At 44.3% G+C, this 287,177-nt stretch overlaps 8 protein-coding genes across 15 annotated transcripts; 2 read left to right on the top strand and 6 right to left on the bottom strand.

Moving 5' to 3' along the window:
* The first annotated feature begins 122,939 nt into the window (after positions 1-122,939).
* On the top strand, positions 122,940-129,473 carry PITX1 (paired like homeodomain 1). Its single transcript, XM_071443736.1, has 3 exons — positions 122,940-123,102; positions 125,847-126,052; positions 128,746-129,473. Exons 1-3 carry the CDS (start codon positions 122,940-122,942, stop codon positions 129,283-129,285), a joined length of 909 nt encoding a protein of 302 aa, XP_071299837.1. The 3' UTR covers positions 129,286-129,473.
* A 34,566-nt stretch (positions 129,474-164,039) lies between these two features.
* PCBD2 (pterin-4 alpha-carbinolamine dehydratase 2) lies at positions 164,040-188,666 on the bottom strand. The gene is made up of 4 exons (XM_071443239.1): positions 188,522-188,666; positions 185,678-185,809; positions 167,497-167,577; positions 164,040-166,040 (listed from the first exon to the last, which is right to left on the bottom strand). The coding sequence occupies exons 1-4, from the start codon at positions 188,615-188,617 to the stop codon at positions 165,945-165,947; spliced, it is 405 nt and encodes a 134-aa protein (XP_071299340.1). The 5' UTR covers positions 188,618-188,666; the 3' UTR covers positions 164,040-165,944.
* A 595-nt stretch (positions 188,667-189,261) lies between these two features.
* Positions 189,262-192,900, bottom strand: TXNDC15 (thioredoxin domain containing 15). Its single transcript, XM_071443238.1, has 5 exons — positions 192,744-192,900; positions 192,307-192,656; positions 191,629-191,792; positions 191,306-191,436; positions 189,262-190,620 (listed from the first exon to the last, which is right to left on the bottom strand). Exons 1-5 carry the CDS (start codon positions 192,793-192,795, stop codon positions 190,424-190,426), a joined length of 894 nt encoding a protein of 297 aa, XP_071299339.1. The 5' UTR covers positions 192,796-192,900; the 3' UTR covers positions 189,262-190,423.
* Positions 192,901-194,990: 2,090 nt separating this feature from the next.
* CUNH5orf24 (chromosome unknown C5orf24 homolog) lies at positions 194,991-207,136 on the bottom strand. 3 transcript variants are annotated; one of them, XM_071443237.1, is made up of 3 exons: positions 207,004-207,136; positions 199,207-199,636; positions 194,991-197,350 (listed from the first exon to the last, which is right to left on the bottom strand). In XM_071443237.1, the coding sequence occupies exons 2-3, from the start codon at positions 199,631-199,633 to the stop codon at positions 197,310-197,312; spliced, it is 468 nt and encodes a 155-aa protein (XP_071299338.1). In that variant the 5' UTR covers positions 199,634-199,636; positions 207,004-207,136; the 3' UTR covers positions 194,991-197,309. The 3 variants fall into 3 exon arrangements, with proteins under 3 accessions (XP_071299338.1, XP_071299336.1, XP_071299337.1); XM_071443235.1 differs by having other exon boundaries at positions 194,991-199,636; XM_071443236.1 differs by lacking the exon at positions 207,004-207,136 and adding an exon at positions 206,391-206,527 and having other exon boundaries at positions 194,991-199,636.
* Positions 207,004-232,039, bottom strand: DDX46 (DEAD-box helicase 46). 3 transcript variants are annotated; one of them, XM_071443233.1, is made up of 24 exons: positions 231,907-232,039; positions 229,437-229,619; positions 228,409-228,549; positions 227,398-227,515; positions 227,063-227,228; positions 226,610-226,761; positions 226,174-226,287; positions 225,393-225,558; positions 224,902-225,022; positions 224,372-224,547; positions 223,823-223,944; positions 222,935-223,013; positions 221,061-221,143; positions 220,037-220,201; positions 219,535-219,697; positions 218,453-218,646; positions 217,763-217,900; positions 216,987-217,136; positions 216,174-216,371; positions 215,374-215,592; positions 214,702-214,846; positions 213,997-214,070; positions 213,472-213,550; positions 207,004-207,789 (listed from the first exon to the last, which is right to left on the bottom strand). In XM_071443233.1, exons 1-23 carry the CDS (start codon positions 231,921-231,923, stop codon positions 213,503-213,505), a joined length of 3,132 nt encoding a protein of 1,043 aa, XP_071299334.1. In that variant the 5' UTR covers positions 231,924-232,039; the 3' UTR covers positions 207,004-207,789; positions 213,472-213,502. The 3 variants fall into 3 exon arrangements, with proteins under 3 accessions (XP_071299334.1, XP_071299333.1, XP_071299332.1); XM_071443232.1 differs by lacking the exon at positions 207,004-207,789 and adding an exon at positions 211,646-212,427; XM_071443231.1 differs by lacking the exon at positions 207,004-207,789 and having other exon boundaries at positions 211,646-213,550.
* Positions 232,040-232,114: 75 nt separating this feature from the next.
* Positions 232,115-238,557, bottom strand: CAMLG (calcium modulating ligand). The gene is made up of 4 exons (XM_071443234.1): positions 238,344-238,557; positions 236,823-237,277; positions 235,855-235,920; positions 232,115-234,124 (listed from the first exon to the last, which is right to left on the bottom strand). Exons 1-4 carry the CDS (start codon positions 238,504-238,506, stop codon positions 233,933-233,935), a joined length of 876 nt encoding a protein of 291 aa, XP_071299335.1. The 5' UTR covers positions 238,507-238,557; the 3' UTR covers positions 232,115-233,932.
* Positions 238,558-239,647: 1,090 nt separating this feature from the next.
* SEC24A (SEC24 homolog A, COPII coat complex component) lies at positions 239,648-263,379 on the bottom strand. 3 transcript variants are annotated; one of them, XR_011681678.1, is made up of 25 exons: positions 263,228-263,361; positions 262,712-262,813; positions 258,045-258,566; positions 256,489-256,647; positions 254,719-254,796; positions 254,237-254,403; positions 253,461-253,633; positions 252,383-252,485; positions 251,486-251,612; positions 251,018-251,127; positions 250,463-250,575; positions 249,708-249,826; positions 249,014-249,069; positions 248,403-248,609; positions 247,983-248,103; positions 247,275-247,433; positions 246,599-246,772; positions 246,404-246,514; positions 245,883-246,058; positions 244,765-244,902; positions 243,988-244,092; positions 243,757-243,849; positions 243,156-243,259; positions 242,383-242,750; positions 239,648-242,222 (listed from the first exon to the last, which is right to left on the bottom strand). XR_011681678.1 is itself a non-coding variant. In XM_071443226.1 (24 exons), exons 1-24 carry the CDS (start codon positions 263,274-263,276, stop codon positions 242,636-242,638), a joined length of 3,381 nt encoding a protein of 1,126 aa, XP_071299327.1. In that variant the 5' UTR covers positions 263,277-263,361; the 3' UTR covers positions 239,648-242,635. The 3 variants fall into 3 exon arrangements, 2 of the variants coding, with proteins under 2 accessions (XP_071299327.1, XP_071299328.1); XM_071443226.1 differs by having other exon boundaries at positions 239,648-242,750; XM_071443227.1 differs by lacking the exon at positions 262,712-262,813 and having other exon boundaries at positions 239,648-242,750; positions 263,228-263,379.
* Positions 263,380-263,438: 59 nt separating this feature from the next.
* Positions 263,439-278,187, top strand: SAR1B (secretion associated Ras related GTPase 1B). 2 transcript variants are annotated; one of them, XM_071443229.1, is made up of 7 exons: positions 263,439-263,682; positions 268,074-268,144; positions 270,983-271,102; positions 271,920-271,985; positions 272,507-272,610; positions 272,761-272,892; positions 274,418-278,187. In XM_071443229.1, exons 2-7 carry the CDS (start codon positions 268,090-268,092, stop codon positions 274,532-274,534), a joined length of 594 nt encoding a protein of 197 aa, XP_071299330.1. In that variant the 5' UTR covers positions 263,439-263,682; positions 268,074-268,089; the 3' UTR covers positions 274,535-278,187. The 2 variants fall into 2 exon arrangements, with proteins under 2 accessions (XP_071299330.1, XP_071299331.1); XM_071443230.1 differs by having other exon boundaries at positions 263,439-263,741.
* The last annotated feature ends 8,990 nt before the right edge of the window (positions 278,188-287,177 follow it).

Here is a 287,177-nt window from a genome sequence, read left to right as displayed (position 1 = left end):
TGAGTTATGCTTATAGATTAAATGCAACTAAGCCCAGCTAGCTACACAACCACATATTGGTGTGGATGGAAGAACCACTTAATAAAAAATGGGAGTTTTGACGTTTATGTTAATAAATAAATGTTAATAAAAAATGGGAGTTTTGACTTCAAAGCCCTGAAACTAGCACTCTTCCCAGTCTCCCCTAGTTATTGGGATGAAGATTCTTTCATGAATCTGTTTTTTCTGCTATAAAGTTGGAGCATTTGTTGAAAGAAGACTCAGAGGCTGAATTAATCCACAGCCAGCTGCCACATTTCCATGGGATCTATAGTCCCAGCTCATGGAGAGTTTTTAGAGCAATGACTTTACAGCCCCAAGGCTGCCACACTTCTTTGGCTATGAACAGACACTCACCCACTTGGCAAGTTAGGAACCTAAAACAGACCAGACATTTTTTGTTTAAGTCCTTAAAAGTTGTTCCCTCTATTTGCTTTCTTTAGTAATCCATGAGTGTTGAGCATCTGGGACTCATCATCTGTTTTGTGATGACTATGAGGTATCTCATACTTTGAGCAAGCCCAGCAAACCTTGGTAGCTTTAGATCAGAAAAAGTCAGTGGACACTCCCCTGAGCCTCTGGTCATCCAGCTTCATATGGGCAAGGTCTACCTGCTTTGGATGGGAAGTCACAACTGTTCCAATCCCTGTATGGTTTTGGTATGCAACTGCTGACACTAACTTGATCTAGGACATGAGTGTACACCAACAGACTCACAAAAAGCCAAGAAACATTCCATTTCCACGATAAAAATAAATTTTCAAGATGCTTCTTGGAAATATGCATACATTTTAAAAATAAACCACACCAAAGAAAGCAAACAAAGCAAAAGGCTCCTCTACTTTATGATACCAATTTCAGTTCAAAGTGAATTCAGACCCATGACTTGGGCTATGTCTGCTCTAAAGCTCAAGGTCTGTCAGCAGGCCAGTGTTAGGCAGAATTTCCTGTGTGTCCAGAGAGAGAATTTGCAGGCACAGCCTGTGCAGGTTCTGGAGTAAACTCTGTGTGCTCCCCAGAGAATGCAGAGCTCTCAGTGCCCTGGTGCTGTTTGTGCAGGGTGCAGCTGTGTGCACAGGGGTGGCAGTGCAGTTCCCTCACCCAGCACCCTCACTGAGCAGAGCCTGTGAAGCAGAGTCTGATGTGAAGCCAGGCCTGCAGGACCTGAAAGGGAGATGTGGGCACTCACCACCTTCTTAAACGTGGTCCAAAACCATAAAAATTGACAAAAATATTTCCTATTCTCATTAGGGTCTGCAGGCTTGGCCTGTCTGAGAACTGAAATATCTTACTGCATTGTGGCTAGAATTGGGTTGCACACAGAGGGGAATACTTGGACCCATCCTTGTATTTCTCATCTTTTGCAGGCACTGAGGATTATGAGGATCAGCTTAGTTTGGCTGTAGTAGTAAACAGCAGATGCAATCTGACAGATACAAACACCCCTGGGTAATGCCACTGCAGCGTGCAGTTCAGCACAGAGAAGTCACCTGAGTCAAATATACTCACATGTGTTTTTAAAGAGCAGCTCTCAGCTGAAGGCTGGGGACTGAAGTGCTGACACCCTTAGTGGAAAGACAATTCAGCTGGCTACAAACAGCAGTGACTGTATTTGCATCTGTCATCACGAATATATTTCAGTTTTAGGTTGGGGGAGAAGCAAAAACAAACACAACATTTTCTGGTTAAACAGAAACAGAATATGGAATCACTGAGACCTTCTGAAGGAGAGTTTATTTAATTTATTCTCCTGTACACACAGCTAGTTTGCTAGGATATTATAGCTCAACTCATTTCTCTTGTGACCCATGGCAACCTCTGGATCAAAAGGATTACTTGTGACTCATAACTTACCTTGGCTAAATATAAATATAGGGCTTTAGGTTAAGTAATCTAGGCCTTAATCAATAAAACATTTAAAGTGACAGTACAAGGAGGGATTTCAAAAGTCGTGCTATTGTAATGTTAACTCCTAATACCTGAGTTTTCTCCTTTTCTGGTTTAACACAGATGCCCCACTTCAAGGATTTTCCATGCACTTTGTGCATACAAGTACAGCTGCATACCATTTGAGTGTTCTCCTGTTCCACAGCAAACTCATGCTCATTTTTCCCCACAGGAAATCCAAGCAATTGCCCCTGTGTGCAATACCACAATTAGGTGACCATAATTGCACACTTAATAATCTTGTATATGTTATAGTGCCAGTTTCTCAGATGTGGCCCCCTAAATGGATATCTGAATCTCACTTTTGGTGGTGAGGTTGAGAAAAAAATGTATGAAAGTCTTATTTCATATACCTAAATTGGACCCAATTTAAATCCCCAATTCTTGTTTAAGTGCCTAAATTTCAATATCAGACCTTAAGTGCAAATCAGCCACCCTGTGGGCTAGTGTTGGCAACCATGAGATGGGAAAATACAATTTGAGTAAAATATGACTCCTTTAAAAGAAGTCTGGAAGCTTTCCAAAGAACTGCAGGAATGTAAAGATTTCAAAATTATTTTTCCCCAGCCTGAGGAATCTGCAGGGTCATTCCTGGTTATAGCCATGGTGGCCACTTGAGGGAAGTGGTTGCTAATCCACGGTACCAATCCAAAGCCTGTGCATGCAGTGAGCAGAGAGTGCATGTGGGGCAGGACTCCCCACTCCCAAGGTAAGACAGCTTCTACACCCCAGAGATGGATGGACAAGGGGCAGCTCCTATCAAACCATCCAATTGTGATTTTCAAGTGTACAGGCACCCATAGATTAGACCTGATATGAAATTTAGCAGGTAAGAAGTTAAGAAATAGGAAAGAATTTGTGTTTATCTGTAATTATTTTAGTATTATTTACAAGCTGGGATATCAAAAACAATATAAATTATGCTGTCTGCTGTCCATAGTTCCCCTGATGTCAGTGGAGGGAGTTTGGACTAACACACCTTCCTCAGAGCTTGTACAGTCCAATTTGTGAACAAAGAGAAACTACTAGTTTCAGGTATTAAATAACTACAATTTTTTCCTTTCTGAAGAAAAGAGCCAAATTTGTATCTGGCTTTTATTCTTGCCCAGGGTAATGGAAAAGAAGAGATGAATTGCAGCCTTAAAAACCTTTCCATTTCCATGAATTCTTCAGTATGAATTATTTTATATAATTCACAGAGAAGGTGACATGATTTACATCAATATATACAGTTAAATTATTCTATATTGTAAACCATTAGCAAAGGGGGATGAAGGGCTTATGAAGAAGAGTGGAGAGACTACACTGTTATGACAGAATGAAAAATTTCTGGACATGCAAGAAAGACATCACACTGTTTCCATTGGAAGATGCTTGTGTATGTTTCCTACAGCAAATATAAGATCTTTGGCCTGTGCACTGGAGACTGTTCCTTGTTTATTTTTGTTATATACCAGAAAGGTTGGGACAGAAGAGAAAGGAGATTGCACCTCAATTCCCAAAGTACAAGGTGGGGTCTGTTGTGGAGGTAGGTGTCAGAGGGATGTAACTCACAGCTGATTGGTCTTATCCAGCCTAATTGTTCATGAAGTGGTGTCAGGGGAGGTTTAGGTTGGATTCTTCCCCCAGAGAGGGGCTGGGCACTGAGCAGGCTCCCCCTGGCAGTGGTCACAGCCCCACACTGCTAGAGCTCAAGGAGTGTTTGGATGACACTCTTAAGACACAGGGTGGGATTTTGGGGGCTGTCCTGTGCAGGGCCAGGAGCTGGACTCGATGACCCCTCTGGGTCTCTCCCAGTTCAGGGGATTCTGTGACCCAAGTCCTCAACAATGCAAGAAGGGTTTGTTTGACAGCACAGGCTGGTGCTTGCCAGGTTTTGAGGCACAGTTGTCCTGTGTGTCTCCATTCTCAAATGAAGGAGATACATCAACAAGTTGGTCCTCAAGGCCAGCACTGCTGGAATAGGAATCCCCTGAGTTCAGGGATTAAGAGAGAGCAAATCCCTCTTCCTCCTTTTGCACAAGATCTTACGACAGGATGCTGCATGCTGCAGGCTAAACAAACCAGACACTGACCTGGAATCCCAGGGCGAGTTTTGCTGTAGGAGGTTCCCACAGGAGGTTGTGGTGGGGGGAAAGGTGCAACAAACCCACCAAATGGTTTCTTTTGAGAAGCAGAACTCACCCTGGAGAAACAGGATGGGAATACTATGGCACTAGGAAAGGAACTGCAGAGGGACTCTCTTGCTGCCACAACTTTGTCCTTTCCGTCATGTAGATTTGTCATCTGCTATAACTCTAGGGAAAGGAGTACTTGCCAGTGCAATGCAGGGTCTGATACTCTTCATCTTGGTAGTAGCTTCAGCCTTGCTTATTTGTTGTTTTCTGTCTGCTGCTAAAGAGTCCAAGGAAAAATAGTCAGTTTATCTCTTAACCATTCTTGCATCTGTTTTGAGAAAAATTCTTGTTTTCTAAAAAGTGTTTTATTTCCCCAACTATGGACCCATTTAACTTTCCTTTGTAATCTCCTAACTATTTGGAATGAGGTCTTTAGTAGTTCTGCTTGTTGTGAAACAGCTTTGGGAGATAAGTCCTAGTCCATGTTAACTACACTTCAAATAATCTTTGTGTAACTGTGATGCAAACCCATAATCCCCCAAGGCCCATTTATAACCATTTTAATGACTGAGACTTAAGGATGTTATTGCAGGATGGGCAGGGAGAGAGGGGTGAGGAACTGACCAAGGAAGCACAGTTCAGTTTGTCTTCCAAACAGCTCAGTGTCATTCACAGCTTTACAAGGATGAAGTGACTGGTGAACAAACAAGGAGGCCTAATCTCAGATAAAGAAAGGGGGTCCCATTCTGACCAGTAGCCTTCTTCTGGAAAGTCATATAAGCCTATTCTTGTTTCTTTGCAGTGAGACCAAGGCTTGAGTTTCATAGGACTGGACACCTTCAACATACATAAAACATACCCTGGGGATAAAGAATAGACCAAGCTCTGATGTCAGAATGCACACACAGAGAAGTTGTGTGCTGTCATTGGGGACATCAGTGGTGAGGGGAAAGAGTGCTGGGAACTGTATTGAACACTGGAAAATGTACTGCATTTAGTCCTTTAGACAAAGTCATTCTCTCACTACCCTCTTTCGGGCTGTCTCTTGGTAAAAGAAAATCTGCACATACCAAGGACAGAAAACAGATTGGGATTTAGAAATGGTTTCAACATCTCTTCAAATAAGTCTCCCAAAAATACAGCAAAACACACAGTAACCTACAGGGGCAGAACTCCTTCTAGAGAAAGATAAAAGCCTCCAAATATCATTTCTGACTACTTTTTGTTTGCTCAATTGCTTTTAATTTAGCCACACTTGGTTTGGGGAGCCAGCCAAAGATGGAGAACAAAAAGGAAAGCAAGAAATCCAACCCCTCTAACCTTTGCTCAGTGGCTGAATTTTCCTGGCTTTAAGGCACAGTCTTTCTCCATGGAGGCTCAATGCTTCTCTCTAAACCTGCTTGGGAGAATTTATTATCCCTGTGCACAAGTCTTTGAAACCATGATTTTAACGGTAATAATTTCTAAGCAGTGAAATTTGTGAGAGGCTGTAATGTAATGCCAAGTCTATCCTATTATGGTTTTAATTGGAATATACATTTTATGTGTTATTAGAGAAATGTTACTGTCCTTCTTATGCCTAATACTATATGAATAGCTAAAGCCCTTTAATGACCATGTAATTTATTGTCCCTATAGTTATGGCATTAAGCTACAAGGCACCTAATACTTGCAAACATTGTAAACTCCAATTGCAGCTACACCAGTGATCCTTCTGTCAACTGAGCTAAAAATGACTGGATGATAAGGTTAAGCACTGAGCAGTTATCTGGGGCTCAGCACCTGTACTACAGAGAAATGTCCAATAAACTGTGCTTAACCAGCTTCACGTTGTTATCAGATATAACTACAGCAAATACATCCAGCTTCCAGAATGCTGCTGATTGCTCTGATTCCACCAATCTTTTATGTATTTGTCAGTTTTAGCCTAATTTACTGTTAGCAGCAAATCAGTGATTCTCAAGAGCTTGAGAGATTTCAGAGGCACCAGAGTGGATTCTTCCCAACCCCTCAGAAATCTTGGAATTTCACAAAAAGTTGCCAGCAGTTTCTATGCAAGGTGGGGTCTTCTTTTCAAACATCCACAGCTGCTTGAGAAAGCACCAAACACATTGACAACAGAATTCAGAGAATTTGGAAACAGGTTAGACTGCTTTTGCCTTTGGAGTGACAGCAGCTAGGGACCATCTGAGGGGAACCTTTACCTCAGAAAAAGCTGGCTTCAACAATGGTGGTAAATTGCCAGTCAAAAGCAGACTCTCACATTAATGCCTTTGTCTGGCAAAGGAGTCGAGAGAAGTCAGTGCAAAAAGATTCTGTAAAGACCAACCAGAAAAAGCTCTCCAAAATGAATGACCTCAAATATGATAACTGGAGATGTGTCAGAAGACGTGTATAATATTGATTCTTCATTGGCTTTTTCTAAACAGGAAGGATATAAATCTAATCCACACACCAGAAGAACAGCAAGATCCATGCATGGTCTAAATTATCTCCATGCAAAAGTTCGTTATCAGCACAAATGGCTTATCAGATTTATTAATAATTCTAGTTTTCGTTGCTCATAAAAAAAGCTGGGTGGAAATAAAAGGAGCTACCTAGACTGATCCCCTCTCTGAGCCATTCTGTGCCCCATAATTTTTAAGAGGTTTCCAGAATCCTAACCCTAATTTTAGCTTTTCCCACTCCAAAAGGAGGGTTGACATTCAGCTTCAGAAGTGACCTAGGAGTCCAGCTGGCGTCCCAGAAAGAGAAAGCAACTTTAAAAATTCTCTGCATTCAGATACCCAGCACTGTATTCCCAGGTTCCACACCTGGGTCATTCACTGTCATTACAGGTGAGGCTGTAAATGAAACAGAAACACACACTCTACCCCGGGTACATTCTGTTTCTAGGTAGAAAAGCCTTTCCTAAACAGTCTATTTTAAATATTCCTGAGATGTTCCGCAAGGCTCAGGGGACTCTTCCCACACTATTGAGTTTTATTTCCTTTTTAAAGGTGCTGATGTGTGGGATTATCACCTATATCACTGACAATGTCATGCTTACCTGCACAGTCACTCCTGCTGCCCCATTTCCTACTTACCACATGCTTTACAATGCCATGGTGCACAAAAAGTACCATAAAACCCCATTTTATATCCTATAAAAATACATCTACTTTATGTGTGTACACATATTCCCACAAACTGTAATTTGTATTTGTTTTGGAGGGCTTTACACCACACAAGAGGTGATAGTTAAATAGAATCCTGGCACCAGCTCCATTAAGGATATTAAAACATTTGCAGAAATTCTCTCCTGGATGATCTGTGATGTCTGTGTAATTCCTCTGGCCAAGCATTCCTCTCAAAAGAGTTCATGCAGCAAATCAAGTGCACAAAAAGGATAAATCACCTTTCCTCACCTGTGATTTGTGATTGCTCACTTAAGCCACCTAACATTTCTGCAGCCCAAAGAGGAGGACTAAAACCTGCTAAAAGAGGAAAACTGCAAATCACGCATTTCAACAACTTTTCAAGCTACATTTTGGAAAGGAATGAGCACTCAAGCTGCATTTTGTGACACAATTGAGATTTGTGTCGCTTCGTACATTTCCCATGACCATCCAAATATTCATGAAGAATTAATAACATGGTCCTGCTTTTAGCAAGTTCCATCCATTCTTATTTGTATCTGGCTATAATCAGCACTGAGACCCCAAATAGTGGATGACTGCATTTGATTCTTGAGTCCTTTTCTTTTTGTTTATGTCAAAGCAAATTAGCTGGAAGGAGACTGATGAGGAAATCGAGCAAACTGTAGAAGGTCAAGAGGGCATTTCACTGAAATGTAATATAATAAGTACAATTTAAACAATGACAAATCCCATTCACCTCTTTTGTTTCCTTGAAATGTTTAGAATTATTTTTAACCATCTTTTTAATAAATAAATTTGTTCTATTAGTTTGTTGTACATTTGGATTTCATTAATTTTAGAATATTTTCCAAACATCTAAAATTAAACAGATGTCATTGGGCTCACTTAGACCTCAAATAACCCTTGCAACAAAACCAATTATTCAAGGGTCAGTTGGAAGTTGGAATTTTATAATAAAGGCAAGTTTAAAAGTTAAAAAATGAAATGAAGAAGAAGAGAAAGAAGAAGAAACAATACCAATTTCATGTCAATTCAATTGTTAGCACAATAACTGAAGATGTGTTTTACTGTTGGGGAGAAGGGTGGAGCCAAAGAGGGAAAGTTCAGGAAAGCTGGTTTATTCCCAAAATGCCCTGATATTTCCTGTGAAAATTAGTCACAAAATATCTCTTCCAGCTTTCTAGCTCTACCATGGAGATGGAAAAAGAAGAAAGATTTTGCTTTGTTCTGAAAGCTGGTCCTGTTGGTCGAAGACATTTCAAGAACATCACGTTCATGTCTGGCAAATTGCAACCCAAGGACACACAGCAGAATGGACAAAGGCAAAGCCTGGGATCCTGACCACAATGCCATTCTCTAAACAACAATTCCACCTACTTTAAGAGGGGTTTAATTTGTTCTTGTCAGCAGAAACTGTAATTTGTTGGGGGGTTTGAGGCTGTGGGGAAGGTTTTCAAGGGCAGTTGGAAACAGGCTGGATAATGCACTGCAGGAGAGATTTCCAGCAGGTATCTCAGGGGCAATGCTGAGCCAGCCCAAGGTGCTTGGGAGCAGCAAATGACTTCTGTGAGCCCTGTAGAAAAGGAAACATGGTACATAGGCAACTGCTTTCCCCTTCCCCACAGCTTGCCAAAGAGGGAACTGGGCTCCCAGCTCTGTAAACATCTTCAGATTTATAGGGGTGTGTCTGAGAACAGACACGAAAAATCCAACCATTGTGATTCCTTGGCTGAAAATAAGGAGTTGGGTTTACTTTACTGAGCAGGAGGGAAAATGAAAATTGCTTTCCCTGTAACCTGAGAGACTTAGCAGAGTTCCCCTGCCAGAGTGCAGAGATATGCAGTGGTCCCTGCCCTAAACTCTACCATCCTGCTTAGCTGCCAGGACTGCTAAATGGAGACAGAGAAAAATGAATAATGGATTGTATGAAAGCTATATTACCATAACTTTAAAATCCTGCTGCTGGAGGCTGAAGATCTCTCTGAAATACTATCAAGCACAGTGGAAAGGGAGTAGAGGGCTAACATCCAAAAAGAAATTTAATCACTGACCTCTGAAAATCATGGTTTAAGTTTTTCCTTTTCTCTTTTTTTAAGAGACAGTAGCTGTAACTCTCCTTCTGACCCAACATTAACCTTCTGCAAGTTTAACAGATGATTTGTAAAAACACCCCTTTATTGCCTTGACCTGTTTGAGGGCTGCTCTGTCCTCCAGCACAGCTGTGTCCTGTGGTCTCAGTTAGCTGACTAGACATGCTGGATTGTTGCTTTGGACTGAATTTGATAGCTCAAGTCATGCAGGTTGTTCCCAGAGAGGCACCACAGCCCAGCAGAGTGTTTGTTCCATGTTGTGGGGTGGAAAATGTGAAAAACGTGAAAAAAAAAATAAAAGATGATGGGAGATTCAGTGGAAAATTCACCTTGCTGAGCAATGGGTAGAAGTTGGTTGAAGGACCTGGGCTGTTCTGCTCACAGCTGGGGAAGAAGAGAGTGCTCCACTTTGAGCATCCTTCCAGAGCAGCGTCAGGGCTCTGGCATCCAGCCAGCCCAGCTATGCTGAGGAGCAGTGTCCTAAACAGCAAAGAGGAGCCTGCAGCACAGACAGATGCAGAGTGAGTAGAGAGCTCCCTAAATTCCTGCAGAAGCTCTTAGGAGTGAGGAACCTGAGCATCCTGCCTCCCAGAGCTCCTCCCCAGCAGCTGAGGGTCTGCCCTGCCTGCTGCCCTCTGCCTACCCTGGGGCTGGTGCCAGCACTTAGGGCTGGGCTCAGCTTTGCAAAGCCAAACTGCCCAAAGGGATGGCACCACCAGTGGGCTAATCCAACCTGCCTGCCAGAGGGTTTGCTTGGGACAGACAAGGCCAGGACATGCAGGGAGCAGAGTGAATATGACAGCAATGTGGCAAACGCTGTCCTGGTGCAAGGAGCACTCTGGCTCTTTGTGCCCAGCTGCTGCCATGCCCCAGGGCATCAGGGGCTCCTGGCCCTGAGGACAAGTGGGTTCAGGCAGTCCTCAGCTCCCTCCAGAGGAGCAGGCAGCCAGCACCATGCTGGGCTTCAGGTGTTTCAGATCTGCTCAGCTGCCCAGTTACAAAGGGCAGCCAAACAGCACTGGACACTTCCTTCTCCAGGATACCCTTAGTACTGAGAGCCCAAAGAGCAGGGGAGGTTTAAGGAACATTTCCTGGAGGGGTGTCTGGGGGTCTCTGTTGACCCTTCTGCCTGGAGCTGGGGCAAGCTCAGATCAGCAGCCCCAGCTGCTACACCCAACACCAGAGCCAGAGGAGACTGCTTGGCACAGCTCTGGTCGAGTTATCAACCCATTGCTTGTAAATTATCTCCAGTAACAGATGGCAACAAAACAACAACTATTGGGAACTTGTACTGAGTTCATCTAGCAGTAGGATCACCAGAACCACCAGCAGTTTGTTTCACTCAGTGCAGGAGTTGCACTGAGTTGCAGCAGAGAGAAATGCACTGCACTAACACCAACCTCCACAAAAAGCAAACATACCCTTTCAGTTTTCAGGTTTTCAGCAGGGTTATTTTTTGGTTTGTTTTTTACATTTTCCTCCTCCTTCTACTTAGTGCTTTCCAGGTTTAAAAAACAAAGGCTGCTCATAGTGGAGGAGCAATAGTGCCTTTCATATTTAATAACTCTTAAATCTTGCTCAACATGTGGCAATTGTTAGGTAGATTTGGGCTGCAATTAAAGAGGCACCCTTCTCTCTCTTCAGCAACAATATAGGCTCTTAATCCAACTAAAACCATCATATTTTAAGAGCTGAGATCATCCTGAGGCAAACGGTATCAAACTTAACATGAATCTGTTTTTCATAGGGAAGTTTAAAAGTTAAAGTTCACTTTCCTAAAAGTCTTCCATTAAAGAGACAGCAGCTCTGAGAGCTCTTTTCAAGTACCCACAGGTACCTGTGTCAGGCATCAACATCTGGGGGATGGAGGGGAGAGTATAATTACTGAAATTCCTTTGTTAAGTCCCTTTTTCTGTAAGAGCCTAAGTTGGGACTCTAAATAGAAGTGAGGTGAGGGGGTTTTGTTGCCTGATTATAGATTTGACTGCAGATAAAAGCCTTATTTGTGTGACTCAGCCTTCCAAGTGCTCACAGGGCTGATGGGGATAACTGATAAAGGCTGTGAAAGACAGGAATAAACACTGATAAAACAGCCCAGTGCACTTTGGCTTCAAACTAAAACACATACTTCATAAAACCTGCACAGCTGATGGGGAGACATTTTTGTTTCCTTCTGTGGCTGGGAGGTGGCTGTAAATATCCCCAAGGAGTCAGGGTTTGAAGCTGGTCTGTGCTGCCACTGTAGGCTGGTGGCTGGGCTGGCACTGAGCTGGGCTGGCTCTGGGCTGGGGTCAGGACACTGGGCTCAGAGCTCCAGCTGGTTCTGCACCTTTGGGGTTTATAATATTTTTTTATTTTTGTTTTTTTTCAATACATCATGAGGAAATACCTGCCAGGAGTCAGGCAGGTAGTGGAGCTAAAAGCAAGGGTGATGTACATACCAGGGTCACATAAACCCATCAATAGAGAGAAAACGTTTCCCTTTTTTGGCCACATTCAAGTTCCCTTTGCTTCTCAGAGCATTACTTCAGGTAGCCCAGATTCCTGTTTTCCCATAATAACTTCCACTCCCTATCCAGCTGCTGCTCCTGATGCTTCACTCCCTTCCCCTTTTCCTTTCTCCATTTTTCACAGCCCTTTCACTGCACAGCAATTTTAGCAGAGCCTGACTTGCAGCCTTCATCTGTGCAAAGGCAGGAAAGCCTCAGTGACAGCAGCAGTGCCTTTCAGAGGATCTGCAGCAAGAGGTATCTATTCACATCCACTAGTCCTGCTGCTAAACCTCTGCATCCTCCTTTGGAAAGGTAATCCTGCATTGTAAAGGCTCAACAAATGAGAACACCAAGGGACTTCCTCATTTGTAATACCTGCAAATGACTTGAATGAAAATGCCTCCACAACTCTCAAAGTTTGTGGAGGGCACCAAATTGGAGAGGGAACAAATAATGAGGAACAAGGGATTTCAATCCACTGGTTGCCAGGGCTGGTGAATGGAAAATGCAGTTTAATGTACAGAAACATAAAATAATAAGTCTGGGGCCAGCAAACCAGACAGAAGGATATTACACTGAATGGTGATGCATCATATTGACCAGTGAAGGGATTTAAAGGTCAGTGCAGAAAAATCCTTGAAGCCTTAAACTTGGCATACAGCTAAAATGAAAATAACTCCAGGAAAGCAGCACAGCAGTGGAGGCAAAGGGAAGGGACAGAGCCTTCCTCCACAGTCTGTGCAGCAAAATAGCAGCAGGGCTTTGCTCTGAGTGGCATGATATCATCTCCCAAGGGCTGTAACACACAGGCACTCAGGGCCCCCATTCCCCACACAGCCCAGCTCCTGTCTCAGCACAGGATGCCATCCCAACACCTGCCCTCCCACAGACACAGAGGAAAAGGCAGCCCAAGGTGTTCCCTTGTTACTGGTAAAGCACAGGGGATGCTGCTGAAGTTCACTGCAAGGCTTACTGATGCTTGGCAGCAGGAATGCAGGATCCCAAACCCCCCAGCTCATTTGCTCTTCTGCTTGATCTTTGCTTTTGACACTGACAAGCAAGAAAAGCCAAAGCAGCAGAGCCCAGGGCCCCTGTGGGCACAGCACATCTCTGTCTGAGCACAGAGCAGCTCCTGAATCCTGCAGCCACCCAGGACTGGAACACACGTGTCTGTGTCCATGTGAATGCACTGACACACCTGTGTGACCTGCCAGAGATGCACTGCAACAGTCACAGGTGGGAGAAGAGATGCAAAACTGAAAAGGCAACTCATTCCCTTCCCTAATGAGCTTCCCTAATGAGCAGTCTCATTTAGGCATTTTCCTTCCCTTTGCTCAGCCTGTTCATGCCTCTTTCCTCACAGCTTTCCTGCAAAACACCAACTGAAAGAAATTTAAAAACCTGCCTGAACCAACACCTTCCCTCATTCCTTCTTCTGTCACTGTAAACACGAAGAAACAACCCTGGGTGCTGCTGAGCTGCAGGTAAAGGACTCCATAAGATCATTGACAATATCCCTGGAGCATCCTGAACCCCATGAGTGATGACCTGGGGCATGCAAGGGAACATACAGTTACACATGGTGGAAAATGGTGAGCAGGGTTAGCAGCAGTCTGAATGAGCAGTTTACAAACAGGCACATAGACACAGACACACAGACACACACAGACACACACAGACACACACACAGACACACACACAGCCTCTAAAATGGGTTTTTCAGAAGGACCTGATGGGGAAATGTTCTCTCAGTTCATGGCTGCTGGGCAAGTGCCTTCCTTACCTCTGCCTGCTGCTCCTGAGTTAATTCTGGCTTTTCCCACCTGGGGGAGCAGCAGCAATTCAAAGCCAGGCTGCCAGGCTGCCAGAACAGGTCCTTCATCCATCAGAAGCTCAGATAGGAAAAGAGGAGGGGATAAATACCCCTGGGGTTACAATGAGCATCCACAGGATGCGAGTGCCAGGAGAAGTCCCCATTAGTCACCCTCCTCATCTGTCCCTCTTCAATTCATTCCCTTTTTCTTCTCCAACCCTCCCCACCACTTCTGCTGCCCAAAACCTGCAGAGGACAGGGCCATGGGGGAGTGGGGAGCAGGCAGGCCCTGCAGCTGTGTCTGGCAGAGGTGCCTGCTCCGAGCAGGACGGACAAGGCTCTCAGCCAAGTGAGGATCTCACCGGATCTGTGACATCTGGCAGTCACCAGCACTGCCTGTTCCTCAGCTACTCTGCCTCTGGCTGTTTTCTTGTATAAATGAACAGATAAACTGGATATATTCCAGCTGAATTAGTGTACATACGATGCTCAAAATGAACCTGGGGATAGAAATGCATTACTGTCCTATTATGATGCCTACAATACAAGACCTGGAATTGCTTCCACGTCCCAGTCCAGATGCCTCTCCTGGCTCTCACCCAGCGCCCATGGCAGGTGAGACAGATGTCAGACCTGCTTTCTTGCTCTCCTCCTATGCTTCCATGGGATAAAAAAATAGGGCCACAGGCCCAAAACCACAGAAAAGCCCTAAAGAATTAACATGACCACAGTCTCAGCGCAGAGACATGCCCACAGCCATGGCAGAGCCCTAGAATAATCCCTGAGCTCTAGATTATGCCATGCACATGGAAATTTTAATATATACCACTTGATAACCTGTCCATTTGATCTATAAGAATTTCTTATTGAATAGATTAGATTTTCATGCTGTCAGTACATTTTCTTTTCAGAGGAAAAATGACTTGTATCCTGCATGAGCATCAAGGAAAAGAAAATGTTGGGTGCCAAAATATCCCATCTCTGCCAGCTACCTTGCTTGATATCCTACTTCTGCTATCATCAAGTTTGAAACCTATGTATAGCAGCTAAATTAATTTTTTCTTGTTCCTCTTTCCTTTTTTTGTGGGAAAGGAAAGCAGTGCTCTGTAGTACAGGACTTGAGATCTAAGTTTTTGCTGAAGGGGCAGCAAAAACTTATATCTCAAGTCCTTTACTACAGAGCACTGCTTTCCAGAACAGTCTTTAAAACAGAAATCAAGCAACACAGAAAGATGAGATTAAATGCAATCTTCTGTACTCAACTTTCAGAGGTTTTCTAAAAAACAGTCAGAAAATACTTAAGAGCACGCAGCTAATTTCTGTGCCTATTACTGATCCCATCAGGAGCTTAAATCCAGCCCTTAAGGTGCTTTTCTGTCTTAACAAACTCATTGCAATGGTAGAGCAGAGATGAGCAGTTTCAGGTCCTGCTCTTCCATTAGTGTACAAACTGTTAAAAGACAAGAAAAACTACAATAATAAACATGAGCGAGCTTGCTGCAGCTGTGCTTGTCAGCTCCAGACATTAGTGTGGCTAATTCCAATTGGGAACAGTTCCTGGGCTTGGTGATAAATTAATCCCAACTCTGATAGTACGGAAAGATTTCTGTATGCATAAGCCAAAAGAAAACTTCCCCAACTGCTTACAAAATCCTCTTTACAGTTATTTTGGTGACTACACACCAAAATATTTAGTCTGTATATATTTTTTTGATACAGTGCAATCTATTTTTTATTTTGATTAAATTATATTAGAATAGGATATGCTTCATCCAAAAGACAAAAGAATTTATGCACATGCTTGCACTGAAATTGCAGGATGATGAAGTACAACCGATGTGGGGTTATGTCTGTTTTCCTGGAGATACACTGCAACTGCTTGGTAGGACAAGAGCAGTGCCATTGGACACTTCTGAGAGCAGCCTGAGTTTTATTTCAGATCACTGTTCTTGGAAAAAATCCACAGGCTGACTGCTAAAACAAGAAAACATAATACCATTCACTGATATTTTTTTTCTATCCGTTCATTGCCAGTGTTGGTGTCTTGGCAGAAGGATGTGACCACAGGACAAGGAAAAGATCCAGTGGCTATGTAAAAATCCCCAGTGCAATGATTTGGCATGACCAGTGTCTGGGAGAGACACAACAACAAGGATGCTGGAGCAGCTGAGTCTGGATGACTGGACATCTGCCAGCTGCATCCTGCCCTCCACCATCTCCAATTCCTGAGCCTTCTCCCAGATATTCAGGCTCACACACCACATTCATCATGCAGTTGATTTTGGTTGCACTCCTGCAGAAGCACTGGGTTTCAGGAAGTTGTTCACCTGGGCAGTTTCATCTCAGCCTCAATGAATAGCTTCATTCTGGAATAACAAATATATACAGAGGGAAAGCTGCTTGCCACAAGGATTCCTTTATGCTGCGCCATGAATTGTTGGCCAGTGGCCATTTAACATTGAAAGGCAAGAGCCACCTGTGTCAGGTGTGTTTAAAGTTCATATTGACTCCTGCCCACCAGTATTTGCATGATGGACAACATCAGAGAAAGGTGCATTTAGTCATTAATTTTTGCCTGACATGGGGAACGGAAATGAAAAGGAGCCCTTTTCTTCCAGGCACAGCTTTTGTTTCCCAGTGTGATCAGTCAACTACCAGCCTTATGACACCCAGCGTGGGGCAAACCCAGGTCTGGAGCGTTGGAGGCATTTCAGGGCTCCCTCCTGCCCTGGCAGCCCACACCCAGTGCACCACACATCGGTGTGGTCCCCCACACCCTCCTGCCTGCCCCTCGCTGCCTCTGCCCTTGCTGGATGTTAAGATCCGCTCAGCCTCTCACAATGCAGCTTCCTGGGAATGGATTAGAAAGCAAGCTGTGTGGGATATTTGTTATGGCCATGCCTTTCATGGAGAAAACTGTGACTTCTAGCAGTTTTTGTAGATTTTGTAACCCCAGCCAGCCTGCTACTGATTCCTTCATGAATTTTTACAGCTTTGGCTCCATTCAGTGAGCGGTAGAGTAGAGATCACAGTTTTTAATGGGTTTAAGTTATTAGTTACGTATTACCAAAGGGTGTAACATTCTTTATGTTGTAAAATAAAGTCCGTTTGTCTTCTCTCCATTTCCCACAGCACACAGTGCTAAATACAGTGCACCATTGTTGGGTCTCTCTCTGAAGCTGGCTCTGGGCAGTTTTGGGTCGTGCCAGTGCATCAGCCACGGTGGCAATGATTGCTGCGGGTGCTGGAGGACACTCATCCCATGTGGGAATCCCCTTCCCGTGGAAAAGGGAGAACCATAGGTGGGAAAGTGCATGGCATGAACTCAGTCAGGAAGGCTGGAAGGATTTGCAGAGGGTTTGGGAGCTGAGGGCTCAGCGATGGTATGCGCCGCTGGAGGGTTTATAAGGTTTCCTTTCTGTTCCCTAATGGGAAACTCTGGCAGGGGGAACACTAGGATCTCAACTCATACTGGTGTACATATCCACTGACCAAAACTTCCCTCGGCCACACAATTCCAGAGTGGGAAGATTTGCACTGTCGAGCTGCAGACTTGGCCGTGGCCTTTGTGCGGATGTTGCGGAGGGCAGAATTTGCTGGATTAGTACAAATACCATCTGTAGGCTTGGTTCAGATGAGTGCAGTGTTTGAAAAACAACCCATTTTGCTTATACAAGGACTAACGGCATAGCCAAAATCTGCAGAACATATCTGGTTTTCTCAAACAATTATTGGTGGGTAGCCAATATTTGTTACTTTTCTCCAGAACAATGCATAAACTACGGCACAGAGACAACTGGCCACACTCATGTCAGACCAGAAACCCGGTGCTGTAAATTACTTAAACCAATTTATCTTCCATTTAAAAATAAAGACAGGGAAGATAGAGACATTTAAATTATGTTTGATACCACCGAAAGTACTGCCTAGTGTTGATATCCATTGGAGCTGGGAGATAAATCCAGCCCCCTTTCATAAACCTAGCTCTTTTATAACTGATACAGATTTAGGATTTTTGTTTTGTTGCAGTTTTCCTGACTTAAAATGTCCTTTTCTGTCTCGTAATAGTTTATCAGCTAAGCTGCAATTCCAAAACCTTGGTTTTTTGCACCGTAATGTCAAAGGAAAGACTTCTTTAGCCCTCCTACAACTTCTCCCCAACCATCATAAACATGAAATCAGGCCTTGCAGAAAAAGCAAAGCTCTGTAGGGAAGGGACAATTTTACGCTTGTTGTCTGTCTGTAACACACAGGATTTTTAGGGACTGACTTTTACATGTCATCTGTCATTTGAAGACTGAAAAGAAACAAAAGACACCAGGGAAACTTTCTCCCAAATCATTCCAGGCTGATCCTGGAAACATTTATTACGGGGATTTGGTGGGATTATTCCCCTAAGCAGTCAGACATCAGTCCCACCGACACTTCGGTGTGCATTGAGCACTCCAGAGCTTGGCATTTGTATGGATTGTGTGAAATCTGGGGGGAGCTCACCTACCCGGGGCTTCCATGTGTGCTAAAGCATGTCCTGGCTCAAGGCACCGTGTGCTTCCAGAGCTGCCCCTTCCACTTGGAATGAATCCACCTAAATATTTACATGTATTTTGCTCCTATAGTAACAAGAATATTGCAATGGTATGTCTGACATAAACGTGCTGGTATATTCTATGTTGATTTAAATAGCACGGCAGGCACGGGTGCAGTTCCTGCTTCCCGAGGAAGGACGGGCTTGCAGGAAGCATCCCATCAGCTTCCGACAAATGGGGAAAAAAACACGGGGGGGGGGGGGGGGGGGGGGGAAACCACAGGGGAGGGAAAAAGTAACTTTAAAAGGGGATTTTGGAGGCTGCCCGGGTGGGAGAGCAGCCCCAGGGCCGCAGCTCCGCGGCCGGCAGGCGGCAGAGCGGCCGGGATGGAGCGGGGAAAGGAGAGGCGGGTCCCGCCGCCGGAGCAAGGGCCGGGGACGGGGAACATCTCAGAAAATTCACTTTGATCCCGTTAGTTCCTTCAAGTGGAATTTTCAGGAAAGCCGGGCTTTGCCTGAGGAGATCAGGAATTCCCTCATTCCCTCCGAATCCTGCCCAGATTTAAGTTAATTTGGAGGTTTACCCTGCATTATTAACCTCATTTTTTGTTATGGATTTGGAAAAAAAAAAAAAAAAAAAAAAAAAAAAAAAAAAAAAAGCCTGTTTTCCTCAATATTTCCAGGTTTACTCGGGTAAATCCTGTGTCTGTCCTAAGAGGAGTTTTGCCTGGATTCGGTAGTAAAATCTGAGATTTCTTAATCTATGGCACAAAGCAGAGTGAGAAGAGGGGAGAGGTATATGAAGAAATGCCTCATTTCCCTGTGCAGAGTCTGAGGGCTAAGCTGGATGTTCGTTATAAAGTCGAGCAAACTCCACAAAAACATTCGAGTTTACAACAAGGTAATTTGTAAACTTATTCCTCCTGTATTCAGTTGCCTTACTGACTGACACTGTCATGGAATTGGATGCAAACACTGGTGGAGGGAAAGGCAAAGAAAACTTCTGAAATCATATTTGCACAAAGAAACCAAACCAGCTTGAATTAACAACAGTAAATGCTAAAAATAAGTCCTGCAAAGGAAGATTGTCATAAAAAAAGTTAATATTAAAAATTGATTAAAGAAAATAATGTTTTATGCTTACCAAAGACAAAGTTTCAGAAGGAACTGCTATTGTATTACTCCCTGAGTTCTGATCCTACACCCCTAATACAATATCTGTCCTGCAGTAGCAGTACAAAATCGAGTCCATCATTCTCCAGTACTGAAACCTCTTATTTTGTATAGGTAGTTATAGATCTTGCTCCTACTTAAAATTTCACGCTTTTATAAAAGTAAATTCCAAATCAAACATAACTCTTCAGAGCTATCATTACCCAGGGGTTTATTGCCAGGCTTGTTAACTCTCTTGACAAACATCAGATCCAGACTCTGCACTCCGTGACTCCTCTTCAGAGGCTGGTAAGATTTATTTTACAAATAATGCTAAGAACACACTGCTCACTTAGTTGCTGTCTCAGTGAAACTCTAGAAAAATAAGTCCTCTATTTTGGTGGCCTTACCTGTCATTTTACAGGTGTAAGGGAGAGTACCAAGAGCCCCACCGTTGCTCAACAAGGGAGATTTTTGGCTTTGCCAGGAGATAATTGCTGCAGTAGTGAGCTGCCGTTAATCCCAGGCTGTGTTCTCGGTGCTGACCTGCAGCCCTGCTGTTTACATCAGTGGGATTTTTAGGGCCAAATTTTGCAGTTAATTGCAGCAGGATAAATCTGGATTCCTGAATCTGCCTTCCCAGCCGTGGAGCTCCTTTGGATTTGACAGCAAAACTCAGGGCTGCTCCTGCGGCCGCTGAAATTGGTGGCCTTGTCTTGCAGCAAAACACAGGAAAGACCTGGGCTGGGCTCTCTCCCAAATTTCCTAATGGCAATAAATGTGAGCAATTAGGGGCTCTGATTGCTCTGAGGAGCAAGGGCTGCCTTATCTCCGCCTGCCCCAAGCCCTGGGCCCGCCGAGCCTGGGTGGTACAAGGAGGTGTCACTATTAGAGCAGCTCTAGAGGGGATTAATGCTGCTGTGAGCTATATTATGGCCTGTCAGGAATCTCTGCAAAAAGAGCAGGAGCTGGAAATGCAAGCTTTCAGCTTTAAGCCCTCAACTTGGGGCTATACAGCAAGATTAAAGCATCGGTCTTTTAATGTTTTCCCATTGAGAAGTGAGAAATCTCCATGCACTTAAAGGCATTCCCTGTTTTTAAATAACCTGTTGAGTCAAGAGACTGATTCGATGTCAGCGCTCACTGCTCTCTCTCCCCTCTTCCATTCCCTGAAGTGCTGCACCATGCTGGCAGCTGCTGAGCAAGACACGAAAAAACCTCAGCAAAAAGGGGAATGGACTGACACTACAGACCCAGGAATCACTACAGACCCAGGGATCACAGCCCGAGAGAGATTCCTTCCCCAGCTCTTGCTGCAGATTATGGCTTCTGCAAAGGGAGCTGATTTATAAATAGACATTTCAGGAACACCGAACACCAAGGTCTCTGCTGGAGGAAAGAGTGGATTAAACCTCCCAGTCGCTGAGAAATGCAAAGAGAAACGGGCAGAGAGTGAAATGATTAAATAATTCATTAGAAGGAGGGGGTGAATAGCTCTGTGGAATTTCCTCATTTGTTGATAAATCTTCTTTAGTGTCCTCACCATTGCTGTCACCCACCACAAACAGAGTGGATATGGAACTGTTTTGGTCACAAGTGATTTATTCAGCAAAATGCAAAATGCTAATTCTGTTGTGAATCTTGTATTCACAATCACAAATTTGACCCCACTCAGAAAGCAGCACATAAAATAGAGGTTAAGTTTATCTTTAGCAAATTTTGCACCTAAATCAGACACATTTACCCTTACCTGTGTGTGATGAAATAGGAAAATATGGAGAGAGAGTTTCAGCCTTTATACCTTGAAGCACAGTGTGCTTCTCCCCAGCCTCACATTTGGGTGCACATGAACCTGGCACAAAACTGTTTCAGTGATGTTCTTAGGATCAGCTCTGTGTTTACTTAATGTCCAGAAAATTCAGCATTCAGGAAAAAATAGGTGTGATTTTAGAGGGCTCAGATCAGGTTCTTTTTTCCTATGGGCAGCTGCTATACTCCATAACATATTCAGTACTAAATCTGCCACTCTAGAATTAAAGAAAGTGCAATTCTGAGCCACACTGAAGGTACGTGGTAACTCTGGCAGAATGAGATTTAATTTCTGTCATTAAACACATGAAAGCAGTTTCAGTCAGAGTGAAGCATAGAGGTTAAAGTCAGAACATTGTATTGCAATCCTCAATGCAAGAAATTTGGGAACAAAGGACAGAAGTGAAGGCCGTGATTTCCCCTTCTAAATGCTTGTGAAAACAGCCTCATGTTCTTTCATTTCCAATATATACATGCAGAATATATGCACGTTTTTATTTTGTACTTAAAAGTTAAAACACCTCCAGGAGTCTGGTTTATAAGAAGGCAGAGAGGAATACTGAATAAAAAAATATGAAACAAAACTTTCTTTTACAAAAAAAAGAAATCATTCTAAATGGAAAATAGATTTGTTAGTGGACATTGCATTTTAAGTGTGTGTGTTGAGCAGTTAAAAGCAATGGAGACTGCAAATAATAAAACCATGTGCCCAAGATCAAAATAATGGTCTATTATTTTAACTCCCCCTGAGAAGCAGACATGATGACTTCAATGAAATTACCTGTGGAGGTAAAATACACAGATAGATGTAATTATCAAAGTACACAGAATTTTCCACAAGTACCTGATGTAATTTTATAAATTTTGGTATATTTAGCAGGTTTTTAGTTGAAGCTCCTGTGCTTCACACATTTACATTTACACACACACACACATATATGTACACACATATATAGATATATATACACACTGTGCATTATGTTTAATTATGGTGTAAAAATAGCTCAGAAATGCTGGAAAACTGATTGCCTTTAATTATTCCATCACATCTGTATCAGCAAGGGCGTTGTCTGTCTCCCATTGAGGTTTGTGCCCCATTGACTTCAGTGACAACAGCCCCAGCCAAAAACACACAAATATCTGTCCTGCATTACAGACTACAAAAGTCCCTGGGAAAGGTTTCCTGTGATATTCTGTTATTACTGAATGCAAGAGATGATGTTTGCTCTGTAGGAAAATACAGATCTCTAATTTAGACCCAACAAACATACAGAAACTTCAACCAGTACTTTTTTCACCAAAAAAAATTTAGAATTTCATAAATTAATATTTAGTTGAGAGGTTTAGTTAAACAAGCAATTAAAGATGTCCACACTCCTGAGCCCTTTTGTTTTACTACTATTTATTTTTCTCTAAGAGAAACCTTTATTTCCCAAAGGTTTATCTTGTGGAAAATCACTGCTTTAAATTAATTTTCTTTTCGTCAGGTGTAACTTATACTGCTGTACAATGATGTTCTGTGTGTTATTTCAGAAATAAATAGCTGCTTCCTTGGGTTTGGGGTTTTTTTTAAGTACCAGTTTCAAGAGAGGAGGGAGATTTATTTAAAGAGAAATTTTCCTCCTCGGAGAAAACTGTTTGAAAAGCCACACACACACATTGAGTCTTTGTCTATCGCAGCATCTCAGAGTTGCTGAGGGCGTTTAACAATCTGAAAGGAGGAGGGCTAAAACTAAAGATGCTTTAAATTTTCACCCTGGCCAGGTTTTTCAAAAGCTGGTATGCACCTAAATGAGAAATTTGGGGCAATTATTTATTTTTTAACATGCTGGACAAAAATACTGAGTTTTTCTCTCTGTTTATTTTTTAATTTTTTATTTTTTTTTAAATTATAGCAGTAGTGGATTTTTTAGCCTGTTTTTTTTTTTTTGCCATAAGGGATACCTGGTGAGTCCAAGAAACTCTGCAGTGGTTTGAGCTCCTGACTCTTTGCAGTATCAGGAGCTTTAATGAGCTCTCAGTGGCCTGATCCTGTCAGCACTCTCTCAAGTAAGTGAATTTGGTGATATTGTTTATATGACTGAAAAAAGTAGTCAAATTAAAAATTAACTTTTAGCCTTTTGCAATAGCTTGGGTATGAAGCTGAACTCCACACAATTTTATTTCAAAAAGCAGCAATAACAGGGAATTAGAGATTGTTGGGGGAGTGCAAACTTCTAAAATCAAATAGAGGCAAAATCATCACATCTGAGCACAAATTATACCAAGAACTGATAAAAATTTAATAGGGAGTGAGCGGTGTCCTTTCTGGAAGTATTTAAGCTGTTCCATAGCAGCATAACAGATTATATCCCTGCAATGCCATTTTTAAATCAGCTGCAGGATTTGATAGAAAACTGACTTCAACTCTGTTAAAATCTGTAGCAACACTTCCCTGGGCATTCTAAAAGATCTTCTGGAGGGGAGATTTTGGTTACAGACAGGGTTTATTTTTTAGAACTGACAAAACTAGAACCTGGTTACCCATTAATTCCTTTCTGGAGTAATCCTATAAAACTGTTCTGTGAAGCCCTGAATTGTGCCCAGGGTCAGCAGCTTGCACCCACAGTGCTCCTTATCCAGACCTGCCATTTATGAGATTGGGCTGCTCATTGGTGCTTGCTTTTAAAACTGCCTCAGAAGGGTCATACAGAAAACTGAACAAACCCATTTCAGGAACCAGCTTGCTTCCTTTGGAGCTTGTGGAGTCAGGAAACTTTAGCTGGCCATCAAAACTGGGTGCACAAAAGACGTGCCAGTGTGGCATTTCCTACCTCATGAAGCCACTTCTCCCCTCAGTGCAGCTCTGCAAATACAAAAGTGCATTGATTGAATCTCAAATTCACCAGACTTCAATAAATTCTGAGAGTGTATGAAATTCAAATTGAAGCAAGGGACACGCAGAGTGTTAGTCCTTCTCAAAATAATAATTTAATAACTCTCCAAAATGTATAGTGGTTTAGGAAAGGCAACCCAGATGGGAACATATAAAATAAAGCTATAAAATTTCCTTCAAATGTATTTTAATCATTGTTAAATATTTACATTTAATAAGCACAAGGTTTTATTGTAAGAGAGATGTAATTACACTTATCATTCATGGAAAAAATGGAGTTTTAATAGCCTGTGCATTGATTTCCTAAGATGAAATAGTGTCCTAAAAATATGTCACTTGCTCTCCCCTGGGAATATGTTCCATATGTGAATGTAAAACAGATGAGAATTTTTTTTTTCAGTGCACAAACGATGTCAACTTTAGTTCTCATTGTCTCTGTTACATTTAACATAAATCTTTGCCTCTGATGTTTTGCTTATTAGAAGCACCTTAACAATGTTTTACAGCCCTTACTAACAAGGTTATTTATTTAATAGGAAGAGCAGCAGCACCTTGGCATGGACTCCAGGGAAGCTGTTGGTGGAGGCTATGGCCTCACACAATTTTATCAATAATTTGTGGGCACTTTGATGCATCAAAGACAAAGGTTGAAGGGATTACACATGTCCAAAAATTATCCTTTATTTGTCCTTTTTTTTTTTCCCCACATCTTTGTTTTCTTCTTTTTCCCCTGGTTTCCCTGCTCACAGGGTTCCTGATTGTCAGGAGGTTTTCTGCCATCTCCCCTTACCCAAAACAGCCAGCGCAGCCATGGCTGCAGCTGCAGCAAGAACTAGACTGGAACCATCCATCACCTCGAATTCTGACCAGTTTTTTTATCTTGAAACCTGTAGTCATAAAAAACCCTAATATTGAGACTAATATAAGAACTATCTGGATTTTAGGAAATGATGACTCTGTGGGCATTATCAGTGCAGGAAACTCCCTGACCTGGCACCTTTTGAAAGTGACTGTGGCAGCACCTGGAAGCCTTCTGTCTTGAAAAGATGTTCAGTGTTGGTAGGCAGCCATGAAAGTCTCTATTAACATTGTTTATTGGGACTGAAAAATTGTGGGGTTTTTTTAATCGATTACAGCTTTTTAGGTGAACTGCAGAAATGAGGAGGAATAAGTTTAATACTTGATGTATATTTTGTTCTGTTATGGCACTTGTGAGCTCTACATTTTCCAGCAGAAGGATACCACTGTACCAATACACCAGAAAGAAAGGCAGATAATTGTGGAGGAAAAAAAATATGATTTAAAATATGATAAAAATTAACCAGATTAAATGGTCCCTTGGACTTCACTCAGCAGTACAATCCCACTCAGTCAGTGAATTGATGGGTGATGCATGGAGTGGACTCAGGTTAGCAATGGTTTTTTTCCCACCCTCTACATGGATGGCCATGGTTTTAGTCCTCATAAGTCAAATTTTTCAGGCAGGGAACAACTTTCTTGAGAATGAAATTAACTAAAACAAGCATACCCCAAAATGACCTATCCTTCTAGTGCAAATGTGTACCTCTCACCACTGCATGGTCCCAAAATCTTGTGTAAGCCAAAATCCTCATCCTTTGCCCTAAATCCACAAGAATCAAGTTGAGGCTCAGAAAGTCAATGCATTTGAGCATATTAATTTCATTAATATCAGGAATACACACAGTTTATTGCTAAGCTCAGACTCTGAAGAAACTATTTGCTGCTGCACAAGTTCATGCATTGGGGGATCCCATATCCAGCATTTTTGGAGAGCTACAGAGCATTTCTTTGCTTGGCCATAATTTCTGACATCAGGTAAGGATATACCTGAGCATAGCACTAGACAGGTAAATGCTGGAACCTGGCATGCAGTGTTACCTCTGCTGGCTGTAAGGTCCCATCATTTGGAAACACTAAACAAAAACAAACCAGCCTCGTGCTCAGTCCCAAATGAAGGTCAATTGTCCCTGCAGCCACATGTGCAAGCTATTACAGCCTTGTTCTCCCTGTATTCCAGGAGTGGCTTTGCAGTGAATTGAAGAACTGCTGCCAGGAAATGTCCTTCTCTAAATGACATAATTAGAGTCTGGGGGAGCCCAGTGAAAGCAGATTAGGGGCATCACTGCTGTTCTTGAGGCAAGAAACAATTCAAACCACATAAGCAAATACTTAGACTGGGAGGATGATTTAATATTGATTAAACTCTGACATCTGAGAATCCATGGAAGGTAGGTACAGCACTCTGGAAGGCAAACAAAGCACCCAGTTCACATTTTGTATTAGCTAAAAAATAAAGTGTTCTCATTGACCTCACTAACCAGAAATCAAAAAACCAAACTGTTACCCAAATTAAAGCTATTGGCTTGACCAATTAAAATTACTGGACTGTCTGATAAAATTTAAAGATGGATGGTTAAATAAACTCAAAACTTCACTTTCTGTTTTATTTAAGTGTTCTCAGTTTCTCTTGAAGTTGCCCAGCTATTTTGGGTACAACCACAGATAAGGTGAATCACAGATGTGCCTGCTGAGCCCTGCCTATGCCTCCAGCCTTGTTTCCACTCCTTTTCCTAGCCAGTCCTCAGTTCTGCAAGTGATTTTGGTGATGGAAACACGTGGCAGGTGGCCAAGAGGGGAGTTTAGTTGTGGCAACACACCCTTCTCTTCCTTGTTAGCATGGAGGCATGTTGATTTTACCAAATTGTAATTTTGGACATTTATCATTAAGGTGAGAAATATTCAACTTCTCCATTAAATAAATTATAGGCAGGCTTCAATTCACTGCTCCATTAGAACCAAGAGATCTGCAGCCATCAGGCACTTCATTAACTCTACTTCCAGATGCAGAATTATTGACTCCCATAGGAATGACTTGGGGTAACTTGTTTTAGGGTTTAGAGCCCTAGGACCAACAACAGTGGCACTTCTAAACTCTCCCTCTTCGCTTCTGTGCTGTTCTTCTTGCTCAGGATTTTACAGCTTATTATGCAGGCACTTTACTCAATGCCTTGTGCATTTCCCTTCTGTTTTTTGTTTGGTTTTTTGGTTTTTTTTTACTAAATGTGACAATATAGGAAATTGATATGAGCAGGTGTGGCAGGATTCTCTACCCTTTCTATCTAGCTATTGAGCATGAACACCAGTGAACACAAGTTCTGACTTGGTTCTTGGATGCTCTGCTGATACAGAAGCCTTTCAAAATATTATTTGTTCTTGTTTTAAATGCATTAGTGCACAGTGAAGGATCAATCTAAACAAGAGTGGGTCACAACAATGGTAAGAACATCTTTGGCAGGGTTTAAGACATGGGATACTTTTGCAGGCTTCCTTGTCTGGCTTTTCTGGTTAGACTGGGACAGCTGAGTTCAGACGTGCATTTGTCTCTGCACATCCCTATTGCTCTCCTTTGGTCTCAGATCCTGTGCCCATCCCCATCCCCAGCCTTTCACCAGCCTTCCCAGTGCTGCTGCAGATGGTCACCACCTTTGTCAGGAAGAGCCTGAAGTGCTCAGCACCAGGATTTGGCCTCTGAAGTTGGAGCTCTGTACTGCCCCATGCTGTTGTCTCACCATCCCTGACAGCCCCATGGCACAGCAGAACAGAGCTGAGGATGCCACTGCTCCAGGAGGAGGCAAACACCTCAGCTGGTTTGGAACAGAACAGCTGCCTGGCTGTGCCATGGAGTTTGATGTACAAAGACTCCAGCTTCTGGTTTCTTGTGTGTTCTGCTTTTGTAGCCACTCACCACCCAAATTGCAGCACTTGTTTGGTGCAGCTTTGCCAATTCTATTTCTTCCCATTGGCTGCAGAGAAAGCAATGCATGAATCCATGAGAACAGCAGAGCTGACTCCTCTCACACCTTTCAGATGCTTTCTTCTCTTTTCCCAAATCTGAGAGGGGTGTGCTGCCTCCACACTCTGCCCCAAAATGCTGTTTGATGTAAAGACAGAAATGGAGCAGCCTCTCAGGACAGCAGAGAATTTCTTCTCCTTCCTGCAAGCTCCACCACCAGCCCCCACTGCTCTGGGCTCCCAGCTGTAAAGACAAGTTCCTCCCCCTGAGGAAGATGGTCAAATATTGACCAAAATTCCCCAGTGACCTGCAGCATTTTTCCTTATCTACAAAGAGCTGTTCTGCTTTAACAGACTGTCCCTGATAAGCAATAACCACCTCCCCTAGATCCATGGGAAGAGCATCTTCTACACTCGTGCAATGCAGGTGCAGCAGCAGCTTTGATCCAGGCAGGCAGAGCTACAGCAAAGTGGCCAAAGAGGTTCATTCCCCTGTGAATCATTGCTTTTCTTTGCATCTTTATCACATTCCTGGATGCAAGCCATGTTCCTGCAGCTTCTTCACCCTTGATTTTACAAGAGGAGAGAAATGGAAAAACAGCTGCAATATCCTTGGCAGAAGCTGGTTTACAGTAGCTCTGAAATTAAAGTATCTCTGTGAGATGGCTGAACCCCTTTGCTGTTGCTCTGGCAGCAGCCAAATGAAATCCTCGCAGGTTTGGCTGATGTTTCCTCCTGAAATCATCAGCTGAGTGGATGTGGGACTGGAGGAGCACTGATGGGGCTTCCTAGGAGTCCTTTGGCCAGCACAGGGAAGCAAAGAGCAGGTGTCACATCAAGAGACTGAGTCAGTGTCTACACCACTCCAACTTGTGACCAACGTCGCCAAGTGCTGACAAGGTCTGAGTTGAAAAATCCCAGTAGTGTTCAGCAAAGGAGTCTCAGTGACCTCTTCTGCTCCCTGGCTTTTCCAGGTTCCTGCCAGGCTGCAGCAATGAGCTGCATGTGTGTTTTGTATGCACTAAAATTACTTAAGTGATTTCAGTGAAGCAGGATAGAATCAGCAGAGCTAAAAACAGAACAATAAGGCACAAACAATACCCAGTGCATCCTTGAAAATATTCCTAATTCCTTCTTTTTTTCACAGCTCCCATAGCACAACCCTTCCATTACATTTCTGTCTCTCACATCCCCAGACTGAAAGCACTGGTTCATTTCCATCTATACCATGTGTCATCTCTCTTAATTGAATACAGCAGAGTATCAATGGCTTGTCTGACACAGAGCTATGTGACACTGAAAGGCTCATTTGACACTGAAAAGCCTGGAACAGATTTGTTGTGCAGGAATATTTTCATTCCTTGCCTCCTCGCTCAGGTTTGGGGAGTTGGAAGGATGGTACACCAGAATGAAGATTTGTGGGGAAAATAAAATTACAGAGTTCTCTTGAGGAGAAAACACAACATATAGCAACCTTAAGGGATTATTCATAAAGAAGAATAATATTTACCACTGAAATCAACGTAATCCTGGTCACAAAAGGCTGATTTTCAAACCTGTCAGAGTTTGTGAGAAGAGTTTGTATGAGGCACAAGCTACTTTATTTCAGTTTCGTAGTAGTTACTCAGCTCACAGCCTTAGCAGGTGTTTTTTTATGCTTCACTTCAGATGATCCCCAATTCACTTTGCATGTCAGTGTGATTTCTTTGCCCTTAGACAAAGTTAGATGATTCTGAAGGATGCTCTGCGAGCAGAGTCCTTCAGACAATGGCACTGGGAGCTTAACCAGTGCCAGTTTGCTCAGGCAGCCAAAGATGGTGTTGGCTTGAGCCAACAGTCCAGGGCTTCACACACAATAAACTCTCAACATTAACTCAGCTTCTCTGTAGTGGTGATCTTGCATTTGAGTCAAACCTTCACTAAAGCAGGGAGCTGAGGTGCAGACACAAGGCAGACCCTGCAGAAAGAGCAGCTCTGTATCTGCTCTACTTTGCATCTGCAATTCTTACTGAGGGCTTTTTCTTTTCAATTTCTGTGATATTTATTGGTTTTATGAGACATTTTCAAAGCAGCGAATCAAAATATCCTTTTCTGGGGAAGTAAATCTCCCAGAGCTTAATTCATCATTTTGAAGTAATACAAAGCTTAAATTTGTCTTTGCTGGAGCTGCATACGAAGTATTCAAGCATAAATAAAGAAAATATAAATAAAGCAGTCCTGAATCTATTTCACTGTGTTATTAAAATTCCATTGTTTGTTCTGCGGGAAAAGACCTCCCAAAATGACAGTGGTAATCTGGGCAAAAAGCAGATTGTTGCCAAAGGGTTCAGCTCTTAAAGGGGGGAAGCATTTTAAAAACTGCCAAGGAAAATATTTTCATTCATGAGTTCACCCAGCCTAAACATGCACCTAATCCTCCCAAACTGACAGTTCAAAAAGGCAACCACAGCTGAGACAGGCAAAGTGTTCAGTTCAAAGGCAAAAAAAAGGACCTGGGGATTATTAGCATTATCACTTTATCACGAAATGACCATTGGCTCTGGAAGTGCAGAGCTCCACCCCCCCTTCCCAAACCCAGGGACTCAGACCCCATCACATTCCTGAAAGGGCAGCAAAGCCTTCCTTGGTCATTCACCACAGCAAGGAGAGAGCCTTCAGAGGGACTTGCTCCCATCTGCAAATTTAAGGATTGACACAAATGGAAGTGAAGTGCCCCCAACTTTCAGAACTGGAGGAAGTGAGGAATCTCAAATAGTGCCACTGCTTGAGGATCATCTTTTCCTGAAATACTCATTGCACAGGCTGAAAAAGAAAAAATTTCCACACTTACTAGATATGTAAATTTTAGCATATTTAGCAAAAAAAAAAAAAAAAAAAAAACTCTCATATTTCTCTATTCTATAACTACTACTTTGGGAATAAAATGTGTCTTGACCAAGGCTGCAGGAAACAGCAGTAGCAGAGCTGGGAGGTGAATAACCAGACCTCTAAAAAAACCTACAACAATTTTTAAGTGGTAGTCTCTTGGAAACACGAACCTTCCCAGGAAATTGAGAAGATTCATATCTTTTTTTTGTCTGGTGGTTCTTTGATGGTTGGATTTGGTTTTATCTTTTTTCCCCCAATATTCAAACTTGGCAGCCCAGTGTGAAACCATCAGCTCTCCCACCAACCAACCCATTTCTCATTCATTTTGCAATATTAAACCTGAGGTTCAAGTCAGCCCAAGTGACACAGACAAAGACGTCTCACAGATACTGAGCTCCCAAAAACTCCGCAAAAATGGGCATGCAAGATTTAGAACATGAGGAAAGACAGAAGTGTGAGCCTAGTTATATTCTAAGATACCAGAATATCTGCATGAAAAGTTATTGAATGACCCAACTGGTGGGGGGAAAAAGAATATTTTGAGTTAGGTACAGGTCAATCCAACCAAGAGAGGCAAAGCTGATTTCAAAAGCTGACTTCAAAAGTCTCATTGTCCCCTGAACTATTCGGCGTTGACATCCACAATCACTTGGCTTTGCAGCAGAGACTCAAGGGATGGGAGACCCAAGGGAAGTGAGAAGTGGTTTTCAGTCAGGGGGTACCACAGTCCCTCCTGCATCCCCTGGCAACAGCCACTTCTCATGGCACAGGGGACAAAAGCAGCCAAGGACCTGCACTGGAGCCGAGCTGCTCCAGCTCATTCTCCTGGGTGTGGTCCCACCAGGGCTCCCTGGTGCTCCAGCTGAGGACCCCACATGCTCAGAGCCAGCACAGGGGACAGAAGAGCTGGAGCCATGGGGTTACCAGTGAAATATTGCCATTTCTGACTTGTAAAACTGATCATAGGAGCAGAAACATTGCCCTGCCCAGCTGAGGGAGGAGCAACTTCCCCAAAATTGCTCCATGCCATAAAGGTGCCCTCAAGGTGCCACACCTGGGACATTACCATGAAAGCAAACAGCCACACAAGAGCAGCTGCAGCAATATATGAGTGGCCAGCTGTAGGCTGCTTTTCTTGGCATTTATCCTCAGCTGAAGATTTCCTTAAAAATCCTTCCCAAGTTTAAACCACAACAATGCATGCTTTAAACACTGGCAAGCATTTTGAATGGCTGGCAAAGCCACAAAGCTGCCAGTCGAGCCATTGCTGTGGCTCTGCTCTGTCATGGGCTGCTGGACTGCAGGAGCACCCTCAGGGCTCAGGGCTCTCATCTGTTTCTAGAAATAAAGAAGGAAAAAGTGAGTGAACATTTTCAGCAGGCCCTCTGCTGCGGTGTCTTCATCACTCTCTGCCTTCCCCTGCACAGATTGGACTCAGGTTTTCCTTCAGCCCCTCTGTGGGATCCCTGTGGGGACACCCTGATGGCACCAGGAGCCACCTGCAATGAGAATCACCAGGACAAATGAGGAGACCTTTGGATAACACATTGTTCTGTACCCTTAATTTGGCAAATATTGCGCATCAATCCGTTTGAACAACAGCAGTATCTCACCTGAAACCTGAGTCCTGTGAAAAAAAGCTTTTCTTCCAGGAGAGGATGATGATGCTCAGGGTTTGTTTGAATGCCTTTGTCTCCTGTGAACTCAAGCACGGAGCTAAGAGCTCTGCTCATGTATGGCTGAGCACAACACTCGTAGAACTCAAGGAGAAGATTCCCATTGACAGTGACAACCTTACAGATGCTAACACAAAAGTACATTAATGAACCTGATGCTGTCTTACCTGGTGCTGAACCCCAACAAATTTCTCTGGTTTACACCTTGAAAAAAAGAGTCCAGACCAAGCAGCAAACATTTAACAAAACTGATCTGCCCAGCTTCAAGCTTCTTCAACTGCTGTGTTACAATGTGAGTTTAGCAGAGACAATTACCTTCATCCCTTGTGAGCATTGGTGTTCTTTTACTTGTTTTATTTGCATATATTGAATGGTTGCATAAATTAAATGTTTATGGAAAAATACCTCCAAAAAACTGTAACCACAACACCGTGGGTGAGAGCCACATGGACACAGGCAGCTGGCTGTAAGACACCTGAGCAACCAGGAACCCAACTGCTCATCCCTCCTGCTGGAGAGAGCCACTGCAGCTTTTAAAGAGCCAGGTGAATTATTGCACGTGCTGAATGTTTATTTTGTTTGGAAACATACTTGAAATACCCTGCAAGCATGCCAAATGCTATCAGGCAGCTCCAGCCTGTAAAGGGTTCAGTGCAGGCAGACCTTTCTTGAGGCTTTCTTCTCTCAGAAGGAGAAGCATCAACCACTCTATTTCCAGGATCATTCCATGAGGTATCGATCCCTATTCTGGGATTCTTAATTGTCATTGTATGCTCTCAGCAAACACACACAAACTCAGATTTGGCTGGAGCAAGCTGAAGAGCATCAACCAGTTTAGCCAGGAAAACAATCCTGTTAACAAAAAAATCACATTCAAGGTACTACTGCTACACAGGCATGCACAAAACACACACATTGCTCCCCAGCTCAAGACCGTAAGCCTCTTATTATGCAACTGCTTGGGGGTTTACCCTATTTGAAAGTTAATTCAGATGGCAACAGGATTAGCCATTGTAGAGCTCCATAACTCCATGATGGGCAACTGCCTGGCAGGAGTCCTGTTCTCACCAGTCACACCTGATTAACAGTATATTATTATTGTATCAGATTATCTGTCACCCAAAATGAGTTGTAACAAGGGAGTATTTAGATGAGCAACCCACAGAACAGCACCAAAATGTTGTGTGATTTGGTAGACTCTAGGGCAGGCTTATGGTGAAGAGCTACCACAGGATAAACAGATGGGAATGCAGCATCCTCTGCTAGATCCTGGGGCTTGATTTGAGTCACATCACTGCAGAACTTCTAAACTGAGCTCAGTGTTAACTTTCCTGTATTAGTTTTATCTTCCTTCATGTAGGCTTACTTTGCTAAATGCTAAGAACCTTCATGTGGTTCTTAGCATTTAGCAAATCGAATATCAATAAACAATATTTTCAAACAATATGAACAACCAGACTTCCTGGGTTCTAGGAAAAAAATGAAGCCGTAAATGGGAAACTTAGCTTCTTTCATGTTCTTTGAACAGTTTTATAGCATTGTACAGAAGACCAGAGCTGTCTGGTCAGCTTTGAGGAGGTTCAGAAGAAGAGCAGCACAAGGATAAACAGGAGCTTCATAGGTCTGGCTTGGTTTCACAAGATTTCCTATTAATTTCCTATTAATTTGGGTCAATTGCTCTGAGCCTCAGATTTCCACTGTAACTGACTTCAGTTTAACTTACTAACTGTAAAGCAAACCCAACCTTTCCTGTTCTATTTAGGCAATGCACAAACAGCAGGATTTCACCTAGTCCCTCACTGTTGCTGTAATGCAACTCACAGTAATTGCAGTATGACCAAATCAAACAATATGTGAATGTATATTCTGTCAAACCTGATTTTATTGCCTATTAAATTCCACAAGACTTCAGAGCAGCCTCATTCTGCATGACTATCTCTCCTTTCCATGCATCACTGCTCCTGTCAGGAGGTAGGATATCATGGACATCCTTTCTGTGTCCAGAGCATTTGAGGATTGGCCATAGGGCAGCAGACCCTGGAGGGATCAAAGATTTGAGCACTGGTGCCAGGTCCTTCTCAGATCCTTGGCAAACATGGCATTCACACCCACTCACAAGAATACAATTATTTCAAAGAAATGGCAGTAATTTTTTCTTTCCCTTTCCAGGTCCCTGCTTTCCTGACCTGGCAAGACATTTTGGAAAGAACAGAGGTAACCAAGGAGAGCCCAGAAACATTGAGATGGGCATTGTTATGATCACAGGGCTCTCACCAATGCCACCAACACTCCAAAAAAAAGGATTCTGCTTCCCAAAATAAAAAAAGAACTTCCAGCATCTGAATATTCTTAGTGTGTCTGTAATTTCTCTGACTTCAAGTCCCTTCAAGGACTCTTTACTTGCACAGGCTCTGCAGTAGTCATTAATGTTTAGAGCTGAGATGGGAATTGAGTACTGGCAATAGAGCAGAAGATAATTGTGAGAGCTGCTGCTGAAAGCACGTCTAGCTCATGACTCTGACTGGCCATCATGTCTACCTCATTACAAAGGTATGCTGAAATCTAGGAACCTCTCAGAGCAACAGGTTTCATGGAGTCAGTAACATTTTTCCACATGTGACTGGTGAGGTCATTTATGACCTGCAGGTTAAAACCTGCAGCAGTGACTGCAGGGTGGCTCAGACTCACCCTGAGCCTGTCTCAAGCAGTCTCCTCTCAAAATCCAACTCAATAGCTCTGGATGTGCAGCAGGGCTTGGGCTCTTATTCCAGCCAGTGCCTGGCTCAGCCACCCTGCTGGATCAGCCACTGCTGTGACCAAAGGCAATGCCCATGGCAGATGTCATTGTCATAGGTCAGGTCACCAGGACCAGCCATCCCCACACAGAACACTGAGGGTGGAAACCCTTGGGATGCCTAATGCTCTCTGGTGCCTCCCAGGACTGATGGATGACAACGGGACAGCAATTTTTGGATATACTTACCAAAAATTCCTATTTCAAAAGCACCTACTTGGTCTCCTGTGATGGCATGCATGATGGTGAGGGATCTGAGGGTCATTTTCCAAGTGAAGAAAGCAGTACACTATGACTTTTACAGTGGTGATTTATTTCAATTCATAGACAGAAACTGCTCCCATAACTCAAAAGAAATTGAAAAGAGGAAAAAAAAAAAAAACAAGGTGCAGTTTTTTATGCTTACAAAATGGAAAGAAATAAAACCCACTGTTTTCTGAGATGTGATCCAAAAAATTGAGTTGATTATTTTCAAGTTTTTTATGGGGTTTAGGTTTTGGATTCTATTCACTAAAAGTACACAAATGCTTCTGAGAATGACATTATTTTTGCCATTAAAAAAATAAATTAAAAATTTAGATGAGTTGCAGATGCAAGAAGGAACTGGATGGGAAATGACGGGAGGCCAAAGTCAGAATGGCTCATTTCCCTCTCCAGCCTGGGCATGTCCTCTTGCTCCACCACAACTATAGACCTCAGACCAAGGTGAACAATTTCCCTCACAGAGCTGCCACCCACCCCACCCACCCTCACTTGCTCTACAGAGAAAACATGGATATCACTGCTGGGGCTTGTCAGGACACCAAGGCTGGACTGCAGATCTAGACATAAGCCAGACAGGTTCCCTCAGACCCCTTTTGAGGGTGCTTGTAGAAGATGGTTGGTCTTTCCCATGGATGGAGGTATCAAATAAATCTGGTTAGCTTTTCCCTGTTTTTTAAGGGATCATATATAGTAATGAACACAATGCTCAGCAGCCCACCAGACCTCCTGCCAAGCAGGAGTCTGGAGGCTGGGCTATTAAAATAAATGAGAAATCACCATTGGTCACAGCATGAGCAGGATTTGCCCAGGTCTGAATGACATGAAGAAAAATGGAGATAAAATACAGCCATGTATATTAAAGTGAGGCTGTTTAAATAGTGATTTTCCTGGTGATGCCTATTCAGTCCTTTACCTTCCAACAGACAGGTTTTCTTTTCTCTGAATGAGTACAGGTTAAGGCAATTTACATCAAACTCCTTCCCCAAACCTGACACTGGTAATTATTCCAAATAACAAGATTTGACAAGAGCCTGAAGAAGTGGCACTTAACTCCACTGTAGCACTATGTCATTTTTTTCCTTTCTTAATCCCCTTCCTAAAAGCAGAAAAACAATATGGCACTCAGGTAGAAAGGAGTGACTGAAAATATAATGCTAAATATAAAAACATAGCTGCCATTATCATTTCACTCTGCTTGCAAACAGGACTACAATCATGCACACTTGGACTTCACCAGTGCTCCCTCAGCCCTCTGGCCTCTGATTCCTCTGCTCATCCTCTGCCTGTGGACTGCACAGAGTATGGAGATGAGTCCTGCAGGCAGCCCAAGCTTCCTGGGAATCTGAGGGTGAGGCTGAGTCACTCATCCTCATTCCTACAGTGCCAGACTGGCACCTCACAAACAAGTTTTTCTCTTCATTATGGTCGTGTCCCATGCTGAAAGACAAGCCAGCAGGGAAGAACACCAGCCTGGCTGAACAGAGAGGCGGAACTCAGGGAAAGAAAAAGGGGAGTTTGTGACCTTTGGAAGAAGAGGAAAGGAAAGGCAGCTCAGGAGGACTACAGGGACATCATGGTGCTATGCAGGGAAAGAATCAGAAGGCCCAAAGCACAGCAAAAACTTAATCTGGCTACTGCAGTAAAAGCCAATAAAAAAATGTTTTCATAAATACATTGGCAACAAAAAGAGAATCCAGGTGGGGCAGTGCTAACACAGCTGCTGGAATTCCTCCCTTTCCTCTCAGGAATCTGCATGGACAGCAAAGCCAGCATGAAGGGGATGCCCTTCAGCCTGAGCGAAGCCTGGGAGCTGCTGGGACCCCCCAGCTGGCAGCGAGTTCCATCCATGCCATGGCAGGGAGTCCTGGGAAGGGCAGGGATTGCTCAGCCTTTTCCAGGGCCTCCAAGCAATGGCTCATTCCAGCACCTCTGGCTTTTCTGCCGGAGCACCACAATACTGGGGTACTATTACAGCAGCAAATTGGCCCATTAAGCCTCAGGAATAATGACTGCTGTTGGTAATTACACCTAATCCACTAATGAGCTATTGTTTGCTTCCAGCATTAAGGTAAGCTTAATGATGTGAAAAAAAAAGCAAAATAGACCTGCCTCAAAACTGCTAAACCAACTTAATTGAACAGATGCTTGCTTAGCACCTGCATTGTCATGCTGATTCATAGAGAATTGTTTTAATTGCAAGATGATCCTCAGTGGATCGTGTTTCCTCCACCTTAGGGTAGGTTCAGAAGTCAGAGAGTAGGAATTGATTCATTTGGTAGCATTAGTATGAAGGTTTAGCGCATGTAATGTGGCTTTTCATCTAAGCTGGCCAACACATGGATGATAAGGCCCAACAGCAGAGAAAAAGCTCTGCAGCAATAATAGGAGAACATTAAAATGCCCTAATAGGAACTGCAAAATTGAAACCAAGTGTTGTACAACTTAATTTCTGTCCTGTATGAATTATATACTTATTAAGTAAAAGAAATGCTAAATGAAATTTATAAATTATTACAACAGCACTTGTGTAAAACAAAGTTGTGCTTTGTAAATTTCTGAATGCCAAGATTGATGGTTTTCATGACTTTCCCAAGATCTTGCAAATTTGGCCAGGCTGCTATTTTTGCAAAACTTAGTGAATTTATTACTTACACAGCCAAATCAGTGCATTTCATTACCAACATAAGAACTGCAAACATGTTATGAATTAGGTGAAAACAGCTTTTCCTAGAAAGATGAGACATTTTTGCTCTTTAAACATAACCTTTTCTTGTGGAAAACCACAACAAATTCAAGGTCAAGCATCAATATTCGTTTTTCTCCCCCAAACTGCTAAAAATTATTCTATCAACACAGGCAAGAGGACACATTGCTTCTCTTTCCCTTAATTTATATATATTAAAACTGAATGCTGCAATTTTCCTTCAAATACAGTGTTATTGAGGATATTGCTCTTGAATAAAATGTTCATGTTTTTATCTGCAGCAATTCTTCAACTGCTGGCTTTGAAATGTCATGGCAAAATGTAAAGAGGAAAGAAAAACTGCATAAAATACCCAGGACTTACCTTTAGGGAGTGTAAAAAATGAATAATCTTGAATAATCTTTGTACCTTCTTTGTTGCAAGACTTCTTTTTTTTCTTATTGGTTGAAATATTTTTTTCCTCATAGCATTACAAAAGTAAGAAAATTTTATGTGCAAGATAGCTCAGAAGGCTGCTATGGTTAAGATTAAAATACTTTGGAGAAACATTGCATGCTCATTTCCCAACCTGATCTAGCACTAGGTTCCTTATAAAGCATAAATCATGAACTGGAAACTTCAAATAACCATTGCAATCTTCTTGAGCTTCCTAGAGAGAATACTCATGTTACACACCCAAATAATAACTCACATTCTTCAGAGCCAATGTGGCAAGCACATGGTTTGAATACTTGTCCCAGAAATGTCTCAGGTTTTTCCATCTCTCCCCTCAGTTTTTGGCCACTAAATACCTAAACACTTGTAATTCCCAGTTTTCTTTCTGACACTATTTTCTCTTTATGGGCACTGGGGGAGTGGGAAGGGTTCCTCTGGGAAGGACAGCCCTGAGAGCAGCAGGAGGATCAGCACTCTGCTGCTCATTCCATGGGCTCTGCCAGGAGCAGCATCCCATGGATTTGAGTCTGACTTCTCCTGGCATGATGCAATCAAGGATATTTTTCTTTAAATAAAACGCCACATCCTCATTGGGTGCTGAGGATGTCACACCAGCAAAGTCAGCCAATAACTGGGACAGAGAAAGGAGGGTAGGAGCTCTTCTGAGACCTTCAGGCCAACGTGGCCATACCTGTGGCAATCACCACAGTGCTTCTGCCATTCTTGTGGGAAAGGGGTGGGAAGAGAGGCTCACATCATGAAAATGTGGTTTCTGGTGTGAAAAACTCAGCCATCATTCCCAGCCAAAGGCTCTCCCCAGTGCCAGTGCTCAGTATCTCCCTCTGAAGTTGTGCTTGGTGTGAAAACCAGCACAAGACCATAAATCCATGGCTCATATGTCTACAAAACACCCATTGTCACAAGTGCTAAAATCTGCCTTGTTAAAATCCAAATTCAAATCCCCTGATCTTCTGTTATATTTATACTTTCTCAGTGAATGGCCAACCAGAACATAATGCAGTTATAATTCTTTCTATTTTCCCCCACCAATTCCTATATAGGTGCTTTTACCAGACCAGGAGGAAGAGTTTTGGGGGTTGCTGTTGTTATCCTTCAAGAACAAGGTAACAAGAAAAAAAGAAGTTGTTCCTGGCATAAGTGCAGGCTAGATATAAAATGTTCTCAGGTAAGTACTCAGCTCACAATTTGGCATTTTCTTACAGGTGATGTTAAGCTGACTGCTAATAGCCATAGGAAATAGGAAAAATCCTACTACTTGCCCTTTTTGATTCACTTGATGCCAACTCTTCCTGACCTCACCACCCAGTCTGATTATCAGCTTTAACTGGGACTGATCTATCAGCTTCACTTAGGGATCCTGCAGTACATTCCTATCCCAAGAATTGCTGGTAGCCCAAACAGTTTAGAAGTGTGTGAAATACAAGATTTTGGGGTAGCAGGAGATGAAAGAGAAACAATATTTCAGAAATTGTGCTCCTGTCATCTCTCTTATCCCCTGAAGCAGGCTTAGACAGGGCTTTGCATGGAGGAGGCAGAGAGGGAGAGCTGCTCTCCTCAGACATCCCTTCTGTGAGCTTTCCAAACCCAGCTCCAGCCCTCCCCTGCCCTGCAGCCACATCCCAGCTCAGCTCCCTGCGCAAACCTGACGTCAGACCTCAGAGCAGGCAGAATTTCACTGAAGAACCAATTTACACATCCCTCTGCCTTAAATTCCTTCCAAATCCCCCCTTAAGTGCTAAATGTCGCAGGGTTGAAAATCTCGCCCAAATGTTATTTGTATGTCAAACATTCTGGTGCAAAGTGTGTCCTATGGTAGTGGAACCTCCTCTTCTCATTAAAACTTTCCATACCACAATAAATCTGTCCTGTAGGAGCTAATTCATGTCTGAGCAAATCATTTCCCTTTTTTTTCAATAGTGTAAATGTTTAGATTGCAACATTTTCCCCTCGCTGGAGGTTCTGAGTCTACGTTTAGGGGCACAGCAATCTCACTAACACATTTTCAGGCATACTGCTTTCACTGTACCTTGCTGGCCATGCCAGTGGGCTCCTCAACCCCTGGTGAACACGTTTTTGGTCCTACATCTATCCCATGGCAGACAGACATGACTATCACTTACATTTATGGAGCTGCCTAGAAAGGCAATTGTGTTCTTTCATACAATCTGGGGGAAGGAAAGCGAAAAGGAGGGAGTGGCCAAGGTTTTTTCAAGGAAAAAGCAGCATTTTCTGCATCAAGCTCATTGGATTTGCATGTAAGGGCTGAAGGCTATGAACTCTGGTTGTAGCAGATTGCCCTGGTTGGATTTTAGATGTGGACTAGTATGGCAACACTCCTTGGGTCCCAAGGCAGAGCTAACATTGTGGAAGATGTTCTTTGTGGGATGATGTGAAGCCTTCTAATAAGGCTATTCCTGCACTTAAAGGAAGTTTTTCTCCTGCATGTTCACTTCCACCCTCTCTTTACTTGGGTCCCATGTGCCCCAAACTGTAGGTCTCCTCTGGACCCCATTTCATGCAGTTCTTGCTATGTTGGGCCTTCATTCCCTACAAGAAAGCAGCAGTTGGGCTTTTCCATGGCTCTGGCCAGTCATCCCTGCACATGACTGTTTATACTAACAAAGAGGTTATTTTCTCAGACAACAGATCACAACCTCATTTTCCCTTTCTGAGGAGATTTCCCAACTAATAATACTTAATTATGAACAGAAAATTGTATGGGATTGTCAAGGATTTTTAATTCATTAATTTGGATACATTTTATGTGCAGAATCACCGTGTGTTCAAGCCAAGGCTGAGCTAGAACCACACAAATATTACACATCGCCTTGTTAATGCCAGCAAAGCCCTTTTTATTGCATAATTCTGCAGCCTGTCTGTAGTTTTTATTTCATTAATTTTCATCCTGATAATTGGAAGCAGCTTCTCTCCTTGCTTTTTTAAGATTTAATGAGCTACATAACTTCGTGCCTCCCACTGAGGGCTATAGGTCACTTTGCACTCTGGAGAGCTGCTACACCTTTCCCTACTTCTCCTTTACTCTCCAGCCACAAAAGATAATGTTTATTGTCTTCCAGCAGAGATGTTTGTGCACTCATGATGTGCCAGGCATGTAGATGTGATCTTCTCTGCAGAGAAACACAAACTCCAAAGATGGGGAAGATTCTTGCATCAGTGATGGTGGGACATGATCCTGGAAGAGCTCTGGGAGACTTGGATTCCTCTGCTTGCTATTTCCCTCAGCCATGAACTCAGCTTGGGTCTCTCAAAAAGCCTCACAAAGTGGCACCAATCCCTGGCTTGTTCCCTGGACAGTGATTTTTGCAAAGCAGTGATTTCAGCATCTACGAGAGGAATACTAGAGAAAGAAGTCAACAGAGATGGAAGTATGTCTATCAGTTATGGAAAGTAAATTCTTCTGGCCTTGGGTACAAAACCTTATCCATGTATATGGAAAACCACAATACTGCATCTTTTTTAGCTTCTCAAAATAATGACCAGCAAACCAGGATTTTACTTGGATTCAAAGTGCCCTGGATATTTTGTCAGCTGAGGTAGGACACTGTCTTTCCACAATCCCTTGAGACTCAAAAGAGAGAGATGGCTTCATCCAACAGGAAAGTCTGCAGGAATTGGACTGGAATGTCTTTCCAAGCCACATTTAGGATTAAATGTTCATAAGCATGTTGTGTACCTTTAAGTATCCACAATGGCTATCTATTCACCTCACCTCATGTTTCCTTATTTTTCCTAACTTCTTCCTTACAATTTAAGAGCAGTTCAGAAATACTTGGGCACCACCACAGTGTGATGTTCATTTAAAAAATACTTATATTAAATTCAGAGAATTCTTAGTGTTTTAAGAGAAAAAACATTAAACACTTTTTTTCTCACATTGTTAACAATTGCTCTTGGAGTTTGTTTTGTTTTGTTTCTAAGGGTCTTTTAATTACACATTTTCAACTGAATTAAATATGCCAAAATGGCTTCCAAAACCCCAGAAAAATATTGTCCCAAACCAAAATTGGGCTCTGTCCCCTTCTGCCAGTTTGACAGACACAAACCAGAGCTATGAAAAAGCTACATGCACATGTAAGGTTCAGCAATTCCACCATCTGAAATGCAATTATCTTGAGACCCTTTTTCCAAGATTTTTTTTAACAGTCCCAAAACTCATTAGATAAATGGATACTAACAAAATAAACCACACAAGCCTCATAGTCAGGTATGTAAAAAGGCATCCTGAGCTGTCCTGGTTTGCTCAGCTCATCTTTAATGTGTTGACAATGCAAATTAAAAGCAATCATAGCTTTGCTAGTTTTTAAGGGTGAATTACTCTGCACAAGGGAAAGACCATGCACACCAGGAGTCTCAGTCCTAAAGAGCACGTTTTTGGGGCAAAGTGCTAAGTGACCTAGAAAAGCACACAACAAACAGGGGTCTTGTCTATACAGGAGCTTTGCATTGTACTGTGGCCCATAGCTGTATATGGATCACATTGAATAGGAAGCTATTTACTTATTTCAGTACATAATTCCACCTAAGATGAGTCAACAGCCAGTGTAAATAGGAGCTTTATTACCATTTGTCACCTGACAGAATGGCCTCAAAAGCTGCCATTTGAATTTGGAAGGCAAATGGTGCCCTGCACATGGAAATGAAAGCCCCTGTGTTTTCTGCCTACACGGCTCATATTTGGTTGTCATCTTTTTACATCAAGCTTCACTCTGCTCTGTCCTGGGGGCCCACTCTGCCCTGCATTGTGGGGGGTCCCAGTGCACAAACCTGTTGGTGCAGTGAGCACCCAGCCCCAAGTGATGGTGCCTGGTTAGGGACACCCACCCCAACGTGCCTGGCTTGGGAAGGCTTTCAAAGCATGTCCTCCTCCTTCTCCTCATCCTCTTCCACACAACTCCCTCCCACAAGCCATTTCTGGAGATGGGGGGGATGGTCCTTGCTTTGGTTGGAGCTACAAGCTCCTTTTCAACCAGTTAATGGGCTGCCCCCTGAAACAGGATTTGTCCGGGTAGCAAAGACTCTGGGGGTCTAGGTCAGTCTTCTGAGTATATCCCAAAAAGTCATGGAACTCTGTAAGGTGGAGCCTTGTCAAAAACACACCAAAAGAAGCCCGTGGGGTGATGTGTGAAATGCCAGCTGGGCCACATGGATGTTGTGTTTGGGGGTTCCCAGCAGCTGCCACCACCCTGCTGTCATTACCTGATCCCAGGGAGCCACACAAAGGAGCACGATGTGTACAAGGAAGGGCTGCTACAGATTTAACCCCTGTTTTAAAATTCCAGTTCATTAAGGGAAATTATCATCAGAAGAGGACACCCAGTTAAGCTTGTGTGATTTCTGCAGGAAGATAAATGTGTTAAAGTAGTAGAATGCCCTAAATAATTCCCTGAAATTGGAGGAGCTGCACATTTGCAACTGCATCACAGAAGGAACAGTAGCTACATTTGAGGAATATCCACACCCTTGTTTAATTTAGTTTTTATATTTCTTTTGAAAAAAAAAGTCACAACCCACAAGCTCAGTGCTTTTGGATTAATAACATATACTTGTCAGCAAACAGTACATTAGCTGGCTCTTGGCAGCTCATCAAAACACATCATGGAATGGAGCTGCTCATGTTTACAAAGCAAGGGAAGGGCAGGACATACTGTATAACGGGTAGCAACTCATTCTCTACTCCATACAAATGGGCTAAAAGGCTCAGAGGAGCTATGGCATGAATAAGACAGAGGAAATATTTTTTCAGTTAGTCAAAATGGTTTATGGGCTGTGATTAATGAAACATCCACCCGCTTGTTTGTGTTAACAATAGCTGCATCCATCAAGCAGAGTGCAGGTTTCTAATTCGGGCTGCTGGCGCAGGCGCTGCTTGGAAGGCGTCTCCTCCCCAAACCAGAACAGTGTTGCAAGAGAGGGACCCAGCCCATGTTGGCAAATGAGAAAACAGGCTGAAAACCCTTTCACAAGAGTATGAACAGGCTGTTGCTACAGGCAGTCAGTGGACGGATTTCCTACCCACTTCATCATTTGTCTGCAAATTTGCCCAAGCAGGATCTGCCCCATGACCATCATGCCACACATCCCCAGTCTGAGTGCTGAAGGTACATCACCAGTGTAAGGCTACCTCAAAAATAAGGAACCACAGAATCATCATGCTGAGGTGACCCCAAGCCTGGACAGAGAGAGTGGATGTGATTGATTGGATGGCAGCATTCAATTCCAGCATCTACATTTCTCATACAATGCCTGCAATGTAGAGCTCATGACTCGCCCATGTTGGTTATGCAGCTTTTAGAGCCAACAGCTGCCCAGCTGTTTGGGTCCAGTACAGCAAGCCAGACCCCAGCCCTGACACCAGTTCCTTGTCTGGCCTTGGGCAAGCTCTGCAGCCCCTCCTCATTCATTCTTCATCTTAACAGTATTTGCTTACCCACCTCATAAGTACAGAGAGAGTTTGTTTATATTATAGAGCCCTTTGAAGTTGTAAATCCCTGTGAAAATGTCAAGTGTCACTATTATTTTATACTTGGTTGGTATTTCAGATTGAATGAGAGCCTTAGTACATGTAAATTGAATGCATATTAGGAGGTTTCAATTTAAAACATCAGCCAGTTATTGTAGCCTGAAACATCTTGCTCAACTTAAGATAACTATATACTTAAAGCAGAAAAGACTGCCAAAAGCCAAAGAAGAAAGAGGTTAGAATAACACCATACATTGCAAAGGTGAGGAGGCAAAGGCGGGTGACCCTGAGGATCAGGCGTGTAGTGGGATGGGAAAGCTTCCTCACAGTGACTCAAATGTTTTATTAGCTTTATCCAGCAATAACATCCCAGCACACGGGGCTGTGCCATTCATCTGTGCACACAATAACCACGGAGCAGGGCAGCAGCAGAGGTGCTGGAGGTGTTGCCCTGAGGCAGAGAGGGCAATTCTGCAGGAAACCTGCATTCCTGGAAAGGCAGGTTGGGCTGGGACATTGTCTGTGCCGCTGCTCTCCCCACTCCATTGGACATTTGGACATTTTGGACAAAAGACATTTGTTAAACGTCTTTTCTTTGGTAAGTGCTGGGGGATTTTTGCTTTTAAAATGTTCAGTCACTACCATGCATGCATGGCGGTGGTGGGGAATGGAAATACTGCTGGAAAACTGCATGTGGCAAAAATTCTACTGCCAAAACAAGAGGAAGGTATGGAAGAGTTTGTAGCAGTTGTTTGGTTGTTTTTAATAAATATGTTGCAGATAATGATCCTCCCAACAGGTCACTGAACATTTTATTGTTACTTGTCCTTTTCTGAGGTAGTATCCCTTGTTGGTTTCTTAGTTTATGTTGTATTTAAGAATGAGTTAGATGTATTGTCCAGGAAGGTACAGTGGCATTTGGAGGAGCAGAACTGCATTTTTTGTTGCATCACATCAAGAGCAAACCTTCTGCCAGCAGGTGTGATGGCCACAATAAAAATAAGCAGGGGAAAAAAGAAAGAAAGAAAAAAATCTACAGTAATGATGATACAGAGTACTCTTAAACACCTCCCCCCCAAAAAAACCAAACCAAACCAAACCAAACCAAAAACAAAACAAAACAAAACAAAACAAAAAAACCAAAACCAAAAACAGAATAGGGCTCAAAAGGGCTCCAACAAACAAACTTGTTGAGACTAGCCAAGAGTTGGCAACTGGATATAAGAACCTCACTGAGAAGTTTGGGCACTGGGGACAAGTGTTTGCCAGACATCTATGGGCCCATCATATCCACAGTTTCCAAGTTATTTCTTTATTTCTATTTTTTATTTTCCTAACTGGACAGCTACCATGCATACAATAGCTTGCAAATTAATAAATCTTCATATTAATTATTTGTAGCACCCCTGAAACTGAGTTCAGAGCACCATGAAATGTCCATCTCATTTTATTCCAATAGTTTGGCAGGATCTTCCCCTTAGAAGAGAAAGTTTGCTCTTGCCCTGTTTCATCCTACAGCAACTCTAAAAAGTCTCCCTGCTCCTCAGAAGAGAAACACAGACTCAAATGGCAACAGCAAAGGACTCAGCAGAGGCTCTGGATGGGGAGTGATGGTCACACACAGTGTTACAATTTTATATAATAATTTGTCTCCCTTTAAGCTCCAAGGAGAAAAATCCCTCCTGAAAACTCTTTTCCTCAGGAGCAAGTAGGAGATCTGGACCATGGCTAAAGTCAATGAGCTCAGCAGCAACTTCTGCCCAAGCAGGACCAGCACGGCCTCCCCTTTTCCTGTTGTGACCTGCAAGAGGCAACAAATTACCTGGTGCTGCTTTTTCCTGTAAAGGGCAGGGAAACCAGGAGCCAGCCTGACCTGAGATGACGGCCATTGCTTCCCTCACTCCCTGTTGTTGCGTTGAAGTATGCAGCTTATTTCTGCTGCTCTCCAAAACTGCCTCTCCTGCCCATGGAGATTTCAAAACTCAGGTCCTGGGTGGTGTGAAGTGCTGATCAGCCTTTTGGGTATGGGACAGCTGCTCTGCAGGGCAGCCCAGTTTGTGTTTCAAAAAGACAAAGCTGTTTGAGGAGCAAGTCAACGCATGAGCTCTTTTGCAAAAAGTTCTCCTTCACCTTTGACTCTCATCTTCTGGGATAGATTTTCAAGTAGTAGCTTTTATTCCACTCCTTCCCAGCTTTTACTTGTGTCTAAAAGAGTTTTCTCCTTTGCCCTCCTTTCTGTTCACAAGCATGCAGGCTTTGGATGCACAGCAACTGTTTTGATCTAAAATTCCAATACAGGGTACTTTGCTGGGAGGCATTCTAGATGGGAAGAGCAAAGGGTAGAACTAAACCCTCCTTATTTTAAACCATATGATCTGGCATAAAAATTTAATCCCTGTTTTTTCATGCACCTCTCCAATCTGGAATGGCTGCAAAGGAATTGCCTTTCTTGATGGAAATCAAAGCTTTGCCTTTGGTTCCAGCCCAAAGTGATGCCAATTTTGGTTGTCTCTTTCCAAGGGAAAAATAAGGAGAGAATAAAATTCTGAAGCCTAAGTCCCCTTATCTCTGGGAAATGAGGCTAAGGGGTGGCTTGGATGGGCTGCAATAAAGAAGGAATGTCAGTCCTTGAAACTGCATCCTGCATTTGAAAAACCTCCCCAGCAAACTTGTTTAAGTGCTGCATGTTCATGCAAAAATAATCGTAATTTGATGAAACAGAATTTTCCAACCCATCCCCCCAAAACCCTATTTTATTGGATAGTTTCCACCTCTGCTTTGCATTGTGGATTAGAGGAGGATTTCTCCTCTCTGCCTCTGTCTTTGTAATCCTAGAAGTCCATCAACAGCCAAGGACAAATTTAAAAATAAATTCCCAGCTGATCTGCAAGCAGTTTTCATTTCAAATTCACCAAGTCCTTGACATGTTCCTCTGCCTAGCAAGAAAAACCAGGACATTTTGGACCAGCAGTTCAGCAGGTAAGCAGCAGCACGGCTACAAAGGAGCAACTCCCAGTTTTATTTAATAGGAGATTTGTGTTTGACTCTCCTGAAATTAGGTAGAAGGGAGCACACTTACAGCTGCTTAGGAACATTGGCATTTAGAGGATAAATTGATGTTGTCAGCAAAGAAACAATCACCATAAACAGATGTATTGGCTTTATCCAACAGCTGCAAAAATTAAGAGTTACAAACCATGCCCTTTATTGGATTTTTAGTCTATTGGGGCATTTAGCACTTGGCTTGACTAACGAGATTGTGACAAGTGTTTCCAAACTATCCACAAGGCAGGACTTTTCTAAAATATGCAGAAAAGGAGGGGTAGAGGGCAAAAAGAGAAAGTTTTTATCTTTATTCTGATCATCTGGAAAATTAAAAAATTCTTGTTGGACCAGAATTAGGAATTTTAATCCTTTGAAGTCAGTAATGCTCAAGAGGAAGTTAGATGCAAATGAAAATACCTGATTAAACTGGAAAATATACTGCCTGCTGTTTGCAGGAGGGGTATAATGGGTCTATAATAAGGTACATTTTTGCTGAGAACTAAAGATGGAGAGACAAAAGACTGAATTTTTAAATAATAATTAATAATCTATAGCTAAGCCATGCAAGGGGATATTCTTTAGTCAGACCACTTAAAATAATATTCACAAAATCCCTCTCTCCCACTGATGCAATTTAGTGTAGCCTCACTCAAGTGTTAATAAATGTTTTGACCTTGGCAGTTTCTCTGATGATAGAAATATTACTTCTATAGTCTTGAAATCAATTTCTGTATATTCTTTTCCCCCAGACAGTCCATCTTTTCTCTAAGTTATGTGGTAGTTTGCATTGCCTCTGAAGACAGGAATGAGGAGGGATGCTCACACTCCAAGCATTGATAATAGGAACAGAACAGTCACTTTTTCTTGTTTTCATAAAAATATGAATTGACCCTTTTGCTGTTCATTCAGTGTTCTATATTTAAGGAAGTATTCTCAATTACAGAATTTGGCTGTCAGCCCTTTTCTGTATAAATGACAAATACGTTTTTATCACTCTTGAAGTGTTAAGTTGTCAAGTTCCTTAATATTTCCTCTGAAAAGTAGACTTGCCCGATGAGATTCCATCTGAAATGTCACGGTATTTGCATTTCAAAGATAACTGCGTTCCAAAAGCACTTCTGGAGCAGGACTACCAGAGCTAAGAGGGGTCTGGCTCAATGTTTCAGGCCAACTAACAGTATTAACAGCTCCTCATGAGCAGTAGGTCTGGATCTGACCTCAGTTCCTTTAACAATAAATCACTTCAGATCTGCCTCTTTTTTGAGGGCTGTAAAACCCAGATTATATTTGCTTGCAGCAACATCACAACACAAGTGCTGGAAAGGAGAAATAAAGTAAGAAAGGAATAAGACTACCAAGATTTTGATAGAAAATGTGATACCAAAGAGGAGGACACCACAAAAGGTTGATGGAGGAGCCAGAGTGAAGTCACATATGAATTTATGATTTGGCTGTAGTTTTCATTGAAATCAGGACACAATCCATGACATGTTTCCACAGAAGCTGCTGCAGTGATTTTTGATCTCAAGAGGTTTTTCAGCTCACAGACACACAAATGCAGGCTCTGCTGTCTTTCTCTGAAAAACCTCATCACCAGATGGTGCAGAAAAGAATTCACTGTTCATAAATGAGGAAATTACTGTTTAGCAATGCATGATGGCAGTCACTTGGCCATGCTTATGACTTGCCCAAGGCTTACCAAGGAAGGATCAGGAACACCCATATAAGTGAGCAGATCAAAACTATCTCACCCTTCACAACCTCATGAAATTAGGTGCATTCATGGTTTAATTTTTCCCAGCACCTGTAAATTTGCTTTTGCCTTTTGCTTTTCTCAAGACCATTATCTCCACAAATTTTTTTTGTCCACTTCCCTGGAGCCATGCTCCTGAGACCCTTCCTTTAGCCTCTTACAGTTTTGCTCAGCCCTGTAATAAAATTGCATCTTTTATTTCACATAGCTGGGATATTTTGTGGGAGGGGAAGATTTGGAGCAAGCGCTTCGTTATCATTTTAGCAGAACATGGCAGCAACAACAAAGCAGGACAGCTGATACAAATCATCCATTTTATAAGTTCTAATACAGATAATGCTAGGAAAAGAAACATGTAACAGAAACCAGATATCTCAGTGGGGTTGCTACACGCCATCCATGGCCCAGCCATTTCAGCTCCTTCAAATGTTCTTCATATTCCTTGTTAGGTTTTTGGGGAGAGTTAGGACAGAGCAGGGCTTCATATCCGGTGGTTGAAAAGCAGTTGGCTTCAGACTGTGGAGGTTTTGCTAGCAGGTCAGTTTGGGGGAGAGAAATAGATATGTGCTGGTGAGTAGTGGAGAGGGGTTGGAGTTTTGTGGGGAATTCACTCCCAGGATTCAGGGTGGCGAAGATCAGCCACTGCCCCCTGTGCCATGGCCACATGTGATTGTGGCATCCCATGAGATGGCAAGCTGACCTCAAACTGTGGCACTGAACTTATTTGGGATTTCAACCTGTGGTACAGGCTCTCTGCAGCTGCTGCATCCATCTGGGGAGAGAATAAATAGGGGAGAGCCACAGCTGCCTCTTTGTTAGCACGTGCTGCTCCCGGGCTGTCGTGGCAAAGGCTGGAGCAGTTTTGTTGGTGCTGCTGCACTGGGCTGGAGGCACTGGGGAGCTCACAGGAGTCAAAAGTGCTCTGTGCAGGCAGGTGGGGCATCCACCCCGGCCAGGGCCACAAGCATGTCATGTCACTACAGGCTCCAAGCACACAAAGAGTTCCCACACACAAAGGAATAATGTCCTTACACACCCTCAGTTAAACGGAGCTGGTTTGAAACACCACTGTGAAATATTTGTTTTCTTTTAAACTTGTTTTTCTTCCTTCCAAAGGTCACCTTAAGTGGATCCCAGGTACATTTTTTCCCCAGGCTGTTTTTGAGCCTGTATTGACTGATTGCCAAATCTCAGCCCTGCTGATTGCCAGTTTATAACACGCTGATAAAGCCGGCTTAAGCCGCTTGTGCTCCCCCACACCAAAAGTGTCCCCTGTCACTCCTGACCCTCTCCCTCCACTGCTCCCACATCCCACCCCAGCTCACTGCCTGTGTTCTCTCCATCCCTGACTCCCCAGGCAGCACTGTCTCTGGGCAGGCTGAGTGCCCAAGGGTGGCTTTTGTCCCCATCACGGGCACTGTCACCACTGCAGCTGTGCACACCTGGCCAGGGGAGCTGGCCGGGCATCCCCTGCCTCCCCACAGAGCTGGGGAGAGAATAATTAATTCTGACAGCCCTTGGAGCAAACATTTTACCAAAAAAATTTCCAGTGGGGTTTAATTTAAAATTAATTTAATTTAAAAATTAAATTAATGGGGGTGAGGAAGGCTGACAGTCTTTGTTTCTTCTTCATTTTTTTAGCTGAAACATTTTCATGTTTCGTCTTTTAATTATTTTTGATTGGCCAGATTTCTTTTTTAATTGCTGCAGACAGTTTTTAAAATTCTGAGATAAGCTGAAATAGTTTTACTAATCTCAGTCAAGGCAAGCTTTTCCGAGTTGGTGAAAACTGAATCTTTGAGAAGAAAGGAGGTTGTTTCTTTAGAAAATGAACATTTTTCTGTTTCTGGATAATCTAAAAGTTGTATGGATTTTGCCACTGAAGAAAATAAAAACAAATTCTTTTCCAAGTAAAACATAAATTTTTTTCTCAATCCAAAGTAAAAATATTTTAAATTTTTGCTCATTTTTCCCTTTGTTTCAGAAAAACAAAGCCAGGGCTTTGGGTGGCTGAGCTGAATGTCCTGAGGAAGACAGATGTATTACTGCCCCAAAAGATTCCATGGGATGTTATGGACACCTCGTCTTTTAAGTGAGACATAAAATCACAGTCCAAGCTAATTGTAGGCACAGGGATTTTGTGGTAGTGGTTTTGCAGCAATCTGGGTATCAGTTAGAGGGCTATAGCCAAATTGTATCTTCACTCTGCCTGCAGAGGTTTCAGGGTATTTTCACAAAGAAATTCTCCATTTCTGTAGTGTGGCTTCACACTGACCCATGTTATCCCCGGCATTAGCTACCAACAGCTGCCAGACAGGATTTTTGTCCATGATGTATATTTTTGTATTGTCATTTTGTTGAGTTTATGAAAAGATTTAGGACAAAATCCTGGCCCAAGTCAAATCACTGCTAAAATTTCCATGGACCTCACTAAAGGCAGGGTTTTCCTCAGAGGATTAAAGCGGAGGGGTGTTGAACTGTTAATAGTGGGAGAAAACTCTGAGCAATTAATTTCTTTCCCGTCTATCAGCATCTTGTGCTATTCTGAAATGTGCTCTGGGCACGTTGCAGTTTTCTTCCTATTTAATCATGATTTGAAGCTATTTCACAGCTCAGTTTGGACACTTCTTGCAGGGATTTGAGAGCAAAAGCCATTTTGGTTCATTTCATTAAGCACCTCAATTCAGGGATTTACTTCTAATCCTTGGACAAAAATATCTCTCAGAACCAAGTTACTCCTGCAATGTTTGTCTTCATAAATTGAGAAAAAGAAACACTTGCCAGGAATATTCACTGTTATTTACTTTATTTTTCTATTTCCACGGGCTTTTTAGCAGTGCTTCCGTCTGTCGCAGCCTGCCTGGGATTGGCCACAGGAGGGATTCAAACTGCACATTTGTTAAAAAATCAGAAAGCATTTGCTCAAGCCTAAATAAAAGCATGAATTCATTGGCAGCACAGGAAGACGAAAAGTTATTTGCTTGTTAAGGTCATTGTAGGAATTGAGTTTTGCTGAACAGCTACAATTACAGCTAAAACAAATTATTATGCATAAACCTTAGCTCGGGTAAGAAATAGATGGTTACTGCTGGGGTGGTCTGGGGCTTACCCCAGGATGTCTCAGGATTGTGTTTCTCATCATACAAAATTTAAATCTGGTGATGCTCAACCAAATTCCTCAATTAAAAATTAATATTCCCAGATACTCTCTCTTTCTTCGGTGAAATAAAAAGTTGGAAAATGTCCCCTTTGTCCACCAGGTGGCACGAAGGGAAGCACCACTGGAAACCGGCTGGAATGTGAACTCCTCGAATGAATAATATCCTTGCTGGAGCAGATGCAGAGTGGCAGCAGATCCCAGCGTTCCCTACGGGAAGCCCCCTGTCCTGGGAGAGGTGGCACTGCCAGTGTGGGCTTGGGACATTTGTGCCTGTCCCCTCCAGTCAGCAGTGAGACATAAGGGCTTGCAGAAAGGGTTTGCTTTGGGTGGGTGGTGAGAGAGGCTCTGCAAATCCCCACTGCTCTTCGGGGCACAGAATGGGTGTTGGGGACAAGAAGGGGACACCCGGGCCAGGGCCCTCATGGCAGAGGGGATGCAGAGATGGGGCAGTGATGGGTGCAGAGATGGGGCAGTGATGGATGCAAAGATGGGGCAGTGGTGGATGCAGAGATGGGGCAGTGGTGGATGCAGAGATGGGGCAGTGATGGGGGCAGAGATGGGGCAGTGATGGGTGCAGAGATGGGGCAGTGATGGATGCAGAGATGGGGCAGTGATGGGGGCAGAGATGGGGCAGTGATGGGTGCAGAGATGGGGCAGTGGTGGATGCAGAGATGGGGCAGTGGTGGATGCAGAGATGGGGCAGTGATGGGGGCAGAGATGGGGCAGTGGTAGGGGCAGAGATGGGGCAGTGGTGGATGCAGAGATGGGGCAGTGGTGGATGCAGAGATGGGGCAGTGATGGGGGCAGAGATGGGGCAGTGGTGGGGGCAGAGATGGGGCAGTGGTGGATGCAGAGATGGGGCAGTGGTGGATGCAGAGATGGGGCAGTGATGGGGGCAGAGATGGGGCAGTGATGGGGGCAGAGATGGGGCAGTGGTGGATGCAGAGATGGGGCAGTGATGGATGCAGAGATGGGGCAGTGATGGGGGCAGAGATGGGGCAGTGGTGGGGGCAGAGATGGGGCAGTGGTGGATGCAGAGATGGGGCAGTGATGGGTGCAGAGATGGGGCAGTGATGGGGGCAGAGATGGGGCAGTGGTGGCTGATTCACTGCTCGGCCACACAGAAATGGAGAAATGTGAGAAATAGGGATGGATTTGATGCAGAGTATTTGTGCCCAAAGGAGAGGGAGTTGTGAAATCCTCCTGGGGTCACAGGGCAGTGCTGTTGTTAAACGTGTTTGGAGGGGGCAGCTGATAGGGGGAGAAGGTTTCTGGGAAGAGCAGGAGCCTGCTGCAGGTAGCAAAACATGAAAGAACCATCAAAGGCAGAGAGGGAGGGGAGGAGTGTGTGGACTTTGCTGACAGTGGGGTGAGGACAGGGCTGAGATCAAGCGTGTCCCAAGCTCGGCAGTGAAGGCTGCCCAGGGTGGATCCAGCTGCAGCCAGCTGCTGGGCTGCCCAGCCCCAGCCTGGCTCAGCTAAGCTCAGCTGGGCTCAGCTCCACAGTTCCTGGCCCTTGCCTCGGGCTGAGTGTGGGAGGTTTTAGCAGAGACACCAGAAGGTTTCTGCCCCTTTGGTTATCTCAGATAGAGAAGGTCAAGTATGACACAAGAGTGCAGGGGTAGCAGGAGCATGGCAGTGAGGTGTAAAAGAGGTTTTTAGCCTGGTCCCAGCCTCCAGTCTCAGCACAGGCATGAAGTGTGATACTGGGGACATCCAGAAGGAGCATGACCAGGCTGGTGGCCTTATACCCCTACAGCAATTGGCTTTTGACCAGACAAAGGAGAATCACATATTTGTACAAAATGGAACATTTACTCTTCTCTACCATAGAGGTGACCAGTACCATCAGAGCCCAAAATGAGCCTGGGGTTAGGAACACCTCAATGCTGAGCAGCTGACTGTGGCCCTTTGCTCTTCCATGACATGTCTTTGCTACCTGCCTGCTCTTCCCTTCAGCCTCAGAGCATTTTTGGGCTCTGGGACCAGGACTGCTCACAGCCATCCCTCCTCTCCCCACCCACCAGAGCCTGGCACTGCACAGGGTGACCACAACGATGCTTCAGCAAGTGCCCTGACAAGGAGAGCTCAAGGAGGGCATTTTGGCAACCTGTGGCATCCCTTGGAGGAGTCCCAGAACAAGCAGGAGATGCTGGAGCATGGAGAGGAGAGCTTAGGGGAGAGCAGGAGCAGAACAAGGGCAGCAGACAGCCCTGGGACAGGCAGCTGGAGCAGGGAAGGGAAAATGCATTTTGGGATAAAAATAAGCCCAGTGTGCACAGAAGAAGCTGACCTGACACATCTCTTGGGAAAATATCAATGCTGTATTTGCTGACCCCAGGGGTGCAGCTGAGCTTTGTGTCAGTGCCCCTCCATGGTGCACATGGGATGTAGGAGAGAAACATCAGGGAGGTGGATGGAGTAAAACAGTAGGAACTCGTCGATTTCAAAGCCCATTGTATTAAAATATGTTTATATCTTGGTTCTTTATTAAACATAAGCAGTTTTCTACTTGTATACATTTCTACATCTTCAGTGCAATCTGCTTTGCATCAGGCATTGATATATTGGTACAGTATCTGAAATGTTAGCTCTCAGAGAATATAAATAGCATACTGATACTAAATCTGCTTTCAAAAATAGTTACAGGACAATAAATCTGAAGGACTTGAAGGTTTTTAATCACCTCTACTTAGTTATTCAGGGATGGGCCAAAAAAGCAATCATTTAAATTAAAGAAACAAAAGAGACACAACAGAAAATTCTTATGCACAATAATTGCCTTCTCTACTAATATTTACTCTGAGGCTAAGAAAATATTATGGAATTTTACAAATATCTTTCTCTCTTAATTTTTCCAGCACACTAAATATTGATCCAAAAGAAATCTTATTCAGCATGGTGGCATTTTTTCCCTTTTTATTTTCATTTTTTGTCCATTTCAAGAAATCCTAAATAATGAGTCTGTGGGGGAGATCTCACTGGGGATTAAGCAAGGACAGCTCATGGTACTCTGCTGGACCCCAGGCACCAGGAGCAGCTCCCTCTATTGCTTTTGCCAGTATTGCAATGTTATTAAACCCAGGGATACTTTGGCTGCCGAGGGACAGTGGAAACTGCTCCTCTGATGTTATTTTTGTTTGTTCCCATTAAAGGTCTGAAGAATGAAATCCAAGGGAATGCAGCTGAGTTGGAGAGATGCAAAGGGCTGAGGAAGGGGGTCAGTGTTAGGGCAGGCAGGGAGTGACAAAGAGAGGCAGGATGCTCATGTGAAGTGCCATGTCTGCAAGAGAAATGGGGCAAAATAATGCACAAGCCACAAAATTAGGAATGGGAAAGGGGCAGGGTCTGACAAGGTTGGTTTTGTGGCTGCAGGAAAAGGCGAGGGCAGACTTTTTAAATAACCACCTACAAGTTGCCTTAGGCCCTGCAAAGATTTAATATATTGTTGAACTTAAGTCACTTAATAGCCATGTAGGACTCAATGGAGCTATTCATGTGAGTAAAGCATTGGTCTTAGCAGATCTGCTTCCTAATCTGCAAAGCACAGAGAGCACCACCCCGGGAGAGGGCTGCAGCAGCAATCAGTGCTGGGGCAAGGCTGGCTGCTGCCAGCAGTCCTGTACCTCTATCAGTGCCCACAACCATGGGGCATCCCAGGCACCCCAGCATCCTGACCAGAGCCAGCCCTCAGCTGTAACCCAAAATGTTCTTACCTTAGCCATTGAATTACCTTTGTTTTCTTTTTTAAATTAAAACTGTGCTTTAAGTATGCAGGATGGTTAAGGAACAGAAATGTAAAATACAGTTGCACGCTGCCATAAATGCTGTCAATGTCATTGTTCAACTATCAAAATTTAAAATAATGCAAAAGCAGGTGAAAAGGGTTGCAGAGAAGACCAAAAGCTCATTCTGAAATAAATTCTAAGTGTCTTTTTTCAAGAAGATATAACCCCTAATAAAATATAAATGAGGCAGACAAAAATAATCTGCAAACACAGATCCCAGGTTCCCATTTATGGTAATCGGTTTTACTGAAACTCAATTAATAAAAAGCTTTGGTTTAAATTAAATTAAGTGTGAGTCCATCTCTATTTCCCAACCAGATTAAGTCCTTGAAAATTACCAAACATAGCTGCACACAAATTGCCTTTTCCCAAAGAGAGCTTCAGCATCTCAAAATATGTCCTGGATGAGAGCAGTCGTATCCAGACTGGGCACAGCTAATTGGTACCCTGGAGGGTTTTTACTCTTGGCATTTGAGAAATAATGAGAATCAAAACCATTAGTAGGCAGGGAAAAGGGTGATAGAAATGCTAGCCTGCTTTTTTTCTGTCATGTTCATATTATGTTGTCTCTGGGCAAGAATTCCCACTAATTTTCCTTCCAAAGTTCAGTAACTCTCTTAAATCGTTGTGTGACAAATGCAGCTCTTCATTGAGCAAAGTTTGTAAGAATTGCTCAGGCAGATAACTAGTGGAGATGATAAAAAAAGGAGTGGGAGACATTCTGTGATAGATCACATCCTTTTTACTGGAAAAGGTCACACAGACATCACCATAAAATAAGGGGTGAGAAGTCTGATTGGGGTGAGAAATGTGGGGTTTTTTTCTTATTTTTTGGTCGTGGTAAGTATATTACACTCTTTCTATCTTCATAAAAAAAAAAATCAAATGCACATGTGAATTTCTTCAGCCTTGGAGATGGGTGGCTGCTTAGTGTCACACTGGAAAGCAATCTGGAAGTCAGAATTGTACTACTGTGGTTATCATCAAAACTAATCAAACGCCGGTATCCAAAAGTGTGAAACCCTTTCAGCAGGCAAGTCAAAAAATGCACCAACTCTCAGAACCAACACAGACCAAACAAGAAATTACAAACACATGTCTAGAATCAGCTCCAGCTCCATGTATCTCAGCAAGGAAATGTTCCTGAGGTGTGGGACCCCCATCCTTCCTTCCCTGTGTGCAGGGACATCCCTCAGACTTTCCCAGTCCTTCCTCTGAGAGCACTGAGGTGCTCTGGTAATCCCAATAGGAACAAAACAACGTCAAGGAAGGGACTTGGGGAGCAGCACCAGGAGAGTGATGCAGGGAGGGAAGCAGGCTGGCTTCCCTGCTGGCCAGAGGGCTCAAGCTGCCACCCCCTTTGCTATTTTACTTAGAGATTACTTCAGATTTGCAGAAGGATATTTGGTCTGGATTTTTCTGGGAATAAATCTTTTAACTGACACTGTAATAAAAATTTCTCCTGGACCTAGAAAGATGCAGGGCTGATAAATGGGTAGAAAAATATTGCCTGGTTGGGATTTTTTTCTGGGGGAGGAATACACTGCACTACCTCACTTAGGTAGTTTTCATTGATATGAAGCTTTACATCCCACTCTGAGAGCAGGAAAAATGTATACACAAACCAGGAGATGAAAAATTTCCAGGACTTAACCTCAATTTTCTTTAAAAATTCATTAATTCTCATGATGCTGCTAACCGTGTATTCCTCACCATCACCATACAAGAGAACAACTTCATGTATGTTTTCTGCCTAGATAGTGAATAACTTCAGCAAGACAACCAAAAACAACATCTCAAATTACTCCGGCTTCACTGCACACAGTGAGGTCCTGAACATAATCCAGAAATATTCCCCTCTTTACCAGTCTCATGCAGAATACCTTCATGAGCTTTTTCAAACCTATGAATAAAAAGCACTGGGTCCCCCAGATTCAGGAGGAGCTGAGCTAGGGGAACCCTCTCTGCCCAACACACCTTGCCCTCTGTAGGTGGGCTGTGCTTTTATTTTGCTACCTAAAGACCAACTCAGGAGCAGATCTTGGATGTTTGGCACTATCATTTGCAAACCATTGAGAGATGCAGAGAGCAAATGAATAGACCTGCAGAAAGTGGTGGGGCCAGAGGAAACTCAGTGGCAAAGCCTGATGTCTTTGAGGAAATCAGACTCTGAAGTGTTATGAAGGAAAACAGCATCACCACCCATCAGTCACCTGCCCACAGTCATTCCTAAGGCCAAGCAAACAGCAGCTGTGGGAATGTAGCTGCTGAGGTTTAAAGCAATTTCCCTGGGATGAGACACAGCCAGGAGGGCATCAACTTTGGAATCCAAGCAGGAGAACTGGCACTGCTGAGCTTTGGGGGAGAGGACATAGTCCAGGGTGCAGACACCACCACAGAGCCCAGTGCAGCAAGGCAGGCACAGTGTCACATGGAACAGCCACATCTGCTTGCATTTCATCACTGAAGTGGTGAAGTTTGACTTTAGCTTGACCTTGCAATTCACAAGCTCTGGGGAAAAAGGAAAAAAAAAAAAAAGGCAAAAAAGGAAAGAAGAAAAAAGTAACAGAAAGCAGCTAAAAAGCAAGCAGCAACTATAACAGGCTGTAACCTCATGGTACAGGATGAATTAAAACCAAATGAGCTGCTTTGCAATATAGCAGCATCTGGTGGGATTTTGCTGAGGATGCTGCAATATTTGAACTCCTTCTCTCCATAATACAAAATCCCCAAATCAATCTCTTTACACCAATGTTGCCTGAACATTTCAGGATTCATACCTGGATGCCCTTTGCAAAAAAAAAAAAAAAAAAAAAAAACATTAAAAATCCTTTCTGTTGGCAAAATATGTCTTTTCCAAAGCAAAGATTGAGACATACTTGTTTTTCAAACTTCCCCCCAGGAAACAGTTGTCAAATTCTAATTAAGTTACTCCCCAGGACCCATGACTCAGATCCTCACTGCTCACTGGAACCTGGCGTGGGTTTGTTCCAGGGAATCTGACCCACTGGGTGTCTCACATGACTCAGGCAATCAGCTCCTGGGACAGCATTTAATCAATGCCAATTGCTGCTGGTGATGCTGGTACCCAGGAGGCTGTGCTGCAGGCTGCTGTCCTCACTGGGGCTGCCCCAACTTGTCCTGCTGCCTCCCCAGCTTGGGATATGGTGTAACCCAGAGCTCTGCAGACTCCAGGCTGCACTGAGGGGTTTGGATTTACAAATACCCCATGGCCAGTAACACATGCACTTCCACACCATCCCCTGGGTAATAAAGTCTGTTTTTGAGTGCATTGCTATTTAGACAAGAGATCATTAAGTGTCACCAAGTGTGTCAGTGGGAGTGAAAGAGGAGAAGCTGTTGGCTCTGCTCTAGTCCCAGTAATAAATGGGATGATAAATTATACACTCTCTGGGTATGAGCTACAGTTTGGCCCCAGAAAATGCATTGGAGATTCAAAATTTGTACAAAAAAATGAGGCAATGTTTTCACTTCTTTCAGAAAAATGTCAGCTGGTGAGCAAACACTGGTGTATTTACAATGCCAGAACAAAAAAGTGGTGTCTGATGGTCCCTGTCCCTTGTTTTCCACAGTATTCTAAGGAAATGGTCAGGATAATCTCCTATGGAAAGTCTAATTATTAATGACTTCAAACTATCCAGTCCTTTTCTAAATGTAGAGTCTGTGCTACAGATATGCTTTCAGGGTCTTCTTCTCCTCATCCCTACATGTACCCTACAATCACACACTTCATCTCTTCATAAGCCACGTGCCAACAGAATGTTCCCTGAAGCCACTCTCAGCTCAGCCCAGGGCAGCAACACCAGACCACCAGAGCTTCCTCCTGCCACGGTGCCAATATTTAACATCTCTGTGAGCTCCTGGCCCTGAAAAGGGTCATGAGACAACTCCACAGGATTTCAGCAGGACCAGGATGCCACCTACTGCTCTTGATCTTCACCTGGGTGCTCTCACATTAAAAGATAGGATAAGGAATCACTTCTTCACACCACTGAGAAGCGGAGCCCAAGGCAGTTGTGAGGACACAGGGAGCAGGAGCAGGGCAGAAGTTCAGACCAAGGGGAAACACCAGATCACTGCTGCACAGCCTTTCACGCGGTGATCCCAGCACTCCTTTTCTTCTCTACACAAATATTTGTACGACCCTTTAGAGACATTTTCTTTGGGTGATCTGACTTTTATTAGAGATGCCAAAGGCCGTGGTGGCCTCTCATCACAGGTCAGTGGTTGGGGGCACACGGCAGGCGCGCTGCTCTGGCACAGCAGCCGGACCAGCCCGAGCTGTGACCTCGGCCCAGACATGGGTTATTCCCTCCCCTCTTGCCCTGACTTGCTCTGCCTGAACTTTTGTTCATTCAGCTGATGATCTGTGTCTTCCTTTATGCAAACAAGCATAAATTGACTAATTTACTCTGGGGTAACCCCCCTGATTTCAGTGGAACTGCAGTCAAAGTGGAACAGGTCTTTAATGTACTTTGTTCCTGTAGCACAGCCTGTGCCTTGTCCACTAGTCAATATAGACCTCTAATTATATGGATTTGACTCTTAATCTTTTCTGGTCTCAGGAGATTCAAGCTGCTGAAAATTATGGATTTCACTCGGAAACTACAACATCACCAAACCACCTTGCTGGAAAGCCAGGAATGTTTAGACCTGTGAACCAAAACCAGTGCTAGGGACCGAGTGGCTCTGGTTTAATCACCATGCCACTGGGAAGCCTGAATTCCTGCAGTTTGGCTCTCATTCCCAGTCCTCAGCCACAGCAAAGCTTGCTTGTGCAAAATGCCACATTTGAACCTTTCTGCATCATTTCATATTTGAAACCAAAACACTCATCCAGGGCAAGACAGAGTCCCTTCTGCAGCACAGGAGCAGACAGGTGAGAATGGGAAATGTCATCGTGTGTTTAAGTGGCTTCACATGCAAATCCATACCTTTCAAATTACAGTCAGAACCTTCTCTGTCTTTAAACAGCTTTGCTGTTTTTCCCATCCTCTATCCCATAACTTTCTTCTCAGCTGTACGCAGCTGAAGGTTTTGTGAGAGTTATTGTGAAAGACCAAACAATAGATCTGAGCCTTGGCCAGGAATCTGAAGGTTTCCTTTTTTTTTTAAAAAAATGAAAAAGACGAGTTGCAGTTGACAGCTGTCCATAAAAATGGTAACATACAAATCGTATAATATAAACTAAAGGGAGACCAAAAGTACCACAGAAAAAAAAAGAGAAATGAGCTTGTTAGAACATTCTGTATTACAGCTGTTTCCCTTGACAGTTTTCTGTACCCTAATACGCTCAACAAATTGGCAACCTGTCCTTATATATTTGCATCAGGATTCCCTTAAGGGAAATGTCTATATTATTCTGTTTTGGATAAAGGAAGCAGTTTGATGTGACAGGTAGGTCAAGTGTTTCTTTAATAAAGCATATGGGTAGGAAGAAAGAAATAGGCTATTGTCAATGACTTGACAAATAGGTAGATATGCCCCCCTTGAGTATAGCCATGGAAAGCTACTAGATAAATAGCCCTTGTTATTTTGATTTAACCACTTGGCTGCTGAATACATCTTTTCCCAGAGATAAGTGTCCTCAGTAAAGGTCACACCAGAGATTATTTTATAGTCTGTAGTGAGGTGTTAACTCAGTTTGGATTTTAGTTACACAGAACAAGCCTGGACCTAAGTTGGAAATTAGTTGAAAATTAATTTCTGTATGATCTGGATGTGTGTTATATTTGTATGTGATACAGGTGGACATTCACCATCACTCACCAAAGTTTGTCATCTCAGCTCAGCATCTTCCCTAGTGGCCCACAAGGTGCTGCCCACCCTTTTCCACTCTAAGGGACCATGAACAGAAACCTTTCCCTGTGTGACCAAGGAGCTGGATTTGCCCCTAACCTCAGACAGTTGCACCCTTTGCACTCACACAAACAGGCTAAAAATCACTATATTTCTGATTTGATGGCTTCTGTCCAAATCCAACCATCAAGGCTTACTTGGGACACTTCTGAGAGAAAAGCAACCCCAGAATAGGAAATTACTCCAGTTCTTTAAAATGCTGGGATTCACCAAAGAAAGCCACTTCTGAAGGTTGAGGACAAATTCTTCCCAACATAAATCCTTCAGGATCCATCTCTAGTGAGGTTAGATGTGGAAGTGGGAAAGTCTCCAATCCTGTTTGGCTGGTGCAGCTACCCACTGCTGGCACCGCAGGGACTTGGGAGCTGCAATATCCAGGTCCAGCACAGCCATAGAATTAGAATCACAGAATTATAAAATGGTTTGGATTCGGAGGGACCTTAAAAATCATCTCATTTCAAGCCTGCTGCCACCCTTCCACCAGACCAGGTGCTCCTGGGGACAGCACCCAGGCAGAGCCATCAGGAGGGGAGGGACCCACTGTGGGACACCCTGCAGGGCCTGGAGCCCCAGAGCTGGTCACAGGCAACACCTGAGTGGTGCTGAAAGCCTGAATTAGGTAAACACATATTTAGGGAGCTTTTACAGCAGAAAGCACGCTCCTGACCACCTCTCAAGTCCCCCTTGGAGCTGTTAGGGTCTGTTGTGTAAACACAAGGGAATGGATACTTTTTAAGTCCTTTACCCCAAGGAAGAAGGTTTCTAATGTGGTAGCTTCATACAAAACCCTTCCCCTTGGGTGCAGCTTGACAGGCAGATTTATATACCAGAATAATTATTTGGATAAAAATTCAGATCAAGCTATTTAAGCTACTAAAATAAAATTCCAAGAAGATCATAACTGTGAAGATACATGATTTTCTTATCTTTAAGAAAATACCTCAGCTTTTTATCATATTGCATTTCTTGGCCCCTCAAGCAGTGTGTGTGGACCTGCAGCTGCCCCTGCCAGGCTGAGGGCTCATTCTCCCTTCCCTTGGTGAGGACATCACTGCAAAGGAAGAGTTCTCTTTCCTTCTCTGCTTTTTCTCATAACCAGGGCATTTAATAACAGCACAGGACATTTCAAAATTCAAAAGCAAGCTGGGAAATAGCAGCAGCAGGCTGGCCCATCCACACTGATCCATCCTTCTGACTGAGCCATCCAGAGTCCCCACCCACCTAGGATTGGGGAAGGGTGCACAGAGAAATTCCACCAAGCAGTACCATGGTCAGTCTTCCACATTTCAGTTATTCCCATCCTGCTGATTTAATACATATGCCCTGGTCATGCCAGGTTTCTAAACACAGCTTAGCAAAAACATTTTGTGCTAATTCTGAGTTATCTTCCAATATTATTATGGTGGGGCTTTGCCAGCATTATCTTTTTCCAGCAGCATCAGCATGTATATAATTAATTAGCTATAGGTTGATAATAGGTATATTCATATATAAATGTGTAATATATTGTTATAACAAACCACATACTATAGACAAGTAATTACTATATGTGATATATATACTATATTACATTAAATTGCATTGTATTGTATTGTACTATGGCTATTATATTTTGACTATTATATTAACAATATTAAAATATAAAAACTTAACTGGAATTTATATTATTAGATAAATGCATAGATAGAGAGATGCACTAGAAAAAAAAAAAAATAGAGGCCTAAAAGGTATTGCCTTATTTTTAATTATTTTTTTCTTGCCTTTCTGATACTTTCAATGTGATTTTTCAGCTGCAGAGTCCTCTGTCTGGAAAAAGCTGTTGTTCACCTAAATCAGTGTAAACTGCTGTTCTCCTTATCTTCCTAAAAGCACATTTTCTCCTATTCAGAACCAGGCATTCCTATACTGTTGACCCAAACAAGGAGAGGACAGAGGTTCATATTATCATTTTATTCTTTCTTAAGTAGAAAGCAGAATTTATGCCTCTGCTTTGGGGAAGTCCTTTTCCCCATACATGGTAGCACACACAGCTCAGCAGCCCCTGTTGTGTTTTCCATATTAAGCCATACACAAGGGCAGCAAACAGGAGGGGGTGGCTGCACCCATTACAAAAATCAGAGGCAGATGAAAAGCACTGGTGGGGCTGGATGATCACATCTTGCCTTTCTGCTTTACACAGCAGTCAGAAGGAAGAACTGACTGGTGTTGAAGCCAACAGAAAAACAGTGGCATTATGGAGTGGAGCAACACTGCAGATTTTTGTTGATTATTACATTATCTGCTGCTAGATTCAAAGAAAAACTCAGGAAAAGGGCAATCACACAAAGGCACATCACAGCTTCCAAGGAGGATTTGCCTGTAAGAGGGAACAGGCTCATTATCCCTGGAGGTATTCAAGTCCAGGGAGACTGGAAAACCCTGGTCTTGTGGAAGGTGTCCCTGCTCACGGCAGGGAGTTGGAGCTGGGTGTTCTTTCCCTTCCAATCCAAACCAATCTGTGCTTCTGTGATTATGCTGCAAGGCTTCTAAATGCCTTCTTGGAGACTTTGTGCCATTATTAATGTCATTAGCATTGCCCCTTCTCCTGTCATGACTACCCATTAAAAAAAGGAGCCGTGAAAAACACATGGCCTTTCACACAAAAACTTTCAGACAGGAGAGATCAGTGCTGAAGCTCCTGGTGGGAGGACAACCCCAACCACGTTAGGCATCACACTGTCCTAAGAGCCTCCCAGATGTACCCAGGTCTCCCACAACTCGTGTACTTCCTTCTTCCAAGCAATACATGCAAGATTCTTCAGAGAAACAAAAGGCAGAAAAAGGACCCGAGCCTTGTTTTGAGTAATCCTTCTGCAGAGGAAGAACCAAGAATTTGGGCTTTTCAGTAATGGTCCCTGCAGGCTGAAAATTAAGGGCTAGAGTTTGGGAAGAGTCTGTTCTTTTAAATTATGGAAACACTAAAATAAAAGGAAAATTTCCTACATTCTCTTCCAGGGAAACAATCCATGTTTTAATTACATGTTTCTGTTTAAACTTGCAAATGCTTCTGGTGCTATTTAACATATTTTTGCATTTGGTGTTCCTGCTTCATTTTGTTTCCCAAAGCCAAGGACTTTTGTTTCACATCCTCTGGAGAAGTTTGGGTTTGGTCACTTAATTTTCCTCGCTCACAAGCACAAAGTTCATGTGTTTGAGTTGCCCTGTCTATAGGAAAAAAAAAAGAAAAAAAAAAGAGAGAAAATAAATTATTTTGGAATAATATGTTTATTTTTTTCCTTTAATGAAAACACTCCCTCTTCATTTTTAGTTTGTGAAACTTTCTTTTACTGATTTTCTTTCCCAAATCCAAGTTTCAGCCTAAACTGAGTTGACTTTTTTTTTAATGTGTTTAAAATATGCTTAATGGTGCTGAAAGCTAAGGAAGCTCAAATATAATTCCAAGAGCCTGAGCCCACCAGAAGCCTAATGCAAACATTATCGCAAAAACTCTGCAATGGTTAGAGGTTTCAGGGAAACCTGGCTGTTCATTAACAACATCAGAAATTATATCTGTGCAAGGAAAATGTGTTCTGTTCTTTGGCATCTTGAGGGCTGTTCAGTTTTTCTTTTTTCTGCACACAGAAAATCTGTTTCCAATGTTTCTGCCACAAAGAATATGGAACAGCAGGAGCAGGAGCAGAAGTTGATGCAAGGGGGGGATTTTGTGATTGTTATTCAGCTCACATCTCTGGAAGACACACTCCCTCTTCCCAGATTTCTCCCGAGAAATCTGCTGAATAAAGAGTGGCTCCAATATGAAGGGCAGGAGAGAGGAAGAATATTTCTCCTATCCACATGGGACAGGCACGAGAGTTGTCCAGCAAACATTAATCAGTAGTCCTCACCTTTCCCCAGCAGTCACCTTTTGGCCAGTGGAGCAGGGTGGTCAGTGTTTGGGCAGCCTGGGCAGCAGCAGAGGGTACAGGAGCTCCAGGGCAGCCAGAGCTGAGCCCTTGTGCCCCTCGTGCCAGCAGCCCTCACCCCCTGCACTGCTGGGGACTGGCACTTCCAGGGAGCTGTTCACCCAGCCAGGTGTCCCCAAAGCACGTGTCCCCAACCCACACTGCAAACACTGCTCTGGCCCGTGCCAGGAGGACCAGTGCTTCCCTGGCTGGGCATCCTGCAGAGGACTGAGAGGTCAGTTTGGGAACAAGAGCAGATTGCTTCAGTCCTCAGTGAAATACCATCTGTGAAGGCCTGTGTCCATGGGCTTTTCAGGAGAAGAGCTCCCTTACTCACCCTGGCACCAGCCCCTGCTCTGCAGAGGCAAAATTCCAGCCAGGACTCTTTGGTGGTGTCTGGAATTCTGCTCCAGGCAAGCACACAGCTCAAGCATCACTCTGAAATATTTGCTGGGAAGCTACTCTTGTAACTTCCAAAAGAGGCAAAAGCAGAGGTTTCTCTAGATGTTTTTCCCTTCCCACCTCAGCAGGGCAAGAGCATGCTTCATTTCATCTCCAATCAAAACCTTTCTAGTCATACATGGACCCTGGGTTTTCACACTGTGACATTCCTTTAAAGGATGGGGACACAAAACCCAAACAATCTTCCTGTGGCTATGCCATCAGCACAGAGAGAGCACAGGGCTTCTCTCCCCACCAGCCACCAAGGAAAGATTTCATTCAATGCCAGCAGCTCCCCCCTGCATTCCTTGTTCTAGGAAGCACATGGAAAACCAGACTGCAGAGCCTCTGCCTGCTCCCATTAGGGACACCCTCCCTGCCATGTCCCTTGTCACTGACTGCTGTACCCAGCAATGGCTCATTTTTGGCTGTGTCACCTCAGCAGTGCTCAAGGTGACCCTGAGCAGGAGCCTGTCTGTCAGGCTGCCCTGCACTGATGGGTTCTCCCAGGGAGGAAAGGGTTAAACCACCTGTGCTGTCCCTCCAGGTGTGGTTTCTGCAGAATGCCCTTGCCCTGCCATTAATCCTTCCTATGGATCCCCCATTTCCAAAAGAAATGGGTCATGAGTTGTGACAGGAGCAGCACCTTCCACAGCAGAGCTGATGACAGGATTAAGACCTCATTTTTATTACCTGAAGCATCCTGTGGAGGAAAAGCAGAAAGTCTGTCCTGGTCCCATCCGAATTCTCCCTCAGCCTCCCTGGCTGCTTCATGTGCTGGCTTTGAATTCCAGCTTTGTCATTGAGCCACGTCCAATCTGGCACAAACCCCCAAATTGTGCTATTTGGAATTTTGCATCCAGCTGTTTCAGGCCAACTTTTTTTTTTACTTGTTTTTTTGTTGTTTTGTTGGGTTTTTTTTAAGTCAGAACTAACAATTACATAAACAAAACTTTTTTCTTTGGGTTTTTTTTTCTTGCGCTTCAGACAGGAAATTATCTTTGTTAGAAAAAACATCCTTCTCTTCAAAAATGTGCTTAGCTGCATGAATTCATTCACAAGAATATTCACTGTTAGTGAATTAGCAGCAAAAGAAAAGAAGGAAAGAAAACCTGAACTCAGTGAACCATGATGAAGTAATCCAAGGAAATCAGCATGTTTCTCTCTAGACAGTTCAGAATACCAAATGCTAAGACACAAGAATCCCACTAAATATACCTCTTCTCCTTATCTCTGTAAATGCCTAACAGTATTTTCAATTCTCATCATTTTATCACAAGTCATCTGCATTTACTGGTGATTTAGAGCTTGGATCAATTTTTTAACCCAACAATTTAAGCTTTCTTTTTTTTTAAATTTAGCACATATCCAGCTTTCCTGAAAGGCACATGAGTGCAAAATGTTCAGCCTTCTGAGAACAAATAAAAGAACCTGATATGAAACATGTTCAGCTCTAGTTTTAAGCCAAGCTCATGATTTCAGAAAGCTTGGATTAAGCAATAGGGCTACTTGAAAACAAAAAGACTTGAAAGAATGTGGAGTGGAGTAAGCAGTGTATTTGGCACATGAGGCCTCGATTTTATTTCTATTCATTCTTTTTTTCCATTGCTGTTTGCCTACAAAACTCTTTTTAAAGCATTATTCCAAGTTTCAAAGCTCAGCACCAGCCTGAGCATCATTCAATCACTCCTCATCTTTCCATGTCTGACTATGAATTCACACTGGGTGGATTCGGGAGGACTATGATTACTATTATTATTATTGTTATTGTTATTGCTATTATTATTTCTATTAGGAAGAAATTCTTCCCTGTGAGATTGGTGGACTCTGGCACAGGTTTCCCAGAGAAGCTGTGGCTGCCCCATCCCTGGAAGTGTCCAAGGCCAGGTTGGACAGGGCTTGGAGCACCCTGGGCTGGTGGAAGCTGTCTCTGCCTGTGGGAGTTGGAGTGAGATAAGTGTTAAGGTCCCTCCCAGCACAAAACATTTGAGGATTGATATGATTGATATGATATGATATGATATGATATGATATGATATGATATGATATGACAGGACTAAATGGAAGGCAAGGTCCCATGATGAAGTCCATCTTCAGCCACTTCCCTCAGGCATGAAGGGGGATAATCCAGCAGCTCAATGGGATGGAGATGCCCCTCCAAGAGCCTTTCCCAAAGCTGCAGGAGGCTGAACACTGCGGCCCAAATAGTTATGAAAGCCTGAGATACATAGATATTTATATATCTATATTTGCTTTATTCCTTTATTATAATACAATAAGAAAGGGAGCAGAGGAATTCAGCCAGCAGCCAATGCCAGCATTGCCCAGGAGCGCTGTCAGGGCAAGCCCTGGCCGTGCCACGAAGGAACCTGACACAGAGAGCAGCACAGAGAGCACACAGCCCTGTTCAGTCATGCCCTGGGGATGGGGCCCATGCTGCCTGCTGTTCTACACAAACCCCATGGGCACCCTGCTCTCAGCTGAGCCCTGGGCTGGGCAAACACCCCAGGGAGGGTTGGAGGGTGCACAGACACCTCCACCAGCAGCTCTTGGTGTGCCAGTGCCTGCAGCCACAGGCAGGGCAGATGGTCAGAACTGGTTCCCATTTGGGGAAAGAGGCAAAAACACCATAAATCATATTTAGTCTGCTGAAACCTCCAAGTGATAAAACAATTGAAAAGACTACTTTATTTATAAAACACATATGGAGGCCTTAATCAAGGCAGGAATGAGGTAATTTCTGCCAATTAAGTCTCCCTCATTCTGCAGTTGGAAGCAATCAAAACAAAGGCAGAATTATCAATGGCATGTCTGTATGCCGCAGCCCCAGAAAATACCTGTTATGTTGGGGCTACAGTAAATCACCTCTCACCATGTGCAGGGAGGCTCTCAGCTCCCCTGGACTCAGGAGGAAAAGAGAGCTTAGAGTATCTACCTAATTAATGGGCAGTATTTTGAAGATATCCTATCTAAGTCTCTTTTCAAAACAAAAGGCAGTATTGTAACAAAATGGCAAAGGGATGGCATGAACTCCAAGTTCCCATTTGGAAACAGGTTATGTCTTCCCTACTCTTCTCCTCCTACTGCTCACTGGAATTGTTGGAGGAGTTTCTTTGCTCAGTGTAATTTATCCAGATCAAGGAAGTTGCACACATTGCCTCTTGTTGGAATATCCCATTATTATTTTATTTGTCCCACTGGTGATCAAATGGTGAGAATTGCTTTTGTGCAAAATAACAAGGAAAGTACTGTTGCTAGTATAGTTCAATATTAGTAGAATACCATCCAGTCAACACTAAAAAAGAGCATTAATTAATTGTATTATTGTAATGAGTGATAAATGACTGACAGTAACAGTACTTGGAAATCCTATGCAACAGATTTTGGCCACACATTAATGATCTTTCCAACACCTCTGTAATTATTAATATATTAATTTTAATTAGAGAAAAGTGAGACAGAGAGAGATTTCTTTCATATGGATGTAGCAAGCCCATTTATCCTGAGAAGCTTGCATGCTGCCCTAATCCAAATCATTCCTCTGCCACTGCAGAAGCAAACTGTGGAGCCAAGAAACCTGCAAAAGGACTTAGATGCCCAAGCACAAAATTATGATCTTCAAACCTTCATGACTCTGCAGAAAGCATCTATAAACATCTGTGTTTTCTACATTAAAGTTCTCCAGATGTCTAAAATTCCCAGAAGTTCTCTGCTCGTCTCTGTGCATTTACAGCTCAGTGCTTATCTCAGACTGCGTCGGTGTCTGCCGAGAAGGTTCCTGCACACACTGCCCCTGCAGCACCCAGCCTGACAGGCTCTCACATGGGACAGGAGCACCCTGAGGCCCAGTCCCAGAGCCTGATGAATTTCAGGAGCTGCACACAAAGATTTCCTCCTCCAAATGCAGAGAACCCCCTCCTTTGTGTGCACCAGGAAAGTGCAGCATCACAGCCGTGATATCTCATCAGTGCAGCACCAGGGAAGGCTGGAAACAGGGCAGCTCTGACAGCACCCAACAGGGGACACAGGACAGCTCTGACAGCACCCAACAGGTGACACAGGGCAGCTCTCACAGCACCCAGCAGGGGACACAGGGCAGCTCTGACAGCACCCAACAGGGGACACAGGGCAGCTCTGACAGCACCCAACAGGGGACACAGGGCAGCTCTGACAGGACCCAGCAGGGGACACAGGGCAGCTCTCACAGGACCCAGCAGGGGACACAGGGCAGCTCTGACAGCACCCAGCAGGAGCAGGGGACACAGGGCAGCTCTGACAGCACCCAACAGGGGACACAGGGCAGCTCTCACAGCACCCAACAGGGGACACAGGGCAGCTCTGACAGCACCCAGCAGGAGCAGGGGACACAGGGCAGCTCTCAGAGCACCCAGCAGGGGACACAGGGCAGCTCTCACAGGACCCAGCAGGAGCAGGGGACACAGGGCAGCTCTCAGAGCACCCAGCAGGTACAGGGGACACAGGGCAGCCCTCACAGGACCAGCAGGAGCAGGGGAGCACCCATGGAGTGCACAGCCTGTGCACCCTGCTCCAGCAGCACAAACAAGCAGTGTGGGGGTGAGGAGCCCTCTCCAGTGCCCTGCCCTGTGGAACACTGCAATGGCAAGGGGTGTGGGTGTCCCCACCCCAAGCCTGGTCTTTCCTTCACCTCTGGAGGCTTCAGACATGTCCCAGCAGGTCACAGGTTTTAACTCTTGGGGAAGCAGTGGGGCCAGGTGATGAAAGCTGTTCCTGCAAGGCAGAGCTGTGACCTGAGGATGATGCACGTTTCCTGCTCCTCATGTGCAGGTAAATGGCTGCAATTAAAGCATGTCCTTCCTTCTGCACTCACGTGGGCTTTCCTCCTGCCCAGCCTCAGCATGCCCTTGTCAGGCTCAGGATAACACCTCATCCCAGGCATTTCCCTGCCATAGTTCAGCATCTCACCATGTCTCATGCAAGCACAAGGTGCTGGAAGTTGCTGCACTGTTCCACAGCTCCAGCAGGACTTGCACTTCATAGCGCTCACTCTGGTAAAATAAAAACAGAGACACAGTAAAATATACAGACACAAGACCAGGGCAGGCAGAGTCAGTACCAGGGACTTTGTTACAGATATATCAGATGTGCTCCTTCAATTACACACAACAGACACTGGGAATGAACATGGATACTGCAAACTGAGAGTGACACAAAAGAATGAGCACCCCGAATCCGTCCCCTGGGAGACCACAGCAAGGAAATATAAATTTCTGCCATCACACTTTGAACATTACTCTTAAATGCTCAGCTGCTTGAGAACACAGAGAGGCAGTTAGCTCAAACTCCCTTTCTCCAAAGGCACTGTGAGCTGCAGAAAAAGCCATCCTGATTCTAAGCTGAAGGCTCAGGAATGAAATTATAAGGTATAAACACCTTCCTGCTACCACTGAAGGAGGATCTCAAGACCTTTGAGACAAACTCTCAGTTTTCTGAGGCCAAATTTAAATGATTTTATTATTTCTAGAGTTAGCAATATTTTAATGATCCATTTGAATAGACAGAGAGAGTGATTCATTTCAGTCTCTTAAATAATGGATGCCTGAAACCTCAAGAAGTGACTCTTGGTTTATCCCTGAGCACAACTACTTTTCACTACACCAAAATAACATCAAGCCAGTTCAGCAGGTGACTTGGGTATTGTTTTCACTGAGCAGATCATGTCTCCCTCCAAGGAGATTGGTAGTAGAATTGTACACCTGCTTTTCAGAAATGTTTGCAACTCCAAAGGGTGGAGAACCTGGGTGTCAATAGAGCAGAAGTGGATTTTTAAAAAAATAAACAGTTATGGTTATTAACTGAAAACAAACTGTTCTTCTGAACTGTATAATACTGGTCAAAATATCTTTCAGAGGGCTGGATAGGTCCAAGGTGGAAGCTGGTGCCCAGTCAGAGCCATTCCTGGTCCAGACAGGGACATGTCTCTGCCCAGCCTGGTAAAATAATAAAAGGAAATGCAGAAAGATTTGCTGAAACACTAATTCCACTCCAATTAAAAGCTTTATATCAACAACTATTTCACTTACAATAGGCAATTTCCTACTTCCAGGTACATTTTAAGGCTTGCTTAAGCTTCAGTGGTGAGGTGTTTTTATTGGTGTACTTAATAGTGGATTTAGATTGCTTGTTATTCCATTGTAATCCCAAATCTAGATCAAAGAGATATTTTTATGTTGATTCAGACCAGAGAATCAATGGAGCTGTGCTTGTGTTTAACCCAAGTGATGTGTTGCATTAGGGCACTTGTACAGGAAAGGTTTATTTTATTTTATAAATTTCTACTTTTTCTGAATTGGTGGGGAAATTGTGATTTTGGGGCCACATTAAGGAGTAAGGAGTTGCAGCATCACTCGATGTCAACAGGACCTCAAAGAACCAAAAAGAACAATGCCAGCACAGAATCAAGGGGGAAAAATATTATAAGGGAGGGATGGTGCTGGGCAGCAATCCCTGACTTTTGTGTTTACAGGAGATCTCAGAACACCCTTTCCTTCTGCCTACCTGGCATAACCTCCTGCTGCCTACTCATACTGTCCCAGAATTGACTGATAGAAATTGTGCTGCTAGGCAAAGGAGAGGAGAATTGGAAAGCCACTCCCATTTATCTTAAATATTTGAACCAGGTGCACCTACACACAAAAGAAAAAAACCCCAAAAGGTTGCTATTCATTACTGTATTACCTCCATTGTTTGTTCTGTAATTAGTGATGATAGGTAAGCAAGCTGGAAGGAAAGCAAATAAGAAGTTGGTAAATGGAGCAGCATTCCAAGTGGGCAGAAAAGCAACAAAATGGGACTGAAAATGACACTGGAAGAGTACATTAATGTCTGTTCTCTTACTATTTATTTCACATCTGACTTTCAGATTCAGGGGTTTCTGCCTGAGCACAGTGAGGGGATGGAGCTCCTGGATCAGCTCCAGGCTCAGGTGTGCAGCAAACTGTGCCAGGCCAGTTGTAGGACATCAATCAGCAGGTTCTCATTGATGAATTAAACTAGCAGAGAGGTTTTTACCCCAAGCCACATGGCCAATGGAAAGCAGAGGGGTTTGCACTGTCATGCCAAGAGATAGAGGTGGTCCCGCTGAAGCTCAGTTTTGCTGTTTAAAGAGGGGGAAGGGCTTCCCAGGGACAGTTTTTGCTGAGATTGAAGCTTTTTTTCCAAGCAAACAGACACTTTTAAAAGCCTATTTCCATCACAGATTGTGTAATGTTTGAAAGCTTGGAACTTCGGATATGTGGAGTGTTGTCTGACATTCCATGGGGCAAAAGAGTAACAAAAGGGGGAAATCCAGCTTGACTGCACTTAGGAAAATGCTATCTAGCAGGGACCCATGGCTGAAGCCTGTGCTCCTGCTTCCAGCTGACTGGTGGCTCCTTCCAATCTTCCCTGAGCTGGAAGCCAACCATCCCACCTGTCACCCTGCTGGTGGCAGCCCAGCTCCCTCCTCCTCAGTGGACCAGCAGCAAGAATGGAGATGAGAGCTAAAATGAATATTCTTCTGGGGAAAAAAAAAAAAAAAACCCACACAAACCAAAACATGTTTTGGCATTTTGAAAGGCCTATGTTGCACATGCTGCCATTCTACCATGCAATCACACCACCACACCACACCAGAGCCTTTGTGTTATTGCACTCATGTCTCACATTGTTCCCAGTCTTATTGCGCATTTTTGGGGGAGGAGATACAGGTTAGTCGTCAAAATTATTTGTGTACTGAAAAATGAAGAGAGGAGCTTGAGTGATTTAAGGACAGCCTAGAGGAGGGACTCTTACAACCCCGTTTTTCTATCAATTTTAGCCCCATCCTGAGCACACATACCCATTACCTAGAATGCACTTCAATGGATGGCGGGTTTCTAACAGAGCTTTTTTAAAATCTCCATATCTTATCTTCATCTTGAAGTACTCAAACAACTTCACACCTAGTCAACTCAGGCCCTGAGGCTTCTCAAGGGTGAGGGCTGCACCCTGATACCTCATCACCCCCGGAGCTGAACAATGGAGAGGTTCAACCCATGGAAAATTCTGTGTTGGGCAACAGTCCCACCCCACGGAGGTCACAGCAACCTCCACCGCCCACAGACAGAAGGCACGGAGCTTTGAGCAGCACAGAACACAGGAAAACTCACTGGGAATGGGCCTTTTAACAGGATTTGGCTTTCTTCCTACTTTATTCTTGCCCCAGGCAGGGTACAGTCCCCAGTGGGCTCCAACCCTTGGCTTGATGGCAACATATATGTTCTAGGGTTCAACCACTTTGTTGGGGCTTGAAGAGGAGTTCCTTCTCAGTAATTACTCACAGCAGAAGCAATCTGCAGAGTCAGCTTTGTCAGTGACAGTCCTGAAGGGTTGTCAGCCCCACCTAGGTCACCTGGTGCACAAAGCATCATAACACATGGTACAATAAAAAAATAAAAAAACAGATTAAAAAAAAAACCACACCATCCAAGGCCCTGGCTCTATTGTGGGGACCTTGTAATTAAATAACTTCAAATGAGCAGCCTAGAATATCACACAAAGACCTGAAAAAAGCCAAACAAAGTGATAAGATCACTTATTAGTGCCAAAATTCTGATTTAATTATATATTCCTGGAGCCCTGTTCTCAAGGGAACTGCTTACACAACCGCATGGTGAAACAAAAGAAGGGATTAGAACCTGTGGGAGAGAAGCTGGAGAATTTGCTCCCAATTCATAAAGAAAAGTCTCCACACATCTGATGGAGGAGGACTCTAAGATTAAAGTACTGAGAAGGCTGAATAAAGGATTTTCTTCTTTTTTTTTTAGTGATAGGGAGGTAACAAAATACTTGTTATCAGCCTGAGCTGGACAGTCAGACACAGCGCCTCTCTCATTGAGGGAATTAATGCACCAGAAGGGCAGTGTGCCCTCCAGTCACCATCTCTCAACTGTCCATTTTTCTTAGGTAAGCTCTTTTAGACTTTATCTGTCTCCACACTTTGCTTAATCCCAAATTCCAGGTTCAAACTGGCTGGACAGGGAAGGCTGGGCTAGAACCAGTTCAGCTCACTGGAGGGTGATACAAGGGAGAAGGGCTTCACTCCACATTTTGTGGCCAGACATTTGGACTGTTGGCAATGTCTAAGGAGAGGAGTCCCAACCAAACTGTCACTTTTGCAGAGGAGCTACTTGATCTATCTGTCCATGACAAAATTTGTAATTCAGCAGTTAGCTGTGGTAACCATCTCACTCTTGCCCACACACTGAGCCTGTTTTGAAACCTTTGTGTTTTGCCCTTGTAACATTTCTTCCATTCTTTCCTTTTCTTCCTCTGTTGTCATCTCCAAAGTTCTGTTCAGGCCATATCTTTTGCCATCTTCCTTATCAGAAACCAAATTTATTTGGCTTTTCTCATATGTGTTTCTTCCTGCCTGGTTTAACCAATGTCAGCTCCCAGTGGTGACATTGCCATTGGCCCTTATGGAAGCACCCTCACTGCAGGATGCTGTTTTCACACTTTCATCTTCACAGGAGTTGTTTCTCATGAACCCCACAGAGAAATTAAAATTAAATTGAACCCTTAAAAATCACCATCTCCAAATTCACATACCTACAAAGATTCAGCAAAACCCTCCACACTCTCTCCCAACAACTACCACCAGGCTCCCACCCTGCCATGTTGTTGGAACCCAAAGCCAATATGGGGACTGACCCAAAAAACTTTTTCTTTTTCTTTACCCTCCCCTTTACCCAATTCCATCGTGACAGCAGAACAAATCTGCTTCCTTCATTGGGCCAACTACCTTGTAAAAAACTTCCAGCTCCAAGGACTTTCAGAGAAAGATGGAAACACCCTGTAGAGGTGCAAGCCACAAGCTGAGACCTCTCCAGTAAGCTGGCCAGCCACCACAGAGGGTGCATGCCAGGAGTGCCCCAAGTGCTCAGCAAGTCCCCCCTTGGCCCCATCAGAAATGGATGAACAGTGTCAGGATGCAGCAGCTTTGTGCTTGCCAAAGCCCATCTGGTTTTGCCTTCCCTGAGCAGCCTGCCATGCTGCAGCTCCTATTTTTGGGGGGTTGGCTCAGACAGTGTCTGCAGCCCCCAGGAGCAGGCCCACAACACCTCTGCAGACACCCCATGGCTGCCCATGACTGCAGCTGGTGGCAGCCAGCTTTCTCACAAGTGAAGCTTTCCCACAAGTGGAGCTACAGTCCATACAGAGATGTTGTGCACTTAAAAGCTGAGCACTTAATTACCTTCAAGCTCCTGTCTCACCAAACAGCAAAACACACAGCAGGTTTTCTCCCAAAAATTGGAAGGCTCTAAAGGTAAAGAGGACCATTACAAGGGGGTTTAACCAGTAATTGATCTCTTCAGACCAATCAATCAATCTTCTTGTGGAGCAAGGATTTAAAAGCCGTTAAAGATGGGATCAGGGGTCCAGAGCTGGATACCCTGTCAGGAGGAGGCTCTTGCCAGCAAGAGCAGGAGCATCACAGCTCTGGTCACTCCCCCCTTCCAGGGCGAAGGCGGCCCCAGCACTGCAGAGATGATTCTCTGCCTGTCCAAGATAATCCTATCCAAAGCAATCATCTGTTAAACAACTGGAGAGAGGCCAGCCCACACACTGCAGATCCAAACCTGAATGCTCCCACAACCTGAAGAAGGAGCTCAGGATCAGGAAATGTTTTGAAAAAAAGACATATCACATGAGAAGTGAGAAGAACACTGAACTGCTCTCCAAAGGCAGTGGCCAAGCTACTGTTTATTCAAGAGATGCATCCAAGCTTTAGGAAAAGTGCTATTTACATGTGAGGCAGACCCTCCTCCCAAGGAGCAGCCAAGGGTGGCTCATGGAGCTGAGCACAATGTGGCACCTGGGCATTGTGCTCCCATCCCTCCACTGACAGGGTGGACCAATGTGTGCCAGCCTGTCTGGGTACCACAAGACCAGGAAAGCTTTCCTGCTCCATCACCAGTCCCAAAAGGAGCTCAGCACAGCTTCACCCCATCCTGAGCCCTCCACCCATTTGTGCAGGAATTTGGGCCAAAGGCTCCCAGAAAGGACCTCAGTCCTTTCTTGCAGATTGACCCTGGAAATATCCCCCTACACACCCATCTATGAGGAACCTTTTGGGTGGTTGTTTGGCTATTTAAAGGAAAAATTCTGTGTTATGACAAACAGACAGTTTTCCCCATTTATTAAATGCTCATAATTTGTTTTAATGGTTTCTCTAAACAAGTAGACTTTTTTCTCAGCTCTTTGAGCTTTTAAATGACACAACTGTTATGTTAAAAGGGAAAAGGGTGATGATTTACATTTGGTGCAGGGTGGGGGTGGCCAGCAGGCAGAGGGACAGCTGCAACCCATCGGACGTGGCCGGCCTCCACGCAGATATTTTGTTTGCACCATTGCAGCAGCCTGGGTCTGTTGGTGCCCTCAACACCAGCCATGGCCTTGGTCACCAGCACACAGATGGTGGCTGCTCCTCTGTGTCCAGCAGGGGCACATCCTTGCATCCACAGTGCTGCAGCCATCCTTTCCTCTGCATGAAGCCCATGGAAGTTGGGAAGTGTCCCTTGAAACATGCATGAGCTTCTCTGGACTGTAACCAAGCCAGCATCCTTGGCTAATGCCAGCCTCTACTTGCAGTGGGGAGAACCAATGTGAAAACCAGACACTCTTTATATTTTCAACTTAGAGTTAATATCAGAAAGCAGTTGGCATGTTGGCTCCCTGCATAGGAAGTATGGCCAACAGAGATTGTATGGAAATCAATGAATTATACAAAATAGCATTAACTGTACTCACGATGAACGTTGAAAATACTGCTACATCAGCCACAAGGGGCAAACCAGATCAACAAGCTGCACTTGCTTTTCCTTTACATAAAAAATTCATCTCTTCACAAGAAGGCTCCCTGCCACTGGTGCAGCTGGAGGAATCTCTTCACTCACCCATTTCCCTCAACCTCTCCTCCTTGTGTATCTGCAGATCCCTCACCTCTCTGCTGCAAAAACTAGAAGAGGAGATAAAATGATTTTGTGTGCGCAAAGCCCAGAAATTGTTTTTTCAGAAAACTTCTTTGAGTAGCAAACACCTGACTCAGGATTTTCAAAAGCTGTAGAGCGGGTTGGGTTATCTGATCACCCACAGGTATTTGGGTGGCTTCTGCTGTGATTATTTCCTTCATATGTACATAATCTTCAGGAAGTATGAAGCTATACAGCCAGGGGATGAATTCCAAAGATTATACATGAAAGAAACAGCATGTCACTCTCATTTACAGAACAGAAAACAGGAGCTTCTTCATGTCCCAAACTTTATAAAAATTAATGCCAGCTTGAAGCTCCAGCTGGTAAAGCAAAAGATACACGGACCCACTTGAGAGCTGATCACCCTGCTCCTTGTTTTCTTTTTTTCTTCTTTTGCCTCTGGTTGTTGTTTTTCAAAACTCTAAAATGTTTGTACAAACTTCCATCTTGGAAGCCCAGCAGAATAAACAAGAATATACACGAGGCGCAAGAAAAGCCAGCAGACGGGAAAGAGATTTCTTTTTTTTCAGTTTATGGGCGTAACCATTGTAGTTGTTGAAAATATGCACAAAAATAGCTATAAACCATACACAGGAGTAATTAAAATTTTCCACCTATCCATACCAACAACTCAGGTACTCATTCAAAATAGTCCCTGAAAGAATTTACAGGGAATCCTGATAAAATACTTAGGAATCCAATAAGCCTAGATTCAGAGAGGTGAGCATTTTTTACAGCCAAAGATGTCCTTCCAAAGCTATCAGGGATTGGAGCAAACTGGTGAGGTATCCAAAAATCTGCTCTGAACTCACTATCTGCCTTGGAATACAAGGGACAAGGAGCTCACTCAGAGAAGAGCACTCAGATGCTAAAAGGTAGATCCTGCATGAAAATGAAGTCCCAGAGCTGCCTGGGGGTTGCCACGAGCTTGAGAGAGCAAGGGCTGGCTGAACAACAAGAATTCCGTTCGGAAAAATAAAAAAAGAAAAGCCAAAACCCAAGCTTCAGTAATGAGTTCTGTTCCAAATTGACTCGAAACTAAAATCTTTCTCTGAACAAGGCTGAGGAAAGTCTGATGTGCTGGGGGAAACTCTGTCTCATGCAGAGGATCTTCAGCTCACAGCTACAACAGCAGGAATGCTCCTAGCCGGCCACACAGAGCAAGTGTATGAACAAGGAGGTTTGGCAGACAAGTGTAGCCCCTGTCAGGGTGTTTAGCTTTCTGGCCTTTGTATGCTCTAGAAGAGATGCTACTTTATCCCAAGAGACCTTTCTCAGTGCAAGCTGCATTTTAAAAAAATACATTCTTAAAAAAAAAACCAAACCCAAACAAATAAAAAAAAAAAAAAAGAAAACTTCCTGATTCAACTCAGTGCTATGCTTCAAATTTTAAAACATCCATATAAAACCACACTCCCAACCAGCTGGAGAGGCTTTACAGACCATATACAGAAATGCAACCTCTGTAAGCTCCTCCACAGACAGACCTCTGGCCACAGAAGGGATCTGCTGAGCCTCCATAGCCTTTTTCTGCCCACCAATATCCTTGAATGTACCTGCAGGAGTCATTTCCCTGGCTTCTCTTGTCCTTCAGTTTTGGGAGGAGCTGCCTGGGTGGCGGGAGTGCAGCAGTACACCCTGGGGTAACCACAGGCCTGCACCATGGGGACCTCTGTGCTCAACCTCATTCTCTGGGGCACTGGCCAGACCTTCCTATAAAAAAGAAATAAGATGTTTTTGCCAAGAGAGTTTCCAGCCTGCAATCCAAACAGGTCTTCTTGTGTCCTCAGGCACTCACAACTATGGAAGCATCCTATTTGTACACGTGGTGCATGAGGACATGGTTTCGAGGGGGACTTGGCAGCTTTAGATTTACATTTGGACTCAATGATCTTAATCATTTCCAAACTAAATGACTCTCTGATTTCCAGCATGTAACTCAGGAGCACTAACTGTGCAGAAGACCACATGCCTATGAATTTTACCCACTTTCAACACAACTGAACACCAGCAGACTTCTGATCTTACACCTTCCTACCCACACAACATGGAGAGAGCACTCATATGGCTGAGAGACACAAGCAAAACCAGTAATTACCTGCCTTGCTAGCATCTCTTTGGACAGTGCAAATGCCGTTAGCCCAAACCAAAATATTGTGGATAATCTTGGCTCTCCTGAAGTCAGTGGAAATGTTACCCTTAGTTTCAACAGGGCCAGGTTTATACCCATCTTCTACACAATCAAGTTGCTTCATACCCAGTCTTCCACCCACTCACAGAATCCAGATGGTCCTGAATGAAAGAAAATTCACCTCTTCTCCTGGCATCCCAATGTCTGGAATATTTACAGCAGGCAGGCTGCAGTACACACAGAGTGAGAAATAGAGCCACTGATGCTCTGAGTGCACTGTTCTTCAGCTAAATTAAATCAAATTTATAATAGTCCTATTTGGAGAAAAACTTTGATACACCAGCTTTCAGCAGCCTATAAACAAACCAAAGCAAAGATGCTCAGCACTCCTCAGAAGAGAAAAGAGTCCATTGCAACACTACAGGCACCTATCAGTAATTAAACTAGAATCAAAGCTAATCCCTGGATTTCTAGCCTCACATGGTTATTAGGGTAGACATTAAAGTTTAATAGAGCAGACTGTATGTGATGCAGCTGGACTGACAGGTCAAAGATTAGCATTTCAAATTATGAGTTGTGATTACATCCAGTTCTGAATTTCCTGTAAATTACGAGATGGCAAAAGAGATAACAGCAGTGCAATGGGAAAGCCAAGATCACTGTGTAGACAAGAAAATGGTATTTTAGTCAGCAGCCAATGTAGAGACATACAGCTTACTCAAATTATCAAGTTAAATCAAGTGTATTTTGCAAGACAGTGGTTTATAGAGTTGTATTCACAGAATATCCATTTGTTGCAGAAACAAGATATATATTGCTGCAAGAGAACCAGCTTTGGATTTGGGATGCTGTTAGTCCCAGGTCTGTCCTGTCTCACACAGCCTTAGTGCGTGTTATTTTAGGATGCAGATTCCCAAGAACTGTCAGGAATTGTGTCCTGATCACATGGGCTTTCATGGGCCATGAGTGAAACTCCCCAAGATCACCTGAAAACCTGAAACTTCAATCAGGCACCCATGAAAATGGGAAAAATATTTCCATGTTTGCTATATGCACTGCATGGCTTTGTGCTATGACTGATTCTCATTATTTCTGAATTGAGAACATTTCCCTTCTAAAGCAAATAACTGTGCATAATAATAAACTAGTAATTGCACAAACAAATAAAGGTTAATCAATACTGCAGACCTTGGGGTTGAGGATTGTTCCTTCCTCTGTGTTTGGACAATGCCTGGCACAATGGGATTCTAGACCTAATTGTGGCCTTGGGGCGCAATAGCAAGGGCAGTAAAACCAGCCATGTTTCCTTGCAGCAGTCATCCCATTCCGAGCCCCACATTTCTTTCCAACATTTTAGTAAGAAAAAGAAAAGGCAAGGATCTAAATTTATTCCCTGCTAAGAAAATGTTGTGTGACTTTTGGCTGGTTTGTGCCTCTCAGAGAAACTCAGTTCTGGTCACAGACGTACACAAAAAAAAAACCCAACAGTGGAATATTCAGGTTGAAAGCCCAAATTAATCTGTGGTGTAATTGCACAGTCTTCCTGAGCTTTCTGCTCAAACCTGCCAGATGGGATGCAAACACTTTTGTGTTTTTGCCTGGCATCGCTCAGTTCTTGAACTGGATTTCAAAAATGGCATTGAGCTGGTCCTGCCATTATTGGTCTTTGTGGAGATTGACACATTTCTGGTGCTTGTGAGATTATTCCCTTCTAATGCTGGCCACAGGTCGGCTCAGTCAGCAGGCAGGGAAAAGGGAGAGGCTCCTTCTAGGAGAAATGAGCTTCCTCATCATTCCCTCTCTCCAAAACAGGGCTAGTTTTTTGACGTGCAAAAAAAAATTGGGACCAAAACCCTGCATGAGCAAAAATCATTGTTCATGCAAAATTATGAGAACAACTTTTACAGTCCATCTGAAAAAAAGAGAAATATTTACAGCATTTGCAGATGCCAGAGCCTAAAAAGCAGGAATCATAAATTGACTTTCTAGCAAGGAGGTCCACAGGCTGCTGCAGCTGACCTCCAGCTTCTTTCAGGTCAAGCACATCTATGTTCATTCCACACTTCTGACAACCACTCCTTTTGCAAAGCTGACTCAGTATTTATTGGGATAACCTGGGTGAGACAGACAAATATATCATTTTTGGACCAATTTGTCTGCTCTGTGATCAAAGATGTTTAGATGTCATTAAGACTCTGGAACATTATTATTTTTGAGACAAGATAAATGTCACAGATACCAAGTTGCTGGATGATTTAATGGTTAACTTCAATTTCTTTTTCGTCTCCACCCATTCCACAAGATTTTTGGATTGTCTCCAAGCTGAGTTCATTCCAAAGTGTTCCCTCATTTTAGTTCTGTCCTTCTGCAGAGGACTGCACATCCCAAACCTAACAGAGGATTTGGCAAAAAATCACTCTCCTTGTTTAACATACTTACAGAAACTATAGGCTAGATCTGACTACATACAGCATGTTTATGCAAACATATTTTATAGAGGAACTTAAAAACATTAATGTCTTTTCTCTTTGTCAGTCCCATTCCAGTGCTTTTCTGGATATATTTCATGATGGTTTTTAAACAATAATGTGAATTATCTGGCTTTCTGTCTTTTCCACAGGGAAAAAAAGGAAAATATTTATATTTGCTGTAATGTGTTCTCATCAAAGTCAGTAACTGAGAGTTACTCATTACCTGACAAATTAATTGTCTGGAAATTAATCCTGATCTCCATCTTTTCCCCTTACACTGCATCAGAATGGAGAGGCTTCTCTCATCCCATCAGAAATCAGCAGGTTTGAGATGATACCACACAGTATTTTGCAAAAGAAAAAAAAAATCACACTATATAAAGCTATTTTTGCTTTGGAGCTTTTATTGGCCTGTAAAATATTTTTACATTTATTACGCTTTTAATGAGAACTCCTAGAACCAAGGCTGGTGTAAATAATGAAAACAACACCAGTAAATGTCCCCATAAACCTCGCACCAAGCCTTTGATGCTGATTTGCAGGCCTGGCGTCCCTTCCCTCCTCCCACCACCTTCTGCAGCAGGGCAATGGCCCGACTCAGAATGCAAGATACCCAGCAGGAAAGGCATCCTGGTCCAGCAGGAAAGGCATCCTGAGGGCTGTGCCTGCCAGGGCTGCCCAGTGTGGGAGAGAAGGAGAGCCCAGGCAGAGCAGGGAGCAGCTCTGCCCTCTCTGCAGCCCCAGTCTCACCAGCTGCAGCACCACTCCCTCCCAGTCAGCTCCACAGGCATGGACTGCTGATCCCTGTAGTGCTGGACAGAGGGATCTCCTGCCCCTAGGAAGCTGTGTGTCACTTGATGGATCGTTTAATTAAGACCCTTAGACGAGTCAGAAAATCTTGGAAGCGCCTTTACAATTCCCAGATGCTTGGCAGCAGCCCTTGCAAATGCCAGCACTTCTGGCTTAGATAACACCACCCAGTGCCCAGGGTAATGCAGGGAACTGGTCCCTGATTCTCTCTCTCTCAGACACTCTGATGTCTTTATGTAGGTGGGACCTGGAGACAGCACAAAAAAACAGTTCAAAGCCAATTTGGCAGCAAAATTCAAGCTCACAGCTAGTGCACACACAAAATGCAAGAGGTGATTGTCCTGCACCACCTTCCCTCTCAGGCTACAGGTGCTTCTCCAAACACCTGTAAATTAAATGAGTCCCATCACACTCCAAGATCACGATGCACAGGACAGAAAGAGAGCACAGCCAGGTTGTGGATTGAGCCCAGAAAACACCTTGAATTACCAGGACACAAGGCTGGACCTTGAAGTTCTGTGCTTAAACCCTCAAACCATAATATCTCCTTTATTCCCTCCTGCAAGCCTGACCACAGCATGGCTGTATTTTGGGTTAAATCCAACAGAAAAAAGCACAAAGCCTGCTGATGGAGCACAGATCAGCACTCTGTGGCAGCACATGATGCACAGTGTGTTGCTGCAGCCCGGCAGCAGCGTGGGCTGCAGTGCTGCACTGAGATATTGGGGATTTGTTTCCTGTCTCAGGCACTTCCCAGCTGGGTTTGACACTGCACTGTGGACCTTCCCTTTGGCACCTCCATTTCAACACACATGGATTAATTCTGACACAAGGACTGATGGTTTCAAAAACAAAAACATCACAACTCAGGGGCTGTGTCCCCTTTTCCCACCATGGCACATCCTTCCTGAGGCCATGAAGGAAGGCAAGACTGCTGCAGCTTATTTCTCCAGCCCTGACTCCCATGCTGTTTCTGTTCACAGATGGTTAGAAATGGCTGGCTACAGCAACTGGGACTCAAATTCCAGTTCCTACCAGAACTATCATTTCTGTGTGCTATCAGTTACAAATAGCACATTGGTTTTTCCTTTGCTATTTAATCCTTTCAATTCCAGGGCCAGATCCCATAAAAATTCCTTCCAGTATCTGCATCACAGAAACACAGTCAGACCTTAACAAATCACTTTGTGCAGGGCTTACCAGCCCTGCCTGCTGCAAAGGGTTGTGCTCCTTTCAGGTTGGGTCAGTAGATCTTTTTTCTCCCCAATTTTCCTATGACATTTCAATTGGAGTTTTCCCTTCTCAGTTCCCATCCCAAAACTCTTTCTGCCAGCACAATGCTCTTTCAACTTTAATTGATGCATCTCACTGATGTCAGCTGGATTTCACTAGGAAATTGAGATAAAAGAGCTTTGGGTTAGACCAAATTCATATTTTGGTTTTTCTTTGGGATTCTCCTAGGCAGAAACAATACCTTCAACAGACACATTTCTTAGCTGGAACTAATGACTATTCATTCATGAACTTTGCAAAATGTTGTGTAATAAGGGAAATAGTAAAAAGCTATGGTAAGGCACCATGATAAGTCATATTATGTACAAAAAAACAAACACACACAAGAGTTTCAAGTACACAGCCATTGAACATGGTGTTCCATAGCCCCTGTGAAATGAAGGAAAAGGAGAAAATCCATCGGTGTCCATGAAGATGACTCAGGACATAAGAAGAGCAACGTGGCATTGTGACATTCCCCACATACAAACTGAAGAGGTCACTGAGCCCTCAGGAGCCCTTACAAAACATCTCATTGATACTTCTCATCATACAGACACCACCTGATGCTCCCACCTTCACAACAGGAGGAAAAAAAACCTCTTTACACCAAGTTAAAACCCCTTGCATTCGCTTTTTCTTGTAGCACAAAAATGCCCTTCAGTATCGTTTTCCCAGACTAGGATGAAAGCGGCATTCCCGCAAACCAAGACATGAGGCATTGAAAATGCAAAGGGGTTTCACGTTGCCTGGCCCAAACCCAGCCAGCGTGGGCCAGAGGCAAGCAGAGAGAGCCTTTCCTTCCCCAGATGTGTCCAATAAGGGGCAACCCAAAACTCAGCCCTGGTGGGATCCAACTTCACCCTTAAGCAGTGGCAGAATTAACCATTGTGCTCGGCTTCTCCAATGGGAATGCCGCTGCTCTTGCCACATAAATCAAACCCGGCTGAGAGATCAAAACCTTCAGCAGAACCAGATGGCTGCACATGGGGCACACAATGCACGTGCTCCCCGTGCAGGCAGCCCTTGTGCAGCTCCTGCAGCAGTGGAGATGCAAGAAAAATTCTTTATTCCTGCAGCCTCCCCGAGTTTGGGCTGTCTGTGGGAACAGGAAGGCTGCCACAGGGAAAAAATTGCATGTGCCAGTCAACAAGGTAAAAGAATGCAGAGCAAACACGGAACCCACAAATATCTGTGCAAACAGCCTAGAAATATCCTTTCCTCACATGTTTCCAGCAGGAAGAATCCTCTAGGAGGGCATTGGCACTGGATCCCACAGCAACCCTCTTCCCATGGCACTTTTGAAAAGTCTCTGGTTAATCCTCCAAGTCATGTGAGACTGGGTAAAAGCTGGTATCTTCAAGGACGTTCATATTCCTAATTCCCTGGCTTGGTCCCTACGTCACACAGCCTGGAAATCTGCCCCACACACGTCTAAGAAAAGAAAAGTGGCATTGTGGAATGTGGAAAACTAATTCATATAAAAGCAATAAATGAGACAGGTAAACTAAGCATACAAACCAGCAGGTGACTTCTAGACGGCAAATTTAATGTATGACATTTCCTCAACCTGACAGGGGCCAGTGGCACCCAGGAAGGCAGAGTCAGCTGGAGAGATCCTGTCTGCGCCACTGCCTGGTGCTGTGCCACCCCTGCCCCCTCACAGCGTGTGTGGGGTTGGTCTGCACCAGGGGTCACTCACCCTGAAAAAAGCACCTTTGAGAGAATGACACCAAGACACCACATAGAGCTGTTCCTCCCTTCCCTGGATGTCTCTTTCTCTTGATTCCACAGGAAGGAGCAAGCAAGGGCTTGCTCTGACACGGTGATGGATGGCTCCAGGCAGAGGGATGAGTGACACCCTCCCAGGACACAGCTCGTGGCTGCCAAGCTCCACTGCTAAAGAGCTGCACTGCACAGAGGGGACCACTCACAGGCAGTTTCAATTCAGCAGTGTGGACAAGCACTTTCTGGGAAATGCAAGATGTGTGGAGAGCTTCAGCTGTGCTCAGATCAGGCGCCAGCAGGGACAGGGGTACACAACACAGCATGATCTTGTCAAGGGAGGTGACAAGCAGGCTCACATAACCCAGGAGAGATGGGTTGTAGCAGCTCACAATCCTTTGTGATAGCTATAAAGCACCATCAGTCTAGTTCACTGTGTGCCAAACACTGTGCAGCCTTTTTTAAAATAAATGTAAACATGATCTTTAAGGAACAGGCAAGTATTCACAGAGAGCATGGGGATGGCATTGATTTACTAACAGTTGAAATTTCAATTCAGATTGATTTCCATTAAACATGCCAAAGGATATGGGGGTTTTATGGTTTTTTCCTGAAAATAAGATCTCCATGTCATGCGAGATCTAAGAATTCACCAAGAAAAAGGAATAATTATGCTCTGCAGTTATTTACTTCACATTTCATTTCAAAGCTCTTTAACCTGTTCTACACAGGAACTGCTTCAAACTTGATTTATTTTTTACCACTATCTTCAGAAGGCTGCTTTAGCAAAGCAAAGAACACATAAGAAATGAGAGTTCTTTTCTAACTCTTGAATGACATTAAAAAGAAAACTGAATAAATTGACCTATACCCTTTCCTCACACCACATGTGAAAAAAGAACTTATAAGGAGCCCCTAGAATCCAACCCACACCTGTCTGCTAGAAGAGCATCTCATTTACCCACTTTCTGTATTTCAACCACAGCAAAACAAAACCAGAATTTCCACACAAAGCACTCTGCAGTGGTGGAGAGCTGATGCCTGCTCAGGAGAAAAAAAAGTAAATTAATAAATAAAGCTTTTTTTTGTTTGTTTTATGCACATCCTGAATCTGCCATTTCCAGATATCTTTGGACTTGGTGAGTCATTCTTACATTGCAATGCCAAGGGTGACAAGCTGAAAAGCTTAGGGCAGGGTTTGGAGAGATGAAAACCAGCAGCAGTTTCACCAAATGCAGCCGGGTACCAAGACTGAGGAATAATTTTTTGCCAAAAGAATGCTGCCTCATCTGCAAAATGCTTCCTGCCCTCACCAGCAAGCCAGGAAATGGCACCTGGAGTGGGGCAGCAGCACCACCCTCCCTTGCCTCCCAGCAGAGCTGCACAGGAGGGAGCCTGGTCCCTGGGGCCATCACAGTCTGTTTCTGGGTGCTAGTGGCTTTTTTCTGTCTGGGAAAGAGCAGATTTGTTCTTGTTCTTGATTCTGGAGCAAGGACTACATGCAGTTTCCCACCCACCACCAGAGCCTAAGCCTTGAACATGGAACACCCATGGTTCAACAGCTCTGGAAAACATTCATTTAGAGGGAGAAGAAGGTTGTTTCTGGAATAGAAATCCATTCCTACATCTTACCTCATTATTCAAAAAGATTTGTGCTTAATTCAGCTCTGCCAGCACTTCCCCAAAGCCACATGATCTCCAGCTCCCACCCCTCAGTGCAGCTACTGCAGGCTGAAAACCCAAGCCCTGCCCCAGCAGCTTTTTTTCTCAGCTGCTTTGCAAACATTTGCCATCCATCATTCATTACACTTACAACAACCCTGCGTGCTCTTTTCTTAAACCACTGCCAAAGTCATCTGCAGGGGAACCCCAGGCAGGCAGGTACAGGAACACAGAGCTTCCTGCTTGTCTAGAATGCTACTGTACTTTCCACTCTGAATTCCCATCCATTGCACCTTGTCCTCAATTTCCAGGATCAGTCTTTGGCTCTGAGACCTGTTGAATACCCATATGGTACAAATATACTTTGTGGAAAACCATAACACATCTTAATTATCAACACCATCACTTCAGAAGGACACAGCCAAGTTTATGGTAAGATCCCATTACAGCATTAAACACAGATAGCTCCTGTACAGCAGGAAAGGAAGAGAAAAGAGGTAGAAACCAAGTCATTTAATCGAAAATGCACTATCTGATTGAAAAAATCTGTGTCTTGAGCAGCTCTTTGGGCCCAGGTTAAGTTAATGAAAAGAAGGTTCCCTGAGTACACGTGTGACTCTTTAGGCGACAGTAATCCAGCTGAGGGGCATTTCCTGGGGATTGGGAGCCAGCTGAGAGGAGCTGCCCTGCCTCGGGTCATTAAGCACAGCCAGGCAGTTACCACTGCACCACTGCCATTACTGTCAATTCCCCTCAGCAGGAAAAGGAGCCCTGTCTAGCTCAAAGGGGGAGAACCTGTGGATTTTGGCCCTTTCTGCACCATTTTTGGAGTTCATGGGATGTCAGGAACCTTGTGCAAACCTGGGTGACAGAGCAAACCAGCCCACTGATGCTTCTTGCAGTGTGTGGTGACAACACATTTTGCAAAGCTGGGGTTTTCACCAAAATAAGCAGTTTGCCACACTGAGGAATCCATAAACATCCTTTTATTTCCTGGTAGCCACTGGAAAAGGGTGTTTGCTACGCTGTCCTACAGGCAGAATGACATGGCTTGTTCACCCCTGAGTTTGTTCCTTTAAAGAAGTAAGATCCTTCAGAAATGGTCTAGGAGAGGCAGCAACTGCTAATTTAACTGTGCTTTTTTAGTAAATACCAGAGTAAATAGACATAAATGTACGGGGTTTAAATAGCAACAGCCCCGAGGCATAAGTAAATTATCTTTATCCTCTTTTAACTAAATGGTTTCTGAGGGGTCGGGAGGGTTTTGCACATAAATATGTATCTTCACAAATATTCAGCAGAACCCTTTGAATTTATGTCCTGCTTATGCAAAGAGAAAAAGGAGTCTTCCAATTCCCAGCACCTTCAGAGACAAAAGGAGGGGCAAGCACAAGGTTGCACAGTAGGAAAGCTGCACTTGGCACAGAAAATCAATTGCTCTCTGGTGCCAGTGTGGGTCCCAGTGAGACCAGGGACCTACCAGGGACCTGCCAGGGACACAGCATAGCGGGATGGCTCCGCACCATGCTGTGTGAACCGTGCCCAACCTGCAGATGGTATCAGCACTTGTACTCCTCGTCTATCAGTGTGAAATCTAACATGATTCACAGCCCAAACATCACTCTTCAGGCTATAATTAAGCAGAAGTCTTGTTGCTGGTTTGCAATCTGATTTTAGGAAGGGGAGTGATGAGATTGTGGTTGGAGTCTCCAAGTGGCTTTGATGGGAGCGCATCCGCATCACACGATCGCATCCCAAAACTGCAGGAACAGCTTCTTAAGCCTCCAATGCCATTTACACTGAGCCTTATTCATCTTTCACCGTGTTCATTTTTATCTTTAGAAAGTAAAATGATGCTTCACAAACAAAATTATAATGACTAGTACTTAAGCAACCCATTTGATCCTGCAACCTCCCCAAGCATTTTCCTCACTCCCACCACTCCCAGCCCAGACTCCTGAGGCATGAAGTGGTGCAGCATCTACTGCTCTGCAGAGGGGTGCTGGTGCCACCCTGTGATCCAGCCCCAGCTTGGGCATCTCTAATAGAAATATCTCTGCACATCTGCTGCTTTTCACCAGCTCTTCAAAGTGTGTCTCTGCATTTCAAGTCTAAAAGTCTTCACAAACATGAAGGGCACATGGAGATTTTAAAATGTGGGTGTAAGAAGAAAGGAAGAGAGGTGAAAGGGATCTTTGTCCTGGCCAGCCCCTAGCTCCAGAGCACTGTGTGTTTACCAGCCCTGTTGGATGCAGTCTCTAGCCCTGTCTGAGTGCAACCCAGTGGCCCCTCAAAACTCCTGGTGTGAATTATCTGTCCTTCAGGAAAGCCTGCTGATAAATCAGTCACTGGAACCCATTTTCTTTCTGGTGCTCAGTAATTGTTACAGTCTCTCCCTGTGCCCGTGATGGCTGGGTTTCTCATTAGCATCTCAGTGAGCTGAAAGATGTGTAAACAGGTGTAGCTACAGAATTTCCTACTGGGTACACATCTGAGGAGACTCCAAAGCATAAATTACTCTTTCTAAAGTCAGTTTTAAATCATACTCACTAACAGTCATCTCCTGCCCTTGATCCTTGCTCCTAGGATGGCAATAGGAGTTTCACATATGGTTTGAGTGAAGCAGGAGCCCTTCAATGGCTCCACATCCACCTGTTTCAGATTGTGTCATAGGTATGTGCTTAAGCATTTCATTAACATTTCCCTTTTTTAATGTTAACCCAAGCCATGCTAACTCTACACATGCATCTGGAAGTTTGCAGCAGAAATGCAACTTGCACCCAAACCTGACGCATTCCAGAGGCAGCAGAGTGTGAAGCCAGTGGTGAGCAAGGCAGCTCTGAAATATTCCTCCTGAGAACAGGATGTTTTCTCCTATTTAAATGAAATGAAAACTCTCTGGATGCACAATGTGCAGTGTTTAAAAATCCATCCCTAAATGTACAGATTTGGAGTATCATCATTCCCCTGGGAAACACACACTGTGCTCAAGGATCTCAGCTGCATTCCAAGGCCATATCCATGTTACTGCTTTTCTCTCATCAAAGCAGAACTGCACCCCACCTCCTTTATTTTGTGAGCTGGGAGGGTCCTTGCTATTTCATAATTGCTTTAGGAAAACCAATAGAGTACCTGTGATGGAAAGAGCCACCCATTGCTGAGCCTTTGTTCCACGAGCAATGTTACCCAGCAGCACAGCTCCAAAGCCTGGCTGGGAGCTGAACAGGTTTTAGCATGCTTTTTCATCTCATTTTTTCTGTCTCCTTTCAGTTGGAAGCTCAACTGTCAAGATTAAACCATCCACCTGTGTGGCATACCCCAGCATGGCTGAACTTGATAGATCTGCACAGTTGGATTCTGCAGCAAAGATCACAGATCTGAGACGTACACATTGAGAATAGTCTACTAATCTTTCCCCCCTCCACTCCTCCCCCCACAAAAGAGAAAACCCAAACCCAAACATGTGTTCTTCCTCGTGGTGCTTTCTTTTTAAGGTATCTCCTGTCAACAATGTCATGATGGGAATTCTCAGGGAATTCTCAAAGGGAAAGCTTTGAAAAACTACATTGCTGTTGGTTTCTCATGTCTTACACTCAGCATATTGCAGCAATTGAGGACAGAAACGTGTAAAAAATTATTTGCAATGGGGGAAAAAAGAACAAAGTCAGCTATGCAAGACGCAGGTGGGTAGGGTGTTCCAAGTCTGAAACCTCCAAGCACAGTTTGGAAATAATGAAGAACTCTGCAGAAAAAGGAACAGAAATGCAGGAATGGTGCAGGGTGAAGTGGGCTTGAACACCAGGTTGTGCTGCAGGGAAGCCCAGAGGTGAAGGAGGTGAAGAGGTAAAGGAGGGGAAGGAGGTGAAGGAGGGGAAGGAGGGGAAGGAGGGGAAGGAGGGGAAGGTCTCTGCACAGATGATTTGGTGAGTATGAATTTTAGAGTAAGACATACACCTATACACTGCTGCTCTCCCCCATGGGAAAACATGACAGAAATGACACAAACTGCTCAAGGACCTTAAACCCCCCCTGAGAGGAACCTTAATATTCAGCCTTCTCAGGTCTGGGCTTGGAGTAACTCGTATTTCTCAGCATTCCCTCCACAAGGTGTTTTCTCCCTGTTGTTCTCAGTGTTGCTGCCACACCACCTGCTCTTGAGTTTTAGTTGTAAAACCTGGTGCATTCAAGTCCACCTTCAAACCTGTGTAATAATGCTCCATGGCATCGAGTTCTGTATCTGATCTCCATTCCTCAAACCAAGCTGCTGCCCCTTTGTCTTTATTCTTACCTCATCTGTTGAACAAATGTCACAGCCACAGTTATTAGAAATATTTGAACCTGACAGCTGCAAATACTCAGAGGCAACTCTACGTGCAGACAGCTATAATTAGTTGGAGCATTTAATTTTGTTTCTAAATCACTGGGATCCAGTATTGGAATCTCTGCAGACACAGACAATCAATACAGACAGTGTGACTTAGCGAGCTTTACGGTCATTTATTTTCCATGTATGAAAGGATAACTAATACACCCTGCCTACAATGACATAAATTGTACTGCACAAGAAGGGATTTTGCTTCCCTAAAACTCAGACCTGGATACATCCACTCATACCAACTTTAGCAATGATACCACACTGAGTGCAGCAGTCAAAAATTACCCCTGGGAGAGCAGAAACTACAGGCTTGGGCTGAAAAAAATTAGTGCATAATAATTACTTAGTGATTGCTGCAGGGTGCACTAAAATCATCAGCTGGAATCTCTAATGTTGCCTAAAGTAGGTATCTCTCATCACTCCTGTCTTATGGAGAGTCAAGGCACACAAGTACCCCTTTTGCTGGAGGCAAAGAGATGAAGTTTGAGGCTACAAGCCCCACCCTCACATCTCATTATTCAAAGCCCTTCAGAGTTCCTTGGTATTGACAGTAAATAAAAATTTCTGATTTGTTGCACTTCCTGCAGTTTGATTTCTCTGACTGGATGCAATCTTCTCCAGAGCTTCAGAACACTACCCCACTACCCCACCACCTTGTCCATGCAGAATAAACCCAGGGAATTTATTACCTTCCCTTCTCCTACAGACAAAGAAGCAGCAGACATGCTCAGAGCAGAACCTCTCCAAATAGCCCATCTTCAAATAATTCCAATCTAATATAGGAGTAGATCCCAGTTTCCTCTCCCAGTTCAAGACATTCTTCTCTTTGCTGTTTTCTGAAGAATCCTTTCAGAACTGGGATATCCCAGGTAAATATCTGGTCATCTCTGTTTCTGCATTCATGACTGATGTAGCTGTGTGGGTTGTGTAAAGTTGCTTTGGGTTTCTAATTGTGATATTAATTCATTTATTTGAAGAGAATGCAGTTGAAGTAATAAAATGAAGAAGACAAAGAAGCAGCAGCCTATAAAATCATTATACCCTAGTAGTTTTATTGATAAGGATTAGGAGAAATAGCAGGAAGACAGAGAAGGAATAATATTTAGTTCAGATAATAAAATTATATGAGCTGCCATATTCATAATGTTAAACAAGACCTGAGGGAAGCTTAACTTGAAAGATTACACAGGTGGATTCTTTTCCTTTGGAGAACATGAAAGATTATTGTAAATGTCTTTTTACGCAGCTGCCTCTTCAAACACAGTCACAAGAAATTAGCCAAAGGCCCATTTTTCACCACATGGTCTGACACACACACAGTGTGGGGATGGAGCCCTTACTGCTGCCTCTGCTCAGAGCAGGGCTCAGGGATGCTACTCTGGCACATCAAAAGTTTAGGGAGGGGTTGTGTTGTTCCAGCTCCTTGCCCTGCCCTGCATCCCCTGGCTCAGGCACCACAGTTTGGCTCAGAGGGCACCACAGGCATCCCCAGCTGTGGGGATCATGTACTGATGGTCAGGATCAGGGGATAAATGTGTAATGATACATTAAGGTAAATCATGCAACCACTGCTTTTGGAACAGGCCCTTGGGTTCTACAGGCAACCAGGTAATACCTGCAGGCAGGAGTTTTTCCTTTCCCAAAAAAGGAGCAGCTATTGAAAAGGCACAAATAAGAAGAGGGAGAAAACAAGACTCCATGCCCCCCCAAAGATGCTGCTGTAGCTGGCTACCAGAGAGTTTAATTCATTTAAACAATCTAATCCTGGTTGAAATTAACAGTTTACCCCAGAGACTTGCTGCTCAGTAACCCCCTTGTTTGGGACCATATTCTGTTAAAATGCTCCAGCCCAGCTCTCTTCAGGTGTTCTGGTCCTTGGTTTAAAAGTTGTTCAGGGATACACCAAGCCTGGCAATCAAGCAAGTTTCATTTAATCTGAGAGATGATGCTTAAAATTTAAAAAATAAGGTGGAGAAAAATAGCAATATTTTTGTCCTAGGAGCAGGAGGCATTCCCAAATAGTCCTTGCTCCAGGCTTGGGAATTTGTTTTGATTTTTACCTTGATGTTCACTCACTTTAAGCACCAAGATCCAAAGCCTATATGAGAGCAATAACCATTCCAAGACATTTACAAATGACCCTCTTAACTGTTTATGAGACATTATCTGAGGTAAAGCAGAGTAGGAGAAATAAACTTGAAGTAGGAAGAGCTGGCTCGCCTCCCAGATGGAGCATGATAAAGCACCAGTGTCAGTGTTTCTTCTCAGTTTTATGGCAGCCTTTAACTGCTTGGTGTTTAGGATTTTTTATCAGAAAACGGAAAGAAGAAGGAATGGATCCAAAGCAAAGAGGTTTTCACAAACAATATTCTCCAAATGACTTTATTGAGCAGATACTGTGTTATCTGGCTATCAAGATAACACCATTTATTTTTTTACTTGCCACAACAGCCTGCTGCTCAGATTCCCAGTCCTGGGATGTACAAGGAATTCCTGAGCACAGCAATAAATTTTCAAAGGGATCTGGATGACCCCACTGCTTCTTTCCTATTAGAAAATATCCTGAACAAAGTTAATCTCTGGTCAGATTTAATTCATTAAATTGATTTCTATTGTCTCTCTTAAACAGTGTGCTAGTTTTCAGTTCCCATATTTAGAAAAGCTCTCTGGATTTTGTTCATCTCCCACAAAAGTTTAATGAATGGCCCTTCATGAAACCATGGGAATGGAATACATTTTTTACACAGAAAGCTCTCCTGGTAGTTGAAATTGCATGAAAACTGCCTCACTTCTACTTTTTCTTAGCCCAATGTAGAAATAAACTTAAATCACAATTTTTACTGCCCCTTCAAAACATTTTCAGCACTACTTTGAGGAAAGAAGAAAGGGTAAACTTCAGTTCAGTTGTTCCAGTTTGTTCATATTTTGAAATGTAAGATACAAATCAGAGCACCCATGCTGGGTTTGGAGGAAAGGTAAATAGAAATTGAGGGCTCTCAAGAGGGATTTCTGCTTTTAACCACCTGCTTTAGGCAGCTCTTCAGCAAGGAAGAGCCTAAAATGTGTGACAGGGCTCCAAACAAAAAAATTATATCAATGAACCAGTGGCATTCAGTTCTGAAAGCACACACTAGTTTGCTATTAAAAGAAAAGACCTCACATTTACAAAGATGGTGGTTGGATCTTGACTCCTTTCTATTGCTTACTCCTTGGTTATGAATGAGTAAAGGCATCCATTTACACCATCCTCCACAGAACAGACAACCAGTCAGGTCTAGGGGAAAGAAAAAGTAAGTATTTACTCCTTACTAAGTAATAGAACACCCTGTAAAGAAAATATGGCCATTGTATTGGATATATTGGATTAAAAGCTTCCCAGTTTTATGAAAACTTTGTTGAAATGGTTGTCAATTTCACAGAATGAACAGAATTTTGAAAAAATGTCTAAATCCATTTAAATAATATTTTTCCTCATGCTCCTGCAAAGAACTTGGAAATGTGTAAAAAAATAGATGAAAGAAATCGAGCAAAACGGGGAAAAGTTAAAATGCTTCAGAAATAGAAAACAAAAGGTGATACTTGACACAAACAGAAGGTTTGGCTTTTCCAGGATACCAGTGCTCACAAGACCTCTATCATGTGCCATGGAATGCCAGCAGGACTAAGGGATGGGCACTGGGAGGAGCAGAGCTGAGGGAGGCACTGGGAGGATCTCTCATCTTCTCAGGCTGCAGCTGAAATCAGCTCATGAGGACAGAGCCAAAGAGCTGAGGAAACTCCGCGGCTCGGCACCCGTGGAGCCAGTTTTTGTTTGGATTCAATACCACAGGCTTCTGCCAAGTCCAATGAAAATTTATCATCAGCTCTCTGAAAACTGGTGTTCTTCTTATCCCTAATTGATTGATTTGGTTTAGCTCCCTCAGACCCAGCTACTGTTCAGAGGCAAAAGAGGAAATGATTTCTCTTTGAGAATTTACCTGGAGATAAGAGCACTTCCTGGGCTGCTTAAACACACAACGAGCTGGAGAATGAAGGACCCAGCCATTCCCAGGTCATTAACTCTCCCAGTGCTCTGCTGTGTGACACAGTCCCTTGGCTGGTGCTGGTCTTTCCCTGGGGTAAGCTACACCCCTGAGAGCAGGGCTGCACCCTCCAGCCAGGTACCAGATGCTAGAAATCCTGGGTGAATATGTAATATCCCCTGATTCCACTGGTATTAAATTTCCAGGCAAAAAAAAAGAACACGTATCCAGGGAAACCATGCAATAGCCTGAACTTCAAGTTTTCAGTTCCAGGGATTTCAGAAAGCCCTGAATCAAAATTTCCACTAGCACCATTTAAAAATGTACCCTCCCCAGCCAGCAGGAACCCAAGTGAAGAGGTAAGAATTACTTGAGTCCACAGCAAGGCAAAAAAAATTCATAGCTTGGTCCTGAGGTATCAGAATGGTTTTGAGGATCAAAGAGAGAAAAGTGATGTCACCCCAGCAGAGGTGGGACTTCCCTGCAGAGAGGTGACCTGCAGCATTTCTCATCTCCCTGCAGGATTTCTCATTTCCCCCCAAGCCCAACCTCACCACCACAGCACACATTTTAACTCACTCCAGTTTCTCTCACATTGAACCAGACCTGGTCTAAGCCTTATTACAGCACTACTCAGGTTTATACTTGCAGCATGTTTGACCATGCTTTTCTTTTTTGCTTTCACCTTCTAGTTGCATTTTTCTCCAGATGAGAATAAGGTTCATGGAAATGCTCATGCAAGCCAACCTCTTCAAGCTGAAATGACTAGAAAAGTTCATTTATTAAACTTTATTGCACCTTTTAGGTGCAAGGGAATAAGCTGCTCTTCTAAGTCCAGCCATCCAGTAAGAGGTTTAAGAACCAAATTTCTCTAAAAATTTCAATCGCAATCTGTTGCTCTCATTATTTACTGGTAGAATAAAACATAGCATCCAAGTGTGAGGCAGGCAATAAATCCTTATACTTAGCACAATTCCATTCCAAGCAAACCCCAAGATCTGCACTACTTGTGAGTGCACCCTAATGGCTGCAAATATTATTTTAAGTATGTTAGCATGTCTCCACTGGAAAAAAAAAATGAAGTACCTTGTTTGAGATCTGTTCTATTTTGAGCAGGCTGATGCCTCTATAAAATCTGTCACACTGCCCAGAGCCCATTGCTTGGGCACCAAAAGCACAGTGGCTCTGTTAGTGCAGCCCTGAGCCCAGGATAACTCATTTGGAGCAGCAACACACTGTCTGTTTTGCTGCCTTTGGCTTGCTGTTAGCTTGGGTAGGTCTGGTTTGGGGGTATCTGCGCCACAAACCTCTGCCCAGATCAGATGTCTTTCCCAGACTAGACATCTTTCCCAACACAGAAAAGTTAACCTCAGCAAAAGAAAAAATATTGGAAAATCTATTTCATAACATGGTGCAACTTTCCAATTTTTCATTCATATCATCCAACACAAGGATTTTTGGACAAGGAAGTGTTATTTCCCATTTGCCTCTTAGAGGAAAAGGAAAGGAGAGCCCATGATGTTCAATGTGCTGTGTGTAACGGATTAATGTTAAGAAGAGCAACTTGTAAAATAAAAATGGGGTCTTAAAAATAAAATAGCTTGACAAGGAAATATTTGAGCTGTCTAAAGCAGATTTATTTATACTTTTTGGCAAAGATCATGTGAGTAATAACCCCAGTTTTAATTGGGGTTATTACTCACATGAGCCTGGAACTATATAATATTATCCAATAATATAGAGAATCTGACACCAATACATGTCCCAGCACACATTATATTTGCATTTGCCAGACATGGAATCCCATAAATTGTTGTCTGATAAAGGTCTGCAGTTCAGTGGACAAGACTTTAAACAATTTGCAGGGGATTATGGATTTCGACATACAACATTCAGTCACGGTTATTTGTAATCAGATGGTCCAGTGGGAAAGGGAATTAAGCCTCCCAAGCAGAGCCTGGCCTGAGGCTCTGTTGAACTTGAGAACAGCCCCTTCCAAACCTGGGCCATCCTCCACAAGAGCCTGACAGCCTCAGCTATTCAAACCTCCCAAGGAAGGTGAAGCTGATCTAGATGTCTGTGAAGATGGGGCACAAATCATCTCACAGCATCAAAGATCCAAAACCTGGGATGTGCAGTTTGCTGCATGCATGATGCTATTCAGGGACAAAGGAGATGGAGATTTTATGGCAGCTGCTCATGTTTCCCATAAAATTCAAAGCTCACACAGGGAGACTCAGGAGGCAGCAAGGAGTAATTGCAACTTATTTCCCAGGGAAACAGGGACCTGAACTAGAAAAGGATACAACAAAACCACTGAAGGAGCAAAAAGAAGCAATAGGGATGGAAATACTCCTTGGGGCATAAGCCCAAATACCCAGAACTCCTGAAAGATTCAGTAAGCTCTGTCACAATAGTCACCATCACCACTCTCCCTGCAGCACACATAGTGGAAAATTTTCTGGCTTGTTATGAAAAGGGAGGGCTGGGTAATCCAGCACTGGTACCTAATGCTGCTGAGTGGGAGCTGATCCCAGTCAAGGTGCCCTAGGCAATGCCACCTCTCTGCAAGAGAGATGCTCAACCTCCCTGGGGCACCTTTTTTCCAGGTCATGTCCAAAACTCTGAGGAAAAATATCACGGAACTCTCCATTTTTTCTCATGCTTCATTTGGTTTAACCTCGGCTGGGTCTTGTGGACCTAGTGGCTCCACCAGGGGGGTGGTCATGGGGGAATGGTGACAAACCTCGCCCTGGAGAAGCACAAACCCTTGGCAGCCATGCCTACTACTGAAGTGAAATGTCATGAAATCACAGTTCCAGGCAGAAAGACCAGCTCTGGGGCTAAAGTTTTGAGTTCAGTTGTACTGAACCTCTACTAACAGTCATAATTGGGGATTGCAGATCATTGCCAGGAACATGTGCAAAGAGCCCAGTAAAATCCACATGTGTCAAGGTTTGGAATCATGTCATCATGGAACATTTCAGGAAGGAATGCATTTAATGGTATGAAATAGTAGAAAAGGAATATAAGCAGGTGTTGCTTTCAGACAGGTCTTTGCACACATTGACAGCAATAAGCAAAATACAGATGAAAAGATGGACCTGGATGTGGAGGTGCACTTGGAAACAAGGACTCTAATAACTACCTTAGACAATCTTTGCCTTGGTCTTGCACTGTCTTGGAGCTCTAGTAAAGAACAGCAAAATATAGCCTTGAATATCTTGGATGTCAACTGAACACCAAGGTTATATTCAATTCTTTCTAAAATTTCCACAGGATCATTCTTTTCCCCCTCTTTCTATGGAGAGTACTGAAAACCACTTAAAAGAGTGTGTGCAATAAGGCCAAAGCTTTCCAAGAGAACTGAGTGCTGGCAAAACAATCCAGGCTGAGAGCAGTGGGAATTGCTCTGGTCCATTTAGCAAGAGTAGAAGAGCACCACATCAGTTGTACAAACAGCCCTGCATCCCCCTGCCAGGAATCTCTGCTGGCCAAGGAAGGAAAAGAAAGAGAGGCTCAAAAGAAGCCATCCACATGCTTATACTCCATGCTTTGGCAAGATCTGGTTCAAGATACTTTAATCATTTTCATGAATTAGAAAACTTAGTACTCACAGGCTGATCTTCCTTTTCTTCTTGGGGACTTGTTTCCTTGAAAACAAAGGGACCCATTGTCTTCACAGGGACTCTGTGAGCTTCCATAGAGCACAGAGCTCTGCAAATGAGGAATTCCACTGAAGTCCACAGGTTAAAAGTCCAAAAGAGATTGCAAGTCAATGAAAATTAATAAAGCTCGGCTAGTATGTGTCTTCATTTTCATCAGTCTTCTGATTTAAGCAAAGTCAAAGTTCAGGTTTCTGTTCCTCAGGGTAAACTCAAAACACCAGGAGTTACACCAAGTAGCCTCGAATTCACATGGAAGGGGAGCTCCAGTTTTGCACTGCATGATGGCCAGAGCAAAGCAAGTGTTAAACAAAAGACAGTCCCTTTTTCCAATGGCAAAGGCATCTCACTCCATTTCTGCTGTGCAGATTACAATGGATACACATTTGAATCCTCTGATATGAGAACTGGTCCTGTTCACTAGGACAGCTCAGACTTGGGTCATGGCAGGGGGTCAAGTAAAACAATAAGAAATTAAAGTATATCCTGAGAAATAAAAACTGTATCCTTTTATCATTTGATAACAAAATTAATCTAGTATAAAAGATGCCTGAAACTACTCTTGACAGCTACCAACACCTACAACAGCTACCACAGAGCATTTTGAAATAGGATACAGTGACATTTATTTTACTGATGGGCTCCTGAGGCAAACAAAAAGGCAAGAAGTGACAGTCCACACACTCACCCTGGAGAGCAACTGAATCTGGGGGCTTTGCAGGTGTAAAAAAACCACCACAGAAGATTGACACATCCTCCTCAACTTACCAGAGCTCCATGGAAGCTTTCTGGAGAAAAACTGACACCTGTGTAATTTCTACAGCATCTGTGCTGGGGATGAGACTTTGTCAGTATAAAATTAGTACAAGAGATAGGAGTCAAGCCTCATAGGTAAAAGCCTTGAAATTTTTGTCTCTGATCCACCTGTCAGCATGAAAAACAAAATGGTCAACAAGCACGAAATTCAGCTTTTTAGCTACTTTTGGCTAAAAAAGTGAATTTATAATAAGGAAATCTACAGCTATTAAATGATTAATGTAGGACTTCCAAGAAGTCACGCAGATGGTGCCGCTTGAGGATTTTTTAATACCCCTTGAGATTTTCACTGGGACTTTAAGTTTTCCTGACAAATGACTCAAACTTTCAGGAAATAATGCCATTATCTAGAAATGGCACTCATTGACAAATGACTCAAACTTTCAGGAAATAATGCCATTATCTAGAAATGGCACTAAGGAGAAGTGCACACCTCTCAGCCATCTGCATGTTTGGACATGGGTGACTTTAGTCCTGCCTGGACCAGTGCTGGTCCCCAAGGGAGGACACCCAGGAGCTTTCACATCCCTGGTGCTTCCAGTCATTGCCCATCTTCTTACATGACTCTTCCTGTTTGGGGCCTGCAGTCAGCCTGGAACAAACACAGAGCTCATTTCCAAACTGGATCCAGTACCTGACTTCCTCATTGGTGCCATAACAGCAAGGCATTCCTCACGGAGTGCTATTCTTCTTTTTGTTTTTTTAAGGTTATTAATTGTCCCCATTGACAGTTCTAAACGGTTGGTTGGTTTTTTTCCCCTCTGATAAGACAAACACATTTGAATCAAACAAGCCTTGACAAATGCTGGAGATACACATTGCACTGAAATAATGAGGGAGCTCTTTAATACAACACCACAATATGTATGGGCAAGTTGTTGCACTGGAGCAGTATGAGCTTGTCAGATCACAGTGAAAGAGTACTCATTGAAAGAATAGGTACAAGGAAGAACAGCAGAAAGTATTCTGCTGTACAAACATGCAGCTAAGCAAAACTTTTGGAAAAAAAATAGGACACATGCAACATTGAATCGTTTCTGTACAGAACTGCCTGATCTTCAATAAAATTACCAACAATAAATAGAAATATTTCCCTGACAAAGACAAAACCACAAATTAAGTCTCAGATTTAGTCAGGTCCATATACATAAAACAGAGAAAATTAATTCAGAGCTGTCAATAGATTTGCAAACTATAAAGCTGAAATAAACAAACAGCACAATGCTTGTTAAAATTGTTAAAAGCACAATGATTGTTAAAATACACAGACTTACAGCAAATTCAAAGTTACACTTCCCAAACCACTCACAATTAACTTGTTTGTATTCCTAATAATGATAATTTGCTAAAATCAGTAAAAGGAAAGCATGACAGCCATCCTTCCCACCCGTGTTTGGCTGTGTGTACATAACATTGGCAATAGCCTTCCCAAAGCACAGGGCAGCATGACTCACACTGTCAATATGACTCCCAACTTCATCACTAAAAGGAGGTGCCAGTTTTGTGCTATTCAAAGCTTATTTTGAAGGGCAAATGCCTTCTGGCCTGACAGCAGAACTGCCTGCAGTACCAGGCAGTGTGTGCCAAGCTGTGTCCGTGCAGCTGAGCAGTTCTGCTGCTGTGACAGGAGGGTGAGATGCTGTGAGCCTCCTCTCCACACCATGCAGGAGCAAACCATGGAGCTGTGCCTGCCTGCTGTGCCTGGCACTGCCCTCTCCCTGTGTGACAGTGGCAGCAGGTGCTGCACAGCCCTTGGTGGGTGTTGGGGCATGAAGAGGCTTGCAGGGAGCTCCTGCCCTCACTGGAGGGGTTAGCAGTGGAAAGCTGTGAGATGGGGCTTTCCCAGGGCACTCCTTGTCTGTGAAATGCAAGGAGCAGTGTCAGCACCACCAGAATGAGAGGTGGTGGCTCTGATGGAGGGGATGTTGGCTGCTCCACTCCAGAGGACCTCTGTGTTTGTAACCACCCCTGGCAAGAAGAGGTCCTGGCAGGAGGAATGGATCCTGCCTGAGGCAGCTCCTCTCCAGCACAGTGACCACAGGCATTGGCCATCACTAAGCTCATGCAAGTATTGGTTTGCATTGAGTCCTCCCAGGCCGGTTTGATTGGACCAGAGGGCTCCAAACTGATCTGATCCTGCTGGGTTTGTGCCTTCAGGAGGAAAGTCATGCCCTGCCACCATGACCAGGGTGATTCTGAGTGTGACCTGGATGCTGCAGTTCTGAGCCAGGGCTCAGTCTCCCCTCCGAGCCCAGCTCCCCACTGCCTTCATGTAAGACACAAGAATCTGACCCCCAGAGACACTTTCTGGAAGACAGAGATCATCCTCCACAGGCTACACAAGCTGTGACCTTGCCCTTGGGCATTTGCCTGCTCCAGCATGTCTCTCCTGTCACTGATGAAGTGCATCTGGATGCTGAAGAAGGAGGAAGGCAAAAATCCCACTGCTGAGACTTCCAGTCGAGCATTGGCACAGCAATCCTGGAGGGAAAGGGCTTGCATGGAGCCAGCTGCCCCACTGCCACCACCCAGGGCTCCCAGTCACCTGCTTGCTCCTGCTTCTGTCATTGCTGCAGGCACTGCTGGTCAGGGGAAGATGATAGCTGCAACCCAACACAGAAATAATTAACTGTGGGACACCGAGGGGAACGTGCCACGATGATCAAGAGCCTGCAGCCTGAGGCAGCCCGGCGTGTCAGGAGAAGGGAGCAGCATCCCTGCGAGAGCTGCCACTCACTCAGGCATCCCACACCGGCCCGCCCTCCGCCCGCCGTCGGGAAACAGCTCCGAGTGGGAATTTACACCGGGAGGAATTCACAGCCTGCCCTGGGCTGCCGGGAGGCGGTTCGGGTTTCACGGCTGCCGGTGGATGGCGGGAGCCGAGCGCTGCAAAGGGGACCCGGAGCCCGCAGCATCCCGCAGGGTGCGGGAGGGCAGCGCTGCTGGGCAGAGCTTCTCCAGCTGCAGACACCCCGGCACCCCCGGCCGCCAGCTTTAACATCAATAATCCTGCAAATAGCCACTGGGTGACACTTCTCTGGGTGAAAAAAGACTCGAGACAATGAAATAGCATGATGGTATCTCTGCAGGAGCTCAGCAAGTCCTGCTGCCAGGGAAGAAGTGGCTTCTGTCTTTTTCCTGGGATGAAAAGGAGCTGAGAAAAGTTCAGAAAGAAGAAAGGCAAAGCGGGTCAGAAACATTGTTGGGTCCAAGAATATGCAGGAGATGGGAAAGGAGCACCAGTGACAGCCCAGCCAGGTCATGGGGACCAGTGTGTGCCCTGCAGCCCACAGGGACAGCTCCTCTGGTGCAGCTCTGTGAGGAGCACTCCAAGCAGAGTCCCTCAGGACAGAGCACTGGCAGGGAAGAGCCTGGAAGGAGCTTTGGAGGAAAGCAGAGGAGCATGGTAAGGCAGCTGGGATAGAGAGTGAGGGCCGAGCTGTAAGGAGAGGAAAGCAGAGCCAAATACATCTCAGTCAGCTGCAGGATAGCAAAGGGGACATGATAGGAGCCTAAAAGTATCTGGAGGTTGTAAACATCAAGGAGGGAGAGAAATTATCTGCAGTTTTATAGGTGGCATAATTAAGAGTAATGGGATGAGATTAGGAAAGGAAGGGTTTAGGCTAAATATCAGGAAATATTTCCCAATGATGAAATGTGTTAGGTTGCTGAATAATCCTTCCAGGGAAGACATGAGAGCACAGCAGTTTAGAGGGTTATGACTACCCATGACTAAAGCCTGGGCTATGTGCTGTCAGGCGTAATGGATAATGTAATTTTTGTCTCTGGCCTCCAAGGTTATTTCCTTTCCATCTCTACAGGAGGAATATTTTATAAATACGTGCTTTGAACGTGATGCTCCTTTTGTCAGAGACAAAGAGGCTCCCAGTTCCCAGCCCTGCCAGGGGTGTCACTGCAGCCAGCGGATTAGGGATGCACCCTGCTCTGCTGGTCACACCTCTTGCCTCCAGGGCACAGACACTTCTCCCAAATTCCAAACAAAACAAATACAACCTGCACTTTACCAAAAAAAAAAAAAAAAAAAAAAAAAAAAAAAAAGTGGAGCTGGTTTCTTTTGAATTGATTTTCGGTTTGCAGTTAGATAACATGAAATGTATAAAACAAATTACCCAATGTGCTGGAAAATAAGGAAGGGAAGCATTGAAAATTTCCTTGTTCTGCCTTATTTGTCATGAGACAGATCTGGACTGACAGCATCAAACTACTCCTTCAGTCAAATCTAGGAAGCTCTTGTACCCCACAAAATCTGTACCTGCCCAGAAAACAGGATTTCCAGTCATTTTCATGGGAGGGTTTCCCTTCAGACCTTAATGAAGAAGAGTCAGCCATCCAGACAAGAGGAAGGCAGCACAGAAAAGCCATCCATCAAGATCTGACTCACTGCATTTACAGTTGTAATTAGGGGGCTGGAAATGCTCAGCAGCAGAATTCAGTGACAGAACTAGAACAATATCACCTTTCATAGCTCTTGAGAGAAGCATCAGGTACAATTCCTCAGCCTCAGCAGTGCCAGTGGGGTGACAGGGCTGGGACAGGGAATGAGGGGACAGAGACACAAGTTTTCTGAGGACAGGTGTGCTGAGCATGTTTTTCCTGTTTATTTACAGTAGACAGCAGGAGAAGAGCACAGGTCTGAGCTCCAGCATTAAATGGAGATCCCAGATGCTGAGCATCAGTGATGAGGCAGGCAGGGAGAAGTGGGATTTCTGAGTTTTGTAGAGCCCCAAGGCTGGGACACGGTGGGAGGAGGAGGCCTAGGGAGCTATAATAAATAAACACTCTTGAACACTGGATCTCAGTGATAATAATCCATCAAATCCTAAAGGTTTGCCCTGAGCAACTACCCAGTTTATGTACAGTGGGTGACTTCCTTTGTACAAAATCTTTCATGCATCCTTATTTCCCATATACTGTTTCACCTCATGTTATACCTTGTAATCTTGGCTTGTAATGCAGTTTAGAGTTATTGTATGTCACACAAGGGTTGAAGTTTAAAGAAACCAAACTGCAGCTGAGCTCAGCCACACCGTAGCACTGGGAGGAGCTCTCAGAAACACTGAAGTGAACCTGCAGAATGCTTTTCCCACCTGCAGACTTTAACACCAGCAATTTCCACATGAGTGAGCCATGGCCAAGGACCCCAGCACATCACAGGGAGCAAGAACACGAACAACTGGAGGTTTCTCCTGGCAGAGTGCTGGTACAGGCAAGGCCAAAAGACAGCAGCAGCTCTGCGGGCACTGTTGACACCAATGAGGTTCTTGTGAAGAAGCATATCTAATATTTCATAGTGTTTTAAAACCAATGAAGATGCAACAATGTGAAAGCAAAGGGTTTGGCTGCCCAGGAGGGGCAGGATTGGAGGATGCAGTACACAGCTGGTCCCTGCATCCCAGCCCATATCCAGCCCTTGTCCCCCATCCCACTGCAGCCTGCAGCAGCTTCTCCCACTATCAGATGTGAGTCACTGCCAGAGGCACCATGCCAGACCTGATGAACCAGAGGTCTTATCCGGTCTGGAGGATCTGAACTTCCAGTGTTTACTTAAGAATGAAGAGGAATAAACTTTGGTTTTTAAAGCTAAACATCTAAATGTACTCACTAATCTGAAGAGGTACAGTAAGCAACTGTACAAACACACCTTAAATGCTTCTTGGCAATTTTTGCAGTTCACCCAGGAAGATGTGTCGTCTTTCAAAACATGAAAATCTTCCCCAAGTGCACAGGGAAGTGTTCTGCTTTTCTTTTTTGCAGGGACCAAAAAGGTGAAGCAAGAAAATCTGCAGCTAGGTACACCTTCACACAAAATACCAACCACTGTGAGCAACACAGAGGCAAAAACACCTCTGCAAACAGGACATGCAGGTGGATTTTCTCTGCAGGTTGGGGAAACCAAGGCAATTAAACTACCTGACACCCTCATCTGTAGAGCTTGATTTTATGACCAGGAGCCTAAGCCTATACTTCTCCCTAATAGTCACATGTGATGCTTTTTAAAAAATATTTCACTCCAGCCACAGCATTGAAATATCATTCAAATACATTCTGAAAATTTTTGGGTTTTTTTTTCCCTGAAAACATGGGCAGTTACTGAATTTAATGTTTTGTAGAGCAAAACCACAAGGTTTCATTCAGTCCTCATCTATAATTGTGGTAGACACTAAAAAATCCCTTGAGAGCTCCAGCACACACAGAGCCAGACCAGATCTTCCAAGTTCCTTCCACACACAAATCCTCCTGAATAACAAATATTAATATATAGTAAATAATAATTGCAATACTTAGCACTTCCCACCCATAGATCTCACAGTAATTCACTGGGCTGGATGAATGCCTTTAATTCTCTTGCTCCCAGGCAAACAAGGACTTCTCTTCTGCAAACATTTTCCATGCAGGTGTTTCATTTTAACCTTACACCTAGTTTTGGTGATTATGCTGTGGTCAGCCTGGGAGAGCTCCAGGTTAGTCTTCTTCTACAAATGTTCCCCTCAGGAGAGCAAAAATACTAAATGTGTTTTTAACCTACAGACATGGATGATTCATCTGCCTTCTAAGCAGCAAATATTTGCACCCAAGCTTGAAATCAGATGGGCTTTAAGGTCCCTTCCAACCCAAACCATTCTGTGATTCCATGATTCTGTGATCTTTGGCAGGATGGTGTTCTCTGGAGCATGAGGACAGCCAGGATGGGATGGCAGGAGTAACACCATGAGTGCACAGGAGAGTTCTTTGAGGAAGCTCCTGAGATGCAAAGCTTTTGGGTGTAACAAGATCCAACAGGTCTTTTCATGTGTAACTACCAAATCCACCTTGAGCATCCTCACCTCAGTGCCTTGTTCTGTGGTAAAATAAAATGAAGACATAAAAAATTATGTTTTTTCACATCAGCTCCACTGGACACTCTCAGGCTGCCTCTGGAAGTCATCTCTCCTTTCTGCTCACTGAATTTAGGTGACCTTAATGATAGGTTTGGCAATTAAAAATCATCTAAACACAGCTACATATGCTCGGTCTACAAATAATGAGGTGCAAAATTAGAAATTAGTGCAGAGTTGGTTACATCCTCCCTGGAACCACACAGAAAGTGCAAATTCCCTCAGAAACACTGCCTCTAGTGCAAGTCCAGCCTGTGTTTAACCCCATGTGCAGACACTGGTGCTGGGATGTCCTGGTGCTGAGCACCAGTGGGAACAGCAGGGGATCCCCCAGGCCCTGCTCCCTGGGGGACAGCTCAAGGCTAACACAGGGCAGGCTGTCCCAGAATGAGAGCACTCTACAGTTCAATCCATCCCTGCAATTAGGAGGCAATAACTCTTGGGGGGAGGAATGTAACAAAATATTAAGCCATCGGTTTTCATTTGTATGAAGCCCTGTATTTGCTGCCAGAGAGCTCTATCCCATATATAGCTCCTGCCAAATAATGTGCATTTGCCTCATTTCCACCCCCAAGCCAGCATAGTCACCTATAAAGATTAATGTTGGGGACCTGTGCACAGACTGGAGATGAGTTTCAGATGGATCATCAGGCACTTAAATAGTTTTAGAATGGCCTTGGAAATCATTAATCTTAATAGATACAGCAATAATAATATAAGACAGAGAAGGTCCCATGGGGCAGAGGAGGAGGTGGTCCTGGCTCTAAGGAAGTCTTGTTCCACTGTTTAACTTCAGGAATCAAGACTGGCTGGGCCAAAGTCCCCTCTCCTTTCTCTCACCTTGGCCCAAAGCCAATCTCTGGGGAAGAAGGAGGAATAAAATACATACCCAGTGACAGATATGTGTACTGCATGTCTCTGCCCTCAGCATCTCCTCAGGAATAAGCACAAATTTACAAGCTCAGTCCCTGTTACAACCAAAGCTAAATGAATCACAATTGAAGGTATGCTTGAGTATCTATATTATACCTCTATGGGTTTTTTTTTCCTGACAAGGTCTAAAAAGCTGGTTTGAGTAGATGCCAGCATTTAATACAGGGCACATTCAGATCCAGGGTGGCATTCGACAGTGAATGAGCTGAGACTGCTGGGCTGTCAAAGCAGAGGTGAATAATACTGAGCACAACACAGTATTTGGATCAGAGGTAACAACTACCTTGTGAGAGCACAGGAGGCATCTGGGTTAATTTGAAGGTATATGGACCATTTATCACCTTCCCCAAAAATCATAATGATGGAATAGACTGCAGCAGAGATATTTGGATCGACGTCTAGACCTTAAACAACTTTTCCCTAATGCCCAAATCCCAAGACTCTGTTCTTTGGCTGTCAGTCCTCTGACAGATCTCTGGAACATCATTAAATGTGTTGTGATTTCACTGGCAAGTAAACAACTGACCACAAGCTGCAGAATCAAAAAATCCTGCAAGTGCAAAGATGAGAATATTTCATTGATGGAGATCTACTCCCACTAACATCTACATTGTATAAGGAAACATCTCCAAATGTCATCCTGAAGAATAGCAAGCAGTTTTATTGGAGTAAATGTGGCCTTTCCAGTTGTCACAAACAGGGCTATAATTATTTTTTAAGAGAATTAAGCTAAGTATTACCACTCTCTACAAAACTTTGTTTGTTTGTTTCTGTTTGTTGTGGGTGATCCTTGGTTTGCAGCTTGTTAGCAGCATGTCACCAGGGAATAAACACAACCACACACACAAAAGAAACTTCTTTCCCAACATCTTTCAAGGCTCTGGCTGCTGCTAATTGCTGACTCACACAATTGCTGCAGTTTGGGTTTTTTGGTTGGTGCATAGCTGTCACTATTAATACTTTGGGATGCATTAATATCACGTGTGTTTATTACTCAAAGAGGGCAATGATGATAAATCCAGTGATTTTAAAGGCGTGAAGGGATTTCCTTGCCGCAACAAGTGTTTTCTCTGTTTCCATCTAACCACAAAGCAGTGATGCCCACCTCATTCTTTCCACAAAGGATTTGGGTCTAGCTTTATTGATCCAGTGCAGCTACAAGAGCCTTTCATAAGCATGATCAAAATGCCAATGAACTCTGTTCTTGTCTAGCTTCTCCTATTTGTCCAACACCTTTTCCTGCCTTAACCTGCCCACGTCCTGGCAGGAGGTCAGCGTAGTTGGTTGCAAGCACATAAACCTCATACAACGTGCTGGAATCACACCAGGAGACTGGGCAGGGCTGGAAAAAGGACTTCTCCCAGTGCTCATGCTTCATTTTCCTTGCATAAACTCACAGATACATTTTTTAAGTGTCAGAGCTGCTCTGCTTTTCCTTCGTGATGGACAGGGATGTCAGGCTGTGGGTGAGGTTAGGGATAGCACTGGGTCTCATCCCACTGCTCTTCCCATAAATCTGAGATGTAGGCTTCTTTCAGTGGGGAATAAGAGTGAGGCAGGGAGGAGACTGAAGTTCTGGAAATATTGCCCTGAATGGATGATCTTGCAGGCCTGACTCACACCAAACTCCCAGCGGAGTGAATGGGAGGGCTGCTGGACTCATATATAGAGGGAAAATTTCATTATTGACTCCCTTCCCCCCATATGGTTAGGTCTGTCTTGGGAAGGACAATATTTTCCAAACAATTTGTCATTTCTTTTTCTGAGCTCTCCTTTCCATTTGGCTCCAAAACAAATGTGTGTGCACAGAAAGAAGCTCATTCTTTTACAGTTTGCCTCTTCTGGGAAGCTTAGAAATGTTACAATCCAGTCATGTTCCAAACACCCCAGTTTCTCCCAGAGAAGCAATGTGGCCTTTTAGACACTATTCCAAGGATGGACTAACAGGGAAGGCTGCAAATAAAGGAATGGGTGAGTTTGGAGAGTCATTTCTACACTATATTTGGAAATATGGAGAGACGTTCTTTTAATGAATGCTTGTGATGGTTTAAAAAAGAAATTGCAAATGGTTCTTCTCTTTATGTAGGAACAATCTGTGTCACCATCACACAGAACACCATCTTGGCTGTGGAAACAACACTTTTGGGAACTGGCTTGGCTTGGAGGTGATTTGGTGCTGGTTTGGTTGGCATTGGAAAGGTCACCTGGTGGTGAGGTGCCCTTCCCTCCCAAGCCCTGCAGCGCTGGATCTCCTCGCTGCCTTTTGGGCACAAGCCCTGGTGTCTTATTGACACCCCTCAACCCATCTAATGTCTTCTCTGTGGGAGAAGCTTTGCAATGAGCATCTTTTATTCTGGAAGCTGAGAAAAGCAGACACTGAGACTAATTAACTCACCTCTGAATCGAGTGTGAAGGGAATAACATGACTTAGGCACCTGCTTGTACTCACAGCTTCTATTTCCACTTTAGTTCGCTCCTACATCTTGCCTCAAAGCTACATTTGTTCCTCTAGTACCTGAAACTTGCTGTTAGTGCTCAGAAATGTCTCAGTCCAACTGACCTATGTGGCTGAGGAGCTCAGTCAGGCTTCCAACCTGTAACACACATTCAGTGATGTGCAAGGTTGTGTCTCCCAGACTAGGAGGGGTGGAATCTGTGAATCTGTGTGCAATCTGTCCTTGCAGCCCAGAGGCCACAAGCCAGCCCCACTGCCCTGCTGGGTGGTCTCTGACCAGTTGTTTGCCTCTCCAGAGGTCTTCTGACCCCCTCTAGAAGGGGGTTCAATATGAGCTTGTCCCTCCAGAAGGAGACTCCTGGGCTGGGGGATATTCCAGCATCCATATTCAATCTTTATGGAGGAAGGATCTTGACAGCCACAACCCAGGCTGCACATGGGCAGGATGCTCTCAGTATTTGCCCTATTCACCTGCTCATAGTCATGACTCAAATTACTTAAAAACCTTCACAGAATCAGAATCACAGGCTGGGTACAGTAGGAAGGGACCACTGCAGATCGTCTAGTCCAACATCCCTGAAGAATTTCTTCAGCACCCACCCACAGACCTGAGCAAAGCCTCTCGTGGTGCTGAGGGAGCTGTGCCCTGGTGCTGGCCCATCTGCAAGACTGTAAAGACCCAGGGTGTCTCCCCAGCTTCTCAGACAGGCAGGGAGGCAGCCTGGGAAGCTCCCCTCCATCCTCAACATGTAAACATCTGCTGGAGGAAGACTTTTCTCCTAATAACACATCATTAAACATTGATTTAAAGACAATCATCTTCCCTCTTTTCAGTTTCACAGCACCTTTAAAACAGCTGTTAGGCTGCAGAGGAGATGATCAGCTGAACAGGAAACACATTGTTAGCTCCCAGCATTAAAGCAGTAGAATGCATTAATTTATGAGCTCCTACTCCCTCTCCAAAAGTTTTATTATGCTAATATCACCTTGATGTGCTGGTAGGCCCCAGTGCCAAAGCCTCTTTCACACAGTATGTGCCATCCTAAATTACAGGCTGGTGCCTCCTGGAACAGCCTTTGGAAAACTGGAGTAAACCAGTAAGCACTGAAGTTAATATTATCTTACAGACTGACAACCAGCTAATGCTCGACATGTGAATCCCATTTACTTCTTCTCTCTATAACAAATGGCAAGTGTGGGACTGGACTGTTCCTGATTTTATGCTATTTATCTTTCTGATCCAGTCCATATTCGTTGTCCTTAGTTTTCAGCTACAGTTATAGCCTGTGTGTGCACGAGTGTGTGACCTGCTGTACTTAAGAAAGCCCTAGGCACTGCCCTGCTGTCGTGTTTGCTCGGTCATTGCAGGACTTTTGTGTTTTTCTCTGGAGAGGGAAACTTCCAGGGGGTAGGTATGAGAAGTGCAGTGTCTGGAACTCCAGAAACATCCCTGGAAAATTAAAGCAGACCTAGGGCCTGGGAATGAGCAGTGAGCTCAGTGTGCCGATATGACCCAGGCAAGCATCCCCCGGAGCCTGCATCCTCCAGCCCGGGCAGCCCTGGCTGCCACCCGCAGCCTTCCCCCGGGTGCTCCGCGCCGTGCTCCCAGTCCCACGCTGAGGTCCTGAAACAAGACCGTATTTCAGGGGGTGGAAAAAGAAGTAAAAAAAGAGGCCATTCCTTGTACCTGTCCCTTCGGACAAAAGCCCCAGCCGGGAGGAAATGAAGAGGGCAGGGGCCGTGTAGCCAGGAGCACGAAGCCGGCCCCCGAGAGAGGCTCGGCCGGGCGGGAGTCGCCGGAGCGGGGGGCCGGGCTCGGGGATGCCTCGGGCGGCCGGACGGAGGTGCGGAGCGGCCGGCGCGCCGGGCTCCCGGTGCGGGCGGCGCTGGCCCCGGCCCTCCCCCGTCTGCGGCACCCTGGGACGGGGCTGACGTCAGGAGGAGACGGGGAAATCTCCCAAGAAAACCCTGGAGCGGCGGCCGGGGCGCGCACAGCGCCCGCCGGGCCCGGCACCCCGCCGCCGCCGCACGCAGCGCCCGGTGAGCTCCCCACGCGCGTCCCCGCCGCGCCCGGCCCGCCCCACGCGTGCATCCGCGCCCGGCCCGCCCCACGCATGTCCCGCCCGTCTCTCCCGGCAGCCGCCTGTCCCGGCCCGCCCCACGCGTGCATCCCGCTCCCGGCCCGCCCCACGCGTGCATCCCGCGCCCGGCCCGCCCCACGCCGCGAGTGCCGCGCCCGTCCCGCGGAGCCGTCCTGCTCCCGGCCCCGCTCGCCTCCTCGGGGCTCTCCGCGGGGCCGCGGCCGGGGGCGCGCAGCGTTCCGGGGGTGCGCAGCGTTCCGGGGCTCCGAGACAAAGCCGAGCCGAGCCGTGCGGGGCGTGCGGCGGCGCGGGGAGCGCCCCTGCCCGCGGCCTCGCCTCGCCTCCCGCCCCGCGCTCCCCGCTCCGCTCTCCGCGCAGTCCTTGACATCTTTATACCGTGTATAAATTCTTTCGGGGCCTCTGCGCTTCGTCAGCTCTGACAAATGCGCTGGGAAAGGCAATTCCAGAGGGGTTACCTCATTTTATATTTTTTTTTATGTATGTGTATATATATATTTAATTCTTTTTTCCAAACGCACCGTAACGTTTCCAGCCCCCAGCGCTGCTGCTCGGGACGCTCCGCGGCTTGTCCCGGTGCGCTCGGCAGGGAGGCCGATGCTGCAGCGATGCCCGGAGCCTCGGGCAGCCCCGGCGGGGCTGGGGCTCCCCGGAACGAGCCGGGGGTGCGGGGGATGCGGCCCGGGGCCGCGCGGTGCCTCAGCGGGGCTGCGCTGCCGCGGTGAGGGGACAGCTGCTGCCGGGGATGCGCAGGGCGGGCGGGCGGGCGGAGAGACCCTGGGCCGTCGATGAATTTTCCTTTTCAGGAAAATAATACTCTACAGCCCCTGTGCTTTCCTCTTTTTGGTTTGGGTTGTTTTGGTTTTTATTTTAATTTTAAAAATAGGCACTCTCTTTGGGAAGTACATGTGTCCCGGGTTCCACACAGCTCCTGTGGCGGAGCAAAGTCCTGGAACGGGGGGAGAAATTATTTTTCTCCGCGTGTTAACGCTGCTTAAATGGACGTGAGGAATGCCCACCGATGTTATCTTTCGGGGATTTCGGTTTTAGTCTCGCGTTAAAAACTTTGTCACTAAGCGAGTTTTCTATTATTTCTATTATTTTCTATTATTTCGTCCCCTTTCTCCAAATTTTGCCAATCACACTGCAGACAAACATAAAGTCCCAGTCACGACTTGAACATAAAATGATACGTAGTGCTTGAATCGAGAACCTAGATGTTGTTTGCTTTTTTTTAATAACTATTTAAATATATATATTTTCCACTTAACAAACCAAAGTCCATGTTCTCCAGGTTATTCCCTGCGCCAGCTCCAGCCGCCTATATAAAAACTGACTTCCGAATATTTCCTGAGGTCTACTTCACTGGCAGAACTTCCCCAAAAATCCGTCATTTGCCTGAAATAAGAACAAAGTCCTTGGAAATCCCGCGCTGGAGCCGTGGCCACATTTCCCTGGGAAAGTTTTAGACGAGTTAGAGGCGCCTGAGACCGAGGCAGATTTTTCCTACCGAAAGCCAGTGCCGAACAATAACCTGGTGGCTCTGCCACCTCTCCTTTCCTGTGCGTTTCATTGTTCATGCATGTGTTTTTATGAAAATGTGTCTTTCCAAATATATATATCAATATTTATATAATATCTCCTTCTTATCTGGCTTAGAGAAGGGAGCACGTTTCTCCCAGAAAATGACCTCAAATGAAACAATTCATTATTTCCCTCCCGTGATGAACCGCTCGGATATATATTGCTTCTAAATAACAAAAGGGGAGGAGAAAACATTCTCTAGTAAAGCGGAATTCCTTCGTTAGACCGCCTCCTAAACGTGCTAATAAAACTAATTCGTTTTATTTGCCCTGAACTTTTATATCTAACCCGGCGCGCTGATTAGCACAGCCCTCTGGAAGGCGGCGTGTTCCTATCTCTGCCGAGATGTGCCCGTTAAGATACGGCCGTTCCCACAATGAAACTGGAAAGAAAAGTGTCCCGTGCCTTTATCTCGGCCGTGTTTGCTCCTGGGCCGGTGGAGACGAGCGCCGGGAGCAGCGCGGTGCTGCCGAGCAGCGGGGCGAGATCGGCCCTTTGGGGGGAAATAAGAAAAGAAGTCAGAAGAAAAAATTGGAAGGAGAGAGAGAAAAAAATATGGGGAGGGGCGAAAAGGAGAAGGAAAGAAAATGAGAGAAAAAAATAAAAGGAAAAAAGTATAAAAGGAAGGAAAATAAACAAAACAATATAGAAGATAAGCTGAATGTGCTCAAAGGTTAATTATTTCTCTGAATTTGCATTTTAAGGCAGGAAATGTGTAGGTCTTGCAGAGATTCGCTGCTGTTCTAAGCACATTAAAGAGTCCAGCGCATTATTAGAATATTTCAGTCCTTCAGGAAATGTCCTCTTGAATGGAAATGCGTTTCCCCCATCCAAATGCTGGAGTAATTAAGAGGTTGCTCGCCCAAAGCAAGGTGGGGGGAAACCCACAAGGAAACTTAATGTCGTTCATTCTAAATGTAGCCTCTTTTTTCTCCTGAAGAAGAGTCTTCAACAAATGCCAACAGAGTACTCGGGCCTCTGATTATCCTGTTTCAGAGGCATCTTTTTGAGCCCACAAAAGAGCCACATTTCGGGATCTAAAGATGCACAGAGTAATATGAGCAGGCTTCCTAGCAAACTCCGGTGCCCCTTCCTCCGTCAATTAATCAGAAAAGCATGTTCGCTCTGCCCAGACAGGGAATTGTGTGGCTATATTGTGATTTTCCCCTCTTTTCCCCCCACATAGGGAAAAAAACCGTATTCCTGAGCTGTCCATCCTCCGACGCTGTCATTGCAGTGCACTGACACTCTCCCACTCACATCAGGTTTATCAGAGACAAATCCAAACCGCTGCTAGCAGCAAATTCGTATTTTCTTGGAGCAGAATTCAGTGCCTGTGGTCTGACGGATGCGAGTAGAGCTGGAAGGCAGCTCCTGGCAAGGCTGAGACTGTGCCGCTAGGGGTTTGGGGTTAAAAGAAGTTGTCCCACGTCGGACAACTACGAAATGGTTTTATTTTCGGGGTGCTGGTAGAATGACGGCCCAAGTGAACCAGCACCATCCCACTCCACCCCCGGCCGCTTCCAGCTGCAGAAACCCGAATTAAAAAACCGTTTCTCCAGCCGTCAGTCGTTGCATTTCAAGAAAGCCTTGGGGTATCATTTGTATCTGTCAGAAAACATTAAGCCTTCAACTTTTTCATCCCGAGTTTTTTCAAGCGCTGCCGCTGGCCGCCGCGCCCGGGGGAGCCCCGGAGCGGGATGCGGCTGCCGGGGCGGGGAGGCAGCCCCGGGTATCCCAGGTGCCCCGGGAGGTGTCCAGGACCAGACACCTCCTTGTGTGACTGCCCCACCGTGTTTCAACGGCGGGGAGAGCCGAGGTGGTGGGGCAGGAAGGGAGCGGGATGGGGCAGGGAGGCAGCGGGAGGCCGGGGGGCCGAGAGCGGCCGCTGGAAACCCTCCCGCGGAGCATCCGCGGCGCGGAGGGGCCCTGCGCTCCCGCGGAAGGCGGAGGCTTGGCCGACATATGGAGGGACGAAGGCTACGCGTCCAAAAGGGGCTGTTTTCGTTTTGCTCTACTTCTTAGGAAAATTGCTGTCCTGGCTGCGCAGAGGAGGACAGGCCGGCCGGGAGCCAGCGTAATTTTCCACCTTCCCCTCCTGAGCGATTTAACACGCACTTCGGGCTGGGTTTCTTCCCTCTCTCTGCTTCCCACTCCACCCCGCCCGTGGGGGACCCGGCTCTAGCTCCGGCAGAAGTCGGGGGGTTCTGGGGCTCCTTTCGCCGTTTTGGGGTTTTGCTTCCTTTTCCCTTCAGGTCGCGCGGGGAGAGCAGAGCTTTGCCCTGCGCGGGGCGGATCTCCACCTTGTGCCTGAGGGTCACGCTTTCCATTTGGGGTGAAGCTGTTTTGAGGCAGGACACCCCTGGAACACTTCCCCGGCGGACACCACCCCCACGGTACAGAGCAGCAACAGCCGCGCCCCCGCAGTGCGCTCCGTGCTCCGCGGGGCACCGCGCAGTGCTGCGCACACCCGAGCGAGCGCGCACCGCCGGACCCCGCTGCTTCCCACACGCGTGGGCACCCCGTGGGCAGAGCCGCGCATCAGCAAAGCCTGCCCGTGCCCCCATTTGGATGGTTCCATTATTAAAATCGTTTTCCTGCAGCAGGTCCGGTCTCCTGGGTTCAGCAAAGGGGGCACCGAGGGAGTTTGGCAGTCTTGGTTTGGGCTTGGTTTGGCTGGGATTGCATTGTTTGGGTTTGGCTTGGCTTGGTCCGGTTGCATTCGTTATGGTTTGGTTTGGTTTGGTTTGGTTTGGTTTGGTTTGGTTTGGTTTGGTTTGGTTTGGTTTGGTTTGGTTTGGTTTGGCTGACTAGACTTGGGTTTGATTGAGCTGGATTGGGTTTGGTTGGGCTGAGTTTGTTTGAACTGGAGTTGTTTGGACTGCGTTTGGCTGGGTTTGGTTGAACTGAATTTGGTTGGGTTTGCCTTGGGGGGCTTCTCCCTCCTCTCTTGCCTCACTGCAGCTCTGTTTCTCAGAAGGCTTCCCTCTCTTCTCGGGTAGAGGTGTGCTTGGGAGGACGTGTCTTCATTTTTGTAACAATTCCCAATAATTTATAGACTGAATCTGAGTCTATACAACGGTAATAAATCTGAAAAGGAAAAGCTGGCAGAGACTGAACTTCACCACCTGATATATGGCCCAGGTGGTTTGGCATTGGCTGCAACCACTGCAACCAGCCGGGGATGGGAGCGCCGGGGATGAGAGCGCCTCTCCGAAAGCAGGGACCCCCTCCAGACACCCGGGGTGAAACGGCGCTGTCCCCTCGGGGACAGTGACAGTCCCGCTCTCGGACAGATGCGTCTCCTCTTCATGGGGCTGTCGCTGGCGTGGCCAGCGCTGATTTGTTTCTAAGCGCCATCCCAGTTCTGGGGTTATTTATAGCAGGAGGAAGTGGTGCGGTTTTATTTGCGGGTTTCCAGCGTTTTACAGATCCCTGCCGCAGTGCCCAGCCGGGGGTGCCGGCAGCGCTCCGGCCGCCCCACGCGCAGCGTTCCCACGCGGAGCTGTCCCGACACCCCGGTCCCCACCGGGGCTCCCCGGGTCCTGCTCGCCCCGGCCCTGCCCTCCCTCCGCCTCTGCCCGGCCCTTCCCACGCCCACGCAGGTCGCGGCTCCCCAGGGATGTCCCGGCGGGGTCTCTGCGGCCGGGCTGCTCCGGCTCCTCCTTCTCCTCCTCCCCGCAGCCCCTCAGCCCGGGGGAGGTGGGAGAAAGGGGCACCCGAGCCCGGGGCCCCCGTCCTGCCCGACCAGTGGGGCCGCTGGGCCGCTTCCAAGTCCCGGGGAGAGCAGCCGGCTCCAAGTGGGACATCACGGTTTGCCTTGGATCGTGGCCTGGCCGAAAGGTGTGACGTGAAGTCAGGGAGGCGACGAATGACGTCACGCGAATGGAGCCGTGACGTAGCGCCCAGTGGAAGGAGTTGCCGGCGGAGAGATGTCCTGGCCATGCCGAAGCAGAGAACGCTGGGATGGGAGGGAAGAGGAGAAAGCGCAAACCTGGCGGTGACCGCCCTGGAGGCTCGCTCTGCTGTCGCGACATAAGTGCCGGGAATGACCGGGGGGGTTTGGTTCTGTGCTGTAGGACTGTGCCCGCTGCTCAGAGCGCGGAGTGAGAGGATGCCCCTAAATCCACGAAAGGCGTATGAGACGCACAGAGAAGGCAGATACATGGTATGGATTAGATTAGATAAATATAAAATTAGATTAGATAGACCCTATGATATAGATATATTCTCCCACTGCCGACCCGCACTCAGGTGTGCAGTGAATGCCTGCTCACACCACGGCCCGGGGTGGACGCTCATGGAGACGGCCAGGGCAGAACCAGGATCTGCTGCGGCTCCCGAGGGCCAGCGCGTTTACTCTCTGCTTAAGGGCGGTATGGGGGGATGTCTGCCCCGGTGACACCCCAGGAGGAGCCGAGGGCTGGGAAGACAACCGGCCCCGGCGTTACCGCGGGCGCTGCCGGTGCCCGGGCAGAGCCTATCTTTGCGCCCAGCCGGGAGAAGTTGAACCTAGAACGAATATTTTAAAACTAGATTTTATAGAACAGAATAAAACCGTAATTCGGCGCATTATTTTTTTTTTTTAAAGGAAAATTAAAAGGAACGAAAAAATGCTGCCTCCGGTTCGGAGGCTGCTGCGAGCAGTGGGTTTAAAATAGCCGGAGCGGAGCCAGGCTGTTGGCAGACTCGTGGAATCACAGGACCATCAAGGTTGAAAAAGACCCTTAAGGTCAACGCCTCCCTCCAGCACGGCCCGCTGGGCTCCGTCCCCCTTCCGCCGAGGGCGGGGGAGCCCCCGCAGGCCCATCCAGGAAATAAAGCGAAAAAGGGGACGGTGAAGGGTCTCGGACACGGTGCACGTTTGCAGTATATTCACCTCCCTCCTCCTTGGGAGAAAGGCCGCTCCCACCTCTTGCTTCTCACACTGGAGGAGGTCTCCATCCTTCCCGTGCCTCCTGCATCAGCTGAGCCCCTTGAGACTCAGAGACCCTGGTAAATATTTGCATTTTAAACCACGTCCATCTTAAACAGCCCCGAGGTTGTCTGGTTCACCTCGGGTGCTCGAAATTCCCAGTCGTTTGCAGACTCCTGGGCGAAGTTCAGCCGGGAGCGGTGAACAGGCAGAAGGACATCAAGATGTCGCTAAAAAAATTCAACAAAAAGAAAGAGAGCTCTGGAGAGCTGACCCTGACAGCACCCACATGTGCATCCCCTGAACGGTGCTAAAGACCAGAGGTGAAGGGATTCGAAGCTTTGGGGTCCCCAGGCCTTGCAGGTTCTGCCGGGGGTGCGGGGCGGGCCCGACTCCATCACCTCGGCGAGGTCGGAAAAAGCCTGCGCGGCTGGAACACTGCTTCCCTCCACTTTTCCATAAAACAGTTCAAAAGTTCTCTCCCACATCTTTACTTGATTTGAAAGCAAAATAGAGTGTCAGGATAGATCAGCTAAAATGTGCCGAGAAAGTAGAGAGGAGAGAGGATCCTTTCCCATGGCAGCCAGAGCCAGGGTCTTCCTCCCGTCTCCCTTCTCCCCTTTCCCCTCACCCGCGGTACCCGCGGTTCCCACCTTCCTTCCCCCGTGGATTTTTCCACTTCGCCAAAACACCGAGGTGTTATCCAGGAGGGCTAAGGCCCCATCCCGGCCTGCGTGGGCCGCACCGGGGACGGGCCCTGCTCCACACGCCCCTGCCCCGGGACAGGGTGCACCGGGACCGATGCAGGAGAGGGGGTCTGCCGAGGAGGGATGGAGGTCTCCCACCCCCTTCCTCGCCGGCTGCCCAGGGCCCTGGACTGGCACAGTCGCAGAGACCCCTCCTGAGGGTCACCGCGAGTTCGGCTGCAGCAGAAAATTGTTTGTTATTAATCATGTGCTGAAAGATGATGGGATGGGAGAGATGGCACTGCCGCTGCTCCCCGGGCTGCGCTCCCCCGGCCGCCGGGCAGGGCCCGGGCAGCGTTATAATAACCCCCGCAGCCTGGAAAATAATGTTAAAAAAGGTTCAGACCAGTTCTGACAGAGCCCGCAGCCCAAGCACCCCTCCAGGAACATCTTCCCCGTGGGACTGAAACGTGTGCTGGGGTCGCTTAGCCCCGCGCAGAGACGCTGAGGAGTGCGCGGGTGCGCATCCAGTGCTGGCTGCGGAGGTTCCGCGGGTCGTGAGGCCCAGGCTGGAGGGGTGTGGGGGTTCCCGTGGGGCTGCCGTGCTGCGCGGGGGCGCAACCTGCGCGCTGCCGCTGGCAGGGGATTACGGAGCGGGGCGAACTGACGGGGTGCTGGGAGCGGGCGGGGGTCCCCGGAGGATCGTTCACCTTTCCATTCGTTTGTGAAATATTTTTAATACATCACCGGGCTTGGGGGAGGAGGCGGGCGAAGAGAAGGAGGAGGGGAGGCACTCCCGAAGGAGCCGCGGCCAGGCGGCGGGGGCCGGGCAGGGGCGGCGGGGGCCGCGGGTCTGGCCGCGGGCGCGCAAGGGGCGCGGATGGTGCGGAGTGCGGAGCTGGGTCCCGCGCGGCCGGGCTGGGCCAGCGCTAGATGGAGTGATGCATGAGCGAGACGGGGAGGTTTTAACCTTCAGGGGGAGGAGCCCCGTTTAACTACAGGCATTTGTTCTAGGGCAGGTCACTTTAATCTCTTTAGCTTTAAACTGTCCAACTCGCAACTCGCGTTTCTCTATAAGGGATCTTTACCACTTCCCTGCCTATGCGGCCGGAGCGCCGTGCCTCTCCCCAGCAGAGACAACCGCCTTCCAGGCACTGCCCAGATTGCTTCCGACACCCTTAAAATAATACTGTTAGTAATAAGTGGATTTGCTTTTGGTTTTTGTTGATTTTTTTTTTTTCTTCTTTAAAAAAAAAAGCTCCTTGTTCCTTTCTGTGTGGAATAAACACCTGCAAACTCCCCCAGGCAGCCCGGCGCCCCTGCCATGGATTCCTTTAAAGGTGGAATGAATTTGGAGAGACTGCCTGAGAGCTTGAGACCCCAACCCTCCCATGACATGGCTTCCAGCTTCCATTTGCAAAGATCCTCGGAACCCAGAGACCCGATCGACAACTCAGCCAGTGAATCCTCCGACACGGAGGTGCCAGGTAACCCTCCCCCTCCCCGCGCCCCCCGCGGCCCCGGCCCGCTCCCCCCGCGCTGCCTCCCCCTCCCCACCGCGCCTTCCCTCCGCGGGGCGGCCGGGGGTGCTGAGCCTGCACCCCCGCGCTCCCGGAGCCGATGGAGGGACAGGGCTGAGCGAGAGCTGCCGGTGATCGCGGCGGCTTCATCCCAAGCGAGCCCCGGGAGCAGGAGCGGGGGCCAGGGGCCCTCCTGGAGCTGCCTCCCCCACCGTGCCCGGCGCTGACAGCCCGCCGGGGGGACACATGGCTCCATGGTCCCATCCCAGGAGCCGCTCTCTTTTATTTATTATATTTATTTTTAAATAAAAAACTGTCGTTATTAATTGATGGGGTCGGGAGGAAGGGGGGGCTCTTCGGGGAGTGCGGTTTTGCCGGATGTTTCTGAAATAATGTCAGCTTTTGCCCGGGTTTATTTTCCAGCTCGGGTGGTGCAGAGATGGAAAAAGATCTCTCTGTCAGCGAAAAAAAAATTTTTAAAAAGAAAGGGCAGGCAGAGTTGGAGAGGCAGCGTGGGGCCAAGGCAGGCAACGCGGGCCGCTGCGGAGGGGATGTGCGCGGCCGCGGTGAGGGTTTGCGCGGGGCCCGAGCGATTTCCCCGCAGGAAAAGGGAAGGATCCCCATGCCCTGACCACCGTGTGCGAGGGCTACAGGGAACGCTGGGCTCTCTCGGGTTGCATTTAATTAAAACAACAACATTTTTACAATGACAAGGGAAAAGTAGAAGAGAGAAACAAAAGCTTAAAGAAGGAGTGTAATATTCCTTCTCAGCAAGACTGTTTCAGAGGGAGTTTATATTTTATGTAATTTTAGTTTTCTAATAGCTATTGTTGCTCTTGGGAATTTTAACCTAGAGAGTGGCTGTTGTAGCAGTGGGTCCCGAAGTGGCACTCGGTGATAAACAGGGTTTGGGTTGTGCCTCCCGGCCTGATTCGCAAACAAAGTTAGAGACCGGCGTCTGGAAGGGACTCTGAGATTAGAGGGGATTATTGGAGATTAGAGAGGGAGATTTGCTCCATTTTGCCCTACCCCTGTGTGTGACCCCTCGGTGCTGCCGGAGGGTTGAGGAGCTGCCTGCTTTTCTTCTCCGAGAACCTGCAAAATACCTTTAGATTTTATTTTTTAATGGGGGAAAAAATAGTTACAAAAGCCGATTAAAGATGCCTTGCCTTATGATTTGGAATTGCATCACAGCCCTGCGCTGAGGCCGGATTTTTAGGGAGGACTGGGAGAATTAAAATCAGCGCTGAGCGAGGGGGCCGGAGCCCACCGGGACCGCTGCCGTTTCCCGATCGCCCCCGCTCCCTCTCGGCCCGGTTTGTCCGAGCCATTCGCGGCCGAGAGCGGGAGGATTTGTTTTGGCGGGGATGATTTTTGTTTCTGTTTCGCCGCCGCCGCCGGGCCATGCGGCTGGGCCGGTCTGGGGACCAGGGGGCCTGGGGCGATGGGGTCTGTGCTGAGAGGCCTTGGGTTCGCTGCAAACCCCGCATGAGATCGGCCCCTTTTGGGGGCCGCTGAGCAGCTGAGGATCGGTCGCACCCTCACCCCTTTCCCTGTGCAGGGTTCCCAGCAAGGTGCGATCCAAGGGTGACTTTGCAAGGACGAGCCCTCCCGGGCTCTGGATTCAGCACGCGATTATTTTTAGACCCCCGCTTACCTCGCAGAGGTCGGGGCTGTAGAAATGCCCACGGGCCCGCCGGCGGCGGGAGAAAACCCTCCGAGAGGGGGTTAAAAACAAAACCAAAAACAATCTATAGAGGAGGAGGAAAAAATCTCTAAAGGAGAAAACTCTCCGCGATTTTTCCCTTCTGCAGCAGCAGGACCGAGGCCGGGGCTTGGCCGCGGCCCCCGGCCCTGCACGGCCCGGCCGCACCTTTCCCGCTCCTGCAGGGCCCAGCCCGGAGCACTTTGGTTCAGGGCCTCCAGACCCTCTCCGAGCGCTGCAACCGGGACAAACCGGGCCCAAACCGGGCTGGGAGAGCGGAGAGCCCGTTACGAAAGGGGAGAGGGGGTTCGCAGGACCGGTATTGAATTCCTGCTCCCAGCCCGCGCAAATCCCGGCCGAGAAAACCCTCCTGGGTGGTTTCTTTTTTCTTTCCTTCTTCCGAAATGATTTTTGCGGAGGGCTTCGCTCAGCCCTGTGTTAAAATAAACACCAAAATCCTAAAAGATAAAGAATAAAATAATTATGAAAAGAGAATGAAGTGGGGGAGCGAAGAGGGGTCTTTTGCAATTAATTGCTCCTGGGTTTTCCACCCTTGCCCTCCCAAAGTTTCCTACCGCGGCCGAGCACAACAAAGACAATGGAGCAAAGATCACGCCTCGGTTTGGAGGGAGCGAGAAGGTGCCGTAGAAAGGCGGAGCGGCCGCTGATACGGGGACCCCGCTCCCCGCAAATGCGGTCACCCGCGCTGAGCCGCCCTGGGGTCCCTCCTGCTGCATCCCCGGGTGCCCTGGGCCCGGCAGGGCTCCCTGCTCCTTCCCCAGCCGCGCCGGGAAAGGCCGGGATGGGCTGCGGGGCTCTCGCTGCCTGCAGGGCTCAGCGGGACACCAGTGGGTGCCCCCACGCGTGCCTCCAGTGGGGTGGGCAGCGCTGGGTGCGGGGCGGGGGTGTCTGCCTTTGTGTGCCTGTACTGGGACAAAAAACAAAGCAAAAAAAAAACCAAACCAAAACCAAATGAACCAACCATCCCCAACCCGACCCCTCGCAGAAAAAGAGCGTAGCGGCGAGCAGAAAAACGAAGACGGGGCCGCCGACGACCCGGCGAAGAAGAAGAAGCAGCGGCGGCAGCGGACCCACTTCACCAGCCAGCAGCTGCAGGAGCTGGAGGCCACCTTCCAGCGAAACCGCTACCCCGACATGAGCATGAGGGAGGAGATCGCCGTCTGGACCAACCTCACCGAGCCCCGAGTCCGGGTAAGAGGGGCCGCAGCCCCGCCGGGAGCGAGCTCTGCTCTGGGGCCGCCGGAGCGTGGGGGGCTCGGGGCAGCTGCCCCTTGTGGGGAGCGCTGCGACGGCTTGCTCTGGGCTGGATTTAATGGCCAAAACGGGGATCCAGGTCGGAGCGGAGAAATTCAGCTCTCGGCCACGGAGAGATCCGCCCGGAACGGGTTAGCGACCGTGGGCCTTGCGCTGGGCACCGGTTCGAAAAGTGGGCGGCGAGCGGCGCAGGGAGCAGCGAAAGGCCGGGGTGGGAAAGGGTCTGACTGTGGGGGGAAGAACCCTCTGGACCGGACGAAAAGCGTGGCAGGGATGGAGCAAAATCCCATCCGAGCAATTTCCCCTTGCTCTGGTTATTCCCAGTAATAGCCACGGCCATGTCCCACCAAACCCCTGCCCCTGGGTATGGCGACAGCGCGATGGCGAGCTCCAACCCGCACGGAGCGGTCTCGGGGCCGGCCCCTCCCGGCCGAGCGTCTTCCAGGGCCGCCGGCTGCTGGTGGAGGCCGAAAGCGAAGGGCAGGGGCCGGGAAGCGGTCACAAAATCAATACGGGCTGAAAACACAAACTTGTACCGCGAAGGCGCTTGATTTTTACACGCCTTGGAGCCTATGCCACCATATATATGTGTGTATGGTGTAAATATACACATACAGTATATATATATATATATATATATATATATATATATATATATATATAAAAATATATATATGCACCTCTCTTAGCCAGATTCGAGGGCCTCGGTAATGTTGGTGCACACGGCTAGAAACATATGTGTGTGTGTGTGTATGTGTGTGTATATAAATATATATATATATATATATATATATATGTGCATGTATGTGTGTGTGTGTGTGTGTTTCGGCAGTTCCTTAGAGAGATTTATGAGCGAAAGATCCTGGCAAAGAAGGACCGGGCCAAAGCGGCTCGGTCCTATGGATCTATCGCTGTGTCTCGGTTTGTCCACTTCCCAAGTGCTTTTTTTCCACCCGAGACATTTCCCCGCGCGGTTTCCACAGTGGTCGCACACTGCGGGACCGTGGGCTAAGCACAGGAAAAACGGGAACTGCGGAGCAAAGCCCCACCGCACGGAAAATCCACTTTTTCTTTTTTTTCTTTTAGTTTTTTGTTTTTAACTTGGCAATTAAACCTTGAGTGACCAAATCGGATTACAGAGATTCTGCTTTAAACATTTGAAAAGTAACCACCCATCTGAAACAATTGCGTCTGAAAGCATTGTCTTAATTGAGTTTAAAACAAAACAAAGCCTGAACATTAATACTGGTTGAATATTTCAGGGAACAAATATAACTAAAATATGAGTTGCAATTAACATCATTTCGTTCTCCTTCTGTGTGGAGATGTTTGGGTTTGATGTTTTGAGATGGCAGATTGCAAATCTAACCTTAATTTGCTATGAGGGCCTTCCTTTAAAATGTCTAGGAGCCATAATTAAAACTATTACCCTCATTTTCAGGAAATTCCTGTCTGGAAGCACCTTCCGAGGAGTATATTACAGGTTTTGAACATGTTGGCTTTCGTTTCCTATTTATACAGGATTCTTTTTATTATTGTTATTTTTTAAAATAGACTCCGCCATCCGTTCCCCCACGGAGTTTCCATCCTTGAGCCCGGTATTTAATAATAGTTGTGCCATTTCTGCGCCGGGAGGGGAGGCCCCGGGAGCCGCCCCCCGCCCCCACCCCGGCTCCGGAGGGAGCGCAGCCTGCGCGGGGCCGGGCCCGGTGTCCGCAGGGAGCTCCTGGGCTCCGACCCGCTGGGACAAATCCGGCCTGTGGTGGGGAGGATGCTGCAAGGGAGGCTCGCGGCCTGGGCGCCGGCAGCAGGCAGCAGGATGCAGATTTTTAACCAATTTTTAAACATTTTTGAAGCTGCCCGGCTTCAATCAGGGGGCACTCAGATGCTTTCCGAGGGCTATATATATAGTATATATACGATTATATATATATTATCATGTATAAAAATAATCAGAGACTGGAACCGGTTTTCGCATCAAACATCAGGACCAGCCCCTCTTCTCTGTTTCCTAGTTAGGGCTGTAAATTCTCATTAGATGTAAAGGCAGAGGTTGCATCTATCCGAGGGCGATGCAGGGATTGATTTTTTTTTTTTTTAAACCTAAACATACTAATCTAATCCCTTTTTTTATGATCTGTAACAGGGGGCTTTTATTACACAGCATTAGCTTTCGGAAACGCGGCAGAGCCGGGGCGAGCCGGCCCTAATCAGAGCGGGCCGTGCTTCGCCCCCCGTCTGGCTCCGGGAAAGGGGCGCGGGGGGCACAGGGGGACGCGGGGGGACGCGGAGACCTGCGCAGGCACCCTCGGCACAGGGAACGGGGACGGCTGCGCGCATTCCGGCTGGCGCATCCCGCTGTGCAGAGAGGGATGCGCGCAGAGCCCGCCGTGCGCGCAGGCACCGTGCGGAGCGGGACCCCGTTCCGCGGGGCGGGGGGCGGCGGGGACAGGCGGTGCGGGGCCGCGGAGCCCGCTCTGGAGTCCCGGGGGAGCTGGCCGGGCCGCGGGGAGAAGCGCTGGGCCGCGGATACCTGCGCTCCCCTGCGCGCATCTGCGCAGCGGCGGTGGGTGGGGGGCTGCTGCGGCCCCGCACTCACCGAGACGTGTCGCTCCCCCCTCCCCACGCAGGTTTGGTTCAAGAACCGCCGAGCCAAGTGGAGAAAGCGGGAGCGGAACCAGCAGATGGACCTGTGCAAGAACGGCTACGTGCCCCAGTTCAGCGGGCTGATGCAGCCCTACGATGACATGTACGCCGGCTACCCCTACAACAACTGGGCCACCAAAAGCCTCACCCCGGCGCCGCTCTCCACCAAGAGCTTCACCTTCTTCAACTCCATGAGCCCCCTGTCCTCGCAGTCCATGTTCTCGGCGCCCAGCAGCATCCCCTCCATGAACATGCCCTCCAGTATGGGCCACTCGGCCGTGCCGGGCATGGCCAACTCCGGCCTCAACAACATCAACAACATCAGCGGCTCCTCGCTCAACTCGGCCATGTCCTCGCCCGCCTGTCCCTACGGGCCGCCGGGCTCGCCCTACAGCGTCTACCGGGACACTTGCAACTCCAGCTTAGCCAGCCTCAGACTGAAATCAAAGCAGCACTCCAGTTTCGGCTACAGCAGTTTGCAAAGCCCCGGCTCTAGTTTAAACGCCTGTCAGTACAACAGTTGACGGACTTGACACAAACCACCTCCGACAAAGCACCGCCGACAAAGCAAAGCAGAAGCAAAGCGACGTTTAACGGAAAAGAAAAAAAAATATTAAACCCGATGATGATTAAAAGCAAAACCCAAGCAAGTGAGAGAGGGAAAAAAATAAAATAAAGCACACACACACCCCCCCCCGCTCCCCCCCCCCCCCAAAAAAAAGCCCCAAAAACTCCGCGGACTTCGACTGTCTAGGAAAAAAAAAAAGGCAAAACAACGATGCAACCAACAAAACAGTGCTTTAAAAATATTTTTAAAAAAAATTTTAAAAAAAGTATAACTCCATCTAAAACCGTAAACGGACCAGCAAACTTTTGCAAGAGACACCGAAATCTGGTACATGGATGAGTTGCAATTTTTTTCTCTGGATTATGCGGGTTGTATGTGTTTACTTGAACTTGCACAGGAGTCGGTACGGCGGCCGCTGCCCCGCGGGGAGGGCGGCAGGAGGGGACGCCTCGGTGGTAAGAGCTGGTGGGACGGTTCTTGGCCGCTTGTCGCACGGGAAGAGTTTGGTTAATGTTTACCACTGAGAAACAGAATCACACTCGGAAAAAAGAAAAAAGGTTGGGGGAAGAGGGGAGGGAAAAAAAAAAAAAAAACCAAATCGCAGAGTAGAATCTGCAGGGGGAAAAATGGTTGAAATATTAGGTATGAAACTATTAAAATAATAATGACAAGGGTCAACCACTTATATAAGGTTATATTTATATCTACCGTTGCATTGTGCCGGATCATTGTCCTTGGCCGTTGAATAAACTGTTTTTAAAATGCATGATTCTTGATGTTTTTTCTTTAGTTGGAAGCTCTAATCCAGTCATTCCTGATACTAAGCAGCTCAAGGTTCCTACCTCTTCATCCTTTCCAAAAGACTGCAGTATCCCCGGTTGTGAGAGAGCACAGAAACCCTTCAGCAAGGCGAAAACTGTTCATCTTTTTCCCCATCCTAAAAAGTCGTATCCTGATAATGAAATTATCATTCATCTTTATTTAAATGCAGGGGGTGTTTTTTCTCTTTGAAAAGTAAAACGGAAAACCAACCCCCGTTTATAAAGTCTCGAAAAAAAGACGAAAAATGGTTTGTTATGAAGTGATTTCAGATACTGCATCTCTGCTAGAGAAACAGAGCGCCTCGGCGTCCGGAAAGGTTCTTAGCAAAGCTGAAAGCGTTCCTTGCTTTTCTAAATGTGAAGGAAAAACAAGGAACCAAAAAAAATTTCTTAAGGTGTTATTATCTTAAGGTGTTATTATGTAAATATAGATACTTTTACAAGTGCTTGTTGGAAAAAAATAAAAACAACAAACAAAACATGGAAATTATAAATATGATTTTTATTAATACGCATACAAAAGGCATATGAAGTTTAATTGCAGGCATATTTGTTGCTTATTTTTGTCGATACTTATTACCTGTAGATGACAAAGAGACATAAAATGCACACGGTACTTCTTTCCCAGTGTATTTCACACCTGTGGTAAACGTTACGCTGGATGTTTCAATTATGCTGTTGTGGATAAGGATGCAGTATATATATTGTTTTATAAGTTATGTTTTGTGACTTTTTTTTTTTCAAAATTAAGAGCATGGGAATAAAAAAGAAAACTTTAAAAAAAAAACCTAAACCGAAACGAAATCTAAAAATGCCTTTAATGTTCTTTTCTGGCTGTGTCTAAGAAAGCGACTAAACAAGAAGAAAAGCGACTTTCTGTCCCCCGACCCCGTGGTGACATTTTGGGGAGCCCCCTCCCCGCTTCCCCCGGTAGTTGCGCCGTCTCCCCGCGTCCCGACAGGGAAGGAGCCCCGACCCCTGCCCCCGCTCCCCGGGGCAGCCCTGGCAGTGCAAACCTTCCCCAGGTCCAATTTTATTTTATTTTTATGGCAGACTGTTGGCCGGAGCTGGGGATCCAGCCCTGCTTGCCGCTGCATTGCTGCATCCACCGTGCCGTGGGTCGGCTTTTCCCTCCCCAAAGAGTTCATCCCGCACCCTGCAGCCCCCCGTGGGTCGCAGCCCTGGCACTGCTCCTTCTCCCGCAGTCGCTCGTCCCGTTTCGCTAAGGTGCGTTTTTCTCTTGTTTCTCCAAATTCCCCGACATTCTGAATTTTAAAGATTTTTCGATTAATTCTCCCTCTCCTTTAAGTTTTTGCAAGCACAAACCCCTCTGATTTAATCGCTATTTATTCACTATTGCGATTTCAATTAATGTTTTGCCCCAGTTGCCATAACTGCTATAACGAATCGATGGAATACCCGCAGCCGGGGCAGGAGTAGCCACGGCCGGGGCCCTTCCGCGGCCCAAACGCGCTGGTTGCGAGCGCGGACGGCCCCGTTCCCCCAGCATCGCAGTTCTCTCTGGGGCTGGGGGGCTCCGCAAGGCTTTGTTCTCATCACGGGGGCTCAGCAGAGCGGGTCCGAGTCTCCCCGACCGCTCCATCCCTCTCCATAGCCACGGGAGCGTCACCAGAGCAGCACAAGGGCTGATTTCCCCCCCCGTTTTCCAGGCGGGAGGGGATCTGCCAGCCCTCCGCTGGGATTTTAGCCAGGATTTTAGGTGTTCGTTTTTCCTGTTCCTGGAGGTAGCACCATTAGCCCCGAATCAGAGCGCGGCGTTCACGTTTTGCCAAAGCCTGCCCCAGGTCTCAGTTGTTGTGGGAGTCCTGAAGCACCCAGCCCCTCCCGACACTGCAGGAAAGAGCCGGGGAGCAGGGGCACAGCCTCCTGTGCTGCTGTCCCTCCCCAGTGTCCCCCCGCCCCGGGACTGTCCCACGGAAAGCCGATCTGCTGCTGCTGGGCGACATTTGGGCATCTTGACACATTTATGGCTCAGGGAAAGGAAAATTCCAGGGAGACACTGAGCAGAAGGCAGCTCCTTCACCTTCCCTGTGCGCTTTTACGGATGCCCCGCTTCCAGCAGCCTTTGGGTCTCCCCCACAATGGCTAGGGCTTGAATTATTGGGGGGTTTGGGGTGTTTGAGGCACGGCTTTGGACTGCCTTGCCCAAGCACGTTTTCCTTAGCGATGTGCCTTTGGAGGTGCCCAGGTGCGTGCCCACGCTGGGGGCAGCCGAGCAAGGCTGTCATTTAATGCTTCATTACTCCCAAAGTCCCCACGGGGGGAGGGCAGTATAAAACACCGCTCGCCGCCACCCTTCTCACTCTGGGTTTTGAACTCCCCTTGCCGGCATCTGGCTGGTGGGTGTTGCCACACACCGGAGGCGATGGTTTTCCATCCCTCGCCCTGCACATTCCTCCCGGTGGTTTCCAGTGTGTGAAGCTGGAGCTGGAGTTCCTGAAGCTGCATCACTTGGGTCCCGAGAGGCTCCATCCCGGTGGGGCTGCAGAGAGTCCCCAGACTTCTGCCTAGCGATTGCGGGCTTTGTCAAGGCAAGCAGATCCTTGGAGCCAGAGAAATACCGGAATCAAGTTTTCCATTTGTTCTGGGTGTGCTGGCTTACCTATTAGCATTTCCAAAGCAAAGCTGCCTGGGGAGAGCTTTGCCTGGGTTTGCTTGGGAATGCTGCGTGGTCCTGAGAGGTCCCAGACCAGCCCAGGAGCGGCTGCACAGCGGAGCTCTGGTTGCACCAGCCCAGATGAAGTTCACAAATGCTTTATGCCTCAGACTGCACAGTCCGTTCAAGATTAAATGTCTTCTAATAAAAAGCTGTGGTCAGTTTAATTCTAAATTGCATACTTCTCTTTATCTGTGGCCTGGAACTCAGCAAACTATGCAAAGTCCCATTTAAATTAATAGGATGCTTCAGTACAGATTTTAATGGGGTTTTGTATAATAAAAATAACACCTAGAAATGCCCTAACATTTGCTGCAATCTTGCAACAAAAGTCAGTGGAACTGGGATAATAAAAATACAGGTTTTATATGAAACCTATGAAGGGTTTGTCATTAACTTCAGTGGCACAGTTTCAGGCCTTATTATTTTAGTATATGCTTGTATAAGTAAAAATTACTTTATCAATTAAATGAGAATCTGTGACTTTTCTGTTTCAGTCTGGCAACTTGCATGTGAAATATTTAGTTTGATGTTATCAAAACAGCCAAATATACCCACTTATAAACCAGCCCATATACAAAGACTGAGAACAAACAAAAATACAAAACTACACAGTGTTTTTGCTCAGTTAGCCCATCAAACAAAGCTGAGTTGTTACTTTTAAGAAAATACTTCATATCCCTCCTTTAATCTATCAAAGAGAACAGTTCTCTGCTCAGCCTCATAGAAAACAGTAAAAACCTCCATCAAAGTAAAATATATTTTAATTAACAGAGCTGCAAAATAAAATCCACAGCTATGCAGCAAGCTCCTCTGTGGCTCACCATTGTGTGAACTGCTTGGACAAGCTGCTCTTATTAACAAGCCATGGGCTACACTCTGTTCCAAACTGATTAAGCAGTAGGGCTGCAGGCAGATTTTCTATCAAAAATGTTTCAATGGCAGCCAGCCCGTTCTTCTGCAGAGGGATGGGTTTTTTTACAGGAAAAAATAATTTGTTTATTCCCAACTCCAATTTCTTTAATGAAGAAAGCATACGCACAAAAATTTTATTTACCAAATAACTTCCCAACAAATAAAAATTCTCATAGGAAATAAAAAGAAGAAAAATGAAAGAACACATGTATTTGATTTTTTCCCCCTTCTTCACTCAGCCATTTCTTGCAGAAAGCCAGGTAACAATGTTCAGCCTCTGCTAGAGACAAGCAAATTTGCTCTCAAATCTTCCCAGGAGATCAGTGGAGCTGAGCAAGGCTTGTGCCCGGGGGCAAACCCCGGCGATGTAAATGAGCCCAGAACCAGCTCCTCCCGACACCTCTGCCGATGCAGCCCCGCGATCCACGGCAGCCTGAGATTCCTCCCCGGAATCACATGTAAAACAGCACTCGCTCCGGGTTGCGAATTCAAGTCTTGCAGAGCAACTTCAGACCTCCCCCGTCAGAAAAAAATCCCGGAAAACCTATGTGTTAATAGGCAAAAAACCCAAAAATCTGACCTAGTATGAGCAGGGACAAAGTAGTGGCTGTCCCCCAGAAGCACAAAGTAATTTATATGACAGGGTTCAAAGTGATACATGCCTGGGTATAGGAGATTAGCAGTGGGATTTTCAAAAGCCCTATGCGAGTAAGGACCAGATTAAAAAAAAAAAAAAAAAAAAAAAAAAGATTCACTGAATAAACCCTGGTGTGAGATTTTCCTAGAAGTGAGTTAGGCACCTGGGATTTAGACACTAAGGGTGAGACTTTTAGAGGGATTTAGATGTCTGAAGATACAGCTAAGTACATAGTGGGATCTTTGAAAGCACCCAGTACCTGTGTCTACCAGAGGTTTCTGCTCTGGCTCCTTCTGAGGCTCCACTGCCTGCCTGGGTGAAACTGTGAGAACCCAAAGCCCTTCCAAAGGCTGGCTCCTGGCATTTGGGCGCCCTCAAAAATTCCCATTCTCCCTCCACTCCCTTTTCTTTTTTCCCAGAAAGTCTAGAAGGAGAGTTCACTCTTTTAAGAGCTAATTCAGGAAAGTACTTAAGCACACAAGGAAATTACTCAGTGAAATGCTTCTAGGCATGAGGTGAAGCCCTGGTCTCAGGGAGAGCAGCTGAGATCTGTCCCTGGCTGCAGAGCAGTGGGGCTGTGCTCCATGGGTAACCACAGCACCCTGCTCCTCTGCTGTTAAAGCCAGCAAATTAAAGTTCCTTAAATTTAAGTATAAAGTTAGGCAAGGTGCAGAAAGCATTTTGGAGAGTTCTGCTCTCACCATCCCTTTTTTAAGTCAGATCCCAAATTTAATCTTACGGTCTCACAGAGCAAGACTCCATTTTTTAAACATTTACAGGAGGGACAGGTTTTGAACCTTTGACAGAAAACCTGGAAAGCAGATGAGAAGACTGGGGGCCAGCCTGCATCCCCCTCCCAGACTCTGGGAACACAGGCATCAGCCTCCCCTCCCTGCTCTGTAGAAGGCAGCAGCTTTGGGGAGCATCCCAGAAGAAGGTTCAGAAGTGGAGCCTGGGGCTGGAATGTCCTGCACAAATCTCTCTCCACCCACATACAGACCATGAGCTGAACCTCACCAGGCAGAGGCTGGCACCTCTGCTGGTCACATTTGCAGGGGACATCATTTGGAAAATTCAGAAAGTGCCAATCCATGGTCCTGTCTGCTGTCCTGACCTGGACCCACCCCATTATTTGTCCCACCCCACACACATCACAGACACCCGTTCATTCCAAGGCTCCCCCCGCTGTGTCTATTGATCAGTTTTACATTTCTCCTCCATACACCTTGTTCCTCACCTGAATATCTCATACCAATAATAGTCTACTGCAGCTCTACCTGGAGATGTGATTTAACCACTGGTTACACACTTCACTCTGTTCTATATACCTACATCAATCTGATCTCTGATCTGAAATCACAACTATGAATTACATTACTTATGTCCATGCACCCTTTGAGCTCTCTGCTATAACTCCTCTACTTGGACATATTTCACTTGTTCATCTCTACCTTGAATCCACTCATTTAACCAGCCCTGCTCCCCCATTGCCAACAAAACCACATAACTATAGAATACATAAACCTGACCACTCCAGCTCTGACATATTTACCTTATCTTCTTTCTTATGGTTAATTACAGATTAGTATCAGCTAAATTAAAATGTATCACATATTTCTACCCATTCCTCTAAGATGGGTTAAGATTAAGTTAGAGACAGGGTTAAGGCTTATGGCTTAGAGTTAGGGTCAAGGTTTGTTGGAATTGGGTAGAGATTGGTTTAGAGTTGGGATATAGTTGGTTTAGCATTTAGCATTATGTTTGGTTTGCAGCCGGGTTTGGGTGAGGCATGGGTGAGGTGTAGGATAGGGTTGGTATCAGGGACAGTGGGAGATCTCAGTTTGTGCTAGGATTAGCTAGGGGATGCACTTTTATGTGAGGTCAGGGGTTTGGATTAGTGCTGTGTTCAGATACTTTTGGTTTAGATTTGCATTAGTGCCATCTTAGAATAAACATTAAGCTAAGAGCTGTGTTTGTGTCAGAATTTAGAATTAATGTTAGTTTTAGGATTGATTTGGGAGTCACATGTCAGCCTTGATCACGTAATCTCTCTATGCTTATTTCTTGTGCAAACAGATCTGTTCTCTTTCTGTCCATCTAATTTTCCCTCCTACACACCCCTGTAGGTGTTCATAGGTGAGTTTCATAACACTTAATAATCCATTTTCCCCTTGTTTTCTCATTTACCTGACCTCTTAGCCTATTTTGCATATATTCATGTCTCACAATCTAATCTATCTCTCATATACTAATGGCTCTCATCCTTTCTTACAGCACTAATATATTCAGCCCTTCTGATTTTGCCTGTCATGCCCAAGACATCAATGCAGCTACTGCCACGATTAACGATATTTTTTCTGTTTCTTTTATACATACTCATTAAGGAGTGCCTGTGACTACTTACCTACCTAATTAATCTGATGCAAATTTCAATTAATCTCTCTGGATTTCCATAGTACATCCCAAACTATATATTTTCATGTCCCTCCTTGTTCCATCCATATTCATTTCTCTGCTCACTCGTACCCACTCTGATGAGCTTCCTGGTACCCACTCATCTGAATGTGCACCCACATCCTTCTTCATCAATCATCCTGTCCAGGATTTACTCTTCCATTAAGCATCTTTCTAATTTGTACCATCAGGCTAATTTCTCAACACTCCCAGCTCATGAATACTCCTCTGTCTCCTTATCTACCCAATACCTGGTCCAACCTGTTAGCTTGCTAATTGTTCCAAGCTTGGGTTTTTTCAGCATAATCTCTTCATTCTGCATGAATTTTATATGCAATATATTTACTCCATTACTATTTTACCTCACTCCTCCTAAAGTGCTTTTTTGCTTTTTCCCATATCTACTCCCCTCTCCTGTCTGTACACTTTATATTTTTTTGTGTGTGCATTGACCCCATGCTTTCCCCACTCCCCTGTGTCTTGTACATCCCCTTTTTCACAGTTCTCTGTCTGTCTGTTTGCAGGGAGTCTTGATCACCAGATACCCTCTCTATGGGAGCTGCTCGTCCATTATTCTATTCACTGCTCATCTATTAACTCTGCTATTGTTCTTCTTTTATCTGTTCCTCCTTCTATCTACATTCCTCATAATCAATGCCCCATTCACCCTATCGGCACATTCTTATTGGCATATGTTTATTCCATTCTTCCAGCTATCTTTCCATTCCTTTACCCACCCAACACATATTCTGTCTGTTCTCAATTTGTCCCTCTCAAGCTAATATCTTGCTCTCTTGGCCTTTAATTCATTAATTTGTTCTCTACAGCTTAATCTAGTCAATATTTCTAGCTAATATGAGCTCCTCTGATTATTCAGCCAGTATATGCAACCATCTCTTCATCCACCCACCCATCTGATTTCCACTCAGCTGAACTAGCCTCAGAATATTCCCAGTGTATTCCCAGTACTTCCAGTGGATCACCTTTTCCTTGTTACATCCATTTTCCTGTGTTAGATATGTTAGCACCACTGCTGCTCATGTCACTGGAATTTATGTAGCCAAACATCTCTTTACATCCCCAAACACATCAACAGACACAGCAACAGTTCATGTGTCCATTTATTCCCTTCATTCCACTGTTTCCTACTCTCTCTGTACTTATTTCCTTGCTACCTATTACAGCTACAGACTTACAATACCTGCTTTCCATATTTCAATCTATCCAGATTACATTTATTCCACTTAAATTCCCAGCCATTCAGCACTTTACCTACCCAGTCCAGCTTTCTTGCTCCATATTTATGTGTTCTACACCCATATTCAACCAATACCTGACACAAAGACATCTATTTGCTCATTTTAACATGGCCATCAGGCTCAGGTGTGCTGCAGTCCATTCCATGCATTTTTCTCTGTCAAACCTCCTTCCTTCCTTCCTTCCTTCCTTCCTTCCTTCCTTCCTTCCTTCCTTCCTTCCTTCCTTCCTTCCTTCCTTCCTTCCTTCCTTCCTTCCCCTTACTTAGCTATATGTTTTAAAATATTCCTGTTTTATAGTAAATCCAGCCAGCCCCTCTTCTCCCCCAATATTCTTCCCACAGGGTCACCGTGCAGCTTGTCAGCCCCTCATTCCCAGCTCCACTGCTCATCCATCTATCCATCCACCCATCATCCATCCATCCATCCATCCATTCACCCACCATCCATCCATCCATCCATCCATCCATCCCTCATCCATCCATCCATCCATTCATCCATCCATCCATCCATCCATCCATCCATCCATCCATTCACCCACCATCCATCCATCCATCCATCCATCCATCCATCCCTCATCCATCCATCCATCCATCCATCCATCCATCCATCCACCCATCATCCATCCATTCACCCACCATCCATCCATCCATCCATCCATCCATCCATCCATCCATCCATCCATCCACCCATCATCCATCCATTCACCCACCATCCATCCATCCATCCATCCATCCATCATCCATCCATCTGCTGGATAAACCTTCTGCTCACCAGGCAGGACTTGGTCTAACACAGCACATCCCACTTCTATTCCTGACACGCATCAAGACCACCCTTACCCCTGGCTAGACCACCTAGTCCATGTCCCATGCACAGGCTTTCCCTCCACCATCGCATCTTCTGCATTAATATCGAGTTATCCACCCTCTTCACAGACCCTGTAAATCTACATAACAAGCCAATTATTCTAATTTATCCATCCCCCGTGTGCCTGTGTACCTCTGCCCATTTAATTATGTATGTTCATCTCAACTGTCCATCAGTTTACACCACAAAATCCAGCAACCAGCACATGGGGCCATCTGATCTGGGTGCCCAATGCACTCTCCCTCATTAGACAAGAGGAAATTAATTTCCACATAACTTCAGCACTCTCAGTGACCCAGCCTTGTATCAGACAGATAGGCACAGGGGTACAGAAAGCAAGAATGGATATCATCTGAGTAAATGTCATGTAACCCCACGAGCCTCAGAGCAGAAATAACAATCAGTTGTGAACAAGTAGAAGTTTGCTTCTGACATGCTGGGGGGGTCAGGGCCATTATGCTAACAAAAGGAAGAAAAGTGCATGTTGGGAACAGACAAAATAATCATCTGCATCAGTGAAAAGTGTGATTTTCACTGTGTGGGGTTTTTGTCATCATACTACCAGGGTAAGAGAAGTCATATCAAAGGCTCAGCTCTCCTCTCTTTCTTGTAAGTTTTGTTTCCTGTTTTCCATTGGCACTCAGAATCTTTCCCTGACCAGGTGAGTTTAAACCTGCCTGCAGCCATTGTGGGAGTTTCTATCCAATAAAATTGGTGTCTTCTTCTTACATGTTTTTTTTTCTTCTCAGATTCTGGACCCTGACCTGGGTTCAAACAAAGCCTTTGGACCAATCTGCATGGCTGAATGGGGGAAACCTCTGAAACCCTGAGTTTGGAAGTGTTCAGACCCAGGACTTTGGATTATCAGGATGCTGAGCTGCAGGATCTGGTTTTGAATGTTTTGCTGTTATTTTATTCTCAATTACTCTACAAAATCAAACCAGTATCATTTGCTGCCAAAAATATTTAGGATCAGTGAACCATCAGGTGGCAACAACTGACAAAGCAGATTTGGAAGCACATGGAGTTATGCTTCCAAGTGCCATGGAGGGAGCTGAGGGCTGGGATGCCCCAGGAGCTTTCCTGAGTCCCTGCAAGCCGCACACGTGGCAGGAATGGGGGAGTGGAGGGCAGGAGTCGGGAAACTCTTGGGAAAGTGTCATAAATACCTCTCAGTATTCCCCGAGATAGCAGAGCCCATGCATGCACTGCTGGCTGCAATCACCAGCCTCTGTGAGAAATTGTTTGTCTTGGTCTTTGCATTAGGTAAATGCCCAACCCAAAATCACTGATAACGGCAGACACCAAAAAAAAAAGAAAGAAAAAGCCAAAAACAGCCCAGAGACAAGGTCTCCTTGGGCCCCCAATCAGCAACAAAAAAGGCAGCAACCAGACAGCCATTTAGTGAACATCTCAAAGCTATCTACCGTCTGCTGGAGGGGCTTTAAAGGCATCAGATTTGTGTGTTTGGCTCAAGCCAAGTGAATTGTAGTCTAAAGCTTTTCCTTGAATTCAAGGCTGTGTTTACTGCAGTCAGGGCGAGGGGAAGGAGGCAACCCCAAAGCCCTCCCTCCTCCTCTTCCCCCACCCTGCAAGCCCCAGGCTTGAAACTTGATTTAAAAAAAAAAATACAAGATTGAATTTCAGTTTGCAGGATTAGGGAGATGACTTTTAGGGGCTGCTTGTTGGAAAAAAAGGAAAGCAAAGCAGCTGGGAGGGATTAGGCTGAGCTGGCGTCTGCACTTTCAACTGATTCAATTTTGCTCCACAAGACATTGTATCTGAGCCTTTCTGGAGACTATTCAAAGCAAATCATTTTCATTTTACCATTTGGTAAGTGATCAGAGTCTATTTTTAGTGTCTTGGAAGCGTCGGGGGTTTTCTCTCTATCCTTTTCTTTTCTTTTAATTTCTTTTATTTTCTTCTTCTTTTTTTTTTTTTTTTTTTTTTTTCTTTCTCCACTTTCTTCCACAATTGAATATCTGCATTTGGGGCATCAAGAACAGGCATGTTTGGAGGGAATGTTTACCACAGCCGGCAGCTTAAATTTATTTTATGCCTCACTTACAGAAGAAAGGGCACCAGAGAGAGAGGTTGGACCTGGCAGGGCTGTCAAACCACTCTCTCAAAAAGTCTCCCAGAGTCCAGACTCTGCATCAGTTTGGGTGGTTTTTGGGGTGATTCCTCATGATTTTGGCAGATCCAGCAGCTGTATGTGGGGCTGTTGACCGAGGTTGGGGTCCCCGTGCCCAGGAGCTGTTGGGCAGGGGGAGGACCTGGGATACATTCAAGGGCACAATCTGATGTTTCTCCTGGTAATCCCCACTTCCCACTCCCCTGCAAGGTTAATTTTACAACTCAGAGGTGTTTTGTAACATCTTTGGTGCTTTGGTTGCATTTTTAATTGAAAAAACCAGAAATCAGAAAACCTTCTTGAAAATTAGAAAAGGAAGAAAAAGTCTTACTCTTGGGAGAAAGACTTCTCTTTTCAGTTTAAATTCAGTTTCCCCACATTTTGTTTTTTCTTAATTTCACTTTACTGCAAACAAAAGAGTTTGAAGGGTGTTTTCTTTCTTTCTTTCTTTCTTTCTTTCTTTCTTTCTTTCTTTCTTTCGTCTTTCTGTCTTTCTCTTTTTTCTTCTCTTTCTCTTTTCCTCTCTTTCTCTTTACCTCTCTTTCTCTCTTTCTTTCTCTTTTTTTCTTTCTTTCTCTTTTTTCCTTTCATTCTCTCTTTTCCTTCCTTTCTCTCTTTTCCCCTCTTTCTCCCTTTCTTTCTCTCCTTCTCTCTCTGTCTCTGTCTGTCTCATTCTTGGAGATGTTTGGTCTGGTACATTGTTTCACAAACTGAAATTCTTCTGCAAAAAGGGGCACAGGCTGGGTGAGGGTCTCACAGCATCCTCTGGCCCCCCACAAACACAGCAGCTCCCTTAGACTTTGGGGAGAACAAGGGCTTTTGCAATCAATGGTTAAAAGCTTTTCTCTTGCTGGCCTTGCCACAGACCCATTATGTGCCTTTAGGGCAAGTTATTTATTGTCTTTGCACCTTCTCTTACATAAAATGCTTGTAGCAGAGAACAGAAAATGATAAATGCTGGGGCGTTTTCCACCTCACACTGCATTGCAAAATATCCCTTTGCTCCAGGAGCACGAGTGCCTTCTCTGCTTCCTAACCCAGAGACGGCAGATAAACAATGCAATATCAAATGCTGCATTTCCAAATCAAAAAAATCCAACCTTTGGACAAGAGTCCTTCAGGATGAATATTTCTCCTTTTGTTATATTCTCCAGGATGTTTTTTCTATTAGTGATGCGTACAAAGCCCTTGCTTTCTGTAACAGGGTGCAGATTGCGCTCCAGATCAGGTGGGTGAGTTTATTCAGTTTAGTTTGTAAAGCAGGGGAAGGCACTGTCCATCCCTGAAGGGCATCCCTGGGCAGTGTGGGGTGTTTGGAGGGACACCAGCCCTTTAGGACACACAGGGCCACTCACAATCAGCACTGACACTGCAAGATGCAGCTCAAAAGGAGGGGACAAAACAAGGAGGAATGTAATAAAACACCCTCTGGGCAAGGGGGAGAGCAGTGTGTAAAGCCCTAAGAGCAGCAGATCCAGAAAATAAGCTGTGGGTGAAGGCAGGGACACCATCCCCTGCCATGAGAAGCACCTTCAGGAAGGGTTGGTGAGAAGCCCAGGATCAGCTATTCCTTAACAACGAGGAGAAAACCTCTCCTGACTTGTTCTTGCTGTGCTGGGCTGAGCCTGCAGCCTGGCTGGGTGTTTTGGCCACAGCAATCCTCCACCCTGCAGAGCCAGGCAGCAAGAGCTGAGAGCCATTGTAATAGCAACAACCCTTTATTCACAAGCTGGAGCAAAAAAGGGATCTGCAAGCAGGGGGAGAGAAGGGGGTGGGGGGCAAAACACAACTGATCTTGTAAAAGAGACCCTTAAAAAATACCATACATGAAGGCCCTTCCTTGCTCAAGCTTTTTGTTTATCAGTCTGCAGTCAGAAGAGGAGAATGCAATAAGTGCGTGGCACACAGGGAACTGGGGGTAGGAGGGTCTCTTCTAATAAAAAAGAATGGACCTGAACAAAGAAAAAGGTTCTGCTAAACTGGTGGTGGCAGATGGCATCAGCCCCACCATGTTCCCTTTCAATTGCGGGAAAATATAGTAAAGCAATTTAATGAAAACGCTTAAATAAGCAAACAGTGCAGTTAATTGAACCCATATGCATTAGGAAGGAAATCTAAAGTATACTGATTCATTAAGTTTTATATAACTGTAAACCCCCAGAACCTAAGACAGAGTAAGAAGCCATGATGAAGTGCCAGCTAGAAGGGGACCTTCTACCCAGCTTCACTTGGATCTGTTTTGTTATGACAAGAACAAGTGGTTTTAACAAGTACACCATAAATCAGGAGTGTGCACTCCAGCCCAGAGCCTTCCAGGTACCAAACTCTGCTGCAAACTCACATTCCTTTTCCTCTGGTAGACTTTTTTATTTTCCAAGACAGAAATAACTGGGACTTGGATGCTGCCATCTGAAAAGAAAATAAGCAGGGACGAGCTGGTTCTTGAGGTCTATATTATTTTTTTTTTTTTTTATTCAAGAAAACTTGGTATTGCATCTGGATGATGCTCCCTGAGACACTTTTAAGTGAGGGCTACATGTCCCTCACACCTGGCTTTGGCAGGTAAAACAAACTCCTTTTTTTTTGGCAGTGAGCATGGTTCCCCAGCTGTGACTTTTGGACAGAAACAGGATAGACAGAAAGCTGGGACTGTAAAGGCAACAGCTATACCCACAGTTTAAAAACCACCCATAAATAAAATCCTGGGGAGAAAGCAGCTCTGGCATCATTGAAGCAAATTCAAGAGTTCCCTTTGATTACAAGAAGGGCAGAACTTCAGATGAGGAGATCAGGAAACCTCTGGCGATGTTTGGTTCAGGATTTACCTTGTGTGATTTGGAACTGGAGGTATCAGCTCTGTTAGCTGCTTTCACTGAGCTCTCCCTGGCTCATGAAACAAGATCCATTCAGTTTTCAGAGAAATCTGGTTTACTGCAAATAAAATCCAGCAAGCGATGATGAGCTGATCCCAAGGCACAACTGTGATCTGGGTTTTGGGTTTTGCAGTGATGCTGATTCAAAGTGTCATTGCAGTGAGCAAAGACCTTCATCCTCAGTGATTGGGGTCTGAAAGGAAGGGGCCCTACAGCCAAGAGAAGGCTCTCAAGGAAATTGGAAGGGCATCCAGAGCATCCAGGCTGGCCCAGAAGGTCATCAGTAACCTGTGGAGACACTGAGGCCTTTCCCATCCATATTCACCTGCTATGTACAACTCAGCAGATGGAGGATGTAACAGGAGAAAAAACTACAAAGGCAAAAAATTGCAAAAAATTAACTTTTCATTCATAAAGGTTGACAATCATTTCACAGTACAATTCTTCCTACTCAGGACTTAAAAAAACCCCAACCACTTGAAAATAAGCACAAAGAAAGCAGACATCTTTGATGAACATGCAGAACATTATTGAAAAAAATATTGATTTTAGAAAAACAATAAAGAATATGATAGATTTTGAGGCTGGGTCTTCATAGAGATTTACAAATATACTGGGTTTTTGTCTCTCTGCAGGTGGTTCTGCAGGGATCCCAAGGGATGGGGAGTGATGGGGGCACGGAGGTGCTTGGGGTGACCTGACCCTGCCACCCAGAGCACTTGGGCCATGCTGCAAAATAGATGGAGCCCCATTGTGAAGGGAGAAGTTCTGCTGGTAGGTGACTACTGCAGCCCCTGTTTGAATTTCCTGGATGTCAGGCACAGTTAATGTCAGGGAGACAGAGGGAGAGCTGAATTGTTGGCCCCAATTCAACAAGGCACTTAAGCACAAGCTTAACTGTAAGTACGCACTTAAGTCCCTCCTTATATAGCAGAACATATGTTAACACCTCGCTGAAGCCTGGGCTAAGTGCATGCTCAAAGTTAAGCATCTGCTTAAGAGCTTTGTTGAACCAGGACTGTTGTTTACTTCCAACAATTGATGTCTCCTGGAGTATCCACAGTTCTAGTTGCAAACCTCACGCATCTGTTTTCTCTTACGATTATTAATCGAGTCATTCTTTAAAAAACTCACAATCCTTGACAATCTGCAATTGCTGCCTTCAGGAGAGCAGGGAACCAACAAGGCAGGAGCATTTCCATACAGATGCCTCATGCCCTTCATTTTTCCTTTATTCTAGGGAGTTTAAGGGAAAGCAACAGTGTTACAAAACAATGTGGAGCCACCAACAATAGAAATGATCGTAATTTAATTTGATTACCAAAAAATGTGTTTCCAGTTTTAAGAACTGTAGAGATTGCTGGAATATAAACTTGTAAATGACAAATTGCTTATATAAATGTGTGTCAGGTTAATATATATACATGTAAATCACATAAATATAAAATTGGTCCGATAAATTGAACAGCTATGTCAAGAAATCTTGAGCTATTGGACATGGCTTAACTCCACCATCAGGTAGCAGAAGGGACCTTTTAGGGAAATTAGGGTAATTCACAATTTGTGTTGTTTGCAGTTATTCCCATTCCCAAGATGATGACCCCCCAAAGAAATAATGCTCCTTGTTAAAATGGACTGTAAGAGTCTGGGATGTCAGGATGCTCTCAGAAGTGACAGACAGGTAAGGCACAGAGCAACGTTTTGGTGTCTGCTCACCTTTTTTTAAGGTTTATTTTCTTTCACCTGGTTGTTGGGCGTCTGTGCTGTGCTCTGCTCCCCTTTGGGGGCAAGGCTGCTCCCTCTGTTCCTCCAGGCAGGTGCCCACATCTCCACTGAGGTGCCCGGGCAGATCTGGGGACTCACTGAGGGGCCACAGTGTCCCCAGAGAGGGGGGCAGCTGTCCCAGCTGCAGCTCCTCTGCCCAGGGCTCAGCTCTGTCACCAGCTGTCCTGGCCCTGCTGCATTTCCCAGCAATGCTGGAGACTTAGACCACAATAGAAGGAAATCACTAAAGCTGAATTGCTCCAAGTAAGTCCTCAGCAGGGTTTGACTGGTAAATATTTAACAAGGAGAACTCCCTATCCTCTCCTGGTACGTATTAAACTAATACATTTATTTTAACAAGGGAAACGGTTTCCCCAAGCTCCTGCTCAATTTGAGCCCTTGACTTCTACAAAAGCCTCAGTAAGGCTGGCTTCCTGGGGCTCAGTAATTCACTGGGGCTAAACGAGAGATGGCTCTGAGCCATGAACTTGGAGTCTGGAGGTGACAGGACCTCCCCAAGGTTGGGGAGAGCTCAGTATTGGGGTTTGCATTCCCACCTGCCTTCAGAATGGTCCAACACCCATCTCAGGACATCCCTGCCACCACCAGCTTCTGACCACTTCAGCCATCCTGTGGAGGCAGGCTGACTGTATCCCACCACAGTTTCCATGTGTTGGAAGCAGCTCTCATGCCAAGTTCTCCCCACAGAAGCTTTGCAAAGCTCCACCAGTGCCCATCCCACACTTCTGGATCCCCAGTCCTTTCTGCTGCCTCTCCCCATGCTGAGATGGAGCCAGGTGTCATGGACATGATGCTGGAAGAGCAAGCAGCTCTCATTCCTTGTCCCCCACCTGGTGATGCTGAGGGTTTATTTCCCCTTGTCTCTGCTCTTTCCTCCATTCCATGGACCAGAGGGGCACTGGCACTCCCTGAGCAGAAGTGCTTTCACCACCAGTGATCCTCTGAGATGCCCAAAGCCATTTCTCCTCAGGAAAGCCTGCTGAGCCATCTCCTCGTGCTTTCTGACCAAAGGGAAGATGTGGGGCCTTGGTGCATTGGGAAGAGCTCCCTGGTTCCATAACCCATCTTTGCACCCTTTGGCATCTCTCCCCTTGCCTGATGGTTAAGTAGTGCTGGGAGACCCTTTCAGAATGCTGTGAGCATGAAAACATCCAACAAATGCAGCCCCACACATGGGAGCTTGGCTCTCCACAAGACCATCCCACAGGACTTGGACCTCCCTGTGTCCCTTTGTGCTCCAAGGAGGAAGGTGGCTGCCCAGTGAATGCTGCCTCTGCAGAACATGCCCTGAACAGCTCACAGGACATGTCCCTGGTGCCACAGCCCACCCATGGGCACTGCATGGCTGCTTCCCAAGGCATTGCTGCCACTGGGGGCCCCAGAGATGGTCCCATCCCCTGCAGGCAGTGGAGGCTCCTGGTGCTACTGCCTGCATCCCAGCTGAGGGCTGCAGACAGGCTCTGAGGCTGCTGGACTCTCTCTAGCTCCCTCTAATATTTTACTATACTAAAATTTTATACGAATATTTTTTTCAGCCTTTCCCTCAAGGAATTAAGAATCTCTGAAAGCAACTCCCAACTTTGCATCTTTGCTGGGAGCCATCCCATGACTGCAGCACTTCCACTCTGACTCACGGGTAGAGGGCAGGTTTGAACAACTGTGGCTGCTTCTGCCAAGGCAATAATGACTCCTGGCATCACAGCCCCAAAGCCTCTGGGAAGCTTTCCCTGCTCAGCTTACCCTGCTTGCAGTGTGTGAGATGATGTGTGACATTCCCAGGAGAGATGCAGGGAAAGGGAAGATGTGGTGCATTGGGAAGAGCTCCCTGGTTCCATAAACCATCTTTGCACGCTTTGGCATCTCTACCCAGGCCCCATGGGTAAATAGTGCTGGGAGATCCTTTCAGGTGGTGCTGTGAGCATGAAAACATCCAACAAAACTTGCTGTGGCCTGAGCATCTGACTCCTTCTCTCCTGCCACTAGGATCTGACACATTTACCCTTCGTCATCACTAAAATGTGTCTCTAAGCATCCCTTCCCCAAATATTCCAGTCTGCCTTCAGTTCTTCCCAATATTTAACAAACACCCCTCTTGAGAAGGGCTGAGGGGAGACAAGGAATGTTTGCAATGTTTACCTTACCCTCAAAGCAAACAGAAACTCTGTCCCTGATCCCATCCCCACCTGTCCCAGCCCACAGCAGGCAGAGAGGTCTTTCCCACTGCCAACAATATCAGTAGGAAAATCCTTTCCACTCTGCTTTTCTGGGATTGTGATTCCAGCAAGCCTTACAGCAGCTTGGCAGTACAGTAAATAAGAAACAGATTTCCAAATGTTTTGATTTACTGTCTTTTCTTTGTCGCATCTAAGCCTGGGGGCTGAGGACCTGACTCCACAAAGTCTCCATCCAGATCACCAACCTGCACCCAGAGGCAGGAACCCCACGGTGGAGCAGGACCTGGCATGGGCTCAGCCTGCCTGGGGATACCCCAGAGGAGAGCCTGCCACGCAGAGCAGCAGCTCCTCAGGCCAGCAGAAATCCACAGGCCTGTTCAGAAGTGCCCAGTTCCAGTGCAAAATGGAAAATTGGACAGAAAAGAAGCCTCTGGAACACATCCCATGCTGAGGGTGGTAAGCCATGAAACATTCACTGCAGTTGCTTCTGTGCTGGTCCGAGCTGTTGTGCTGTTCCTCTCACCATTGTCCCCAGCTGCATTTTCCCCACATGCTCTTTCATACCTGTGAATATTTTAATGACAGTCTCAAAGAGCTGGGACTGATCCCCTGCCCATGTTAGCATCAGTCCAGGATAACTTCATCAGCTGGAACAAGCCACAGTGCCATGCAAGAGGAGCATGAATGACAGGATTCAGGTGCTTACCCCTTTTATAACAGAAAACCCCTTTTCAGGACTTCTCCTAATCTTCTTTTAACTGGACTCTCCACTTGTTGAACTGAGGAGTTCCCACTGAGTTCAAACCCTTCCCTAAAATATTCCTTGAGATGGCTGCAGGTAACAGGAGTTTATGTATCAGAGCATGATGTCATATCAAACACAGCATCCATCTGAAGATTACCTCCTGTGCAGAGTGAGGCTGGACTCCACTCCATTGCACAATTTTGGAACAAACTTTGAGCCCTTTCTCAAGTGGAAAATCTCTGTGGGATGCGGTTATCTTGCAGAATAAAGGCTGTTTTCTCTCTCTGATTCACCCAGGTGATGACTAAGCTCATGAAGCATTTCTCAGCTCGTGTGTTATTCACAGATCGTTCATCCAACACCTTCTCCCAGCACAGGAAAAAACCATACTGCAATTAATGATTGCAGAGGGAAACCTCTTCTCTGTCCATGTCTCAGTGCCCAGGGTCTGCAGCCTTGGAGATATAAGTCATGACCCCTCAAGGAGGACCTCTGGAGAAGACCAGTCGCTGGTCTGCATATAAAACCTCCAAATTTATCGTCATAAATTAATTTTTCTCTTTTGAATACAGTATTTCATACATTGCAGGTTTGGTTTTTGAATACGTCAGAGTCAGTTCATGGCTCAGATTAGTCCCAGCCTGGTTTCAGCACAGCCAAAGTGGCAGCAGTACGAGATGCAGCCTCCAACACCAAGATGCCTTTGAGCAGAGCCTTTGAGCAGATCCCTGCTGTCTGCTGGGCAAGGATGACTTGCAAAGCAGGCAGATAAAGCCTGTGCTTATGAATTTCGTAATGCTGGCACCCAGCTGCCATGGTGCAGGGTAATCCCACGGATCATGGAGGGAATATTTTGAGGGCAGAGCTTCAAAGCAGTGTTTAGATGCTGCAGGAACTGATGCTGGCATGGATTTATTTCCCAACCGTCATTTTCTCTACTATTTTCTTAGCTACTACAGCCCATGTCTTAATTTCAGGTGTCAAAGCAGAGCAAAGCACGTCAGAGGCAGTCAGTGCCATGGCTAGAGGGGACAATCCCTGTTTCCTATGCATGTGTGAGCTGGACACACCAGGATGGAGGACCTGGAATTTGTCACCCTCCAAACGAGGCTCACAGGTGCTTTTCATGCTGTTACCCCTTGTGCAGGCACTTAAAAACCTGCTAGAGCCTCACAGCAGCAGCCCAGTTCTGTGTGTGGAGGTGCTGCAGGGTGGTAGGCACAGGCTGGAAAGCAAAAACAGCGTGGGCAGCTTCTGTCAGCAGCCCAGTGGTGTCCAAAATCCAGGCATGGACACATGTTCACAGTGTATGATCACACACCAAGAAATGAGAGAAGAGAGTTATGGTGGGCAGTGCTCTATACTAAATAGGCAGAGTCCTATTGGGTTATAGGACAAAATCAACAAAAATCACCCTGGTGAGTAACTTGGGAAGTAATTAAGAGCAGTTTTATAGGTGCCAGGTCCTGCTGGGCAATAGACCAGTAAAATTGTGTCTGAGTCTTCTGAGGGATGGATGTGAGGATGGAACACGCAGGCCTGCAGGTGGGACAGTGCCTGCCCATCCCCACCTCCTGTGACACCTGAGAGCTCAGGGCACTTTACATGGGACCCAGTTACCCTCTCACTCCTGAGCTGCACATTCAGGAATGGCTCCACCTGCTTTGGAGCTGATTCACACAGGTACTAACCAAAAATAAAGGGCCATGCTCCCAAAAGGCTGGACCAAAACCTTTGAGCAGTTAAGCTTTGAGACTGCAGGGAAGGAGGGGTGCTCCCAGGGTGGGCATGCCCTGGGTGCCTCTGATCAGATCACCAAACACCTCCAGGCTGGGCAGACAGAAATGGGAAGAGCAGGGTGTTTCCCCAGATCCAGGCTTTGGGGTTTTGCAGTTCAGCCTCAGCAGAAAGGGCAGGAGGCTCTTTCCAGGATGCCAAAAGGAAGCACAGCAGTGGGACCCACCCAGCCACTGGGTCCTCTTTCCCTGAGTCCTGCAGCCAGTGCTTGGCTGACCCAGCACCAGGGCCTGGGCAGCCAGCTCATGTTCCCAGACCAAGGCAACATTTTTATCACACCAATTTAAACCATTAATAATTGTCTGCCCAAACCCTCCCAAGTTCCAGCATTATGTAAACAGAAGTGAATTTAAATTATTTTTTTCCATCACTGTTTGAAATGTGCGATGCTTTTTCTAAACTGCCCCATGAGCAGAAGAGAGAGGGGGGTCTGAAACAGTTCCCTGGCCCCCAGCCAGGTCCCAGCAAGGACTTTATATCTCACTTCAAGACAGTCAGAGCAAGGGTTTAAGAGGCTTTGAACACAAACAGCGTTAGGTTGGTTAAGTCCTGCTTTGACCAGTGGCGAGCAATGGAGACATAAACAGATTTCATTTGAACCAGGCTTAATGTAGCTGGGTTTACAGAGTCCCAGCTGATGTGCACATCCATCAGAGCTGGTGTACATTCAGGGTGGCTCCCACGGGAGGGCAGCCATCCCTGGAGGTGCCCGGCGCCGGCGCTGACCCCCCCGCACCCTCGGAGATCCCCACCGCTCCTCTATCTGAACATGGAAAGAGCTGACCTGCTTCACAGAGCAAACCTGGAATCAATTAATGTCTAGCCTGCATTTAGGAGAGGCAAAACACTATATAAACATTATGTATCATTTAGCTTCTGAGGAAAAGCCATCGCCTGAAAAAGGGGCCTCTCCTTTCTGGTTTATGAAGTCTGGTTCACACTGGTGCAGGCCTCCTTGGCTTTTTTGGCCTGGTCCTAATTTTCACCAGCCTAGATTGCAGGAGACTTCAACTCACAAAGTACATTAATTTCCCTCATTAATAAGAGGGGGTGTCCTTGCTGAGAACCCCCATTTCAGTTTGTCTGCTCAGTGACTCTCCCCAGGACAAAGCTGAGGGCAGCATCCCACTGTCTGCTGGGCACCAGGGTGGCTGGGGCTCCTCCCAAGAGCAGAGACATTGCTCAGAGGGCTGCTTCTCACTGCCCTGCCTGCCTGCCTGAGCAGAGGGCTTGAGCAGCATCCCAGCACAGCACCTCTCTGAGCAGCCTGTGCCAGTGCCCCCCCACCTCCACAGGGAAGGATTTCCCTCTAATATCTAATCTAAATCTACTCTCCTTAAGCTCAAAGCCATTCCTTCTTGTCCTGTCACTTCATGCCCCTGTAAGCAGTCTCTCTCCATCTCTCCTGGCGCCCCTTTAGACACTGGAAGAGGATCTAAGGTCTCCCTGAAGCCTTCTTTTCTTCAGGCTGAACAACCCCAGCTCTCAGTCCATGGTCAGGTTAGAGGATTTTACCACTCTCTACCTTTCAGGAAGCTACTTGTGATGCCTGGCCCTGTATTTATCCTGAGTTACTCACCACTGTCATTGCATTCTCCTGCCATTAACATTTTATTTTCAGTTAAATAAATACCTCCATACCCTTTATGACAGGTGTCCCTTCATACTGGTTGCTGTCCTGCAGTCTCCTGCCCTTGCACACCATTGCTTCAACCTGTCTGAACCCTTCACAGGAAGCACAGGAAGGCTCAGGATTGTTTTTTACTCTACACAAAAGTTTTCTCTCACCACTGAAATAATGAAAACCAGGATAACCAACAGCCCACATCCTGAGCTGGGGGTGCCAGGCAGTGTGCTGCTGCTGCTGCAGGTGCAGTGCTGCTGGTGAGAGCCAGCCCTGCCCTCCTGGGCACCCAGGGATAGCAGCAGTCCTGGCTGATGGACTCAAGGTGACCCTTGTCACTCACCCAAACACAAATGCTGCAGGAATTGTCCCTTTTCAGTGACAGCTGTGGTGTGGCCCAAATAGAGCCAGTGATGCTGATAACTCAGTCATGCCCTTTGAAGAGGGATTTGCTAATTTAAATAAGCAAAGGTCTTTTAACCTTGGCATCATTAGCTCTGAAACCTGCAATAACTATTGCTAGGGATGGTGTTTGCTCCCCCCAGTTTGGCTCTGTCCTTGAAGCCAGCACAGGAGCAAACCTGCAATTCAGGGAAAATTCCCAACAATACTTTTAGTGTCACACTCAGGCCACAGAGCTGGGCTACCCCTAGTAAAAGGAAATTTTAAGAGAAGGAGAAAAAGTTTAAATAAATAATTGGCAAGAAAAACCACCTGGGGATTGTACATGCAGAGTTATGTGGGCTGTGACTCTGGAGGAGTGAACAGAGCCTGCATGGCTGGGGGAAGATCAGGTACCCCACACCCCACTGATTTTCCATCTCACTGGACCATCTGCCATGGAGATGTCAGAGCAAAGCAGGTTTTCATCTCAGCTCTCCACCAAAAGGGTCACATCATGAATAAGAGCACCACATATGTTTCCATCATGTTGGCAAAGTTTTAGGAAGTATCCCTCATAAAACATAAAATGATTACAAATGAGAACATGAAAAACAAATTCAGCAGGAGCTTGTGTCACTGGTTCCTCCCTCACCCTTTTACAAGGAGCTGCTGTTCTCAGCTCTCAGCTGGCTTGGGGAAGGCTTTGGGGCACAAAGACACAAATGGGATTGGAAAGGCATTTGGAGAGCAATGCAGATGAGCTCTCTGGGGTAGGCACAGCCTCAACAGTGGCAGGCAGAGCTCTGCAAGATCAACCCATGCTGCTCTGTAGGGGTGCAGCAATAATTTTGCTTGGAGACTGCTCATGTTGGGGTCTCATTCATTTTATGTCTGGAAGCCATAATATAGTGAAAAATAGGATATTTTCTAGAAATTCTGCCCTGTGAGGGTGGTGAGGCACTGGCACAGGTTGCCCAGAGAAGCTGCTGATGTCCCAGCTGGGAAGTGTTCAAGGGCAGGTTGGACAGGACCTGGAGCAGCCTGTTCAGGTGGAAGGTGTCCCTGGCCACGGCAGCAGGGCTGAAACTAGAGGTCCTTTAAGGCTCCTTCCAACCCAAACCATTCTGGGATGCTGTGTTCCTCTGGCAGCGCTGAACTCCCACTGATTGTGCAGAATCACAGGGACTGGTCACACAAAACTGAGAAAAACCCACCTGATGTTACAGCAGCAATGCCAGCACAGGCACAGCTTGTGGCTGACAGCCAGGCCATCGAGGGTGTGAGCCTGTTTGCACAGGAGCACAGCAGCATCCCTGCTGCAAGGCACACACCTTATCACCAGCCAAGAGCGAGCCAAGGCCCCAGATGTACATCCCCAGGCACTCTGCTCCCTCTGCTCCCCCCACATCATTTCTCAGTCCCTGCCGTAGCACAAGGACAGAGCCCTGAGCTGGGGGTGAGCTGTGCAGCCAGTCCTGCCCTGCCAATCCCCACTGCCCCATGAGTGCAGGGGTCAGGGTGCCTCAGCCGTCCCCGCCCCTGGCTCATCAGCCTCTGCCAGGCCTTGGGCGCAGCTCTGCCCTGGCACAGCCCGTGCTGCTCGCAGGAGCGGCCCTGCTCACAGCTCTGCTCGTCCCTTCTCCGATTACCCCGAGCTGTGTGGGTGTGTTTGCACCTGAGCTGCCAGACCAGGAGGCCAAGCAGGTTGTTCCAAGGTGCTAATCAGCACCGGGGCACAGAACGAGCTGCTTTGTTCCCAGGTATCCCAGCCCATTTCCTCAGTGCGGGTCGCTTTGCTGACTCGGAGCAGCTCTTTTGCTGTGCTGAGGCTGCTTGGTCTTAGAAAGAGGAGCTGGCAGGAGAGCACTGGAGGCCTGGGCTCCAGTCCCAGCCTTGCCACAAGGTTTCCAGGAAAGGACCTGGGCTGTGATCCGTTCCCAGCCCTCAATGGCAATGTTCCTCCCTCCATCAGCAGCTGCTCCCAGCACAGGGCCAGAGCTGGTGCCTGCACTTCCACTCATTTAGCCCACAGAAGAAAAAAAAAAAAAAGATATTTCCAGAATTATTTTCAATCATAAATGCTTACTTGTCAATCATTCTGGCTTATTTCAATGGAGGTTTGAAGCACAAGTTGTAGGCAGAGCTCTGACAGCCACCAAGGATCACATTTTCTCTAAAAGTTCTCTAACTTTTCGCCCTCTCATGATCTGGTGAAGATTTTACTTTCGTGACTTCCACAGTCTCTCCCAATATGCCAGTAAGTTCACAATGGTGATGCTGCAACCTGCAGGGAGAGAAGAGCATGGTAAAAGATCCCCAAATGCTGTGCAAAATGGGAAGGGCCACATCTAAGGCACACGGAGAACTTGCACCCTTGGCAAGCACCCCTCCATCCACCCAGCAGAGCAAGGAGCAGTGGAGACATCCCAAGTATTTTGAGAGATGAGCCTCCTGACTCTTTAATATCTTCACTTTCTTTAATATCTTTCAAAATAATTTTCTCCCAAAAGATCAAAGGAGGCAATCCAGGAGTTGCTTCACAGCATGTGCCATGTGCACACAAAACATTTGCAGAAGCCCCAGTCCTGATAAGTGATAGGGAGGAAATAACACAGAGACTCCTGACAATAACCACAGTCACCTGGAGTTTTGGGTAAAAGGGAATTTTTTTATATCCAGGGAATTTTTTCTGGACTCCAGGCCAGACTGTGGGTTTTTTAAACAAATGGGTATCAAGCTGTGATCATAGGCTTGAATCACATTAAGGTTAACCCAAGATATGTAAAACTCAGCAGTCTCCATTTGGGGGATTTGTGGGAGGCTTTTCCCATTACATGGTTTAGATTTGCTGCCTGGGGTTAGTTGCTCCCCACACAAGATCCAGAGAAGTCCATTGCTGAGGGAAGGCCCAGAGCAGCCTGGACCAGAGCTGTAAGGAGAAGGCAAGTCCTCCTCAGCTCCCAGACTTTAAAGCAAGCACATTCTCCAACCCCACTGTCCCATAAACCTGGAATGAGCTCCCATCTCTCTCCCAGGTGTGCTGAGGGGAGAGAGCCAGACCACGAGGATGGAGAATTGCTCAGGGCTCTGCACTCAGGGGAGACCCAGAACCTTGTGAATCCCAGGACGTGCCAGGGCCAGGCACAATGAGCAACAGTGAAAAACAGTGAATTTTCCAGCAGGAAATTGATCATTTGGGATGAGCCTTGATCCCACACGGACACTACATGGTGCTGGGAAAGGACATGAGTCCTCCTGATGGGAACCAAACCAGTCAATTTCCATATGATGGTTCCTTCCTAGACTCTCAGCACTGCTCATGCTGAGAGCAGACTCATTTTCCCTAGGGAAAACAGACTCAAAATATCCATTTGTTCCAAGAAAATAATTCACTACCTCTGAAGGGTATCTTCTTCTGTGACTTGGAGTCTCTCTTGTGAGAGCTGCTCCACCACTCCTGTTCAGTGTGTCATCCTGGAGGTCCAGGAAGGGCAAATACAGGTCAATAAATGGGATGATGAAATAAAACCCATCCATAATGATGGTATCAGAGTGGCACTGAGTCTTTTTGATGTCATCCAGCAGCTCACTGAAATCTTCAGTGATTTTGTGCTGTGAGAAAGAACAAGAACAGGGAGAAATCACTGTCAGCAAGAAGGAGGTGACACTTGGGGCTGTCACCCCACTTGCTTCACACCAGCTTCTGGCTAGAAAGGAGGCTGTTTGTGATCCCCATCCCCAATCCACTTTTGGAGAAGGCAGATGTGCCAGGCAGGAGCTCCTGGGTGCTGATGCCATGGGGATGCTCATCCCAAGGGAGCAGCCTGGGCTCTCCCAGTGCCCAGCCAGGCAGGCAGGACCTGCAGCTCTGCAGGGACCCCTGCCCCTGTGTGGGACCCAAACCACTGACCCCCTCAGTACTGAGCCAGTGACTCTCTGGCCCAAAGGCAAGAACACTCTTCACCAAGGCATCCTGAACTGGTTATTTTTAAATTACATTTGCTAAAAGCAAAAATGAGCAGAAGAATTGGGGGAAGCAGGGAGTCACGTTGCTCTAATCATTTACATTTCAGTGACAGCTTTACTGCTTTTATTTCAAGTCAGTTTTGCAAAAGCCCTTTATCAAGCAGTGCAGAGCTCTCCTGCAGAATGTGTTTTAAGTCCAGAACTGCATTTTGGATGTGTCACTTCACTGGGCTGTGAGAGCATGGGAAGGAGCACGACCTCCTGTGAGTGCTCACAGAAAGTGAGTCCAGGCCATTCTGGACAGGGCTCTTGGCTTGCCATGACCTAAAAGGGCTTCTTTTTAACCTTCCCTTTGAAGTTAAACTCAGACAAAGTACAACAAAACTGATCAAGAGCTTTCCCCCTCCTTTGTGGCACTTTAAGGTCTGTGTGCTGTTGGAACACTCTTAGCTGCACCTGTGGCGAACCCACCAAGGAGGTGCACAGGATCTACAGCCTGGATCATTATAAAAGTGAGCAAGGAAAGAAAAGGAAATGTTTCCTCCACTGAAAGCAGTTCATTCACACCTTTCCCTGCTGAACAACATCTGACACCTGCAGACAGTGCTGACTGCCCACAGCCCACCTGCTCCAGTGAGATGGGGCTGGTTGCTGATGCTCTGAGCACAAACTGGAGATAGAGCAATATCTCTGCTGCCCTCAGGGCCTGGCTGTTCCTCCCCTGCCACGCAGGAGGGATCAGGATGAGAGACAGGAGTCTGCAATCATCTCTCACCTCCAAACCTGCTGAGCTTGGTTTGAGCTCCTGCAGGAGCCAGCAGGGACCTTTCCTGCCTCCCTGCACACCGAGGCCTCTGGCAGGCACAGCCTGGGACTGGCAGGGCAGCAAAGCCATTCAGCCCCCAAAACCAGGTGACATTTTTGCCAGGTTATGTCATGACACTGGGCAAGTTTGGGCTGGGGCACACATAAAGAAAACCAGGCACCCAGAGCTGGGGGTGGCAGGGGGGCCACAAAACTCTCCCAGCAGTGCCTCCCATGCAGGACCATCAGCTCATTGGGGGCTGCCAAGGATCCTTTGCCTGCTCCAGGACCTGCTGCAGAGTCCTGTGAGCTCTTATTAAGAAGAAGCTTTGTGGCTCACAGTCTGCACAAACAGTGAACTACATTGGAATTAAACCCAAATATATTTTTAAAAAGCAGAAAAGTTGATTTTTAAAGGTTTTCTTCCCCCCGCCAGCCCCCCCCCCCCCCCCCCCTTTATTTTTAAACAGAAAAACCTGGCCTTTTGCAAGTTTATTTTGAAATTGAAATAAGGCTGAGTGGGGCCTACACTGCAACAGGGATTGCAGCTAACAGAACGTCTCTGTATGGAATACAACAAGGAAATTATTTCCTCAAGGTGGAAATTTATTGCTCCAAGGTGGAAGGCAGAGTGTTTTAAAGAGGTTTTTAATTAATAAAGGGAAGCGTGCCAAGAATGTGTTGCATGTTTGAGCTCTCTGCATTAAATACTGCTAACCTGTTGAGGGCTAATTTAGGCTTCAATTAATAAATAACAATACACACAGAGGCATAAACAGCCTCCTGCACCTTCAGCAAAATGCATTTAGATGGATCTATCACATTTTAAACAAATTTTAGGCAAAGAGGTGCTGTCTCTTGGGGTGGCAAGTAGCTCAGGGCACTTGTCTCCTCAGGCCAGGACACAGAGCCAAGCATCAAATGCCCCTGGAGCTGGAGAGCAGCAGCGTGGTGGGGCTTGGCTATTTATATTATATTGGATATTTGGATATTTATAGCACCCCTGGAACAGGAAGGGACTGTGAGACACTAAAGAATTTTTTTGTTTGGCATTTTTTCCCGCAGTAATGCCATCCTAGGCATTCTCACCCAAAGCCAGGATGCAATTTCCCAGTAGTCCCAGTCCCTCAGGTGTTAAGTCTCACTGACTTCCATCAAAACCTAATCCTGCATGGCCCAGATTTTCAAAGGCATTTAGGCTCTTAAAGGTGCAGATTTGTGCTGAGTGGGATTTTTTTCAAAGAACCTCAACATTTTAAGTGTCTCAGGGGGGAATGGTGCCAAGTCTTATCCTACAGGTTTTCTTCCTCATGGTCCCCAGGTAAGGCATCTCCTGGCACTGGTTCCACAAGTTCAAAGTGTGAGGCTCCAGCAGCAAACACACACTTACCCTGATTTAAATTTCTCCCCACTTTGCCATGCATCAGTTTTCTCTCTCATAGACAGTCAGCCCAAACTGGAGCATCTAATCCCCCATGCCTAAATCATTCATTATTTCATGCACTTCTGCATGTCCTCCCTTCTCCCAGCGACACAGAATAATTAACATATAAAAGTCTGGTGATAAGTGAAGTTTACGATCCAAACTAGAGGAATGAAGGCTCAGAAGTGAACATTATAAGAGCCCTGTGCCCATAAACATCCCACTTCTGGTGGGCTACCCAGCCAATTAATTACAGGCAGAAATTCTGGCTGAGCATTCATTGCCCACATAAGCTCCTTGCTGAAAAATAAACCTCCAGAGTTGTCAGGAGAAAATTAAGTAGGAGATGGTGTGCTGGAGAGAAAAATACACACAGACCAAGAATAGGACATGACCTGTGTTTTATAGGGGGGTTTTGGTTTTTTTTGTGTCTACTCTGCTGTAGTAAAAAAAGAAAAAAACCCTCCTTTAGGGAAAAAGAAACTGTCCAAGAATACAATGGCCAAGCCATGGCTTCTCAAATAATCAGGAATTATTAATTTTCACCTTTTCTCATAAGCTTATACAAGCATCAGCCCCTCTTGGGCCAGGTGGCCCCTGACACCTGGGTACAGGAGAGCCTCACCTGGCTCCTGGGTTTGGATCCCCATCTCTGGTGAGGCTTAACCACAGCAGAGCTCCACCCTCATCCCTGTGCTGTACTTGAGGAGCCTGAGCATGCAGAGGGTCTGGAAACCTTTGGCTGTCCCCTCCAGGGGGGTGTGTGCAGTGCTGTCCACAGGTGAGACCCATGGGGCAGTGAGGAGCACGATCTGAGATCCTTGAACCCCAGAACGGTTTGGGTTGGAAGGGACCTTAAAGCCCATCCCATCTCACCCTCTGCCATGGGCAGAGATGCCAACACCCACTAGAGCAGGTTGCTCAGGGCCCCATCCCACCTGGCGCTGAACACTTCAAAGAATGGGACAGCCAAAATTTTCTGGGAAAACTGGGCCAGTGTCTCATCACCCTCAGGAGAAGGATTCCCTCCTAATATCTAATACCTGTCACTTCAGGCCCTTGTCCAAAGTCCCCTCCAGCTCTTTTGTAGCTCTTTTAGGCACTGGATGGGGCTCTCAGACCTTCTCTTCTCCAGGCTGAACAGCCCCAGCCCTCCCAGCCTGTCTCCAGAGCAGAGCTGCTCCATCCCTCTGAGCACCCTGTATTTATCCTGAGTTACTCACTGCTGTCGTTGTTGTATTCTCCTGCCATTAACATTTTCTTTTCAGTTAAAAATACACTTCCCTACCCTTTATGACAGGTGTCCCTTCACATTGGTTGCTGTCCTGCAGTCCCCAGCCCTTGCACACCATTGCTTCAACCTGTCTGAGCCCTTCACAGGAAGCACAGGAAGGCTCAGGATTGTTTTTTACTCAACACAAAAGCCTCCTCTGGCCCTGTTCCATCAGGCCCACATCTCTCCTGTGCTGAGCCCCCCAGAGCTGGTCACAGTGCTGCAGGTGAGGGGGACAGTCCCCTCCCTGGACCTGCAGCTTTGTGAAGCAGCCCAGGGTGCAGTTGGCTGCACGGAGCTGCGGCCGCTCCCAGCAGGGGATGGGACTTGTGTACAGCCTCAGCCAAAGCTCCTTGGTGTAAACAGCCAGAAAGGTCTGTGACCTGAGAGAGGGGGAGATGAGCCCAGACAGCTGCCTGAGGCTGCCAGACCTTGCACACTGAGCCAGCACTTCCACATGAAATGTCCCAAACAACATCTCTGCCCACAGGGACCGCTTCAAGTGTGAGGCAGCTCACTCTGCCACAGCCACCATCAGGGGCCACTGCCCAGTGTGGGGGGGTCCTGCCCACCTGGGCACACATCCTGCACCCCACTGGCCCCTCAGAACCCAGCATGTGCCACTCACTCCCTGCAGGGAGCCTGGTCCTGCCCCAGAGCTCTTGGAAAGCTCCAGTGCTCGTGGCTGGGTTCCTTGACATTAGCCAGGCCTGGCTATATATTACTGGCATATACAATTAAGGCTCAGAGGTTTGCATACAGTAGCTGGCTTTTGTAAGACAAGGAAATCAAGGAGTGTGACCAAGAGGGATTTTTCAATGTGAAAATTGAGTATTAAAAGGGTGCTTAAGCCAGCTGAGCCAAAACCACAAGGGGGAAAGGGCTGCCTAGTAAAGGAGCAAACAATTGGATTTTAAGAATGGTAAGTATCAAACAGATGAGGGGATTTGAAGCTGAAATGCATTTCATACAGACTCTGGGGCGGTGCAGGCAGTGGCACAGGGGAGGACAGTGAACTGCAGCCACCCCAAGTGCCCACAGGGGCCAAACCCCCATGCCCTCCATCCACCCCCTCCAGGCCATAGCACATGGGAGACACCTTGCAACAGCCCCAAGTAAATGCTATAGGGATCTAATAAGAAAATTGGAGGCAACACATCCATCAAGGAAGGATCTGGATGCTCCATGTGCATTTCCACAATGGCTCCATGAAACAGTTGGGTGCTTCTTACCTTCCCCAAGTGACTCTTGGCACAGCTGGGAGGGTGGAACTTGCTTTTTGATGTCACCACCCTATGAGGTCACTTCCAGAAGAAACCACACAGGCAAATGCTGGGGCAAATTCCTGGAGAGACAAAATTCCATCATTAGCACAGGCTGATTATTCTGAATTTATAGTATGTGCATTGCTGAGCAGTTCAGGCACACCTGCTCCCATCAGGAGCAGGCACTCAGCCATGGTGATGTTGTGTGGACATGGGTATCATCCCTCCTGGCATCCCATGCCAAGGTGGGGAGCATCTCCCCTTCCTGCTGGCTAACAGCAAAAACTGCTGAGCACTCCCATGGGGGCTGTGCCTTTGAGCTTTGGGGTCATCCTCCCTTCTTTCCATCACGTCTGGAAGCGGTGCAGGAGCCCAAGCACAGGCTTTGCTCTCACTGGGACCCTTCCCAAGGCTCCAGCATCCCTGCAGTCCATGTGGGCTGACTGATTCTGACCAGAGAACCTCTGGCAGCCATTCCCGGGCTCTTTGCAGAGTTCACTTGCAAATGAGTTGCCAGTTCCTCAGCAAAGAATCCACTCTGTGACAGATCTTCAGCCTTTATGCAAACATGTCAGTGGATAGCTCACATCCATGATTGCTCCTTGGCTTGGATCTTTAGGAGAAGGAGCATTAACAATTGCCAATTTACTTTGGTTAGTCAGCAGCTCCATGCTGCAAGTCTGGACACTCTGTGAGCACTTGTTCCAGGACACACACATGTTTCCTGAGGTGTAACTTTGAGCAGGCCACAAATATTTGTTTCTTGGAGCAAACAGTGGTGAAGAATTGAAACTAGCTCATGCAGAAGAACTCATTAACTTCATTTAATTGACAATCTCCTCGTTAACCTGAGGCTGAAAGGGCCAGAGGAAATGCACACACCAAGAAGCAGCTGTGGAAAGTGCAAAGCTTTCAAAGTTGTTTTTTGCAGGATTGAGAAGCCCCTCAGAGGAGAGGGAAAGGCAAAGCAGGGCTGAGGACCTGGCAGGCTACAAGACAGCACAAGGACAGTGCTGGAGCAGGAATGGGCAAACCCAAGAATTGTGCTCATCACCCAGATCCATGGATGCTGCACCCCTGACCTTGCACTGAGCCAGCTGGTGCACATAAACCAACCAAAAATTCCAGTGGGATCCACCCTGTGGTTTTACTCTGCTGAACCCCCAAGGCTCCAGACAAGGCCAGTGAAGAGGCAGAGATGGCCAGCACAGCAGCCCAGACATGTCCAAGGGATGCTGTGATCCCTCCAGCCCCATCCTGGAGCCAGGGATGTGTCCTGGACATGTTAAAATGAACCACATCAATCCATCCTCCCAGCCTGGAGAGCTGGCTGGGTAAGGACACGTCCTCATCCGCCTCCTCATGTCCAAACTGTCCAAGGTGAGAGGTTAATGAACAGAGCCCACCTCTTCTTCAGCCACTCCAGCACAGTCTGGGCAGCCAGGAGAAGGAGGAGAGCCAGGAGGAATGCTGCTGCATCCAGACTGAGCCATAACTCACAAACTTTTGCTTTCTAATGTGTTCCTGCAGAGCTGTGGAACCCCATTCCCAGAGCCCCATAGCACATCTGATGCCACTGCCTCCCATTTCAATATGATTTTTGCAGTTTACTGGACCTGAGCTCCCAGTGTGGAGAAAGAAAAGGATTATTCTCTGGCCCTGTTTCAGAGCTGGTGCTGGGAAGGTCTGAGCCACTGCCTTGCAGGAGCCAAGCAGTGATCCCAACACACAGCACACTGCAGGCATCTCTCCTACTCTGCTCTCTCAGCCTGGAGTTTTTGCTTTTTAATTTCCTGTGGCCACAGAGCACTACTGGAGGGTCTCCCAGGGAGAGTGTTTCCCCTACACCATGGTCAAGGCTGGTGGGGGTGACACAGTAAGTTACATCGGTCTCAGCACAAGGGAGTTGCCAGCAAGAATGCTGTTTCTGATGGATTATCCAAACATTTCAAGCCACAATCAGCCTTAAAGCAAAAAAAACCCCTAGCACTCCAGGGGAATATTTAACCTGGTGACTGGTGATCTGAACCTGGAGGCAAACAGGGGAAGGTGACTGCAGGAGCAGCAACACTCGGCCTTGGGGTGCAGCTTTGTGGGTTTTGGGGAGCTGCCCAGGAGGAGAAGCTGGCACAGCAAAGCTGCATTTTGGGCAACCCATTTTTGAGCCCTGTCCTCACAGAGCAGCACAGCTCCAGCAATGCCACCACCTGGGAAAGGCCCAAACCTTGGACACTGGCTACTTTTGCTCAGAGCAGAGCAAATTATGCTCTTCTCAAGAGGAGCCTTAGGCTGAGTTTCCTGGCCCCAAACCAGCGCCTACCACTAAATCCTTGCTGTCCAAGTTTGCTGTGAAATTCCAGCTCATGGACACTGTGCATCCCTTCCCCATGACCTATTTTTATTTTATTATTTACATTTCACAGCAATGCTCACCTTGCTTACAGGTCTGTGGGATGCTCCAGGAGTTATAAAGAAATTACAGCGTTATGGCTAAATGACTAAAATTATGGCTAAACAAGCACTGACCATAAAATGAAGCATTTCAAAGCTTCATTTCAAAGCTTCATCTTTCTCATTCCTGAGTATTTTTGCCTTTTTGCTGGTCAGGATTCTCAACACCCCCAGCACAGCTTTGTGCCATAGCCAGACATTGCAGCCCTCTGAGCTGAATTAGTTGATGGGGATTTTTTTCCTCAGAGTATGTAAATAAATATCAATATTCTAAACCAAAGACCTCCCAGTAACTAAATATTATTTATCTTAAATTTGTCTTCAAACTAAACAGCTTTGTCACATATATACAATAATAAAGAAACAAATTACAAAGGAGGAATTTGATTTTATTGGTTTTATTCAAAGCCCACGCGTTATACATAAATTCTGAACAACAGACTTTACACACTTCATTAGAGATGTTGTCAAAACTTTGGGTGAAGCTCATTTCACTTCCCCACCACTAACAGGAGACATCACAGCCTGGTTGTTTGTTTTAGTTTTATTCGCTCTTCACAACAGCGACCGTTTTCAAACCATATCAGGGAAATCCTCCACTTCACTGGGGAAAGGCACTTGTGAGAAAAGAACAGCTGAGCACGTTGTCTGAATTTGGGTCTTTTTAGGTATTAACGTGATATCCCAAGCTGGGTTACTGACAATAAACCCCAACATCTTGCTTCCTGTGTGTGACCCATTAGCACGTGACCGTGTGTTTGCTAAGGATTTACAAAAAATATCTCATTTTATCGACTCAATCACTTGGGTGGCAAGCTCATGGCATTTTGCTTCCCAAAATATCTGAGAGACCACACACCTCGCCCCGATATAGATTTTGGCAGGCGTGCATCCCCCTTCTCGGTAGCCGGTGGCTGCGCCGCCGGTGTCATCTGAGCAATGCACTCCGGCATTTGGGAGGTGTCAATCTCCCGGCAGCCGCACCCCGAGCTGCTGGCCGGGCATGACAGAGCACGCTGGGGACACTCAGCAGCGGCACTGCAGGGGGAGAGGCCCTCCTGCAAGCTTTAAGCAGGATGAAATCTCCCTGCCGGCACTGGGAATCTGTCTCGGGGAGGATCACAGGATAAAAACAATTCAAACCACGGGAGGAACTATTTTAAACGTTGTCAGTGGGATCTGCAACTCCTGCAACAATGTGTGCAATGAGTAATTCTAGCTATGAAAAAAAAGTGGGTGAGCATAGCTCCAGTGGAGCCCAGCTTAGCAAGAATCCTGCTAATGCCGCTTCCTTCACCGCCGGCAGCCCTGGCCAGGGCTCCGGGCACTTGGCCAAGCCACCCCCAGCCTGATCCAGCAGGTACTGGAGCATTACATCACCAACAGTGGCTCAATCCTGCAGGGAGCTGAGCACTGACCTGGCCAAGCCCTTAAGCACAGGTTTCATTCAATGGTGTAGGAGCTGGGGGCTCACCGGGACATTTTGTGTTTGCGGTACCGGCACTAAAGTTTTCCACAACTCCAAGATCCAGCCCTGCACCTGGGAGTGTCCAAGGCAGCATGGATGAGGCTTGGAGCAAACTGGTCTAGTGGAAGGTGACCCTGCCCACAGCAGGGGGTGGAAATGAGATGAGTTTTAAGGCTCCTTCCAACCCAAACCAGTCTGTGGTTATGTGATTCTATACTCTCAGACGGGGAAAGGCTCTCAAGCAGCAGCTCTGGATACAGCTGTTCCTGCCAGTTGAGCTGCAACTCCAAGGACACACCAGCAGCAGCTTGCACTGCTCTCTCCAGCATCCTTACACTTGTCACTGGTCACTGACAGAGATGATGGTGCCAAGGCAGAGGGGACTGACCTGGCCGGGCTGCTCTCACACTGTTTGAAGTGCAGAGATGTACAAAACCATAGGAGGGAAGTGGCCAGGCATGGGGGAAGCTCATGTGGCAGCTGGACCAGTCCCTGTGAGCTTGGGGAACACCAACACACATGGGTGGGCTCCTGGTTTCATTCCAGCACAGTTTAGTTTCTAAAAAAGGATTGTTCAAAACTTATTTATTGCTGGTTTATCCACTGCATCCTCCTGCAGAACCAGCAATGGGAAAGGACAAGCACAGGCATCCAAAGGGGTCTCAACACTAAGGTACTGAAGGTCAGAAAAGCTCAGCTGCTCCTTTTACAAAATATCTTCCCTCTATGGGTTTTGGAAATCAGGATTACAAGGAAAGAGAGATACCATTTAAAAACAAAATATAGGTGGACACTGTATTAAAGCTGTTTATATCCTGGTTAAACTGAGGCAGCAGCTTTGTCAATAAACTGAGCCAGCTTCACGTCTCTCTTGGTCAGCCCACCGCAGTCATGGGAAATCAGAGTTATCTGAACCTGCCACAAAGGAAAAGAAAGAGGTTACAAAGGCATTTTGATCTCTGACATGCAGGCAGAACAGCAGCTCATTGGGAACGTGGTGTGTCTCTGTAGTGAGTTGGTTTTACTTGGTGCTCCTGGCAAGCACCAAGCTGGACCCTCCCTGCTTGTGTAAACCAGAAGATGCTGTAGGTGAGGAGGCTTTACAGAGCCTGGAATCTCACCAGATGAGCCCTTCTGCAGAATAACACAGGCTTTGTATTCTTGGGTTTCATCCAAGAAGAGGTATCTGATTAAATCATTCACTCTTTAAGTTTAAATACCACAGATCAGTTTCATGAAGAATCCAGGAAAGTGACCAAGCTGCCAAGAGCTGGATCAGAGGCTCATATTTTGTTGAGAATCCACATCCCAAAGGTGAAAAAATTCTTAAGCTTGCTCCAGATTAATTAAAAAAAAAGTATAGGTGACACAGCTGCCTCACAAGTCCATTTGTACTGAGCAGATGACAAGTTAGGCATTATTCTGTCTTGCCTTCGACTGAGATTTTGGCAAGAGTCAAAAGGAAAAAAAAAAGATGAATTCTGAATATTCTAGAAATCCAAGGAAATCAGGAGGAGTGCGTGATCAGGTTTTTTTCCAGTGATCATTTAATGTCCCCTGAACAGGGTGACATGAAGGGCTGATGAGGAAGAGTCTCTGCTGGGAGTTTCAGCTACAAGGAGAGGTGGGATGTCCTGCTCTGAGGGTGGTGGTTTGAGCTACAGGCTGCTTGTCCACATGTCCTTTCTTCTGGTATGTTTTTAGTGGGATTGCCATATATTCACTAAATGCTACAACAAACAATGTGATACAATGCAATGAGAAGTATTACAAAATAAAACTGAAGGGAGAGCAATAATTTCTCCCTTCACACAGCACCTTTCATTCGAGGGTTGCAGTAATCCTTGTAACCCTTGTAAATATGAGACCACCATCAGTTAGGTAATATTATAAACAAATTTTATAAGCTGCTATGTTGAGACATAGGAGCCTACAATTTCTAAAAAATCAAATCTGAATTGAGACTGCCAGGCTCCCATTTAGGTACCAACAGTCTGCTACCCTACACTGCTCAGTTCCTGACCTGCTGCACAGACAGGAATGAGAGCTGGTGAATAGTTTTAAAACAGTAATTTATTCAAGTTGGTTAAATAAGAGTTTAAAGGCTTCTATTTTATTTTTAGATCTCAGCCAGAGAGGTGAAGCCGCAGGCCCCAACCATGCAGCTGGCAGCAGGCGCAAAGAGCTTCATTCTTGACTCCTCACCACTGCAAATCTCAGCATCTCTTTAAAATCTCAAATCTCTTTATAGAGACACTTCTCATTCCCTTACCTTGTAGACAAGCTACAAATAAAGGCAGAGAGAATGGGCCAGTGGTTTGGTCTCCTTAACTCCACTGCTGTGTGAGTAACCAGGGCTTGTGAACGTTACCTTGCTGTAGACGTTAAACCATTCCGGGTGGTGATTCATCTTCTCTGCCTGGAGAGCAACACGTGTCATAAATCCAAAAGCCTAGGGAGAGAGAGAGCAAAGAGGAAAATATTGGAATGGCAGTGGATTGGCAAGATTCACCTCAAAATCCCAAAATCTCCTCAAGATGCCCCACATGGCTGCACCTTGGGTTTGTGTGCTAAAGAAGCATTTGAACTTCTCATGCCACTGGTGCATTCTCAAAACAGCTGAAATGATCCCCTGCAAACCCTGGTAAATCACCCTGCTCAATGTGACTTAGCCCAGGACTCAAAGCTATTGCATGACAGCAGTGATTTTACCTCTGCCATCAGCAGGGATTTCAAATATCCATCCCCTACTGCATCTTAGAAACGTGCCATTTCTAATTAAGCACCATGCCACTGTATGACCAACACTGCTTCCAGGAACACATCCCTCCATTTAACCATTTTGCTATTTACTTTACTGCAGAGAAAAAGGCAGCAGGTGGGCCTGCCCCTCTGCTTTATGAGACATATTTTCCTTTTAAATGAGTTAAAAGAGGTTTTCCAATCCTCTGTCCCTACATGCTCCCCCAGGACCCAGGCTTTATCAGAGGCTCAAAAGGAAAATAATAGCAGGCCCTTGCCAAAATACTTAAGAGCAAATCAGTGCATTATAGAGAAAATTAGAAGGTCCATGCAAATCAAGACTGTAATTATGCAGTGGGGCCCAAAGGGCCTGGGAGCGTGAGCAGGATGCTCTCAGCAGCAGGCTTTGTTCATACCAAGCTCCATCCATCGAGTTCAGGACCTGCATTAACATATAAAGCTGGAGGAACATCCACATTACAGTCTGGTTCAGATTATAATACAACAAGCTCCACAAAACCATACCTGATTTAGGTAGGTTTTCAGTGCTAATTTATGGAAGAGAATGTATATAGCCCACATTCCACCAAGTGATGACCATTTCAAACAAACATGTGGTCAATGAATAACATATAATGGTTGATAATAGTTTCAAGTCTTTTTCCCTCTCACAAATTGCAAAAACCTTTAAGGAAAAAAAAAGAATTGGTGCCTGGATGAAGAATTACTTTGTTGGTCGCTTTGCCAGTCAAATGAATGCAAACGTTATAATCAGAGAAAATCATTCCAATGAGGTTTGTCATTTGGAAATCACCAAACTGTCAGCAATTAAAAAGCTTTTTTTCTTTGACCCAAGAGCTTTCCAAAATTCAGGAGAATCTAACTTCCCTTGAAGCTCTCGCTCAGTTTAGTTTTACTTTGAGTGAACAATTACTTTTAAAAGTTTGCCCATGTTTCAGCAGCACTCTTTGAAGTAGAAAGCTGCAAGTTGTGCATCAGATGTTAGCAATGATTTGGAAAACTTCTCCATTAATAGTGATTATTTAAATGTTTTTAGAGTGTCCAGTCTTAATAAGAATGCTATTTCCAACACAGCAATCAATCCACAGATATATCCTCAAAACTTTAAAATAGTGATGTGTCTGCAACCAAATTTCGTGTACAGAAACAAATGGCAAGAGAAAAAATAAAAATAAATTTATAAAATCCCCTATCATGTTTGTGTAAGCTCTGTTGGTGTCTGTTCATCCCAGGAACTCACCCGCCCATGCACAGACTCAGATCACACTGCAAACAGTCACTGATGGTGAGACAATAATCATTGCTCCAATGAAAGCACACAGAGAGAATTACACAAGGAAATTACTCTAAAAAATTAATCTGCTCTACAGACCTTCCTCCATACTTCAGGTGACAAATCCTCCTTATCAGCAGACCCCCAAATCCCCCGGTCAGTGCACCAACACAACATCCCACTGCCCCTTCCCCGCAGAGAGTAGAGTCTCCAACCAGATAAAATGGACACTGGTCACAAAACCGTCATCCTACCAAAGACCGCTCAACTTGAGGCTGTCCAGCTCATGAAAAGGAATAAATTCCAGCACAGAGGACTCTCCCCAGGACCCGTCCTGCTGCTTGTTGCTCCAGCTGCCCACAAGTGTCCCAGCCAGGGCAATCCAGTGTCACAGTGAAGGATGAAGCCTGCCTGCCTTCGTGCATGCCCTGCTCTGCTCAGAAACGTTCTCCCTCATTGCACGTTACCCACAGCAACTTACTCCTTGCATTTTAGTTTACTTTAATTACACACAAAGTGTAATTCTCACAAAAAAATGACCTATGGTTCTACTGAGCAATTTCACCAACACAATCTCCATTAAGGTCTTAAATACTTCCTTTACCAATTAAATGAATTGGAACACTATTGTTTATTAATCACCTTTATATTTGTAGAGCCTTAACCTTTCTTTGGGAAAATACAACTGGCTCTGGAAGGAAAAGATCTTTAGGTTTGATTAGATATGAAAACACTATTACACAAAATCAGTTTGGACATTTCTTCACGTCTTGAAACTTGATCGGTAATTTGGTCTAATTGGTGATCAAGGAAACTATCTTGTGATCAATTAAAGTAATTACCGCATTCCGGCAACACAACCAACCTTAATTTGAGCAGGAGTCTGCACTTCTTCAAATTTAATTAAAAATAATGAAAATTATTATGCAGTCTGCAGTGCAAGATCATTGTCAAGACTGCACTGGTGGGCAGAGTTTATCAGACCATCACACATTTCTTGATGAAAGTGGGACAACCACTTCACTCATGACAGTGAGACCCAACACAGTCTTGACTTTCACTCTGTTAATAACAGGGAAGTGCAGTCCCTTGGCCCCAGATGAGAACTTTTGCTAGTTTTTCCCTCAAAAATAAAAAGACAGGAGAAAGAAAGGTTTTGTGCATTTTCTAGAAGCCATGAAAAATATTAAAAGAGACTTTGACGCAGTAAATATTATGAAGTATTCTGGTTTTTCAGTAATAGGCATATTAGACACATTTTTAACCTAACCCTTTTAGGACATTTGGGCTAAAATAGTATCCAGACATTCAGGGAACTCCACATGTAGACCACAACACCCAAGGGGTGGCAGAGTGCAGAGTCCCTGCAACAAACCATGAAGAGCAATATAAGTAAGGAGTGAAGCAATCCTGCACTGGCAAGATGCCTGGGTGAGCTGGTATGTCTCTTCACATCTTTTAAGATCATGAAAGAAGGAACTAAAAACTAATGGTGTTTCACTTATAACATCACATTTAAAATATTTCTTAAATACTAGCAGCCCTAATATGTCTCCATGAGATAAAAATCAGGGCTACTCTTAGAAAAACAAGCTAACCTAAATAAGTGAAAAAACCCCAAGATAAACTATAAAAGAATTCAGCTGTCTCATGATGCTTTGTGACTGGTCAAGCTGCTCTTGAAACTGATATAATCCACTATCACAAAATAAGACTTAATGTTACTTTTGTTGCCTGAGAATGGGAAAACCAGGGCCAGACACTTTGCTGTCAGAACCGGGAGGAAAGATGAAATTCCCTGCGCTCCTCTGCCCCGCCCAGCGCTGCACAGCTCTGGGAGAACCCCGGGATCCCGGAGCTAATCTGCTATTATTCTTCCTTTCACACTTCTTAAGCAAGGAATCCATTCATCTTAATACTTTTTAAACAGGCTACTTTTGTACAATGCTTGCCAACATTATCTTGATGAGTTATACATCAAAGGCTCCCAGGTCGCTGTGCTGCGCTCATACATCACCCACCGCGAGTCCCGTGATGGATCACCCCGTGCATCTCCAGAAGAAAGCAGCTGACAGTCCTTGACTCCAAGTGGAGATATTTAAGCAAAACAGCTGAAAGGCTCAACGATATAACCATGCACACTTTTTTTTTTGTTGTTTGTTTGTTTTAAAATGAAGTGTGCACTCAGGCTTCTTAAATCCTCTGGACGCGCAGCCAAGGAAAGCATGTGCTAATCACAAGTACATTAAGGTTTCTGCCTCCCATCTGTCATTATAACGCTGGAGGTAGCATTAACCCTGACCTTCTGCAGCATGAGGGCTACCTGTCTTCCCTTCCCCTGCCTCCCAGGCTGTATCTGTACCATTTATCAGTGGGAAATTAATTAATTGCTCAGGTTACAGTGACACTGTCACACAGGAGATGACTACACCTCACACATTTGCTCTCCACTTACCTGAGTAAAAAGTACCCAGGGTACAGCATGTATTCTCCTTAGAGTTTGACACTTGTAACAATAAAATCAATCATTAAGGTTCACTCCCAAACTCCAGAAGCTTTCACATATCCAGCTGACATTACTACCTAACAGTGAGCTACAAGCCAGCAGATAAAAGGAAAAAGCTCTTTAAAGTCAAGATATTTTAAGTCAGGATCAGCTGCTAGTCATAAGGGCTCTCACAACATCTTCTCTTGTGGTCTCAGGAAAAAACTGGGCTTTGTTTTATCTTGAGTCTATTTACTCCATCACTAAATACTTTTATCGTATAAATATGCATAAATCATGTCACAAAGCTACACTCTTTATCTGAAAATGACAACATAGTTAAAACACAAAAAGAGGAATCTAATTAGTATTTAGGAAGCTGATGGACAGGTACCCATTCCCAAAACAGGAACCCCAATATTGGGATTCTTCCCTGTTGGCATCATCAATCTGCCTGAACCATCCTCAGGGACACTGGATCCACATGGCATTAGATATCTTCCTCCCCCTTTTTGTCTGTGTCTGGATTCACATACAACATAAATCAGGTGAACATCTTCTCATTGCTTCCCCCTTTTTAACATAATCCACGAACAGTGGGACAGTAATTAAGAATGCAAATAATCATGCACCAAAATAGAGCTAAACTCAGGTTACTCATGTCCTCCATCTCTCTCTGAGGCCTCAAGGCATGGACAAGACAGATCAGGTACTGTGCCACAACTCCCTGCTCTCTCCATCCTGGCATGGGCAGCCAACAGGGTGTGAAGGTGAACAACACCTGATGAATCACTGGTAGAAATTTGGTTTTCTCCTCTTTAATAGCTCAAGCAGCAAAATATTGTGAACAGAGGCAACCTTCCCATTCCACAGCATCACCTGTGGCTGGGGAAAGCAGTGCTCTTAATTCTGAAGGATAATAATGAGGGGAAAGGATGGGGGAATAATACTAAAGACACTCTGACGTGGACTGAGATGCCATTTCCATCTTTGTAACAATATCTGAAACTAAAAACTCCAAACCCCCACAACTCCAGTCTCCAACTGAATTGCCAATGCTTTTCTGCATTTCCAATGTTCTTTGAAAATCCAGAGCTGACCACTTGCATCCCCCATACTTATCTGCATACATCACTCACACAAAAAAGCAATGTTGCTTTACACTCTAAAAAAAGTTACCTATTTACATTCCTATTACAGCTGTAAACATTGCTGTGTTAGATGTGCAGCAGAGAATGTGCAAACCTTTACACCATGTTCTCCAAAGAATGCTGTTTCTGTCTCCCAACACTTGTTTACAATTATGTCAGTGAAGAAACCAGCTTGCCAGCTCTATATCAAACATTTTTGACAGCAAAAGCACAAACACTGATCTATTCTAAGTAGTTTGCCACTCCATGTAATCTTGGAAAAGGCATTCTTGCCTTTGATTCTAAAAATGTTTATACTTCGTACATTATGCAAATAGTTTTTATATATTAAGAAATAATGCAAGCAAAGCTCAAGTTAAATTAAATTCTTCAACAATAACCTTGCCAAAGCACTGATTTTCCTATTTAAAAAAATTATTCCAATTTGTTGATCTTACATTGGATGAAACATACTGTAACAATCTTCATAATTTATGTCCTGTTGGGACACTATGATTTAAAGTAACATAATACAGACCAGCATCACTGCTAATCTAAACCACCTGACCAGATAAACAACAGTTTCCCCTTCTCTCTTCACTGAGAGTATTTCTGTTTATTGTCATATGATTTGCCAATTTGAGGACCACGAAGGATCACTGGAGGCAGAGAGGAGTGGGAGGCACAGCCCTGCCTCCATGGGGACGTTTCTCAGCCAGGTACCGCTACAATGTCCAGAGCCACAGGAGATGACAGAAGGCAATTCCAGGAATGCTGTCCCAGGAAAAGCCCATGCCACTTGTGGCAAAGGGAAATTTGCACTTAGCACCCTCTAGACCCAGTGCAGCACTAGGCACAACACAGTTCTGACAGTGCTTGAGATACAGCTCTGCAAAGGGACTGGAGCTCAGGGCTTCATCCTCCCAGCTCAGCAGTGACCAAAGCAAATTCAGTTCTGACAGTGCTTGAGGTGCAGCTCTGCAAAGGGACTGGAGCTCAGGGCTTCATCCTCCCAGCTCAGCAGTGACCAAAGCAAATTCAGTTCTGACAGTGCTTGAGGTGCAGCTCTGCAAAGGGACTGGAGCTCAGGGCTTCATCCTCCCAGCTCAGCAGTGACCAAAGCTGTGACATCACAGGGTCAGAAGGACACAATGCTCTGGGCTGGAAGGCACTTTAAACCCCATCCAGTTCCAGTTCTAATCCCCTGCCATGGGGAGGAACATCTTCCACTATCCCAGGTTGCTCCAAGCCCCATCCACCCTGGTCTTGAACACTCCAGGGTTGGGGCATTCACAGCTTTTCTGGGCAACCTGTGCCAGGGCCTCACCCATCTCACAGGGAAGAATTTCTTAATTCTATATCCAATATAGACTTGATGGAGTAGAAGAGAGAGAAGATGGAGATGTCTTAAGGCAGCATAAAAACCTTCTGGAAGTGATAAAAGTTTCAATGCCAATACAACCTTATTACAAAATACTTTCATTGGTTTATAGGTAGATAAATATGATAGTTGCCCATAAAACTTCTGCAAAATGAGTAGATACCCTAAATCCCAACCACACCTGCAACTAAATCATGTGGTATTTGTGATGCATCATTTCATATCAAAATATAGAAAATAAATTATTTAATTTTTCCTTTTTTCCCCCAGGTCCCTCAGCACTTAGAGACTAATTAATATTATTTTATTTTAAAATATTTTTTATTAAAAATAACAACTTTTATTTAAAATTGTAGATCTCTGAATTACATTTTCCAGGAAAAAAAGAGGGAAATAATCCCAGGTGTCAGGATGGAACTAGAGCATGGTGGAAATCCTTCAGTCATAATCTCAATGTGGCTCTCCACCTTCCAAGCCATTTTTGTGAGCTTTGTGTTAAAAAATGGAATATAAAGGTTGCCCTTAGGAAGTTTGCACAAAAAAAAGCTATTTCAAGAAACATGACTTTTTAAAATGAGATTTTTGCACCCTACCCAAAAACATGAAATAACACAGTGAAGCCCCCATTAACTGAGCACCTGCTAAAGTAATCAGGCACTTAAAATAATAAACTCTCTTGGCTGCACAACTGAAGGAACAATGATAATTTGACTTGCTAAAACTAATGTTTGTTCCAGCAAATCAAACCTTTGGCTGTACTGTAATAAAGCCATCACACAAACCCCAATAAAAATAAAGTAGTAACAAGGTGTAAGGAGCCCCCAGTTCCAACCTTCTGAATTCAGGCACCTGAGCCCTCTGCTGAGGCAGAGGGCAATGAATCATCCTTGACAGCACAGTGCCAGCCCATGACACGAAGGTATCGTAAACCAGAGCAAATCAGAATTAATTTAAGTAAATGTTCCCCCTTCTAAAAGTTTCTCAAACCCTCTGACTTTTACAGAGTGCAGGTATGGTGTAGAAGAACAGAGAAGTTCATTATCCCATCATGCCACATTTTGGATGAAACAGATTTGACTGGAGCAGAACAACATATTCTGCAATTTTCCCCAATGTTTGTTTTTACTCATTTGAGAAGGAATGATTTCATTCTGTAGACATGAAAGTGAAGTTCACAAGCCATCCATGCTGTTGATAACACAGGGATGCTCAGACAAAATTCTCCTTGGTCTTTTGGCCAAGATTACATACACTATCAGTTTAATATCCAACATCTTCTCTGCTGAGCATCCAAGGGCAATCATATCCTGCCTCTGATAATCCTCTAAATATTTGCCATTTATGATCCTAAGAACACATCAAAGAGTGGTAAGAAAGGCTTTGCTTTATGATGGATTAAGAGAAGATGTTGGTCTCATGACTATTTCATCCTCCACTATCCCGTCAGCTTTTTTGGTTTAGTTTGTTTTTTCAAAGGCAAGTTCAGCAATTCAAACACGCAACAGAGAAAACATGATGGAGAAGTGAGGAATTTGGACAGGTCTTCCCATCATTCTCTTGGCCAAGCCAGAAGCTAGAAAGAGCTAGAGATTTGCAATAAAGCAAACTAAGGACCATTCACGTCAGATCTAGTCAGGGAATCATTTCACTCAGCTGAACTGCTGGAGGTGTCCTACTGTACTGCAAGAACAAGTTTTAATGTTTGGACACCTTTTCTAGTAGAGTTTAGGGGCAGTGAACTCAGGAGGAGACTTACCTGGGCCAGCACTGGCAGGCTGCTAATTTATATTGCACCATAAAATTCAAATGTTATTTTGCAAGCAAGACATTTCAAGTCTAGAAACAACAGATCATTTGGGGAAAAAGAGTAGGACAGACCAAGAATTTTCCCATACAAGACAGGGTATCCTTCAAGCTCCGCACAGACGGGTCCCTTGCCTGGTTTGCCATGCCCACTGTTCCCTCTGGGATCTGTGGGTTCATCTCCTGTCTCTGCTGTTTGGAAGAATGGCTGGAGCAGGTCACAGAGAAAAGGATAAAAGCAGCTGCATTAAGCTGTGTTATTAGAACAAGGCTCACCTAACTGCCAACAATTCAGGTACTCAACCTGCACTTTACATTACCCACTGTCTTCAGACCCCTTCTTATGCTCCAAGCACATGCCTGGAAGAGACAGAGTATGTTCAATAAGCAACATTTTGCAAAGTTTTTGTTGGTTGTTTTTTTACCAGAACACAAAGGTTTCTCTGATTTTACATTGGTCCATCTGGAAATGGAGACACAGGCTCAGGAGGGGAGGCAAACAGTAATTCTGAGTCCTTCAGTGAACACCAAATTTCTTTTAGAAATTCATATGAGCACACCACCAAGGGAAACCCTTTGTACAACTCTTGGGTTTTTTGTCAGATTGAGCATTATAAGACGTGCACAAACCCAGCATTCTGGGCTTGTACAGTTAACAGTATTTTTGCTCACTTTGAGCATCCACCTACTGCAAGGAGAGTAAATGTTCCCTCAACCAGGGACACCTTGGACATACACAGACATATATTTAACTGTCTGTTGTTATTCTCACTCCAGTCCAAGGAAAATCATGGTAGATCATGTAATCAGGACTTTTCCCTCTGATCCTAGGAATAAATAACATTTTACTTCAAAGCATCCTTAGCAATAAATAAACCAAACAGTGCAGTGCTGACTCAGCACAGGGCTTCCCACTCATCACTGTGTTCTCATCAAACCCCTCCAAAACATCACACCCAGCTTCTTGTTTGTCCAAAATGACTTTTCATCTCAGCCAAACAAAACTAAAGGAATAAAGGGCAAGGGGAAGAGCAAGAAAGTAAACTCTCCCCCAAAAAATCCACGTGAAGTGGGTTTGCAGCTTTATAAGAGAGGGCTAAAAAAAAACTCCACATGCCTCGCCCTGATAAACGACGGCCCTGCCAGTGGCTTTCCAGAGCAGATGTAACGTTTTAGCCAAACGTGATTGTTTGTGAAAGAAATAATTCTGATCAAAACCTGAAATTGCAGCCAGCAGAAGAGCTGCACTTCGTCACGCTAATCCGGCCTGACGGGGAGCGGCGAGCGGAGATTCCTACTGCGAGAGGAGCAGATGCGAAAGGTCAGCGCTGGCCCGGCACTTCAAACCCCTTAACGTGTAAAACAGTGTGCATTAAAGCCTGAACCGCCCCACGGCGGGATTAACGGATGTCCGCTAAGTGGGTTTGATGTGCTTTTGGTGAGTAATGGTTCATTCTGAAATAGGGGCGTTGGAGCTTTAGTTCAGTTTATTCCGCCAGCCGGAGTCCAGTTTTAATTGCAGCTGCAGAGGATAATATCCCAAAGCGTGTCGCTCCTTTGTGGGAGTATGGGAAAGGGAGAGCTGCTGGTGCTAAAGGCAATTTACAGTTTGAAACTCTAGGCAGGCATTGCTCCAAAAGCAAGGGGATGCAAAAGGTTAAACAACGAGGAGGGCATTTAAGCAGCATCGTTCCAGTCCCCCCATAAAAATAAATGTTATTGCATAAAGGAGTTTCAGGAAACCAGTTTTCCTTAACTGAAAAGATAAAAACATTCATCTGAGTAACCATCTTCTTCAAAAGAGGCAGTCATACCTTCATTTCCCCAAATTAAGCTACTCAACTGAATTCAAACCCATTGTCTTTTCCATTCATTTTCCAAAGGTGCTTTATCATGGGAAATGCCCAAAATGTAGCTAAAATTAGATTGACTCGCTCCCATTTATCTCTTTGAGCACTGTCCATATGGCTGACAGGACATTATTTATTCTGTTTAATTGAAACAATCAATCTGTGCAGCTGAAAAAAAAGATAAACTCTTCTTTTGCTACAAATCTACAAGACAGCTTGTGAGATCCAAAAGGCCATTTTGACAAATCATTTCTTTTGCATCTTCAGATCGATGCATGCAACAAGTATAAAACAAATGCTGTAATAATTTTTACTTGAGTGATAATAAATCCATCTGTTAAGAAAAGCATTTGTATTGGAGTCAACTGGAGAGCAGCCCAAAGGTCAACTGGGCAGATTTTAAGCAGTGGAGTGCATAAAAGGAGAAACAACAGGTCTGCTGAGGGGAGAAACTCAGCAATTAGAAACACCATACCTCACTAATTATAAACAATAAAATAATGGTTTATTCTAGGGAGAAATATGATTAGCTCATCAAGAAAATGAGTATGCCAAATTACAGTTAAGTCACAAAAACAAACAAAATAAAAAAACTGATTCAAACTCTACCACAACCAGGATGGGACATTTTGCATGATTAACGAGATGAAGGACATATGACCATGTGTGAGTCTTCAACTTAAAGATAATTATATTTATTTAAATATTATTAATATTGTGACATTTTAAATAACCCTGGTGGCCTGACACCACTGGCAGTGCCACAATGAAATTATAAGGGTGACGTGGGTACTGTAACAGCACTTGTCACAGGCAGGTGGGACACAAGGGTGGTGGCATCTGCACACACCCACCTTGGCAAAGGGGAGCTGGGATATTCAACAGCACAAAGAGGAACCATCACCTAAAGGGGCTACAGAGAGACAAGGTGGGACTCCTTACCAGGGCACAGAGTGACAGAACAAGGGGGAATGGCTTCAAACTGACAGAGGGCAGGGTTAGATTGGATCTTGGAATGAAATTCCTCCCTGTGAGGGTGGGGAGGCCCTGGCACAGGCTGCCCAGAGAAGCTGTGGCTGCTCCATCCCTGGAAGTGTCCAAGGTCAGGCTGGACAGGGCTTGGAGCAACCTGGGATAGTGGAAGGTGCCCTTGCCCATGGCAGGGGTTCAGAATGAGATAAGCTTTGATATCCCTTCCAACCCAAGCCAATCTAGGATGCTATGGGTTTGTACATGGCAGGCCATGATGGCTGTGAGAAGAAAATAATTCCGTTATTTCCCAACTCCCATCTCCAAGGATTTAATTTCTTCTTAGACACAATCAGATCCCACATTTCCACTACTACAGACCTCCAAGCTTTGCATAACTCCTCACCACTGACTGCCAGTGAGCTGGAAGCTTCACTGGACACTGGACATGCTGACCAGAGCTCCAGTGCCATCTCCTCCTTCTCCGAGGCCGAGGAAGGAGAATCATAAGCTTCCAAACAAGCCACCTCTCATTTCATTTCCCCCAGACCTTGCAGTACCTTGGTCCCACAGGCAGAGGCAGGCAGCAGCACGGGCAGGTGGATCATGCCCAGGTCCCACAGCTGCACCCTGACCTGCCGACTCAGAGGTGAGACTCTTATTTACTCACTCAATCCCAAGAATAAACTCAAGGAAGGTGTGACCATCCAGGAATCATATATTTTTACTGTGCTCTGCTCTGAGACACTTGATGCAGTTCATTGACTGTGTTTTGGCCTGCAGGTTAACCTCTGCCAGTCCTAGAAACTTCACTATCAGTTTCTAATAAAAGAAAATGTCAACAGGCAAATACGCCCGAAATTCATTATTTTCAGATACAAAGGTATTTCCAACTCTGTAAACCCACTCATAAATAATTCTGATTTATTGTAAATGCGTTATTGTATTCATAAACGCTGGGAAGTTAGTGAACAACATAACTACCAACATAACTACCAAAGTTATGAAATACTTTCATAACTTTGCAGGTGCACAAATCACAGCATATGGGAGAGGACTCAAAGGATAATGAAAAATGAAGCAGTTTCAGAAAGCCTATATGAAAACCAGCACCTACCTAGCTGGATAAAAAAATAATTTATTTTTAGTCGACAGGCAATCAAATGCAAAACTCTAGCAGAAGGAGCTGGCAGAGCACTACTACATTAAAAATAGCAATTCCCCCCAAAATGTATGAAAATAGGTCCAATTTTTGATTAGCAGAAGTGACAGTTGGGCTGAGGCTGCTCAGGCTTTGAGGTTAAACACAACTGACACAGGCTGCACCTGAATCCAATCACTCCCTGGGCTCTGAGAAGATTCACACGCGAGGACTAAATTTGTCACAAATGGGTTGGTTTCCGATCCTCCCGTAGCCAACTTGCTTTATTCTGACCCCCGTTTAACAAATCAACTTAATGGGCACTGGGAGTGCTATAAAACTTAACAATGGAGTGATTTTAACTTTTAAAATATAGTTATGAAGCAAAATGTTGGAGAGCTCCTTCAATACTGGAAATCAAATTAAAACTAGACATTTTTTAACAGTCTTGACAGATATAATCCTAGTTACCATGTAAATTTATGGTAAGCTGCTGTGATATTAGCCACAGGTGCTACTTTTAATATATGGCCTGCATCTGGCTGGGAATAAAATATCTCAAGAGGACTGAAAATGACCTCACTATCAGACAATGGAGAAGAAAAAAAACCACAAGACCGCTGTGGCATATAAAAAGCTGGAGATGTGGTCCACAACTGAATATTTACCATAAAATTCATTTTAACTCTGCAGATTGTAAGTTAAAGGATATAATGTTTTCAATACATACAAGGCGTGGATGTATTTTAGACAAAGAGCCAAAAGATTAAGTACATAAAGTGGAAACGAAATACACTGCCTATATGTATAAAACCAAATTTTCCAACCTTTGATGAATGTCAAAAAACAAAGCAACGTGCCAGGAGTAGAAAAAGGAAGGATGGACCCAGATTGTATTGAAGGCACTGGCACCAAGTACTGCCATTGAAAGAAATCAAGAGTATGCATTGCATATCCTACCAAATTCATCTGGATGTGTAACTGGGATCATACAACAAGGATCATCAATTTAAAGGGACAAATCCAAGCATGTCTCCCTACAGCCAAAGGAAAAAAAAATTGGCATCACCAGGAGGGAGAAAAAAAGGCATGTACCATAACATGCTCTGACTGACTTTTTTCTCCCAGATTTCAACCAAGAGAGTCAGCGAATCTGGAAAGGAAATGCAAACAGAGAAAAATAACTTATTTAATACTCCTAGATTTTTTGCACATCTTTAAATATGTTCTCAAAACCCAAGACACAAATTGCACCAAGACACATGTGCCTCTACTCTTAGTGCACAGCATTTCTGTACCATCCCCTCCGCTCAGACTCATCCTCCACCTCCACCCTCTTGCCCCAAAAGACAAAAAATGTATCTGAAATAGCTTTAAAACTCTTAGAGCATGTGATTTCCTGTCATTTTAGAAAATGACGTTAGAGGTCTTATGGAGACTTCCTACACATTTTTTTTTTTTTAAAAACAAACTTAATTAAAAACTTACCCTATAAAAGAAAGCAGCTGTAAATTCTGAACCTGACCATCAGCAAACTTGCCCACCTTTGTAATTTCCTAACTGCATTTGCTGCCTTGGTGTGATTACCTACGGAAACGCAATCACACAGGCAGTTGCCCCTTAAACCCTCTGGTCAAATCCAACCAAGTTTGACAAGAGACATGGAAGTCTCAGAGCTAAGATGTTCCTGCAAATTCTGGGAAAGTGAGCAGCTGGATACAGGACCCAAACTGAGCACTTGGCATCCTGCACTCACAGCCTTTCACAGCTGCACGCCCAGCCCACGACTGGGCTTGAGATGAATCTGGCAGAAATTCACATCTCTAAACCAGGCCTGTCCCCTCTTCCAGATCACTGCTCCCAAGGTGAACTGACCTGAAATGCTGGGAGAAGTTACCAGCATGATCTGGAGGCATAAATTAACTTTCTTTCCCAATTCCCAATCTTATTCAAGCAGACTGGAAGCAGAGGGCTTGCTCCACTGGAAGAAAACAGTTTTGTTTCAGTAGCACGAAGATGTGAATGGATGACAACATCACTTCATGATGCTACACCACGGCCTGCAAGCCTCACCAGCCACTCTTCTGTGCCCTGCAGCCTGGGAGAGAGGCCCCAAAGAAGCTCCCTGATGTGAGGTTTGTAGAGGCTCACGAGCACTCAGATGCATAGCAGGAATTGGGACTTGCCATGCAGTGCTCCAAGCCCACCTCCTCTCCAAAACCTCACTCACAGCCAGAGCTTTCAGCCAAGCACATGTTCCCTTGGAAAAGGGACTCAGCCCGAGGGCTTTGAGCAAGTGCACCCCACTGAGGGTCCTGGAGGTAAAAGACCCCAGTGTTAACTCATCCCTGCCTACCTGCCACTCCACAGTGGCAACAGCCCAGGGCAACTGCAAGGCACATGGAGGAACACAGGCATTGGTGCCATCAGCACAGCTCTTCTGGACACAGCACCCTCCTCTACAGCTGAATTGCATTTTTCCCCCCGCCACTGGTGTATTTTATTTTATAGATAAGACAGACCATCAACCCCCCAGGAGCCTGCCTCACATTCTGGGAACACACAGCCAATGCCACCCAGGCCCCCAGGACTGGTGCTTGGTGGGCATCCACAGCAACAAAACCAACCAAGCACTCTCAGCAGAAACCCCAGGCTGGTTTCCAGCTTATTTCAGAGAATTGTACCACCAAAGTCCATTTTTGTGAAAATGTATCCTCAGAATAACAAACATCATCAGTGCTTTCAAATTCTGGGTTACAAACTAATTCCCTGAGCCAGAAGTGTCATTAGCTTGTCAGCCTTACAAAGGCAGCTCACTGCTGATAGCTTTTAACTGAGCTAATTTCAGCCTGAAAGCTTCAGGAATCCAAATAACTCTTGTTTCACAGAAGTTTCATTTCATTCTCATGCTGAAAATAATATACATAAACCAAGCTCATGTCTACACATTTGCACAACTTTATAATAAAAGTTGTGTTTATATTCTTAACATCTGTTGACATACATAGACTTTGTAAACCTGGCATAGATTTTGAAGCCACAGAATTTTCCATGCATCATGAACACTATCTGCAAGAAGCAATAAAAAAAAAAAGCAATGAATACATTAATCATACCAATATCATCTGCAAAACATAAATTTGAAATACCTTTCATGTCAGCTCAACTACTTTTTTTTGTGTGTGTATTTTTGGGGGGTGATTTTTTTTTTCCACACCTGATTTTAGGCCATCTGTAAAAGGCAGCAAGAAGATCACTGAGGAAATGACATTTCTCAGTCCTTTGACTTTTACTAAACACTTTAAATCCTGTAAATAGAATATTTATTACATTAAATGAAAGCAGTTGTACCTACAAGTTCCATTTTTTCACTGCAGGACTAAATTCTCCCAAAGTACAAGGCAAGGCAGGTATAGCTCCACTTTTTTCATTTGTTTCCTAGGCTGTAGTAAACACAGTCTTTACTAATAGTCATTATAAATATATGTGCATAATTTAATAAAATTAAGCATACATGCATAATTTAAATTTATTTTCAGCTTTAACTTATCGAAAGGCAAATACCTGCTCTCTAATACCAGCTAAGGATCTGATGCCCTTGGGATCTGCATGTTGAGCCTGCTCCTGGACTATGAGAACAGGAACGATTTCTGCCCTCTGCAACAGCAAAGCGGACACTGCAGTAAATCCATAAAAATCAACAGGGGAAATTCTGCCCTCAGATGTTCAAATCTATGCTTGACCCAAGCAGAGCTGCCCAGAGCACCCACCTGCATGGCTTCTTCTCCCAACTGGGGGCAGAAATTTCATTTTGAAGCCAACTGCCAGCCTCTGCTCTCATTTCTGCCTTACATCCATTAAAGCAGCTAAGAAGGAAAGACCCTATTCTAATAACTCCAAAAAAACTTGAAGTGGCACTTTTTTAAAGTACTCTTCCCATGACTACAGGTACTAGAAGTACTGATATATAGTTCATAATTTACCAAGAAGCTAATTTAAATATACTCAATTTCCTATACTGGTGTGTGCTCCATCCACCTTCAGATCAGGAAGACATATGGATATCTACCTAAGCTGGTAGGTAAGATAAATCTACACTGTCAAAAAAAAATACAACTTTGTAAATTTTTGTGAAAGCAATGTGTTTTCCAGATATCTGCTGGTGCAGGACACTGATCTGTCTCCTCACCTGTCTGTTGGCAGATAGGGACTGTCTAAATCCAACTGATCAAACTAAGTTACTCATTTACAGTGGGCAAAACCACTTTTTAAATATTTTTGAGGGCAACTTCACTTCTAGTTGTGCTGAAACAACAAAGACTTTGACCACAACGAGGCAGAGATGCCATTTCATGAATATTCAAGTCAGAAAATCTCAACTCTTCCAAGGGTCGCTTCTATCCTGCCACATTCCTGGCTGCTCCAGCTGCCTGCACATCTCACCAAGGCTTCCTGTGAGCTCCCTCTCATGGGCTTCTCCCCTTCACTGCCCTTGGAATGAACTGATTTGGTTCTATTTGCTCTGTATTAACATTCAGGTTAAAAATGTACTCATGGCTCTGGATGTGCTCCCCGGACCAGCACTGTCCTGTTAATGAGCTGGATTTTTCTGCAGTTGTTTTCTCTTCTCCTTTCTCCCAGCTCACCTCACCCACCTTCTCTCCACTGCCTGGGCTTTCCTTAATATGACAGCTACTGAAACAGCAAAAAAAAGGGCCAGTATTACAAACTGTGGTTTATCCAGCTCACTGTGGTTTCCTAAAACATCTTGTTCTGGGTTTAGGCACAGCCATATAAGCAGCTCACAGCACAGCTCCTGGACCCTGCACACACCAACAAACCCACAGCATCCCCAAACTGCAGCTTGCCATGTCCCTCCATAGTGAGGGAAAGAACCAGCTTGGTGAAACCCATCACCCCAACAAACCCCTGGGAATTCTTTCCCTCCCAAGAAAGAGCTCACCCCTCCCTCAGAAATAAAACAGAAAGGAAATGCATGTTCTGGGAGTGTGACTTTTTCTAAGCAATGTCATTTTTCCTCAGAAGGGAATTTTCAGTGAAATGTAGCTGAGCAGGGATCTCAAGACAAATTCAGTATTTCTAAAGCCAGTTTCTAACTAATGTCTGAGACAAGTTCTTGTGAGTGTGAGAGGTAGTTCAAGATCCTGTTTCCAAACAAAAACCCAGTGAGGTAAATAAAAACCAGTACTGTGCACTCTGTGTGCCAAAGACACTGCAAGATAGCTATTACAACTCAATCAAGGATATACTAGAACTTTGGCTTCCTGTTTAGAAGGTGAAACGTTCCTGTTTTCCCCACCTTGCTTGACTAAAGTTTCTGTTCTTTCTTATATTTACCTATGTTTTTCACGTAGTTCCCTGACAAAAATGATCCCCACTGCCCATCAGTTATGTATTTCCAGCATTTATTTATGAGTGCTAGTAATAAAAAAAAAATCAGGATCAAATACTGCTTTGTCTGATTCCACAATCCCAACCTTGACCCCAACCTGAATATTAGAATCAAGAAACTGTAATATTAGAACAAATCTACTTATCAACTACAACATGGAATTAATTTACTCCACCTAATGAGATCAGAATCTGAGAGCAAATCATCAGGGCAAATCCAAGAGGATTTGGCCCCACCAGGATACTCCCAAACTTCTGAATATAAATATTTTCCCATCAGGACCATATGGAAATTAAAGCAATTACATTTCCTTTATATTAAAAGTGGCATATAACAATCATTACCTGATTAAAATTTTTGAAATTGAACTCCTTGTAGATGGCATCTCTTTCTCCCAGCTCAGACCAGCCTGAAGCTTTGAGATCCAGTAAAACTTGATTCCTTTCCTCTGTCGTCAACCAGTGAGACTGAGAGGACTATTGAGGGAAAAAATAAAGGCATGGCACAAGTGAGGCTGAGGTTCTCTTTTGTACAACAATAAGAAAACCACACGATGAAATTGTGGTTTTGTATGGTGCAAAGGTGAGGATATGGAAAATTCACTGTGCAGTTTCTTACCATTTATAATTTCACAGACCTGTTTAACCTAAACCAGCCAAACCCTGCCATTTCTGTTTGGGCAGGTAAGTTTGGCCAAGTGCTTTTTGTACAAAACTAGTGAAAAGTAACAGACTCCCAGGAATGAAGGTGGACATCAGCATACCTGTACCCTTGGTCATCTGAATTATCCAGATGCTGCAACATCACATTTAATCTCCAAATGTTCCATTCTGTCTGGTAAGTAAAGGATTATTTACATTATTTGCTAAATGTACAATTATAAGGCTAGAAGATATCAGGAAATACCTATTTCAAAAGAGAGGAAAAAACAGGAGATTCAACTCTACCTACTTTGTATTTTACTATTTTAAGAAAGTGGGATTGGACTTTTAAGACAGCACATGCCATGGAGTTCTATAAGGAACAAAGAGCTTTGTAACTAAATCAAAAGGAAAAGAAATGACAATACAGACACAATTACAAAAAGTTTGAAGCTACTGGTAAAAGCACTAAATTCTGCAAAGCACCGGTGCTTAAGTATGGCTTACTTGACGTGGCACGAGTCCTCCTGATGCCACTGGGAGCACAGACATGACAGATTAACACTCTGCTTAAATATCTGAATCAGGGGCTGAAGCACACACGAGGCCAGAGCCAGACACAGAGGAACGCGTCTGGGGCCTTTGGAAGATGCTCGATTCCTTTTCTAAAAGCAGGAACTAAGAGCAGGAGCCCTTCCTCAGACCACAAATTCTGAGAGATGGCTCTTGGGCTCTCATGACAAATGCAATGCTTTCGTGGGAAGAACCTTTCTCCCCAGGACAGCTACATTCAGATTGGTTTATTCTTTATTTCAGCAGCTGGCTCAGCTTTGTGAGATCCTCCAGAAAGGCAGTTTTGCTCCAGAGGTTCACTCAGGCAGGGGAGGCAGCGAGGACCTGCTCAGCACTCAGGAGTTTCATCTCTGCCAGCCGAGCCCCGGTGCCACCAGATGGGGCTGTGAGTCCGAGCAGAGCAGGAATTAACGCAATTAATGCGACCTGAGCGTGGCCTTGAGATCCACGAGGGCCAAGGAGCAACGTTTTCACCAATGACATAGGACAAAAAGCCCCAAATGCAGTAAATCAATTTAACAGCAATACCTCTGCCGTTTGTGTTTAGGGGGATACAGCGATGTAACCAGAGATGGGTTTTACAGGCCCCAAACTGAATTAATTTAGGCTCTTTACACTTCAAACACAACATTGGGGTTGCAAGAAGAACAAATTTCAGATTTTTCTTTGCTATAACTGCATCATAGGCATACATTTCTTACGTAATTATTTTTTTTATTTTTCAAGCATATACAAAAATCCCCAAAGCTAAAGGCTGTCTTGAAGCGTACTGTTTTATCTGGCACGAGATGAAATTAGACTGGAAATGCACAAAAAATCATGAAGGGGTGGGTTTTTTTGAGACAGCAAAGTCCAGGACTGCTGGACTTTGCTGTCTCAAAAACAAAGTCCAGCTGGCACAGAGATGTCCTGAGCCAGCTCTGGGGACACTGTGGTGCTCTCCTGACACCTCACCTGACACATGGCCTGACACCTCACCTGACACAAGGCAATGTTGTGACCTGAAATTCGTTTTTAATACGAATGTAGAGACCACGTTTCATGCAGGCCCTGGTGAGCTCTGAGCACGTTTCGCATTGTGGAGGCCACGTCCTGAGTCAGCCCCCCTGACACATCACGATGTTCAGAAATGGAGCAGAAAGCAGCAAGGACAAAGATAAAACTCCAATGGCGTTTCCACACTCACAGCCCCAGCAGCTCGTCAGGGGCATGGCCAGAGCGCAGGGAGGCAGGAACAGGCACAGGGTGCCAATGCTGACCGAGCCCCCGAGGTGCTGGCACCGCACCCACACTCAGGGGCTGTTGGGTGTGGGGTTGCCCGAGTGATGGATAATGTTTGAAGGAAGCCCAGGCAAAGCAGTCATTAAGTTAAAAAAAAAAACCACAACAAAACTCTCATGCCTGAGGGACAAGGGTTGAACCCTGCATGTGCTGTTCACTATTAGCTTTGTGTAAAATAAAATAATCAGCCGTGAGGTGGGATGGCAGTGGGACACAGGGAGAATCATAGAATGATTTGGGTTGGAAGGGATCTTATAGCCCATCTTGTTCCACACCTGCCCATGGGCAGGGGCACATTCCATTATCCCAGGCTGCTCCATGCCCCATCCAGCCTGGCACTTCCAGGGATGTGGCAGCCACAGCTCCTCGGGGCAGCCAGTGCCAGGGCCTCACCACTCCCACGGGGAAGAATTTCTTCCCGATATCCCATCTAACCTTCTATCAGTGTGAAGCCATTCTCCCTTACCATTTCCCTCCACGCCCTTGCCCAAAATCCCCTCCAGCTCTCCCCATGCCCCTTGGCGTACTTAACGGAGCCAACCAGGTCTCCCCGGAGGCTTCTCCCGGCCGAGCGATCCCAGTTTCCCCAGTTCCGAGGGAACAGGGCCGGGTCTGACCCGAGCCCGCGGCCTGTCCGTGTGCCTCCCCTCCGCCCCGCGCCCCCGGCCCGGCGCGGCGCCCCCGACCCCTCACCATGGCCGCGGGGCTCCCGGCGCCGCCCGCCGCCCGCCGCGCTCCCAGCAGCGCTCCCAGCAGCGCCCGCCGCAGCACGGCCCCGCCGCCCGGCATGGCCCCGCCGGCCCCGCCGGGCCCGCCCCGCGGGAGGAGCCGCAGCCCGCGGCGGAACCGGGGGAGACAGAGCGACGGAGGAAAAGGAGCTGCCTGCGCCGCAGCAGCCGCCCGGGGCCGTGGGTGGTACCGGCAAAGCGGCGGCCGGTCAGGAACGGGGAGGCTCGGGCACCGCAGCGCTCTGTGCAATTCCCTGGAAGGAGCTGCAGTGTGGGGACACCGATCGCTTCTGCCGTGCCTGCAGTGAGAGAACCAGAACCGACCTAAAGCTGAGATTGCAGCATTCAGATCAGATATTAAAGAAAACCTTTTCTCTCTCGGGGTGGCCGGGCATTGGAGCGGCTGCCCAGGGAGGCGGTGGAGTCACCAGCCCCGGAGGGGTTTCAGAGCGCCGGGATGCGGCGCTGGGTGATGTGGTTTTAACTTTGATGATTCCATGATTTGTGACACCTACCCGGGAGGAGAAGGGCCGGGTGGATTCTGTCACACAGAGAGCGGGCAGGTGTCATTTCCACCTCAGGGACCGCACTGAAACAGCCCCGTTCTGTTTGTAAACACATCTCTGTTACCGGTGGGGACACGAGCACTGGGGACAATCCAACCCTGGGCCTCTCAAACGAACCAGATGGCAGAGGCAAGAATGCTCCAATTATTAATCTTTATTAATAACATCCACCCCACCTTTATCTTCAGTAACACTGAAGTTTTACCAGTGCAGTTTCCTTTTTATACACAGATACACATGACCTCTAGTTTCCAGAGGAAAAGATAGAGCCAGCAGAGAAATTCATGAAGAATTACATTGCAGGGATCTGAGCTAGCTGTCAAATAGTAAGTCTTAAGAATTTCTTTGTTTTATGTTAGTTTAATTTGCTCTCTAAACCACCCTATTAAGCCTCCACCATGATAAATTTTATGCAATCACATAATCCAAACTCCATACAACATACCAGTCCATACCTTATCAAAAGCCCTCCATACTAATCATAACTAAAATAGCCCATAAATTCTTTATGTAGCCTCAAGTGGAGAGTGTGGAGCTAGCAAACATGGTACTAGAAATTTAAATAAACATCAAGACTGGTCTTGCTAATTTAAGCAGGTGAGCCGTAGTTCAGAAATTGCATGTTTTTACTTCTGAAAGAAAGGGACTTAAAAGGTTACACTAAAAACCTGATTTATTTATTTTTTTAAAGGACAATTAATACAATTTCATCCAACAGGAATGTGGTAAATAAGTTGTATACACACAGAGAAATAGTGAGGTGAGCTTGGGAAGTGACTCTAAATCTCATAAAGAACTGTTACTAAGTCAAAATTCAGATAAGAAGACTAGCACTGAACCCCAGTGCCACAGGTGGGAACAGTCACCTCCATGGGAGTGAAAAATCATTTAAAACATCTTCACAGTTCATTTTATGGACAGTCAAAGTAATGTACCAACATCTCCCTTCACCAGTGTTTGCCTTGCAGTGCCACGCCCAGACCAATGCGATGTAAGAAGCTTTCCTGATCTACAAATTAGAACTGTAACACTAATTACATCAAAGTCCATTAAAAAGAAGTCAATCAGAGCAGCTTAATAAATACTTTAGTTCATGTTTTTTCATACTTGTTCACTTACCACTGGAATTGCCAAAAATCGCTTGTCACAGATTCAGCAGCTCATAAATAAAGCCAATTTTTAGTCATTATTATAAATTACAGCCAACAAATTCAACAGTTCATTCTTAGGTACTTCTAGTCCATAAAAAATCCCACTTTACCAATAAGTGCAAAATTTTGTCCCTGTTTGAACAGCTGGGGTTATTCCTGGTGCTCGTGCTCTTGTCCCGGGATGAGCCAGCGGATGCTGTCGGTGCGGACGGTGGCGTACATGACAAAGGCAGCCAGGAAGAGCACAGAGAACAGGAGCAGCCAGTCTATGCCCTTGGTCAGAACACTTGGCAGGGGCCCTTCCCAGTCCTCCTCCGTCACAGCCACATCACTTCTGGCTTCTATCCCTAAAAAACAAAGTACTTGGTCAACATCGTAATTGCAAAATACAGAGAGGCTGCTTCTATGTGGAGCTTTGTTCCTGCTCTCAGACTAAGGCTTAAATGCAGGTAGACTTAAAATTTTGGTGAGATGGCCCTTGTACATCCCATGATGTGATTTACTGATAGAAAAACTTAGTGATTTTTATGTGTATTTGCCAAACAGGAGAAGGCTTGTTCTATCCTCCCACAGGACAGCCTTGGGCATGTTGTGAGAGTTTTTCAGTGCATGGAAATTTAATTTAGAGTGTTTCAGGAATATAATTTTTGTGCATTTCTGGAAATACAGATCCAGACAGCACTTCAGTGTGGATTACAAGAGAGCTAGCTGAGTGGCAAAGAGAGTTTAATTTATTTCATTCTCAATTAAATCTTTGGGCAGGAAGATATGCTCCATCCTTCTCGCAGCCTCTCTAGCTAAACCCCACTGTTCCCTCTGCTCTGTGACAGCAGCCAAGGAGCTGAGTTTCTGCTCTCAGCACAGGCTGAAATCCAGCTCACAGCAACAACTGATTAAGGGAACCTCTGCTGGGTCCTCACATGGTCTTTATGACATTCATTTTAAAGAACACACACAGGGACAGGAAAGCCCAATTTGGACCTTAAAACCAGCCTGTTCTTCCCACTGGCAAACCAGAGCTGATTTACACACCTGTCTGGTTAAAGATGAAGTCTTTCAAGGTTTCCAGCGTTCTGTCTGTATGATTAAATCTAGCCATAGGTTTAGCACCTTGGAAAAGGAGGATATTTGGTACAGCCACAGTTCCAAATCTAGTTGATAAACTACAAAAGGAAAAACAAAGCATGAAGGAAATTAAATCTTCTGGAGGAAGAAATAAAGACAGTCGCAGTACCGAAAGTGTCAGTTTCACTAAATAAAGTGGTCAGTTTATGTAGAGAAAATGTCACTCCTGTTTATAAAACTGAAAGCTAACAGAAATGAACTGCAGCTAGAGCATAGGGAGTGTGAGGTACCTGCTGTGCTGGGATGCATCCAGTGCCAGGAAGCGAAGAGTTGGAAATGCTCGGGGCAAAGAGTTAAAATGAGGTGCCAGGCTGGCAGAAAAGCGGCACCACGGCGTGTAGAACAGGACCAATGTACAGTCACTGCTGTTTGGGTTCAGGAACTCCATCAGGTCCTTGGAGAAAGCATGAGAACAAACGTGGACAGTTAAATATTTAACAGAGTTAAATTCTGTGTAGGAATGCAGCATTCAGCAATTAATTAGGTACTTGGCAATACTGATCAAGCACCCACACCTTTTAAAACAGGTGGAGAATTGTATATAACTTTTTTTAAAGGTAGTTTTAAAAGTTTGTTACTTAAAAATATACATACACATAACCATTACAAGAAAAGAGCTGGCACTAATTGCCATTAACGAATTTCTAGAGAAACACCAGTCCACAGAGCAGGAAAGCTGGCAGCACCCTGCAGGCACAGAGACAACACACACAGGCACATGAAGTGAGCCATAACCCCATTTTTCTCTGTTCAGAATGGCCCAAAAAGCCTCCTTGCCCAGTCATATATTTTCTTCAGTAGAACTGAGGACGTTACACAGGGAAATTCGCTAAGTCAGGCACTGAGAGCAGCAGGCTGACCCTCACGCGTTCACACCGACAGCGGGCAGCGAGCGGGCCCCCGCGTACCTGGGACACGTTCAGGATCTGCAGCGTGAAGCGCTCGATGCCCGTCGTGTTCCTCTCCTCGCAGTTCACCTTGGGAGCCTTGGCGCTGTCGGTGCCGTTCTGCTCCTCGGCGGCCGCGGGCAGCACGGGCTCCAGCACGGGCTGCTCCCGGGCCTGGCCGCTCCCCGCCGGCCCGCACGCATCGCCCGCGGCCGCCCCATCGCAGGCCTCGGCCGGGCCGCCGCTCGCCTCGGCCGGCACCGCCGACAGCAGCACGGGCTGCTCGGCCAGGGCCTCGCTGCCCAGCATCGCGTCCGCCATCTCGGCCGTGCGGTACCGCACCGGCTCGGGGCCGCTCCGCTCCGCCGCTCCTGCGGGGAGACACAGGCACGGAGAGGGATGTCAGCGCCGCGCCCCGGCCGCCCCGCCACCGCGCACCCCGAGCCCCGCGGCCGCACCTGCGGGAAGGGTCGCACCGAGCCAGGCCAGCGCCAGCAGCAGCCGCCACATCCTCCGCCACAGGCCCGGCCCCGGCGGCCGCCGCCGCGTCTCCCCAGACAACGAACGCTTCCGCCGGATCCCCGGGACACTTCCAGTTCCGCTGCCGCTCGTGTTTCCGTGGGAAGAGCCCTCGGGGCCTGAGGGAGGTGGGACAGCCGACAGGGGCTGAGCTCTGCTCGCGTTAGGTACAAAGCGGATGGGTCTAACCGAGTTTTCTCGCGGCCCCACCGAACCCCGAATTAAGTGTTCAGCCTGGAAAAAAGTTTCGGGTGACCTAATTACGGCCTCCCAGTATCTGAAGGGAATTTGTAGGATGGATAGGACAAGACTATTTACAAGCGCATGTTGTGATCGGACAAGGAAGAATGGTTTAGATTAGATATTAGGAAAAAAATTCTCTAGCAAAATTATTTCCAGAAAAAATTTACTGTGAGCATGGTGCGCCCCTGGCACAGGTTACCCAGAGAAGCTGTGGTTGCCCCATCCCTGGAACGTGTCCCATCCCTGGAAGCGTTCAAGGCCAGGCTCGACAGGGCTTGCAGCAACCTGGGATAATGCAAGGTGTCCCTGCACATGGCAGGGGTGTGGAACAAAATGTTCTTTAAGGTCCCAACCCAACCCCTCCACGATTCTGGGACCCCGCCTTGCAGGGCTGAGCCCGCGCGGTGAGCGGAGCCGCTGCCCGGCCCGGCTGTCGGGCTGCTGGTGCTGCTGGAGGCATTTCACCCTTGATTTAAATTAGCTCAGGTCGGAAATTCTTGCAACGAGACAAGTGTCATCCCACGGCTTCGGCAGGCTGCTGTGACCGAGCAGCGAGTGCCTGGAACTCATCCCAAAGCCTGCTCTGGTGCCAGCGTGTTGCAGCCCCAGCGCTGCCCCACAGCCGCAGCTGCCTGGTGAGGGATTTGCCCACTCCCAGCCTCGTTAGGGAAGCACGGTCTCCTCTGGGAGTTGTTTGCACACAAACTGTGCCTTAACCTACAGCAGGCTGGGGTACGGGTAAAATGTGGCAAACCAGAGGCGTATTTTTAAAACTAAAAATAAGAGTTCTTGTCCAGCAGCTTATCAACCAAAGCTCCCAAGCAGAAAGGCAAGATAAATACTCCCATATTCCTTTTTAGGAAATTGTATTTTTCCTGTTGCAGAATTAGTTTTTACTTTATTTCAGTTTAATAGTGAAGCCTCCAGACTATTTGGGACATTTTGAAAATGAACACATTACATCAAGTGCTGCTATCTTTTTTAACACACCTACTTAAAACTGCCAGCAGTGCACAATGAGATTTTGCCAAAATTCTGCATTTGTCAAAAACTGATAGTCATGACTGAGGGGAGTATGAACCATGCACACGGGAAAAGGGCAGGAAAAATCAAGTACATGTGTATAAATGAAGATGCAGGTCATTTATTACAGAAACTGGATTTTTAGCTTTGTTTTTACTCAGGTGTACTTCTCCAACCGTGTCATTCCTTACAGCACACATTTTCTTGCTTGAAGCTTTTTCTTTCAAAGTCCAATTTGCATAAGCACTAATAATGAGGACATAATAGTCTAAAAATAGAAAACATGAGGTTTGCACATAGAGGGAAAACATTTAATTAGATCAGCTGATACGGAGCAAGCCTGAAAGCAAAAGCACAAAGGGAATCCAAACTGGTGCAGACTAACAAAGAACAAGCTGCCCCATTCCCCCTTCTCCTTATGTTTTAGTCAAAACAGCATTTTCAACGTGAAAACAATTTCTTACTGTGAATTTAATCTCCTTCCTAACATAATCTCCTTCCCGCCGTAGCACAAATATTCCGGGAATACAGAGATGAATATGTCTTATTCATCACAGAATAATGAATTATGACCACCATTCCATGAAAATTTTATTTATGAGTACTTTCAATTTGATTTCCATGTGCAACAGAGGGAAAAGTTAGCAGTTGACTATTTATCTATACAGGGTTATAGCTCCTTTCCTCCCCTTTTCTCCTACTTGAGTGAAAGGACAAGTACAATTAAGTTACTGTCACATTGTTTTCAATTCATTCAAAAATAAACAACATTCCTCTATCTCCTGACACCTTGCAACTCACAGTCTTTTTGCCTTAATGCAAATTTATGTAACATGTCTGTAACAAGTAATGTTGTCAACTGGCATCTTCAGCCAGAATTTAAAAGGTATTAAAAGAAAAAAAAAAACAGGGAAAAATAGTTTGGTTTTAAAGTATTAACTTTATTAATAAATATACATCCATATGATGATGTAAATACAGATCATGAACACTACTCCATTCCCATACACATAATTGCACACGAGTAGCTCAAGTTCATGGACATAAAAACATACACAGTATCTAATCAGGCTTTTTACAGCAGAGGACAGGGTGCTGATACTAGTTATTTAACAGATTACTGTTACCCCCAAAGTAAACCTGTGGAAAAGCAAATGATGCAAGATTGAAGGAACAGAAAGTGGTTCAAATTTCAGAATACAGATTCTTCTATTTCAAAAAAAAGTCACAAGGAGAAAGGTCTAGTGTCTACTAAAGTCATAAATATATTTAGCGGTGTTAAAATATATGCATTAAAATAGAGAAGAATAAACTTTTTGTAATCAGAAATGAAGTTTGCAGTTCCAAGTATTTATGATTGTTATCAGCTGTTTTAACTGTCAACTCTAATGGGAGCATGAAACATTATTATACATATAACAAAGACCAGCAGAGCCACAGCTAATGAAACCATTGCAAAAATGACTTCACATTGCTCTGCCTTTTAAAGCTCTTCAAAATGGGGAAGGGAGTTAAATTCTCATCTGAATTACTCAGTGTATTGTAGTTCCAGGTAATTCTCTTCACAGATACATCACTTTTCACTGACAAGGCTTGGTTTTGTCCTGACTGAACATTAAGATCCTTCAGACAAAATGAAAATATATTCATTCAGAAGAGAGATCTTTAATGGCTCTAGTTAATTTGATTACTTTAAACTAAATCCAAGATATAAAGAACATTGCTTTAATGACAAAGCTAAGTGCTGATTTTAAAAATACCATCTTTGATACCAAAGTCAGCTGCTTCTGATGGTATCTGATTTTTTTTCTGCCAAAATATGGTGCTAGCATCTTGAATCTGTCCAGTGCAAGACTTTATAGTAGCAAAATTATTTGGTTTTAAAGTTTAAGTAAATTTAATCAAGAAAATGAATAGTAGTTACTCTATGTATCTTAAACAGTGAACTTTATAGCATCATTAAGGAATAATAGCAAGCTAATACATTTCATTTATGTATAAATAAGACATTAGAAACTTGATAATTAAAAGAAAGTATTAAAACCTAAACTTGACATGTCGGTCTTCTGAACAGTGTTAACACACAACAGTGATCCTAGCTTATGAATAGCTGAATTATGATATATAATATAAAATAAGCAATTTACCTTACAAGTAATGTTTTCATACTATGGGGGGAAAATGCCAGTTTTCCCATTGGTACTAATAAAGTTTAGGCATTAACATGCTGTTTCAGTGTTTCTCATGGAAAAAAAAAAGTGTTGAAAAAAGCACAATGTATTCTGCAGAGTATACATAGGAAGAACAGAAGTATTTGAAAATTCCATTTCTAGTCACTTTGAATCTCCTCTTTTTTTTCCCCTTCACTGCATGGCACCAGTAAACTCTAGTCAGATATAAAATAAAGCAGAATTAGGAAACCAGCAGTGCACTTCTGATCTCCTTCCTAAATCCAGAGTGCCAAGCAGCAGTGCAGGCTCTCTGAACACTTTTCTATTTGATGCTCATCATTTCACAACTGACAACATTAATTAGTTTTTACTGGGATTATATTTCATCTGATATAATTAATAAACACTGTAATGAACAGAAATTGCTTAGGTGATTTCATTATTTCATCAGCATACTTGAATACAAATTATACTAGCAGAACAGCAATACATCTGCATTATCTCCTGACACACAGCACAGCACCATTGAGTGGATGCACAAGTGAGGACCGGACAGGAGCAAACAGGATCAACAGGAGGAGGTAAGGAGTGGAGTTTCTCCAAGGTACAGTGGTGACATGCAACACGTTCCTTGCCAGCGAGGTGTGACACTCCTGCAGTTACACATTCAGCTGAAAAGGACTCCTTGCCCAGCTGAGTTCAGGAAAGAACTTAAAGCAGTCTTTTGTTGAAAAATTATCTGATTAAAAACAGCCAATACAACACAGATCCTGAGGGTGAATGAACTCACGTTAGCATTTTGCATGTGTCAGAAGTTACATCTTCTGAGAGAGACTGCTAAATTTCAGACTTGAGAGTTTGTTGAGGAACAGAACTGGATTTCAGAGCTTCAGCATGAAGAAACTATTCCTTAGTAGCAATTTAGCTGCCATTAGTTCATCTATTGACTAAGGAGCCATCCAGTAAAAGTTGAGGTTCATTGTCTTAGTTGCCAGTCCATACACAGTTCCCCCAAAACAATTCAACACACCTATTGTAAAGTACAGCAAAAGTCCAGCTCAATATGTGTTAGGCATCACTGGAACACCTGAAGGCTTGCTGCTTTTTTCCTGATAAAAAAGGTATGAAACATGACATCTGTTTCTTAAGTTGTCATCACTGAAAGCAAGAGGTCTAGTCAAAATGACAGCAGGCCAGAATAGCATTTATGTTAACAAAAATGACCATCACTACCCATTCAGCACAGGCTCAACCCAAATTTTATTCTCCCCCAAATATGCAAACTCTACATACTCCCCCTCCCCAGGTATTTCAAGCTACGAATTTATCATAAAGTCATTTTATATGTGAAATGACTTTAACGTAAACGTTCTTCCAGATTAAAAAATAAAATAAAATTAATTTTGAGCCAACAATATGTAACACTGAGGATTGATTATTTTTTTCTTTTGAAGTCTGGATGAAAGTATTTTACACACTCACATTCACACATTCTCCCACACTTAAAAAAAAATTACACGCACCCAGTTGAAAAATGGAACATTTCTTTTGGGAGGAGGGGAGGTTTCACTTTGAGTCAAGAAAGGTGTTTATAGTTAACCAACAACAATTTTTCTGGCTTGCATGCACAGATGAATTTCTCTGTATCTGGGATTGAGCAGTGCAGTAAACTGCATCCTGTTTGCATCAGCTATACAGTTTGCTTTTATAAATCATGAAAATGGTGTCCTTTGGTAGATATATAAGCTTCGGTAACTTAAATATAGTATAAATGTCTAACAATGAAATAACTATTTCCAGGAATATCTGGCAAAACTGAGTCTAAAAATTTGGCATCAGTGTCTATTTAAAAAGTTTAATTTGTAAACATTATAGGTTATTACTTTAAAAGCTATTAAACTGTCGCCATCTAAGCACAGATTTGAAAGGCAAAAGCCAGAGTAAATAGCTATTTACAGATTTAAGAACATACTGTTTAATATTAATCAAGTGCCTAACTAGAATGAACAGTACTTAATTTCTTATAAAATATTTCAAATTCCAAAGAATTATTTGTGGTTTGGTATATGTATTACTAGGCATTTCAAAATTACCCCACAGAATCCTGTAACAGTGTACCTAAAAGAACAGCTCTCACCTAATGGCAAAGTAACTTGTCTTTGTAAGGCTCTGTGCAGCTGTAATGCACTGTACAAATGCTCAGGTTTCTTTAATATCTTCCAAAATGTTTTTGGAGCATGAGTTGAAATTCACTTAATGCTACAACTCCAGAAATAAAAGTCACTGGAAATCACTTTAGAAAAAAAGGTTGCTTTTTTTTTTTTGTTTAAGTTTTTAAGTCTATTGTAAGTCTATCTGAGGTCTGTAGAAGGTCCTGCAGAAGTGGAAAATGTGGCTTGCCACTTTAACACTTTTTCTTACCAAATAAGAACTTAACTGGCTAAGTTGCTTATTGTGGGACAGGCCACATCATGAAACATCAGCCAGCTAATTTCTGTCCTCCTTATTTCAATTATTTAATGCATAACCACACATCTAGATTTATGAGAAACTGAACTTAAAACTAGGGACATGGACATTACTTAAGTATTGACACCAAGGCATTTTAGACTTCCTTATAAATTATTATTTTAAATCAACAGAAGCCTCTTTAAACCAAAGCCTTCCCAACATTCTGTTAAAGTTAGTAATTGCACCCGTAGGTTATGGCATTATTGGAATAAAATCTAGAAGCTCAGACTTAAGCAAACATTACAAGAAAACTCAAGAAACATGCCCAAAATCAGCATAAAGCAGATTAGTAAGGAGTTACTCATTCCCTCCCTTCATTCATTAGGCTGTTTGATTTTGCTGCTAGTTTCACCAGCAGCATGGACTCCTCTGTTATGCACCATAGGGTAAGGAAAAGCTGCACTGCCACAAGTATAATTTAGATTTGCAAGCCGTGATAGAGCTTTAATGCTACCTGGAGGTCTGCCTGGGCTGACTTTGTATCCTGCTGCTTTAGTTGTACCCAAGGGTCTGCCTGGACTTGTCTTAAATCCAGCTGCTTTGGTGGTCCCCAGGGGTCGACCTGTGCTGGTGCGGTACCCTGCTGATTTGGTGGTCCCTGACGGCCTTCCGCGCTTCCCGGAGCGGTTGAGGTTTTTCTTTTTCTTTAGTTCATCTTTTGTCTCTATATTCCTGCCACTTGTGGTCTGCAAGTGGGGGTCGTTCAAGGCATCCTGTCTCTGGCAGGCAATGGGTTTGTGGCTGACTGCGTGGCTGTACTTGCTCTGCTGCGTGCCGTAGAGGTCAAACTGATCCGCAGCCCTCACATTGTCTTCGTTCAGGCAAGAGCTCTTGCCGGTCCCACAGAAAGCTGGATTACTGCTGGCAACAGGGTGCATCATTTTCTACCAGAAACAGGAGAGGGAAATATGTATCAATATATCATAATACTGCAGTGTTGCACAAAAGAGAATCTTTCAAAAGCTACCTCTGTTTCATCGATTAGTCCAAACTCCTTTGTCTATTTTTAGTAAACAGTACTGATGTCAGTAAATTACTTTTGAAATTACTTTTATTAAGCCTTCGCTTGAGGTTCTGCACAGTAACCTTTACACATAGTTTAAAAGGAGAGTTTAAACCACATATTATTCACATAGGTATAATTAGAGACAAAGTAAGTTAAAATACTGAACAACAGCATTTCAGAAACCAAGACCTACAACATTTGCTCATCTGTGATTCCAAAACCTTTCTAACCAAGTATCATCTAAATTTTACTTGTTTTGGCTCTAAGATTGATATGTGACTCAGCTGTAAGCCAAAGAAAGATATGTTATAACTCTCTTGGTACAGTAGATACAGGATCCTAAAGATTTTTTTTGTTTGCTTAACTGCAGCAAAAGAATAAAGTGCGAATCAGTTTTCTTATTTCATGTCACAATTAATGTCAAAGAAAGAAACATATAAGGCATTTGGCAACACAATGGTGCCATAGCTGGGAAAGCAGAGGGATGAAATGAATTTGTAACGAAGTACAAGATGCTGGATTGCAGAAATGCCACTGCTGTCCTAGTTAGGAGAGCACGTACAAGCTGCTAGCAATGCCAGCACTGAGATATGTTGATCTTGTTGGCATTGCCAACAACTCTGGGAAATAAAGCAATTACATCTTCCATTCAACTATACTGGTTCTACAACTTAAGTAAGCTGCAAATACTCAAAGTCTAAGATAGTAATATTTAGCCATGCTGAAGACAATATTAAGCCAAGAAATATCTGTCCCTTCAGAGTATTTCTATGTCTTACAGCCACGTTCAAGACACCAAAAATTACTTCCCATGTTAAATTTCACAAGTAGATAAGGTCTGGAAGATTTATTATCTTTTCCCTACAATAGCTCTGGAATATCACCTACAGCAACATAATTTAAACTCTACCATTGATTACTGAATTTACTTGGCAGTTACAAATGTTTCCTGCCAGCCAGAGAGAAAGCACACAGCACAGTCTATTTACCCTGGAGTAAATCCCCGTGCTCTTTTCTCCTGATTACAAAGGATACATTCCCTGTTGAAACACTCAATCTACCCTGGCTTGTCAAATGCACATTACAGTGTGCATTACTCTTGTGCAAATATATGAATATGGGTTTATGTCAAATAGTGAAATTATGATAGCTATATAGTTTAAATATTAGATGTTCTAGCAGAGATAATCCAAGTGCTACAATCCTGGTGCATTGCATGGGGTACAGTGGAAAAAAAGTGAAACCACTGTTATTGCAGCTGTTAACGTCCAAGCCAAACAACTAAGAATAGTTTGCAAGCCTGCACTTAGCAAAGGACAAAGGAAATAAGCTCAGGTCAAGAGACCAGACAGAATGATTTGTGCAGCAATGCAGAAGGAAGCTCAGGGTTTTCTACAATTCACTCAAAAAATGTTACCTTTATTTAACCCCACTAGAAAAGTGCCTGAAATTATCATGAAAAATACCTGAGATTTTTCATGATACGTAACTGCAAACATGAGGGTTCTATAATGTCCTTTTGCTGCAGAGAGTGTAAAGCCCAGCAGCTCTCAAAGGCTGTTCAGCTGTTTGTTGATCCACTAGAGGCACTTGGAGTGCTGAGAAGCATTCTTGTCTCAGTACTCATTTTAAACACAGGAATACTGGCTTTGGCCCCAAAAAACTGCTCCAAGCTCAACTGGCCAGCTGAGCTCCCCAGTATCCAAGGGACACAAGGAACCCCCAGAGCTGGGAGAAGGCACTGACTGAGTAAAAGCAGAGGCTCCTGCTGTTTCTCATGAGACCGGCCAGGCTCACGCTCACTGCTGTATTACCTTCTACTCTCTGCTTCTTCTCCTCATTACACTTGGGCGGATTTTTCCATCCACCTTTCTGGGGGAGAACCATCATAAGCACTCCTAGACAGTGAATATATTCTGCTGTAGCTGATGAATGCTGGAGCTTCATCACCATATGCATGTGCTTTGTGTCTACTGCAATACCACTGACAAACACTGACTTCTCACACAAGCTCTGGCTGATGATGCTTTACCTTCCATCTGGCAAGAACCAGCATCACTGGAATGGATGAATGAAGAAAGACAGTACAAATCAGTAACTGTTTAAAATTTCTTTCTAGAAGAAGCTTAATAAAACCCCCAATCTCAGTGGAAGACTGCCAATAGGATTTTTTAATCCATTTGTCCCCCTCTCTGCACCATTTTTCAACAAACCATGCAAATTTCAAGTAGTAGCCAAGGTTCTTCTTTTATCTTCTTTAAGACTTTTTTTGAAAAGTTTTTAAAAGGAAATCTGTAATCAAGCTTAATTACCCTAACATGGAATCTCCAGCATAATTTTCCTTCATTCACATTACAGTAGGGAATAAAAGAATGTAGAGAGTCTATCCGTGGAGTGGAAGCAGGTTTCTTGGCAGGGAGATATACAGTATAAAAGAAAATTGGTATAAAATGCAAAGCTATGCCAATTTAAAAATTACACTCCAGCTAAATTGTATAGCTAAACACATACAATTTTGTGTGCAATCATTCTTGAATAAAACCCTCCAAAAACTTTCCAATAAGATAGAACTTTCTCATTTTAAACCTGTAAATAGACATGCAAAAATATTTGCAACAGTTTACTTAAATCAGTTTTTAAACTGATTTAACTGACTGGCTGAATATCTCTGTATCAACAAACAATTAAGATGAGGCACTGGAACAGGGAAATTAGGTTATATTTCAAAAAGATTCACTGCAAAGTGACTGTGGAGGATTTTCTGTACGGATCTTTTAGTGCCTGGTAATTTATATCCATACAAGTGCTGGAGAAGGGAGGAGGCACTGGATAAGCTGGCTTTGGGAAAAGAGAGGCAGCTTCCCATGCAACAAAGCACAGGAGTTCCACCACTGCTAGAAAGAAACAGCACAATCCAGCTGGGACCCACAAAGCTTTGCTACAGGGGGATGTCTGGACATAGTCATGACCCCCCTTGTATCCCTAAAATACAGCTTAACACACAGCTCTAGCTCACAGCTGCTAAGGCTCCCACTATTGTTATGGCCCATCTCTCTCTCCAGGCTTTCCTCCTGCAGGAAATTCCCATTCACGACCTATTCACTGCACAAAATTGTAATATCAAAGCTACTTAAATCACATTACATAAAAACATCCTCTTGGGCTGTGATGTGATGCCATCTTTGGCTTTCAAACATCATACCTTGCCTTCTTCACGGGGATGATTTAGCTGCCAGTGTAGACAAGATGAAACCTTTGATAAGCAGAGAAGTTCACAAGGCCCCCCAGAACAGGCACTTGCTCAGTTGTTATTTTACACTGAGTACTGGACTGAGAGCCATTATCTGCACTGAGCAGAATAATCAGCTCCAGCACAAGCAGCAGGCAACTGCTCTGCTGTCACCCGCCCCGCCTGCCTGCTGTGGCCTGGTGAGCACCACAACAGACCTGACTCAGCAAGTGCCTCTCACTTCTGCTAGAACACACCTGAATCTCAGCAAAACTGCACAAAACTCCAAATCCACCTAGATTACAGCTTTCCAAATGATGAACACCAAGAAAAGTAAACTCCTCACACCGATTTTGCTTTTAATGAGGGTTAGTATACAACACCCACTCGTTTTTCTGAGGTTTTTCACCACTGAGCTTCCCATAGTTTCCACAGTATCGATGGGGCTGTGGGAGGCTGCAGCAGCACATTTTCATCATCGTCCAACACATACAAAGTATGTGACTCGCTACTTAACAACACAAGCAGCCACAAGCACCATTTGTGCACAGCTCTCTGAAGGTCACTGTGGCCGGTGAACGCTGCAGGAGCGGAGCACAGGCCCGGCTCTGTTCAGGGTCCCTCATAAAGGACGCTCTATGCTGAGCTCCAGGGCCCCGGGGAGCCTCACAGGGCTCCTTTGCTTTGCAGGGGGGTTGAGCAGCAACTGCAGCAGGAGGAACATTTTCCCTTTCAAGACCACAACAGAAATATGGTATCAGTTCTGTTCTTCTCTCTTAGGAAAGGATTTCTCATGTGTGAGAAATCCTTTCATCACTCACTAAGAATTCTATCAATTTAAATGTTTTTCACATGTCCCTTTTATTGTCAGCTTCTTTTCTACACATTAACTCTTGCTAAAGTAGGGCCTTACCCAGTTTTTAAAACCCTGTAACTGCTTGCTTTCACAAAGATGCACCTTACCTGGAGAAGTCACATAAACGTAAATATTTTAAAAATACTAAGTATTAAATTCTATCAGTGGCACAACATACACTGTAACACCTGAACCTACAACTGAAATCTTATCTACTTGAGAAGTTCGATAACCAGCTTTTCCACAATGTGCTTATGAAGCCCTTGCTGCAGTTGGTGCACAGTATGTTTATTTTCTCACCATCTGACACCAGGTAAGATGCCAAAATGTAAGAAATAATTTCTTTACAGTGGTGACTTCCTAGAGTTACTACATGACTACATAAGACTGCACATCAAGAGACAACATAATTTTGGAATTTTGGTTATTTTTAGAAATTAAGGTGTTCTCCAAGCAATACAACTTATAAGTGTGGTCCTGCCCCTGGTGACCCAGAGTAATTTTCTTTTATGACAGAAGTTAAGAGAAGAGTTATTTGGAGCTGAAACACCCACTCCCTTCAAATTCTCCTTCCCCAGACGTGCCAGGCAGAGTGGGAGCCTTCATCTGTGCCTCCTGCTCCTCACCAGAGAGCTGCAAGCTGGGTGCGGCCCCCGTGCCCCCAGGAGTTCAAATCTTTTGACTCAGACACCGCAGGAGAAACAAAGCTCTCCAAAGCCTAAGCACCAGCTTTGTATTACAGACAAAGCTCAACTGCTCTCACAAAGAGTTGATGTTGGCAAGCACCACTAGGCTAAGTGTAAAGTAAACTGAACCTTTAGGGTTCACTCGTTATTTGATTGCAAATCAGGCAAACAAGTAATTGTTAGACTTTCTAACCCTAAGAACCAAATAAGCCAGATCCAAGGGCAGAGTTTCGCTAGATGCTAACATTAGCAAGGATGTCAGCTGACATCCTCCTCCCCAAAACTAAGATCATATATGATGATGATGAACAGGGCACCTTGAAAGACTTAAGACTGCTTCACAAAAATTAAAGAAGATGGCATCAATGGTTTAATTATCTGTGCACCTCCAGTCACACCGACACAACTGACAGCTTGGTTTCATAATCAACAGAAAAACCACTCTGAATCCACCCTTTTTCTGAACAGGACAATCTTGCCCTTTCCTCTTCTCTCACATTCCCACTCCTTCTGCCAACACTAACTCTTGTGCAAGAGCAGGACAAATCAACATTAGGGATCTGATCCAGGTGAAAACTAATCCAACAAGAAAGCAAAAGCAACAGTGTGTAAGCACAGGGGCAAGAGTAACAGAAACCCACATTTCCATTAGCACAGAGACAGTGCCAGGTCAGCCTAAGCCACATTACCCACTAGCTGCCACTGACCCACTCCCTGGTACTGTTACTTAAAAAAAATAACAAGATCTCAAAAAGATGGTCTTTGTGGACTTCAGAGATCTGGATGACAGGCATGACAAGTCCCAAGCACAGCACAGGGAATGGAGGTTGGAGAAAACCCCCAGAGCTGGGGATGGAGCAGCACAGAAGAGAGGCAGCCATTAGGCCAGACAGACTGGCTTAGGAGAGTAGGTGAAACTGCACCCTCATTATTCTCTGGTTCTGCAATTACCAAACTTCAAGGCAAACCAAATATGCATATGAATGATGGAGCAGGTAGAGGTAGATTTTATAAAGGATTATTAGTGTTTGTGAATTGTCCATTCACCTCAAGGGGCTATTCCCAAATAAAAAGGAGCAGTCCTTGCCATAGCCCAGAACAAGGGCTTTGAGGAGCTGGAGATGCTTATTCATCTCCGTGGGTGTTCTCGCCCACCCTCTTCTCCCCAGGGCTGCAGTCTCCCAACAATAGCTCCAGAGGTAAGAGGTGCTCATTCATCTCAGTGGGTGTTCTCACCTACCCTCTCCTTTCCCTAGCCTGCTACCACAAAAGGACTTTCAAGCTTAAGAGATGGATCCAGCATCTCCTTCCTGATGTGCATTTTCTGTGCTTCTCTGTGACCATGCAGGGCCATGCAGGAGGCTCTGGACACCTGTCCACCCACCCAAACACAGCCACGGCAGCATCCTTGTGTGAGACTGCAGAAAGACAAAGTCCACTTGTTGAATCTGTTCAACAATGGCCAATGGAAGAACATGTTGGACTTTTTTTATTTAAGGCTGCATCTAAAATATGAGGGATACGGGTACAGACACACACACAAAATTCTAAGAGAAGCTGTGGCATCCGAAGACTGAAATAGAAATAAACCATAATTTAAGAATATTTTAACAAAGTGCCCCTCCTACCCTTTCATTTTACACAAATAAAAACCACATGGATCAAAATAACTGTTAATCCACGGAGAACTGCACAAAAATTTAAAGTGCAACTATTCACTAATTAATTACACAGAAGAACTATGCACAAACAAGAATGCACTAAACTATCCACAACTGAACACGAGAATACACAGCACTGACACGCGTTATATCAGAACGCAAAGAGGCACAGAAGGGACACAGTGAGGCTCCCCAGGCACCCGATGTGCAGGTCAGAGAAGGCATCCGCTACTGAGGTGCGTCAGGGAACACATCCATGGGCTGTCCGCACACATCCAGATGCCCCACGCCAATGGGAACATGCTCTAAGCAAACAGCCCCGCACACAGAGCAGCCCCACGCACGGAGCCGCGGCTGCTGAAGGGAAGGAACAATTCCCGGCCGCAGGCTGGAGACAGGAGGGCCCAGCCCCACCTGGAGCGGCCGAGGGGACAAAGGGGCGGCACAGCTCGCTCCGCCTCGGCCGCAGCCGGGGACACGGCGCCGGGAGTGGCCTCGGTGTCCCGTGTCCCGTGCGGGGGGCACGGACAGGGCCCGGCCCGGGGCACGGCCGGGCGGGGACAGCGGGGAAGGCGGCGATGGCGCAGCTCCGCTCGCACGGCCCCGCGGGGCCCGGGCACCACACCCTGGGGCGAACAGATCGCGGGATCGCCCTCAGCGGCGGGGAGGGAGCGGAGAGGGGAGAGCAGAGCCCCGCTCCGCTCCGCTCCCCTCCCCCGCCGGCCGCGGCTCCATCTTGCCCGCCTGCCGCCTCCCGCCGCCTCCCACCGCGCGGAGCAGGGGCCGGGGCCCGCGGGCCCGACCCGCACCTACCTGAGAGGCTCGGGGCGGCGGCGGCGGCGGCGGGCGGAGCGGCCGCCTCCCCACACCGCGCCGGGCGGCTGCAGGGAGGGGACGGGCGCAGGGGAGGGAGGGAGGGAGCGGCGCTGCGGCGGGCGCGGGCGGCGGGGCGGGCGGGGCGCGCTCCCGAGCGGGGCCGCGCCACGGGGGCGCGCGCGGGGCGGGGCCAGCCAGGCCCCTCCCGCCGCCGAGGGTCGGGGCCGCGCGGCCGCCGCCATTTTGTGGGGCGGGCGGGCAGAGGTGGGGCCGGTGAGGGCACAGAGGTGTCCTGAGTGCTTGAGGCACCGTGCGTGGCCCTGTACATCCCTAGAGCGGGTAAATATTAGTGGTGCTTCCATCGCTGCCGTCTGGATAGAGGAGTGTGGTATCTTCTGTGTCACAAGTACACACACACACAGGCTCACTTGGGTTGGAATGCACTCTAGGGTCACCGGACCCAGCCCGTGACCAACACCACCGTCACACTGACCATGGCACCGAGTGCCACCTCCAGTCTTTACTCAAACACCTCCAGGGGCGGTGACTCCATCACCTCCACTCCACCAAACGCTGCAGTCCATTATGGAATAGTCCAATGTTAGAAGGATGTATGACATGAGTTCTCTGCAGTGGAACAGCTGCCGTTCCCAGCATAGCTCACACAGGGCATGGACCATCTCTGGGACTGTTGGTTATTAAATACTTTGCTTTGTTTCATCCATCTGTGTTCTGAAGAGTTCAGTCTTGCAGTAGCACTTCCTTATAAACACAATTTCACACCTGCAAGCAGGAACAGCAGCTGCAGGAATTGCAACTTCAGATGTTTACAAAAAGATCCCATAGAAACATTTTAAGTGCCCAGCACATTTCACCATCCAACCTTTTGCCCGCTTGGTGGAGGGCTGTGACCAACGTATTTTTTAATGCACATTTGTTAATAACAGATTCCTGCCCTTCATGAGCACCCTTGGTCCAGGGTCTGAGTGACCACATTGGTCCTTAAATTACTGACACACAAAATATTGTGTATTATTCAGATGATGTTTTAGATAATAAAAGCAAAAAAGACCAGAAAACAAACCTGTAGCTTTCATAAATGGTTAATTCTGCTTTTAAAAATATTTTCCCCTCCTGCTGTTGTTTGAGGAGCAGACTGCTGTACTCCAACACTAAGATATTCCATTTCTACAATACTTGGAGCTCTTCAGGCCGAAAATTGCTGTGAAACATCCTGCCAAGATGATGATTCGTATTCTCTCCATTTCTTCCTAATGCATGCAGGAATCCTCACTTGCAATATAAGAAAGCAGCAGGGAAAAACAGCATTTATTTAGCTTAATTTAGCAAATGATTCAGTTTATTTACAAAGCTCATCTTTCTGCTGTTCAAACGCCTGTTGGAAATGCCAATGAAAAATGGTTCCATTTGATACGTTTTCAGTGTCCTGTTATTTGCAATATTTTAATCTGGAAGGTGATGAAGTCAGGCTGGGCTTATCCTCCTGGTTTCTGCAGAAATTTTGTTCTCAACACAGAAGCCATCAGGCCCTGGAGGAGTGGCAGTGCAGTGTGAGGCAGTGAAAGGCTCCATCCCGAGCTGTGAAGCTGGAACCCAGCTGCTGTCGAGGCTGTTGCTGGCAGAGCAGAGCAGGATCCAATTGTCTGACCTGGAAGTGACCATGGCTCTGTGATGGCCAGGTTGGTGTCACTGCCCCGCACCAAACTCCAGGCAAACCCACACCAGCTGAGCCAGCTCAAATTGTCATCTGGTAGCAACAGGGCCTGGTCCCCTCCCGTGAAACTGCTGATAACAACATGGACCAAACACTGATAAACTACTCTGCCACTCTTCTTTTGTCACAGCTCCCAGGGCCTGAAGCACTCTGGCTGTGAATCTGCTTCCTTTTCTTCCTCTAAAGGACTGACTCATTAGCAGTACCAAATAACTGCAATTATTATCTGTAAGATAATGATGCAATGAAATGTTGAGCCTTCCCACATCCAAACCACAAAATGCCATTCTCCTCCTCTCTCAGTGGAGATTTTGCCAAAGGATGCACATTTTAAAGGAGAGGAAGGGTCTCAAAGCACAAGTTCCTTCTTCTGCCAATACAGGAGCTTCTCCTCCGTCCTGGGCTCCAGAGCATGCTGAGCAAACAGGGAGAAGTCAGTATGGGAATGGCCACGGCCTCCTGTCTATTTAACTGTGAATTATCAGAGCTGGGCATTTCTACAAATTCACTTCCTCGCTAACATGCACAGGCAGAGGAAATGTAGGTTTTAATGAAAATCCTTAATCTTAACTCTGAGTGTAACATTTTCCTTGCTTGGCCATTCATTTCAGAAGAGTTGCCATGGGGTATTTATTATTTTGAGAAATGTTTGTGATGATGAACTTCATACTTAAAATGGCCAAAGTACAAAATAACTTAATCATATGCTCACTCTGCAGTAGGTTATTAATAATTTCTTAGCTCACTAGAACAACTTAGATCTGAGATGTTAATTAATTTACCTCTGCTTATGCTGGTCAGCTTAACAATCTTGTATCTCTCAGTTTGACTAAAGAAAAATATTTAAATCTGTTTCAGATGAAAAGTCTCAGAGAACCAATGTTTGGGTGCCCATCACTCAGACTAATGGTCATTTATTTAAAAACAATTGTTTCCACTGTAGCTAAAACTATGAAAACAAATCTTCCTGCCTAGCATTGTATAAACATTGTACAAAATGTACATTTTGGGACAAATTTGAACCCAGCTGTGCCCCTTTTATTTTTGCATTTTTAGGTTGCTCTCTGCCTCCACTCCCCCATACAGCCAGCCACAGTTAGCTGGAAGCCAGAATTTATTCTGCAAACGCCCAGGCTCTAAGAACACAAACTTGTTTAAGCTGAGACCATATTTGGAAGAGATCTGGGTCAAGGAAAATAATCAAAGTGCAGTGCATTCCTGGAGCATCACGTGAGGAGGCCACGGCACGCACAAGGCCCAGAACTAATGCTCAGGGAGGACCCTCAGTGCCCCCCTGCCACTGCTGCTCACCCTGAGCACCACCTCAGCAAACTGGGGCAAAGCCAGGCCCTTGGAAATGAGGGGTTCAGCAGCACACCACCAACAGCATCAGGAGCATGGCAGAAAGTTCAAAACTAATCCAGGCCAGCTCCACAGGCTCCATCCTCACAGCCACAGGTACCTGGCTGCAACCCTGCCACTACTTTGGCTGAAGTCATGACCATTTCCTACAACTGTAAACATGCCTGAAGGACTGAAACACCAAAGTGTTCTCTTGCTCCCTGAAATTCCAGCATTCTTTTTACTTATTTTAGGAAGATCCCAAATCCAGCCCCTGCTGTTTGTTTTATATTTGGCTGCCACAATTGCAGAATTTCAGGAAAACTTTGCTTAACAAGTTTTTTTTTCTTCCACTTGGAAGACTTGAGTATGAAAACCTCCTACAGATGGTACTTTTAGCCTCTGAATATTTTATTTAATTAGCAGCCAAATGCACATTAACTAAATTGCAGTGCTTCAATTGTACAAGTAAAATCTCAAGCAGCCAGCACAGAGAACAGCTACAGAACGTGCTGGCTGTGATCAACACTCACTGCCCAGGTTTATGTTTATAACATAAAGTCAGCATGCAAAATAGGCCTTGAGCTGCCTATTTTAAACAAAAGGTGGCACCATGAACCATATAGTTCAGGGAGTATAACATTCTGAACTGTGATAGCACACATTTTTTTATCTTGCTGTTAATTTTTTTCCCCCACTCAAAATACTGGATTTAGTCTCTCCTGTTTTCATGACTTGGGCATTAATCCTTCACAGGAGTGGTGGTGGGGGGTTATTGCTGTTTGAATCTCTGGTGGGTCACTTGCATGGAGAATGGGGGAGTTGGGCTGGGAACAGGGGTCTCACCCTGCCTCCCCTCCCTGCTGTGAGCCTGCTGCACAGTGACACCACCACATTATGTGACATGCAAGAAAAAGGTAATTCATGATCCACTGTCAAATCTCCACTTTTATCACTTATCCACGCAAAAACAGCACTGCTCACTCACTGAGAGCATAAAGGCAACCTTGAAAGCTGGTACCATTATCACCTGAGCAGGTAACAGAGCAAGCTCTGCTTATGTGTATTTAAAAGGAAAAAACCAAAAAATCAGCATCCCTGTGCTCTTCCCACAGCTGGCAATGTGAATCTGATTCCAGGGCAGATTCCCTGGAAAGCAGCCAATCATGATGTTTATCAAGATCTTGTCTAGATCCACAGATACCCTAGTGAAGAACTACATAGAGCTTTTCATTATTGAATTCTATCTTTTCCAAAGTATTATTCTCATCCTGTTTCCATTGTTTATTTTCCTGTGTATTTGTAAATTTGAGAGTTTCTTTTGCCCCAACTTTTATGCATTTTGCTCCTGTTTTCACATATCCAAACACCTTCACTGTGACTTTCTTAACTGAGTCTGGGCTGTGTGGCATTGCATTTCCAGCACAAAAACAAAAGTACAAGCTGCTGTTCACATCATCCTTCTCCAAACAGCATGAGGTTAACTGTCATAGGAAAAACCACAGAAGCAGTGCAAATGCAGAAAACAGAGGAGCTATTCAGAAAGACAGTTTCTGAAAAATATACATTGAAATTGCTTTTATTTTTGCTGGAATTAAAAAAACATAAGAATATTGACATTGCATTTAAAACCCCCAGGAAGTTAAAGATTATACATTTTTGTATCTCTGAAACCCAATAAAAGTGTCTCCATCATGCCTTTTTTAGGAGATATCAGTGTGTGAACATTTTGAACCAAGACTTTTAAACACATGTCAGGCTGTCCAAACTCTGCAGTGCTCTTCATTAAATACACAAAATGTGTCATTTTTGGGAAGGAACACTGTCCAAAAGTTAGACAATTCAACAAAGATTTTCTAGGAAAGACATCAAACCCCAGTTCTTAAGGGAAGAAAAACATGTATTTAAATGTAATCACAGACTTTAGTTTGGGATTTCTGTTTTAGGTTTTGAGAAGTGTTACTGTGTGTGCTGCTCTCTCTGCTCCACTCCATGGATTAATATTGGCAAGTACTACATTAGGAGTGTACTTATCCTAAAAGTGGACTGTTAAGCTGGTACAGTCACTCCTTTGCTTCTTCCCTGAACTGCAAATAAAGTACACTGACAGGGTAACACACAGTTGTATGCAAACACAAAGAGTCACTTAAATTACCTGAAGTTTGGAAAGAAAAGTTGTGAATTTATACAGCCATGATGCAGATTGTATGATTTGTCTTCAGCAGGGTTAAAGCAGTATATACACAGCTGGTTTAAAATGACACATTTCCTCTCAGTGTGTCAGGTAAGAACAGCTTTCTATCAAAGTCCTTTTCAAAGTCATCATCTTGAGAGTCTTGCAGATGCTAGGATGAAACAATTGAGATTGCTACTGCTTTGGCTCCAGACAAGCAGACAGAAGTTAACTGCTTAGGAGTAGAGTCCCTCATGAATCCTACTGGTTATGGGGATGAGAGCTCAAAAACATTGGTCATGCCTGTCCCAGTAGCTTATTGACTGCAATGATAGTATTTGTGGAATTCTTTCATAAATATCATTATACATTTTTACTTAAAGCCATGTCCTAACAGTAATAAAGATGATAATCCTGGGGGAATAATCACATTAAATGTATATATAAGAACAATATAAAAGAGTGACAAAGTTTTATTTCATTACAAAAGAGGTTTCTCTTTTCTTTTTCTGGGAATTCCTTTTTAAACTAAAACAAGCTTTCATTCTTATGTCACCAAATGAGGGGGAAAAAAAAAATCAAATCCTAAAATTCTGATGTGTAGAAAAAACCAGGAAAACTATTGTCATACTACAAAACATTTCACTTTACAACAACCCCAAAGAATTACCTAATACCTGGATGATACAGAAAAACGGGGACATGAGAAGGATAAAATTCTCTACTCTGATCAATGCAAGACTCTCTGATCTTAGGGGACATTTGTCCAGGGAATGAATGGGTGTGAAACCAGCCAGAGAGATGCTATGGATCAGGAGAAAAATCCTGCCTTTATTTTGGTGTTTTAGAATTTTTCCAGTAGAAACTGATGTGTGAACCATTTCAACAATATGAAGCAGGTACATTCTAACAATTTCCAACACAAATCCCAACACTTTCATTTTACTTAACATTATACTGTCTGTCAAAAAAAAGTCAGTTTATTTCATATTCTTTATGATGAAAAGTGTATAAACTGCACTTTCAAATTAAATCATGTTCCACCAAAACTGGTCTGGCTTTAAGACTGATAACTTTAGTGGAGAGAATTAAGATGCTTCAGCAAGTATCAATTTTCTGTTAAAAAAATGTCCGCAAGATGAAATAAAAAATTTTCTTAATTTACAATAAGCAGTGTAAACAGCAAAAACAACAGAAGCCACAAAGTTTCACGCACCAGCTGCTAGCAGACAAATAACTCCAAATGCTCATAAAACTTTGTATCTTCCTTTGTTGGTTGGTTGGTAAGAATTTTGCTGCAAATAAAGAAGAGGATAACCAGTTAAAAGTGAAGATGGATAAATGAATTGCAGTAAAACCCCACTAGGTTATTAGCTGGCTATGTTGTAAAGCTACAGCAAACCAGATCTTTCAACACAGAAAATATCAAAATGAGGGGAATAATCCTCTCCCCTGCCTGATGGTGTTGAAATTAGGAAATTTATTGGGACCCAGCTCTTTGAGGGGTCTCCATCCAAAAAGCTCTGTCAATGTGTTATCTCCATCTGCTGGCTGATAGCAGCCATGTTCTGGCTTATTAACCAGTGCCACGGATTTTCAGGCTGTTCAGTGGTTTTGAGATCTATAGGTGCCAGTCCCTGATATTAATAAAACCTTATGCCAGAGCATCAACATTTGCAGAAGTCAATCTCCAAGCATGCATTAAGGCACTTTCCCTCTGCATTGTGGATATTGCACTCACCAATCTGATGAGCTCCTCTTTTATAAGTCGTGTGATTTCTGCCTTTGCTTTCTGTACAGCAAGTTCATTGGCACCTGAAGATAAAAATATGTATTATAATCTTAAATACTTTCTGTATATGAAACCTACAGCATAAAAACTGCTGTCTACTTTCAGAAGCACAGTAAAATTTGCTCATATCCTCAGCTATTTGCTGAAGAACACTCTATTGCACAGAATGCCAAAGCTAAACTGTGTTCTCTTTTAAGGAAGACAGCAGTCATAAATTATACTGTTCAGATATATGTAGGACTTGAGGTTTCTTGGGAAAAAATCAACAATCACAACATTTGCCAAGTTTTTGTTGTAGTAGTTGATGCAATTTCTTATACCTTTAACAGCCTAAACAGAATTCTATTTTCTTCCTTATTTCACGGTGGCACAGACCTCTTTGTGCTAATTGTTCTTCCTCTGTTCTTTTCCTCTCCCCCAAACTGATTTCATACATTAGCTGTTGTTCTGTGGCAGGTGAGGAGAAGCCTCTCTGTGATCCCCATGGATCATTTGATAAGTGTATAAAGACAAACAAGTGTTTTTCAGTAATTGCAAAGTAACTGCAGTGAGTCTCTAACTCAAGTGTCCAAACACTGACTACAGAAATTCCATGTCTAATTACAAAACTAGACTGATAGCATTAATAGAAACATTTATAAAAAGAATACATACTTTCTATAGCCAAATAAATCTTTCGTTCTCCTTCCTTGGGTTCTTTGCCTGGAGGGAAGTAAGTTCCCCTGATTGTAATGGCAGCTTCTGAATATTCACTGATTCTCTGCAGTGCTTCTTTGGAGGTAACTTTCCATCTGGCAGTCTGCAAGGTGAAGGATATGAGAGGATCAACAAGGAGAAAGGCACCACACAAAATGGCAATCCATTAGTTCTGCCAGCATGGGCAGAAGCTCAAAGAGAAATACAGGCAATTTGTACTTGATACTGTGAAATGTAAATCCTCAAAATAATAGATGAGTTAGATCTGAGCAGCAATATTCTGAATGGCAGAAATACTCAGGTACTAAAAAAAGGGCAAAGAGTTGTATCAGTCATGGCAGTAAAGCCTTTGCAAAAAACACCAGACAGTGTCAGAGATTTGGATATTAGAGAAATGAGTAGAGGATGAAGAGATTTTTATCTGATAACAAATACTTGTTTTTCTGATACTCTCTGGAACAAGTCCAAAGCGTTGCATTTATATAACCTGAGAAGTAATCACAGTTAATGTAGCAATTTCAATTAGGTATGATCAGATTAGAGACATAGTATTTTACTGGTCTAAGTATGAAGAGAAGTTTTGTTAAATGATGGTCATTTATACTTGATTATAGCAAAATGGTTACTTGCCTGTGGGAAGTCATTGATCTCTAATTCTTCTTCATATCTCTTGAAGGATTCATTCTGTCCTCCATCCTGTTTCTCTTCCTCCTGCTTCTCTATGGGTACATAATTGAGCTTGGCATTGATTTTTTCAGCCAGTTGCTCTGCAATGGTCTTGGCAGACACAGTAGGAGCTTGAATGGTGCCTCCTCTCAGGATAGCATTTGTGGCCTGCTGCATCACATCCTGTAAAAGCACAGGTCCATACTAAGAACAAGGGAGCCAAAAAAGTCCTATATAAACCAATAAGGGTTTCATTAAAGCTCTCTATGTAATGTAATTGTCTACGTAACAAATACATTCTCCAGACTTCTGCTCTTCCTTCCTTCCTCTCAACAACTCCCTTCACACCTGCAAAGAAAAGATCTTAGTGGTCTTTTGTATTTTCAGCTTAAAATACCTTTGGATATTCCAGAACAATTATGCTCAATCTAAACAAATTGTACATCACATGTACATCCCATGCTTCAGCAGAGAAAGATGTTCTGCAACTCTGCCAAAGCTGACACAACTAATTGTGTAATGTTATCAGTAATAAATTAACTCTTTGCCAGGGCAGACAAAGCATTTATGGTTCTAAAATAAGTCTTATAAACAAATCAGCTCACTTACAAATCCTATATAAGTGAGTTAGCCCAGGCTAAATGAGATAAACCATGCAGTATGTTACTAGCATGCAGAAACACTAAATCAAATGGCAACCACAGAACAAAGAACTGAATAGCCTTTATTAAAAAAGAGTAAAATTGGTCTGTAAAGAGCCTGACCTTAAAGTGGAAGGGAACCATGACTTGTGCCTCTGCTCCAAGATTCTTCTGGGCATTGATTCTCAAAGCCAATCTTTTAGCAATTTCCAATTTTTCTGCATTCCCAGCTGATGGTGTAGGAGCATTTGATGTTCCTGGTGCTGCCATGTCCTTTACTCTTTTCTTTGAATTGAACATGCTTTCAATTTGTTCATCAATCTAAAGAAAAGAACAATTATTTGATCACTGCATTTACCACTATATAATCTTGTCATCATAAAGAAACACTAAGGGGCATTTAGTTTACATGTTCTTAAAGAAATTAATCTTGTATAAATTGTACAAGCCTGCCCAAAACTACAGCTCAACAAAAGATGATCTAATAATCAGGAAAAAGTCTGAACACAGTGTTTACCTGTAAGGTCACAAAAAGGATCCAGTATTAAGAAAGGAATTTAGTAAGATTTAAAATAGAAAATGCTACCATGAATGTCTTTAAAACATTTCAAATAAAAATGTGTTTGCAACTGAGGACCATTGTTCTATATCATTTATGCAAGATTAATATCCCAAATAATTTATGTGACATTTACATAACTACAAACATCAAGTGTAAAATACCAGTAAGTCAAAAAGAGACACTGAAAATCTTCCTAAATCTTGATCTTCATAGCTGTATCTCTATATTTGAAGAATACATGCAGTCAGTAACAAAGGTCACAGAGTAATAGAAATCCATGCACTCTGCAATGTATTATGCAATCTACTGGGTTAGAAAATCAAATGTATTGCAAAAATCCATAAGCAACTTAAATCCTATTCCCAAGTGCTTACATCAACAGCTGTATCTTCATCATCTGAATCTTGCAAGCCAAGAGCTGCCTTTTGTAGCTTCTTTCTTTCGTTAGCCAAAGCCTGTTCTGTTTCATCGAATTTAAAACCTTTGCCAGAGAATCCACTGCTTTTTTTAATCAACTTTCCCTCCTGAAAACAAAAACATTATCATAGTTAGGAGTTTCAAGTCCTAGTTCTCATAGTCATAAAATAACTCTAAGATTATACAAATAATTTTGAAATTATTTAAAAAGCAAATCCTAGCACATTCATAAAGTGCTTCAAATTTAAAAGCTGCATTTCACAATGAAATGTAATTAAAAAAACCTATGTTAATTCAGCAGAGACAGTACCCTATTGGGGTTTTCTGTAAGTATACATTTTAAATGCTTTTCAAATGCAGTAAAAACCCCCTCCGTTTTTTTATATTAGAAAAACTCCAAAGTCATTCTTCTCAGCATGAGTGAGATCCTCTGATGGTGAGAACTCTAGAAATAATCATATTAATTCTGTGAAAGGGCTTCATTATCTTGTATGTGAATTTTGTTAAAAGCCAAAGTGCCTCTCATACCATAGGTACTTATTACATATCCAAGTGACAATATTAAATTCTTAAGAACAGTTCTTTAATGACATTCAAGATCCCAGTCCTGAGGTCACACTGAGCCAAGCACACACGTGTTCCCAGAGAGGTGACCCATGCATGTACACTGGATGCATGCCTGAACATGCATTAAACCTGGACCAAGCCCCCTACAGAAGACAGAATTACTTACAGCCTTCTGTTGCTCTTTGAAGTCAGCCCAGAGCTTCTCCAAATCAGGAGGAATTGGATTCCCAGACAATTCCAAAGCCTTAATGATATCACCAGCATAACGTGCCTGATCCTCAGTAATGAATGTATATGCATACCCCTGGTCAAAATTCATTTAAGAGACAATTAGGAAAAAGCTCTAAAGACATTATCTCTAAATTTATTGAAGTACCTTTGCACGCATGCTGATTTCTAGTCAATGAAAGTAACCATGACAGTCATGCAATAACTCCTTTTTAGTGGAAGTGTAGAATGAATAATGTGATTTCCCAGGAAGCTGATACAGAGGTAATCATCCAAAGATAGTAAACACTGAAATCTCTCCTTCCAACCAGTGTTGTCATGGTTCAAAATTTGAAAAATTAAAATATTTTCAATTTAGTAGGGCACATTTCCAACAGTGCAAAACACTCAAACTTTCAGCCACAAATGGGATTTAAAAGAACACTCAGACATCAGAAGAACACGTATCTTCCAAATTTCAGATTGCTGAAGTTCAGAACATACTAAAAACACTCTTCCCACCAACAATACAAACTAGTCCCTCTGTAGCTATCCCTTGGAATAACTTCATCAAACAGTAAAGAAGGGGGAAATGCCAGTGATAAGCACACCTGCCAAGTGTGGTTATTGAGTACATGGGTGTACATACTTTATTGCCAGCTCGGCCAGTGCGGCCGGCTCGGTGCACGTAGTCCTCATAGTGGTTGGGACAGCTGTAATTGACCACCAGCATCAGCTGCTTCACATCCAAGCCCCTGGCTGCTACAGATGTGGCCACCAGAAGTTTGCAGGTTCCATTCTTGAAGTCATTAATGATGCTGTCTCTGTCATACTGATCAATACCTGCAAGACAAACCAGTTAATTATAAAGCTCTGCTTTAAGCCACGAGAATTTGTACACAGGTCAAAATACCCTCAAACTTCAAACAACCAAAACCACAAGCAAATCAAACTTCAACACTTTCACACTTTTGAAGGCAAAATACATTAGCCAAAATAACCTCTATTATTTAGAATAACCTCTAATTTTTCAACTACCATAAGATGTTTTCCCCACACCAAGATCCTCAAAACGTTTTTTTTTAATATCATTTTCTCTTTTGTACTTCAGCTGAGACCTCATCTGGACACTTTGTCTGTTCTCTAAAGGCAACAGAAATCTCAGAAGAACAAGAATACTTTTCCCTCTTCCATTGCTGCACTCCTGCTGAACAGTGATTTTGTAGTTACTGATTTTATATAACACACTCCAAAAAATACCATAAGCTTTAAGATACACTGGGATGGACAGCATTGTAAAGAGATTATTCTCCTCTTGCTACTTCCATTCTATTACTACTTGATAGAAGAAAAGTAGAGCAGCAAGTGCTGTTACTGTGGAATATCAAATAAAAATATCATATGATACTCCCCATGGCACTCACTACTCTGCAATAATGAGTAGTCAGCAATATTCCCTGGGAGGTGTTAACTCTAAGTAACAGTCCTCTGGCACAGATACAAGATTTGGCATCTGATGACATCTCAGAGAGAACAATGAAGAGTAATTACACAAAACTATCATATCTATTTCAAATTAAGAGACAATTATCCTCCCCAATTACAAAGCAAAACCTGCTTATGAAGAAGTAATAAAATTGGTACTATACAAGAACTAAGTGATTTTTAACTACTGGATACCAAGATCCTAGCTGGGAGTTGTTAATATAAGTCCTTAAATTTGCAGATTACCTCCATGGAGAGACAAGCAAGGATAAGAGGCCCTCATTAAATCTTTCAACAACCCATCAGCGTGTTCTTGCTTATCTACAAATATGATAACAGATCCTTTCTCCTGATAATGTCCCAGTAGCTCCAGTAACTTCAGAAATTTGTTCTCCTCTTCTATGACAATCTGGAAAAAGACATACAAAAGAGTATAATTTGTATCTTGAGTCATTAAGCAAATCCAGAGTGTATAAAAGTAAAAATCATGAACAGGAGATGAGTTTTTCAGGCTGTTTCCACAGCCAGTGGTAAAACAGCTGTTGAGCTTAGTGCTACGAACCAACTTTAAAAATCACACTGCATTTGCATATTAAGATGTTGATTTATTCTAAGTTCATTTTTAATAAGGCCACTAAGCTTCTAAACATAAAAGCTCTGTGGGCATATTGGTTTATATTCAACATTGCTGGGAACAATCCTTTGCAAGCAACTGAGAAGATGAGCGAGGCAGATGTATCATACTCACCACGTGCTGCTCCACATCAGAACAGACAACACTTCTGCCTCCAACCTGCACCTCTATGGGTTTGCTGAGGATCCTGCGAGCCAGGGCCTCCATAGCTCTGGGGAAAGTAGCAGAGAACATGACAGTCTGACGGTCAGGCCTGACGTTGTCTACAATGCGCATGACCTGTGGTGAGAGAACGTTCCCTGTTAACGTCCAACTGCTGCAACTCCATTTCACACTCATACAAAGCTGTCATTTCTAAAGTCAGGTGGTATCTGCACCTCCCAGACCACAAAACATTCTTTACAGATTTCCTCTAGGCACCAAGCTGCTGGCATTGGAAGACGGCAAAACTTGCTGGATTCAGAAGGAAGTTGCATGGCAATATGGAATCTGGCAGCAGCTCAGCAAAAATCCTAGGAAATGCAGCAGAAATCCTACAGCTCAAGAGACAAATAAAAGGAATTTTCCTAGTTTGGAGAACAGTACAGCCCATGACAACTGGAAGAGCCCTGGATGTCCAAAGCTCTCAACAAGTCAGCAGCAATTCCAACGTTTTGTTCTTATCTCTTGCCAAGAGATATCAAAGACTTTATAAACAGACTACTAATTCCAATAAACTACTAACACAACACCTGTATCAAGGAATTACACAGGGATACCACATGGCCACAAGTACTCAAAATGAGTGTGTAAAACACTCTGTGTATTAGAGAAAAATCAAACTTATATAGGAATTTATTGAAAGCAAAACAGAGAATCACAGAATGGTTTGGGTTGGAAAAGATTCTAAAGATCTTCCATTTCCAAGCCCTTGCCATGGGCAGGGATACCTTCCACTAGATGTGAGGATAATGTGATGTTATAATAATGTGATAATAGACAGGAGAAAAATAGAAATATTAGAGTCAGCTTAAACCGCTGTCCATATGCAGCACATCCTTTTGAACACCCACTGGCAGTGCAGTAATAATGCAGCATTGCAAAACCCTTGATGTGACAAACAGCCTCTTTTGGCACCACCCCCCATGTCATGAATTACCTGAGGCTCAAACCCCATGTCAAACATTCTGTCAGCTTCATCAAGTACAACGTACGTGACTCTACGGAGGTTTGTCACCCGACCTGTGAAAGGAGAGGAAAAAACACATGGGAAACAAAATCAAATGGAAATCTAGTTTCCCTTAGGAATATTTTTTTAAAATGTTATATAGTCTCACTATCTTCTAACAAAGACATTAATTAATTTTTTAAAAAATTCACTGAATGTGAATTTTAATGTTCACACTTTAATCACACATACATTCTGGGAAATGTGTAAGTATGCACAAGGCCCTTTTAGTTTGTCAAACTCTTCTCTTGCATACCATCATAGGGCCTGAAGAACCTGTAAAATTCAGAAAACTGCCCTCGCCAAAACACATCATAAAACTAAGACTGAGCTGAAGCAAGGAGCCACATCAGCCAGTATCTGACAGCGGCACCTAGAAAAGAACATATTAGAGATTACAGCGCATGTGTGGAAGGCAAAGCCCAGTGCTAACTGCTGCAGCCTCAGAAAATTCCTTTATACACAATCTGTAATGCTTCCTTGGAATTAAGGATAACTATATGAGGATAACCATACTAGTTCTAGATCACTGCTAATAATAGGCATAAAACAGAATAAGCAGTCTTTTAAAAATAACTATTATATAAAGATTAAAACCTACCCAGTAACACTACTGAATTTAAAAATCAAGAACCACCCCAAACTCTGGGACAGGTTGAAATAAAATAAGCAAGTTGTGTTTCTGTGAACATTTTGAAATCATCATGGACAGGATAACTAGCACCCTTCCCAAACAGTGAAGAGATTCCCCTTCATAAGAAGGATTTAACTCAAGGATTTAAAATCATACTCTCAAACAATATAAACACATTCAGTTCCACACAACTGTGGAGTAACCCTGCCAAATGCTCTCTGAATGGGAAAGATTTCTCACATTTTCTACAACTATCACTCAGACTTGTGCGTATCAAACTACAGAAGAATTTGGTCCTCTCAGCTTCAGCAAATCGTAGCTGAATCCTCAAATTATTTAAGACATTACGCGCTGCATTTTTTAAGATATGGAATTCAATACTAAGGAACAGAACAAGTATTCCTTATATCTACGTATCTATTTAACATCTTAACACTTTCATCCCCAAATAATAACTTTGTAAAATTACTTGGGAACAGCATTAATGTACCTACCTTTGACGATATAAGTCTTGGAAGCCCAGTTCTATATGTCTTGAAGGTACTTTTTTCACAGAAGTTAAATAATGTCAACAGTTTAGTAGAGGTTTTGATGTGGAATAATTTAATAATAAAACTTTATCTAATAAGCATGCAATGGTTACACTAGGACAAAACCTCTTAAAGCTGCAGTGGCTCAGTTTAATCAATCTGAATATCTGATATAAGGTCAGTTCTTTTACTTCTGAGCAGATATTTAGGGAGGGCTTCTTTGTCTGTTTTTTAAAGCCAACAGATAAAGGCAGAGTCAGATGCTCTTGTAAAACAGGGAACTGCTGAGCTACTCTAGCATGGATCAATGGGCAGACAAAATAAGCAACTGTTACATAACCTTTATCTCAGTGACTCCAACTTAAAAAATTTGGACCAGCACATTTCAAGTTTAGCAATGATAAACATTCTCAAAAACACTTCAAGAATGTAGTAATTCCTGTCCTCCCCAAAAATGTCAAATCAATATATGCTTAAACCTATTATTAGTGCTATATATTCTCAATAGCTATATAGTGCAGCCTGAAGAGATATAAGAAAATTCCATAAGACCATTTATCAAAATACATGATCTTCTGAATCTGTTAGAATTACACAACAAATGTAAAAATAATCTGCAAAGGAAAAGGTTTTCTACTCACCATTGTTAGCTGCTAACATGTCAATCATACGTCCAGGTGTGCAAACAATAATTTCAGCACCTCTTTTGAGTTCAGCTATCTGATTTCAAAACACAGTGAACAATCTATTAGTTTTTGCTTTGTGATTTCTTTCAGATTTTTTAAAACATATATCACCTTGCAAAAAGAAAACCACCTACACTGTAATGCATCTGTTCTACTAACATGAATTATGTAAAGATTTTAATTAGCAATTTCTTCAAGTCTTTGGAGAACTTTGCTTCCAAAAAGAGTAACCCCTGACAGTCAGAGTTACCACCACCTGGAGCAGTTTTAATGAGAATATGACTTCAATATGCTTAAGAGCCTGTAAGAAATGTCAGTGTTACATCAGGAACAAGTGATAGTAGACACATCATATTCTACCATAGATGGTCATTCCTGTTGTTTCCATAAATGGGTGGGGTGGAGGTGTGGAAAACCTTGAAATTAATTTTTAAGTTACTTCAAGATGCAATATTTGATAATGCAATAAAGCAAAGATATAATTTTCTGACTTTTGTTATCTTAAAAGGGAACTCTCAGAAGAATATAGTTTCCTAGTAACTTTCAAACTATTATATCCCATTAATAATTCAATTTTAATTTAATGCTCAGTACATACATAAAGACAAACAGTCTGAAATTTTTAAGGATCATATCTGAGACTTTCCAGGATCATTATTGTTTAAGGCTAAATTACATGCAAAGCTTTTTGCATTACTACCATTCCCACAGTGAAAATCCATAATGAAGATTGCAAATGTACCAGATAAATGGAAAAGAAAAGCAACTAACTTTGCTACAAAAGAAACACTGAATAATGAAGCCCAAGCACTCTTTGACAAGCCAGGCATGTGTTCTGCATACCTGTTCACTGATCCCTGTTCCTCCATAAACACAGACAACTCGAAGCCCAAGAGTCTTTGAGAATTTCTTGCACTCCTTGGTAATCTGCAAAGCCAACTCACGTGTAGGTGTCATAATGACAGCTGAAAAGCAAAACATTTCTCTCATACATTGCAATATAAGAGATGTTGTATTTTCCACAATAGAAATTAATCTTTTGTAATGATGTTTACAGCAATTCACTTCCTATTTTTAAGCATGTAATTTCAAGGAAAACATAACTGAGACATTATGAGGAAGGAGTAGAAATCTGGTCCAAGTGTAAAAATCAAGGCAGGAAGATCTTCCATATATGTGGACATGGGAGTGCTACTGAAACAACATGAGATGGCACAGTAATCACAAAACAACATTAAAGAGCATGGTGATCTTTAACTTAAAAACCACTTATCAATGGACATTAGTAAGCACTTCTCCCTATAACCACACAAAGAACTGAAATCCCATCTAAAGCATATATTTGATGTTATATTTATTTAAATAGTAACTTTGAAAATAAAATCTTTTTACCTATGGGACCTTCTCCTTCTTCTAATGCTCTCTGATCCATAATGTGTCTGAACATGGGCAACAGAAATGCAATAGTTTTTCCACTTCCTGTTTTAGCAATGCCAATCAAATCCCGTCCGTTCATAATTGCTGGGATAGCCTGGGTTTGAATTGGAGTTGGCTTTTCATAGCCATGTCTTCAAGAGGGAAAAAAATATTTTAAGAACAAAATAGAATTTGATAGATGTGAAGCATGAAGTTATGCTAAATTTTTTTTACATATTCATATTTACATATATATATAGATATATCAGTGCCCTTCAAAAAATACAGATCAAAATGAGCAGCAAAAGCATGATACAAATGGCAGAGAATAGATAATAACAATAATTCAACACAGAGTGATAAACACTCTGATGACTATAAATGTAACATTTACACGGACATGTGGCATTCATTATGCAGCAAAGTAAAAGGTCCTTCTCAAGGACACAGGACAGAACACAGCGAGCAAAATCAAGAATGATACAGTTCATAAAGTGCTTGCTTACTTTTTGAGGGCGGTGAGAATCTTCATGGAAATACCACATTGTACCCAGGTTTTTATTGGTTTGGGACAGCCTTTTCCCTTGACTGTAATTCCCTCCAGCTCCAGCCTGTACACATTGACCTCTGAAATAGAGTTTATCTTTTAACAGAGTCAAACTTGAAACTTTTCTACTATTGTGATCAAAAAATTCTTGCTTTGTTCCTTAACATGAAGTACTATTTTTATCACTACCAGAAAAAGAGCTTTTTGCTTGTTACACATAAACACAGGAGTTGGGTTGAAAGGATTCAGCTTAATTTTCCAATTAAAGCATCATACATAATTATAGTAAATTATCAACAATAGAGATGCAACCGATTTAACATTTTTTCGATAGCAAGTTGCTCCAGATGTTTTTTACATTGCAAAGCATTTGCTGTTCCTTAGCACAATGAAATCCACCCTTCTTTTCTTCAATAGTACCCAAGGTGTTCTGGTTGTATTTGTCTTTACCTTCTTGAGTCATTTTAGCTAGCTCTGGTACTTCAACATAGAAGTTCTTCCTGAAAGGTTCATATTCTATCTTTCCATGATCCACTGGTTCTAGCAGCTTTCTCTGCTTGGTCTGATAGCCAGTCAGGGCAGTCTGAAGGTCAACTTCCTCCTCTTCTGAGGAATACTGCAGAGATCACAATTTTTGTGTGCATTAGGATTATTGAATTATGAAGGTGTTTGGCTTTTGTCATTTACAGCAAAACTATTCAGAAGCAACAGGTACTTCTTACTGTATTAGAGATGAAACTGAAGACCTGCTCTTAACTTATGAGTCCCAATTGTTCTTTCCCCTAATGCTTTCATGTTTCTCCCAAACCTTAACTGTCACCATGTTCTGTGTCACTTTCACAGCTTTACCAATGCCAGCTACCAGCCCTGTCATTCAGAAATAATCACTGCCACACCAAAGAAACAGTAAGAGGAAATGAAGAGAAAGCAGCCAGCCAGCAGACTGGCATCACATTGCAGTCACAGCTCTGACAGATGTCCCCAGCTCAGCTTTCAGGGAGCACCACAAGCACTGGAACTGCAGTCACAGAGCATGGCCTGAAGTGGCTGAGCTTCAGAGCCTGCAGGGTGTTGAGTCTGTGACACAGGCAAGGCTGACCCTCCACAGCCTCCTGAGCAGCAAAATACCCACACCCTTTACAGCTCTTCAGGCCAAACACCACACACAGCCACAGGAAGCAAGACTGGCACTTTGCCTGTTCATAAGAGAAATACAAAACATTGTCATTACCTCCATTGCATCTTGGTCATTCTCCATGAGCTCCCCTTTCTTCTTTTCTGACTCAGCAGATGCCTTTTTGGTTGTCACCACAGTTACCACTTTGGTAACAGTTGGTCCAGTTTTCTATTAAAAAATGTTTAAAAAATGAATGCACTATTGTATAAACAAAACCCACCCTGTAAAAAACCATACAGAACATTTGTACTTCTGGATTTATGCTGAGCAAATTATTTCCTACTTCCCTTAGTGAAATTTTATCAGAATAATGCTTGATAAACAGTTTCATAAAAACACCAGGAAACTATAGTTAAAGCAAACATGCATTAAGTGCATATAATCTGTGCTTTTTTGCACTTTCCCCCATTTTCCCCAAGCCATTTTGCTATTAAAACACAATGTTATCTCTGTCTTTTAAAAGCAAGAAATATTTAACAAGTGATTTTACCTTTTCACTCCCACCTCCACCTTTCACACTTCTCATATTGAACTTCTTGACCTCTTCTTTTACTTCTTCCATATAAGCATCTAAAGGATCTAACTCCTCATCTTCAACCTCATTGCCTTCTTTTTCTCCTTCTGCAGTTTCCTCTTCATCATCTAACAAGAGTCAAAAAAATCGGGATGAAAGACAGGGAAAGACAGAAGTCCTTACATGTTTCAAATTACTGTCCACCCAAATAACTACAGCCCATTATATTACTATATAATTTTTCCTCATACTAATCTCTCCAGTTGGTTTATCAAAAATCTATCTTAAACCATCTGACACCATGACCTGATTTAGGCTTTTTTATTTTACGGTTCACATTCTGAAGAGTAATTAGATGCTTTAAAGATATTGTAATAAAAATATTACTAGGAATAGAAGTATTCTGTTATACATAAAGAGTTTAAGTACCATCATCATCTTCTAAACTCCATTTTTTCCCCTGTTTCATCTCTTCAATTTCTTTTTTCAGCTCTCCTATATTTTCCATTGCCTTCTTGCGTTGTTCTTCCCTCCATTTCTCCACTCTTTCTTTTCGTTTTCTCATTTCTTCTTCTAGTTTATTCTGATCAAAATTCTATGACAAAAACCCACCAAAAAGTGAAAATTAATGGCCATTGGCTTTATTTATGCTTCTTGAAACAAATGTAACCATTGAGTGAGCAAGCTGTAGAAGACTGGACATCCACAAACTTCCTGGTTTAAATTCTTTATCTTTTAAATTTACAAGTGTTAGAAGCCTCTACCTCAGTGGCCACAGCATTTGTGGTAGCATCTTTGTCTTTCTCTTCCTCTTTGTCATCTTTGTCCTTTTTCTTTTCTTTGGAAATGTCCACACCATCTGTCTTTTCTTTAGATCTTGATCTAAAAGGTAAGATCAAAGGTTTCTTACAACATTACAGCTTTTCTCAGGGGAAGGATACATATATGATGGACAGAAACAGAACTATAACCACCCTGTTATGTTTTCAAACACCTCACAAAACACACTGCTTCCCAGACAATCTTTCCATGTCATGGAATTGCTTCCTCTAACTACCAGTAATGTAGACTCTAACCCAATCCAGCAATTCAAATGCTTTTCTCATTTATTTGCACTCTTCATTTTTAGCTCTTACAATTGATACTCCAGTTGTTCTGTACTTTATTTTACAGCTCCTTGAAGTCAGCATTTAGAAAAGAGAACAAATTTCCTGTTTGTGGAATTTCTAGAGAAATGTAAAGTGATCTAGCAACTTGCCATGGAAGTGTGAGCATCTCCCTAAACACACTGTCCTGGCCGACAGACAAAAGCTCTTCTCCCTGGGAAAAGCTACTCATGTAATGCAAACATAACAGGCAGACTTGTACTGAATGTAAAAACCATTTATAACAGGTTTTATTGTACTGACTTGCTTCCAATTTAAAAGAAAGCATCTAAACCTAATTTGTGCTAGCTTATGACAATAAATATAAAATTCCCTTTAGTTAATTAAATATCATGAAGTTTTTTTCTAGTTTGGACTATTCTGATACAAAACATACACTTATTCCCAAAGCTTTTGTGATTCCAGCTTGTCATGATTTCTAGAGTGCCATCACTACTTATGCTGTATACAGACTGTTGCTATCATTTACAGACTTCCCACTCATTTTACAGCAGAGCCTGACTATATGCTGTTTTCAGTTACATCTGAAAACCTTACCAAGATATATTTAAAAGACAATGACCTGCAGGAAGCTTTTACACATTTCTAAAGCTAAGAACAGAAGAATACCTGTTTTCTGTTTTCCTGTTCTTGCTTGGACTGGAGGATCGAGAGCGTCTCCCTCTGCTCCTGCTCCGTGAGCGCCTCCTCTCTCGGCTCCGGGACCGTCTCCTCTCTCGGCTCCGTTCCCTTTCTCTACTCCTTGAACGTCTGACATGCAACAAAATTGTCCTTACTTAGGATATGCTCATAGCATAACTTATACTTTTATTGAGGAACAGGTTGTAAAAGGAACCCACTCTCGGGGTCTCTAGCTGGTCAGAGTAATTTTGAGATAAGTTAAAAAGTCTCTTTTCTCAGCCCGACACTTGAAGAAGGAGTCAAGGCTCTTCATTTCTCAGTCTCAAGGTTGTTTATTGTATCTTATCTATAAAATTCTTTCTCCTGACCTGCTGAGGTCTGCTCATCAAGACAGTCAGAGGCACTCTGCCTGCCCCTGGGGTGGTGTTATCTTTTTATACTAAAAACTACATGCACAATATTTACAATTACTTTCTAATACCTATCATCTACGTTAGTGAACTTCTACTCTAAACCAACCTAAAAGTGCCAACATCACAGCAGAAGATGGAGGCCAAGAAGAAGAAGGAGAAAGGCTGGACACATCCAGATTCTTCCATCTTGACCCCTGAACCCCCATTCTAAAAACTTCAAAAAAATCTATTTTTCACCTTGTGATAAATTCACTATCATTCTACTTAAACTTTCATGGCTTGAAATTCTTCATATAAAGGTTGGTAATTGTTTTTTTCTAAGGGCTAAATCAAAGGCACAGGGCTCTTGGGCTCTTTGCCAAGGTCTCTGAGCCCCCTGGGCAGGGTCTCGAGCCCTCCAGGGCAGCCAGAGGAATTTCCTGGGTTCCCACAGACCACTAAGAACTTACAAACTCCAGCACCAGCAAGCATTTAATTAGCAAAAAGCCCTAAGCATAGTGAAACCCATCACAGCCATCAGCAAAGTAACTAACTGGAGTGGGAGAACACCAACATTCAGCGGACAGGCACTTCCAGCTACTCTGACTGGAGCTGATGTCGTACCTTTGACGCTTCCTGTCCCTGGAGCGAGACCTTCTCTTGTCCCTGCTGCGTGACCTGTCCCGCCTGCGGTCCCGCTCGCGGCTCCTGGAGCGCCTGTCCTCGCGTTTCCTCTTGTCCGACGGGGAGCGGCTCCTGGAGCGGCTCCCGGAGCGGCCCCGGGACGCAGAGCGCTTCCGGTAATGCCTGCGTGGCACAGAGGGTGAGCACCACTACCATGTACAGCAAAAAATTACCTGAATTTCTTGGACTTTTTACATGTCTAAACTTTCGCAATCCTCTTGCCAAACTGATTAATATACATAGCATATGCAGAATATCCATAATATGCATATACACTCCTAGTGACACTGAAATTAGAAGGATTATTTGGTCATAATTTTCTTTTGGTTTTAGAGTACTATTATAAGCACACCATAAGAACACCAGAACATCAAGAACAATTTCCTTTCCAGAAATCCACAGATTTCCATTTTATATATAGGAAAAGCTGAAGGCTCTTTGAAGCTATCCCAAAATATGTCAAGCAAACAAAACTGCTCTTTGTTGCTTTTTATACAATAAATGTTTACCCATGTAAGGTAGGTGAATTATAGCTGTGCTCAATGGGAAAGCTGTCAGACTGGAATTAAAGAAACATAAACCCCTGAGGAAGTGACACAGCTGTGGTCAATGCCTTTACCATGCTGACATCAACAGAATTCTTTCATTTCAAACATCACAACAGAAGCTGTCAGAAGTCAGCAAGGCTTGAGGGGTGTGATGGAGATGCGGGTCTCCTTTACTCCTCTCATTAATGCTCTTATCCCATCCACACTTCTGTGGGGTAGAGCAGGGCCAGGAATTTCCTAGGAAACTCTTCAACTGAGTGTAGAAGTCACAGAGGGACCTTGACTGTGACCATTCCCTCTTCTTCCAATCCCAGATTTTCGGACACCAGGCCAGAATAATTCCTTTGTTCACTTTCCTGTGGCTCAGGACCCACAGACCCTTTCTCCTGACAAGCCCAGTAGTCATGCTTGAGAAGAAGGAAGAAGCAGACAAGGCAAGACTCTCAGCCCCCCACTCCTTGTTTCACTTCTATTGTAGTATTAAAATAGTTCAGCTCTAAAAATAGCAATATATTTATATCTAGTCTATGTTATGTTGTATATTTAGGCAGCACATGCACTTGGGAGTTAGTACAGTAGCACACACCCACATCCTGCCTATCAGCAGGACAACTAACTGCAAAGAACATTTGTCAGCATTGAGATTTTTAATGTCTTTTCCATCTCCATCACAAAATGCCATGGGATCTGCTCTATACTTCCTCTCTTTCTAACCTTTTCATTTTAGAGAACTACTTTTGTTTTTAAATTTTTTTCCTCTACAGTGTGCAATAAAGCCAAAAAGATGACTTCAGATTGCAGAAGCCCCAGTGTGAGGAACATTTCCTCACACCAACCCCAGCACATGCAGCCCCCACCCATCTCCACCCACCATTCACTCTCACCCTCTTAACCATTTCTTCACTTTTTAAACTTTAAACCCACTTTTAACATTATTTTTAGCTCAAACAGACGAACCCTGTCATTTTCAGCAGAGAAGCTACACTGTGACAAGCAACTGAGTCCTACTGGCTGGAGTGCCAGAGCTTGGCTTTCAATTCAGGAGGCTCTAAGGGTGTCCTGTACCACCCACTGCTGCCCCAGCTCATCAGGAACTAATTTAGATAGATCTGGGGGAGTGCCCAGCTCTGCACTAGGTCACTAATTTGAGCTTAAGGTGGTTGTTAAAATTTCAAGTAACCTGTCTCCCTCGGCGGAGATGGACCTGGGAGCTGGTACAGTGTAGTACAAGTGTATGTGGGGACTGAAGTGTCAGCTTTAGTATAAAAACCTGATTAAACTACGAGACAGAGGCATATGGCCGACAGCAGTAGCAAATTTAAACCGTGGAAGTGGTTTAAAGCCTGACAGGTGTGAGCAGCTCCGTATCATCTGGAGCACAGCTTTGGCCCGAGACACAGGCAGCACAAGGGCACGTTACCGCCGAGCTGGTTACAACCCCAATCGGGTCTTTACATCAGCTGGGAGAGGGCAAAATATACATAGTTCATAAACACAAAAGGCACAAGCAAGAACATCTAAACCAAGCTAACCCCCCTACGTGGCTAATTACGACATTTTGGAACATGCCCGAGAAGGCCGGAGGTGCTCCGGGAGCCCGGGGTCGGTGCCGGTGAGCCCCGGCAACTCGGGCCCACCCAGTGTTGGGACCCTCGGCCCCGGCCGGAGCCCCGAGTGCCCGGCCCTGCCCTCAGGGCCGGCTCCAGGCCCGGGCCCTGGCGCGGCGGCCTCAGCGCGCCCGACAGAGCCGGCCGAGATAGCCCGCGCCACCCTTTGTCCCCTTCACGGCCGCCTCACCGCGCCACCACCCCCGAGCGCGCCGCGATCCCCGAGCGCGCGAGGCAGTGGCGCCGCTCCCTCACCTGGACTCGCGGCCCATGGCGGCGGCGCTCCCGCTACACGGCGGCGGCCATTCCGCGCCCGAACGGCGAGAGCCCGGCGGGGAGCGCCGCCCCTTCCGGGCCGCGCCCCGCTCCAGCGCCCCCCGGCGGGCGGAGGGCGCAGCGCCGCCCGGGCACACGAACGGGGGCGGGAACCGAACCCGGCCCGGCCGCACACAGCGCCGAGGAAGCGGGTAACAAAGAGGCTTTTAATAGAAAAAAAACATCGGCAATAAACATGAAACAGAACTATGTACAACAACAGAGGCAAGTTAAAAAAGGAATATAAGAGATTGGTTTCTTAGTTAAAGGTCGTTTCTTGATCGGCATTTCTTCATCGAGATTTCTTAATCAAGCACAAGCCACTCCTGGTGCTCTGCCCATGCAAGGCTATTTACCTGATTAATGGTAAGCATTAAAAATTCATCGCTTTTTGCAGGTACTGGTATAGGGATTTTTTCAATTTATTTGTATTACATTTGGGCATATAAATAGAGAATCAGAACAAGTAATTTTTGAGCAAACTCATTATTTACATATCTCAGCCTTATCTTAAATTACTGTAATTTCAATTTTCTGAAATGACTATCTAATATAAATAAATTTAAAGCTGCTGAATCAATATCTGTGCTAATTGACCTAAATCAGAATTTTCTGCAACCCAGCCCTGTACATCTGTAATATAATACTCACCATAACAGAACCAGTTAAAAAACTCCCATGAAAATGGCCAAATCAAAACATAAGGTTCTTGTATTGAGGCCACAAACATGTATCTCATTTAAAAGTCAGAAATGCATCACTAAAATTACAGGAGGAAGCATCAACAGAGAATAATCAGCTGAAAGCTGGGCCATTTAGAGAGGTACAATTAAACACATCTGCTCCCTAAAAAAACCTCTGCAGGAAAATACCAAGTTAAATATGTGGTTTACTATGCTAAAAATAGGCAACAGCCTATAATACCTGAAAGTCCAGATTTTAAACAGAAAACTACAAGCTGAAAACACTACCAAATTTAGCTTCAATAGAGATTTTCAGAGATTTATCAGTGTTTGACTATTTGGAATGACACTTCCTCTCACTGGGCAAAATTGCTAAGACAAAACAAAGGGGTTTTTTTTGAAAACAAAACCTTTTCCCTTGTAAGTTTTATGAACACTAGAGCAAACATTTGATACTGCAGGTTGGGTGCCAATGTGTAAAATTCTCATGAGATAACTGTTAATATAAAAAAAAAGTATCAAAAAGCACAGGGAGGAGCTGCACTAGGATTAGGTTGCTGGAAAGTCATAAACAGATGTGATTAGTTCTCTTTCTTCTTAGTTTTTGATTAATGACCTTTATAAGCACCAGGACCTTCCTGCTGTTGGTTTTGCCTAGCTCTTTTCCACAACAATCATCAAATTAAATTAATCACAATCACAACAAGTAATGTATGGCAAGGCAAGGATAAGGACAACAAAGTGGCAAGTTTCACCAACATTCTCCAGAAGCAGCTACTCGGTTCAACATTCTGAACTTGAACATTTGAAGAGAATACAGGGATTTCTTTTCTTTAGAGCTTTCTTTAAAAACTGGGAACACCACATAATGAGCAGGTCTTGTTAGCTATAGTCATACAGGATATACACATATATATGGTTCTGCTGAAGGGAATTCTCTTCCTGTTCTCACTGAAAAGAACAAAGGCAGCTTTGTCAATGTTTATGAAGGAGGCTGGGAAGGGCATCATCTAACTAAAACAAATAAATCATCCACTGTCACTTGCATCCTAACCTTCACATTTGTAATATGCAGACACAGTATTTAAATAAACTGAACCAACACAACTGGCAGTCAGGGACCCTGCTCTCCCTTTCCCAAAATTACTGGATTTAAGGCCCCTTTCAAGCATTCCAAAGGTAAGAATTTTCATGAAGGTTTAGACCTGCCTGCACAGTCAAATGTTAAAAGGAACACAGTCCAGAAAGCTTTAGTGTAGCTGCTGTGTGGAATTCTACAGCCATCATGGTGCTTCAGAGCCAAAAACCAAAGTAAGTTCATGGCAAAAGATAAAAGTAAAGAAATAGACACAAAGGTCTGTGAAAACATCTCCCATTTTGCTGTAGGTGTCCATGGAGCGACTGATCACTTCTGCAGGGATTCCAGAGAGGAGAAGAGCAGCAGTCAGTACTGTCGTTTTCACCTTCTTCTCACACTGGAAAGGAAAGAAAAACCAGTATCACGTTAGTTCTCCTAATCCAATTCTGCTTTATGTGTCATCAATGTTGTGCCAATTTCAGACGTTCCAAATCCCTTGGTAGCAGCAGCAGGTTTGGATGGATTCTGTCCAGACACACTCCAGTAGTCACAGCCCTTATCCCAGACACAGATTCCTGCTGTGATGGATCTACCAGTGAGAGGCTGCTTAACAGCAGATAAAATTCATCCTGGCTATTCTGCCTCATTCACACTACTTCTCCCAGCAGGCTGAGATATGAGGCTGGGCAGCTGCTCCTGCATGAGTGGGAACATTCCCAGAGAAGGGAAATCTAGGTGTAAGAAGCCAAGCCTGGCTTCTCCACTGTCAGAACTGGATTAATCTCCTCATCACACTATTTAGCAAAAAAACAGAATCCCAGAATTAGAATGGTTTGAGTTGGATGGGACCTTAATGCTCATTTCCTTCCAATCCCCTGCTATGGGCAGAGACACCTTCCACTAGACCAGGTTGCTCAAAACCCCATAAATACTGTTAAGTGTTCTAACAAAAAATTATTTAGAGTTGAAAACCAACTGTTTCTGTTTTAGAACTTAATTTGGCAGTTTTAGCCTCTGAACTCAGAAATGCTCCAAAACCTTTTGAAAGCTGTTCCATCCTTAAGATGAGGAATCCCAAGGATGCAAGTCTGACTGGCAGGAAAAGTGACGGTTGCTGAAAATTCTAATAATTTGATGATACTTGCTGGATATTTCAATTTAATGCAGTCTAAATTAGGCTTTCAAGAATATTTCTGTGTTTCATGGGAGAAAAATGTAGACCTCAACCACCCACATCTAACTGCAGTAAAAGCAAGCTGTGGAAAGGAGCCACCTCTTGAATTCTGAAACTGAAGAGTGGATTTTAAGTACACCAAAAACAAGATCAAGACGATGTAGCAGATGAGCTGGTGCAAATCTAAGGCTAAACTTACTGTTTTGTGTTGTGACACATCAGCTTAGAATGACTATTATGATATACTTAACTACAAAACAACTGCTGATTTATTCTGATTTTCTACAAGTAATCTATTATTCCTTTTAAAATGCAAATTTTCCCTTTTAACTATGGATTGAACATCATTCAATCCCACTCTGCCCCACAGACCTGAAAAAATCATCAACCTAACAAATGCTTCAGGAACAATTACCAGTTGTAAATATATAAAGCAAGTAGTATAGCAAATCTTGCTAATAAGCAGCAAGTTTCACACACAGACAAATGTCTCATTTCAAGCTGCCATTCAAACCAATACCAGCAGTGGAATGCAGAGCCATTAAAACTCAACATTCTGCCTCATTTTTTTAGCAAACACTCTCCCACATTTCATCCAGATATTATATGCAGAACAGCTGCTTAGCAAAGCAAATAATAACCAGGGAAGAACATGGTCTAGAAGAAAAGCAAGTTTCCTGAAGACATGAAAGAACTTCCTGGACAAACACTTTTAATTAGGCTACAGCTACACAAGCTGCTAGTTCATGTTTTCACTGCAACTTTAAAAAAGATCCTGGACTAAATCTGGAAAGATTAAAAACTAGTATAAACTATCAGCACTGGTCATTCAACTCTACAGTTTAAAACAAGGGAAGAATGCTTCACATGCATTGGTCCTAAAACAATACAATCTAAACACAAGTTTAAATTGAAAACACTTCAAATTAATGTAATTCTGGAAAAAAAATTACCTTTGGAAAGTACTTGGACAGCCCCATGTAAGCAAGTTGTAGAGTAAGAAATGGTGCAAATATCGACTGAAGGAACAGAAAAGAATATATAAAAATTAAGTTGGTCAGAATAGGTAAGAAACACAAAGACTTAATGCTTCCAAAGCATAAAAGAAAAGTAGTAGGTAAAAATTAATTTGTGGAACAAAGTTGTTCTCGAACACTGCAAGTCTAAGTAGACAAGTTACATGCCAAAAATAAGGTTCTGCCATCTATTCTTTGAGACTTAAAAACTGAAGGGGCAGAAGAGAACAGCAGGATGTAAAACTGAGCCCAGTGTGTAAAACTGAGCCCAGGGATGCAGGAGCTGGATGGCTGTACCTGCATCACACCTCTGTGCTGTTGTTCTGGCAGGCACTGGGAATACCAAGGAACTACTTTTCCCAGGCTGATAAATGAGTAGGATCTACTTACCTTGGTACAACTATTATTCTTAGCAACACAGAATTATTTGGGTTGAAAGTGACCTGAAAACACATCTCATTCCAAACCCATGGACAGGGACACTTTCCACGAGACCAGGTTGCTTCAAGCTCCATCCAGCCTGGCCTTGGACACTTCCACAGATGAGAACTCCATTCTTACTCTATTATTCTTTTGTAGACCCTGAACTAGAGGAGCAGCTGACTCATATGCTCACCAAGATGGGAATAAACTTGCAGGGGATTTAAGCTGCAACAGCTATTCCAGTGCATCTGCTCCCGAACCACAACAGACCAAATGTGATGCTCTCAGTGGTTACACAGTGGCTGTGTTGGTAGCAGATTATTCTCATAGAATTCAGTGATTTTTTTTAGGTTTTATACAACTTTTGGAAATGTAAAGAGTGCTTGAAATTCCCACCTTGGTCATTACCAATCAGGCCCAGATATTTCCCAAGAATGTGCAGCAAGCAGCACACCCCAGCAGGACTGTGTCCCTGAACTCACCAGGTACTTGCACACAAAAGCCCTGACCGCGACGGCGAGCAGAGCACACCCCACCAATCTGAAAATGCGGAAGGAGTCAAACTCCTCCGCCGCGCTCCCGTTCTCCTGGCTCGGCTTCTCGCTCATCAGCTGGTTCCTCAGCTTCAGAGCCTCATCAAACCTGGACAGGTACTGCTCCAAGCTGTGTCTGGGTGGCCGTGCTGCAGCCTCGGAGGGCAGCTCTGCCCTGTGACGCTGCCGGAGCTCGCCCGTCCCCTCGGTGACCAGCTCTGGGGCTTTAGCGAACAAGTCCTTGTCCCCTCTGAGCTCTGCCATGCTGCCTGCGTGGTCGGTCGAGCCTGTCACATTGCACATGGAATCGCCAAGCACAACCCGCTTGGAAACTGAAGGAATGGGAAGGGAGTTTGATTTATCTTGCTCGTGCTGAAGCTTTAATTCTGTGTGACTTTCGTCATCTAAGGAAGAAAAATAAAAACAGAGTTATGTACGCCGTGTACATGGAACAACACTTCAGCTATGCTGGGTCAGGATCCTGGGTCTCTGCTTCCCAAGAGAAAAGACAGATTTATGATTAAAGGGGACATTCTTCATGGAGCAGACACAAGACATAAAGCTGTGCAGGTCAGAAGTTGAAGCAATGGAGATATTAAAAACACTGAATTTCCTTAAGCAACAGCACTGCACACACAAACAGAAAGATCCAAATATATGTACTGACATTAAAAAAAAAGACAAATATTTGCAGAAAGTGTATCAACCAGAAGAGCACGAATACCTGACAAATAAGCAAACAGAAGCACTTTAAGCTCTTTAGCTGCCTGTCTAGTGTCAGAGGCAGAGCAGTGTTAACCTGCTCTATATCAAGCCTGAAGACCCATCTTCCAGAGACGAGGTGATGGCAGAGAACAAAAGGCAAATCAAGAACGGTCTGGACCTAGCAGAGAGCAAGAGCTGACACTTCAGGAGTACTTTTCAGTATCAGACTGATCCACAGCTCATGGGCATCTTTGTAAACCGAAATCTGAGAACTGCTTCCTGACAAGACAGCCCATTTGAAGAATGCACAGAGATATAACTGAGCTACCTAGGATATGGTTCTGCAAGAAAATATGGTTCTGCATAACAACCACAAACATCCATGTCACTATCCAAATGTGAGATAACTTTGCTATAAAAAGCCAGCTATGAAAGCCAGCAGCTACTAACTAAAAACATGGGGGAGGCTCATCGTTTCTTCAACTAAAAAAAACTACTTGCAATGAAACGACAGCTTGTATGCTCGCTATCTCGGGCCCGAGTGCCGACCTTTCTGAGGGCACAGGGATTTTATGGGCGGGTCCCTGGCGGAGCAGGGCAGGTCGTGATGCTTGAGGCATCCCTATGAGGGACCGGGGAGCCAGCCGGCCCTGTCCCTGCGGGCAACCAGGGGACCGCGGGCAGCGGTCACGGCCGGAGAGGCCGAGGCGTCACCGCAGCCCCAGAGCCCTCACACAGCCCCGCCGCACCCGCCACGGGGCTCACCCTTGCCCGCCGCGGGCCGGTGGAAGCCCATGATGCGGTTGATCCGCTCCTCCGAGTTCATGAGCAGCTTCCTGCGGCGCAGCTCTGCGCGGCGCTGGGACGCCGAGAGCCCCGCGGGGGGCCCCGGCGGTGTGGGCTCCCCTCCCGCGCTGCCGTCCGCCATCCCCGGCACCGCAGGCCCGGCACCACGGGCCCGCCCCGCACAGCGCGCAGGCGCCGGCACCGCCCGCCTGCAGCCGCTGAAGCGGGCGCCGCCATTTTACGTAGGGGCAGGAGAAGGGCCGGGAGCGCTGGCAGAGTCCCCCCATGCCCCTCTCTGACGGCGCGGCGCCCGCACTAAAGATGGCCGCCCCGGCCTCAGAAGTGACGTCACAGAGCGAGGCCGGACAGGGGCGATGGCGGCGCTCAGGGGCCCGGGGTGGCGGGGTCACCCCGAGGCAGGGGGGGGCTGGCCCGCCGCACACTCGGGACAGCCTCAGCCCCTGGCACTGCGGGACTGACGGGCACACCGAGGAAACACCAACAGACAACACTGCTCCGGGACGCCAGAGCCACTGGCATTATCGAACAGGGAGCTGGCTTCTTTCCAGTAAGATCGGTTGGCACAATGTTCATCTTTACGTGCACCAAAAGTCCGGTACACCCCTCCTGGTGTGCCAGGTGGTGAAACTGCCGCGTTACTCTTCCCTCGCCTGACCACCCAAGACACAGAGGGCTCCCCTCAGCACCAGTGCCCTGCACGGCCCTGGCACCGCTGCAGAGCTGCAGTCCCTGCCCGGGGGCGCTGCCGGGAACGGGACTGACCCGCAGAGCCCCCACTCTCAAAGCCCCGTGCCAGGACAGTGCCCGCTGATCCCCCAGCCACTACAGCAGTGGGGGAGTTCAGCAGCAGCAGGGCAGTGTTAGGTGCATTGGGAAAAAAAACAGAGCTGACAAATCCAATTAGTATTTCTACAATATTAAATGAGAGAATTCTGTATTTAAAACCAGTTAAATACAGAAGTCAGAGTACCAAGCTCATGCATTAACTCATCTATGATGGGCCAGAGGCAGCAGTGACAACATCTCAAAAAAATTTGCAAGCATTAAGATGGAATGGCTTTTACAAAAAAGCTGCTGAAATAATGGGATGTTAAATGAAGATACAGGATTACCTAAAATAAAATTGATCACCGTCTTGGAATGCTGCTAAAGGCTAAATTCCAACCATCACTGTCAGCTACCTCCTGTGACCAACATGGCATTTATCTCAATTAAATACATTCTTCTACTTTTATTTATAAGAAAAGAGTGATGAACTGGCATGAGTTCTTTCAATTAATTTTATTGAGTAGCCAAATCTGATAAATTAGCACAGATAAAATAAGCATTTGCATGTGTTATAAATGACTTTTTACAGGAATAAAACAGTGAAAATTACAAACTGTAAAAAGGAGGACAAGTAAATCCTGTCTCAAATTCAGAAGGGGGAAGATTTATAACTTCATACTGAAGATCAAATCTTTGAGTTCAGAGAACAAAGATTTAATATTACAATATTATACACTACTTTACAAAATTAAATTTACTTTAAGGATTACATCCATAATAGTAAACAGAACCTTAAAATCACATTTAATGGTCCCTTAACTTAAAAACCATTCTGCATCTTTGATTAAATTGTTAAGAAATTAATTCTAAATAAAACTGAATCATTCTAGTTATTGCAACATAGCCTATGTGGACTTAGACTCAAATATATTGATTTGAAAACAATAATGAAAGCAAAGTAAAATGAATGGTAACAATGTTGGCTGAACACTAATGTGTCAAAATAAGAAACAGTTTTAAAAAAAGTGTTTGACTACAAAGAGAGACACACCTTTACCACACATTTACAGTGGTGGAGTTGTGGTGCTGAGATCTAAGTACCAGAACCACTCTTGCCTACTTTAGCAGTCCATCTTCAGTGTCCTCATTTTTCCATTGTATGTAAAAAGCAATCACAGGTAGTGTGTGTGTTCATGTTCCCTGCACTGCCAGTACAGCAGTAGCAGTGAACCAGCAGGCCTTCCCCACTGCAAGGGAATCAATGAACAAAGTTCAATAGAGAATTTCCTCCAAAGTGAAGAGAACTCCCAGAGGGTTCATCTGACTCATTTATTATGTTTTGCTCTGTAAAACTTAGGGACTCAACTTCAAACTTGTCAACTGCCACAAAGAGTGACATCTTCAGCCATTGGTCTGGTGGACATCAAGCAACGAGGCCATCTCTAGTATTTATGGTTCTTAAAAAAAGGGATATAGTAGCAAAATACAGTCATAGTAAGAAACAGACTTTGGGTGGGCTATTTGATGCAAGGATGGTTTTCAATTCAACATCTGAGTGATAATATACCTAAAACACAAGGTTTAGGGCAGAACCTATGCAAGTGCAGAGGTTCCATTTATGATTTCAACGAAGAGACCCCTTTCCCCCTCCCTGGGGAAAAAAAAAAATAAAAATCAGACTATCAAAATTTAAAAGACACCTCTTCACTATGACTAGAAACTGTGCAATTCTCTGAAAAGCAGTTCAAGTAAATATATTCCTGTTTGCTACAGAGGCAGCAGACAGGGAAGCTTAAATTGGTTCTACAATAATCTTTTCATGCTGTTTTAGGCATAGTTCTGAACTTCAGCTTCTTGTGCTCAAGAACAATCTCTCCCAAGGAACTCCTCCCCTGAAGTGAGGAAAATCCTGACAATCACAAGCAGCTACAGCCTGAAATGGGAGCAAATGTTTACCCAAATGCTGACCCTATTGATATTTGTATCTCCAAACATCCTAAGCACAGTACATTTGACGACTCACAAGTGTTTTACCTCTTCAAGTTACCTGCCCCAGAAAGAAGTTTTGAAAGACCTTTAAGTTTACCATTATTAAATAAAAAAGCAAACCAAGATTTTTCCATATGCAACAATTCCGTGGGCATTGGAATACAGTAACTTAAATACTTTTTACATTGGTAGCTATCAATGACAGCTTAATCTTGAAAACAGAAGAATTATCAATACACCTCTATAAAATTATTTAAATATTTTTTGTATATAAGTTCCTACTTCAAGTCCGATGTCAGTTTTGATCTGTAGCTCTGGCAGGATCTCAGAGTATATTTAAAGCTTTTATTTGGTGCACACTGGCCTTGGATCTGGGCTCATTACACAGCTGCAGCATAAAACCCTTTCTTTGAAAACTTCAGGCATGTCTGCAACCATATACAAATCTTCAAATTCAATATAATAATTTTGTTCTTGGAAAAATAATTACCAATTTTCATGTCAGAATATTCAGTGTTGCAGACCAACATTTGGTCTGAAGTGCTGCCAACAAACTTGCTTCAGAAACACACCAGATCTGAGGGGCCCAACATTCACTTAAAGTAAACAAGAGCCAAAAGTCTACTGAACATAAACCAAACAAAATCTGAGATAACCTTCCTTGCTCTTCCCCTCCCACACCATTCATAAATAGAAATTAAAACTATTCCTTTTACTGAAGAGAAGCAAAGCTTACAATCTACCTTAGTCTACTTTTGCTGCCAATGACTTTGTAAAATCTGTCTCATGTAGGGCCCACTCTTCCCCACAGTTTTTAAAATTAGAATACTGACTTATTAAAAGCTTCAACAAATTCAGCCACCTTATCCAGGTTAAGCTTACCTTTAGTCCTATTAGCCATAATCCAATCCAAGCACTGGATTCTACACTTCACAAGCATTTGTTCATTTCACAATGAACACTTCTTTCACTGCTACTTTAAGCATTAAGTTGAACATTGAGATGCTCTGTCTGTAATCACTGGATGCACTTAGAAAGAATTTCCCTGCAAATCATGATCAGTATTGTGAGGTTTTATATCTAGCAGCAACAAAAAAAAAGAAGAAAAACAAAAACAAAACAAACAAAAAAAGTTACAGAAATATACATTTTGAACAACAAAGAACTCTTTATTTTACAAAATGTATTTCACCTCTTCAGTATTGCCTTTGTAAATGTACTTCATGCTGCAACTACTTACAGTAAAAACACGATTTGCAGCAAATTAAAGGTGCTCAACCAGTTCCAACAGTTTGATTTTTTTTAAGGTACAATATTATGTAGTTGCACATTTGATTCTCAGATGTGGTCCTTTATTTGCTTTAGTTCGTTGAAATCACAGTGAGAACTTCTCATCAACTGCCTCAGGCCACAGATTTAATGAAGATATTACAAGCACAATCATTCTTTACTGCAAAATCTTTCCTTAAAGAAGTAAGCCAAAGGCTAGTGTTTCATTTATTCACTTGCTGCTGTATATGAAGGAGGAATTCATAGTATGATAAGGCTGATTCTGTTCTGTCTTCAATCATATTTTGCAGAAAACTTGATTTCAATGGACTCTCATCCCTTAAAAACAAAAATATAAGTGTTTGAGTGGAATTAACATTTGTCAGGGCTACCATGCATGAATAAAGTCACAGGTCAAGTGACAAGACATTTCAAAAGCTTAAGGACATATGAAAAGAGGATCTCAAGTAGCCTTTAGTAGTGATTAATCTAATAAGTACTCTTACCAGCATTTACTTCATTTATCTGACATTACCTAAAGATTCTCCTATGACATTTAGTCTTTTATAGTATTTTGAAATTCTAATTGGAGACAACTCATAAGTCATATCTGTAGTCAAATCTGTCAGGCACAGCACACACTATTGTTAAGAATTCCATTAAGGAAGTTCAGTATATAATATCCAAGTATGTATTATTAACAGGTTGCTGAAGAAGCAAAAAAGACTGTTAAAACCCACTTACTTTATTATATATAGTATAGGAAAGAAAGGTCTCTGTTCTCTCAGCCAAGAAATGAAAGTTCGTGTTCTGATGGATTCTGCTGTTTCGAGTTCTGGGAGATGTGTCTAAAAGCCAAAGGGTTTCATTAATACAAATTTTTCAGAAAAACACCAAAAGGAACACTTCAACTAGCCCAACTCATGAGGTATAAAGAACACCCAGACAGATACGTTTTGTGATGTATAGTTTCAGTCTTGTCTTCTTTGAAATAGTCAAGAGCACTAAACTCCTATGAGCTGTCAGAATGGTGATGACTGAGCTGTGATTGATTCCTGTTTTGTTGCAGGAACTAAAAGATTTCCCACTAACTAACCCACTGTGCTCACTATTTGCAAGTGTTCTTAGTCTGCTCCCACAGGTCTGAGAAACTCAGTCATTGTCAGCCTCTTCCTACTGTGTCCTCATGAGAACAAACTCCAAGAGGTAACAGCAATTATTTCTTTCCTTGGATCTGGATCTATACCACTAGAGGGCTAATAGCTGAGTAGTGTATTTTAATTCTCATGCAAATGATATTCTGGCAGCATTGTATGTATGACTGATGTGCAGAGCAAGCACATACCATATTCTGTGGTATTGAGCCATAATTTGGAACTCCAAGGACTTGGCTGATAAAACCCTGCCCACAGTTCTTCCCAATCCACAGGAACATCACCTGAAAGACACCACCAATAACAACATTAATCCAACCCAAAACACACCTCAGCAGTCCTATACATATTTTGGGTTCTCAGAAAGAGCACACCAAGTAAACTTGGATACTTTTTTAAATCCCCCCCACCACACAACTTACAGAGCCAGCATCCATAAGATAAGCACCATCCCTACTCAACTTCTCCACTGACAGCTGGAGAAGGGGTGGCTGAGGTATAGTTCTGTCATTTATGTTAAGAGCTCCCTAAAAGAAGGATGAAAAACAGTGGTTCACATCTTGATGCAAAAAACAAGAACAGAATGCTAAATAAGAGGAGGATTTATTACACTGAATACTAGAGCTGGACCATTTTTCTCAGTTTCACTCAAGCCATACTTAAAGTGATAATTTACTTTATTAATTAGTAATTTACTAATAAAACTTAATGCTTTATTTAGAGAGGGTGAATGTTATCAAATGTATCTTAGTTAATTAATTCTAGAACTGGAATATCTGATTTGTTATGTACCAAAGACATGATTTCTAAAATTGTTCAGGGTTTTACAGAAAAATTCCTGGTTCTCAAAACTGCATGATATTTTTAAATAAAGGAAGCTACAAAGGGACAAAAACCACATTATGATGTCTTTATGTACATATGGTTTTATAGCACAAGATAATGACACAAGGCAAAGGTGAAATAAGTTAGGAAAAAACTTTCCCCATCCATCCATAGGAAAGCACAGCTTCTCTCCAGAATTCATCAGTCCACTTCCAAATAACAAATGCATAAATGCAACAAGTGGGAGAATATGAAACATTACATTTTAGCTGTGCAGGTTTAGATGGAAAACTTGGGAGATTTCTAACACATTTACTTTCACATCACACAGATCTTTGGGATCAAACAGATTATGTAGCAAGGCCAAGACTCACCTCATCTGTGAGAGTATCAACTCTGTACAGACTGGGATGTGTCATGAGCATGAGGTAAACAAGGGGCTGGTTCTTCACCTGACACATGGTAAAGATGCGTTCATCCAAACGTGTGTTTGTCCCAGTTTGAAATGCTTTCTGCAAACAAGCAGGCCTTTAGTTTAACCATTAAAGCAAAGCAAGGTAAGTTGGAAGATAAGACACATTGCCTGCTACTTATTTCTTACTTAAGGTTAAAGATGTACCCTAAGTTTTTTCTCATTGTATTTTACTTCTCCATAGTTCTCTTCAGTTTCACATAGAAATCATACAAGTCTCACTCCCATTTCTGGATTTCAGAATTAACCTTGACCTGGCACCATCAATCCTCTCTTACAGCTGAGATGAAAGCACTTTGAAATACTAACATACACCTCAAAAACGCTACTTGACAAAATTCAAAAGCATAAATACTGGAGCAGTTTACAACTGGCTTCAGTGTACAGAATCTCAGGTCTGTATTAACAAGAAAGAGATAGTCCTGGCTTGTTGGGACCAAAAAAGAAGCTATAAATCCAAGCAGGACTCACTCCTCCCACCTGACTGGATCAAATGCTTATCAAGCTTTTCACATGAAAAAGCTCAATATGAACATGCTGGTAAATTCCTAACCAAGATGTATGAATCCAAAACTTGTTTTTGAACCAAGAAACCAGTTTGTCCAACACTTAAAGGACTTCTAGTATCAGTTCAGGGAAATTCAATTTAAAAATTCTTACACTGGGCAAATACTGTGAAATGCTCTAAACCTGTTGCAAGAACAGCCAGCCAACTCCCTGTCTGCCACACTCAGCTCTGTTCTAATCTGCACTGAACTGCTGTGTGGATCTACATTTCCAGAGACACACAAAATTGAGATTCCTGAGAAAACACTATCAGTATCCTGTCACATGCTCTTCACTAGTCAGTGTCTTTATTATTTTGCCCTTCCATTGCTTAAAACATTTATACTTTTGGTTTTACGCACACTTCTAAATTCCTGCTTTTGAACGAAATCATTCTCCATCAAAGAACTGTCCTTTTACTTCAGGCTGACCTGCCAAAAATCATCCTTTGCCTGGCTTCCTTTCCCCTCTTACCTGTTTTAAGAGTGCCAGTATGTACAGTGGGAAGAGGCGCAGTGAGAAGGGAGCTGTGAGGCCGGGCTGCTGGATGCTCAGCACGGAGGAGCGATAAGCAGCCAAGGAATCAATCACGGCATTGACCAAGGCATCGCGCGCATCGCTCAGCGTGGCGGAGACGGAGCGGTCCACAGCTGCAAACAGGGCAAGGCTCAAATCAGAGGGTTCCTCCCTTGGCAGGAATGCAGTCACATACATTAACTCCTCTCACTTCATCATATATGCCAATGCAGCTTAAGCTTTTACTACATTCTAAGGGAAGTGCTTCAGAAAAAGCTGGGGGCCCACGATGATGCACCAGACTAAGCCTAAGCCCAGGTGATTACACACAGCTCTACTGATCCTTCACCTAAGCCAAGCATTAAAACCAAAACTCTCTTAGGATGAGGGAGAATCTTTTCCTCTAATCCAGAGGATTATTGCTCAGACCTTTAAGGATACAATCCACACATATCCAAACAAGCTCTTAGCACACTCACCCATATTGGCTAAGAGCCCTGTGATGGCCTGCACATCTGCCCCTAGGTACACTTCACTCAGGGTTGTGACAACAGGTAAGCACATTGTGTGCACACGAATTCGCCTTTCACCTGCAAGAAAAGACAACTGTAACCTCCATCCTTGTTTTATGAAGCAACACTACAAATGCCAGTGTTGGCTCAATCAAACCTTACCTTTGCTGGAGGTGTAGAGGAGAGCTGACTGAAAAGAAACCACTTGCATATCAGTAAGACTCTCTTCCACTGACATCTGCACAGCGTATCCTGCATCTGGGTTTACATTGGGCAATGACAACAAGTCTGTAGATCGTACAAAGAAGTTCCCGTGGAAAGTATGAATGGAAAGACCTACAAGATAATAATGAATCAGTTTGGGTTTTACAGCTGTGAAATACAAGCACCATATACAGATCTGCCATCAATGTATATGACTGTACTGGAATGCTCCCTCTCAATGAAATACATTGTCTTCAGAAAAGATAAATACTGCAAACTGACAACTCATCCAAAGAATCCACAAAGCCTATCAGAAAGTGGGAATTAGCAAGGCAAATGCAGAGTAGTAGAAAGTATATAGATTATAAAACTAGTTCCTTGTTGAAATTTCAGGAAAATTTCCAGTTTTGACCATTATAAACTGGAACTTTGATGACAGAAAACACACTGCAAATACAGTCTTAAAAAAAATTATCTTATCCCTGGTACTGAATTTTACTTTTCTAATCTTTGCCTTTTAATCATTTGAGGTTACAAAATAGCTAGAAGACCAATGAAAACATTCCCAAAGGGCAGCAAACCCCCCACTTTCCTCTTCACCACCCCATAAAAACCTAAGGAGGTGAATTCAGACCTTTGGTGCATCTTATCCTCATGACAGCCTCAAACCCAATTTTCCTAGTTAAATATCGCTTCAGTTCCTTTTGCAACTTCTCCACCTGGACAGGGTTGTGTTTATGATGGTAGGATTGGTAGTAGTAGACACTACCTGCAGAATACCTTGATATACAACCTGAAACAAAACCAGCATACATTGGAAAGTGCAAACAGCTGCTGCTGCTGTCTTTAAAGTATTAAATTGTTCACACCAGCAAATCACTCAAATACACAGTTACAGACCTGCCTACAGAGAGATGTAGCTACAACTGCATATTCTAACATGTGATAAATTTCAGGTGTGAAATAATTTTCCATTGACCTGAAATTGCTGTCACTTGAAAGTTTAGTTAAATAGAAAAAATAATTAAAATGCTAATAAAACTTGTTAAAGGCAATGACACTGATGGTTAAAAAGGCATAAAAAAGGAAGAAACTATTTCCACTACTTGTATCAGTAGAACAAGGATCCTGACTCACTAAGGGATGACATGAAGATAAGTAGGTTAAATCAGGACTTAAAGATGACATTCTATTCACTGTCACTGCTCAGCAAGGACAAGTTTGTATCTTGACACACTAGATTAATTCAAATCAGGTACATCTACTAAATATTAATGTAGATTCTATGCATTTGCTCAAAATACAAGAGTTACATGCCCCAAAAGAGCTTTATATGACTTACCTAGAGAAGCCAAGTCAGAATATTGCCCACTAAGAAGAAATAAATCCACTGCAACCTGTTGTCCTGAGCAATCCAAGGCCAACTTCTTGTAAAAATCAGTCGATGGCGTCAGATGTATATCCTGTTAACACAGTGGAGTATTACAAAACACAAAGGAAATTCAAATTGATTAATACATTTATTGCCTGCTTTCAGGGACACAATCAATTCTCCATCATTGATTAAAAATATTTTATTTTAAAAAATCAGGTAATTAATTTGTGTTTATATTGCTTGGCTTTTCTTTTGGTTTTTTCACCTTCTTTAAAAGCAGCAAGACAAGCAGAAAATTAAAAAATTAACCCAGAAGAGGAAATCCCAGAACCACCTACACACACAGAACAGAGCTGTTAATACTCCCAACCTTTTTTCTTTCCTAACCTTTGCTGTTGCTCTTTGGTTTGGCTCCTCTCGTGACTTTAGTGCTCCCATTCCCAGAGATGGGAGCTGTGTCTGGAAGACAGTGATTCTACCTCCAGTGGGGGACATCAGCTTAAAGGCAGCCTGTAATGCAGGCCCCAGAGCACTCTGAGTTTCCAGGGACTTGGTAAACATCTGTGGCAATGTCTTCAGCAGATCTTGAATTAGCTACAAGTGAGAAAACTGTATTAGGCCTATGAGTCTTCAAGGTTTTCTATTTTATAGCCAAATATTGGCTGTTGGGTCTCTCTCTCTACATATATATGTGTATATATACACACACACTCACACATATATACTTGAACTTGTTCAAATACTTGAACACAACCAAGTATTAACACTTCTAATATTAAAGTAGTAAAGAGAAAGTCCTAGAAAAATTGAAGCACTGTCTTGTTTCAGGTTGCCAAGAACTTACAGTGACATAGATAAAAGACCTCTTTTTTTTTTTTGCCTCAAACCTGGCATTTGAACAGCTGGTGTTAATGAGCATTAATTAATCAAAAAATTACCAAACATATCCCAAATTATGTAAATGTCACTATTTATGTAAGAAAGTCCTTGCTTCTTACCTCTTTATTTTCATTCAAATTTACTAATAAGTTTTCTGGCATTGGTATAAATACATCTGAAAGGGAAAAAATATTTGAGTTATCTTTTAAAAACACGTCAAGCTTTCCCTGACTTTATTTGCCAACCATCATACTTATTGGAAAAAAATACACAGTATCAGTGTATTAACCCATGTAAACATAATTATGTGGATTTTTTTTTCATAAGCATTCCTGTGGCTAGAATTCCATGGTGGAGCAGCAATCAACAGGCATGAAGGATAATCAAGACTATTAAATAAAATCACATAGCAAATATTTCCAATGTTCATTCTACCCTGCCCAATAATATCCAGTAAAAGGTGATTTGAAACAAAAGGCAGAAGGACAAGCACTAAGCACCAGCCACAAGAAAATCTACAGAAAGGTATTTAACATCAGTGTTTGGGATTTCAAGAGGAATCTAGAGATCTGTACAAATTAAACTAGAAGGTAGGAAAGCTGTCTTCATGTTTGAAGTCATGAGCAGCCACAGCATTGCTCAGACATCAGGGAGATGTCTTCATAAACAAACTCACACATATGGTACTTCTAAAGGCATTACTAGAGAGACTAATGGTGTGATCCAGAAACTCCCACCAGATATTTATTTTTAAAGGCTGTCATAACCAGAAGTCACTAATAGGTACTGATCACAAAAATTATTTTTGCATACCTTCAATATCTGAAACTATAAGCATCTGAGGCTGAGAGAGACCTTCCTGAAGACTGTAGAAATGGATTGTGCTGTCAAATGTTATGAAGCCTATTTTTGTTCTAGTGTTCCCAGGAAGCCTGAAAATGAGACATATGGTGTTCAACAAGATACAATTTCATTTCTGCAGGCTTTTTTTTTTTAACATCCACTGCATCTCTCAGTGGTTGTTACCAAGCAGTTAGCTTAACAGCTAGACAGCAAGAGCTTCACTAAGTAATTTTGGAAAGAACAAAAAACCACAACAAAAAAGGAGCTCATGGTAGAGTCACCTGGCAGGCAGGTGAAAACCTTTTAAGAGGGTAATCAGAAGTGGAAGAAAAGGAATAAATAAACTGCAAAATCCCAATTAGTGTTTATATAAGTTCAAACAGTATGCATTTATTAGATGTATGACTCTTCTCAGCAAATACTTATCTAAATTTCAGCTTTTAAAAAATACTGTTCAAAAGATAAACATGATGCTTACATTCTTTTGGGGATTTATGAAGCTTATAGGAAAGAGTCAGACTGAAAATCATGTCTCAAAATTACCTTTTATACTGGTGTACCTGTGATGGGAAAAAGACTACAGCTTTATGGCACATTTTAACACTGGCCATTGTTTGCCCACACTAGAAAATTGTCTTCCACACAGAAAGGACTGGCATGTTGGTGTCTACCACAGGTTTCTTAAGACAAATGAAAATTGGAGATTTAAAGAAAAAAGTACTTACGAGTCCAGATTGTCTAACAAGGTCTGGCAGACTGTGTTCAAGTATCCTGTCTCGATTGCATTGTGGGACACATCAAACACAAAGAGGTACACGGGGGGCTGGGGTGGACGCAGCTGAGCAAAGAAAAGATCACCTTTAATCCTCAAATAGCATTTGGTACATTGGCTTTATTCATTCTATTGCAAGTTTAAACTGCTAAAACAGCACATAGATGATAGCTAAAATTTCTGAATGCATTTGCCTCTTATTTGGTAATACCAGAATTCTAGTTTTCTTCCAAAGATACTACATATTCCAAATACAGAATACCTACACATTCCAAATACAGAATACCTACACATTCCAAATACAGAATACCTACACATTCCAAATACAGAACAACTTTGATATCATAAATGTTTAAAAGTGAACTCTCTGAGGTCCTCCCCATGAGTTCTCAGATACACTCCTTAAGGCAACAGCTACTGAATTGGAAAGCATCCTCTGAAACAAAACTTTCTCTGACATCCCTCTGAAAATAAAACAAAGGGAGAGAATAAGTAAATAAAGCCTTACCATGTATTCAGATGGAGCCATAAACTCAATAGTAGCATTCTGGACTTCAGGTCTTTTATGAGGTTCTCCATAAACTCTTGTCACAGGATTATAGAGGAATTCTTCAGGAACTATGCAGATAAGTTTATATATTAGTATTTCACACTAGCATTGGCTATGCTGCATTTTAAAACAAATATATCAACTCTTTTGTGGCAACACATGGAGAACTACACCAGGCAGTGGAGCTCTTACACCTGTGCAAGGGTACTGTGAGGGACTACTTGGGCTCATCATGTTTCTTTAGGGACACCACTGGCACTGGGAAACATTTCTCATGACCCCCAGGATGACTGACAACAATCCCCCTTCTGATGTGGCCAACAACACTCCAGTCTCAAAGACCAAGGTTAATTGCAGCACTTAAGGTGCTGCAAGGTTAATTGGAAAAGGTTAACTGCAGCACTTTCAAGCACATCTAAAACTTACCATCATTGACTCTATAGCACAAATTGCATTTCCACCTCCTCTGGTCTAGGAAGCTGACAAAGGGGTTGATGTACGTCCGGCAGGAACGGCATCTCACAATAATGCTGGAAGTGACCACTGGCAATTGCTGGAAAAGAAAAGCTTCCTGTTTTAAAGCCTCCTCACCCTGCAGCTGCTCATCTGTGGTAACAACACCACCCACATTGAGCTGCCTAGTGAGGCAAAGCATCCTTGTTGAAAGAAGGAGTACTTCTGCATCCTCACAGCATCACTGCAATTCCTTAGTAAGACAGGTAGGAACTGAGCTCTAACATATTTAACTGTGTAGATTCCCTTTCCAAGCCTCTAAATTCTTGAATTTTACACTGATGCTTTAAGATCAAGTCCTGCACCAAAAAGCAGGGGGGAAAAACCCACATCTTTGAAAAATCAACTGAAGTGAGAAAAAACCCCAATGTTTAAGAAAGACACTGCTAAATTCAAAGTCTTCTGGCTATTCCATGACATCCAAATCCCTTCAACTTTGTCAAGTCTTGAATTTAGAATTAGTACTAGGTTTGAAATTAATAACTACAAGTGATACGAGACAACCTGGAATTTAGGTGTTGTCTTCCATCACAGTCCAAATTCTGTGCTGCCTTTAAGCTTTTGGTTTTTTAAGGTTTGGGAGGCTTTCTTTTTTATTAAGAAGTGAGACCTGAAGGTTTAAATATAGTAGGGAAAAATAATTGAGAAAAATTACAGCAATCTGTATGGAATAAGGAAATGTCAGTTACTATGGTAATTCTTCTGGGCCAAGATACCTGCCCTTGTTTTATAATTCATTGTCCATTGTCTGGACTCTAGGAAAGGCATAGTTGATATTTCAGCATGTAAAGTTTTGAACATTTCTCATACCGATAAGTCTTTGAAAGGATGAAGCAGGAGCCCCAAAGGAAGTTTGGCTTTATTCAATAAGGCCTGAGTTTGAGGAATGTTAGTCAGGGTACAGCGGAACAACCTACATGGATGACAAAGGGTTATTTTCAGAGGCTTTCAAATAAATTATGATTTCAGTAGTACAGTATATTTTTCTAGAGCTGCTAATGGTGAATTTCTGTTTCCAGATGAAAGATCTCTATCTCTGTCAAATTATTTTGTTTCTGCACTTGACCCACAGTACATACTTTGAGTTCTTACTTTATACAAATGCTCTTTACACAGAACTCAGTGTCATTTTAGTCACTCAAGTCAAAGTTAAGCCTAACAACATTCAAAGTTGCACCAAAGCTTTATATACTAAATGTTACTTTGGAATAAATCAGAACCAGCAATGTTTAAAAGGTGGTTTTAAAAACATAGTAACTAAATACAATCCCACAATCATTTTCTGAGTCTTGAGCACTCAGTAGCTTCCACAAGGTGCAGATGTATGTGACAGTTTTGCAAATCCTGTCCAGCTTGTTTGCATGAACGTCACAAAGGCGCTGTTATTTCCTTTATCTACCATAAAAATATTTGCAAAGCAGAAGTCTCTGGCTATTCACAGTTTGGTGGGTCTCCTCAGAAAGAATAACTGATTAACCAACTGCCAGTCTCTTGTTTGAAATTTCATTTACTCCATTGTTTTAAGTGGTTACTTTTCAATACAGAGGTCACCCATGTTTCTTCAGGCACAATCTTTTTGGTGTACCTCACCTGACTGAATTAACTGTTATTTTATATCTTCTCATCCATACTCACTGCCAGGCCTAAAACTTTTACACTGTACCTATCTATAGCTGCCTTGTTAACTAATTTTTTCTCATCCTTTCTACAAAGATGATTTTCCCCTCTTCAAAGTTAAACTCACTTACTGCCTTTATTGTAACAGTGAAACCCATTTTCAATATTTTCTACTCATAAAATTAAGAAAATATATTGTGAAATTATGTTTATAAGCAGGAATTTACATTTCTATCTATTTTGATGTATTATAGCAAATGCATAATCTTACTCAGGATTGCAGTTGAGCTTCTGGATGTCTTCATGCAAGTTGGGGACAGGAGCCTTCAAAAGGGTGGTAGGAAGAATATTTCTTTCTTGAAGAAGATTCACAGGTCTTAACCCTTCCTGCTGTAGACTCAGGCCAGCCATTGATGCAGTTAAGTGATTAGTGCCCAGGGCAGGCTAGAGACAAATCAAATTTCACAAATTAGGACCAACTACTTGGATGAAACCCATAGTCTGTTTAAAACCACATCTATATCCCTTCCAGTTTGTTTTGCTCATGTACTAACTGCCATTGTATCAATATATTTAGAAAAGCTGGTTGTCACATGAACTTGACTTATGTATGTAACCATAACAGAGGAAAAAAGCATAAATTGCCTATAAAACTCTTGAAATACAGGGGCTCAGCTGGTGAAAGTGTTGGTCAGTTCACTTTGAAAGTTCAGGGAAAGAAAAACCAAACACTTCAGCTAACAATAACAAAGCCACTGAAGAGAAACATGCCAAAAGCAACTGAAAGTTTCAAAAGAAACATCCTGAACAGATCTGAGGGTGGGACACTTCATAAAGAGCTGGAACACAGCCTTTCCAAGCTGGTACCAAGGCACAGGCAAAAGCATTAATTCTGGGCCATGTCTGTCCTCTTGAACAAATGGTGCCCCAACAGGGAACAAAAGCAGCAGCATCCTAGGGATGCATAACACCTACCAACCATCACTTTTCTTTACCCACACACCCCCACCAGAGGTAGTACTGAGACAGAAACCAGACAGCCTTTACCTGCTGGAAATGCTTTGATCCATCTGGATATTGCAAAGCAGCTGCATTCATTCCTGGGGCTCCAGGTGGAGAAGCATGTTGGTAGCCTGGAGGTAAGGCAGGGTAAGAATACCCAACACTTCTATTCATCTTAAGATTTGGGGCTGCAGGAGAATGGTGTGGAGTTGCTGGAAGCAGAGCAGACAGACACTTAATTGCTGAAGAACTGTTTCTTACTTGAGGCATTAGTACAACAGGAGAGCTGCCTGTTTAGTTTCTAAGTCTGAAAAATACAGCTGCTGTCAACTTTGCAAAGAGCTCTCTCATACTTATATCACAGGCTAACACATGCTAATTGTCAATGCTTCAAATTTCACATTTAGCTTCAAGACAGCCATTGAACCAAGTACAGATGTTTGTACACAAATGCTTAAACTTCTGTCTTTCCCAAACTCTTAAAAGTTCCATAATAATAACTAGCATTTTTACTCCCAAAGCCTTACCCATGAGGCCACCACCTTCAATTGCATCATAGCTGTTTTGCACTACAGATCCATCACTGGCAGCAGATCTGGCATCACCTTTAAAGAAAAACAACCACAGGAAAAATTTGCACAAGTTATGAATAAGTTTTAATGAGGTAACTGCAAAAAATATCCTACCTGCTGGATGAATATTAAGATAAGCATAGTTTGAGTCTACTTTGGTTTTGACCATGGATGAAACTGAATTAAATATACTTTGTCCTCTTTCTCACACACATTTCCCTTGCAGATGTGATCTCAACAAAGGACATTCATAAAACATCACTTTTTAAATTTTTTTTTAAAGGAAAACCAAAGTCCCTACACTTCTGGTTGAATAATCTTTTATGACTCCTTCCAATTAGGGATTTGCCATAGCTTCCAAGCCAAAATGCAGCAAAGGGTCAGGGGATGCTCCCTCCTCAGCAGAGGAAGTTTCTTTAGGCTAGCTGTAGTTTTCCAAGTAACCTGTAGTTTAGGTTTCCTTAGTAACCTTCAGCTTAACCCTGAAGAACTTTTTCCCCTGATAATTCACAGAAACACCAAATTCCCTACACTTACACATTTAGCTCACTACTGCTCACCAAACAGCAATAGCTCTGACACAGTCATATATCAGTCAAGACAGAAATTCAATATAAGATAAGAAAAACCTTGAGACTCAGAGAGTGCTCCCAAAGGGCAGTTTTTGGTAAGCCAAGTATGTCTAAATATACTAACACAACTATATATTGCTAAGGACAAGTAGGTACTCTATTTTTATTACAATTTTTTATTAAAATATCCAAAGATGACCCAAAAAAAGGAACTTACATTACACACTGAATCTTCCTAGCAGCAATCAACCTGCTTCATAGACTAAATATTTTTATCTCTCCAGGGCTCTGGAAATGTTTCTTTTCACAATGAAGAAAATATTTTCTAAGCAAAAGCTGTTTCTAATGCATTTAATACATTCCAAACAAAGTTAAATCTGAAAATACTATTCTTGTGCTCACAGAGCTACCACACATGAGAAACTGTCAATCTGAACATGCAGGGAACCAACAGCTTTGACAGAACTGTGTATGTAAAAATAAAGCTGCCAACTCACACATGGCCCCATCTAGCATGGGCACTAAATGCCAAACAACTGGAGTCTGTCTGATACAGAGCCCTGAGGAGTTCCTAAACAATGGCATATTTGTGCAGGGCCCACAGGAGAGACACTCAGCCAGGTGTCTGTCTTCAACAGCTGACACTTCACAGCCTCTAGTAACTTCCTTCAGCAAGCTAACAAATGCAAGATGTGCATTTCAGTGATTTTACACAGAGAAGAATTAGGTACAGCTACATAAATAGCAAGGAATTGCAAGGTCCACATTTTATCTCTCCCTGTAGAATGAACAATACAGGGAGTCAAACATGGATTTCTGTCCTAACAGCAGACAGGGATGCAGAGAAATGAGATCCTATCACTTTACAACACTCAAAATGAAAAAAGCAATGCCAACTACAGCAGACATGGCCATGGTCATTTCACTTGGAAATCTATTTTCAACTGTTAATTTCTTAAATTTTATGTCTGTTTACAAGAATTTTTCTTCTTTCCAGGTCCTTACTTACTCTTTTCAGATTAAATTATTAGCTGTATCAGTATCAATTTTAAAATTTGAGTTTATATTAGAACAATGGGCTTGACTTTAAAGGTTGCATATTACAGCAAGTTCCAGTGTTTGAATTCAACATAAAGAGCAAATTGTTTCTTACCTTCTTGGTTTACAGCTGATTGCAGCATAGACTGTACACTAGGTGGTCCTGCTACTGCTGCTGGTGGCCTAGGGGGACCACCAACTGGTGGAGGTCCTAAAGGTGGCCTTGGAGGGTGGAGGGGAGTTAAAGGCTGAGTCACTGGAGGAGGTGCAGATCCTATAAAGAGATTGACTTTTAGGAGGAGTTTAACCCAGCTGAAAAAATCACAAAACTTTTGCACAGATTGAATTCTAAATGTTTTTGTTATGCAGAGGATGAATGGCATGAGATACATAAATCCTAACATGTGGGTAGAAGGTCTCAACTTCAAGTTCATTTCTCATTCCAGGTTCCTGCATTTACTGATCTCTTTCAGCTTTTTGTTGCTATTGTTGGAAAGAATTCCAAGATGTACAAAAAATATCCCAATGCTATAACCAAGTCTGGAACAATCACCAAGCAAGTTTAATTAAAAGTGATCATTGCTATACAAAAAAAAAAAAAAAAAAAAAAAAACAGGGAAATGGCTCAGGAGGATTGAATGGATATTCAAAAATTCAAAAATTACTTATTCCAAACACTTCCTCTCATTTCATGTGCCACTTTCCAAAATTTCTCTGCATTTTCCTCACTAATTCCAAACTACTAACTGCTTATTCCAATTAAGTGCCAGAAACAGTTTAATAAATTCTGCAAGCTTAAGACATTTTGAACAGCATAAGAAAATTAGGCAGGCATATAACAAAAAAAACTAGCATCAATAAAAATCTCTAATGAGGCTAAAAGTGCTTAACAAGAAAAATTATTTGCTTTTACATGAAAATATTTCTGTACATAAGTCCTGTTTGCATGCTTAGTGAGAAAAAAACTAACAACATACAGCAGTTTGGCAAAGAGAAACTTGAGTATTAACTGTGTTTCCATAATAATCACAAGTTGCACAATAGAGCTATTTTGTATTAGAAAAGCTTTTACCATTGCATATAACAGCAGTAAAGCAGTAGGAGCAGAGTCTCCTACTTTCAGAGTACTTTTTGAAGATTGACAATTATCATTAAATGTGAAAATTACAAGTTTGGGGGAAGGAAGCTTTCCATTGAACTGACCTCTATTTCAACAGCACAGAATGCTTTTCAGTTTCCAGGCTGTGCTCCAGTTATTTGAATCGACCTGACAGGCTCTTCAGAAAATTACCTGAATCAAGTGGTTACTGCCCATGCTCACTAAACAGAGCTAGTTTTCAATGGTGAAGTCCTGGACTGAAAGATACTAATGCTTCATGGGTTACCCCAGGAAATGGTCTAGATCACAGAAACAGCATCACCCACACACAGCATCCCAAAACAATGGGACACCATTCAGGAGTTATCTGCTCCAGCCAGCTGAAACACCCACCCTAGGCACAGAACTTTCATTTCTAACCCAAAGAAAGCATCCAGGTATTTCTGATGGGTGTATCTGCTTTAACAATCTTCCACAAGCAAATTGTCACTGCAGTCAGTTCTATACTCATTATGTTAAAAGGTGAAATATGAAAAACATACATTGGAAGAATACCACAAAGTTCTGATTACCTGGCTTCATGTAGCTGTTCTGCAGTGGAGGAGCCCCTGGAGAAGCAGCATATTGATAACTCCCTGCAGGATTTGTACTTCCTGGTAATGATGATGGAGGCTGAGCTGCCCCTGTCCCAGGCACAGGAGCCAAATGGCTTGTTTGAGCCCCAAGGGGCTGGCTCCCAGGGCTCTGGCTGAACTGCCAGTTTGAAAGCACCGCTGGGCTGGCTCCAGGAGGAAAGCTCCCAGCACATGATACAGCAGCTGAGTTCTGTAATGCAGGTGGCAGCACTTGTGGAACAGGACCTGGCTGTTGCACTGGTGACCCAGAGAAAGCTGCCACTGGTGGTCTATTGAGAGTCTGGCCAGGTCCTTGGAAGTTGTTTAATTGAGAAACATTCTGAGAGCCACTATAGCTGTACTGTCCAGAAGACTGATGTGGAGGAACCTTTGCTGGCATCTGATGGGAGTACGATCCTGGAACTGCAGGGCTGTATCCCTGGCCATCTGGGGAATGCATCAGCTGATTCTGAACAGGACCTGGAATGAAAAAAAAAAAACTACACTCTTCAGGAAGTCAGTGTTGTGTATCACATCTGAAAATAAAAGATGTTCCTGTGAATGTCTTTCCTTAGGATTTTATTAGTCTCCAAGCCATTTTTAACTTAAACCATTAGGTGTGAGAGAAGTACTACTGCAAGGGACATGAATTCAGCAGTATTTTTTTGCTATTAACACTTAAATCTTTGTTTTGTTTTACAGTAACCTTGAAACCACTAAGCATCCCAGTACCATCAATGCTCCTGGACTGAAACAGACAGGATCCCATCCAGTCCTCAGAAACTCCCAAAAGCAAGCTGCCCACAGAGGAGCAGAGCCCCACAGCACTGGCAGCAGCACACAGGAGCAGACTGAAAGTGGAAGATCCATTACGTAAGAACTCCATTTCACACCATGGCTGACACCAGCCTACACGTCAGCTTACCACAATGACACTGCCAGCCAAGTGCCACCATAGGTCACCACGCTGCTTCTCAAGTGACTGAGTTAATCTATGAAAGTTTCTGCAGTTAATTTTAGTATGAGAACTATTAGTACACATACAGCTCATGTGAGTGGCCAGCTGGTCACCAACACAGAACGAAGGGTAAGTTTATCATAAAATAATTCACCAGTCAGGAAAAAAATACTTGACAGGTTGATGATGCTCTTTATGCATATGTTGGTTGGTATACATGAAGTAAGTTTTACTTATTTGAAGAAAAAAAATTGAAAAAAAAAGGTTAATAACTCTCCAAAGGGTAAACAACACATCATATTTCTGCTTTACAGAGGAACAGGCTGACAGAATCCCATGGGATTTCCAGTGCAGTAAGAGCTCCATCAAGAAAGGTACTACTACAGATTGTTCATACTATTGCCACAAAATGGACCTGCTATAGAGAGACTATCATTTTTCAAGTGAAATCCTTCTGAGCAGAACAGATGAGATGCTGCAGGCCACAGCCAGCTGTGACTCCTTCACAACTACCAAAACACCTTCCAGTGTTGTATCATTCAGTTCAGCCAGTCACTTTGTGGCTCTCCTCATCCCCTAAAAACACAGCTTAGATACTGGAGGCATTCCACACACACAGTTACACATTAAAAAAAAGATGGCTGGTTATTAGAATGTAATGTTTAAATTCTGAAAGGTGAGCAAATTCTTATTTCCAAGTTAAAGTAACTCACACATTTCTGACAAAAAATTAAGCTAAATGCAGAATACATTGAAATTCTTAGTTAGGACAAACCCTGCACTGATCATTCTAGAAAACCTTAGGCTCTGGGTGACACGCAGCTGTTAATTCACCAAATATTGCACAGGTCCATATAACTACTACAGTGCCAGTGATCTCATCCTCACGACCTCTTCTCTGTGCATAAAAGGTACACACCATATTATTCTCCAACCATTAATTTCAACCTGTAATTTATCATTCAGTTAGGAAATCCAGTTATACCCTGCTGTCCTTACAAAGCTGCTCATAGATGTTAGCAATTATTAATTCTCTAAAATCAAGGGTGTTTAAAGAAAAGCTCACCAAGATGAAAATGCTTACAGTAACCTTCAAAAACTACCCTGCAGTTATCAGATGGGTTTCCAACAATTGATTTACAAACCCTATTGCAATTAAACATGATAACTTTAAAAATTATGAATTCTTATCAAACCTTCTGACTGCATCCACACAAACACTGATAAAACATCATCACTATAAACTGCAGGAAAAATACAGAACAAATACAAATTGATTTAATAACTTGATTTTTCACCTCAGGGCATGACTCTATCCCAGGCAGAAATCAGAGTATTTGGATTGCTCTCTTATGCACTGTTTTCTCTGCTTGAGGATAAAACAGTGGATAAAACAGTCAGTGATATCAAAAACTGACCTACTGGATATTTTCTATGGCACTTTATGTGAAACTATAAATGTTCCAACTTCAATTTTTATTTTCCAAGTCAGAAGCACAATGAAAAGTCTTGACATCCTCATGGAATAGTTCATGTTTCCCAGACAAGTCTGCACTAAGCTGCCAAAAAAAAGCTACAGAAATAGCACTAAGGGACAAAATCCCTTTACACAGAGTTTCACAGTGCACAAAAACTTTTCAGGACTCGCTGCTTGGTTGCAGCCAGATACCCATCTTGACCCAGCCTCTTCACTGAGACCCATCAAGGAGTATCTAGGCTGTCCAGCTTTCCCCAAATGCTGCTGGTTTTCTGTGAGGCCAGAAATAAACAAGGAATTCTGTGGACTGAAGAGCTACTTCACCTGTACAGCAGCAAAACAGCCAACACTTGGAGACTACAGAAATTTATTAGTAATAGAAGAAAGGCCACCTATTTTTAATAGCAAAAGTCTCCTCTGCACCAACACAAGGCCATTTAATGTTTCTGAGAGATCAGGAATAGCACCAGAATATGTATGAAGGTTGCTTGATGGTTTTATAAAATAGTCAAAGTACTAATGTGGACAGCCAGGATCCGAGTTGTATTTTCTGCCACACAGAATTTCACTGTCCCCTACTCCAAGCCAGTTACTCAGCACATCACTTTTGCCAGCCACAAGTTCTCCAAGCTCCAAGGAGATGCAAAGATAAACACCCTGAAAAGTTACATCCCAACAGATGTTGTGGAATCAGTCATCACCACTGTCCACTTCTCTGAGTCTGACCCACTGGATTCCAAACCCAACAGCTCCTAAAGCACCTCATGACATCAAAGTACCATGCTAAGGTATCACATGAGAAGAGCAAAACATTCTAAAAGAATTGTTTCTCCTTCTTGCTTGCACTTCAGATCTTTTAACTGGAAAGCAAATTAGACACCTGCAATTAAATGAGTACAGAATATTGGTCCTATTAAAAGACAAACAGAAATGAAGGAGAGGAAGGTTGTTGCTAAGCAACCCAAAGCTCTGTGCTAAACAATTTCCCGGGCAGCACACGGTGCTGCTGTGACAATTTACTGCCTTAGTGGACTTGCAAGCTCAGGGAGTTGCTCAGGGACCTGCAAACACTTCAGCAAGCAACAAGTTGCAAGGCAGGGCTGACAGCTGTAGAACAATTTATCATCCTGCTGACAGTCTTCTTTCCTCACAGACCACTGTAAGCACCACCACAGCACTCAGTACCCTCAAAACTGTTTTATAAAGCTTTGGTGTCAGTATAAAGGGCAAGGATCACAGCATCCTCTCAACATACATTTTAAACAATGCTATGAACAGTCCATGCTTGAACAATTTGATTTATTTCAAAGGCCAGCAACCCAAGCCTTATCTCTAACATACCATAACAACTGTTTAATTTGCATAACTCTACATTTCAGTTCTTTATTTTTCATACACCTGACAGCTGAACAGCCTGAAATTCCTCTTTCTCGGCTGCCTCTCCATAACTTCCATTATGTGCTTAATCTGACACTAGGGAAATGAGCAAACATAAAGCAAAGCCAGTCTGTAAATCATCCCACTCAGTTACTCCATTAGCTAACATTCCCTTTGTACAGCCTCTGCTCAGACCATAAGCTCTCCAGGACAGAGCCTCTCTCTCCACATTATATTCATACTCTTCCCACTCCCTTGACCCTAGAAGCAGCTACACAGTTAATTGCAAATTGTCGTTTTGCTGATGACTTTGAAGAAAAGCAATAAACACACTGTGCAGGAGGAGGGGGAAGAAAAATCAAAAGATCTCATTATAACTGAACTGCTTATGATGCAGCACAGCTACTGAAACACACAAGTGTGTAATTAAGGCAGCAAGTGCAGAGGATGTGTATATGAAATCAGGAGACACTTCCATCAGCACAGATTTGCACACATGCCACGAAAACAGACACAGAGACAAGGCTGGCCCTGAATTTTTTATTCCTATACTAAAACACCGGCTAGTAAGCTCAGTTTCACCTTCAATATCTCGTTGTAAAGAAATACATTTTGAGGGGAAGAAAGTAATGAAGACTTTCCCAGTTGGCAGCACACAGAACCAGATAATGTCGGCTTTACGGGAATGACAAGATAAGAAAGCCCCGCAGCGCCGCGGGCTGAGCTCAGCGATAACCACAGTGCCACATGTACAGCCCCGTTCCAAAGGGTCAAACCTCGGCTGTGTCACCCGTGTCACCGACAGGGACCCACCCGGGCTGAGGGACGGTCCGGGCCAGCCCGTGCAGCACGGACAGGGGCTCTCTGCAAGGCGCTGTCGTTCACACCGACAGACAGATGTACTCTGGGATACTTCTGCCATTAAAATAAATCAGAATGAAGCTTTATTGTGCCTGATGAGCCGCTCTGTGCTTTCCTCAGTGACACTTGGGGCAGGGCCCGGTCTGACAGCAGCTCGCCCCCGCTCCCACCGGCGCAGGCCGCTCCCGGGGTCCCGGCAGTGCCGGCTCCGCCGCCGCTCCGTTCCTGCTGTCCGCCCCAGTTCAGCCCGGCCGCGGCTGCCCGGGCTGCCCCGCCGAGCTCAGCCGGATGTGACCCAGCACCCGTCCCCAGAACCCCCTCCCCACGCTCTGCCCGCGGGCACCGGCCCCGGCCTCCGCTGCCCCGGGGAGAAGGGCGGCCTGGGCCTGGGGGAAGAGCCCCGCGGCGGGAGCCGTGCCCGCCAGGCCCTATCCCGCGCCGAGCCCCGCGAGCCCGCCCCGCACTCACCGTTACTGTAGGGCTGCTGGCCGGCGGGGGCCCCGGCGGGCTGGGCCATGGCTCAGCCGGCTGCGCTCGGTGCCGCCCGTGTGGCGGCGCCGGCCCGGGCGGGGGGGACGGACCCACCGGAACTGCCGGGCGGCGCGCGCAGCCGCACTGCGGACACGTGGCACTTCCGGGAGCGGCGCTGCGGCTGAAAGGGGCGGGGCCGGAGGCGGGGCTGGGCGGGCACGCGGAGGGGCGGAGCCGAGCGAAACCGAACCGAACCCAGCCGAACACAGCCGAGTCACACCGAACCGGTGCGAGCCCGGCCGAACCCAGCCGAAGGCAACGCAGTAGAGACCACGCCTGCCTATTCGGACAGAGCCGAGTCCATCCGAACGCAGACGAGCCCAGCCGAGTGTGTGAGCCGCGGCTGCCGGTGCCGGAAGGAGCGGCGGGGGGCGGAGCGGGCGCAGCCGCGGGTGAGTGTCGGTGTCGGTGCTGCCCGAGTCCCGGAGCACCTCGGCCTCGGCGGTACCGGGTGAGCGGGGCGGGCGGTGAGGGGTCTGTTGTCCCCGGCTGGCTCCGCAGGACGCTGGGCCGTTCCCGTGTCCTGCCGGGAGCGGCCTCCGGGCCGCGGCTAGGCCTGGCTGGGGGTCCCTGCACGCCCCGACGAGCTGCGGCCTGCGCGGGGCCGCGGGCAGCGCGCCGTGAGGGGCTCGGGGCCGGCCGCTCCCCTCCCTTCCCTCCTTTCCCTTCTATCTCCTCCCTTTCCCCCCCGGCACTGCCCTGGGGCTGCTCGGGCCGCTGGCGGCACCGCCGGTCCTGAGGCTGTCACGGTGTTCGCAGGTCCCGAGCAGCGCTGCCTCCCGGGGTCTGCGGTGGTGAGGTGCCTTAAGGAGCCCCATAACCCACGGATGCCCTGCAGCCTCCCTGGGCAGCCGTCTGCCGTGTTGTATGGACCTGACAATACTTGTTAGAAGTATTGTTATGTCTTCAGAAGTTACTGCTTTTAAGGGTTTTGTTCCCAAGTCAGTGAATGGTCAGCAGCCCTGCAGCGAGGATGTGCTCTGACAGCTGGGCTTGGTGAGCCAGGGCTGCCTAAACCGCTGCACCAGCTGCCCTTAGGAACTTGTGTGTTGTAGTGCTGTTTTCATAGGCAAACTCTGCTGTGTCAAAAATTAGTTGCTGTCAAAAAATTGTTAAAATACTTTAAGAAAGTCTATGCTTTTATCTCATTTTCTAACTATGCCTTTCCTTAGTTCTTAAAATACAACATCCAAGTGCAGTTTCAAATCAAAGAATAAAGTGTGTTGTAGGATCTCAGTTTATCCACTGAGTTTCCTAGGGATTTTTAGTTTTGTTGCCTGTAGTAATATTTTATAATGTTATGGTGATCATGTGTGAAATTATAACTTTCAAGTTATCATGTTTCCATCTTGCTTGAAAAACTAAAAATACACCCTTGGCACTAGGCTTTAAGCCGTTGCTTGCAGGTTGTGGTTTCAGACTGAACTGTGGCTGAAACTGATGTTTGGTGCTCTCAGGCTGGACTCAGACCTCTTCTCTTGCTGACAGTCCCCACACAGGTGTAGCACAGTGTGTTCCCAGTTCATGCAGGAGCTGTTCTCTTGGGTGTCACTGGTTTTTGTTTCCTAATTGTTCCATAAAGGCATTTAAAACACTCTTTAAAAGCCTGATATTGTCTCTTACCTTAACTTCAAGAGTCTTCAGAAGTGAGCACTGTCCTAAGGTTTGGGAGTGAAATGATGAATTTTTAGCAAGAAAAAAAGCAAGTTGAGTGTAGGAGGAAAAAATTTCCTAGTTTTCAGAAGATAAAAGAGGTGTGAGTGAGTTTGCTTGCTAGTCCATGCTGTCAGCAGCTTTCCCTTCAGGAGGCTGGCTCGGTGTTACCAGAGCCACTGTGGGGAATTCCTCATTTTCCACAGTCTCAGTGAGTGAACCCACGTCCTTGGTCTGTGGAGTGGTGGACCTGGCTCCACAGGAGTTACTGGGTGATGCTTTGCTGATGAAATAACATTGACCAGGGTTGAAGGGGGACGTTTTTCAGTGGTAGATATGTGTCACTGAAGTGATACTAGAAAGTTAACTTTGGTATCTTTGCAGTGGAGACACAGTGAGTTGGTGATGTCTGTAAAAGCAGTTGGTATCAAAAGACTGTCTTGGTCCAGCACAGCTTTTCATTCAAAGCTTTTGTCTGCTTCCAGTGGGTTATTTACAAATCAACCCTTGAAATAAGATTAAAATAGAACCTTCATCTCCATCATGGCTTGTGAACAATGATTGCTGAGTCTTCATTGTTCTACTTTCGTGGTGTTTTTAACGTGAGCCTGAGAGTTTGAGTCTGTATGTATTCAACAGCCTCAACTCTTCCCTGAATTTGCTCTCAGCATAACAACTCTCAAACCAGAGCAGAGCCACTCTGGTTTTGCAATGCTTTGATTTGACACAGCTCTGAATTATAAAGTTTTCCTATGTGATAAGAGTAGATTTAATATCGCTATTCAAATATTACCTGTGTGCCTTTACAATTAGCTGTCCATTTTTTTCCCATTTTGAAAGTGTTTTCCTTTAACTGCTGCCAGCTGATATGGAGGTTGTTCTGGGAGGATTTGGGTAGCTCTGTTTCCAGCACCACTTTTCTTATGGTGATGGAAATTGAACCAGTATTAATGCCACTTCAGGTGTGTTTGGAGAGTAATCCTGCTCTCACATTAACAGTTTGAATCTCACCCCTTAAAGTTTTTCTGTAGTGCATGAAGATTGTTTTGGTTGATGTTTTTTGTAAACCTAAGTGTAATAGATGGAACAGGTTAATACAACTGAACACTGAAGTTATTCTCACCTCAGTAATCTGAGCACTTCTCTTACATCACGCTGTTTGCCCTGATTTGCAGGTTATTTGAGTTGATGGTTTCCCTAAGCCCCACAGAGGCTTTTCTCGATCGGTATTTTGCTCAAGCAATAAATAAATCTGCTGACGTGTGTGTTCTGCCATGTTTGCTTATTCTTGACCTTTGATTTTTAGCCATGCAAGGAACAGTTTCAGTCATGACATTGTGTAACTGGGTGTTTATGCATTGACAAGCATATTTCATTGGTATTCTTAAAAATTGTGCCTGTTGCAGCTGCTGTGTTGTTCAGAGTCATGTAGACGTGGTTAAAGGTTTAAGGGTTAGCTGTGGTGAAACCAACACACCTGGTGCTTCGTCATCTGAACAGATTTTGTTCCAGTGCAAGCAAAGGTCATTTAAATATCCACTCCTCTTCCCACATTAGCTCTGTATGATGTACCTGTTGTTGCATAGCAAAGAAATTCTGTCATGAGTGTAGCTGCTGTGATGGATGCCTGGATTTTTGGGCTGGTTCAGACCTGTGTTTTGACTCCTGTGTGCTGTGCTCTAGGCTCAGAGCTGCCCTGAAGTCCTCTTGTGATGCCCCAAGGCAGCCCTGCAGCTTCTGGACAAGTGTGGTGAGACCCTGTAGCAGTGTGGATGCCTCTCCCAGCTGTGTTTAGCAGTGTAGCCCAGTTTTTCCAGGGCAGCCTGACTCCCACTGTCTGCAGGGGTCATGTATTCCAGTAGGAATTAGCTGGCTAAAGGCTTCTAAGGATGTTGCCCTTTAGTCTCCAAGAGAACTAAAATGCTCACAGTTCACTGTGTCAAACTGGTGCTTTCAGTGGGGTTTAGAGCACAAGTTTGATGAGGAGCAGCAGCTGAGGGAGCTGGGGAGGCTCAGCCTGGAGAAAGGAGGCTCAGGGGGAACCCTCATCACTCTCTACAGCTCCCTGCCAGGTTGTAGCCAGGTCAGGGCTGTTTTCTCTCAGGTGACAAGTGACAAGACAAGAGGAAACAGCTTCAAGTTGTGCCAGCAAAGATTCAGATTGCGTATTAGGAAAAATTTCTTCACTGAAAGGGTGGCCAAGCCCTGCACAGGCTGCCCAAGGCAGTGGTGGGTTCACCACCTCTGGAAGCACTCAGAAGTCCTGTGGATGTGGCCCTGGGGACTTGGTTTAAGTGTTGAACACAGAGGTGCTGGGCTAGTTGGGCTCAGTGGTCTTAGAGGTCTTTGCCAACCTCAATGATTCTATGATTATCCTCACTTTAGATAATGAGGAAATTAAGATGAAAGCTAGGAAATTATTCACTCATGGCTGCACGATGAACCTAGTATGGGCTCTCAGCTCAGCTTGTTATTGAATCCAAGCTGAAGGAATTCAGTGGGGAAATATGGGGGTCTGGTGGGTTTTTTAAACAAAACTTTTGCATTTAAGGTTTGAATTTTGGCAGCCTGTGCAGGGCAGTAGAGGTCACTGTCTTTGAAGGGTAATTCCAGTGCTTTGAGCTAGATAATTGTTTTCCATAACAAGCCAAACAGACAGGTTCTGTGTGGACAAGGATTTATTTGGTATCAAACTTCTCTAGATTCAACTCTGCAAAACTTCTTCACCTCCTACTGCCTCAACTTTGAACCCCAGCAGCTCCCAGGGGTGGCTGGAGCCCTAAATCTGCACTGATATCCCTCTAGTACCCTCTCTAAGAGCCACCTTTCCCCAGCTGAAAAGTAAAAATTCTGTTTAAAATATTCAGTGGATCATCACATACCTTCAACAAATTGTACTTTGAATAAAATTATTTTTACTTCTTGGAAAGACTTCAGTCCATGTAGAGTTTTCCCAAGGGAGGGGAAAATCTTTGCTATTGTCGTTTAACTGGTCTATGATACAGTTTACCAAAACTATTTTTTTTTTAACACAGGATTTTAAATTATTTTTGTTACCTATAAATATTTTACAATGCTTAATGAGTGTTCTGACAGAACTTAAATGTATTATGTTTTCTCTTTATTTCAGACTATAAGATTCAGATATGTTCCTATTTGATTGGATTTACAGTGGTTTCAGTAGTGTATTGCAGTTTTTAGGTAAGTCATTATTGTTTGGGTCTTTTCCTTTCTGCTATTCTTGTGTAAAATATCTGCTCACCTCTGTTATCTTCAAATAAGACTGCTGGGTAAATAATAATATTTGATTTGGTGTACATTCAGTAAAACTCAAACAAAAGTTTCACTTATCAATACTGAACATTTCCAGAGTGTGTTCTCCACTCTGTCTTACATTAACCCTTCCTGAAAAAAATTACATTTTATTTCATGATCATAAAAGGTCAGACTTTTCTAATCATACTACATTTAAGCTGGTGTAATTCACTTGGCTTTTATGGATCTTCTCCTGATTTTTCTCTGCTGTAAAGAAGTGAAATCAGTTATTTTAATTCAGTTCTTTTGCACATGAAGCTATCATTTCAGAATCCAAATAGGAGGGACTGTCTGCAAAAAATTAGTGTCAGATATTGAAACCCTTTCTCATGTTCAGCAGCACATTGTTCTGTGAGTTTTTGTTCTGTGCCACAGAAATTAATGTGAAACTTCACTGGCATCTTCTCAAGAGCCTCAGAAAATTATTCCCTATTCAAAAAGTCTGCAATCCACATCAGTCCAGGGTGAAAAAGCCCCACAACAATGAGGAAAATTAACGTTAGGATACAGTTAATGTTAGGATACTAAAAAAAGGATCCAAAGTTGCAGATCACATAGGTAAAAGACAAAATTTCCAAGTTCAAAGGATTTTAATAAAGTGGTAAATAGCATTTAAGGCTAAGAAGTCATAGCAAGCTGTGCCACCTACCTTTTATCAGTTGAAAGTTTAAAGTTTTGCACTGAATGTCAGACCCTTGGCCTGCTATCAAAATGTTAGCCAGTGAAATTTTAACTAAGTTGACTAATCTTTCTTATCTCTTCTTCCTTAGCTGCACAGTGATTACTGCACACTGGCCTGCTCTTCCATTCCTGTGCAAGCAAAGGCTAATTCTGCTGAAAGACAGAGGAGCTTGAAGCAGCTCCTTCTTTTATGTCCCTCTTTTTCTAAAGGAAACACTTTCTCTTTGCATTCTCAGTTATAGTTAGAGTTGAAGAAGGCAGATCACAACATTTGGAAAACTGCCCACAATTCCCTATGCTGTCCTGTCAGAAGGTTAATGGGATCACTTTAGGAAGAATATCTTTGCACAAGTATACTTCTGGGAGGCACAAAACCATTCTTTAATTTGTATATATGTATAAAAACTCAGGTCTTGGTGTAGCCTGCTTGTTAGTCTTGTGTTCCTCTGAAAGACACCTGGGAAGCTTGAAATGTTGTGGTGCAACCAGCAACATCTGACTGGGAAGCAAAGACTCCTGGATCTGTAGGCTGAGAGGGGGAAAAATATTATTGTTTTTCTATAGGTTAGTAGAGTTGTGTTTAACTCATAGGGTGAGTGTGAACTGGAGTCTCTCCTGTGATCTAAGTTAGTATATGAAAATGTTTGTCCACTTCTTTCTCTGTAAACATTAACACTTTCTCCTCCACTCCACAGTTTATTAGTTAGTGTATATATGGGTAGGTGAGTTTGGGCAGTAAGAGTTGTTGTATTTGAAAGAACTGTGAAGACACCCTGCAGGACCTGGAGTAACAAAGATCATTAATGAAATAAGATGAAGAATAGGAGAGAATATTCATTCCTGCAAGTTACAAAACATGTCCAGCTGGAATGTGATCCCTGAGATTAGCTCAAAGGCAGAGGGAGAGGTGAGCAAACAGCAGTGGTGTAAAGGTCTGCTGGGCAGAGGCACCTCTGCCCCTGCAATGCTGAGCCTCAGCAGGGCTGGCTCAACATCCCAGCACACACGAGCATAGCACATTACAGAAAATAGGGGCTTTTTTGCAGTACAGAACAGAATTGATTTTTTGGTTTTAAATTTAATTTTTCTTAATGTTTTACTTTGAATATCAATGAGTTTGAAGCAGTGAAAACTAATTCTGGCAGAGGATACAGTGTTGACAAGTTGTAAGAGAATTGCCCTTCGATAATCTCCAATTTAAGAAAAGATGGTGTTTGTGTTTTAAAAAATCTTTCCTCTCCTTCACAGCAACTGTTGCATTTCTGGGGTTACAAGTGGAGGGGGAGAAGAAGGTCAGAAGACATTTTTATAAAGATGACAACCAATGAAAATAAAATTTCTTATTCCTGTTAGGAAAGCATTGTCACATGGGACAAAGTGTGTCAGAAGTGTCCTGATGATGCCATTCAAGATGTAGCCAACTGTTTTCCTGGGGGTGTGGGTGAAAGTTACTTTTTGTCCAAATAATGTGTTAACCAATATTAAGGAATTCATCCACAAATTATGTTTATTGATGTTGAATGCAATTTCTCTGTATTATTGTGATTGAGGTCTGAATTTTCTTTTTTGTCTTGGATGAGTGTTTTGCTGTAATTGGAGGTGGGTGAACAGAGTTCAGGTTCAGAATGGTCCATGATCCAGAACCTGCTGTTAGTGCTGGGTCTGTGCCCACCTGTCCACCACCTGTGAGCAGAACTGTCCTTTTGCTGGGGCAGAGTAAACTACACTGGTAGCATTTAGTCCTGTTCAGTCAGAAGCTTTTCCTAAGATAATGGAATGCACTCCATGATTGACCCATTCACACCAATTTGTGCCTCTCCTGCCAAGCATCCTGTAAGCTGCATGTTACCTGGTGCAGCAGGCTTGTGGTAAGTGGGAATGTCATTTGTACAACGTGGATAAAGGGCACTGATAAAGGTGTGGTGGAGTTTGCCTGGTCTGTATTTTGTACCGTGACTGTAACACTTCGTTCCTAGGAGCAAAATCATCTCTAGAAATGAACTCTGTTGAACTGATTAATCACTAGGTCTTTTTTTGTTCTAGGACTGTACAAGAAATCAGGCAAACTAGTGTTTCTTGGACTGGACAATGCTGGAAAAACGACACTGCTGCACATGCTCAAAGATGACAGACTGGGACAACACGTCCCCACGTTACACCCCAGTAAGTTCATGGTGCTGCTCCTTAGCTAGAAAGCATTTGAAGAAAAGTAGGATCTGATTATGCCAGATCTGATTATAAGACCACCAGTGTAACTGGGGAGATACAAAGGGATTTTTGGGATTGCAATCCATAGATAGTTCAATCCATAAATAATCTTAAAAAAACAATGTGTGTAGGATAGTTCAGAGTGTTATATTTAAAATTAAGAGGTGAATAACAAGCAGAACAAGAAGAAGTTTTGTACTATATGAAGCAGAGAGTTTGTACTATAGAAGCTGCAAGAAATAGGGGCTTGCAATTTTTGGGAACAGCTTCTCTGTATAATTAGAAAATCAGTGTTTGTGTCTCAGAGGTTGCTGTGTAATTGTTATCCTGGTAACCTTGCAGGAGAAAAAGTTCAACACAGGTTGAAAATGTGGATTGGGGAAGTCTAGTGAGGAGGTGAGAAACTGGGAAAGGATGTGAAGAGGAGAAACCTTGAACAGTATTGAAAATAAAATGCCAAATGCAAAATCTTTTTTGCAATTCAGATGTCAGAGCCAACTGTTATTTGTGTAACATGTAGGGATAAATAATGTAGGAATACTCTGCTCTTCTTAGCATTGTAGACATTTCACACATGCCCTAATGGTTAATAACATTTTGGTGATACACGAATGTGCCCTTGATTTTGAGAGAATGTATTACTCTCATGTTCTTCTTGAATAACAAAATACTGGAAAGAACCAAAAGAAAGTAAAATCTATGTGGTAGAAGGCCAGGCTTTTCCAAAGCACTGCATAATCTTGACCTAGAACATAATTGTGTGTATTTCCAGCTTCAGAAGAGCTGACAATTGCTGGCATGACTTTCACTACCTTCGATCTGGGTGGACACGCTCAAGGTAAGAGCATGTCTCACTTCAGCTCACTGAACTGGGCTGCAGTTTGCTTCCAATCAGAAGCACGGCCCTGCTGCAGAGACTGACTTCCCAAACTCTTCTGTGGCATTGGCTGCTCTTTTGCCCATCTCCACCATTCATCACAAATATGATTTAGCAAGAGCTGCAGTAGAGGAGAAACTTTTGACCAATACTGTGAGGAGGAGTTCGGTACTTTGAATTCCTTGCATTTACCTTCAAACTTACCTTTGTTGACATAATTCTTGGGGAAACAAAAACCATTTCCACACATCAGCATTCATGTGGGATAGAACAATGATAACATTAGAGTGAATTATAATTTTGTTCTGTTATTTCAAGCTTTGTAAAACATGAAATTGCATTCCAAAGACTGGCAACATAAGCTAAGAATTTTTAAAAAAATCAAATTAATAAACCCACACACACCTGTTGCTTTTTAATTACCAATGTGCATCACTCTGTTATTTGGGGATAATTTCCTTTCATTTTTATTTTCTCTGTAGCTCGCAGAGTGTGGAAAAATTACCTGCCTGCAATTAATGGTGTTGTGTTCTTGGTGGACTGTGCAGATCATGAAAGATTGCTTGAATCAAAAGAAGAACTTGATGTAAGTTTAAATAAGCTTTTGAAAGTTTGAACTTCTAAGAACTAAGCTCAAATACCCAACAGACCCCTGCTGTCACCTGCAAATGAGTAGTAGTGATTTGACCTTCTGTATTTTAAATTAATCAGTCCTTGTTTCTCCATTCCTTTGCAGTCACTAATGACAGATGAAACTATTGCTAATGTGCCTATCCTAATTCTTGGTAACAAGATTGACAGACCTGAAGCCATCAGTGAAGAGAGGTTACGAGAGACGTTTGGTCTGTATGGCCAGACAACAGGAAAGGTATTGCTTGGTTTGTGGTTTTTTTGGGTTTTTTTTTTTTTTGGTGAGGTTTTTTGCTTGGGCAGTTAGTTTGCCTTATTTGTGTGTTGACTCTGGTTTGCTCCAGCTATACAAAAGAAATGTTTTTCTAATTTATAAAGTACTTAGTACATAATAACAGTATATAGAATGAATCCCAGAGTCTCTTTGTGTGTGTGTGTGTGTGTGTGTGTTAAACATATGTCTACTACAACTTTTTACGTTGTATTTAATGCCACATTTCTTCAGAGAAAATGTACTTGTATCTAGAATAATTCTTAGTACTTCAACTTTCTTATGCACTATTTTTAAACAGTTTTCAGAGGCTATAGTTGTAGAGTGAATTATGAGAGAAAACTGAATAGAATCTTTCTCATTTCAAGTGCAAGCTCTAATAATTTTCTACCAAACATATTTGCCTAAAGCTTAGAGATAGATTTACACCATTGTAGAAGTCTAAGTTTGTAGGTTGCAGGAAGGAAAAAGTTCCTACTGGCATCTGTAGCAACAAGGCAGATTTCTAGTAAGGATCTTTGTGATACTTCAGCTCCTTTTAATGTAAAGTTAATACAGTGCTCTGCTTGTGAGCATTAGAAATGGTGCTTGATGTCCTTGGCCCTTGGGAAGAAACCTCCCTGCAGCTGACAGAGTCATTCCACTGTGGCTTCCAATCACAGCTCCCTTAGCTGACCAGCTCTGCTGAGGGCACCTGCCTTGCAGTTCCTCTTTGCTTATTCACTCCTAGGTGCCCCCCTTTAAGTTCAGTGCCAATCATAGTTTAGGTCAGGCAAAAAGAAATCTTTACTTTCTTGTTTGTTGCATTTTGCCCTCTTGTTTTCTGGTCTTTACACCACAAGTATTTGATGAAGCATGGACACCACTGTGAATCCCCAGTTGAACAGCAGCTTTATTGCACTGTGCTGATCTTGGCAAGCAAACACATGGCACTTTTGCTTTGGTCAGACGTAAAATTTGTAGCAAATGTTTTTTCTTATCTGGTTGGAAAAATGTCGCAAACAGAGCAGGGAACTGTGACTGAACACCAAATATAAGCTCTAAAATTCTCTTTGCATGTCTGCTGTTCTGTTCTGGTTTCACATCCCCTGTCCAGTGTGGATGCACGTGAGAACATGCATGGTGTTCTTGTACACAAGTTACTGAGTTTAAGGTTGCATATTCTGGTCTCCCTGTGGAGGTGTCAGGCCCAGAGAAGCTGGAGATGCCCCGTTCCTGGAAGTGTTTTCATGCCAGGTTGGACAGGGCTGGGAGCAACCTGGGATAGTGGGAGGTGTCCCTGCCCATGGCAGGGGTTTGGAATGAGACTAGCTTTAAGGTCCCTTCTATGATTTTAGATTAATTTATTTTCCAAAATCCCAGTGTCAAACAGGAGTTAAATAGGGGCATTCCATAGAAGCAGATGTCCATGTGGAATAGATGGTGTTTATAAGGGAACTGTAAGGGCATGTTTCACAAGGAGCTGTAAGGGCCTGTCTGTGTCTCTCTGCAGGGCAGCACACCACTGAAGGACCTGAATGCCAGGCCCCTGGAGGTGTTCATGTGCAGCGTGCTGAAGAGACAAGGCTACGGGGAGGGGTTCCGCTGGATGGCCCAGTACATCAACTGAGCCTGCCAAAATCCCAGCAGCACACCCTGCCCTGGGGCTCCCTGTCTGCTCCTTTTTGATCACTCAGTGTACGTAACTTGAATTCATTTGACTGTTCAATTTTAAAAATACACATTTTTAGCTAATTATATCATTGATGCTAAATTGTAAGTGTGAGGATTGCGAAATTATTTCAGGCAAGTTTGTAAGTTTAAATACCACAACCTGTGAGCTTTCTAATCCCATGCAACATCCTTTTGCAGCTTTTAATTTAATGAGTCTCCAGCACCATTTTTGGTCAGAGCAACTTTCCAGTACAGTATGTTTGAATGCACTTTTTAACAGCTGAAAACGATGAACATGTGAAAAATATTTAATGCTTATGTTAAATTTTTTATGTACTTTTTTGAAACTGGTTTTATAACTTTAGAGTATATAACCATCTTTCAAGGAATAATAAATAATTAGCTGATGGATAATTGCATGATGCCTTACAGTTTTCAATAATACACTTTCTTATGCAACGTCATGCAATAAATTTAAATCCAGTTTTTGGCATCTTTAATGGGAAATGTTTCATTTTAATGTGTCTTAACTAGTGAGGCTGATCTGAATATGTGGGATATTTTCCTGAAACACAAGCAGGCCACAAAGTAGTTTCATTGTAGATTAGAGAAAGATGGGTTTTTTCAGACTACTAAATTGTATTTATTTTAGGATTTTCCATAGTAAAGGAAAAATCCACTGTGATGCCCTTATAATTACCACAAATACAAAAAGTCTAAATTAGCTGTGCCAAAGTAAATCTTGAATTAATGACAAAAGTGGTCTTAATCTACTGGTCTCTAGAATTAAACCCCTGATGTGACACAAGAAATACAGTTTCTTTCTGAAGAAATAAGATTAACACTGCACTAAATATCCCATTTCCAATTTCATTCATTTTTGGGTCTACCGGAAGACTTGCCCATGAAATTTCCAGGAAAAAGAAGGGGTTGCCATTGCTGCTTTTGCAGGTTTACCAGCTCACACCCATTGGCCAGTTTTATTTTTAGGACAAGATGGATTCTTTTAAGTGGATTCTTTTAGGACAAGATGGATTCTTTTAAGTGGTTTTGCCCTGAAATCTGGCCAGTGTGGCAGCTGTTGGCTGCCCAGGGCACTTATTTCTGGGGTAAAAGTCAGTCCCTCTTTCCAGTTTCTGACTGCTTTTCCCTGCTTTTGAGTGTTAGTTCCCCAAGGAGAAAGCAGGTTATCTTTGAAGAAAGGATGCTGCAGCACATTTTATTGATGCTGGCTGGGAGCTGTGGTGGGTGCTTTCTTGTGCTGGGCAAGTTTTACTCCTAATTTGCCAAAAGTACGTGGGGTTTCAGCCTTGGAGTCACCATTTCACTCTGATGGGTTTGAGTTTCACTGTGTAGTTTGTTTTGTCCTTGTACAAATACAAACTGCTGCAAGTTGTACTGAATCCTTTTACTTCCTGTTGTATATCTTCTCCAAAATACTTTAGGCCTTATGTTTCCAATATCCATGGCAGCAAATGTATTTCTGACTGGTTTGATTTCACAAATAACTTTCTTTTGACCTCTGGGCTTGAATCTCAGATCTAAAGGCTGTAGGCACAAAGCAAATAAATGAGACTTATTCCTTGCCCAAACCTGAACTGGTATGATTGAATATTGATGATCAGTTCCCCACAGTCCTAGATTGTGCATCTGAATAATTCAGAACCTAACTAATATAAATTGTAAATGAAGTTTATTACTGCAGAATCACATGCAAAACATTAAGCCAGTTTGTGTGTGGTGCAGTTCAGTGTGAGGGCATTGGAGGGCTTTTCCAAATGACCAACATAGAGAATTCTGCATTTTAACTCATGCTCAGCTGTGGAGTCGTGTCTCTGCTGCATAAATTCAGACTGGAGGCAAGAAGTGGCCTCTCACCACTGTGTGGACAGGGTGTCTTTACTACCTACAGCCATTATGTAGGGGATGTGCCTCTTGGTTTTTTTCTCTAGCTTTTTCTGATGATGGTGATAATGCAGAGAGCCACAGCTAAATCACTAGATGGTGTAAATATTAAAAGTACTACTTGCAGAGTCACATTGTGGTGTTGATGTGAGGGATTTGGGGCTGTGTTGCCTGTGCTTATGGAAATGAAGCTGGAAGTGGAGATGTTGTGCTGCACTTCCACAGGCTGAGCCATTGCATGGGCTTGGAGGGGTCCTCCTCACCTGCTCTTCCAACCAACTGTGAACAACAGCACTAAAGAAAGGGGTAATCCTATTAAAAATTAAAAAGGAAGGGAGGTGATGGTGCTTAAAAGTGTGTGTTAAGAATAATTCCCAGTGTTGTGGAAACACTCTTGGTTCCCTGGTTCCTGCTCTGGGATGGTGGCTGAAATGTTATTGTAATAAGGGCATGAAGAAACCTGGACCTTGTGTTATCCAGCTGGGTATGTTGTTGGAATAGGTGATCAATGCTCAGTGAAATACATAAATAATCTTGCTCTATTTCATTTCATTCAGCAGAGGAAGGACCTTTCTTCTGTAGTTTACATTCTGTTGTGCACATGAATGTGAATGAGTGTTGTGTGTCTTTGTGTGAAGACTTTATTAATAGACAAATATACTGATGAGAATTTTCCTGGTGGTTCTCATCCCCACCCCCTCCATATCCCCCTGGCCATTTATTTCTATTTTATTCCTATGACTGTGGCCAGTCTTGCTTCAAAAAAGGTAGTGTTCACATTTGGGTCTGACTTATGATTTTTTTTTTTGCACTCTTGACTATGCAGATTTTAATTGAACATCACTTTAAAGAATGTGAAAAAGAAAACTCATTAATAAAGATGTTATTTATGAATTGTCTCATTTTGTTTTTACATTGCAACAGTTCCTTAAGAGAAATGAATGCAGATTTCTAAGATCCTACTAACTACTTCTGACAGTGGCCTGTATTTCACAGCAGTGACCCCATTTACCAACATTTCTGGGTTGAATAAGATTTCTTTTGCTTGGATGTAATTAAAATTGGGGTCTAGTATGTACTGTATAACTGAGAGGTGATTGCTGTATTTCAGTCTTGGTTTAATACATTTTTCAGCAACAATTATTGGCATTGGAGATGGGAAAGCTCTCCAAGCTTTCTCATTCATCCTCTGCCAGATCAGGATTATTTCTGTGTTCAGGTTCTGACTATGATGTGCCAAAGGTGACCTGTGGCATTCACTGGAGTACAGTACCTGCATGCCTGGGAGCTTTATTGTGTTTTGATAATTGGATCTGAGCATCAAATAGAACATTTGGCATTCACTTATTTATAATAATGTCAGTTCAGAAAAATGATGGAGGTGATCTCCAATCCCAGTGAATTCACAGGTCTGCTGGAGGTCAAATTGTTCTTCTCTTGTTGGTCCTGTCAAAGTATTTGGTTGTTTCCAACCAAAGTCCAGTGTTTCTGTTGACTACAACATACTCACATTTAGGTCACACTATTGTTGGTTGTGGACTCAGGAGTTACATTTGAGCTTCATCCACTGGGGTCAGTGGGGATGTGTAACTTCCTTGCACTTGGACAAACCACTCTTTGCACTGGTGTTTCTGTTCTGAAATGTGAGTGCACTCAATGTTGAAAATTGTAATTTATAAAATAAACTGCAGAAGAAAAGCTAAAGGTGAAAGTGTTCTTTAACATGTTGTCGATGCATTTGTTATTTTCTTGTCCCATCCTATACTGGAAACACAAGTATTGGGAATAGAAAATAAAATTTTGCTTGAAATTTTACAGAGTTTTAAACAGGTAGTTCTTGTGAAATTATCAAAATCAGGAAAAAGTGTACCCAGTATATGGTCTAGGAGTGAGCTTGGGTTTTCTTGGGTGGATATAGTAATAGTTCTGTCTCACTTTTGCTCAATTTTTGTTCATGGGTGTATGGAAAAAAATCCTCTATCTGGAAAACTCTTTGAACGTGGACAAAATTGCCTTTCCTTTGTTGCAGTTCTAAAATAAGATGGAAGGATATAATCTTAGAGGGGAGTGATACTTCCTTAGAATCCAGCTGTGCTCTAGGATTGGCCTCTTGGTGGGACTATGGAATGGGGGCTGCCACTGGGTTCAAACTTACCAAACTGAGTGTAGCCCACAGGAGAGTGTGTTAACCTACTGTTAGAGAACTGTTTCCCAACCTTAAGCATGCATTCTCCTTAGTTTACATTTTTCAAATTATTTTTTGTCTGCTTTTGAATTACAATTAAAAATTTGATGAGCAAGCATGGTAAAATAATAATTTAAAAAATATATCACTTGTTTTTCTTATGACCCTGTTTCTTACTGCACATGTTGCATCATAGTAAGAAATCTTACAATAATATTTTGGAGCCTTTGATGCCTTTCATTTCAGGGCCTCAGAGCTTTCAATCTGCTACTGTTGCCTCATCATCCTTGTGAGTGCAAGGGCTCCTGTCCTTGTTATCCCTCTGGTGCCAGTGGTGGCTGGGGGGATTGGGTCATGCTTGGGCTCTGCCTGAACAAGAAGAGCTCTCACAGCAGCCCTGAAGGAAGTGGTGCCTCCCTAACGTGGGCACTGTTTGCCCATGTCTGTAACAGGGTGACAGAAGCCTCCCTCACGCAGAAGCTACTGGAGATACCTCACAAACCTTGTGTAAATTAGTGGCACACTGGACTGTTTTGGGGGGAGCTTTATTCCAACACTGTGATGCTTAAAAATTCTGAGAAAGAGAAACCTCTATCAAAGAAGAAATTCTGCTGGTGTTTTCAGAGCCATTGTCAGGTACAATGCAAGAGAGAAGCAGTATGAAGTTTACACATGTTGTTTGCCATTATTACTTTGTGAGAAATGAAGAAAACCCAAAAAGTTCCTCTGTGGGTAGTTGAAGTTAGCTGAGCTGCTGTGAGTCTGGCTGCAGTGAAGAATGTGTAACAGATCCTCACACATGTGACTGAGGGATGAGTCTATTTATGTGCCTGTAAACATGAAATTATGAAATGCACACCATGGAGATGGGGCTGGTGAAGTCCTTGGCTGACCTGGTCAACTGTCATTTGGCTTGCACCTCTCTGGGAGTACAAAGCAAATCTAAACTTGCTGCAGAACATTGCGCTGCAGGAAGATGTTTACTGAAAGGGAAGCAGGTTCATAAAATAAAGCAAAAAAAGCATCCTGTGTGTTACCAGGTAAGAGGGAAAATGCTGTGAGTTTCTGTAATAATATCTCAGACACCTTGTGGGCATAAGAGCACTTGACAAAGACAGCATCTAGGAAAAAAACCACAATAATTCTTCTTTTGTATGTTCCAGATCTGAAATAAACAGATGTGTGGCTGAGACTTGCATCCTTTCTGCAAAATATAAAAAAAGTGCAAATCTCAAGATTGCAAAAAAACGAAAAAGATGTGAGAGAAATGGGTGATGGAGACTTTGCTTTTGCACTCATTAGATGGTACCAGACCTGCACAGTACGAGGCTGTGGTGGGGAAGGAGCTGGTCCTACCCTGAGTCCTTTGCTGGAGCTTTGTGGGATCCAGCCCATTGCCACAGGGCGTGAGTAGGAGGGCCCTGGGCAGATGCTGGCTGGGACAAGGAGCAGCCTGTCTGTGCAGGCACAGGAGTCCTGCCACGTGGGAGGAGACCCAAAGCCTGCCCTGGGAACTGGGTGAGAAAATCATGCAAGGAGAGAGAGCAAAACTCCATCCAGCCTGGCCCTGCACAGGGACAGGACAGCCTGTCCTGGACAGCTTCTCTGGGCAGCCTGTGCCAGGGCCTCACCACCCTCACAGGGAAGAGCTTGTCCCTAATATCCAGTCTCACCCTGCCCTCTGTCAGTGTGATCCCATTCCCCCTTAGCCTGTCACTCCATGCCCTTGTCTGAAGTCCCTCTCTGGGTCTCTTGGAGCCCAATTAGATGTTGGAAGGATCTGTAAGGTCTCCCTGGAGCCTTCTTGGCTCCAGAATGAGCAACCCCAGCTCTCTCAGCCTGTCTCCAGAGCAGAGATGCTCCAGCTCTCAGAGCATCTTTGTGGCCTCCCCTGGAGCTGCTCCAACAAATCTCTATCCTTTTTATTTACTCCATTTCTGATGTTCTCATTTTGCAGAAGAGGCAATCAAACTCCCACCTCATTTTCAGCAAATGCTTGAGCACAGTCCTTTCAGAAACAGATGGTGCCCCTCCATTCACACACAACATTGCCCAAACTCCTGCAGCAGCATGTGCCTTCCTCTCCCTCCTGTGCCATGCAGCCCACAGGGCATGTGTTGCAGCACTGCACCTGACCCCTGCAGCCTACATTGCAGTGACTCCCTGGGGAATAGCCTGCTCCCAGTCCTGACCTTTACAAAGTTTGTGGGTCTTTTGAGCTGAGTAAAAAATCAGGTGAAGTGGAAAGAGCAGCCTTCTATCCCACAAACCTTCCACAGTACTGGAGATGTTCTCAGTGGAAAGCTGTCCCTGATGGGAAGGATTCAGTGAGGAGCCTAGGCTGGCATCTTACTGCTGCACAAGAGCCAAAGAAAACCCTAAAAACCCCAAATTCAGGTCATTCCCCCCTGCCAGTGCACCCACACCCCATATTGAATGGCTGGGCAGCTCTGCCAGCAGTGAAGTGTTGGTGACTCCTGCAAAAATTTTGACTAGAAATTACTTTTAAATGGTTTTACTATGAGCTTCCTAATTGTGTACAAAGGACAGCATAGAAGAGTAGGATGGCAAGAAAAAAATGTGTTAAGATTTCACATTAACTGGCTTTTTGCTGTTAGGGAAAATCAGAAATTTATGCCCCAGTTTAAGCTTATCATGGTGTGCAACCCACTTTTGGGGTACTTAGCAGAAATCATCCTGGTCATAGTTTAAACATTCATTTTATTTCCACTTTCAAGTTATGTTCTCATGCTTTTCTTTGTCTTGGACACTCAGAATCATGGAATTGTTTAGGCTGGAAAAGCCCTCTAAGATCAAGTGCAACCATTCACACAATTATTGGTGTTAATATGATTAGTGTTATATAATATAATTAGTGTTAATATGCTGCTCTGGGCCCTGTGCATTCCTCCTGCCCTTGAGATGAATCCCAGCCCAACTGGACCATGGCAAGGTTTGCTGGAGCACTCAGTACTACAGCTGCAAAAGATTTGAGCCTTGATTTGATTTATGTCCCACAGGGAACTGCAGCATCAGGTATTTAGGATAAGATGCTGAGTATAATTTGATCTTGACAGCTTATGAGGTTAGGACAAACACTGCCAAAAGTCTTAGTTTCTTTTCCTTACTGGTACTTATTCAATTGCAGAAGGACAGGAGGAAAATCATTCAAGTTTTGGTGCATAGGAAAAGTAGGATCAAGTCTTTCATTTTGCACCTTTAAACTCTCAAGGCTCAGTTTTGCTCATGCAAAATTTGTTCATCCCTCACATACTGCTGGTGCTGCATTTGCTGGACTGGGGTGATGTATCTCTGAGTGACAGAGGGGATTCTAGCTCCAAAAGAGCTCCTTTGATTCAGATTTCAAAAATATATAGTTAGGATCTGTGTAAGAGCTTCAGTGTAGTGGATAATTTGGATGTTGGCCTCCTTTCCCTATGAATTTTTGTAATTAGAGGTGTCTCATTAACCAACAGTTGTGTTTTCTGCCTTGTGGCAGTTTATGGAAACTTGATATTTCCAGGTATTTCAGCTCTATCATTTGGATCCTTGACTTTCCTTGCAAGCATTTGTATTTAACCAGCAGAGAGATTGGCAGTGAGATGTGGTTCATGTGAATGCTCCTCATAAAAAACGATTACAAAAGCAAACAGAACTCCAGGTTCACTGAGGAATAGGAGCAAACCAAGGCTTAACCAGCCATGAGTCAATGCAGAAATGAAGTGCCTATTTATTGGTAAATAAAGGCTGGCTCCCATTCCCTGCTTCCAAGCCCACGTGCCCCCGAGGGGTTTGGAAAGTGGTGATGCAAACTGATGAGTCACAGTTTAGAACAATAGTTTCTTCATGTGAAATGACTCAGGATAAAAGAAAAACAGGTTTTTCAAGAAGCTGATGAAATCACAAAAAAAAAATTAAAATAATAAACCAGTAGGACATCTTGAACCCTGTGCTGAAAGTGTTTCTAAGTGGTAAGGTGGTGGGTGCCTGACATCAGGGGATCAGGTTGTGCCTGCTTTCAGCTCATTTTCTACTTCCACAGCAGGCATGGGGATAACCAGAGGGGAAAAAAAAAAAAAAGTATATGAGCACCATGTATCAAACAACATCTCATTTAACACTGAAGTGTGGTCTTTGTCTGCACCACAGTCCCTGCCCTCTCCTCTTTGCCCAAGAGGGCAGCACTGTGAGGTCTGGTGGGATTTTCTTGGGATGGGAGATGTCCCCTGCCATGGCCCAAAGAGCCTCTTCATGAACTAAGGGCTCTGCTATAAAAATAACATATCCATATTATAGCTGTGTTGTTATCTATAACATCATCCATATTAGACATATTTCTGTTTCCTCCACTGAAGGTGGAATATGCTGCTCTGTAATTTTCATGGCCCCACAAATATCCATTACAGGTGTTTTGTTGAGTATTATTGCAGAAATTATCACCTTAGAAATCTGAATGCAAATATGTACAATTTTTTTTAAGGATTTAATTACAACAGAACAAATAGGCAAAGGGGAAGGCAAGCTACAGTCTGTCAATGAAAACACCATAATCAGATTAATACAGCAGGCCAAAAACCAAGCTTATTTCCTCTCTGTACTATTTGTATCACATGATGGGTGGCAAATTTCCCAATACCCTTCCTCAGCCCTTTGAGTCCTACACTTTGTTGGGTTTGTCTGAAGGAGGAGGGAGCTCCCGTCTCTCTGGGCTGCCGGCATCTCCCCAGCGCCAGGTACTTCATCCTCAGCGCAGGTGTCCTTCCAGTCAGGCATGCTCCCGGGAGGATTCCTGCTCTCACTGCTTTCCTTCCATCCATAGGTGGCAGCAGGCTTTAAAATCTTTAACCTCTCACCACTGATGTTTTTGAAGAGCTCAGGGAGTTGTGCAACGATCTCCAGAACTACTGTGCACAGAGCTGGGAAAAGAGGAACGGATTCTTTTCAAGGAATGAAACGTCCCTTGCAGCTGTTTGCTGAATTGCTGAATTGTGAAGACAAACAGCAGAAAGTCAAACTCGGGAGCAAGAAAGGGCAAACAGGCGCCTGTTTGGGGCCAGCATACCCTTGCAAAGAGCAGCAATTTCATCAGATAAGCAGCTCAGGAAGACTAATGTGGTTAGCAGCTTTCCCCTGCAAAAGTATGTGGATGCAAAAAGCTGTGGTGTGGATTTTAGCAGCTCTGCTCTAATTTGCTTCTGTGTGCCTCTGCCTGCAGCTGGGGATCTCTCCTCTCTCTGCCATGGTGCTGCCTGGCTGCTCTCTGGGTCAGCTGAGGTGGCAGGGCCAGCTCTGCGTGCTGGGGACGCAGGGACAGGGATGGCTGCTCCTGCTCCAGCAGCACATGGAGCACACTCTGCTCCATGGTGGTGTCAACTGCAGCTCCAAAGGCTGCTCAGGATCTCCAGGGCTGGCATCTCCACCCTGATGGCCCCAGCTGCCACAGCAGCTCACTGGCTGCCCTGGGCTGGGCAGGGCTGGGAGCCAGCCCTCCTCCAGCCCCCCAGCCCAGCTCCTGAGCATGGAGGAAGGTGGTCAGCATCACTGTCTCTCCTCACATTAATTTCGGGCTGTGAGTCCTGCTCGAGCTGCTCAGCACCTCCTGGGGCCCGTGGTGCCACGTGCCAAGCACACTCCAGTGCCTGACTGTGGTTTGCCTTCTACTCCCATGTGTGTGGTGCCAGCTCACACAAACAAATCAGATCCTGCTGACAAGGACCAAAAGCCACGTGGGCTGGAGGTCAGAGGGCTCCCAGAATGAGGCACTGAGTCACGGCCACCTCCCAGGGTGATTCATTGGGAATTTGTTGAAGCATGGAGAAGGAAAAGGTCAGCAGCAGGTGCACTGGCCAAGGGTGAGGGAAACCCTCCACAGAAGTTATTATACTTCTAATTAATCACTGCTCCAATTGAAGGAGACATTCTTTTCCACCTGCCCAGTAGCTGATGGGGTGTTGCTGGAACAGTGGTAATGACTCATTAGGAAACCACAAAGGTGACGGGAATTTGGACAGACAATCCTAAATAAAACCTTGCAAGCTTTACAGGGTTCTTGTAAGATTAAATAATAATAAAATTAGAGTTGCAGCAGTGTCTATATGCACAGGGAGCTCTGTGACTTGGCCTGGAGGGGAGGCATCCAAAGGAGAAGAAGAAAGCCTGGGTTTGTGGGTGGATGTCTTGAGGCTGTGAAGGAGCAGGATCAGGCTGGTGAGCAGAGGGGCTGGGAGGGGGCATGGTTCTCCTCAGCAGAGACAGACCCCAGCTTTCTGCATGTGCTGGACTGGGGGCTGTGCTCAGCTGAACCTCAGGCAAAGGCATCTTCCCCACATTTACATCCCCAGCCCCATTTTCTGATCCTGTAGGGAAAAGTACATGCAGACTTAAATTTAACTTTTCCAATCACATGATTAAATACACGTTTTACACAGCTGGTTCTCACAAGGCAAGGAGGATTTCATGTGCAATGCTGGTACCAGTGCTGGGACATGGGACACCAAGGGTGCCATGCAAGGTGACAAGGGCACCGAGGCTGCCACATTCCTGGGCAATCATTAGCCCACACTCCTGGCAAGGGGATGGCAGAGCCCCTGCTGCACTGCAGAGCTCTGGAGGGAGGCACAGCCTCTTGTTTACAGCCACGAGCTGGCTCTGCAGGCACAATTACCCCTATTTTGACACCTCTCAGGAGCACTGAGTGACGGCTCTTGGAGAGGAGCAGCAGCTCCACTCAGGCTGCCGTTGACAGTTCCAGATGACAGGAATATGAAGGCTTAATTGTGATATAATTAAGTTGAAGTGATCATCTCATGTCTGTTTAGTGTCTAACATAAAATGATCTGGTGATCTCAGTCTAGTTTGCAGTGGCCTTTGGTTACAAACCAGGAGTGTGGGGGTGGGAGTGGGTGCTGAAATCTTGGGGGGAAAAGGGGGTCAGGGAGAGAGGTCCTGCCTGGGCAGTGGAGGCTGCCCAGGAAACTGGGCTTCTGCAGTGTTCTGCCTGTATTTGGGTGGATTTTTGCTTTGCCTCCTCCAGGAACTTCCCAAAGAATGATTTCTGTGTCAGACAGCTGTGAGAACAGCAGTTCTTCATCTGCTGGAGCATAAAATGCAGATTTGTGCATGACACAGGTGGTGGCTGTCCTGTGCTGCTGCCTGGCCTGGGCTGGGAAGGGGGAAGGCCTTCAGCCTGGATCACCCTTGCTGGTCCTGACACCCATCTGCCATGATCCCAATACCCAGAACACACACAAAAAAAAAATTCAAGATAACCAGTATTCAAATCAGTGATGCATACCCCAGCTTCTTGATAGCTGCCATGGGGCTGCAGGGAACTCCCTGTGCTCTGAGCACCCCAAGACTGAGCCTTGGTGGTGGCTGGTGCCACACAGAATCACACAGGATCAGAGAATATTCTGAGTTGGAGGAGATCCACAAGAATCATTGAGTACAGCTCAGCACACAAGTAAACTCTTCTCTCTCTTCCCAAGTGGAATTGGATTTTTCAGCCTTAAATTCTAGGAATGTAGCTTTTCATTTACAGATATTCAAGAAATCTTGACTATCTGCAGATGAAAAACTATATTTATAGAGCTATCTATCTATAGGTGTTTACCCATATAGATTTTCATATATAGATATCTCAAGATATTCATTATAGATGTGCCTGTAATATACTTTTATAAGACTAAAAACCTTTGTAATTTCAGGAAAGTGTGGATGCTGGCATTGGTGGGTTGCTCAGCTGTAATTCCTGAGTAGCTTCTGTGCCTGTGGGTGGGAGCTGACTAAGGAGAAGCTCTTTAACCCACAGCTTCAGCACAGATTTGCTCCTTGGTGGTTTCTGGTGCCACCCAGCCTGGTTTGGTTGTTCTTCTCTCATCAAGGGTAGGGTAGGAAACGTTAGGACAAGTGTCAGGCCATGTTTGTGTTTTAAAGGCATTTCATGTTGGGGTTCAGATCTGCCTTGGGAAAACCCAGCGAGGAGCTGCAGTGAGTGGGGGACATTGATCACAGTTTAAGTGTCACACTCAGTAGAAGTCCTGCTTACCCTGGACTCTGATCTGTCATTCCCAGCCTCCTTCTGTCCTGCTGCTCCCACACACCAAGGGCCTGCAGTTAATTCCAGGGGAAGTTCAGCCATTCCCCTCTGGCTCAAACAGTCCATGCCTTTATCCAGAAAAGATCTCCAAGTGCTTTTTGACTCTGAGCTGGGGATGCAACAGCTTCTGGGCAGCTGAAACACAGCTCAGTCAAGTGGACTCTGCTCCATCACTACAGCAAATGCTGCTTTTAGTTATTTTCACCATTTCTTTGCATTGGCCACATGGGAAGTAGCGCTGTACAGCCAAGCAGTGTTTGTAGCTGACAAGAGCCCACGATTTCAGACTCCCCACCCTTCTCCTGTGGCTTTGCTGCATTGTTTGCTGCTCTAGGGGTTCATGTGGAGCTCACTAAAGGTGCCAAAGCTGGGAGCCAGAGCAGAGCTGTCCCTCCACAGGCACAGCAAGTG

The sequence above is a fragment of the Agelaius tricolor genome, unplaced genomic scaffold, assembly GCF_023055355.1.
Source record: "Agelaius tricolor isolate 1412-34295 unplaced genomic scaffold, bAgeTri1.0.p SCAF_18, whole genome shotgun sequence".
NCBI classification, from domain to species: domain Eukaryota; kingdom Metazoa; phylum Chordata; class Aves; order Passeriformes; family Icteridae; genus Agelaius; species Agelaius tricolor.
The sequence above is the reverse complement of the archived record's forward strand: the minus strand, read 5'-3'. Positions and strand labels throughout refer to the sequence as shown.

What these genes read in the sequence shown, in the direction of transcription:
- PITX1 (XM_071443736.1), top strand. Translation starts at nt 122,940, where the DNA reads ATGGATTCCTTTAAAGGTGGAATGAATTTGGAGAGACTGCCTGAGAGC. An exon ending in CTCCGACACGGAGGTGCCAG is followed by an intron (nt 123,103 to 125,846) that starts GTAACCCTCCCC and finishes GACCCCTCGCAG; the next exon opens with AAAAAGAGCGTAGCGGCGAG. An exon ending in TCACCGAGCCCCGAGTCCGG is followed by an intron (nt 126,053 to 128,745) that starts GTAAGAGGGGCC and finishes CTCCCCACGCAG; the next exon opens with GTTTGGTTCAAGAACCGCCG.
- PCBD2 (XM_071443239.1), bottom strand. Translation starts at nt 188,617, where the DNA reads ATGCCGGGCGGCGGGGCCGTGCTGCGGCGGGCGCTGCTGGGAGCGCTG. An exon ending in CCGGGAGCCCCGCGGCCATG is followed by an intron (nt 185,810 to 188,521) that starts GTGAGGGGTCGG and finishes TTCCCTCAATAG; the next exon opens with TCCTCTCAGTCTCACTGGTT. An exon ending in ATTTCAAAAATTTTAATCAG is followed by an intron (nt 167,578 to 185,677) that starts GTAATGATTGTT and finishes CTCTCTCCCTAG; the next exon opens with GCTTTTGGATTTATGACACG.
- TXNDC15 (XM_071443238.1), bottom strand. Translation starts at nt 192,795, where the DNA reads ATGTGGCGGCTGCTGCTGGCGCTGGCCTGGCTCGGTGCGACCCTTCCC. An exon ending in GATGCATCCCAGCACAGCAG is followed by an intron (nt 191,437 to 191,628) that starts GTACCTCACACT and finishes TTCCTTTTGTAG; the next exon opens with TTTATCAACTAGATTTGGAA. An exon ending in CTTCATCTTTAACCAGACAG is followed by an intron (nt 190,621 to 191,305) that starts GTGTGTAAATCA and finishes TTTGTTTTTTAG; the next exon opens with GGATAGAAGCCAGAAGTGAT.
- CUNH5orf24 (XM_071443235.1), bottom strand. Translation starts at nt 199,633, where the DNA reads ATGATGCACCCTGTTGCCAGCAGTAATCCAGCTTTCTGTGGGACCGGC.
- DDX46 (XM_071443233.1), bottom strand. An exon ending in GAACAGGGATCAGTGAACAG is followed by an intron (nt 223,014 to 223,822) that starts GTATGCAGAACA and finishes TTTTGAAATCAG; the next exon opens with ATAGCTGAACTCAAAAGAGG. An exon ending in GATTTATTTGGCTATAGAAA is followed by an intron (nt 214,071 to 214,701) that starts GTATGTATTCTT and finishes TTTTATCTTCAG; the next exon opens with GTGCCAATGAACTTGCTGTA.
- CAMLG (XM_071443234.1), bottom strand. Translation starts at nt 238,506, where the DNA reads ATGGCGGACGGCAGCGCGGGAGGGGAGCCCACACCGCCGGGGCCCCCC. An exon ending in CCGGCCCGCGGCGGGCAAGG is followed by an intron (nt 237,278 to 238,343) that starts GTGAGCCCCGTG and finishes TTTCTTCCTTAG; the next exon opens with ATGACGAAAGTCACACAGAA. An exon ending in TGTCCAAGTACTTTCCAAAG is followed by an intron (nt 234,125 to 235,854) that starts GTAATTTTTTTT and finishes TTTCCTTTCCAG; the next exon opens with TGTGAGAAGAAGGTGAAAAC.
- SEC24A (XM_071443226.1), bottom strand. Translation starts at nt 263,276, where the DNA reads ATGGCCCAGCCCGCCGGGGCCCCCGCCGGCCAGCAGCCCTACAGTAAC. An exon ending in TATAGTTTCAGATATTGAAG is followed by an intron (nt 249,070 to 249,707) that starts GTATGCAAAAAT and finishes TTTCCCTTTCAG; the next exon opens with ATGTATTTATACCAATGCCA. An exon ending in TTCTGACTTGGCTTCTCTAG is followed by an intron (nt 247,434 to 247,982) that starts GTAAGTCATATA and finishes GTTTTGTTTCAG; the next exon opens with GTTGTATATCAAGGTATTCT.
- SAR1B (XM_071443229.1), top strand. Translation starts at nt 268,090, where the DNA reads ATGTTCCTATTTGATTGGATTTACAGTGGTTTCAGTAGTGTATTGCAG. An exon ending in TCTGGGTGGACACGCTCAAG is followed by an intron (nt 271,986 to 272,506) that starts GTAAGAGCATGT and finishes TTTTCTCTGTAG; the next exon opens with CTCGCAGAGTGTGGAAAAAT. An exon ending in ATGGCCAGACAACAGGAAAG is followed by an intron (nt 272,893 to 274,417) that starts GTATTGCTTGGT and finishes GTCTCTCTGCAG; the next exon opens with GGCAGCACACCACTGAAGGA.